Source organism: Pogoniulus pusillus, chromosome 11 (genome assembly GCF_015220805.1).
Source record: "Pogoniulus pusillus isolate bPogPus1 chromosome 11, bPogPus1.pri, whole genome shotgun sequence".
Classification (NCBI taxonomy): domain Eukaryota; kingdom Metazoa; phylum Chordata; class Aves; order Piciformes; family Lybiidae; genus Pogoniulus; species Pogoniulus pusillus.
The window spans coordinates 6407107-6626341 of NC_087274.1; the positions used below are offsets into that span (position 1 = coordinate 6407107).

General features: G+C 56.4%; 10 protein-coding genes, 2 long non-coding RNA genes and 1 pseudogene across 30 annotated transcripts; 7 read left to right on the top strand and 6 right to left on the bottom strand.

Moving 5' to 3' along the window:
* The first annotated feature begins 2030 nt into the window (after window positions 1–2030).
* Window positions 2031–189580, top strand: RPL38 (ribosomal protein L38). Of its 4 annotated transcripts, none has more exons than XM_064150685.1 (5): window positions 2031–2041; window positions 187510–187542; window positions 187898–187958; window positions 189304–189426; window positions 189511–189580. In XM_064150685.1, exons 2-5 carry the CDS (start codon window positions 187540–187542, stop codon window positions 189534–189536), a joined length of 213 nt encoding a protein of 70 aa, XP_064006755.1. In that variant the 5' UTR covers window positions 2031–2041; window positions 187510–187539; the 3' UTR covers window positions 189537–189580. The 4 variants fall into 4 exon arrangements, with proteins under 4 accessions (XP_064006755.1, XP_064006754.1, XP_064006752.1 ...); XM_064150684.1 differs by lacking the exon at window positions 2031–2041 and adding an exon at window positions 147255–147264; XM_064150682.1 differs by lacking the exon at window positions 2031–2041 and adding an exon at window positions 187229–187300.
* SSTR2 (somatostatin receptor 2) lies at window positions 6547–13761 on the top strand. The gene is made up of 2 exons (XM_064150668.1): window positions 6547–6710; window positions 7159–13761. The coding sequence occupies exon 2, from the start codon at window positions 7220–7222 to the stop codon at window positions 8333–8335; it is 1116 nt and encodes a 371-aa protein (XP_064006738.1). The 5' UTR covers window positions 6547–6710; window positions 7159–7219; the 3' UTR covers window positions 8336–13761.
* Window positions 16309–20363, bottom strand: LOC135179194 (uncharacterized). Of its 2 annotated transcripts, none has more exons than XR_010303948.1 (3): window positions 20246–20363; window positions 19296–19413; window positions 16309–17525 (listed from the first exon to the last, which is right to left on the bottom strand). It is a non-coding gene; the product is annotated as an uncharacterized LOC135179194 (long non-coding RNA). The 2 variants fall into 2 exon arrangements; XR_010303949.1 differs by having other exon boundaries at window positions 16309–17371; window positions 20246–20360.
* COG1 (component of oligomeric golgi complex 1) lies at window positions 16512–27465 on the top strand. Of its 5 annotated transcripts, none has more exons than XM_064150665.1 (14): window positions 16512–17147; window positions 18015–18196; window positions 18794–18964; window positions 19858–20011; window positions 20777–20987; window positions 21135–21923; window positions 22619–22765; window positions 24010–24171; window positions 24500–24627; window positions 25211–25319; window positions 25720–25829; window positions 25935–26010; window positions 26399–26452; window positions 27302–27465. In XM_064150665.1, exons 1-13 carry the CDS (start codon window positions 16513–16515, stop codon window positions 26414–26416), a joined length of 2892 nt encoding a protein of 963 aa, XP_064006735.1. In that variant the 5' UTR covers window position 16512; the 3' UTR covers window positions 26417–26452; window positions 27302–27465. The 5 variants fall into 5 exon arrangements, with proteins under 5 accessions (XP_064006735.1, XP_064006736.1, XP_064006733.1 ...); XM_064150666.1 differs by having other exon boundaries at window positions 26399–26438; XM_064150663.1 differs by lacking the exon at window positions 26399–26452 and having other exon boundaries at window positions 16512–16824; window positions 16903–17147.
* VCF1 (VCP nuclear cofactor family member 1) lies at window positions 26103–36551 on the bottom strand. 6 transcript variants are annotated; one of them, XM_064150670.1, is made up of 5 exons: window positions 36464–36551; window positions 36306–36391; window positions 34530–34626; window positions 30361–30423; window positions 26103–28715 (listed from the first exon to the last, which is right to left on the bottom strand). In XM_064150670.1, the coding sequence occupies exons 2-5, from the start codon at window positions 36350–36352 to the stop codon at window positions 28485–28487; spliced, it is 438 nt and encodes a 145-aa protein (XP_064006740.1). In that variant the 5' UTR covers window positions 36353–36391; window positions 36464–36551; the 3' UTR covers window positions 26103–28484. The 6 variants fall into 6 exon arrangements, with proteins under 6 accessions (XP_064006740.1, XP_064006742.1, XP_064006739.1 ...); XM_064150672.1 differs by lacking the exon at window positions 30361–30423 and adding an exon at window positions 30698–30739; XM_064150669.1 differs by lacking the exons at window positions 36306–36391; window positions 36464–36551 and adding an exon at window positions 35876–35984.
* On the top strand, window positions 36622–40730 carry MTNAP1 (mitochondrial nucleoid associated protein 1). Its single transcript, XM_064150667.1, has 4 exons — window positions 36622–38036; window positions 38441–38548; window positions 39188–39304; window positions 39813–40730. Exons 1-4 carry the CDS (start codon window positions 36722–36724, stop codon window positions 39839–39841), a joined length of 1569 nt encoding a protein of 522 aa, XP_064006737.1. The 5' UTR covers window positions 36622–36721; the 3' UTR covers window positions 39842–40730.
* On the bottom strand, window positions 40173–41891 carry LOC135179195 (uncharacterized). The gene is made up of 2 exons (XR_010303950.1): window positions 41629–41891; window positions 40173–41127 (listed from the first exon to the last, which is right to left on the bottom strand). It is a non-coding gene; the product is annotated as an uncharacterized LOC135179195 (long non-coding RNA).
* Window positions 47606–55145, bottom strand: CDC42EP4 (CDC42 effector protein 4). 3 transcript variants are annotated; one of them, XM_064150677.1, is made up of 3 exons: window positions 55044–55135; window positions 52536–52698; window positions 47606–49521 (listed from the first exon to the last, which is right to left on the bottom strand). In XM_064150677.1, the coding sequence occupies exon 3, from the start codon at window positions 49384–49386 to the stop codon at window positions 48457–48459; it is 930 nt and encodes a 309-aa protein (XP_064006747.1). In that variant the 5' UTR covers window positions 49387–49521; window positions 52536–52698; window positions 55044–55135; the 3' UTR covers window positions 47606–48456. The 3 variants fall into 3 exon arrangements, with proteins under 3 accessions (XP_064006747.1, XP_064006745.1, XP_064006746.1); XM_064150675.1 differs by lacking the exon at window positions 52536–52698 and having other exon boundaries at window positions 55044–55145; XM_064150676.1 differs by lacking the exon at window positions 52536–52698 and having other exon boundaries at window positions 55034–55134.
* Window positions 60416–119383, bottom strand: SDK2 (sidekick cell adhesion molecule 2). Of its 4 annotated transcripts, none has more exons than XM_064150681.1 (45): window positions 119238–119383; window positions 93002–93161; window positions 83248–83354; window positions 81850–81997; window positions 80604–80737; window positions 79468–79579; window positions 79116–79306; window positions 78859–78942; window positions 78593–78787; window positions 78277–78393; window positions 77965–78132; window positions 77610–77712; window positions 77172–77348; window positions 76947–77083; window positions 76603–76750; window positions 76385–76525; window positions 76110–76291; window positions 75731–75846; window positions 74005–74200; window positions 73643–73741; window positions 73219–73410; window positions 73006–73127; window positions 72825–72934; window positions 72586–72736; window positions 72211–72448; window positions 72011–72126; window positions 71647–71836; window positions 71331–71429; window positions 70673–70867; window positions 70385–70586; window positions 69725–69828; window positions 69532–69602; window positions 69277–69412; window positions 68569–68625; window positions 68230–68331; window positions 67944–68059; window positions 67228–67414; window positions 66139–66276; window positions 65881–66057; window positions 65628–65753; window positions 64643–64807; window positions 64163–64303; window positions 63406–63544; window positions 62938–63064; window positions 60416–61802 (listed from the first exon to the last, which is right to left on the bottom strand). In XM_064150681.1, exons 2-45 carry the CDS (start codon window positions 93079–93081, stop codon window positions 61449–61451), a joined length of 6390 nt encoding a protein of 2129 aa, XP_064006751.1. In that variant the 5' UTR covers window positions 93082–93161; window positions 119238–119383; the 3' UTR covers window positions 60416–61448. The 4 variants fall into 4 exon arrangements, with proteins under 4 accessions (XP_064006751.1, XP_064006749.1, XP_064006748.1 ...); XM_064150679.1 differs by lacking the exon at window positions 119238–119383 and adding an exon at window positions 113274–114067 and having other exon boundaries at window positions 65881–66042; XM_064150678.1 differs by lacking the exon at window positions 119238–119383 and adding an exon at window positions 113274–114067.
* Window positions 95296–95499, bottom strand: LOC135179815 (U2 spliceosomal RNA; annotated as a pseudogene).
* A 1416-nt stretch (window positions 189581–190996) lies between the features above and the next one.
* TTYH2 (tweety family member 2) lies at window positions 190997–199879 on the top strand. The gene is made up of 14 exons (XM_064150686.1): window positions 190997–191168; window positions 191890–192062; window positions 193336–193447; window positions 193841–194061; window positions 194153–194248; window positions 194338–194410; window positions 194515–194584; window positions 194741–194796; window positions 194888–194980; window positions 195059–195151; window positions 195241–195383; window positions 195509–195694; window positions 195773–195851; window positions 198031–199879. The coding sequence occupies exons 1-14, from the start codon at window positions 191040–191042 to the stop codon at window positions 198109–198111; spliced, it is 1605 nt and encodes a 534-aa protein (XP_064006756.1). The 5' UTR covers window positions 190997–191039; the 3' UTR covers window positions 198112–199879.
* Window positions 199880–202145: 2266 nt separating this feature from the next.
* On the top strand, window positions 202146–211632 carry DNAI2 (dynein axonemal intermediate chain 2). The gene is made up of 13 exons (XM_064151747.1): window positions 202146–202398; window positions 203540–203701; window positions 203820–203941; window positions 205403–205545; window positions 206155–206268; window positions 208315–208454; window positions 208682–208804; window positions 209151–209374; window positions 209909–210044; window positions 210359–210505; window positions 210630–210845; window positions 210929–211333; window positions 211509–211632. The coding sequence occupies exons 1-13, from the start codon at window positions 202216–202218 to the stop codon at window positions 211515–211517; spliced, it is 2124 nt and encodes a 707-aa protein (XP_064007817.1). The 5' UTR covers window positions 202146–202215; the 3' UTR covers window positions 211518–211632.
* A 1019-nt stretch (window positions 211633–212651) lies between these two features.
* On the top strand, window positions 212652–216641 carry KIF19 (kinesin family member 19). Its single transcript, XM_064151727.1, has 9 exons — window positions 212652–212687; window positions 213392–213472; window positions 214491–214601; window positions 214713–214800; window positions 214887–215023; window positions 215129–215254; window positions 215326–215508; window positions 216230–216376; window positions 216477–216641. Exons 1-9 carry the CDS (start codon window positions 212652–212654, stop codon window positions 216639–216641), a joined length of 1074 nt encoding a protein of 357 aa, XP_064007797.1.
* The last annotated feature ends 2594 nt before the right edge of the window (window positions 216642–219235 follow it).

Consider the following 219235-nt stretch of genomic DNA (forward strand, 5'->3'; position numbering starts at 1 on the left):
TCCAGGAAAGGTGATACGCTTCCTACCCCCTAGGCGGCTGGACTGTTTGAGTTGGGTTCCCTGAGAGCATCCCTTCCTACTACCCAAAGCATGCCCCTGCCATCGGTGTGATGAGTTGTGTCCGTGCAGCGCAATCAGCCATGAGCAACACCCAGGGGTTGTACCTTAATGATCAGCACAAGGTAGTCTGCTGGAAACAACTGCCCCACCCATCATTGCTGGCATCTATCCTCACCGCAGCCTTAAGATGGCTCATTGGGTACCACTGTCTCCTCAAACACTCCTTGATGCCCACTCAAAGCCTCGTCGTGGGGTCACACTGTGGCCGAGACTGCAAACATGGTTGGGCTGCCTGCAGAAGCAGCTCCTCCCTAGCAGCTCAGCCGTACTGGCAAGAGGGAGAGGTCAGCCAAGGTGCAGAGGGAGCCAGCCCACCCTCGGGTCTTGCTGGTGCCTCCTACTTGTGCCACGCCAGAAGATACAGGGGGGTGGCCAAGGGACACATCCAGCTCTTTTTCAGCATAACATGTCTTTATTAGATTGGTTATCTCTTAACAGCCTTTGATCAGCCTCCCCTGCCACAGCTGGGAAAGGTCACGGCCATTTGAAACCTCCCTGATTTAGGATTTAATCAATCTCTCCTGAAATTGCCTCCATCCTTCATTAGCTCCCACCACGAGGCAGATGCAGCTCAAGGTGCCAGCTGGGAGGGACATAGGGACAGAGCAAACTGCCCCGGGGTTCCCCAGCCAGCCGTGACAGAGGCTCTGGCAGGGTTGGGGACAGCTGGTGAGCTGGCAGGGCTGGCCTTGGGGACACGACTGACACAGGAGCCTGCCCTGCACGCTCCTGTGGTCTGGGGGCAGCTGGCAGTGACAGCCCTGCCCGGGGACGTGTGGGCAGCCCCAGGCAGTGGGGACAGTTGTGATGGCAAAACGTCGGCAGAGACAACACATAGCCCACCTCGTCCAGTGTCACTTCTGTGTGCAGGGACACCTCCACATCACCTTCTCCAGGACAACGGAGGGACGGGGACAGTGTCCAATCCAGCCTCTTCCCTATGCCACACAAGCAGGGAGTTAGTCCTCCATGGCCTCCGTCTGGGCAGCACTAGGAAGGACAAGACTGAAGTCACATCCCTGTGTTACCTGGAGTCCCTAAAATGCATCTCAAACAACACAAGGGGCACAAACTCTTGTGCAATCTCTTCAAGGTGTGTGAGATGCTGAAAGGAGCAGTGCCACAGCCCTGCCTCTGGGGAGCTCTGGGGCCACCAGGCAGACCCAAATGCTTTATTTTCTTGCAATAAAACTCCTTGGTGATGTCTGGGGCAGCCGTGACAGGCAGGCAGGGCAGAGAGACACATCCCAGCTCAGCGATGGTCCAGGGCACAGCAGGTCGAGGCAGGTTTGGGGATGGCCCAGCCCTGCCCGCTGCAGGGCAAAGCAAGTCCTTCTGCTCCCATCCTGTGTCCCCTTCGCTCAGTCTGGGCTCATGACTGGGCTCTTTCCCAACCTAAATCCATCTGTGTCAAGCTGGGGCAGTGGATCGAGCCAGCTTGGACCCGCATCAAGGCAGGGGAATGAGAGAGCAGGGGAATGAGAACATCCAGAACCATCCCAGAGGACAGAGTATGGGAGAGGATAGTGCCAGGCAGGACCACGCCATCTCCATCCCACCAGCTAGTTGCAACTGCTTGGCACATCTAAGGGCACAGGGCACAAAGGGACAGCTTTATGCTTCTCCACTGGGGTTAGGCTCACACGAGAGATCTGCTGGACACGGTGCAAGGCTAGGGGAGCTCAAAGTTACCCCAGCACTGAGCTACAACCCATGGCTGCTTGGAACGGCAGGGGATGCGGGCACCAGCAGATGGATGCCTGCTGTAACTAACCCTGGCACTTCAGGCTGGAACAGGGAGCCTGGCTGCCAAATGCAGAGAGAGCTGTTAAGTCCCAATTTAATGTGCACGAACCTCCGACCAGGCAGGCACAGCGGGGAGAGGCACAGGCAGGAGCCGAGGGTTTGGGTTGCGGTTGCCAAAGGCTCGTTAGCGTCAAGGGTTTAGCGAGATGATTCACAGGGAGTGTGTGCAGCAGCTCTCGCTGCAGCCCAGCCCCGGTACCCTCGGACAGATCGATAAAGTCATTATAGAGGCAAATAACTGCCGGGTGAGAAGGGGAGAGGAGGGAGTGGGAGGAAGGAGCCGTACGAGGAGGGTGTGGAGCTCCCATGGGAGAGCTTCCGAGCTTTCAGGGCTGACAAGAACGCTGCATCCCGCAGGGTCTGGATGCTGCTGCCCACCCTGGCTGCAGGTGAAGGCTGCAGCTCCTCTCCCTCCCCATCAGTCACTGCTGCCGGTGAGATCACGTCTGTCCAGCCTCGACCGGCCAGGTCCTGCCCTGCCTCGGGGGTGGGGGGAGATGGTCCAGGCCTGTTTGTCTAGACGATTATCAGAAGGCAAAGCCTCCCCCGACACAGACAGCTCTGTAATTACGCCAGGCAGCCTCCAGCCCGGCGTCAGCACAGACACCAAAGCTGCTCAGGTCTGTTGGGCTGGAGATGGGAAAGGAAAGGGCAGGGAAAGAGCAGTGCCACCTGAAGTGCTCACAGGAGAGAATGCATTGCAGCCATATAGTAGAACGGCTTGAGTAGGAAAGGGCCTCAAATATCATCGAGTTCTGACTTCCCTGCCACATCTGTCATCTATCATCTAGTTGCAAATCCTCCCACCTCCCACTAGACTATGTTGCTCAAAGCCTCATCCAGCCTGGTCTTAAAGGCTTCCAGTGATGAGGTGTCCACAACTTCTCTGAGCAACCTCTTTCAGTGTCTCACCACCCTCCTAGTATAGAACTTCTCCTTAATGTCCAATCTATACCTGCCCTGCTCTAGTTTAAAAACGTTGCTCAGTCACCTCTGCCTGTGCTGGCACTGTCTCTACAGCCATAGGAGTACAGCAGTGGAGTCGCTCTGAGGGCGAGGAACTCAGCCACGGATGGTCCATACATGGAGTCAGAGCTGCCTGGAGGCACTTCACTTTCCAAATTGATGAGAAGCCTTGGGGCTCCTCGGGCTGGCACTGCACCCTATGCACTGTGAGTGGGGCCAGTCAGGCTGTGTGGCATCACTTCACACCCTGCAAGTGTCCTTCCCACCACACCATGGCACACTGCAGCCAGGTACCCAGAGGAAAGAAGATGACAGAAAGCTTCAACTTGCATGATCCATGCAGGATCCAGAGTAACTTCTGCCATCAGTCATTAACAGGGTAATTGGGGACACCAACAGAAGGACTGTGGGCAAAATACTCTTAAGAACAGCAATGGATAGGGCTGAGACAGGCAGGGCATGTGCAGGGACCCTCTACCACCCGTTTGGGACTCAGAAGTGTGTGACTGGCCCCACACACCCCCATTTCCTGCCCCAGCAGCACAGGATGCTGCAAGTGAACAGAGCACAAGAGGAGCAAATTTCAGAGTGAGCTGCACTCGGGAGCACATCCTGACTGCCTCCCAATTCCCCCAGCTCCCCTCCACCATCAAAGACCCCCACCAGGCCAACACAGCCTTCACCATCCCTGCAGACTGATGGAGATCTCACTGCCTCCCTCCACTTATCAGGGCGAAAGGGCAGCTCACCCTAACCCTCTGTTGGCAACCAAGCCACAGCAACTTACAACACTCATTTCCAGGACAAGGGTCGAAAACACTCTTTTCCACAGGGACTGTTGCAGGACAGCTGGGAAAGGAGGGCAGAACACTTGGAAGGACTTTACAAACCACTCTGTGGTCACACAATCCCCATGCCCCTCTCCCGTGGGCTGTATCGGCCGCCGAAGCTGTGTGAGAAGAGCCTGTGCATCTCTCCTCTATCCAGCCCTGCCAGCACAGAGAATGCTTCCCAGGCTAAAGGACAAAGAGGAGTTTATCTGCCAGCACCAAAGCAGCTGCTGGGGTACCTCTCTGAGGGGCCACCCAGAGATACAGATCAGACTCGACACTAGGCTTTAATTCAACCCTAAACCTAAGCAGAATAAAAGAAATGCATCTTTGATAGGCTCAAGCACGGCTTCCCAATTCAGCTGGCTGCTGCTGGCTCCTCTATGGATGGATATCAGCTCAGCTCAGCCCATGATTTCTTTTGTTTGGGTGTTTTCTTATTGAAACTCAGATCTGGTTTTAGCCAAATGAGCTTTCCGAACAAGCTCACGTTGCTCTCTGGCTCCTGCATCCCACAGCCACCCAGTGAAGGGCAGAGGGTGACTGAAGCCCTAAAGCACTGCAGGTAGCTCTGAGCAGCCTCACAGCCAGTGGACAGGCATTCAGGGACGTGAACATTCATCCTGCCTCGGCCACCTGCTGCTCCAGCCCTCCAGCAGAGTGGGAAGATGATGCTCAGCATCATGCTGGGAGAAACCAGAACCATTGTGAACCTGGACTGGGGGCTGGTCTTTGTGCCAGAGCAAGGCAGGATGGCAGCATGAGCAAGATTTGCCAACTGCAGGGGCTTCGTGGATGTGGCAGCATCACCTGTTCAGGGGAGAAATTCAAGGAGGCAGCACTGGAAAGGAGCACAGCAAGACTCTACGCAACCCTTCCCACTGGCAACGGCTGCCGATGCAACGCTCAGGGAAGGGCACGGTCAGGACATTCCTCCTGGGCACAGGAACCAGCCGAGAGAGGATAAAACAACTATGAAAAGGTCACAAGGCATCAAACTCCTTTCCTGTGCCATGCTGGTGTGCTGCGTTTCCTCCTCCCTGACATCAGGGAACATCTCTGCTCTGTCCGCATCTCCGCCTGCATTTCCAGCAGGCAAATCACAGTGGTGGTCCCCAGGTCCATGTGGAGACACCTGCCTGGAGCGGCATCCCAGCGAGCTGCCTCCAGGTCCCAGATACTCAATGGGACACCCCGACTCCAGTGGACAGCACCCTGCAGAGCCCCAAGCCCCCATCCATCAGCCAAACCATCTTCTTTCCTGCCCTCCCTCCTCACACGCTTTTACTGAGATAATAATTTGCACATCATTTACTTCAGAAGCTTTCCCCAGTCTCCTAAAGATTTATGAGGCTGATCGTGATTCTCATTCTTGCTCCAGGACCTGGTGTCTTCAGATTCACCTTGAGAAGTGCATGGCTAAGTGCAAACGAGAACCTCTCAGCCCCTCTTACAGCAATCGGCAGCTTTGCTCTGGGCTCTTTGTTCTAAGTCACTCTTAATTTCCTGCTTTCTATTGTCTCTTTGATGTGTGATGGAAAGGGGAGGGGGGAACCAATAGCTGTTACTTAATTGCTTTCAAGATCTCAAACAAACCAGAGCAGAGGTTATCTCCCCCAAACCTCTCTTTTTTTGGTCTTCCTTCTCCAAGTCGTCGTTACTGGGTAACTGCAGAGGGAGAGGCTGCAGCAGTAGCCACCTGTATCGCTCAACTCCCCAGAGACTCCAAAGCTGTGAGCAATCCCCCTTCGCCTTTCCACCTCCTCCAGGCTGTGCCAAGCCAACAAGGGCTTGCCTTGCCTTTGGTGGCAAGGTCCAAATTCCGAGGCCAAGATACTCCCAGCTTCCCAGGAGATTTTGGGACTCTCAAACACCTCAAGGGGAGTTCCAGCTGGGGTCACAGCATGGCCTTCATGCTGTCATCGCCCTGCTCCGTCCCTCCTCACTGGTGGCCCTGCAACCATCAGAAGCTGAGCTCTTTGCACCACCATTGGGATCAAACTGCGGAGAGTCAGCTCTTGCAGCAGGAGCTGGGCAGTGAAGCAAAGGAAGAGCTGAGAGATGCATGGCCGCGTTGGGGGGGTCTCTCCTGCTGGAAGCCCCTTAGAGCCAGGCAGATCCTGCCGTGCTCTGAGGTGGAGCAGAGTCCCTGCACTCATGCTGTCACCTGCACGTCCCCTCCAGCGCATGCCCCTTGGACCTCCTGTGAGCCCCTGGGTTTGGGTACCCTTTGCCACACACCAGCAGCCTCTGCGAGCAAGAAAAGCTCCACTCGCAGGCACAAATCCCGGGCCCGCACGGCCGGCCGGAGCTCTGGGAACAGCACTCAGAGCCACAGGCAGCGCAGGTTGCTGACAGGGCAGGAGGCAGGGCGGGCACTGCAGGGTGAGCACGGCAGGACAGGCGGGGGGGTGGTGTGCTTGAGCAGGGTGGGCAGAGCAGTGTGGGCAGCGTGGGCAGGGTGATCAGAGGAGGGTGGGCAGAATAGGCAGGGACGCGGGCAGGTAGGGTAGGCAGAATAGAGCGGGCACAGAAAGCAGTGCAGGCAGGCAGAGTGGACGGCACAGGCAGGGAGGGGAGCAGGTGAGGTGGGCGAAGGAGAGCAAAGCAGAGCAGAGTGGGCAGAGCAGGCAGGGAAAGCAGGGGAAGGTGGAGAGGACAGAGTGGACAGGGAGACAAGCTGGCAGGGTGGGAAGCAGAGCAGAGCAAGCAGGGTAGGGTGGGCAGGCAGGGAGAGGGACTGGCAAGGTGGGCAGGACAGGGTGGGCAGAGCGGGGCTGTTCGGCCTGTCCCCGCCCCGGCCCCGCAGAGCCGCCCCGCTCGGGGCGGGGCGCAGCCGGTGCGCTGGGTCCAGCGGCGGTGCGCGGAGCTGAGCCGAGCTGAGCGGTGGGAGCGGAGCGAGGCTGTTCGGTGCGGGGCTGTTCAGAGCGCAGCGCTGCCGGTGGCCCCCTCGCTGCCCGCAGGCCCGGGGTACAGCGGCGGGAGCAGGTGAGCCGGGATGGGGGGTGGACAGCACCGCCCCGGTGCCCCTTACAGCGACAGGGAGCGCAGGGTGGGTACCGGGGAGCGGGGATTGCTTTCCTCAGCCCCCATCGGAGCCGTCCGGGATCGGGATGCCCGTTCCGGCTCGTGTCGTGACCGGGAGGGAAAGAACCTGGCAGGTTTTGCCCCGTGCGTGGTGCTCCGAGCATCAGTTGGGGACTCACCGGCTGGGTTTTGGGACTCCCGGTATCGCCAGTCAGCAGTAGCTGTGGTGTGTCCGCGGCTGACTGCTAGCGCTGCACAGGCTCCGGAGCGGGCATGAGCTTGGTGGTTCGAGGAAAGCCCCTCTGGGGAGCATCTCTCCCACCGAGCCTGACAGCAAGGTGGGAAAGTCCTCCCCAGGAATCCTGTCGTTTCCATCTCCGATTTCTAGAATCTTCCACTTTATCCCCAGAGCAAGGGAAGATGACATCTTGGCTCCTCTGAACCAGCAGTACCCAGGGACCGACAGAGCCATGGAGCTGGAATATGAGCTGCCCAATGCCACTGCGTTCTGGTTCTCCCCCGCTTCCTCCTTTGATAACTTCTCTGTGGAGGCACCCACCAACACATCACAGAATGCCACAGGCCAGCACTTTGACCTGACCAGCAATGCCATCCTCACCTTCATCTACTTCGTGGTCTGCATCATAGGGCTGTGTGGCAACACGCTGGTGATATACGTCATCCTTCGCTATGCCAAGATGAAGACCATCACCAACATCTATATCCTCAATCTGGCCATTGCAGATGAGCTGTTCATGCTTGGTCTGCCCTTCCTGGCCATGCAGGTCGCCCTGGTGCACTGGCCCTTTGGCAAAGCCATCTGCAGAATTGTCATGACAGTGGATGGGATCAACCAGTTCACCAGTATCTTCTGCTTGACAGTTATGAGTGTTGACCGGTACCTGGCTGTTGTCCATCCCATTAAATCTGCCAAGTGGAGGCGGCCCAGGACAGCCAAAATGATCAACGTGGCCGTGTGGGGTGTCTCCCTGTTGGTGATCATGCCCATCATGATTTATGCTGGGGTGCAGCACAATCACGGCAGAAGTAGCTGCACCATCATCTGGCCAGGAGAGTCGGGTGCCTGGTACACAGGCTTCATCATCTATGCCTTCATTCTGGGCTTCTTGGTGCCTCTCACCATTATCTGCCTTTGCTACTTGTTCATCATTATCAAAGTCAAGTCCTCGGGCATCAGAGTGGGCTCCTCCAAGAGGAAAAAGTCTGAGAAGAAAGTCACCAGGATGGTCTCTATCGTGGTTGCTGTCTTCATCTTCTGCTGGCTCCCCTTCTACATCTTTAATGTCTCCTCAGTCTCCATCCTGATCGTGCCCACGCCTGTTCTCAAGGGCATGTTCGACTTTGTGGTGGTCCTCAGTTACGCCAACAGCTGTGCCAATCCCATCCTTTATGCCTTCTTGTCTGACAACTTCAAGAAGAGCTTTCAGAATGTCCTCTGTCTGGTGAAGGTCAGCGGCATGGATGAGGCAGACCGGAGCGACAGCAAGCAGGACAAATCCAGGCTCAACGAGACCACAGAAACCCAAAGGACTCTGCTCAATGGTGACCTGCAGACGAGCATCTGAGAGGACAGCAAGGTTGTCCTTCCTTCACTCTCCTCTTCCCACTTGCTCCCGAGTGGCAATGGGATGTATGGAGTCAGGACAGGAGAGCCAGCTTAGAGGGTGGTGGTGACACACTGATGGACGGTGGGGTCCTCAGCTGGGCTCCTCCTGAGCTGCTGGTGAGTTGGCTTTCAAGTGCTGGGAAGGATTTACTGTTCAAGAGGAGCTGCCTCGCCAGGGAAACAAAGACAACTTGTAGCAATGCAGTGCATTTCAACACCAAAGTGCCACCATGGAACACAGATATCACCAGGGTGGCTCTGCTGTCTCCCTCCAGTGCTGCCCTCAGGGCTGAATGGTTTTGAGTGTTCTGCCCCAGGATGGTGCTTGCATGTGGACACACATACACAGCAGGGCAACCTCAGAAGGAGCCAAGGCCACAGGTGTGTGCCAACATCTATGGCACTACAGGGATGCACCATGTTACGGCCAAGACCTGGTGAGAGCTCCCTGAAGGTACCTGCAGTCACCTTCCCTGAGGAGAAAAGATATTTGGGGTGCACTTTGGCCACCTCCTAAGTGACTCCATCACCTTCCCTGAAGCCCCCCTGCTGCTGTTTGCGTCATTTGCAGCAGCTACCCTGCCTAGAAGATCAGGATGGAGGTGGCTGCCCCATCAAGACCTGTTCAGCTGCCCGGGCAGGTCCTCTGGTGCCACCACGGTCCCACTCTGCCTCCTCCAGCCGCACCGTCTCCCACTGCAGAAGAGCCTTTTCCCTCCTCCCGCCATGACATCACCTGCCCGCAGGTTCTCTGCTCGGATAAAGGATGTCCCCCTTTTGCCTCCCCAGCAACCGCTGCTCCTCCTGCCACCCACATCTGCCTGGGCTCAGTCTCATGCTGTGCCAGCAGCTGAAATCGCTGCTGTCCCCGGTGAGCCACAGCACTCTCACCCAGCACCAGCTCCCGGTGGGAAATCCTCGGAAGCATTTCAACAGCAGAAAACCATCGGGGCTTTGGAACGACCTGGTACGGGCTGCAGTGCATCACACTGCCGACAGCGTCTGCGTCTGGGTGAGGCTTGGGCTCAGCCTGCCCCAGCGCTGAAGATCACTGGGGCTGCTGCCCCCATGGCAAGCAATCGGCAGCTGGCTGCCGGTGACGTCGCTGGTGGCATCTGCCCTGCTCCATCCAGGCAAGTCACACTGGAGGAAGGGTTGATGGAGAGGATGGGGACAAGAGGTAGGGTGTGCTGGGAACTTAGCCTTGAGCTGAAGGGACCAGGCAGAGCAGGCAACAGGGCTTCCAGAAACATGGCATGAGGAAGGGTAGAGCAGCATGCATCCAGTACCCCTCACTTCCCCCTGTCCCCCCTTCCCTTTCCTGCAGCATAACATGGGAAAGGGGGAGCACAAGGTGCAGTCCACAGCGTGAGGGTGGTGGGTCCGGCACGGCATTGACTACATTTAGCTTCTCAAGACCGTACCGGAGCACTCAGCTCTGCCCCTGTAGCTCAGCACACAAACACAGGGCTCGGGAGCCCTGATCGCCTGCTCGTGGCCCGGCATAGCCTCCCTCCTTGGCCAGCACAGAGGCAACGCTGGGGAAAGCCCAGGGGAGCAGCAGAAGAGCTGTCTTCCTGCCAGAGCACCCGGAGTAGCCTCTGTGCCAGAGGCCAGGCTCTGTTCACAGGCTCTTGCTCCAGAGCCGAGCCGTGGGAACGCCGCGGTTTAGGTGGAGAAAGCAGCTGGGTCTTGCTCACCCTCCCCTTTCCCATCCCACCCCAGCATCCTTACACCAGCTCCAGCACCAGCAAACACGGAGCTTTTGCCTCACACTCCTAGCCACACAGATGAGGATAAGTATTGCCCCTGAGATGCCACCCACTGGATTTGGGGTGCCACCATGCTCGGCCACATACCCCCCAGTCTGAGAGCACCAGCTCTGGGAGAAGTTTTCTTGTGGCTCCCCCAGGCCCCCGCAGCAAGTTTCTGCCCAGAGCATCACACCTGTGATGCTGTGCCACCCCACCATCCCTTACAACCTCAGTTGTAAGGACTCAGTGCCAGACTTGATGCCTGCTTCCTGGCACAGCTCTTTTGGACACTAGATCCAGCACTGCAGACACAGCACAAGGCTCAGGGAGGACTTTCTATGGGGTGTCGCCAGCATTTATTTGCTTTTAACTATTTGCTGCTCCCCCGGGGAACACGTGTCTGCTCAGAGGCCCCACGTGGGCTCAGCTCTGAGCGGGCACCTGCCTGTCCTTCACCGCCTGTGCCAGGCTATGCGGGCAGCTGCTCACCGAGCGCGTCTGCACCGGCTCCGTGAAGGGAAGCGAAGCCAAACGCGGCTCTGAGGCAGCGCAGGCAGCCCTGCTGATGCTGCAGGAATTCAAACACGAGCAGCATGTCATGCTACACTGAAAGAGCGGCTGGTGACGGCCAGACCTGGTGCAGCCAAAGCCCTCTGCCAGGAGCAGGCTTCAGTGTCACCGCTGCGGGGATGCGTCAGTGTGGCTTTGGGTATTTCATACCTGGTGGGTGGTGAAGGAGTCAGCCGTGTGGAAAGCGAGAGAGGCAGTGGGAAGGGTGGCGCCTTGAGCTTCCTGACGTTCACACCCCTCAGCACGCACCTGCACCAGAGCCAGACCCACCGGCAGCCTGCTTTAACTTGGTCCTGACCGCGCAAGCCCTGCCACCAACACCTCTGACCAATGGCAGGGGGAGATGCCAGCTTCCAGCCACATATCCATGGGAATCCCCAGCAGGACTCCCCAGCAGGGAGTGTCTCGTCTCTGCTGGTTTAATATTCCAAGAGATGGAAAGCCCAGCTTCCTAGTCATGGGAAGGACCCATGCCCAGCACTGCATGTGCCCATATCAGCTTCGCCTTGGCAACCGTTCCCCACCCCCCACCCGCCGTGCCGTTCTGGCAGCTCAGAGCTGTGCTGGGCAGCTGTGCTGTGAAATACTCCCTCCCCTGCCCCCTCTGCATCCAGGGGCTCTCTTGGGCTGGGGTTAACGGGGCTGCAGGTGAGGAGTGAGTAGCATGGGTGAGTTGTCACTCATGTCCCAGTGGCCACCAATGCTGGGATGCTGCAAAGAAGGAGCATGAGGTGGCTTTTGGGGGGCTGCTAGGACACCCCATGGCCACCCTGCCACAGCTTCTCCCAGGAAAAAAGGGCAGGAGAGTAAAAAGCGCTGCCTCGGTGGAGTGAGCAGGGGAGGGAGCCACAGCCCTGCACTTGCAGTGAAACCAGTAAAAGAAAACCTGCTGGCTTATTGCTGGCTAATAAACAGCAGCACTGTTAGTGCTGTGCCTAACAAAGTTTTCCTGCCCAACCACTTGATTTTAGTGGGAACTTGACCCAATATTGGATCTGTTCTAAAAAGCCTCCCAGGGCTGCTGGCAGCATTAATAAGAAATCTCTCCTGGTTATTGCAGAGCAAATAGGCTGAACCTGCAAGTGCTGGAGTGGCTCCATTGCCACTTCACTGCAGACTGTCCCCGGGCAAGTGAGATTAATTACAGCTCCCGTCTGCCTGGCTGGAGCAGCAGGAGCAGATTTATCACATATCAGAGGTGATGGGAAGCAGGCACTGGTGTGTCACACAGAGCTCCCCTGTATGCTAGGAGCATGCATCTAGACCCTCCTTGGAGCAGAGGGGTGCTTGGCTGCAGGGCTGCGAGTGTGACCACCCTACCTCACCTGGGGCTGTCACCAGGGGCATTTGCAGTGGATCACTCTTGCAAGAGACTGCCAGGTCCAAAACCTGTGTGGCCCCCTCAAAGCTTGGGAGAAAACAGCTCCCCTTCTCCTCCCTGCCACTGGCTTCCCCCTACACAGCCAAGGAACCCCAGCAAAGCTGAGAGGCAGCTCCACAGCATTCCTGGGCATCCATGGGACTGACCTGTGTGGAGGCACCCTTGCTGTTTCTGTTCCTTCCATCCCTGGGGTGTGAAGCCTGGGGCTGTGGCTGGGCTGAGCATCATCCTGGGCATGCTTCCAACTGTGCCCACCTCGGACCAAGCCTGGTTTGTTGATGATCAATGCATCCAAGTGCTTGAAAGCCAAGAGTCTGGAGGTGGAACCCTCTTGTTGCACCTGTACTGCTCTCCATATCAGCACCAAAGCTGCCTTGGACTTCTTCGAGATAACAAACTCCTAAAGAACTGCACTGCACTCTGGAGGGCTTCTTGACTCTCCATCATGATGGGAAGAGCTTTATCTTTGTTGGAAACTCTATGGAGAGTTCCCTTTCCTGCTGGACCTGCACAAATGCAGGCAGCCTTGGGGGCAGTTGTGCAGCCTGTGCTCCCAGCTAGCTCCAGCCCCTGCAATGATTGCTCCTAGGCTCTGGATCTGTGCCACTGCTCGAGAGCAGGACTTAAGTCTCACATCTTGGGGGGGTTGTTTCAGCCCTTGCTGTGAAGAAGCTGAATTCAAACTGCTCAGGGCAAGTCTCCATCCTCTCTGCCAGGGTTGTTGTGGCTGCACTGCCTGTCCAGGGATTCTCAAAGAGAGGATTGCCAGCAAGGCGTGAGCAAAAAGCACAGCAGACCCTCAAACAATCATTCCATTGCTAGATCTGAAATGACACTTGCTGGTCTCCAACCTAAGGACACCTCTGCCCTCTCTTGCCATCCTCACATCCACATGTCTTCTGATGGATTTCCACCTGCTCCAGGACCTGGACTGCAAAAAGCCAGGGCAGGGTAACAGCCAGGCTCCAGCTGAGATGTGGGAGAACCTGCCTCAAGCCATTTCCTGACCAGGAGATGATGAGGGATGCCAAGCCTGGACAACCCAACCATCCCACCCTACACTGCATGCCTGGGAGGAGGGGATGGGTGATTGTACATATGTGTATATATTGGACACACCAGCAAAGGAGTTTATTATATTGATGCTGTGGAGACATTCTGCCACCTTTGGTTTTGCTGTGGCTGCTGGTGCAAGTTTGACCCAGCCCCTCAAAGGTCCCTTGGCTTCTCCTTGCCCTCCTCGTGTGCCATGGGGGCTGGTGGCACCGTGCATGAGGCAGGAAGGACCACAGAGGCTGCTCCCACACTGACAGGCAGAAGCTTAAGCCTCTGTACTGAACACAAGAGCTCTCCCCTGCCAAGCCAGGGCTGTAGCAACATGGGGATCACGCCCCACCTGCAGCACTGCACCACGCTGCCCACCCTCTGTACATACACCCTCTGTATCTATAGCTGTGCTCTGTGTAGCGTGCGTGGGTCTGGTGTGTGACACATTGTGACTGGAACACCACCAGAGAGTGTTTCTCTGCTTTATGTGTTGCTTTCCTCCCCAGCAATTGTTTCTTGGTGTCTCAGCGTGAACTAAACCTTCCCGCAGCGAAGGCTCCCGACTGCCGCGGTCTGTGCCCCAGGGAAGGAGTCATGGATGGGGTGGGAGGGAAGTAAAAGAGTTTTCCTACATTTTCTGACTCCGTGTGCGTTTGTCAGAGCTGGGTGGGAGCAGTGGGATATAATCAGGGCTTGGATTCTTCCCCGGGGCGGAGAAGCACCGACACTGAAGCCCTAGCAAGGACAACTCACACTGTCACTCTCCCAAAACATCCATCTCCCCATCCCTGTGAGCAGCACACCCAGATCTTCATCCATGGGATGCTCTCAGCTTCAGTGGGTCCACGCAGGAGGAGGACTGCATTTGCCCCAAAACCTCACAAATCACTTTCCAGGCAGCACAGGCTTGGGGCACCGAGGTAGAGGCATCAACGCCCGAGCTAGACGGGCCACAGACAAAGCACGACCATAGACAGCTCTAAGAGTACAAAGGGCTGCAGAAACTCAAGTCGAAACATCTGGACTGAGAAGCTTCTGTTCCCAAGATGATAACACCTCCAGGCAGGTTCTGTTAAGATCAGGGAATGCAAAGTGCCATCGGTAGAGATTTAATCTGCTGGAGGGACGAGCAGACAGGGGTGGGAGTGCTCAGAGGGGCACTGCTGGGGAAACACACCGAGAGGAAGAAATTGGCTCTACTACAAGCACTAAGTATAGCTCTGACCAGCTCTGCCACCAGCAGCTTCAGCACAAACAAATCCCTTCACTCCCGAACACCGGCGATTATTTCTTCCCACTCTCCTCCTCCGATTTGCAACGCTAAAGGTCTGGAACACAACCTCCAGCAGCTCCCCCAAGACCACACGCTCCGCTCAGACCAGCATCTCCCTGCTCTCCTGCCCAGTGGAGGCCATGCAGACCGCCTGTGCCCTCAAGATCTGCCCCTCACAGGTAGCAGGAACAGGATTTCCCTCTGGGACCAAGCATTTGGAGGACAGCAATTACCAAGCTTGTTGCTACACCGCGTTGCAGCTGGCTGAGTCAGCGTGAGGTGCTGAGGAGGCAGGCTGGCTCTGGGGAGCTCTGATCGCTGTGTACACACCAGTACGCACACAGAGAGGTGGCCCTGGGATACAGTCAGGCTATATTAAGTCCTCACACAAAGACTGACATGAAGAAAGTGCCCAGGGAAGACCTTGCAGTCGAAAAAGCAGAGTGTGCTGGCTTCGTTCTGCTCTGCAGGGTGGGAAACACGCGATCTGATGGGGAGCGTAGGTACTGCAAGTTGGAGCTGCACAGAAGAGAAATAAAAGCACCATCCACAGGGGCTTTTCTGTTTCTAGTGGGTGAGTTCCAGCTGTGCCCCCCTCCCCCCTCCAACACACATCCATTCAGAGTGATTTTGCCAAACTATGTGCAAGAGAAGCGTTTTGTTTTTACTTAAACCACATCAGATGAGGTCCAAAAGGTTTTGCTGGAAGTATTTTAGAGGAAAATCATCAAATTGCCTTGGTTAGAAAAGAACTTTAATATCATCAAGTCCAACTGTTAGCCCAGCACTGCCAGGTCACCACTAAACCATAGCCCTCAGCACCACATCTACACAGCTTTTCTATCCCTCCAGGGATGGAGACTCCACCACGGCTCTGGGCAGCCTGCTCCAGGGCCTGACAATGCTTTGGGGGAAGAAATTGTTCCTCCTGTTCTACCTAAACCTCCTGAAGCACTTGAGGCTGTTTCCTCTTGTCTTGTTTTTTGTTCCTAGGGCCACACCTTGAGTGCTGTGTCCAGTTCTGGGCCCCTCAATTCAAGAGAGTTGTTGAGGTGTTGGAAGGTGTCCAGAGAAGGGCAATGAAGCTGGTGAAGGGCCTGGAGCACAGCCCTGTGAGGAGAGGCTGAGGGAGCTGGGGGTGTGCAGCCTGCAGAAGAAGAGGCTCAGGGGTGACCTCATTGCTGTCTATGACTACCTGAAGGGAGGCTGTAGCCAGGTGAGGTTGGGCTCTTCTGCCAGGCAAGCAGCAACAAAAGAAGGGGACACAGTCTCAAGTTGTGCCGGGGAGGTCTAGGCTGGATGTTAGGAGGAAGTTGTTGTCAGAGAGAGTGATTGGCATTGGAATGGGCTGCCCAGGGAGGTGGTGGAGTCACCATCCCTGGAGGTGTTGAAGCTAAGCCTGGATGAGGCACTTAGTGCCATGGTCTGGTTGATTGGACAGGGCTGGGTGCTAGGTTGGACTGCCTCATCCAGGCTTTTCTTGAACATCTCCAGGGACAGTGACTCCACCACCTCCCTGGGCAGCCCATTCCAATGCCAATCACTCCCTGTATAAAGAATTTCCTCCTAGCATCCCCACATCCAGCCTATACTTCCCCCGGCACAACTTGAGACTGTGTTCCCTCGTTCTATTGCTCCGGGCTCAGCCTGGGCCTCCCTGCTCTCTCCATCTCCCGGCACGCAGACCTGACACAGCCACCGGGCAAGCCCCTCTGAGACAGACACGCTAGACAGATCGAACAGCCCTCCCCATCCCCACCCCGGGACCCCCGTCCCTGCTGCCCGGAGGTTGAGGCAGTGCCGCAGTCCCGCTCCGTCAGAGGCGGCCGGGCACAGTGCACCTCCAGGGCTGTGTGGAGCGAGAGCGGCACCCGCAGGACACGACAACCGGCCCGCTTCTCGGGGAAAGGACGCACAATCAAACAAATATCTATCTTTCTAATCCCCGTTTTCTCCACCTCCGCTGCCCGGCGCCGAGTCGCCATGGCAACGACGCCCGGCAGCGGCTCTGCCCTGCACAAAGATGGCGGTGCCCTCACCTTCCCGTCACAAACATGGCGGCGGCGGCGCCCTCCCCTCCCGGAAGTGCCCTCCTCTTTCCCGCCGCAAAGATGGCGGCGGCGGCGGCCACGTCAGCGCCGCTCCGGCCCCCGGCCGAGGCAGCCATGGCGGCGCGGGGCGCGGACGCCGAGGCGCTCTTCGAGGCGCACACAGCGGCCGAGCTGCGGGAGGTGGAGCGGCGGCTGCGGGCCGGCATCGAGCAGAAGCGGGAGGAGCTGCGGCAGATGGTGGGCGAGCGGTACCGCGACCTGATCGAAGCGGCCGACACTATCGCCGAGATGCGGTTCAGCGCCGAGCGCCTCCTGGGTGCCGTGCGGGGCCTGCAGCGGGGCGGGACGGCCCGGCCTGGCCCCGCAGCGCCGGTGAGAGGGGCGAGGGGCAGCGGTGCGGCCGGGGGTGATCCCGGAGGCCGCTCTGATCCCCTCCTTCCTTCCCTCCAGGCTCGGCCGCCTGTTCAGGAAAGCTTCTACCGGGCGGCGGCGCAGCTGAAGCTGCTGCTGGACGTCCCCGAGAAGGTGTGGGGCGCCGTGGAAGCCGGCCGGTACCTGCCCGCCGCTCGCCTCCACCTGCTCGGTGGCTACCTGCGCCGGCAGCTGCAGCTCGACGTGCCCCGTGCCCGCAGCAGCCCCATCCTCGCCCGCTTCCCCATCCTGCTGCGGCAGGTGGCCGCCGCCAGCCACCTCAGGTGCGGCAGCCTGTGCCCGCGGTGGCCCTGCTGAGGAATGCTGGAGCAGGAGGAGGGTGGACGAACAAATTGCCAGGGAAGTGGTGGAGGTCAGGTTGGATGGAGGCTTGAGCAAGCTGAGTGAGTGGGAGATGGCACTGCCCGTGGCGAGGAGGTTGGGCTCGATGGTGTTTCACTTGCACTGTGTCCATCTCTGGAGCCCTCTGCGCAGGAGACACATTGACCTGTTGGAATGGATCCAGAGGGGGTCTCTAATGTGACCTGAGGGCTGGAACCTCTCTGCTTTGAGAACAGGCTGAGAGAGTTTAGGTCGTCTTCATCCTGGAGAAGGGAGGGCTCCGGGGAGACGTTATGATGGCCTTTCAGTACTTAGAGGAGCTGATAAGAAAGATGGGGACAGACTCCTTATCAGGGCCTGCTGTGGCAGGGCAAGGGGTGATGGTTAAACTAAAAGAGAGAGGTTTAGATTAGAGATAAGGAAGGCTTTTTTTACAGTGAGAGTGGTGAGATACTGGCCCAGGATGCAGAGGGAGGTGGTAGATACCGTTCTAGATCAGGCTGTTTGTGGCACTGAGCAACCTCTGCTAGTTGAAGATGTCCCTGCTGACTGCACGGGGGCTGGAACTGGGTGATCTTTGAAAGTCCCTTCTAACCCAAACCATTCTGAGAGCCTATGGCATGAGAAGCTGCTCTTGCAGCCAGTACTCTGTCTTGTGCCAGCTGCAAGGCAAGAGCACCTCACCTGGAACCATAACACTCAGATAGTGCCTGGGGAAAATAACATCCTTCCTCGGTGGGTTACCATGCAACCACACCTGAATAGCTTGGTCAAGTACCGACTGAGTGTCCACCTCATTCCCTTGCCAGATCCACCATCCTGCAGGAGAGCAAGTCCCTGCTGAAGAGCCAGACTGTGTCAGACCAGGCAGTGGCAGAAGCCCTGTGTGCCATCATGCTTCTGGAGGACAGCTCACCGCGCCAGGCCCTCGCTGACTTCCTTCTGGCCAGGAAGCTGGCCATCCAGCAGCTTCTCAACCAGCCACACCACGGTCAGTACCATGGGCTGCCTCCTTTCTAGAGTCAGGGTAACCCCCTTGGCTTCATTGTCTTCTTGCCCCACTGAGGAAGGGGCAAAATGGTCCCAGAGAGCTAATGCTGGTGGAGATGCAGCCACATCACTGCTGCTGCAGTGGCCATGAAAGTTAACAGTGCTTGAGGAAGGATGGAGTGAAAAACAGACCATGACAGGCTTATGCAACCTAGGTGGTCTGAAACCAGGGTAAGAGGAATGGAAGATCCTTAAATGTGAAGGGCAGAATGACCTCGGAGGTTGAAATAACCAGAAACAAGACACAGGAATTAAAAGCCATATCTAAAGATGGTAAAGGTCTGTCAACCTTTGTAGATAATGCATTGTTCTGGCTTCTGGATAGAAACCAGAGATAGATTTGGACACAGATCAAGCCACTGAGGTGTTCCTTCCATATTTGTGGTGATTTTAATATGAACTCCCAGATTTCTAGGAGGAAAATGTCAATGTAAATGTCTGCACATGAGTCCTTTGCTCTCTGGCCCTTCCCTGGAGCCAAAGGGCTACTGGCACCTCTGTGAAGGGGTTGCTTCAGCTAAAAGTGATTTCTCTGCAGGTGCAGGTATAAAAGCTCAGGTGTGTTCACTGATAGAGCTGCTGATCACCACCCTGTACCAGGCTCATGCTCTCTTCTACACCATGCCTGAAGGGATGCCACCAGATCCAGCCCTGCCCTGTGGCTTGCTCTTCTCTACTCTTGAGAGCACCACAGGCCAGCACCCAGCAGGTGAGTGCCCAGGCAGCCTCAATTTGTGGGCAGGTGTTATAAAGGGGACTAGTTGAAATCTGAGTTTGGGGTAAAATGCAATGAGACCGATTTAAAAGTTACTAAATAATGTATTAATCGACACAAAATAATTCCCCCAAACTTATTTACAACTCTCAGCACAAGTTCTTGGGTGTGGTTAGCAGAACTATTTCACAGAATGTCTCTGCACAATGGAATTGTGAAAGGTTTCAGAAAGTGTCTTGAACAGAGAGTCTGGCAGCTTCATTCGCCGCTTGTGAGGTTGATTAAAATCCATTAGCAACTCGAACAAAGAGTTAAGAATACTCACTAGGTCTAATGTCCGTGGCCCAAAACACAGGCAGGAAAATAGTCAACAGAAGTCCTGTGGCAAATTCCACGTGGGCTGCAAAGTGGAATCAGCTGCTGGCTGAGGTGGCTTGAGGCAACTGAGGCAACAGGCAGGTGAGCGGCAGGTGAGCAAGGGAGGAAGGAACCAGCATGCAAGCAACTTATTCCCCTCTTCACCCCCATTTATAGGGTGATGGCCGAGCCTAATGGTCTTATTGGCCACCCAATCACCTCTGGCAATCACTCAAGTAGACCCAAAAATGGAAGAACCCACAGGCTGTTGTCTTCCAAAAATGGGGGGGCATATGTGCCTTACACGCAACAGGGTTGTGGTCCCCATGAAACCCCTCTCAGGCAACCAGACTAAATGAGACTGTGTTGCCTGGGTTTCTTTGTTCTGTTTTCCCATCTCTGGCTGCAGTGCAGACAGGCAGGTAAATAAGACAGGACATGCTTGAGCCCATTTTATGTCCTTTAGGACTGTTCACCACAGCAGAAGGCTCCCTTTGTGTTGACTTTATCCCCTGCCTATGTGCTTCCAGGGAGAGGTGGGGTTCTGGAGGAGGAAGTGAAGCTGAGCAGCTGGTTCAAATACCTCCCAGAGTCGGTGGTGCAGTTCCAGCCAGCCCTGCGGACCCTGGCACACCCCATCAGCCAGGACCACCTCAGAGACACACTGCAGAAGTGGATTGCCATGTGAGTGTGACAGCATCCCCTTTGCAGAGCTCTTCCAGGCTCTCACAGCCTCTCTGCCAGGGCAGCAGCACAAAGCAAACCCAAGCTTGCTTGCTTCAGCCAGGCTCTACCTTCTGCTGGCTTCTTGCCCTGCATCCCCACTCCACAGCAGTTAAACAGCCAGAGGCAACACAACATATCCTGCCATAACCACCAGCAAATAAGCACAGAGTGAATGAGAAGAGAATCTCTTACCAGGCTCACATGGCTTTTGATCCAGCATCTCCTTTCTGTTTGCTGCCCTTCCCTGTACTGTGTGGGGGCAGCCAGAGCCCCTTTATAGAGTTGCCAGCCCCACCACATCCCACCATGCCTTGCCTGGCAGCCCAGCCCACCCCTTAACAGCCCTGTCAGCTGTGGACAAGTGATGGAGCCAGGTGGTCCCTGCCATCAGCTGCAGCTGCCCATGGGATATTTCCCCAGCCATGCTTCCACAGCTCCCACCTGCCCTGCCAGCTTTCCTAGGCCATTTCTGAGATGATGAGGTCCCAGCCTTGATACTTACCACAGCTCAGGGTTCCTGCCCAGTGGGCATGTGGCTTTCCCACCCATGATAGGATCCGGGATGCAGCCACCTCCCTGACCCTCCACCCTGCAGATGATTGTGCAGGCAGTGCCTCTTACTGGCAGGTTAAGTATTCCCCCATCTCAGTGTAGCCAGTGTTCTCCCCTGCCTTGCCTGGGGCTGTCTGAGCAGGCCAGACTGAAGCAGAACCTTGTCTTCAGGTGCAGCGATGACATCAGGGCTGGGGTCAGCAACCTGCTCGTCTATGTGAAGAGCATGAAAGGCCTGGCAGGGATTCGCGACGCGGTGTGGGAGCTGCTGTCGAGTGACTCCATGAGCCAGAACTGGGCTGCTGTGTGCCGGCGCCTTTTGGACAAGCCTGCTTCCTTCTGGGAGGACCTGCTGCAGCAGCTCTTCCTGGACAGGCTAGAGGTGGGTGCTCTGCTGCAGCAGTCCATGCCCCCTCTTGCTGTCTCAAACAGCCTACTGGTGCCTGCAGCACTAAGTGTCTAAGTGCTTGGTGGCAGGTGTCAAAAGGTGCTTATGGTTTTGGTTTTTTCTCTCTTGGTTCTGTTCCAGACTCTGACCAAAGAAGGGTTTGAATCCATCTCAAACAGCTCCAAACAGCTGCTCACCTTAGCCTTGCAGGAGCTGGAGGTCAAATCCAGCACCTCTTCCCTGAGCAAGCACATCCAGTTTGAGCACAACGTGGCTCTGTTCCTGTGGTCAGAGAGCTCCAGTGACCTCCCTCCCAACGCCGCTTGGGTCAGCGTGGCAAACCGCAGCCAGTTCGCCAAGAGTGGCCTGTCCATGAAGGCCCAGGCCCTCACGCCGTGTGTGCAGAGCTTCTGCTTGGCTCTGGACTCCAAGCTAAAGGCCAAGCTGGATGATCTCCTGTTCTACCTTCCCACAGCCTCCTCTGCCACCAAGGAGACTGCTGCTGTGGTGCAGTCGTGCTCTGCCTTCGACCGCTATGCCGACGCTGGCAGAGTGGAGGGGCTGCTCCGCGACCACTGCGTTGCCTGCATCCACCACGTCCTGGGCTGTGTGCGTGAAGAGCTCCAGAGTGCCCAGAGCCTCCTCGGGGAGCAGGGGGATGCTCCCAGTGATGCCAGACTCAATGCTGTCCTCTTCATGGCGAGGCTCTGCCAGTCGCTGACCGAGCTCTGCCCTCACCTGAAGCAGTGTATCCTGGGCCAGTCGGGCAGCGCGGAGATGGCGCTGAAGGAAACTCGCTCCGCCAAGAAGCTGGGGAAGGGGAAAGCCCAGGAGGTGACCCCTGTGCAGGCCAAGTGGCAGGGAGTGAAGGCAGAGCTCCAGCAGCAGAGCCTGTTTGCTTACCAGATCTGGAGCTCAGCTGTTACCAAAGTAAGGAGCTGTTTTTTCTCACCACAGCTGCTTCCTCTGTGGGTTTCACTCCTTTCCCTGCGGTCAGCGCTGCTGCTCCTCTGTTGCTGGCTGATAAGGGCTCACCCTGCTGCTGCCACTCTGCTCAGTCAGCCTGTGGGGACAGGAGGCAGCAGCAGCTCAGAGGTGGCATCCAGTGCAATGGACTTCAGAAGATGGAGTTGCTCTGACTGGAAGAGGCTCCAGGGAGACTTTGTTGGGGCCTTTCAGTACTTACAGGGGCTGAGAAGAAAGATGGGAACAGACTTCTTAGCAGGGCCTGTAGTGACAGGACAAGGGGCAATGGTTGGAAACTAAGAAAGGGGAGATTTAGTCTACAGAGAAGGAAGAATTTTACTTTGAGGGTGGTGAGACCCTGGCCCACGTTGCCCAGAGAGATGGTGGAAGCCACATCCTTGGAACCATTCCAGGTTAGACTGGACTGGGTTGAGCAGACTGCTGTAGTTGCAGATGTCCGTGCTGACTGCAGGACTGTTGGAGAGATGACCCTTAAAGGACCCTCCCAACCCACACCATTCTATGATTCCATAAATATTTACTCTAGGAGTAGGGGCATGCAGGAGGTTGGTCTCATTGCAGGCAGGAGCAGACTACTCACCCCAATAGTTTTCCCGTACAGCTGTCTGTGACTGTTGCTTTTGTGTTTTGCACTCTAGGGTCTGGTTCAGTGCTTTGCCCACACTTTGCTGCTCGACACAGCTGGCTCTGTCTTGGCCACAGCCACCAACTGGGATGAAATTGAAATCCAGGAGGAGGCAGAATCTGGAAGCAGTGTAACCTCAAAGATCCGGCTGCCTGTGCAGGTACCAGAGGTGTCCTTTGGGTAAACCCAGAGCAGCAGTCTGCTGGGAGGACAAATGCTCTGGTTTCCAAAACCATCTGTCAGATGGTGCTGACCAGCTGTGGAGTTTGCTTGGTGTTACAAGCAGAGGGCAAACACTCTGCAGTGCTCTTTATTTGCTCTTTGAGATGCTTGCCTCTGAAGGACAGAGGTCAGAGGAAGGAAATTAGATAGTTGCTGCAGTATATTCAAATGAGTAAGATTGGCCCAGATCCTGTAAAACTGAGCCAAAGAAAGACTTTGGGTTTGTATACAGAGCCCCCTCGGGAGAGAGCTTGCAGCTTTCTGTAGGCATTGGGGTGGTGTAGAAATGACACAGGAGGAAATTGCATGGAGAAACTGGAGAAGAGTTCTCTGCACAGCACAGGAGGGGCTGCACAGGGTAACAGCTTTTGTAGTGAACCTACTCAGGTGAATTTTGTTGATTTTTTTCCCCTTTTTTTTAAAGAAAAAAAGCAGCTGGATGAGAGCTCTGGAGAGTTGGGAGGCCCAGGAGAAGAAGGAGGGGGTAAATAGCAAGCCTAGGTAGCAAGCAGTCAGAGGAGGGTTGGTGGTGGCAGAAGAGGCACAACAAGCAGTTCTGTCCTGCCTATACTCAGGTGACCTAACACCTCCTGTAAAGTTCTCCTGGGACTTTGAGGATTGCTGATCACAGGATGTTAGGGTTTGGAAGGGACCCAAGGAAATCATCCAGTCCATGCCCCCTGCCAGAGCAGGACCATACAATCTAGCACAGATCACAGAGGAACACATCCAGACAGGCCTTGAAAGGCTCCAGAGGAGACTCCACGACCTCCCTGGAGAGCCTGTTCCAGTGCTCTGGGACCCTTACAGTAAAGAAGTTCCCCCTTGTGTTGAGGCAGAACCTCTTTTGCTGCAACTTACACCCATTGCTCCTTGTCCTATCCCAGGGAGCAGTGAGCAGAGCCTGCCCCCCCTATCCTGGCCAGCCCTCAGATGTTTATAAACATTGATTAAATCCCCTCTCAGTCTTCTCCAGACTAAAAAGCCCCAGGTCCCTGTTGCTGTTCTGTCAGTAAACAAACCCCCACTGAGATACCTGAGCCATGCTGCCAGGGCAGATGGGTCTCAGTAGCACAGGTTTGTGGTTCCTGAGGAAGTAGGAAGCTCACATGAGGAGAACTGAAGTGATGAACTTAACAGAGCCTACAGACCACATGAAGATAACACAATCTCCTTAAACAGCCATCCTGGTACGTCCAGTACCTGCTCTTCAGCCTGTGCCAAGAGGTGAACAGGGTCGGTGGTCACACTCTTCCCAAGGTCACCTTGCAGGAGTTGCTGAGGACCTGCATGGCAGAAGTGCTCACTGCCTATGAGAAGCTTGTGGAAGAGAAGCAGGAGAAGGTATGTGAGTAGGCTCAGCCCTTGCTACAGCTGGTGTGGGACAGGAGGGTTGCTGGGTTCCTGCCCCTCAGAACAGAAGACATCTGCCTGTGGTTGCTGGGATGGGTGGGTACCTTCTTCCCCTTGCTGGGATGGGTGGGTACCTTCTTCCCCTGCCTCCCCCCAAAAGCAAGGCAAAATGGAATCAGGCACCAGACTGCATGCTCAGAACAGTGCACTTAAGTTGGGTGTTTCTCGGTGCTGGTGTTTTAAATGTCTCCCCTGAAGCAGTTCCTCTGATAAGCCTCTCAGTGTGCACAGAGCCATGTCCTGACTATCCTGTTCACAGAGAGCAGGCAGCTTCCCCATGACCCAGAACAGAGCTCTGCAGTTGCTCTATGATCTGCGGTACCTCAGCATCATCCTGACGGCGAAGAGTGAGGACACCAAGAGCAGCAGGATCAGGCATGACGCCAGGTGTGTGCAGTTCTGAGGTTCAGATACCAGCAGGAGCTTGAGGGGCTCTGAAGTGGTTTAAAGCAGGAGGCTTCCTGGTCGGTATGAACTTGCCTGCAGGAGTGGTGGTGCCTTTGGGCCTCATGGCAGAAGGACAGTACCAACTCCTAAGCTCTGACATCTTCATCCAAGCTTAAGATCACCCTCAAAATAGAGGGGTGGGATTCTGTGGCTGAGATCTGAGGCAGCAGGCTGGTGCTCTCTGCTTGCATGTGCAGCAGGGACAGCATTTGAGGATGGCCCTGCAGAGAACAGTTAAGCTTCCACTCAGGAGTTAAAACCTTGTGGATCCTCCAGTCTTGAACTGAGGCATCTGTCTCTGAGATATACCACAAGGAGAAGGTTCCTCCACAGCAGCAGCAGGTGATGTAGGCTGTTAAGAGCTGTAAATCCTTCAGGCTGCTGCTGCTGTTCTAAGCAATTCGTGTTTTGCTCAGCCACCACCAGGGTTATTTCAGAAGGATCTTCAGTGAAACCACCCTGGTGGCATCAAAAGCCATTGCTGGGATGTAACCCTTGATGGGACTCCTCCACTCTACTTTAGGACTGAGAAGGTGACAGACTTCCTGGAGGGACACATTGACCCATTTGACTTGGATGTTTTCACTCCACACTTGAACAGCAACCTCAACCGCCTGGTCCAGCGGACCTCTGTAAGTCAAAGAAGGGATGGATTGGGAAGCACATTTTGAGGGCCAGCTGGGATGGGCTTAGAGACTGCTTAAAGCCTAAAGATAACTACTGGCACCTCCTTGGGAATGGGAAGAGTATTTAATGCCAGCTGCAGATAAGAGGAGCTTGCTGAGCTGGCTGCACAGCACATAATCGTACGTGGAGGTGGCTGAACTTTATCTAATAGGATTCGCTGGAGCCTGTGCAATGCTAATTGGGTTAAGTGGTGCTGAAACAGGCCTGCAACTCAAGTGGTCATAATGAGCAGTGCCAATTAGAGCAAGAGTTGGAGAGGGGAGATGCTTCACAGTCATACTGAAAAGCAGTCCCAGCAGTGTGTTCTGTGCCCTCAAAACCAAACAGCTCCTTTGTGCCTTCCAGGTTCTCTTTGGCTTGCTGACTGGGACGGAGAACCAGTACACAAGCCGGAGCGGTGCTCCGAGTTCCCAGGAGCTCCACAACATCTTGCCATTAGCCTCCAGCCAGATCAGGTGAGGTGCTCAGCCCTTCTGTGTGTCCTGGTGTCTCTTTGGGAAGCAAGTCTGGAATTGCTGCTTCCCTGTGACCAGCCATGATTCTTCCTTCCATCTCCTAAGATTCGGACTTCTTCCACTGAGCATGTCAAGTTCACGGAGGAGCAAGTCTGCTACCAGAAGCACAGAAGGAGTTCAGGTTGGTACAACAGAGCTGTAGGAACTTCTTGCCAGTGCCCATTCTCTCACCAACGCTAGGACTTGCAGGGAAAGAAGGAAGTAGCCAAAGAGTGAATATTTAACCTGATTTTTATTGTGTGTAAAATGAGAGAACCATTACGGCAACACAGCACAAGATGGTTGGGATTTCCCCTGGACCCTCAAATAAAACCCCCCAACCCTTGCTAGTCCTTGTATTTTGGGACCCACTGCTCTGTGGTAAAACACAGGCAACAACCACCATGAAAATGCAGAGAGGACTTACACAGGTGAGGCGTTCTGAGGTCAATGCATAACAGACAGTTCACATGAAGATGGCTGCAAGAGACGCTGAAGGACACAAGCTAATTGTCTGAACTCCTTTGCAGTGCGATGCTGACCCCTAACACCCGAGGAGGCCTGGCTTGGGTATTTAAGCCTGTGTGAGCGAGTGTCTTGCTTCTCTTGCAAAGGCTCTGTGTTGTCCTGTTGGAGTTTTAGCAGTAGACAACTACTGTGTTGCTACTTTCCCCCCAGTTTAAAACGTCTACTTAGATGGAGAGCTAAGGAATACCTCACTGCTACAGGATGTGGTCATTAGCAATTGATTTCCTTTAGCTCTTATTAACCCAATAATCCATCTGTGGTGATGTCTTTTCAAGTGGGAGAGAAGAGTAAAGGTCTGATTGTATCAGAGCAGAGAGTTTACCCTGCAGCTCTTGTTCTCCCATTATTCAGAAGCTTTGAGGACCAGATGTAGCGTAAGGGTTGTTTAACAGCCCAAAGCTTCCCAGTGAAGGTATTCCTTACCTCATGCACCTCAGCTGCACTTGAGTGTGGAAGTGGTGTGGTGGCCCATGTGTGTTCTGTGCTCGCCACAGTCCTCAGGATCCCTGACAGATGCTTGCTTCCCCTTTCATGCTAAAAGTTCTGGAGAGGTTCAAGTCCATAATTACTCCAGAACAACCCCCTGCAAGGGCTGCAACTGTACTTCTACTGTGCTATTATCCCTTTGCTCTCCAAACAATAGCCTGCAGCTCCAAATGCTTTGGGGTATTTTTGAGCATTGAATGACATCAGAAAAGCCTCCATAGCAAGGCACTGTGCTTCTGCCCCTGGGACCTGCCTCTGCCTGTCACTGACCCCAGGAGTGACACTGCTTGGGTGGTGGTTCAGGCTCGAGTTGCCTGAAAGAGCTGTTCTGCTGTAGCCTACACTTCCTTGCAGCTGCTCTAGATGGGGTATGGTGTAAGCTGCAAGGTCCTGAGGCGTCTGCTTTTACACACTAACAGGTTCCACCTCCTGCACTCACAAGAGCAGAAGAGGAGGCAGCACGCCCTGGCTCTCTGTTCAGGCAGCTTGTCACCGAGGAGGAAGACACAGCCACACCTTCCCTCTTCAAGCTGGGATGGCTTTCGGGCATGACCAAGTAATGCAATAAAGAAGTTTGTCTGCATACTCATCCTCACCAAGACTGCTCTCTCCTCTTAGTGGGGGAGTGCTGACACCTCTCCTGGTGCTGTCAGATGAGGGCTACTTCTCCCTCCTTGGCCCGGGTCCAGTCAGTCCTCTCCATCTGGCAGCTGGAGCAGAGGTAGAGCTGTTCTTTCACCTCCTATTCCTTAAGTTATTAACCTTAAAGTCAAATTCAAGAAAAGCAACCAAGGACACCCTACATGCTAACAGAAAACACTTCACAGCTAGAAGTGGGCCCTGGAGCAAGGTAAAGGCTCCTATCTCCTTCAAAAGCCCCTTTCCACTTTTCTCCACTGGCACCATGAACCTGCTGTTGGTGAACCCAGCAGGCACCTGCCATAAATGCTGTAACTGTCTGAGCTTTCTTGTTTTTTTCCTTTCACATTTTCTTTTCAGCACTGCAACAATAAAGATCAAATGAGACCAAGGTCCTGGCACACCAAGCTGGGTGAAAAGGTCACAGCTGGGGCAATCATAAGGGAATCCAATACCAACACCTAATTCTTAACTGTCTATTAACTCTAAATGCTCCAAAAATTTATGTTGCCAAAGAAATTTTTTACTAGTTTATTGAAATTAAAAAAAAAAAAGACTTATAAAACTGAAGAGGAAGATTTCAAAGAGAACTTTACATAAAGCAACAACTTGCTAAACAAACAGATTAGGCAGTCAATTGGAACTGGACAAGTTTGCAATCCTATAAACACAGATGTGGATTCCTCAAGTCTCCTCTTGACCAACACATTTCATAACCACACCTCCCCCAAAAAAAAGAATCCTATAAAAATTGCTTCAAAGCCCCTTTTTGCATTGCAATAGTGCAGCAAAACCACAAGTAAACAATTTCCTGTTAACCTGTTATTTCAAATATAGACTTACAAGGCAACAGGCTTTCTGTGCAATTCAATTTAACAAACTTCAGGGTTGGTTTCTTTTTTATGTTGAAATATGAAATCTACAGAGCTGTCCCTTCACAGAAGGTGGGGATCTGGTGGTCCATCATGTGGGGAGCCTCCCCCGGCTCTGTAAGCTGTGGAAGTGTGCTTCCTTCAGGATCTGGTTAATGTAGAAATAAGGCCCCTGGCTCAGCGCTGACTGCTCGTGGAAGGACTGTGAGGAGACGGGACTGGATCCAGCTGCCATGGGGTTCAGGCTGCTCTCTGCGCCGTTCACTCGGTCCGGGCTGTGGACGCTGCTGCTCGTGCTGCTGCTGCTGTCGCTGCTGGAGGACTGAGACAGAGAGAAGGTCACAGCAAAATCACACTGTTTTCTCTGCTGGCCTCCATCAAACTTCTCAAGTAAGCAAACCAACTTTACAGTATGTCCCTCCCTCCCTCCCAGATTTGCAGGCTCACGTTCAGCCTGATGGACTAATGGAAATCCACCGAGTGCTTTTTTGGCAGCATTCAGAGCTTCCACTATTGGCAGCGCACAGAAAGCGGCACAGAGCTGAAGGGATGAGCCAGCCTTCACCTAGAGGGTTGCTGACCTCCAGGACACTGGATTTCAACCTTTCAGCCCCACCAGATCTGCCCCCATGACCCACATTAGCACTAGTGAAGTTTGCTGAGTTCATCTGAGAACTGGAAAATAAAGAAGATGGCTGCTGAGCTGCAGGTGTCAGTGAGGGCAGGCAGAGCAGAGGGAAGGTTCATTGCTGCTCTCCTAGCAGACTAAGTTTTAGTTAAGCACCATGCAAAGCATTGTCCTACAAGTCAGACTTTCCAAAATGAGATCTGAAGCATCCAAAGCACCAGGCTGTTAAAAATCAAAGGCAACAGAATACCCATTTTAAGTCTTTGGGCATCTCGACACACACTGAGCTACTTTTCTCCCAGTTCAGTACTGGGCTGGCAATGTGAACTGGTAGTTTTCCATCATTTAGTTGACACAACAGTGAAAATGTGACAGGCATCCAAGACTTCCACATGCAGAAAAGCAACCTCCTGGTTTAGCCTGCAGAGAGGACAGGGCTCATTTGCCAGCCTTTTAAGATAAACACATTTCATGTTCATGGCTGAAGAGCATTAACCATCCTTTTCAGTGTTTCAATGACATAAAATTTCACCTTACACCATTTTAAGGGCTGCTAATGAAAGGTTCCATTAGTTACAGCTGAAATACTTCATGTGATCTGCCATGGAGGACAACGCTGCAAGGATTTAGGTGCTTAAGAATCAGAGAATGGCCACCTTGCCACCCTGCAAGAAGTAAATTCACAGAAGCAGCCGGTGTAAGTGACAGCAGCTAAAAAAAACATCCCACGTTTCAGGTATTAAACTAAAACTGTAGAAGTCAAAGCTTGGTGGCCACAGTACAGAAAAAGAAATGCAAAGAAGCCCCCAACAGTTTCACAGCAGCACATTTAGGAGGCCTCACTTTAGAGTAAATGTGAAGGGTGGTGCAAACTGCACCCAACAGATCTGTCAGCAAGCAGCGAGACAGGCCCAGGACAGCACTGTGTGACTGTTTGAGGTGAGCCACACCTCGGTGCTGACTGGAAACCCCACAGCACTGGCTCCACAACCAGTCATGGTAATTCATATCAACGTCCCTGTTTTGCTAAGCACCAGAAATGCTTCAGTTCTGTCATAGTAGAGCAAGCAAGATAACAGCCCTGAGGCTGCACTGTGCTGGCATGTTAGGTTCAGCTCGGGAGAAGAAAACAACTGCGTGAAGTCACTCTTCAGGAAGCAGCAGATGAGCTACACAAGCAATGAGCTCCTCTTGCTAAAGCCACTACCCTCTAGAGAGGGAGACAACACCAGGGCAAAGAGGAGCCCGCAATGGTGCTTGCAAGGCCATTTGATTTCGCAGAGAAGCATAAATATTGTTAATGCTGAACAAGTTGCAGCAGCCTTGGAGAGAAACCCACCGCACAGGACACTTTGTTTCCTTTTAGTCTGCGTTCCTTACTGTTTTTCGTTACAGCCACCTTCTGAAAATCAAGGTAAAAATCAAAATGAGAAACTTAGGATTACTTACTGCTGAAGTTTCACAACTCAAGAAACATTTTAGAACAGTTAGTATGGATTATTTGCTCTGTGTTTAGGTGGTTTTTGAAACCGGGCTAGTGTCCTGGGACGTGCTTCCTACACCTAAGGCTGTTGGCAGAGCTGGTTTGTCAGACCCTCTTTATTTCCATTTCTCTAATGCAAAGATTCACTAGCACATGAAGCCCATTTATTGCCCAAATCACATCAAAGACCTACCATTTCCCCAGGCTGTGGTGCACATTCTGTTAGGCATTTGGACTACAATTAGACAAAAAAAGAATCCTTAAAGTCATCATGTCAGCAACGGCAGGCATCTACACAATGAAACAGCTTTAAGCAAGAGAAGGCAAGGAGCCCAAGGAGTTTATGAGCACTCTAAGTATCAAAAGGGCAGCTTCCAGGTTTAGCTGACTCATCACCCTGAGTAGCTACAGAAGTTTTAAATCATTTCCAAACAAGTGTCCACTTAGCTGTATTCACCTGCTGATCTCTGACATAGCATCTAACGCTGGGACAGGCTCCCCAGGGAGGTGGTTCAATCACCACCATCCCCAGAGGTGTTTAAAAGACAGAGATGTGGTGCTGATGGACGTGGTTTAGCACCAGATTTAGTCCAACCAAGATGATGGTTGGACTTGGTCTAAACCAAAATTATTCTATGATCTGAATCATAGGAACTTAAACAGCCATCCAGATCGTGCAGCTTATAAAATCTTTCCAAGGGAGTTGAATTCTGGTCCAGCTGGAATTTAAGACCAGCCCTCACTCAACAGTGTAACTCTACAGTGGCAGACCTGCAATGCCAGACAGGAGCTTTGAGAGAAGCTGCTGCTGCTGACATGCATCAGCAATCTCCACTGGTCAAACTGTAGCTGTTTCTGAGCTCTGGGGAATCCTCTCGTCGCTCTGAACAATAAAGAGGAACCACAAGAAATGTGGTTTTACAGAAGTTATTCAGGAAGGAAGAGAGTTAGCCAGAACACTACAGGCTCTCTTCCTTCCCAGGGAAAATCAGAGCAAAGGGCTTTTTACTGGTGATTCCCCAGGCTGCAGAGCACAACGGTGCATTCTCCTAGTTCCTGGCTCCTCAGGAGAGATAGGATGACTCTGCCTGACTGGACTCACAGGCCAGCAATGCCAGAAGAGCAAGAAGGGCTTTCACTGAATTTAGAAACAAATACCAGGGAAAACACCACAGCAATCTCTTGGTCAGTGGAAGGCAGGCTGAACAGGGAGTGAAATGCAGAGGCAAACACTCTGCTTCGGTCATGTTCAGCTTTTGCTGTAGTTCTAGTCCAGTGCCTTCACCACAGGCCTGTTCATGGGCTGAATTACAATGTGTGGGCACAGCAGGAACTGCACATCCCTACAGCAGTGCTGACAGGGATTGAGGACAATCTCAGTTTCTCTCCTGTTGGGTCAGTCAGACTCAACTGAGCCTACTTTGAATGAAAGGATAAGTCATTGGGAGAAAACTGTGATGTCCTTGTACATCAAATCCAGCTCAGGTGAGCAGTGGGATTTACAGTGAGTGAATGAAAGATAACATCAAATCACAGCCCATGTTTGAACTCACAGTAGGAAAAAGATCTCCATGTTACCTACATTGGTGTCTGAAGAGTACCAGGAAAAATCTGAAAGATTCTGACAAAGGCCAAGCCCAGTTTTAGTAATGTGAATGCCTGATTTTCATACTGAGGTTACATTCTCAAGGAAACTACCCTCTGTAAGACTGAACAGTCAACTTTCCAGTGAAGGATGGCAAAAAGAAGCAGTGCTTCAGCTAAAATGTCACAAAAAGCAGGTGTATGGCCTCGAATGAAAAGCAATCCTCAAGTACTCACTGAAGTTACAAATGCACCTACACATTCTTGCTCTCCTAGTTCACTATCCTAAAGCCAGTGAGGATTTCTAATGGGTTGGCTTTGCAAACAGCAAAGCTTCAGGAAACGAAACAAAAGTACTACAAATGGCCAAGAGTTGCAAAGTGACATCAATCGGAAGCACTTGTGCACTATAAGCACAAGAATTTCTCCACTTAGCACAGGAAGTCCTTCAAGAAACATGCCAATAACACTGATTTAATCTCACAGCTTGCATTTCTGGGCATGCTCAGTTCAGTGATTACAAAAAACCAAGTGAAAAACAACCAAACCAAAACAATCCAGCTCTATTCATCAGCAGACTTCTTTTTTTTTTCCCTTCAGAAAGGGAACAGTGATTTTTGTGTCCAGCAGGCACATTCCTCCACTTCAGCGTCAGCAGCAAGAGATCCTCCTTGCCTGCACATCAGGGTTTAATGTGTTACAAACATAGTTTGACAGCACGAGTGCATGCATGAAGCAGGAGCCTTGATGTTAGCCTCAGTGAGTGAGCTCTGCAGGCAGTTCAGGCCCGTGCTGTTCACTCACAGGCAGCTCAAACAAAACACAGGCAGAGTTAAAGTCATCAGCCACCTCCTGTGGCTGCTACATGACTATTTCCATCTCTACATTTTAGTGGCTTTGCCCAAACGCCAAGTGTTTATACAACAAGCAAAAGTGCTTCTGCCACTCACCATTAAGGTTTCTCCTGATATTCTTAATTTCATTACTCTCACTTCAAGCCCTTGTTCCACACTAAATTCTTCCTCCTCCTGCCACAAAGCTCGTTTAGCCATTAACTACCCTACAGAGGGAGAGGTGTTTAACCTGTTGGACAAGTGATTCAGGGTCAGATGCACGCAACTATTTATGGTTCTACCCGTTATACCCGAGAAGCAAACAACTTCATCCCAGCAAGTCTGACTCCTAGCACAACAGCAGTGCAGGAACCATGAACAATTCTCATCTCAGCAAATTCCTTTGTGATAAACATCATGGTTGTCTAAGACTTTCCAATGTCACTGACTATCCACCAGCTACTTGTGAAGTGTAGAGGTTAGAAAAGTCTCCCTCTCAAAATGGATGGTAGGACAGAGTTTTGTAGCATTATACATGTAAATAGACATCAGACCGTTGCTACATGACAGAAGAGATATTGCTCACAGACACAGAGTGCAAAGTATAGTTAATGGTTGACCATAACTCAGTAATTTACAGTTATTCACTGCAGTCGCCCTTCAGAGTGAGAGGCTGTACTAAAGCAAATCAGGGTATTTCAAAACCCTTAAAAAGAAATCCACTTCTGTACCTTTCAGGGATACAAACCTGGCAAGAGCTGCTACTCTGCAGGCTCTTTCCCATGAACATTTTACAGCAGAACCACACTGCTAGTTAGAAAATGTAGAAAGTGACTTTTCAGATGAGTCATACAGGCAACAGTTCAGGAAATCTGGCAGCAGATTGGAAATCAGTAGGTTTTAAACCAAGAGGCCTCCTAGACAACAGACTGCACCCTCCCAGAACACCTGTCATGGGAGTGAGGAGAGGATAAGAGAGTTTATCCCACCTCCAGCATCAGATTTAGAAAAACAGAAGCAGAAACCAAATAGTTTTGAGTTTAATTGTTTTAGCCATGATTGAGTCCTGTTTCACCTGCCAAGCTCTAGCAGAACATTTCAAAACATCAGATAAGCAAAACATTAGATAATGCAGCAGGCATTCTGTGTATCACATCACTTGGAGCTGGAATGCTTTTTGACTTTCTACCACAAATAATCACATTACTAAAAGCAAAGCTGGAAGAGTAGATGGCCTGACAAAGCGACACAGGCACTTGTAACTGACTCCAGTCACCTCTATGATCCTGGAGAGGTTACCACTCATTTCAGGCAGCAAAGGCTTTTCTTGTGTCTTCACTTGGGTACGACACACCAGTACATGAAATGCATTAACAGAAATATTCAGGCCACAGATAACTGGATTCAGTGGAAAACATGTTGATTTCCAAACCATATGCTCCAGATTTCAAGTACAGAGCAGTCAAGCCTCATGAGCTCAGACACACAGCAAAAAAAAAAGTGTTGTCATGAACTACTCCTTCAAGAACAACTTCACAGAAAAAATATTCCAACTGTTATTTAAATACAGCATGAAAAGAGATCCAATGTGCCTGAGAAGGCTCTCACCTCAGTGTCCCAGGAGTCCTGAAGGACAGCATTCCTAGTGTTACGTTTTGTTTGGGGAACGTGACTGTCATCTTCCCCTCCATTCCGTCTCCGCTTTCTGAAGGAAGTTCAGGGGGGGGAAAAAAGAGAAGACAAATGTTATACGCCTTCTGTTTTGTTCTAAAGGCAAAAAAAGTCAGGAAAACTCAATAAATTAACAAAGCCTCTAAATCTCTGATGTGCCGTGGGCTTTCACACTCTCTTTTCAGCTGTGCCCTACAGAATCAAGAGCAAACGATCACGTTTCTCACCAAGCAGCCAGGCTGATGTGTTTGTACCAGTTTAAGGAACGTGGGCTCAGGCCTGGTGTTAAAACCAGCGCTGAGCATCTTTCTAAATAAACTTGTTTGACAATTCTCAGCCTTCCAACTGCTCTCAGTACTCAGGCACGTCTAAAAATAAGCCTGGGACTTTGAATGACGCCTGACAGGCTGAGAAAAGCAGCCAGGAAGAGCAGCAGTGACCACACTTGCAATAAATACCCAATTAGGCTCATCTTGCTTACATGAGTCTGCACTTCGCGCCTACAAGGACTTTCTTTAGTCTCTCTGCTCTGACAGCATTTGAAGTCAAGTCACATTCCTGAGCAGCACTGTTTTCCACGTGGAAAAGATGTTCCCTCATCAAAGAAGACAAATCCTTCCCCATTTCTGATGTATTTGGCATCTTTATTTGACATCAAAGCTGCTTCACAGCAGCTGATCAACAGCAACAACCCAGAATTCCTGTGAACCAGCTTCTCTCAGTGTCTGCAGAACTTTATTACTAATGCACTAATTAACACCAAATGCTAAAATACAAACTCCACAGGCCAACCAGCACCTCAGCAGGCTGAATGCTATCCAAAATATCAGATGGAGCTGGTTTGGTGCCTAAAACTTAATATGTATTTCAATGAGTCAAAACAGAGTCAAGTGTGGTATTTATAACTCAATCTTTCCCTGCGAACAAGCTTCTGCAGCAGACTCAGCTTGGTCCCCGCCTACAAACCAGGAGCTGCCTCCTCACTCGACCACCCCTGGGATCTCCACAGCGCTATCAACGACAGTGCAAGGCCATCACAGTCCATCGTCTCCTCCCTATCCTAGGGCCACTCTTCTCAGAAGAGACATTCCCCACCTCGCTCCACATCTGCGTCGCCTTTGGATCCCTCCTTTTCCTAATGACTGCAGTGCACTTAAGTAAACTCAGCACTAAAGCCTGTCCTGCGCCTCACAACTCCGGGCACACACAGCCCAGTTCCTACACACTTGACGTTCCCCCCTATCTCACTCCCAATTCTGGTCTTCTACCTAGATAGAACCTACCTCGTCCCCTTCCCCACCAAGCCAAGAAGCATTCCTCCGGCACACCACAAGCCTCGCCACATCCTCTTCGTTCTCTACGGCCGTTTGATCTCACAAATGCTCTCCGGCTCCACCTCTAGCCGCACTCCCAGCTCCATTTTAAACCCCTCCAGAGATCAAGGGATCGCTCCCCCCTTTCCCCTCCCTTCTACACCTCACAGCTCCCGCCTGTTCCTCACGGCACTGGGGCACAGTAAGCCACCACGCTCACCCCCTTCTCCTTCCCGTCAACTCACATCCCCCGCTCACACACACACTTCCAAGTCCGAAATCTCCTCCCCAAGATGTCCCCAGAGGCCGAGCCCTTAGCCCTCAGCGCAGGTGTCCTCCCCCCCCAACCGCCGCCTCCTCTCGGGCCGCGACCCCTCCCCCACAGCGCCTCGAGTCCCACCTCTGTCTGGAGCCCCGCTCGCTCGGCAGCGGCTGCCGGCAGCTCATGGCGAGCTGATCTCTCGGCCGTTGGGCAAAGCGAGGGGAGCGGCTGCGGCGCGGCGCGGCGCGGCGCAGCGCAGCACAGCACGGCACGGCGCGGCCCGGCGGGACGCCACCCGCCACCCGCCGCCCACCGCCCAGGAGCAGCGGCCCCGCTCGGCTCCCGCCGCCGCTTCCGGCGCCTCCGCCCTCTGCGCCTGCGCGGCGGCCGCCTCGCGCCGGGAACGCCCCCGTGCGTCACAGCGCGCGCCGGGGCGGCAGGGTGCGCACGCGTGCTGCGCGCGGGCAGGGCCCCGACGGGCCCAGCCCGGGGGTGGCTGCGGCGGTGCCTGACGGAAAAGCGCCCCGGGAGGGCGGTGCCATGGCCGCGGCGCCATGGCCGCGGCGCCGCCGGGCCAGGAGCTGTGTCCGCACTGCCGCAGGCCCTTCAAGCGGCTTCGCAGCCACCTCCCGTACTGCAAGGCCGCGCCGAGACCAGCCCCTGCCAGCGCGCCGGGACCGAGGTCGAGCCCAGGCCTAGCCCGAGGCCCGGCCGCCACCAAAGCCCCGGGGTCAAGTTCAGGCCTAGGCCAAGGCACCGGACCGGGAGCCGCCGCCGGGCCGGGGGCAGGTAGCGGGCCGCGGGTAGGAGCGGCCGGTAAGAGCAGCAGGCTGCCCAGTGCGGCCCCCAAGAAAGCGGCTGCGGCAGGATGCGCGGAGCCGGCGGCGTCCCGGGAGGGTAAGGAAGCCGCCGCCGAGCAGGGCGGAGCGCTCAGCCCCGGGCTTCGCAGCCAGCCCGACGGGCGCCGCGCAGAGCAGGAGGTGGAGCCCGCGGTGCAGGACGTAGCCCAGTCACTTGATTTGCTCCCTGAGGAGGTGAAAGATCTACCCGAAAAACTGAGTAACGGAGTGAAAATAGTAATAGAGAAGCACCGCGCCAGGGTGGTCAGGGAGAAGAGCGGCTCCGGGAGCGGGGGCGCTCCCGCAAGAGGCCACAGCTCCCGCGGCTCGCCGGTGGAAAGGCCGGGTCCAGGCGGTGCTGGCAAAGCACAGCCCGGCTTGCAAGAGGGAATAGCTGTTGGAGAAACCCCAAACACAGCGACACGTGGCCTTGGCGCTGCGGAGAACGCCTCTGCGAGCTCAAAGGGAGGAAAGGGCAGTAGCTTAAAGACAACAGAAGCACCCATGCTGCGAGCCCCCCCTGAAGCTGACTGCAGAAGTAACCCGAGTGACCTCGTTCGGCAGGAGGCAATAGACAAAACCATGACAGAAGAGAAGCAGATGTATGTAGAAGCTGGTGTGGAATATAAAGCCTCTCTTTCTGCTTTGCATACCAAGAACCTCCATCTGTCAGTGATAGAAGGTTTCAGAGGTCACAGGGAAGGGGCATCCAAAAATTGCCTAACCAGCATACAAAAGCTTCCTGAGAGCAAGCAGCAGATGGCTGCCGTTCCCCAGCCCATCCTGAATGCGAGGAGGGACACCGAGCTGGCGCTGCACCAGTTCTTGTGCCACACCTCCAAAAGCCAGCCCATCTGTCCATCCCAGGCCTCTGGCAGGAGCACACCAGCAGGTGCTGTGGGCTTGGAGTGGTTTCCAGACTTACACCCTAATTATCATAGACTGAGCTTTATTCCAGGGAAGGATTTCCAAGAAGGCATTGGGATCACAACAAAACCACCAACCAACGGTTTCTCGGAGAGACAGCAAGGTAATGTGAGAAACAAAAGTCTCTGCTGCTGAGATTTACTGCTTTGTCAGGCTCATTTAGCCACTGAATAGCAGAGGAGGGGTAGGAAGTGCTGGGCTTGTCCAGAAAGGGATCCAGGAATGATCCAAGGAGGTTAACTGCTCTCCCCTCCGGGCTGCAAAGCCAATGCTTTGTTTTTATTTAGGTTTGAGTCAGGCTCTGGCATGTTTGGGCTGGTGGAGCCAACTCACTCTGTGGTGGAGATGATTCGTTCTTCCTTTCCAAGCAGCCAGTCCCAAGCCCAGGTGGCTTGCAGCCAAGTCTGATTTCAGCTGTGTGCTCTCTACCCAGCACAGGGAGCTCAAGCACCATGAATGTTGTCCTCGTTTTCCTACCTTTGACCACTCTGGCTTCTCATCACACAGGTCCCCTCTCAGAACGGCGTCTGATGGACGTGAGGCTGGGGGAGCTTCCCATGTGGTTGGCCACCTGTGACTTTTCCCTTCAGGGGCTGCTTGGAGGAGTGCAGAAAGGTGAGACTGAATTCCTGGCTCTCAGGGCAGGATTGTTCCACTCAGCTGATTTACTTACTGCAGCCTGGTCCAAGTGACCAGTCTGGATCTTTATAGAGAAGTAAATCATAGTATCACAATTGTTCTGCTTGAAAGAGACCTTTTAAGGTCAAGTCCAACCATTAGCCCAGCACTGCCAGGTCACCACTAAACCATGGCCCTCAGCACCACATCTACACAGCCTTTCAATCCCTTCAGTTGTGGGGACTGCACTGCTGCCCTGGGGCAGCCTGTTCCAGAGCCTGACAATCTTTTGGGGGAAGAAATTGTTCCTAATGCCCAACATAAACCTTCCCTGGCACAAGTCTGTTTGCTCTTGTCCTGGCACTTATTTCTTGGGAGAAGAACCACCTGGCTCCAGCCTCCTTTCAGGGAGTTGCAGAGAGCCAGAAGATCTCCCCTCAGCCTCCTCCAGGCCGAACACCCCCAGATCCCTCAGCTCCTCCTCACAAGACTTGTGCCCTAGACCCTTCACCAGCTTTTTTGCCCTTCTTTAAGCAAAAAGACACAACAGTCCCAACCACGTGTGGAAAGTTAGATGGAAGCCAATGAACTCTTCAAACCTGCACATGATTTGACCTTTGATTTCTGTTCCAACAGCCTGGAGCAGCTATTATGACAAATACATCAACGTGAAGAGGGGTGGACCAGCAGGGATCTCCATGCTGCTGGCTGGATACTGCCTCCTCAGCTATGGCTGGAACTATCAGTACATCAGTAAGATTTTCTTCTTAGTGTCCATCTTATTTCAGGCAGTTCCCCCTTCTGCAGCAGGCAGAAAGCTTTATTTGCCATTCACATCAATTCAATTGCTGAAATGAGTCAGATACTTGACAAGACTAATCTTAGAGCTCAAAAAGCAGCATTCTGACATGGCCAAGGCAGGCAGAGGAATTTAGCTAATCAAGGTGGTGTTAACAGTTGCTAATTCACCAGCATCTCCCTGGAGAGCACCAAGAAGAGTCAGAAGCACTTTTAAATCTTGCCCAAAGCAGAGGGAAGAGCTTCTCCAACACCCCACACCCATTCCCTGGGTTTACTCCTACCTGACAAGGGTTTACTGGTGGTTGTGTAGTTTTCCCTGCACAACTTGCCCTTCTGCAGCTCCACAGCACAGAGGAGGCTGCAGTCATTCTGCTGCTCCTCACAGCTGGGCAGAGCACACCCATGAAAGCCCCAAGCACAACAGCATGCTGACACTGCTGGGTTTGCTCTCTCTCTCTAGGGACTCATCGCTGGCGGAAGTACCACTGAGGAGGCTGGAACAGAAGATTGGCCTGGGAGCCATCAGAAGTACTCAGAACAACTGTCCATATGGGGACTCAAACCAGCAGAGGCCAAATTATCATCAGAGACAGTTTTTTTAATCATTGGGGAGTCTGCTTTTTGGTGACCCTCTTGCAGACAGAGAAGTGACAGTGACAGCCTGCAGTCACTGCACTGTGCTTCAGGCAGCCTTTAAGTACTGAGTGTTAGAGCTGCCCTTCAGGGGTTGGTATGCAGTAGAGCTCCTGTAGTCCACAGAAGCCCAAATATGGGACACCAGACACAGAAGCCCAAATATTTGGGACACCAGACACAGGGCAACATGGCCTAAGAGAAGCTGACATGTAATTGGAGTGTTTGACAGCAGGTGGGTTCCAACAGGGTGGGCATCAGCCAGAAGAATCCCTTCAAGTTGGCAGAGTTGTGCCCATCTTTACTTATCCCACTCCACAGCAAGACAGAAGGTAGCCCCTGCAGAACCCTTCCACTGACAGCCCCCAGCCCCTGTCAGCACAGCACTGGTAGGACTGGCCAGGCTCTGAGGGAGCACCTTGGTGAAGGCACTAAAGCAGCATTCGGACTGCAGCGCCCTAGTTCTGGAGAAGGAAAATCCATTGGATTAGCTGCTGTGCCCAAAGGGCAAACCAATGTAACATCAGACAAACCAGGACAGTTAGGAGAGAGCTAGTTGTAGCCTGCCATCAGCAGACATGTCTGGAAAAGGGTTGGTCATGCTACAGGCATGAAGGGTGAAATAACATGCCAAATAAAAAACCCAACTTGATCCCTTAATGGAAAACAATTCTGTGTCAGAGGTGTTTCACCAGAATCTCCTCCTCTTAGCAGCAATAAAGCAGCCTTGGTGAATTTTCCTTTCCCTCTTGGCTACTGTCTGCTCTGAGATACGGTGTTTCTTGCCCCCTTCCCACACCCTCATCTGCCCAGGACTCACCACTAAGCTGCTCTTGCAGCCCTTCGAATAGTGACGGTGCCCCAGTCCAGTTGTGCAGGAGGAAGCAAAGGTGGAAAGACCAATTTTAGTTGGGTTGGGGGAGCTGTAGTTTCCCTGCTGCTTGTGCAGAAAGCTGTGAGAGGCTGTGCAAAAGCCAACTGGCTTTTCTAGTCCCACAAGTGCCCTAGTAGCAGTCTCACTGGCTCCATGCTGCTTTTTGGTCTGCTCTTTCCATGGTCCATGCAAGAGTGCTCAAGTCATTTCCCTAGCAGTATTTCCAGCTGAGTCTTCCCACGCTGGTGCAGTGACCTTTCTGACTGCACTGGGGGAACAGGGAGAGGCAGGCATCAGTTTTGTGCTGGATCAACTCAGGGCCATGTTAGCACACGTTCATTTTCACATCGTGCCCCAGCAACTGGGTTAATAAAGCCTCGTTCCAGCACAGCTCCCACGCGTGAGCACCATCCCAAGAGCTCCACCTGCCACTAACCTGTGTCCCAGAAAGGACAAGGGAGACTTGCTGCTCTCTAGGGCTGTTCACTGCATTCCAAATGTCTTTTACCACCAGAATACCTTTTTTTCGCCATGCAGTCAGATTATTTCAACCCCATGCAGCCTCCTTCTGCAGTAGTTCACACTCCAGCTGCCAAAGGGGGCAGGGTCCAGGACCCAGAAACAGCCCAGAGGGAAGATAAAACATCCAGAGTCGAGGAAGCTGTTTTGAGAGCACTGTGGAAGTCCCTGTGCCACATGTTGCCCCTTGCCATAGCACTTTACCCTCACTACAGGGCAAGACCATTGCTCCCAGCCCTCCCATTCTCACCTTGAAGCAGGTTCTGTGGGCCTAGGGAGCATCTACCAGTGTCACACAGGTGTGCTGCCAAGTGCTGGGTAGCACTGTTGACTGGTGGAGGGGTTTCTATGGGTGGCACATCCTTGCATCTGTTCTCTGCAGCAGCCAAGTCCAGCTGTACCAGCCCCCAGGGACAGCCAGCTCTCTAGGGGGCCATGGAGCAGGAGCTGGCAGCTGCTGTCCCACAAGAGCCAAGGCAGAAATAAGAGCTGTGAGGCAGGGGCAGTTGATGCATCACCCTGATAGGCAGAGCACAGAGCAAAAGTTGCTTCAGCTCAAGAAAATGGCACAAGACCTTCCCTGCATCATCTTGGATGAAACCCTTGAGGCTGGAGAGGAGCAGAGGGGCCAGGGAAGTAATGCTGGGACACAGCAGGCAGCCCCCCCAGCATCCCCCACCCCCAGCACCCACAGCCTTTCAGGGCTCTCCTGGGGCTGAAGCAGCAGATGCAGGGAACTCCACTGAGAGCAGGGCTGTCCTCTGCCCACTCACTCAATCCTGTGGTCACCAGCCACATTGGACTCAGACAAGGACCCAAATCACCCTTATGAAGACAAGAGACATGGCCACTTCTGCAGCCTGCCCCACAGGGATTTCATAGGATCATAGGATGCTAGGGGATGGAAGGGACCCAAAGAGATCATCAAGTCCAACCCCCCTGCCAGAGCAGGACAATGCTATCTAACACAGACCACAGAGGAACACATCCAGACAGGCCTTGAAAGGCTCCAGAGAAGGAAACTCCACAACCACCTTGGGGATCCTGTGCCAGTGCTCTGGGACCCTTACAGCAAAGTTCCCCCTTGTGTTGAGGCAGAACCTCTTTTGCTGCAACTTACACCCATTGCTCCTTGTTCTATCACAGGGAACAGTGAGCAGACCCTGTCCCCCCTCCTGGCCAGCCTTCAGATAAACATTTATCAAATCCCCTCCAGGTCTTCTTTTCTCCAGACTAAGCAGCCCCAGGTCCCTCAGCCTCTCCTCATAAGCCATGCCCTCCAGTCCCCTAATCATCCTCCTAGCCCTCCGCTGGACCCTCTCCAGCAGATCCTAAACTGGGGAGCCCAAAACTGAACACAGTATTCAAGATGAGGTCTCAGCAGGGCAGAGCAGAGGGAGAGGAGAACCTCCCTTGATCTGCTGGACACACTCCTCTTAATACACCCCAGGATCCCATTGGCCTTCTTGGCCACAAGGGCACATTGCTGTGCCATGGGTAACTTGTTAGCCACCAGGACCCCCAGGTCCCTCTCCACAGGGCTGCTCTCCAGCAGATCACCTCCCAGCCTGTACTGGTGGAGTTTGTTACTCCTCCCCTGCAGCCTCATTCTCCTTCAACTCTTCAGGATCTTTGCTGCCCCAAACCTCCACTGGGCACACAGTCCCACCCCAGACAGCCCACTCTGGTTCACCTCAAGCTGAATTTGTCACCTCAGAAGTGGCAGGAGATTGGGCCAGCAATGGAGTTTGAACCCCCTATCCCCTATGGCTAGGGACCATGGGCAGCCCCAGCTCTCCCCAGCATCCCTCCTGGCATCTCACTGTGCCCACAGAAACCACATTCATACCAGGGACAGCCCATGGTGCTGGTGGTGGCCTCGAGGTGCAGGAAGGGACAGTCCTTGTTGCTGCACTCGCCTGCTGGAGCAAGGGATGGGACAATGTGCACTGAAACCACACAGTGAAAACTGCTCAAGGATGGGCTAGATGAGAGGAACCAAGGTGCCCAGGGAGCACCCAGGCTTGGCCATGAGTGGATGCCAGTGACATTTCTTCCCACAGACAGGAGGTGGCATCAGGCACTTGCTCGAGGCCAGACCCGAGGGACATGGGTGCCAGGGTGGGAGAGGCTCTCTGAGGTCCCCAGCCTGGTCCTTCAGCTACCAAACTTGGTGCAGAAATAGCCCTTGGGCACGTTAGCCACATCATGCCGGTGCAGGAAGCCACACGCAGCACCCTTCTTGCAGAGCCCATGCAGGTGGTGCTTGCACACCACCATCTTCTCCCTGCCAACGTGGCAGAAGGGACACCACACTGTCACAGCCTCCCCACGCCCCACAGCCCTGCCACCACAGCCCTTGCTGCACCAGGAGCCCCCAGCACCCCTCAGCTCCTTGCCCTAGGACTTGCCAGCAGAAGCTTTTTCAGGACATAGAGGAGCTCTGCAGCACCCACTGGGAGCACAGGGCTTGGGCCCCCAGGCATTGCCAAGACCTGAGTGCTCTGGAGGTGTTCAAGCAATCCCCAGTACCCATTTTGGGCCAAACGTGCCAATCCACTGGCTGTAGGGCAGGGAGCAACCTGCCATGGACACAGGCTGGTCACAGAGCAGCCCACCTGGCTCCTCGGTGTCCACAGGACCTTGCAGAGTGGGACTGGTCCAGTTCCAGCATTCACCCTCGGTGGAAGAGCCTGAACAGGGCCAGGGCCAGCTCTGGCTTTGTGGGGGTAAAGCAGGGCAGGGCTTGACCCACGAGCCCCAGTGCTGGGACCACTGTGCCATCGAGAGTAAGAGCATCTCAGCCCCCCACATCTGGCTGGCATCCCCCACAACTCTATGCCAGCTGCATCTGTGAAAGAGCAGTGCCCAGAGGCAGCCACCTAGCTCCCTCCCTCAGGCCAGAGCCCAGGGAGGAGGCAGGATCAGAGGCACTCCAGCATCCTGGTGAGAGCAACAAGAGCCAGAAGCACCAGCAAGGAGAACCCCAGCACCTCCTGCACCCCTTTAACCCTCCAAGGATGCCACAGACCTCGAGAATGCCACAGTGCCCTGTTCTCAACTTACTGTCCACACCCTGGAGGGGCAGGGGCTGAGCTCCTCGCTGCTCCTTGGCATCAGCCTGAGTCAAGCCTGCTCTTCTCCACATCAGCCACCACCTCCTACATCACCTCTGCACCTCCAACTCAGTTCAGGCAGGGAGCACAGCAGCAAAGGAGTTGGCAGTGAGGCTGTCTGAGGACAGTACAGGTCTCCTAAGGGTGCACCACATTCTGCAGGTCACTGCAGCCAGCCTGAGCCCCAGCAGTGCTCAGAAACCCTCCTCCTAGAGCCAGGCAGCAGCCCAGAGTGCTGCATTTAAAGAGTGAATCTGCCCACATCTGATCTCTATTTGCAGCCATGATTGCCTGGTGCTGCCTCCCAGCTGCAGGGAGTTCAGCCCTGAGCCCCCATCAAACCTCCCCCCACCCCCTCACTGCCTCTGCACTGACATCTGCTTCTCCTCCAGCCCCGACTCTGGGGCACAGCACTGGCCTGAGCCTCCCTGCAGCATCACCAAGGGTTTGGGGGCTGGCTGTGAGCTGGGTTAGCTGCCTCACACCAGAGCTGCTGTTCAAACTGAGTCCAGAGTGGCTGTAAGATGCTCAGGTAACAGGGGATGGATCCTGTGTGAGGGGTTTGAGTGCTTGGAGCGTCACTGGGTGCAGAGCAGCACCGGCAGCACAACACCAGCCCTGCTCTCCTGTGCCTGGTGACTGCCAGGCAGGACAGACCCACGTCCTCAGGGTCCTGGTCAGGTTATGTAGAGTCGTAAAATTGCCTGCTTGGGAGGGACCTTAAGATCGAGTCCAACCATCACCTAACATCTCCCTGTGCACAGCTGTTAGACCATGTCTGTAAGCAGCTCGTTCAGACGCCTTTTAAACACCTCCAGGGATGGTGACTCCACCCCCTCCCTGGGCAGCCTGTGCCAGTGCCTGATGACCCTTTCAGTGAAGATTTTTTTCCTAACATCCAACCTAAACCTGCCCTGACACAACTTGAGGCCCTTTCCTCTCATTCTATGACCTGTTACCTGGTAGGAGAGGCCAGTCCTTACCTGGCTTCAACCTTCTTTCAGTAACTGGCTGGAGAGCAGCCCTGAGGAGAGGGACTTGGAGGTGCTGGTGGACGAGAAACTCAACAGGAGCCAGCAGTGTGCACTTGCAGTCCAGAAAGTCAACCAGAGCCTGGGCTGCAGCAGGAGAGGAGTGGCCAGCAGGGCCAGGGAGGTGATTCTCCCCCTCTGCTCCGCTCTGCTGAGACCCCACCTGGAGTACTGCGTCCAGTTCTGGAGCCCCCATTACAAGAAGGATGTGGAGATGCTGAAGCAGCATGTGCCAGGCATGACCTCAGTGCCATGCTGCTTCCTGGGACCCACCCAGAAATGACCACACAACCCCTGGGTTTAGCCTGATGCTCCGTCCCTCCTCCATCACGCGGCTCCCGGGGCCACACACATCACTGGCACACGCCTGGAGCAACATGGGCTGACACATCGGGGATGGAGACCTGCTCCCATTCTGTCACTAGCTATAAATGCATTGGACCAGTGCTGCTGGAGCACTGCCTGTGGGTGCTGCAGCACAGGGTGCTGTGCGCCCACCCAGCACCAAGCAGTTGTGCCAGTTGCACACACTCCCTCACCCCCTCACACACACACGCTATGTCCCACATTGAGGAGATGGAGAGTTCTGGGGAGGCTGTGGGTGCAGCCCAGCCAATCTGCCCTCCCCACTAGCCTAGGACCCATTGTGCTAGCCCTGTGCTTGCTTGCTCAGGGTGTGCCAGGGCCATCGAGTGTGGCCATGTCCCCTGCCTGCTCAGCGAGCCAGTGGATGCTTTCTGCCCCATCAGTTCGCGGCAGCGTGGTGCTGCCAAGCGGGATGCTGGAGCCGACAGGCGTCACAAAGATGGCCATTGCCAAGTGATGCTCGCAGGCAGCCAGGGCTGGGTCACCCCAGGGCCTCTCCCCTCTCCATGGCACCAGCGAGGCCTCAGGGAATGAGGTGGTCCTAGGAGAGGCTACAAAACTCTGTGACCTGCTCTGCCCCGTTGCATTACATGAGGGTATCCCTAAGGGACAAGAGGATTCAGGTCCTCCAAAGCAGCCTGGTGACCTCCCAGGAGGCAGCGACCAGGACCATCAGCTCAGGGGATGAGTGCTGAGAGCCTCATGGGGTGGGGGCAACATCCCTGGGACCCTGGCACAGGGTTGGGAGGTTGTGCCTCAGTGACCGGGGCAGAAGCAGCCCGGTGAGCTCAGAGCCACCAGCTGCAGCTGCTGTTGTTCTCCCTGTCCCAGACAATGGCTCAATGTCCCACGCCAGCGGCTGCTGTGTTTGGGGCCTGGCGCGCGCACAGGACCCCATTGTGTCCCCACTGTGGCACAGCACTCGCCTGCTCCTAATGCTTTCACCAAGGGAGCTCCTTCCAGGACAGGGGCACTCAGCCCCTTCTACAGCCAGATGCTGGAGCAGCCAGATCCTTTCATCCCCTTCCATCACCAGTGATGAGAGCCTGGACAGCGCTCCCAGTAGTACCACATTCTCTCTCTCCTTGAGGAATGGCTCTGAGGTTGTTCCCGGAGCTTCATTCCACCACAGCCCAGCTCCATCAGTGGTGCTTGGGAGCAGATGCAGCCCCAGTCCTGGCAGAGCCCTGCTTGCACTAAGGGCTGAGCTGTGGGATGGGAAGAGACCTGCCCTGCTTGCCATGCCAGAGGCCAAAACACCTCCACAGGACTAGGAGCACCCAGGACAACACCAGCTCTGGCCCCCAGCCCATGGGAGTGGGGACAGCCAGTCTTGCCCCACCATCATCTTCCCCTCCTCCCTTGGCTGGCAGGGAATAGGGCTGCAGGGAGGAGAGCAGCATGTTGGCAGGGCTGTCCCTTGGCAGGAATCAGCCTGGCCGGAGGGTCCCAGCCCTGAGCCAGATCCGGACAGCAGGAGCTCGCCTGCTTCCTCCCGCCGCAGGCAGCCCCACGCGATGGACGGCAGAGAAAGCGCGGCCACCGCAGGTGCCGAAGTGCCAGCCAGCACACTGGCCACAGGGCAGGACACCAGCCAGGGCACGGCAGCAAAACGGGGTCTGGGGGTAGTGGCAGCACAGAGAAAGCCAGTGCCCACCTGTGCAGCAGGCTGCAAACACATTCACAAATGTCATCCCCCAGGAAGCCAGGCCACTGCTGTCACTACCTTGTCCTTTTATTCGTTGTATTTGTACATACATGGTATAAAACCCTCCTCTGCCACCCGCCTGCACCAGGCCAGTGCTGGCACTGCCCAGACAGGCCCCTGCAATGGTGACTGCCTGGCACACAGAACATTGGGGCTCACCCTGCCTCACAGCTGGCATTCCTTCCACAAGGGACAGACCCATGCTCCCATCAGCATCCCCGGGAGCAGCCAGTGCCAAGGGGCACTCCCACAGGTGGATCCAAGGGGTGAGGAGCAAGCCCCTACCACAGCACAGGGCTTTTGGTCTGCAGAAAGCCCCCAGGCAACCTGGGAAGCTGGAGCTGCCCACAGTCTAGAGCCTATTCTGAGCTCCAGAGCTAAGTCCTTCCCTCCATGAAAACCAAAAGCAAGAGTAAAGAAAGTTAAGTACAAACCAGAGAGCAGTAAAAACCATACGTCAGGGGGGAAAAGAAACCCAGAACAAATAATATATTACTAAAGGGGCTAAAAGTTGGAAGCCTCATCTTGTTTGTTTGATCCTATATTGCTTTACATGGGCAGGGGGTAGAAAAGAGAAGAGCTAATATCCAAAGTCCAACAGAAAAGAACCAAAAACCGAGTCTGCTTTCCTCTCCTGGAATGTGCTGGAGCTCTCTGGGGGCCAAAACACCTCTGGGCTGCCCCCAGCCCTGGGAGCAGAACACTGTCCTGCCTCAGCACGTCCTCCATCGCATGGGGAGAGGGAACAAGCGAGGAGTTGAGTCTGTTCCCCAGTGCCACCCGTTGCAGCACCAGGGCGTTCGGTGTCCAAGCAACCGCAAATGAGAACCAGAGCCCTTGGCTCGGCCGCCTGCCTTTTATACTCTGATCTCATCGTCATCCTCATCGGCGAACGAGAACTCCTTGTCGGGGCGTTTCGTGGGTCCTCCTTGCTGGCTTGGTGGCCTGGGGACGAGGCTGCACTCCTCTGGCCCCGAGGTGCGGCTGGACACCGAAGTGCTGTCCCTAGGGCAGCAGCCACCGGTGCCGCGGGATGGGCTCTGGCTTGTCACAGCTGCTGGCGCTGGGGAGTCAGGCAAGGTGGCATCTGCCTCCTCATCGTGGCTGTCCTCTCCCTCAGGGTCTTCATCCTGCTCCCACTGCTCCTTATCCATGATGCTCAGGACATCCCCAAGCATGGAGGGCCCCAGGTCGATGTGGAAGGACATGATGGACTCGGCATGCTTCATGCCTGCCCCACTCTTGGCCACCACGACGGGCAGGTCCGTGATGTCCCCGAAGTCGCGCTCATCCAAGCTGGGGCTCAGGGGGCCGGCGGCCGCCCCGTTCGAACGCTGCTGCTCTTCGGGGCTCATCTCCTCGGGTTGCTTCTTGACAGGGCTGGAGGAGAGACTCTTGGGCAGCTGCCCCGCACTCCTGTCCACCTCCTTCTCGTTGAGCTGGGGCAGGGAGACAGCGTTCTTCACAAAGAGCGCCGAGTCCCGCAGCGAGCCCAGCATGTCCCGGCGGTCACCTCGCGTCACCGACTGCGAGCGCTTGCTGCTGCGGAAGCGGCGGGAGAGCAGGCTGGGCTTGGAGGCGCCTGGCTCCTCGCATACCTCCGGCCCCGGCTCCCCAGCCTTGCTGGTGAGGAAAGAGGTGTCCCCAAAGGCGTCCCCCGCCCGCCCCACGTGCATGGTGTGGCGGAAGTCCCCCAGGGGTGCGCTGATCATCTCGGCCGTCAGGTCGGCCCGGGAGCGCCGCTTGGAGTGGGCAGAGTTGGAGACGAGTTGCTTGAGGATCGGCATCGCTGCGTCGGAGAAGGGTTCAGCTGTGCCCTACCGAGGTGTCCAGACTGGAGCTGCACGTCCCACGGACCTGGCCGCTGCTCGCACTTGGCGCTCTGCGGCTGGGCTCCCACCGGTGTCACAGACAGGTCACTCCTAGGGAGCAAGAGAGAGAGACATCACCAGGCGTTGAAAACACAGATGGACATGGCCCTACTGACAGCCACTCAGCTCTCCATGGAGGTTCTGCGGAGGACAGGTCCCCACATCCCCCAGGTTCCACATCCTCCCTAAACAAGCAGATCCTAGACCCCACCCACAGAGCAGGCATGCAGAAAAGACCACAAGACCTGCGCACAGATCCGTTGCAGGACGATTCCCAACCCTCTGCCCCACGTGAACAGGCAAAAAGAGGGATGCAGGGCACCATGGGCACCCACTGTCCCCTCTCAGCGCAGCCTCAACCCACCAGAGCAGGGCACGGCAGCAGTGGAGCCCGGGAGCTGCACGCCGAGGGGATGCCTGGGATTTCTATGTTTCTTAATTGGAAGAAAGCAGGGAGGAGCAGACGCCAGGAGGAATTGGAAACAGACGGCAGGAAGTGTGTGAGAAGGGCGCAGAGCCCCCGGGAGGCACCGTCAGCCCAGCAGCACGATGGGGGGGGCCAGGATGGGGACAGGCAGGCACTCCACGGGTACCGCTTCGTGTTTGGCGCGACGGGGACACGGGAAAGCAGCCTCGGTGATGCCCTTGAGCTCCACAAAGCCCTCCAAGCTGCTCCTCACTATAACCCTGCTCTGAGTCGGGGGGTGGCTGTGCCACCTCACTGTCACCGCTGTAACTCAGGGGTGGTGGCAGAGGTAAGGAGGGCTCTGGCTGAGCGGCATGCGGAGAGTCAGGTCCCTCTTCCCCACGGCCACCACGGTGCCACCAGCTGATCAGTTCACCCAGTGCCCACAGCCACGCAGAAGGGGACAAGGACAGTGACCACGTCACCATATCCCGCACTTCCTCTGGCGCCAGGCAGCCCCAGGTGGTCCCGGGAGAGGCTGCTGGGGAGGAAGGGCTCATGGCCGCCCTCTTCCTCCCTTCGGGCACTGCCGGCGACACTGTGGCCCCGTGACACACTTGGGGAAGGGACCGACGTCTGTCCTCTAGCCAAGCCTCATGCTAGGGGCCACATCCCTTCCATTTCCCACTCAGTCTCAGGTCAATCAAAAGCAAAGCGCAGCCCACAGCCCACGGGCAGCGATGGCAGCACTGTGCGGGCACATCCCTGTCCTGTACCCACTCAGGCAGACACCACATGAAATCACAGCGTCTGCCCACAGATCCCAACACAGCTGGGGAAGGGGTCCTGCCCTCTGCTCCTCCCCAAACGTGCCCTGTGGCACCTGCCTGTCCCCCACCACAGCGGTGGGGCCTCACATAGGCTGCAGGCAGGCCCTTCCCATGCAGGCAGGGCAGACTCTGACCCCACGTGGGTGCAAAGTCCCAGTGCCCATCCCACCTACACACAGCTTCCATGTGGGGCCAGGCAGCACAGGCACGCCCCATGGCACGGAGTTGGCAGCATGCGACCATGCTCCCCCTCCTTCCTTGCATGATCCCACTACCCATGAATCTCTCTACAACAACCTGAAAGGAGGCTGGAGCAAGGTGGGTGCAAGGAGGCTGGAGCAAGGTGGGTGCAAGGAGGCTGGAGCAAGGTGGGTGTTGGTCTCTTCTCCCTAGTAACAATAGAATGAGAGGAAATGGCGTCAAGTTGTGCCAGGGGAGGCTTAGGCTTGATATTAGGGAAAATTTCTTCACTGCAAGGGTGGTCAAGCATTGGAATAGGCTGCCCAGGGAGGTGGTGGAGTCACCTTCCCTGGAGGTGTTCAAAAACACAGGTGGACATGGCACTTTGGGACATGGTTTAATGGCCATGGTAGTGTTAGGTCAGAGGTCAGACTCAGTGATCTTAAAGGTCTTTTTCAACCAAAACAATTCCATGATTCTGTGACTATATAGGAAGCCTTCTGAGCACACAGAGAAAGAGACAGAGCAGCCATGCCACCCGCTCTGCACCCCCAAACCAGGAGCTGGGTGAACTTCTTCTCCTGCTCACTCCGACTGAACACAGATGAGGAGCTCGCTGGAGCCCAGCTCCCCTGCTCAGGATCTCACACCCACCCAGCAGAGTGTGTGCATGGCACAGACGTGTTCCCCTCACGAGGTCTCCTTCCAGCCCAGCATTCCTCCAGCCTTCGGTTTTACATAAAACAAACACTCCCGGCGAGCTCCCCAGCTGGGCCAGGCAACTGTGCTGCTGATTTAGGCCATCTGGGGACTGTCCCTCCCTTGTATTTAGATTTCGGGGCCAAGTTCAGCATTTGTGAGATACTTTGCAAGGCTCTGCAAAGGGGCCACCAGGAGGTTGGAGTGTTACCAGCCTGCTGCGGCAGCCTCCGTGGCCAGCAGCTCTCCATCACCATCACAGCCTCCAAAGAAGCTGTCCTGCCCACAAAGCTTTTTCACAGCGGCCAAAATCCACCCCACCCCCCTCAGTGCTTCACTCCTAGGTCACCCCAGAGAGGTGACAGCAGTGTGGTGGGACGCTGCTGCCTGCAAAGCCTGGCTGCTGGCTCCGTCCTGCCTGGGGGGAGCAGGACACAGAGCCCTTTTCTCCTTTAATATCTTGGGGAAGAGGAAAGCAGATCCTGTGACATTCCCACTGCCATCACTTTCACAAAGGAAACCAGGCTAGGGAGGCTTCGCTGCTACCTTTCCAGCTACCTACCAGGCAAAGCTGCTCTGTAACCTGAGAGACTTCACAGGCAGGCTGGCAGCGTTGCCTGTCCCGGGGCAGTGAGCCCAGAGCATGGCCAAGTCCCAGCACGGCTTTGAGGAAAGGGGAGGGGATGGGATCTGCAAGTGTGCATCGAGAATAAGAAGGATAAAGTGTCCCAACAGGCCATGCACTGCTTCCCACCTACCCTCTCAGCCCTTTGGGACCATGAAGTCCAGGGAGTGAGAGCATCAAGCCTCTGGGGACAGGGTTTCACCTGGATGGCTGCTTGTAGGACAGAAGGGTCCTGCAGCCAGGGTGGAGGCCGGGACAGCCCCAGCCAGGTACCAAGCAAGCAGCAAGCCCTAACAGTGCAGCTCTCCCACAAGACATCACTCACCTTCCTCATCTCATCCCACTCAACAGTAGTCACCCACAGGCACTAGAGGCACAAGTGGCTTAAATAAGGCCAGTAAATGGGCAGAGAGAAAACACCAAGTCCAGCCACATTCCCACATATCCTGTCCCTGGCTCTTCCTACCCAGGGACTGGGAGAACCAAACCTGCAGAAGAGGAAAGCATTCCAGCTGGCCCAGTTGGCTCCAAACAAGCCTCCCCAGCTTTGCCATGCAGAGCACCCCAGGCAGCACCCTCCAGCCCAGAGATCAGAGGATGCTCTCCCCACCCTGGGAGTCGCTGGCATAGGGGCTGAGCTGGACCAGCCAGACACCCCCCCGTAGTTCACTGCCAGGGGGCAGGGAGAACCCACACAGGGGCAGGGAGGACACGCCAGGCAGGGAGGACATGCCGGCTGCTCAGCCCCACTTTCTGGTGCGCTGCCCCTCAGGGATCCGGTTCAGGCGTCTCTTTGATGTTGCTGTCTAGCAGACAACTGCTGGAGACAGGGCACAGATCACACCCTGCCACCATCAGCCCCAGGAGGGGACCAGCTTGCTGTCACACCCTCCTGTTGGGCTCCCCAGCAAGTCTTCCCAAGGCCTGGGGGTAGACAGTCCTGTTAGAGCGGGCAGCCCAGGCGCCCCGGTGACCGCCTCCTCCCTGTCGGGGGTGACAGGTCTGGTCCTGTCCCTGGCATCGAGGTGCTGCTGCAGTTCAGCCGTGGGATGCACGGAGCAGCCTGGAAGTGGAAAGTGAGCCCGCAGCCAGCAGCGGAGCCATGGCCACCAAGACAGCTCACCAGGAGGCAAAGCTTGACCCTGACCAGGGCTACGGGCACGCTGATCAGCACCAAACCCAGGAACTCGTCGCCCCAGAGCCAGCACGCCGGTGCCGAAACCAAAGCAATGCCTCCCAAGGGACTGCCGACGACCGGGAGCTAGCCAGAGTTCAGCGAGGGAACTATCGGCAGGACACGCCAGAACAAGCACAGGACCATAAATCCTCCTGCTATGGGGGCACGAACCCAGCCCGGGCTCTGCACGGCGAGGAGGGGACATTTCCGCGGGGGGAAAGGTTATCTCCTCGCTGGCCCTGGCTCTATCCCTCACAACGGGGTCTGGCTGGGGTCCGACAGGATACCGGGGCTAAACAGACCTCCCGACCTCTGCCAGGCTCCGAATTCCTGCGGTTTCGCTGGGGTGGACGGGAAGTAAACACGCAGGCTTCCCACGGCTTGGCCACGGCACCATACCTGCCGGCGGGGCCCAGCACCCCGCAGCCGGCCGGCTCAGGGGGTCCATGGCTGCTCTTTGCGCTCACCACAAAACCCAGGGAACAAAGGCAGAGGCCGCCACAGTCAGCACAACGCTGCCGGCAGCGGGGCAGCCTATGGGCACCGGCGTGGGGCTGCCTTGAGGGGTCACGGTAGGCGCCCCAGCGCCGGGTCGAGCCCATGGCAGAGTCCACGGGAGCTCGGGCCAGCTGTGCTCTCCCTCCCCAGGACCTAAACCCACTGAAGCTCCTCGGTGCTGGATTCACTCCATGGTCTCCGAGGGAGCCGTGTCCAAAACAGAGTTGTTTACTGTGTGCCCAGCGAGGGAGGAAGCCCCGTTCCGGGGTACAGAGTCCTGGGCTCCCTTTGCTTCCTCACTCTGTGCCTCAGTCGCTCCCCAAAAACCGCTAACGATCCCAGCTGCCGTTAAACCAGCCCTCCTGATCTATAGATTCGGCACTCGGAAACATCCATACTTAACGCTGCCAACGCCGGGGTCAAACCAGGGCGGCGAGGGCTGAGTCCAGCTCCCCACGACCGATCTCTGCCCGCCAGCCCCTGACTCTCTGGGCACCAGAGTGGATTTAGGAGCCAGCCCCATCCCCAGGCTTGAAGAGACAGACATATTTCTGTTCTCCGGGGCACCCACGGGACCTGGCGTGTGCTTCCTAGGGATGGCGAGCAGAGCTGGCTGGGAAGCCCTGACCCTGTCCCAGGCTGCAGGGGGAAGGGCTGGAGGGGGAATTTCAGGCGGCTCTGACTCAGCACCCGCCTGCGCCCAGCCCCGGCCAGCCCAGGGGTGCTGCTGGACCCGGTCCAGCATGGGAAGGTCAGCCTTTCCGAGAAGAGCCACAGGCATCCATTTCCCCGCTGTAGCCACCACCAGCCCCGGGCACCGCGAACCCCCGCGCCGGAGCTCCCCCGGGAGCCGCTGGAGAGCGGCCGCCAGGGCGGGGTGAGCCGCGACCGGTTGCCCCACGCTGTGCAAACACGGCTCCGTATCCCGTTAACCCTTTCGTTGCGGACCGGCCTCACGTTTCAATGTGTGTGTGGCGGGGTCACCGCCGCTCCCAGCCCGGTACCGGCGCCGGGCTCGGGGCAGCCCCAGGGACCCCGCCCGCTGCCGGACAATGGCTCCGGCTGAGTCCTCCGGTGATAAGGCGAAACGAGCCGTGCCGGGCTCAACCGAGCCCCATCGTGGTCCGGAACCCCCCCCCATTCCTTACCCTCCGGTACCTGTGCGCCCGGGACCCGCTGCCGGTCCATGGCCGAGCCGAGCCGAGCGAGCCAGAGCGGAGCTGCCCCCCCCACTACCGCCGCCACGGGCATGATGTCATCGCCCCGCCCGGGCCAATGGCGTGGTGCCACGTCACAGGATAGCCCTACACCCTCCATTCAAACCCGAGTGGGGCGGGGGGGGAACTCTTGTCCCGGGCGCGGCCCCGCCCGTGGGGGGTCCCGGGTGTGTCCCCCGGGAGGGTGGGGATGGGGGTGTCTGTTCCCGAGCAGGCTCACTGTCGGGGTCTTCCACTCCCCCTAGGGTGAGGTGTGGGGATCCGCAATAGTGGGGAGTCCCAGATCTCTCTCCTCTGGAGGGGTCCCGAGTGGGGTCCCCAGGAGTGGGACAAGGGAGGTGGCTGCAGCTCTGGCAGACAAAGGGGAATGTGACCGACTCTAATTAATTAAGGAGAATTAAGAGCCTGTGACGTCAGGACAAGGCAGGTTCAACTCCGGGGCATCAACCGTGGCCTTCTTCCACGTAGGACTGTGACACCCGTGAGGCTGCAGCACCCAAATTCACCCACCACCATTCCCCAGCTCCCCATCACCAGCCATCCCCCTCTGGTCCATCCACCTCTACAGGCTGTGAAGCCCCTCCAGGCCATGGGGCGGTTGGATGCTCCTTGGCTGGGATGTGATGGCAGTGCCACCAGGGCTGGGACACGATGGTGTGACCACCACGGCCAGCACCTCGCTGGAGATGGGCTGAAAGGGAGAGTGCAGGGCTGCAGAGCCGCTCTGGAGGATTAAGGCGAGACCTTTGTGGGAGGAAGGGGGCGGGAGAGAGGAGATTATCCCGAATCTGCCTAATGCAGCGTTTCTTGCATATTCCAGAACGTCTGCTGCCTCTGGAAGGAGCCAGGCTGGGGAGTGTGGGGTGGTGAGTGGGGTCTTAGGATGCCTCAGCTGTGTGACTCTGGGGTCTCGACTGCTGGAACACAACGCTGCAGGAAGACAAAGATTTCTCATGTCATGGGCGCAAGAAGCTCTGTTCTCACGTTCCCCCAGTTCTACCAGGCTGGTGGCACCAACTCAGGGTCCTGTGGCTGCAGCAGTAGCCAGGGCTGGGCAGCACCGGATGCTTTGATGGCTCATCTGTTGCAGGCACCTCCCACTGTCTGTTGCAGACTCAGTGCAGGAGGTCACTTGCGACATAACCATGGAGGCAGTCGGGGCAAGTGTGGCACCATGGAGGTGCTGGAGGTGACACAGAGGAGAGGCTTTGCTGAGCTGAGCACCAGGACCAAACCACCTAGGGCACAGCCTGGTGTCCAGCAGCTCCCCACCTCCACTGGTGCCTGCGAGCAGCCTGCCATGCTGTACTTCCTCAGCTCACAGCAGTGCCATTTACACAGCAGATCTGGTCAGCAAGTTTTGTTCTCCTTGCTTTCCACATAGGGAAACTGAGGCAGGAGGTACAGCCCCGTGCCTGCAGTTGATTGAACAGGGCTCCCCTGGGAGCCACTGCTGGGTGCAGCAATGGTTTGTTGGTGGGTGAGGAAGAGGAGGAAGGTTTGCTGGTAGGAGCAGCTTTACCCAGTGCTGTGGGGCCAGCAAGTGCTGACCGAAGGCTGGTGTGACACTGATGCGGTGCTGCTCTCCTCACCTGATGCTGTCACGAGAGCACGGCGCTGGCAGTGACAGCGCAGTCAGGAGGGATTAGCATCAGCTGGCTGCTGGGAGCTGGCGGGGAAGGCTCCCACGGGCTGGCCTAACTCCGTCTAGGAAGAGCAGGCACTCACCCGACTTGAAAAACTGCCTGGGAGAGACAGGCCCCCTCCCCTGTCCTCTGTGGCAGCTTGGGCCATGCTGAGCCCCGGGGCTGGATCCAGCCTTGGGGAGATGGCAGCGAGGTTAGGGTGCTGGGAGCCTCAGGAGTGCAAGAGTGAGTCCTTGCGTTGTTCCCTCCCTTCCTGAACCCATCGCTGATTTCTTTTATTGCTTCTCAGCAGCTTTTGAAAGGAGAGAAGAAAAAAGAGAAGGCTTGAATAGCACTTTGAAAAGCAAGGCAGGGAGAAGTGCCCAAGTTTCCCGGCAGCACCATCCCCTCCTCCTGCTGCCAGTGCCTGCCAGCTTTGTCTGCCAATGCTGCCTTGGCCACTCAAGATAAGCTGCCAAGCGAGGTGGGTACTTTCCCCAAGCTCCACCTCCACAGCAGGGTGTGAGGATCACCATCCAGACACTCCAGAGTGCAGGAATGGGACACTGCCCCCATACACCCTCAATCCCTCCAGCCTCAGAGCTGCTGCCAGAAATCTCCCCAACAGCCCCTGCCAACCCTCCAGACACCAGTTTGCACTCACAGCTGTGCCACTTCACCCCTTCCCCATGCTGTTTGCAGGAGATGAGCAGTTACCCGTCTAACCAGCACACCCTGGCAGGACTATGCCACCCGTTCACTGCTGGCACCTCTGCACCCATGGTGAGAACCAGAACAAGGTGTGCACAGGTCAGAGCCTGCTGCAGGCAGACCCTCCATGCATCCACTCACCTTTCCCACCTGGAATGCTCCCCTGGCCAGCAATGCCAGGGAACAGGCTCCCATAGCCTGGTGCATTCCCAGAAAACCATCACCTGGCCACAGTGTGGCCCCCCCTCCCCCCCCCCAGCTTCCCTCAGGGATCCCACCTGGAGCACAGCTGCTGCAAGGATCCACTGCGGCTGGCAGCACCCGTGGAAAACCCCTGCCTTGGCAGAGCTTCAGCACAGGGACACTTTGGGCCAGGGCACTGGGCACCTGCACCTGTGGGACAGGGTGCACAGACCTGTGTCCTCTCTCTTCGCTGCTCTCTTCTCCTTGCCACTCCAGGAGGACTCTGCTGCCATCCTTGCCACCAGCAACTCTGCCTGTGCAGTGATCTTCGCAAGCTGGCACAGCAAAGGAGGCAGCAGGGCCTGGGGCACACGGGGCTCTGAGGATGCGCCAAGTCCCATCTAGCCCCTGGCACAGAAGGACAGGCTGTCCCTGTCCCTGTGGCCCAAGGCAAGGGAAAGGTGGGGACACTCAGCTCTGCCCCAAGAGCTGGCAGGGAATTGGAGAAATCTGGAGGAAAAGTAGAGCCCAGGCTGCAGGGTTGGTCTCCTCCACCGTGCACCCAGCATTTATCTTTGCTCTGATTCCCTCCTTGCCTGAGCTAATCTCAGCCTGGAAAATAAACCTGCCTCCTCCAAACTAAAGAAACAAAAAGATAGGGCAGAATTCAGCCCAGCTTTGCAGGCCACTGCCCCTGTGTCTGGCACACAAGCATCTCCCAGCCGCATCTGGGGCAGCAAGTAGGTACCACTGCTGAGTGAGGTCTGGGGGTGCAGCTCTCCCCTCTGCCCTGCTTTGGCTTATCACCTGATAAGCAAGCCGTGCTGTGCCCTTGGGAGGACTACAGGCCACCACTGAGCAGCAGGCAGGAGAGACGTCAAGGACGATTTGGTCCCCAGGGACTGATTGCTCCCGACAGCTCACCCTGCCTGGCTGCTGCACAGAGCAGCCAAGAGCTGGCAGTGCAAGCAGCAGTGGAGTTGGGCACGGGCAGCTCAGACCTGCCTGGAGGGATTGGAGTGGCAGGAGGAATTTTTGGCAAGAGCTACTTGTGGCAGCAACGTGGTGAAATCTGAGGTGGGAAAGAGGGGACAGGAAGCACGTTAGCTTCCCTCACAAACTCAGCCAGTTTGGTTACATCTGTGCCCTGGGGAAACTGAGGCAGTACAGGGGAAGCACAGAGCTCCTGCTCGTGCCACCAGCCCTTGGCCCATATCTGCTGTGCCCACACTGGGCTGCATGCCCTGTACAGCTCACTGATTGTCCTGAGGAGGCTCCCTGGGGAGCAGAGAGTGAACTTGAAGCTTCAATGGCATGTGGGATCCTCTTCTTCAGGTGTTGCATCTTTCAGCTGTGGGAAACCACGATCAGAAAGCACTCAACTTGGCTTGGCCACCACTGCTGCTGCAGGGCCCTGGGCACTTTGGTCACAGCTGCACTGGCAGCTTCACCTCCTGGTATGGTGCCATCTCCAAACCTTCACCCTCTGGTTTCTCCTCTTTATGACCAGGCCATGGTGACTGTGTAGAGCCAGGGCTCTGCTCTGCACTGGTTGCTGGTGCTGAGGCATACCACCGTGCCAGGCAGCTCCCATGCAGGTATCTCCCAGGACCTGAATCCTACCATCCTGCAGTGGAGAACATGTCCAGAAGCTGTGAATGGTGCTCACTGGGTCATTGTTGCCCACAGGGGCTGGCACATGCCCTTGCTTGGAGGGGAGCATCCCTCACACAGGGAGCTCACCTATGCTGCTCGACTCCCCAGACCTGCTCTTCCCAGTGTCTCGGGCGTCTTTGTGTCCCAGCCCTTGTGGGAGGAAGGTCTCTTGCACAAGCTGGGATGCCTTGAGCTAGAGCCAGGCTGCAGCCAAGAGGCAGGATTTGTCCAGCCAAACACAGGCTCCATCTCTCCCCCTGTACAAACGACTCCACCCAAGCAGGGTGTCTGGGCTCCCTTTGCTGCCCAAGGAGGTGATGGACACCCCTGGGTGCTGCATTCCCTTCAGCACCAGATCCCAAGTAGGTCAGATGAGTCACCTGTCAGAAATGCCCTCTTCTCCAGCTCCCGGGCTGTGGTGATGTGCCAAGGTGGGAACACAGCTTCTGCCAGTGGCCACAGCTTGGCAGCAATGCCACTGCAGCATCTCCCCAGCCCATGGGTTGAGTGAGGTGGGCCTGTGGCAGAGTTTCACATCCCCAACTCCAACCAGTTCCCAAATACAGCCCCAGAATCCATTCTGCAATGAGAGTCTGAGCATGTGCCCCTGCATTGCCAGCAGTGGGATTTATGCAGATCACACAGTCTCAGGTCCTGGTAGCCCCTGGCAAGTGAACAGCCCCTGGCCAAGGAAGCAGGTGGCAGTGGCACTGCCAGCATTCTGAGCCATCCCCAGCCATCTCTCCAGTCCCATACTGTTAGCTGCTGTGGGGGTGATGGGGGATGAATCCCAGGTGCATCACCTGGATCTTCCTGCCAGGTCTGAAGGGCAGAGCAGTCAGTGAGGACAGCTGAAAACTTCCCCGGGTGTCTGTCACGTGGAGCTGCTGCTGGTGAGGGGTGATGCTGACAGCACCTGGTACACTGGGGTCACCTCCCTCCTCCCATGTCCCACTAACAAGTCCCATTTTTGTCCAGCTATAGATGGAAACACAAAGGAAGATGGACACCACAGGGCCCCAGACTGTTCTGGGTCCTATCTTGGGCCTATCCTGGCACCACAGGGCAGCAGGACAGACAGATACACTCTGCCAGTCACTTCTCCACTGCAGAAGGGTGACACAGAAGCAAGACAAGCTGATCCTCAGGCTGTTTATTGGCATCCTTCCTTAGCTCAGCCTGGGCACCATGGCCCTGCCAGGCTGGTGCCTGACTCACCAGTAGGCACTGCAGGGTTTTGCTATGCAGAGACCACCAAATCACCTCCAGATCCACCCGGGCACTGCTGCCCCTGCATGCCCCTTATGCTCCTTGGCCTCTGCACCAAAGCCCATTTAAAAACCCCAAACCATGAGAAGTGTGAGAGGGGTGGCTATGGTCACCACATTGTCCTGTCAGAGCCCTCACCAGAGCCCCTGCATCACCCTGGGGTGCAAAACTGGGGAGGGGGACATCAGCACCATGTGCACCCCAGCAGGGCTCTCCTGGGGTTAAAGTCCTGGGGAGGCTGTGTTGGGCCAGACACGAAGGAGAGGGGGAATTAATTGTCCCATACGTTCCTGGCATGGTGGCTGCCCACTTCTCCCAGAGGCTAGGAGGTCGAGGGTGGGGGTTTCATGTCCCGAGGTTCTATGATCAGCAGAGATCCTCTTCCCCTCCTCAGCTGAGAGTCTCTGTGCCACCACTTGGCCCCTTACCCTGGGGGAGCCACAAATGGAGGCTGGCAAGGGGCTGGGGTTTGGCACGGTGAGAGCCCCTACCCCCAGCCCAGCAGCACCCATAGAACCCCAGCAAGGCTGGCAGCAGCTCAGGGGCAGCCAAGGGAAAAGTTAGGTGCAATTATGTGGCATCCTCTGGCCCCACCTCCACCAAAGAGTCCAGAATGCAGAAAGCTTTGGCCAAGGAGGGGAGCTGGGATCTGCTCCTCAGCCCCAGGGAAGGTGCTGGGCATTTGGCCAGGAAAGCCAAATACCCACCACAGCACACAGCCTGGCACCGCTGCCATCCCCGGGGCTGCTTCCTCCTCATCATCATCTCCCCCTTGCTGCTTATCTTCATTTGCTTTAATTTCTTGGGGCTTTTCTTTCTTTCCCCTCTCTCCTTTTTTTTCCTACTTTTTCTTGTTGTTGGTTTTTTTTTTCCTCCTGGTTGTTTTTGCTTCTGTTTAAATATCAAACAAAAGAAGAAAATCCAGCGATGGGGGCTCTGGAGCCAGGAGCCAGGCTGCTGGGTGGGCGATAGAGGGTACCAGGCTGGCTGGGAGGGTTGGCAGGGGTCTGGGGAGTGGGAGTCCTGCTGGCTTTGGGGCGGAAGAGGCTGCCTTGCTGCGTGGAGGTGCTGTTGGAGAGGGGTGTGTGGTCAGGCTCCCCCGAATCGCTCTCGGTGTAGCTGTAGGCTTGTGCCCGCGAGATGCCCTTCTGCTGCCGCCGCCAGGAGTTGTAGTAGGTGGGGTCGCTGATGTAGTGGTTGACAAAGGAGTGGGCTTTCTGGTGGCCTGGGTCCACCTCGTACTCACTGTCACTGCCCTAAAAAAAAGCAGGAGGGGGAGGGGGTCAGCATGGGGTGAGGAGCATCGCTCTCAAGCCCCGTAAGCAGAGCGGGCGCTCCCGGTGCTCTTTCTGGGGGACGCTGGTGGGCACAGCCCAAAAGATTTTAGGAGCTGGAACATCTGCAGCACCCCTGGGGGTGGTTTCTGCCTCTTGCTAAAGCAAAACAAAACCTCAAACAAAAGGGCTGCAGGATCCTGGGGCCCTACGGTGGGGTCCTCAAGGTTGCGATGCCCCCTCCCAGGCTGGCAGGGAGGGTGTTTTTGGGCAGCTCAGCCTCCCCCCGCTGTTGGTAATTGGATTCAGCTTCCCCCGGCCCCGCACAAAGGGCCCATTGAGGGCGGTGGGGAAGCTGCTCCGAGCCAGCACCAGCTCCCGCCGCTCTTCACAGCTTCTCAAAAGCCACTCAAGTCCCGCCCGGGCAAGAGGGAGCGGAGCCGGCATCTGCTGTGCGAAGGCAAAGAACCAGCCGGGGCAGGCAGCAATGGGGGACCCCCTGCGGCTGGTTCCTCTCCTGCTTGGGGATAGCCATGGGGACACACACCCCACCCCCAGCCCCCCCCAGAACCTTGTCCTAGGATTCAGTCTCCCCTTTTCAGATGCCATTCAGCATCTGTCCTGGGAGTGATGCTCCTGTGGCCTCCTCAGAGCTGCCTGCCCTGGGAGCTGCCCACAGCCGTGCTCCTGCCCGGCCACAGCTGCCCGTTTCTCCCGGAGGAGACAAAGGTGCCATTTTGTGGGGTTGGCAGAGCCACGGCCGTTGCCACCAGCGACCGGGCAGCAGCACAGTCCCCAACCCCTCACCCTCCCGTCCTCTGTCCTCGGCAGCCCTGAGGGTCCCCTGCAGTGCCACATCCCAGCACACGGGCTGGGAGCTGTGCCAACTTTGCTCTGTCTCTGCGCCACGGAGTCACGGGGGATGTTGCTGCCCAAAAAGCAGGAGGGATCAGGAGAGCAGGACCAGCACTGCTTTTCCCAAATGTCCATCAGGTCCTGCATCGTGGCAGGCAGAGAGTGGAGCTGAGGCTCAGGCAGGGCTCCCAGCATCACCCACCCTGCCCTTGTGTCCCTTTATCCTATGTCCCCATCCCCATAGGCAGCCCTAGGTGGTCACCTGGGAGTCGGAGACCTCAGAGGGCTTCTCTGTCAGGCTGCTGCTCTCGGCAGGGATCAGGTCATTGTACTTGGTCACGTCCTCGTCTGAGTAGTGGAGGCTGCCAGGGCTGGGCCGTGGTGGGGACCTTGGGGAGAGGTGGGTGCTCAGTACAGGCCCCCCCCTGAGGCTGTGCCACATAGAAATGAACCCAGCCAAGACCTGAACCACATCAAGCCCCCTCCAAAGTCCCTGCCCATGGACCATGAGCTCTCGAGGACTCCTTTTTCAGGCTGTCCAGCTCTCAGCAAGTCCAGACTGCACCTCACGGCAGGTGGCACAGCAGACAAAACAGCATAACCTCCCTGGGGTGCCAGCCTTCCTCAGCCCTGTGCCCATCCCATGGCAAGTGCACGATGGAGGGATGTGCACAAGGACTTGAAAAATCTGCCCCTGCCCAGGTAGAGGGCTGCAGCGAGGGGTCCCTACCGGGTATAGATGCCATTCTTCCTGCAGAAGGAGTTCTTGACAGACAGGCGCCGATTGTTGAGCTCCAGGGCTGGGAAGCTGCCCTCGTCCAGGCTCACCATCTCGCCATGGCTCAGGGCTGTCGCCTTGGAGCCGTTCCCTGCAGAGTGGGATGCTCAGCCTCCTCCCAGACCCTCCCCGGGCAGCACAGCATGGAGGGACCTGGACCCAGCACAGTCGGGGCTAGGGAATGGCCCAGGGATGGCTCTGGCATTGCAGACACCAAAGCCTGGGGATGCTCATGAGGTGCCAGTCCAAGGTACGCAGCTCCACGCTCAGTGCCCCCGACCGTGCCGAGCCTGCCCGCTTTGGCTCACGCCCTGCCCCGCCCCATGGCCTCTGGCTCCCGGCTCGGTGGCTCTGTTTGCTTAATGAGGAGGTCTGGATTTTCCCCACAATTTGAGCCCTTGATACAGCTAAGAAAACAGAGCTGTGTTTGACTAATCCCAGCGACCTCCGCCGAGCCCCCGCACTGCCCTGCCTCCATCCACAGCTGACAGCAGGACAAGTCAGTTATTTAATCTTTAGCTCCCAGCACCCTCCAGGAAGCCCACAGCAACTTTATCGAATGCCACCAGATCTCTTGCAAGAGCTCTGCCCCGAGGCAGGCTCTCCTCACCCTGCTCAGACCCTAACAGCAGACAGGGAAGCTCCTAAGGGGCCAAGGATCTGCACCCCAATGGGTCCCATCACCACCCACCACACCCCTGGTGCTCACCTGAGTCTGACTTCTTGGCATACTTCTTGCTCTGCCCACGGATGATGAGCACAAAGACGAGCAGCAGGATGAAGATGAGCCCTACCAGGGCAATGACCACCAGGAACCACCACTCCTCATAGAATGGATTGGCTTTCTGGGCTGGGGCACAGCAGGAAGGATAAGAGAGGGGTGAGCACGGGGGGCAAACAAGTAGAGAGGGGGAGATTCTTCTGCAGGGCATGTGGCCATATCAAGAAGATTTGTGAGACCTGGACTGACATCAGGGAGCAGGTTAAAGGGGGATAGCAGGAGGCATTGCCAGGGGAGTGCTGATAGATGTTGCTGGCAGAAGGATTTGGGACTCTGTAGCATCTAGGCAGAGTCAGGGAGATGGGGTTCAGCAGGGGCCATGGGAACAGAGCAGTGCTGGCACCCTTCCTCCAGCACAGGGGTGAAAGCATCCCCACAGAGACACCCCATGTTGTCCCTGCTGGCTACCTGACACAGAGGGGGAAGGTGTGCTGGGGGTCCCATAGCCATAGTCGTTCACAGCGATGACACGGAAGTCATAGCTGACCCCCTGCTTCAGGATGTCCATGCTGAAGGTGTAGGAGGTCACCTCCTTGGGGATGTCTTTGATCAGGATGTCCCAGAGCCCCTCATCTGGAAAAGAGAAGTGACCTGGGAGGTGAGGACCACTTCTGTGAGGCTGCCCATGAGGAGAGGCTGATCTCCCTGCACTCAGGAGCGTGTGCCCTCCCCATCTGCCCTCCTGAGTGCAGCAGGCACCGAGCTCACTCACAGCAGCAGCAGCATTAACAAGCCATAGTGACAGCTGATCGATCACCTGCCCCACTTACACACCAGGCCAAAGCAGCTCCCTGAGGACCCACTCCCACCACAGCCCTGGAGCACCCCTGGCAGCACCATATGCTCACGGGAGCAAGGGGTTTCCCTCCCAGGTGCTGACCTCCACGTGGGGAGCAATATTGACCCCCATTAGTGATCGATTAGGTCTTCAGAGCTGTGGTCTCTGTGGCAGGGAGTAATCATTACCTGGGGCTGCAGGACACAGCATGGCTGTGCCTGCTGGCTCCCTGCCACAGGAATGGGGAGTCCTGATTGCCAGCCCTGCCTGACCCTGCCTACACAGGAGCTGGCTCCTCTGATTTTGGGATAGCTCTGATACTCCCCAAACCCCCTTGCCTTGCTAGGGGATCATCAGGATCTCCATGCCCATGAAAACAGCAGATCTGAATGGTGCTGCTCCACACCTCACCATCCCCCTTCCACCAGCCCCAGTCAGTGGCCACTTGGTCCTTGTGGACCAGCGTCTGACACACCACACACCTGGATCCTGACCCCCACCTCCAACCTGTTGGGTGGGCTGGGAGAGGTCAGGGCCCCTTGCCTCAGTTTCTCCTGAACCTAAGGCATGGCTGGCATTGAGGTGGGGCTGGAAAGCAGAGAGTAGCTGCAGTACCTGAAGGACGAGCTTCAATGACGTATCTGGTGATGGGCCCTTGCCCGGGGTCCCCGCTTGACCAGTGGATGGTGATAGCTGAGCCGTAGCGGGAGATGAAAGGTTCACCAGGGGGGCCAGGGGCACCTGGGGACCCAGAGCAGAGCTGGAGCACGTCGGTACCAAGCGGCACGCAGCCTCAGTGGCACTGGGGGAACTGTCCCCATTGCATCTCTTGCCTCGGCCTGGCACGGCACCCCGCATGTGCCCTTACCTTCCCCGGGCCCCGTGGTGATGTTTGCCTCAACGTCTGGCCCGTAGGCGAAGGTTCTGGCCCGGATTCGGAACCGGTACGTCACGCCCTCAGCCAGGTCCTTCACCTTCATCCACAGCGGGCTGGTCCCCTTCACGTCCACTGTCACGATCTTACTGACACCTGCGGGGACAGAGGCTGAGCCGGGGCTTCCACGGAGCCCTCCCACCTCCCCGCAGCGCCCCCAGCCTCCCTACGGTGCCCCCACTGTGCCCTCACCGTCCACAGGCATGCAGGGTTCGTAGACCAGCCTGTAGCCCTCGAGGATGCCGTTGGGCAGCGGTGGTGGTTCCCAGGACACGTTCACTGATGTGGTGGTCAGCTCGCTGAACCGGATGGACCCGGGGGCACTGGGGGCTGTGAGGAGTGAGGTGGCCAGGGCCAGCTCAGTGCTCCTAGGATGTACTCCAGGCACCAAGTCAGCCCAAATCCCTGCCTCCACCCTAATGGGGCTAGAGAACTCACTCTCATCATCTTACACCATCCTGGTGCCACCCCTCAGTGTCTCCATCCCCACCGGATTGCTGTGTACAGCTAGGGGAACAAGTTCTCTCCTTGTCTCTCCTTCTGAGACCTTCATCCTCATCAAGTCTCAGGCAAGACCTTCACTTTCATGTCCCCTCACAACCCACAAGCACTCTGGGGTGAGCCTAGAGATGGTCTCTGCTCAAAATTGCAGGAAGTGGAGCCAAGGTACAACTTGGGTACAACTCCTGAAGTATCACAGGATCACAGGATGTCAGGGGTTGGAAGGGATCCAAGGAGATCATCAAGTCCAACCCTCCTGCCAGAGCAGGTCCCTCAGCCTCTCCTCATCAGGCAGTGCTCCAGTCCTCCAATCATCCTTGTAGCCCTCCACTGGACCCTCTCCAGCAGATCCTCATCCTTCTTAAACTGGGGAGCCCAAAACTGAGTGCAGTGCTCAAGATGAGGTCTCAGCAGGGCAGAGCAGAGGGGAGGGAAAACCTTCCTTGATCTGCTGGACACAGTCTTCCTAATACACCCCAGGATCCCATTGGCCTTCTTGGCCACAAGGGCACATTGCTGTGCCATGGGTAACTTGTTAGCCACCAGGACCCCCAGGTCCCTCTCCACAGGGCTGCTCTCCAGCAGATCACCTCCCAGCCTGTACTGGTGCAGTTTATTATTCCTTCCCAGGTGCAGGACTCTGCACTTGTCCTTGTTGAACCTCATTTGGTTCCTCTGTGCCCATATCACCCACAGATGTCACTGGAACCAGACCTAGGGAGACATCTCCCCACAGAGCCCAGGAGATCCTGTTGAGCAAAGGGCTACCACGGGCCCCACCTGCCTGCTGCGTCCGCCCCTGGACGGGGGTGCTGCGGGGCCCATCCCCTGCGGCGTTGAAGGCAGAGACGCTGACCCAGTAGGAGGTGTACCCGGTCAGGTTCTTCAGCTTCACCCCGGACTCGGGCAGGAAGAGAGTCTTCACCCGTGCACTCTCGTTCTGCCGCTGGGCTTCCCAGAAGTGGATCTGCAGGAGAAGTGGGCGTGGGGTTGCATGGATTCAGCCCACCTCACCTTCCCCAGGCCCTCTGCTGTGCCTGAACGCTCCACAAAGCCCTGCCCAGGCTGCTTAGTGTGCCAGCCTGGTGCTGAGACGGAGGGGAAGGAATGACCTTTCCTCCAGGGTGATTCCAGCCTGCGCTGGGCACCAGATATGGCACAGGGTCAGCACCGTTGTTCAGCAGACCAAGTGCCCTGAGATCACCTCTGAGCTGTGCCTGTATCTCAAAGGATGGGGCTGAGAAGGAGGAACTATCATAGATGTGGCCAATGAGGTGCCCAGAGCATAGGACTGAGCGTCCCGGCAGCATCCCGGCAGCATCCGAGGACCAACTGCGCCACCTGCTGCCCTTTGACCGCCTGGCACTGGGATGGGACACCCGGCATCTCCGCGGGACACCTGGCATCTGCCCCACTTCTCTTCCCCGCCAGCACGCATAGCCCCTTCCCAGGCACCCAGTGTCCCTGTCACCCGGGTGGGTGACAGGTTGCAGTACCTTATAGCCCTGGATGTCCCCATTCTGACTCTCGACAGGTGGTGGTTCCCAGGTGACATCCAGCTGGGTGGCAGTGGCTGCCTGCACAGCCACGTTCTGCGGTGCAGCAGTGGGCACTGTGCCAAGGGAAGGGAACAGTGTCACAGCGCTGCTGGGACCTGGACAAGCCAAAGCCCCTCTTGACATGGGGCACCACTGCCTTGTCTCGGCACAAGCACGGAGTACCAGGAGAGTGAAGCCCCCTCCCTGCAGCTCCCCCCACAAGGCAGGGCCAGCACAGACTCACCAGCTTCACCCACAAAGACCTCCTGGGGGGGGCTGGGGGGACCCTCACCCACTGCGTTGTACACGCTCATGCGGATCTCATAGCGCCGGTGCTTGCTCAGGTCTGGGAGGGAAGGGAGAAGAGGTGAGCAGAGCCCTCCCTGTGGCCACTGGTGTGGGGGCCCTAGGACTCCCCTCACTGGGGAGCTCTACCAGGAGCAACAGAGATGGACAGGCAGAGGTGTCCCTGGGGAAAGGGCGATCAGACCACCCCACGGTACAGGCAGACAGAGGAAAGAACACACGGGGGTGGCAGTAGGGAAGACACACAGAGGGAGGGTCACGGGAAGCAGACACTTACTGTCCAGCTCGTACTGGGTGAGGGAGACCTCGCTGAGGTTGTGCACGGTGTAGACAGCTGGGTGGCAGAGGGCAGGGAGAGCAGGCAACCAGTTAGATTCCACACACAGCACAGGGGTCTCCCACCTCAGAGCATCCACTCCAGCATGACCACCCAATCTGGGGTGTGCCAGGGGTCCCCTGCAAGGGTCCTGTCAGCCCCGGGTGCCAAGGGGGCTGTCACAGCACCAAGGAGCCTTTCCATCCTCCAGCCCCATTCCTGAATTGGCATGAGCCAGGTCTGGGCATCAGGTTCTCCATGGGGATCTGACTATGGCTGAGTCACTCATGCTCCTGCTGTTCCCGAGACCCTGTGGCCCCACTCCCTTCGAGTTCTGAGGATGGCAGCACACTCAGACACACAGCAGGATGCCACAGACACACACATTAGATGCAGACACAAGGACACCTCTGCTGCAGGGACATGGGAGCAGAGGACAGCAGGACTGAATCAGTAATAATGCAGACAAGTGTGTCATGGACCTGGTGGCATGAGTGGGCTGGTGACAGCTCCGTGGTGCACAGCCTGACCCTTACAGCTCCAGAGCGATACCCAGGAGAGGCCATGGAGTGCAAGATGCAGTTCTGCCTTGTCCTCCACCCACCTTTGCTGGGTCACACCCCTCCCAAGCTACATATCCCCAGGCTCAATGGCACTAGCAGTACTCACGGGTGAGCTCAGCCCACATGGTGCCAGGGTTGCCAATGCCACGCAGGGTGAAGCCGCGCAGGCTGTCGTGCACCAGCTCGCGGTAGCGGAGACGGAAACCCAGCAGGATCCCATTGATCTTGTCCTCAGACGGGGGCTGCATGGGGAGGATAGTGAGGGGCTGCTCTGACCTGGGGCTCCCAGCACCCCGAGGTGGCTGTCCTCAGGACACTTTGGTGCCACCTGTGACAACCTGCAAGGCAGAGAGCATGGTACCTGCCAGCGGATGAGCACCGATGTGGTAGTGTGGGGGGTGACAGAGAGGATGGTGGGGGCTTCCTCAGGGGCTGTGGGGGAGAAGAAGGTAATGAGGCTTTAGAGATGCCCTGGCCACAGGGAGATGCCCAGCTACAGCAGGGAGATGCCCTGGGCATGAGGGGATGCCCCAGGAGCTGCAGCCTGTGCTGACCTGCCTGCAAGGTGGTGAGTGACTCCGACTCCTCGCTGTACTCGCTGTCGCCAATGTCATTCGTGGCCTTCACACGGAACTTGTAGGAGGTGAAGGGCTTCAGCCTGTGTGGAAGCAAAGTGGGTCAATGATGGTGAGGCTGTTGGATGCATCCGTGTGCCACCCTCCCTCCCGCAGGGCCCATTGGCTGGAAATTCCCAACCCTGCTGCAAGCGTTTGCATGGTGCAGCAGCGGGTGGCAAAGATGATGTGAGGACTGGAGTATCTCTCTGACAAGGCAAGGCTGAGAGATCTGAATACTGAGAGGGCATCATCTCAATGCTTATCAATATCTAAAGAGTGGGAGTACTAAGGGTGGGGCCAGACCCTCTTCAGTGGTGCCCAGTAACAAGACAAAGGGCAGTGGGCACAGGTTCTGTCTGAACACAAGGGAAATTTTTCCTGTGAGGGTGCTGGAGCACTGGAACAGGCTGCCCAGAGAGACTGCGGAGTCTCCCTCTCTGAAGAGGTTCCAAATATACTAGGCAGCCTGGTTTAGGTGACCCTGCTTTAGCAGAAGGTTTGAACCCCTTCCACCCCCTGCTAGTCCAGGATCGTGAGATTCTGTGTAACTGCCCAAAGCACTTCCCTGGCATCACTGAGACCCAACCCATGGCTCACCTGTCCACCACAAAGGCGGTGGCATTGCGGCTGATGGAGGCAGAGTGCAGTGCCCACTCGCCGTCGGGCAGCTCGCGGCTCTGCACGGTGTAGTAGCGGACCGGGGAGAGCCCATCACTGCCAGGCTCCCAGGAGAGCAGCACGCTGCGGGCTCGCACCTCCTCTTGCTGTGCCAGCGGCTTCCCGGGGGGCTGCGGGCGGTCTGGGAGAGGCGAGGGGCTGGGAGCACCGCAGGCACACCACGGGCACGCACAGCCCCCCACAGTGGGCTTGACCCCCCACCATTACCTCTCTTCTCCGTGGTCACCACCAGGGCTTCGGCTGCCTCACCCCAGCCCTTGCGGGTCTGTGCCGCGATGCGGAACAGGTAAGTGGCCTCGGGCTGCAGGCCGGTGGCTGTGTACTGCCGGGCGCTGGGCTCCAGCACCTCCACGGTGGCTGCATTAGCTGCAGTGGTGTTGAGGCAGTGGCTGACCTGGTATGCTGCAAGGAAAGGAGGGCATAGTGGGGCTACTGGAGGAGACACCATAGAATCATGGAAAGGTCCCTATCAACCCCTACCACTCAAGATCATCAACTCCAACCCCCCTGTCAAAGCAGGATCACCCAAGGCAAGCCACACAGATATGCATCCATCTGGATGTCCACCCTGTGCTCCATCCTGTGCTCTCCCCACGCATGCCTCCCTCCTCCATCCCTGCCCACACACAGGGCTAGCACTAACAGCTTTTTGGCTACCTGCACAGGAAAGCTCACAGCCAGCTAGGGACCTAGCACAGCCTGCTGTGAGGGAACCCCAGCCCTGGGGACAACTGGTTTCAAGATGCTTGGAGGATTTCAGGAGGTGGTCTCTGCCCCTTTGTGTTGATTCCTGCTCCCATGGGAGTTCTGTGTCCATCTGCAAAGCATCTCAAGCATGGCACAACTGGGACAGCTCCCCACCTACCCAGGATGATGCCATTGGGTGCTGCGGGTGGCTGCCAGATGAGCCGCACCAAGGTGGTCCTCACTTCAGGGAAGAGGATCCCCACAGGTGGTCCAGGCACTGGAGAGGGAAGAGATGGGTTTCAGTGAGGAGGGCACAAGTGCATGTGAAGATTCAGCTCCAGTCCCCTGAGGATGGCAACCCTGGGTGCCTCAGTCAGGGGGGGAAATATCACCCCAAGGAACAGGGATGGGTTTGGATGGGAGGGCCTTAAGCACCCAAGGGACTGCTCAAAACCCAGTGGGATCTCTCTGCCCACCCAGGTGCTGTCACCCACCGTCATCCAGCGTCCGCTCAAAGACCGGGGGCCGGCTGGGCACCCCATCACCGATCCTGGTGAAGGCCAGCACACGGATCTCATACAGGGTGTATTTGCCCAGGCCAGTCAGCTGGGCGCTGCGGGAGGCATTGCCTTCTGCCAGCCAGAACTGGGCACGTCCATCCGAGTCCTTCTCCTTGTACATCACCTGCAACAGACCCTGTGTGACATGGCAGTGCCACAGCCCCTGGGACCTCCCTGGACTCCTAAGGGCTGGCATGGTTAGGCACCATCTCTTGAAGGTGGCACAGTCTGCAGGGTGATTCCCCCCAGAGGAAGTCATGTGTGGCTGGCAGGCTATGGGGCTGTGGCAGGAACTCACCTTGTAGCCCAGGATGAGGCCGTTGCAGTCTGCCTCAAGGATGTCACTCCATCGGACCAGCATGCTGCTGGAGGTGGTGGCCACTGCTGATACGTTGTTGGGGCCAGAGGAGGGCACTGGAAGAGGGCATGACAATGGGCGGGTCAGTGGCAGGATCCAGCGGGGGTGAGCGTTCAGCACTATGGGATGGGCAGCGGTACCTGACTCCCGAGTGCGTCCCACCACCAGCTGGCTCCAGGGCCCCGAGCCGATGGCATTGAAGGCTTGGACCTGCACCCGGTACTCTGTCCACTCCTCCAAGTCCTCGATGGTGTACTCCCGCTCCACGCGGTCGTGGATGACATGCACCACTGGCTGCCCTCGCCCGTCCAAGCGTGCGTACCGGATCCTGTAGCCCACCGAGTCAGGGTTCCCGTTGTACTCCTGCTCCAGGAGGGGCTGGCCCCAGACACAGTCACCATCACTCCTGAGTTCCCACAGCCAGCCCAGCACCATCCCTCCCCAGCTTCCCATCTGCCCCTATGCACCCTGTGCCCATGGGCACAGACCCCACCAAGCTGCAGTCCCTCTCTCACCATCCAGCGCAGCCACAGGCTGGTCTCACTGGCTGTCCTCAGGGTGACATTAGCAGGTGCCAGGTCTGGGGGGGCTTGCAGGGTCTGGATCCTCCTGGAGGGCAGGCTGGGGGGGCTGGTGCCCACGATGTTCACCTGCCGCATGCGGAAACTGAGAGAGGAGAGGGAGGGTCACAGTAGGGGCAAGAGAGCTCTGGTCCCCACTGGGAGGACATTGTGGCACCATCCTGGCCACTCGCCTGTAGTAGGTGTAGGGCTTCAGGTTGGGCACCTCCATGGAGCGGGCATCAGGCTCATTAGCCAGCTGGTGAACAAGTCCCCATTCTTCGGCCTCACCACTCTGGCCCATCTGTGGGATGAGAGTGGGGTGAGCTGCACCCCAATACCCTTCACCCCTCTCCCCCCCAAGTCACTCCATACCTGTGCCTCCACCTGCCAGCGGGAGATGGAGGTTTTGCCGTCATAACCTGGGCGAAACTGGAGTGTGACAGAGCGAGGTCCAATGTTGGAGATGCCCAGGTTAGTGGGGGCACCAGGGAGCTCTGTGGGGAGAGGGGCAGGGTGGATGGTACCAGCTCGCTCACCTCCAGCACTGTCTGCAGCCTACTGACACCTCTGCATAGCCTCACTTACCTGGAGGCACCCCTGAGGAGATGGTGGAGGAGGAGACCTGGCCCTGGCCCTTGGAGGTCATGGCAGCCACTTCGATGGTGTAGGTGGTGAGGGCGGTGAGGCCGGTGACGCGGTACTCCAGGGTGACGTTGGGCAGGTAATGCGTCACCCGCGTGTTGGTGCGGTTGTACTCCTCCCACGAGATCCGGTAGCCTGAAACATCATGCCCAGTGCCATCAGCCCCCGTCACTGCCCACACCGAGGAGCTGAGTGGGGCCAGGAGGAGAAGGTTCAGGGTGGGAAGGGGACTGAGAGGAGATGCTGTGGGGTGGAAGGTGCTTCAGGGTGGGAAGATGTTGTGAGGTGGGAAGGAGACTGGGAGCAGAAGCTGCAGAGTGGAAAGAGGTCTGACGTGAAACCTGGGTAGCTGCCACTTCTCCCTCACCTGTCAGGATGCCGTTCTTTTCCAGTGGCTCCTGCCAGCTGACCTTCAGGGATGTGTCCAGGATGTCAATGAAGCTGAGATGTCCCACGGGGCCAGGCACTGCCCAAAGACACCCAGGCTCAGCAGGCAGCTGCGCAACCAAGGGCAGGAGCCCTCAGCACCCACAGGACCCCTGCAAGGACTGAGGCATGGAGAGGGCTCTCCTTGGATGGGGCTTCCCACTGCTCCAGCTCCACTCTCATTCCACATCCCCACCAGCAGCACCAATGAGACCAATTCCCCATCTTGGGACCTCTCCCACCCTCCCCAGGAGCCACATGGGCAGGCAGGGTCCATCCCGGGGAACGCGGAGCCCCCCGTACCGTCCTCGTGGGTGCGCACCAGCTGGGGGGGGCTGCGCGGGCCGTCCCCCGGCGTGGTGAAGCACAGCACCGAGGTGAGGTACTCGGCGAACTTCCGCAGCCCTGTCACGTAGCCCACGTGGATGTTGTCCTGGAAGTTGGGGCGCACTGTCACCACCGTCGCTTCCTCCTCGTGCTCTGGCTCCCAGGCGATGAGCTGCAGGAAGAGAGAGCTGAATCCGCGACGTATCAGTGCCCCCACCAGTACCACAAGCATCACCCTCCACAGAGTCACAGAGTGGTAGGGTTGGAAGGGACCCCCAGAGGTCAGTGGGTCCAACCCGCTTGCCAAGGCAGGTTCAGCCAGAGAAGGTCATGCAGAAACAATGGCATCCCAGGATGCACCAAAAGAAGCATGGCCAGCAGATCAAGAGAGGTGATTCTGCCACTCTGCTCTGGTGAGACCTCTCTTGGAGTATTGGACCCTCAACACAACAGAGACATGGACCTGCTGGAGCTGGTCCAGAGGAGGGCCACAAAGATGATCAGAGGGCTGAAGCACCTCTCCTATGAGGACAGGTCGAGAGAATTTGGGCTGTTCAGAGATGTGTTCAGGATGTCAATGAAGCTGAGATGTCCCACGGGGCCAGGCACTGCCCAAAGACACCCAGGCTCAGCAGACTGATACTCCAAGGAGACTTTAGAGCTGTATTTCAGTATCTGAAGGGAACCTACAGGAAGACTGAGCAGGGACTGTTTAGAAGGGCCTGTGGTGATAGGATGAGGGACAATGGTTTGAAACTGCAGCAGGGCAGAGTTAGGTTGGACATTAGGAAGAAGTTCTTCACAGTGAGAGTGGTAAAATAGTGGAACAGGTTGCCCAGGGACATGGTTGAGACCACATCCATCATAGAAGACCTTCAAGATCAAACTTGATGTGTCTTTGAGCAGCCTACTCTAGCTGAAAGTGTCCCTGCTGACTGCAGGGGCAGTTCGACAAGATGACCTCTGAGAAGTTCCCTTCCAACCTGATGCAATCTGTGAATCGGTGAACACGTCCAGGCAAGTTTCGAATGTCTCCAGAGACCCTTTGAATGTCTCCAGGCACCTCTGGCCTCCTGTTATTTATTCTGAGCTGATTAAATATCAATTAACAGCGGCAGGAACGTTCAATGCCTTCCCCCCAGCCCACATTTACCCGCGGCCAGCCGATACCGAGCCTGCGCGTTGCGATTAGCTCCCGTCGATAACGACGCCCAACCACCCTTTAGGAGGGATGTTTGGGGCCTTTAATTGGTGCTGTGCAAGATAGCCTATAGCAACTTCATTAAATGCTAATTAAGCCCTAAAAGTACTAATCAAAAATACTAAGTGGCATTTAATAAGAGCGTTAACTATCCTCCTTGCTCCGGTTATCGCATTCAGCGGCAATTAAATTCCTCAACTTATTCTCTTTTTTTTTTCCTTTCTTCTTTTTTTTTTTCTTTTTGAGTGGATTAAGAAACAAGTTTAATGTTTTAATTCAATGTAATGAATGTAAATTTGAATTAATTGCAACTTGGAATTAATTACAGAGCATGGGAGGCTCCGAGCCCAAGCAAGCGTTGAATCTCGGTAAATAAAAGTCAGGCCAGAATCCATTCGAAGCTGAGGGTTTCAGGGAGGAGGAGTTGAGTCACAAACAGCAAAGAGTTTCTTCACCACAGTTGCCCTGGTTTTGGGGACACCTGTGGCAATCACCCCTCACCTTGTACCCCTGGTTGATGCCATTGATGAACTGGGGGCTGGGAGGGTTCCAGGTGAAGCGGATGGTTGTGGAGTTGATGGCCTCGGCCTGCACATTCCCTGGAGGCACTGTGGGGACTGTTGGGACAAAGCGACAGATTGCTGCAGTTCCAGCCCCATGAGATCTCCTCCTGTTGCTGAGAACCAGCCCCTCAGGACCTTTGGCACCCACAGTGGTGCCTTAAGATCCCCCACGGTTGGGTCCACCCTGCTCTGGCTTGAAGCTTCTACTCATCCTTCCCCACCACATCCTAGTTCTCTACGGACCCTCAAACCCATCCTGCCACCCACAGCCTGTTGTTATTGGGGTGAATGTCAAGGCACTGCCCAACCCTGCCTACCTCCCTGCAGTGTCCACTCTGTCACCTTCATGCTGTAGACCCCCAGGCCAGCGCTGTTGTATGCTGCCACCTCGATCTCATAGTTGGTCCAGATGATGAGGTCCTCCAGGAGCAGGTTGTTGACATCAGCGTTGGTGATGTTCTTGAACTGGTAGCCCACAGGCAACCCAGCCAGGCAGTACCTGGAAACCAGAGGTTGTCAAAGCTGCCAGTGTCCTCACCAACACCCTGGGGTGCTGGGGATGGGACACCCACACTCCCTTGCTGATGCTTACCGGATAATGTAGCCCTTGAGGACACCGTTTTGGTGGCTCTCAGGGGGAGGCTGCCACTGGATCATGATGGACTGGTTGGTGCGGCCACTGGCAATGACATTCTGTGGGGGTGCAGAGGGAGGCTCCTCGGGCAGGGACACCCTGCAAGGGATGAGGTGGAGGTGAGCATCCAGGGCCACCAGCCTGCCCAGGACCCACCCTCCCAGGCTGCGGCTCACCTCTCCGTGTCCTTGCTGAACTGTCCCCTGCCCACATCGTTCACAGCACAGAGGCGGAACTGGTAGGAGCGAGCTGGCACCAAGCCCCTCACCATCACTGACGTCAGCTCGGGGTCCACGCTGGCCAGCAGCACAGTCCAGGGTGCATCTGTTGGGGCAGAGGGGGCCAGCAAGGTGGAGGACCTGGGCTGTAGGACACTTGAGTCCCCTGCCCAGCTATTGAGCCCTGTGGTTGTCAAGATCCTTACAGCACCCCTTGCCCACAGTTCTCAGGTGATGCCAGAGACCCAGTGCCAGTGCAGCTGGGGCCAGTGGTGCCAGGGAGGGGGGGAGCAGCCCCTTACTGTTCTCAGAGACCTCCAAGACATAGCGGAGCAAGGGACTGTTGCCGTCGAAGGGCTTGGCCCACGTCAGGTTGATGGCCCGTTTCTCCAGGGGGCTGAGGGTGGCCACGGGGCTCTCGGGGGCATGGGGGAGCTGCCTGGACAGGGGGGTTAAGGAGTGGGTGGTTAGGGATGGGGAACAGCCCGGAGTGTGGGATGCTGGTGGGGATGAGTGGGGGGTCTCACCGGACACGCAGGTGGGCACTGCGTGAGTCGTTGCCTCCTGCCGAGATCACCTTACAGGTGTAGGTGCCAATGTCACCCGACCAGGTCTGGGAGATGTGGAGAGTGCCCATCTCATCCAGGCGCACTCTCGGGCCATTTTCTGGGCTCAGTGGTGCCCCATCCTTCTCCCAGACATACCTGTGCCAGAATAGGGTACATTCAGGAGTGCTGGCACCCTGCAGCCCTCCACAGGGAGAGGGGACCAGGGGTTCCACCTGTGTGCCGGGCTCCTTGTGCACAGGGCACCAGGTGGCACTGCAGGATCACCAGCGCAGGGCTGGGAATGGCAGCATCCACCATCTCCCTGCTCCCTCCCCAGCCATGCAGGTAGCAGTGGTGGCAGGCAGGCAGCCTAGGGGTGCCCAGAACCCCCGACACTCCCAGTCCCACCACATGTACCTGACATCCACACTGGGGTCGTGAGTGGCGCCACAGCTCATGACAGCCTTGGTGCCCTTGATGACACTTTGGTCCTGCGGCGGGTCGGTGATACGTGTCCTTGCTGCAGGGGACAAGAATAGTCACTGACACAGACCAAAGGGCTGCAGGGGTGGCATCACCAGGGAAGGCCCAAGCTTGCATCCATCCAAACCTGCTGGCCACGTACGGGTGCCCACCCTTGGCATCCCCAGAGAGCTCCATCCCGCATAGTGCACAGTGGGTGGCAGCACCCAGCCACCAACTGAGATGTGCAGGGTCCAGGCAGAGTGGTGGGCAGAGCTTGGTGACACGGGCACATTGGCAGGTGCCTTACCCCAGACAACCAGGTCTGCTGACGCCTCATCCACACCACGGGAGTTGGTGGCCAGGCAGGTGTAGGTGCCAGCATCGGCGAGGTGTGCGGGGCTGACCAGGAGGCTGCCCGACTCCAGGAGGGTGAAGCGCGGGAGCTGCACTGAGCCGCTGGCCAGGATCCGCTCCCCTGGGTGACACGGGGGAGCCTCGTTAGCTCCCGGTGGCCACTAATCCTGGTGGCCATGGAGCTCAAAGAGGATGCCCTGCAGCCATGAAGGCAGGCAGAGCACCCACAGGGCTGGGAGGGCAGCCTTGCCCCCAGCCCCTTTACCTTTCTGCCAGGTGATGGCTGGGCGTGGAGCCCCTGAGGTCTCGCAGTTGAGGATTACAGACATGCCATCGATCACTGTGCTGTCCTGGGGACCCCTGGTGATGTTGGGAGCAATGCCTGTAGGGCAGACAGACACACAGCCCCCCAATGAAGCCTTTCCCAGTGCTCAGCCTGGAGCTGACCGGTTCCCAGGGCACGGAGGGTCTCGTCCCCACGGGAAGGTTTCCTGGGGTCCCTGAGCGCCCTGTGGAGCCCATCTGAAGGGTCCCAGGCTCATCCCACCGTGACATCCAAGGCAGGGAGTGCTGGCACCTACTGGTCACGGCCAGGTACGTGGTGGTCTGCACCTCGCCGGCCGCGTTGCGGGCGAAGCACTGGAACATGCCAGTGTCATCGGGCACCAGCCTACTGATCTGCAGGCTGCCATCCGCCAGGAGCTGGAAGCGGGACAGCTTCTCCAGGTGGATAAGGGCGGCATCCTTGTACCAGGCCATCTCAGGTGGGGGCACACCTGCAAGGGACAGAGCCATGTTAGGCACAGGGTCACAGCAGCACGGGGAGGGCAGCTGGGGAGTGGCTTACCTTTGGCTTGGCAAGGTATGGCCACCACCTTCTCCATCTCAGCAGTGATGTGCCTCTCTGGCTCCTTGATGAACTGTGGTGGTTCTGCAAAGGGAAGCCCAGTCATGGTCAGGGGGTTGACTTAGATCCAAGGTCCTCCAGACCCACCACCAAACTTCGACTTCAGTGACTCTGTTGCTTCCCATCTCAGCTCTGGGGCTGAGACTGCCCCAACTCATTGCACACATGGTTTGGGCTGCCCACAGCCAGATCCTCACCCATGACAGAGAGGTAGGCACCCTCGGCCACGGCAGGCACGCTGCTGCTGCGGAGCACGGCCTCGCACTCGTAGTAGCCACTGTCACTCAGCACGGGGTTGAGGATGGTGAGTCGGCGGCTGTAGTCGCTGATGCCACTGGAGAGGGGCACTCCATCCTTCTTCCAGATGATGTGCAGCTTGATCAGTGGCCTGGGGGGGACAGGAGCATGTTGAGAGCCAGCCTCAGCCTCCATTGAGCCCTTGACCTTTCTCCATCCCAGAGGACCCAAGTGCTGTAGTAAGAAGGGACCTGGGGGGAGCTGAAAGTATCCAGCCATGGAGAGAACTCCTTTCCTCATCTGGCTACACACCTGGCATTGGCCACACACTCCATGGTCACCTCTGAGGTCCCAGCCACCACACTGGTGTTCCTGGGTGGGATAATGATGGTTGGTGCTATAGGATCAGCTGGGCCACCCACATCTGGGGAGAAGAAGACCAAAGAGACAGCCATCAGAAACCCCCTGCTTAGTCCCAAAGCACCTCAGCAAGACTGATGTGGTACCCAAAGTCCTGTGCCTGCACTGCCTGGCATGGAGGAGACAACAGTGTCAGCCACCAAATGCTCTGCAGGAAGGACGAGCAGGTCCAACCCGTCACCTTGGCATCAGGGTGCCTCTTCTAAGCTCTCTCTTCCTATGGGAGCACCCCAGGGCACCAGCCTGGTGCCTGGGCTGTGCAGCAGCTCCGGGTGGCAGGGAGGAGGGAGAAGGGGAGTATATAAAGCAAAATGATTGCAACAATAAAAAACCCTCGTGTAGGCGCTGTAAAAATGCGATCGGTTTGAAAGCTGCTGATAGAGCTGAATCCATAAACATGGGCTCCAGGTTGTTTATTGCACAGCAGGGCACCGAGGTAGAGAAAAAAAAAACAGATTAATGGGGCAGGAGGACACGCAGAGCTCTCACCAAAAGGGATAAACCTCCCACGGAGCTATGGGAGAAAAGATGCAGTGACAATACCACGACTTATGCCCCCGGGATGGGCTGTTACCACCTCAGCCAGGACCAGGAGACCTTCAGCCAGGTCCTGCAGAGTCCAAAGGGACTGGAGGGATGGGGCCATAGGGGTGCCCCCAGGCAGAGGGTGATCCGGAGCAGTGTGGGGTGAGAGTGGAACACAGGCAGGAGCGGGGCAGTGTGTCCCACAGCAGGGTTGGTCCTGTTGGGGCTACACTACCCCAAGCCATGGGCCGGTCCTGGAGCATGGCCAGATCCAACCCTGGTGGTGGGAGGCTCTCCCCATGACACAATTAGCGCTTGCAGCACAGCCCCGAGCGCCTAAATAAATCCTGAGGTGGCTGAAGTGTGAAGTCAGCAGAAGCTGGAGCCTCCGAAGAGATTTACTGCAAATTGAACTTGGCGGGGAGTGGGGGGGAGGGGGGAGGCGGCGGCGCAGGGGGAACGGGGCCGGGGAGGGGGCAGTGCCCAGTGTCCCCGGCACTCACTGGCCACGGTCAGCGTGATGGGCTGGCTCGTCTTGTTGTCACCGTTCTTGTCATTCACTGCTTGCACGTAGTAACGTCCCGCGTCCGGGGCCACCGTGGAGAGGATGACGAGGGTGTTCTCCAGCGTGATGGCTCTGCAGGGGTGAGAGGGTTGGCACGGGATGGGGACGTGAACCCAGCGGAGACAATGCTGAACCCAGCGGGGACAGTGATGCAGCAAGCTGAGACTCTTGTTCCCCCCACCCAGCACCCACCTCAGCCTTCGGGCACCCACATAGGGCAGACACGACCCCCAGCTTTGAGACAGGCATGGCCCTCTGCCTTCCTCCCACGTGCCCCTGGCACTGGCTTGGCTTGGCTCAACCACAGGCCCCAGAGAAGAGCTGGCACCCTCCAAGACTGAGCCCTCACAACCCCTCCCAGCAAGCAGAGCACATCGGACAGTGCAGATTAATAGGACTTTTTTTTTTTCCCCACTTCCTTTTCCTTATAGAACGATCTAATCTGCTGGAACCATAAAATGGTTTGAGGAATATAGTTTTTTACCATTAAATATGAGATAAAGGAGTTTTATCTCCTCCATCCTGCTTTGCAAATAGAAAGGAGACCGGTGCAATTCCCGCATAATGTGGGTTACAAATTCAATTCCCGCAGGCTGCGGCTGCCAGCGCCGGGCTCGCTGCTCCGGCAGCGCTTGGGGTCTTGCCGCAGTCCCGCGGGACCCCTGGCACATGGGCGGGCGTGTGGTGTGCCCAGCTCTGTCACACCGGCTGTGTGACACACACACACACACACCTCTGCCTTCCTCACTCTTTATTTTCACTTCTTTCTTTTAATAAAACATCCTTTCCCTCCGTGACAAACGGAGCCAGCGGCGCCCGAGCCTGGCTCTGGGTTTTAGCACCCAGCGCTCCAGACGCACATTAAGCATCCTCAGCGTGAGGACAGCGGCAGCCGAGGGAAATGCAGCCAACCACACACACACCCCCAACCCCGGATGCCAGGAGCTATTCCAGGGGAATGCCAGGGCTGGGAGGATACAGGGGGGATGCTAGGCATACGCCGGAGGGATGCTGGGGGGAATGCCAGGGCTATGCCAGCGGAGGTGCTAGGGGGTTGCTGGGAGGGATGCTGGGGTTATGCCAGTGGCATGCTGGAAGGGATGCCAGAGTCGCATCAGCAGGATCCTGGGGGCATGCCAGGGGGATGCTGGAAGGATGCCAAGGCGGGTGGTGGTCATACTCACATGCGGCTGCTGGGGGAGATCTTCCGTCCATCGCGAAACCAGGTGACCTGGGGCTGGGGGAAGCTGGCGATGCGGGGGGCCCGGATGACGGCCGCCTCCCCGTGGGACACACTCTGCTGTGTCTCGCTGTCCTCGAAGCTCCCCATGTCTGCAAAACGCAGGGAAGAATCATGTTAGAGTTCGGGAAGGGTCTGCAAAGCACCAAGGGACTCACCGGATCCACTCCTGGCTCTCTCTGGGGGCAGACTGGTGACTATGGGGGTGGTCTGCCCCCGGGCATGCCCTGGGGTCTGCTCTCTGTTCCTCAACATGGCTGGGGGTGGGGTAGCTCAGACCCCATGGCTGTGCTCACACCAGGATCCATCCCTGCAGTACCCAGAGCTGCCCAGCTCCATCACCAGCACTCCAGCCCACCTGTGCCTCCATTAAGAATAGGCAGGGAGGAGGGCCCAGTCCTGGGGCTTCCCAGCATCTCTCCCTAAATGGAGCATCCTGACATGACCTTGGCTTCACGGGCAAGGTTGAGGCATCCACTGCCTGCATCCTGCCCAGCCATTGGCAGGCTGGCAGCAGACAGCAGCTGAGGAAAGGAGAGTGAAGCAGGGGGCATGAAGAAAGGGGGGAGGGGGGCAGGGGATTTTTATTGACTTCCTTTAATTGCTGTAATTAAAAACATGTAAAGAATCTTTTTTTAACGACTTTGCCATTATCATTAGTTGTTGGCACAGCTGCCTTATTAATTTCTCATTAGCTTCTTGATTTGTCATTGCTCCTCAGGATAGGTGTTTAAGGGGAAGGGACTGAGAGTATCCCACAGGGAAGGAGCTATAGAGAGGGGTAGGTCCCTTAGCTGCACAGAGACAGTGTGCTGAGTCCTAGAACCTTCCTATCCTACTTGACCCTTCCATAGAGCCTCTGCATCACCCCCCAGCACAGGTGAGGTGAGGTATTTGTGCCAAGCCACCCAAACTCGTGTACCCCATTTGCTTCCAGTAACAGCAGCAGAGTTTGCTCCCAGTGCTCCCCATGCCAGGCAGCAGCAAGGCTGCTTGCACACAGCAAAGGGTTTTGGCTCACCAGGGAGCCTGTGGTGCTGTGGGTTCAACAGCCCTAGTGCACTTTGTCATCACCCCACTCTCTGCTCTGCCCGTGGGGTGACCTGTTGAACCCCCAACCACCATGTCCTGACTGGGCAGTGGGAGCAACAGCCCCATCTCAGCCAGCATCACCCCAGGGATGCTCCAGACTTGAATGTGCCTTGGGATGCATCAACACTGGAGCCATTCTGTAGTACTGGAGAGCTGGGGGGCCCTGCAGGGTGCCCTGCCAAGCTGTCTGTCTCCAGCTGCTCCCCTAGAGTCCCTGGCCAGCCCCCTAATGAGCAGGGCTGTCACTTACAGGCCACCTGCACCTCCGTCTGGCGCTGCAGCAGGGCTCCCATCCGATTGCGGACGATGCAGCGGTAGAAGCCAGCATGCGTTCGGTCCAGTGAGGTGATCATGTACCTATGGGAGAGAGAAGCCACCTCAGCAGTGGTGGAGGACATCCAAGTCCCCATCACAGCCCCTGGGAGAGGCTGCAAGTCCTCCACAAACCTCTCATTTACCGCTGGGCAGCAAACCTTGCTCCAAATCCTTCCCTGAGGAGCAGCTGCTGGAGGTGCGTATTGGTCCATGTATGTGTGCAACACGCATGTGCACATTGAGGAGACAACACAGTGCCTCTGACTGCCACGGAGGGACCTGTGGCCACACACAGGAGCTGCTTTTGCTGTGCCTTGCATGCAGTGTGAGCTGGTGGGCACCACTGGCCCAGTGCAGGGATAGATGGTGTCTCATGGCACCGGGCAAGGACATTTGAACTGCCAAAAGCAGAGGCAACTGCCAAGTACCTGGCACCCACTGTCTTGACCCCTGCACTGAACCTCAGAAGTATGCTGGGGTCTCTCCACCTTAGCCCCACAAGCAGCCAAGCCCTACACCTCTCCAATCACCTGGCACTGAGCTGCTTTATCAGTCCCAGCTGCTGCTCTTATCATCTGCCAGCAGCTGATAAGCAGATAAAGGAAATAACCATGTCTCGATTTGCCCACTGCCTCTGAGCATTGCCCCAGTCCCTAAGCTGAACCCTCCTGCCACCACACTTCCCCTTAAGCACTCCCTGCTCCCAAAAGGGATGCAGGTGCTCCAGCTCCATCACCTCTGCCAAAACAGGCTGGACCCCCTCCTTGCAGATGAATAACCCTGGTGGGGAGGGGGGCAGGAAGGGGCTGCTGCATCAGCCTCCCCAGTGGGGCATGCTCCGAGATAAAGCAGAAAGGAAATAAATAACCAATATCAGCCCTCTCTGCCCAGAATCTAATCTTGCATTAAAACCTGCCGCGGGCTCCTTTGGCAGAGGTTTGTTTGCTCTTTTAATAACTGAGAGTAAATTAAACTTTCATAAGACATGAGAAGCACGTCCCCTCTGCCAGGAACAGTGACGTGCTCCTGTGCCCACCTGCCCAGTGTGGAAGATGGCCTTGGGCACACAGGACTCCTACATTGCCCACAGACACTGCTGAGCTATGGTGGGCACAGCAGGGCTGGCATCAAACCCTCCGCTGACATCCACACACCCACACACACGCCCACGTGGTGTGTCAGGGGTCTCAAGAGAAGAGAGGGTGCCCTTTGGGAACGAGTCCTTGAGTGTCACAGCTGATATTTAAAAATGATCCCCAGAGGCTTTAAATAAGATATTTCAATTGCAGGGAGCTGTCAGGAGCCGTGGCGGACACCAGGAATAATGGGCCTGCTCTCCTTGGGGTGTCCTCCTCAATAAATCACACACATGGCATCCTGACTCCTAAATGCACACATGCACGTGGGTGGATGGACAGACAGACAGACCGACACTCACCGACGCTCAGATCCCCACGCAGACCTCCTGTGCATCCCCCTGCCACGTCCTTGCTACCGCATCCCCCTCCAAACCATCATCCCGGGAGAAGGGAGCCAGCGCAAAGCCCTAGGCACAGCCCAAGGGCCACCCTGTGGGCGCCAAACCTCCCACACCCTTGGGGCTCATTTGCACACACATAGGCCACCCTGTGGGCCCCAAGCTTCCCAAATCCTTGGGGCTCATGTGCACACACAGAGGCCACTCTGTGGGGCCCGAACCACCCCCACCCTTGGAGTTCACATCACCCACGCACAAAGCACCCCACCCATACACGACTCCACCGCAGTGCCTTGCCCCCGCACGCAGGGAGCCAGGATGCTTCTGTGGGCACAGGAAGTCTTAACCCGCTCCCAGCCCCCACCCCGCAATGGGGACACCTCGCAGCCCCAATTAACAGGTCCCGCTCCCCATGCCACCAGTGCCGCAGGAGTTATTAGGGAGCAGAGCTTTGCACACACCTGAGAGGCTGAAAATAGCCCGGAGAAAGGAAATCAATTACCGGGCAGCTTGGCCCGCAGTCATTAACCAAAGACAGCAGAGACTTTGTTCTCTGCCGCTCGGCTCCCACCCAGGCTTTTATCCATCACCACTCCGATTTGATTTCCTTCCCCCATCAGGGCATGGTAACCGACTCCTCCACCACCACCAACTCCCCCTCCCGCAGAGGAAAGCGCTGCGGGCAGGAGGGGGTGGGGGGGTGAAGCAGGCAGCCCTAGCATCCCACACGGCCACCCCCAGTTTGGGCAAGCAGGACAAGCCACAACCGCGGCTGTTCCTCTATGGCCAAGAGTTCCCTGCTTTTCCATGCCAAACAAGCAGCGCTTCCACTTGGGGTTGATCCTGGTGCCCAGTGCCCATGGGCACTGCCTCCACCGGGTCACTCTGCCCGTCCCCTGACCCGGAGGCACATTTTGCACTCTTTGAGCCAGGACTGAGGTCTGGCCGTGCTCCCAGCGCAGCCCTTGTTTGCTGACGCCGCTGTTCCAGAGGCTTGTTTGGATTGCTTGCAGAGACAAGGCTGACAGGGCATTGTCTGCGGGGACAAGCACTTCCGAAGTGAGGAGCGACCCGGGCTTCAAGCAAACACGCTGATGGAAACCAGTCGCAGTCCCCAAGGCTCGGGCAGGAAGCGATTGTGCCACTCGCAGCCCCGAGGTCAGGATGGGACTTGGGAGCCAGAAGCCCTGTGCCAGGGAATCAGTGGGTTTGCAGAAACAGCTGCTCAGCAGAAGGCTTTGGCACCGGATCGATCTGACAGATAGATGGGCTGTATGTCAGGAATGACAACCTCTCCATCCATCCATCAGCTCACAGAATCACAGAACTGTAGGGGTTGGAAGAGGCCTCTGGATATCATTGAGCCCAAATGCCCTGCCAAGCCAAGTTCGCCTAAAGAAGGTCAGGCAGGAACATATCCAATTGGTTTTAAATACCTCCAGAGATGGAGACTCCACCGCCTCATTGGGCAGCCTGTTCCAGTGCCCTGTCACCCTTAAAGAAGTTCCTCCTCACATTTAGAATCATAGAATCAACCAGGTTGGAAGAGACCTCCAAGATCATCCAGTCCAACCTATCACCCAGCCCTATCCAATCAACCAGACCATGGCACTAAGTGCCTCAGCCAGGCTTTTCTTGAAGACCTCCAGGGACAGTGCCTCCACCACCTCCCTGGGCAGCCCATTCCAATGGGAAATCACTCTCTCTGTGAAGAACTTCTTCCTAACATTCAGCCTATACCTACCCTGGCACAACTTGAGACTGTGTGCCCTTGTTCTATTGCTGGTTACCTGGGAGAAGAGGCCACCCCCGACCTAGCTACAATGCCCCTTCAGGTAGTTGTAGACAGTAATAAGATCACCCCTGAGCCTCCTCTTCTCCAGGCTAAACAGGCCCAGCTCCCTCAACCTCTCCTCATAGGATTTGTGCTCCAGGCCCCTCACCAGCTTTGTTGCCCTTCTCTGGACACGTTCCAGCACCTCAACATCTTTCTTGAATTGAGGGGCCCAGAACTGGACACAGCACTCAAGGATGGAACTTCCTAGGTTCAACTTCGTGCCTGTTACCCCTTGCCCTGCCACTGGGCACCACCAAAAAAAAGACCAGTCCAATCCCCCTGACACCCACCCTTTATATATTTATAAGCATTTATGAGACACCCACCACCCCCCTCTCAGTATCCTCTTTTCCAGACTAAAGACACCCAAAAGCTCCACCACGCAAGGCAGGGCGGATCACAACACCACGATCAGCCACAAACACCCCTCGCTGTGCAACCCTAGCAAGGCGTTGGCAGCACGGGCACGCTGGCTGCGTGCACCATGCACCGCGTCACGGCAGGGAGGCTCCCGGCGCCGCTACGGCAGAGCAGTGCCCCAGCCCTGGCTGATGCTCTCTTATTGCGGGGTGCCTGCGAAGCGTGGGGCTGGCGCTGACGGATAATTATTAGATTGAGAGGGAGGAGAGGGGCCGGGAAAAGCATCAGCCAAAAGATTTGATCCATCAAATTGAAAAGCAGAAGGGTGAAGAACTTTGTGTGCTTCTTCCAATGTCGCCCAGTAACAGCAACAGCTGGATCGAGCTTTGGCAGGGTCCCCTTTGATTAATATCCTGTATAACGACTAATTAATTCTGGAGGGGACGTGTATTTGAATGGTTACTGTGCGATAATGAAATGTCAAGTGAGCATTAAAACACACTTAGCAAAGGTTTAACGACTTCCAGCATCTGAGCCACGCATCCCAGCACCCCCACCCAGCCCTGCACTGGGCTCCCCCTCGGCGTCTTTTTAAACAACCCCCTGGTATTTCATCAGTCCCCTCTTAACTGGATTATTGGATCTCAATTAGCTCCTGATTGGAAAGGGCTCTGTTTTGACACAAGTGGCTGGAGCTGTTGCATCTCGCCGCCTGCCAGAAGTGTTTTCCTTTGGCCAGGGGAATTCGGCGGGTGCCGACAGCCCTGTAAATCGCCGCCTCAATTGGCCCTGCCAGAACAATGAGCCATTTAATAATTAATGTCCCTGTATTAATCTGCCACCTTCGTGCAGAGCAGGGAGAGGACTGAGCACACAAGCCTCCATCCCTCTTGTGGCATCTAGAGGGCTCCAGCACATCCCTCACCGGCAGCTCGGCCACCACTACAGCACAGCTCAGGTGGCATCTTCAGGTCCAGGACTCCTCAGTCTCTTAGAATCAGAATCATAGAATCAACCAGGTTGGAAGAGACCTCCAAGATCATCCAGTCCAACCTAGCACCCAGCCCTATCCAATCAACCAGACCATGGCACTAAGTGCCTCAGCCAGTCTTTTCTTGAACACCCCCAGGGACGGTGCCGCCACCACCTCCCTGGGCAGCCCATTCCAATGCCAATCACTCTCTCTGGGAAGAACTTCTTCCTAACATCCACCCTATACCTACCCTGGCACAACTTCAGACTGTGTGCCCTTGTTCTATTGCTGGTTACCTGGGAGAAGAGGCCACCCCCCACCTGGCTACAATGCCCCTTCAGGTAGTTGTAGACAGTAATAAGATCACCCCTGAGCCTCCTCTTCTCCAGGCTAAACAGGCCCAGCTCCCTCAACCTCTCCTCATAGGATTTGTGCTCCAGGCCCCTCACCAGCTTTGTTGCCCTTCTCTGCACCCGTGGCTGCATAAGCCCACTTAAGATCTTGGCAAGAAGACCTCCATCGTCACCTTCCCCCTGCACACCTCTTGCCAGCCTCAGTGCCCACATAGTTCCCAGGCACAGGGCAGCTGTGTTCCCCTCAAAGCTAAACAAGGCACAAAGACAGGAGCTTTCACAGCACAAGATGCCCCAGCAAAGCCCACTCTGTGCTGCTCATTTCCACTTTGGTGCTGCCTCGATGGCACTGAGGGAGGCTTTGCCACATGCAGCAATGCTGAATGGGAAGCCGGTAAGGATGGAGCCCCAGGCACCAGAAACTCACCACTGGGCTCCCACTGAGCCTGGCTGCAACTCCTCTGATGTTCATCAGCTCTAATTAATTAGATTATCAAATGGCAATTAGCTCCCCAGGGCAGAGGGTGGAGCTTGGTCTGGCAAAGAGCTGGTCCAGCCAGAGCAGGGATGTGCTCCCAGTGAGCAGCAGCACAGGCTGGGGTCTCAGTAGAGAGCTGGGGGACAACTGCCCTGATTGTCCCCAGGTCTGTGCTTCTGAGAAGGTACTGGCTCCATATTATAGATAATCTGGGAGGAAAGTGTGGGAATCAAACCTCTGGGATCCTCAAAAGACTTAGAAGCTTGCTGAGGTCCTGTGTGCACTCCATGCCATGTTCTATGCATCACTGGGGGACACACATTCTGAAACATCCCAGCCCAGCAGGATGTGATATCAAAAGAGCCCCAGATCTGCCCTTCCTCTGTGAGCCAGCACAGAGCAGCTCCTGCTAACCCACCCCATGCACAGAAGCAGATGGAGAAGAAAGCACCATGTGCTGAAATACCAACCCCTGGGCTTGGGGTGTCTTGGTGAGGGGCCGTGGGGCTATGCTGAGCCCCAGGAGCTCCAGAAGGCTCAGTCAGGCAGACACTGTTTAGCCGGGGGCAGGTGCGGTGAGCACCACAGCAGCAAAGCTAGACAGTGCTGGAGATGTAATTACACTTTCCCAGGGTCCAAGCTCTAGGCAAAGGGGATATGGGCTCTTGGGAGCTGGAGGATCCTTTAGTAGCTGCTGGGCTCCCGCACCAGCTGTGGTGGGATGTGGGGAGAGGCAAGAGGACTGATTTAGTGGGTAGAAGATGCATCTCTATGGATGGGAGTCTGTCCAGAGGTAATCTATGCATAAGGTAATTTCTGAAGGCAGCAGGACTTGATGCAACCCTTAATAGGACAATCTCATGTGATAAATTACCAGACCCAACTAATCTGCATGTTAAATTTCTTGTATGAGAAATAAATATCCTCAATTCACCAGAGAAGCCCTTTCCTTCCGAGGATTTCATTAAAGACATCAAGCTGCCTGATTTGCATGTTATGATTCCTCGTACGAGAAGAAGTCAGGCTCTGGAGAGCTCACAGGAGAGCCCAGCACCGGCGAGATTATGCACGGAAAAACAGAGCTGGCCCTAGAGACAGCAGTGCCAACACGCCGGGGCACAGCAGTGGAGCACGCAGGCAAGCCTCCACCAGCCGCCCGCCCTGCCAACACCCTATGAAAGGTCACAGCAGGGATCGGAGAGGATGGGGCTTCACTGTGGGGTTCCCAGGAGCAGGAGGCTCTCCCGTGGGAGAGCTGTCTCCACAAGTCCCAGAGCAGCAGCAGGCAATAGAGGCAGCATGTGGGTGAAGGCAGGCTGGTCCCCAACCCTTTGTGGTCCTCAGGGATGCTCCCAAGGGGTTGGCTCCATGCGCAGAGCTAAGGTGGTTCCAAATCCCTCTCTCTTGTCCCTGATCATACTTGATCCCCAGGGATGCTGCTGAAGGAGGATGGCTCTGCATGCACATGGAGCCAAGTTGGTCCCCAGTTCCACTGTGCTCCCCAGGGATGTTCCTGCAGACAGACAGCTCCACACTGACACAGAACCGAGGTGTCCCAAATCCCTCTCTGATCCCTAATCACACGTGATCCCCAGGGATGCTCCTGAGGGAGGATGATTCTGCATGCATGTTAAGCCAAGCTGGTGCCCAGCTCTACCTGCACATAGAGACACTGTCATGGATCTCACTGGCTTGAGACAAGGGACCCTCTGAGCCCGTTCCCCACCTGCCCTTCGCTGCACACCAACAGGTCTGCCGGTGGCAAGCCGGCGGCTGAATCGCTGTGGGAAGAAAAGGGCGGTCGCCATGGAAACACGCTGCCAAACTGGGAGACAGGCTCCTTCCCTTAAAATGTGGCGTGAGCTTCTCTGACCAGCAGATGAGAAGGAACCGGGGCGGGTCATGGGGAGTGCAAGACCAAGAAGATGGAAGCCCATCCTGCAGCCCCCTCTTCCTCCTCTCCTGCCTGCTCCAGTGCACAAAGGCGGTAGCAGCCGGTGATGTCCGTGGAGAAGATTTCAGGAGGAGCAGTGAGGATGATGAGGGTGAAATGCTCAGTGGCATGCTGTCCTGGCTGGGAATCATGAGGTGATGCCACAGAGCCCAGACAGCGCCCTGGGTACACCCCTGCGACAGCACATGGCCCTGTTGCAAAGCACAGCACATCCCATCACGGGCTCAGCCAGGCCCTGGGGACAGTCCCTCTTGTTCCCGGCGTGGGGCACACAGTGAGGCACACACCAGCCCTGAGCTGGAGAGGGCTGGCTGAACCCCACAGCCCTCAACCACACTGCCGGTGCACCCACAAGTATTCCTGGCCTCAGTACAGACAGGAGCATCCCTGAGCCTCCTCGGCCATCAGCACCAGCCCTCTACTCTCCAAGGATTACTCCGTTTCTAAACTCGTTAACTTTTAATTACTACCTTCCCACTGCCTGAGCAGGCTGGCTCCACGCCACCGACATCTCTATTAAAATTCAATTTCTGCCCATCATAACTAATTTTGGTACTTTGCCTTCCTCACCAGCAGCCTTCAGTTCCGGGCGAGATGTCCAGACTGTCATCTCCACACATTAAATCCCTGCGGAGAGCCGGGGACAGGCAGAGAGGGAAGCCGACGGCAGCAGGTTGTGTCCTCGCCGCGGCGCGGACGGGTTAAAGCCAGGCAGCGATCTGCAGATTTGCATAGAGGCTGCTTGCTTCATTAGCTGCTGCTCGGCTTGTTTGGGTTTTCCCTGCGTGTTTGTTTATTTTCTTGCTTCCTCCCTTAATCCTTTCTGCCTGGATGCTGGAGCTGGAGGCGGAGGCTGGGGGCGCCAAGGAAAGGGAGTCACCTTGGTGCAGGGATACAGGCATGCAGAGCTGTTGGGAATCCCAGAGCAGGGACACAAGCACTGGCCCCTTTCCTACAGAAGGGTAAACTGAGGCACGGAGGAAACTCAAGAGCAGAAGGCCCCATTCTGGGTTTGAAGGTGCCCTCCAGATGCCCCCAGCCTGTTCTGAGGACAAGACAGATCTTGGTTTTCTGATTATCTTTCTCCCGTCTGGGGTGAGTGGCTTTGCTCCAGTGCTGTGGAGCTGCCCTCAAGTTGCCCCAGCATGGGCTCTGCATCCCCCCACCCTGCTGAGACCACCATGCCCACAGCTCCAGTTAAGGGCTGGCATTTTCCATCATTCCCCCCATAGCCAGCACAACATGAGCTGTGGGAATCATGGGGCTCAACAGGTCTCTGAGCTTCCACAGTGGAACAAGGGACTCACCCCATGGGGCACCCAGCACTGGTGCAAACATCCAGCGCCCAGCCTGGGGTACTGGGAACGCTCTGCAGAACTGCAGCCACCAGGGCTTGGTAAGGGACAGCCCCCAGGGTCCCCACTGCTTCAGCATGTGGCACAGCACATGGTGCAAGGGTGGGGACCCAGCGTGGCACACAGTGCTAGGGAGGGGACACAGAATGGCTGAGATGGTGCCAGGGAGAAAACCCAGCATCCAGCATGGCACACAGCGCTAGGCAGAGTACCCAGCACTCAGCACAGCACACAATGCTGGGACTCAGCATACAACACAGCACACAGCGCTGGGGAGGGGACCCAGCACCCAGCAGGATGCCAGGGAGGGGATGCCACCCAGGCGCATTGTCTGCTATGCTGGCATCCCGGAGCAGTGCCGCGTTGCTACAGCAACACGAAGCCTTTGGATTCAGTGCCGTTAAACGGGGAAGGGCTCGTCTCGGGCTGAATTATTGATTAAAACCGAGAGGATGACACACGCAGACAGAGGAGACAGCGAGAGGTGCCCGGCGTCATTTAGAGGCGAGCTCCAAGCGGGCTGTGACACAAGCCCGGCTGTTCTGTGGCAGGATTAGCTGGCACACGGAGCTGGATGCCCAAACCCAGGGTGATCTCTCGTGCCACCCTATTTTGCTCCTTCCCCTGGTCAGGCCATTCTCGGCGAGCCACAAGCCGGCCGCGATCTGCAGCCCGGTGTTAATCCCGCTGATGCCAAAGTCTCCTCCCCGGTGATGACCTACGCACATCCACTGTTTGCTCTCCAAACAGAGGCAGCAGCTCCTGGCATGCTAAAGGCTGCCTCCCCACCTTGGCACTCCCTTGCAAGGACACCAGCAATACCCACTGTGCCACGGTGGCTGGCAAAAGGGACTGATGTGCCAGGCAGGACTCGCCCCAGAGCCCGGGCAGTGGGCACTCACCGGTATTCCAGGGAGAACTTGGTGAGCTCCCGGCTGTTGTGCAGCCACTTGAACTCGAGGGGCCAGCTGCCCTCTGCCATGCACGTCAGGACCAGGCGGTTCCCCTCCAGATGGACCTGGCTCCGCACTGGTTCCGTCTTAAAGTATGGGGAGACATCATCTGTGGAAAGAGAGGAGAGGAAGGGGCTGAGAGGTGTGCCAACCCCACTGCCTGCCAGCTCCTCAGAAGCACGACCACTTCCACCACGGGCGCAACCGCGACCCAGCAGTACCTGGGCAGGGGGATGATGGGGGTCACCTCGCTGTCTCCCCGTTCCAACCAGGGGCCCCAGACCCCTTCACTGACCATTTCCCCCTCCCAAGCCTGCCGACAAGAGCTTAGTCTATCTAGGGTTTATCTAAGCTGCTTGCTTTGCTTTATTCCCGGCTGCCTTTGTAGCATTTCAGAAGCACTGAGCTTTTAACTCGGGGGGTGAAAGGGGCGGAGGGGCTGGGAGCAGAGCAAGACATAAACACTTACTCCTCTCCTGGTTTATTTGCTAAGTAAAACTATAAATCGAAACACACAGCTCCATTTTCTGCTTAACAAATGGAAGCCCTTTTACTTCAAAGGCACATTCATATTCCCCAGCAGCTTTCAAGTGCGCTTTCAATCACGGCTTTAGGTTTTTACTTTGGGGTAGGGCTTTGCTTTCTTGTGTGTGCAAGCTGAATTCCTGCCAGGGCTCTCCGCGCCGTGAGCCGACACCAAAGCAGCGCCCGTGCCTGTGGGCTCAACCTGCTTCAGTGCCCCGAGTGCCTCTGAGCTCCTGAGCACTGCTCTTAGGGGGGGTGGAGGAGGTGGGGAGTGTGTCAGGAGTTTGCAGAAGCTCAGAGGCGCTCAGACACCTCCAGACCTGCACTGAGTGGGTGTCTCTCTCTCCTCTCCTTCCCATCAGGGTCCAGATCCTGCACACCCTGAGGTGCCTGCTTGCTGCACCCATGTGGAAATACCCATCTGATTTACACCCGGCTGCCCTGTCCCCAGGGTGGGCACAGCAGCACTGATTGCCAGGCAAGTCATTAGGCAGGGAAGGAGCAGCTCATGGCTCCTTAATTTAATCCTCCTCTCTGACCTTCAGCAGCACTGGCTGGCATGAGCAGCCCTTATCCCAGTGCCTTTGCCTCAGGTCCAGGCTAGAACTGAGCATCAGGACACCCCACAAAGGAGGTGTGGGACACTGTGGACAAATTCTGCAGCAGCCCAGCACCCCAGCAAGTCCCAGATGCTATACTGGCACCACAGCAGCTCAGTGCCCCAGCTCTGGGGTTTGGCAGTGCCATGGGTCACACTCACACACATGTGAGCAGAGACCTGCACAAATCCCCACCACGGTCTGGCAGGACCTCAACCTACAACACGAGGGCTTTGCCCACACTGGGCTGGAGACCTGTGGGATTACCATAGTGCCCAAGCAGGGCAATGGCATGGCCAGAGACTAGCTCCAGGGCCAAACACCTCATGCACAAAACCAGTAAATGAGCCATGGACCAGACTGGGGCTTCAGCTGGGCTAGATGCAGCTGACACTGCATGGCTGCAGTGGGGACCAACAGCGAAACAGGCTGGTGCCTGGGCAATGGGCATTGGCCATGCATGCAGGGGCTGGACCAGAAAGCTGAACCACAGGGCTACACTGCCAAGGCTTGGCTGAGTCTACCAGTGTCAGAGTGGGACTGGGATGTGGCATGTTCAGTGCACACCTTCCCACCAAGCCCAGCACCAGCGTTTGGGAAGCGTCTGGGAGGCAGAGTGCTCCTGGCACACCTTCCCCTGGGCCCGTACGCCGTTTGCATACAACCTAATTTGATTTTAAGCAGCTAAGGCTCATCTCGCTTTGAAGCACCCGAGCCATCTGTTCTGCATTAAGGGGTGAAAAACGGTGCAGAGGAGGAGAGGCAGCTCCTAATTCCGCTATTGATCGTCCGATCGTTATCCGCCCGCCAAGGTCACGGCAGCCGCCCTGCACCCGGAGGCTCCTGGCCCCTCACCACAGCCAGCTCCTCTGCTCCCCTGGGAAAGCCAAAACCGCCTCAACCACGGCAAAGGACAGCAGGGCTACGGGAGCCCAGGTGCACCCTGCATCCTTGTTGTGAGGGTGAAGCTGGCACCGAGCTCTGGCCATGCTCCCCTGGGGTGCCTGCGCCAACGCAGCTCTGGCTGCATGTATAGGCAGCCATATGTGAAGTCACAGTATCACAGTATCATCAGGGTTGGAAGAGACCTCACAGATCAAGTCCAACCCTTTACCACAGAGCTCAAGGCTAGACCATGGCACCAAGTGCCACGTCCAACCTTGCCTTGAAGTGCCCCAGGGACGGCGACTCCACCACCTCCCCAGGCAGCCCATTCCAGTGTCCAAATCCGTTTAATATAAAGTCCTCTCATCGAGGACATATCAGATATTAAACTGATAAGAACAGATACTACAGCCTCATCCTCCCAGTTGATGAGGCTACCCAGGAGCTCAGAACCTTACCAGGGATCTCAGTCCAGCAGGAGGAACCCATTGAGGGGAACGTAGCTGTTTTGGTGCTCCAGAGAGAACTCTGGACACAAAGAGGCTGCTCCCAGTGTTCACCTGCCCACCAGCCTCCCAGGCCTCACCACAGCTCGGAGGGAAGAAGGATGTAGAGGAGCTGATGTCAGCATCATTCAGCCCCTCCAGCAGCTCTCCCTGCCTCAGTTTCCCTCTGCCTCCTAGCAGCATGCGTGCCTCTGGCAGTTTGAGGGGAGCTCCTCTCTCCCACCATCCTGGCAGCATGACAGGCCATGGCACCACCAAATCCGGGGTGCACAGGGGTGCCCACTACTTCACCACAGAGCTGCAATTGCCCCAGACCTGGGCCCAGTGGGAGGCTTCTTAGTGTGTGACAGCCATGTCCCCCCAAAACTAAGGGTCATTACTGCTAATTCCCTCTCTCTCCCATCTGTTGTGACTGTTTGCACTCCACTTGCTAATTAGAGACTAATTAGTTGGTGCAGAAATTCATCACTTTCCAAACATAAACGGCAAGTGAGAGGCGTCCCCAGGAACATCTGCACATCTGCCAGTGGCACCAGCCGGGTTCTGTGCCATGCCAGGCTGTGCCAGCCCAGCACAGTCCCCCCCACTCAGAAAGGTGCCACCAAACCCTGCCATCTCCATTCTGCCCACACCAGTGTCCCTGGGGCTGGGCTACTGCATCCAAGCTGCCAGCAGAGATGGATAGGACAAACAAGATGTCAAGGGAAGGGGACAGGAGCAGGGATGCTCCCAGCTCTCTCCCTGCACTGCCCACAGCGTTTTAATGCCAGGGCCTCACAAGGCACTAATCCTGCCTAATGGGATCACAATCTTTGCCCCTGCACTTTACTTACAGAAGGGCTGCCAGGAGCTGGGTCTGAGCCCAGTGCATTAGTGCCAGGGAGGGAGTGTGGATGTAGGGCGAGGGGGCCCCAGTCTCGCTGAAAGAGCCGTAATGGATCCTAATTCCTGGGTGTAATGTGTGAGCTGGGAACTAAGCCCCCTCTCCTCAGCTTCAAATCCCTCTTGATGGGAAGGCACAGGGATTTTTAAGCCCGGAGGAATCCCAGAATGCCTGCCAAGGCCAAGGCTCTGCCAGGCAGCTGCTGGTAGGGGTGAGAAGGAGGGCATGACCAACCCATGCTTGGTGAACCCCAGCAAGTTGAGAAGAGGTGAGGGCACAAACCCTGACTCCAGAAGTGCCCTCAGCCACCCAAGAAGGATCAGCAGCTCATGGGACACTCAGATCCTTTTTCCATCTTTGCTGTGGGTGCTGCACAGAGCACTGGCTGGCACAGGTTGCTTGGGTTCAACCCTCATTCAGCACAGGGTCACTACCCTGCTGGCCTCAGGGGACAAGAGGTGACACCCAACTACTCCCATCCCCAGTTTGCTGATGGGAAGTCGATCAGTTTAGCACTCATACTGCTAATTCCATGAATCAAAGTGAGAAACAGCAGCATGCACTGGGCAACCCCAACCAGGTCAGTGCCCAGCAGTGCAAGTGGGATGCCCTGAATCCAGCCCAACTGCTCCTGTGGGCTCCAAGGACCCAGCTGAAGACAAACCAACCCTGAGTACCAGCACTCAGCACCAACACTCAGAATAAATTCCTGTGGACTCCAAGCACCCAGCTGAAGCCAAACCAACCCTGAGTACCAGCACTCAGCACCAACACTCAGAATAAATCCCTGTGGGCTCCAAGCACCCAGCTGAAGCCAAGCCAACCCTGAGTACCAGCACTCAGCACCAACACTCAGAATAAATCCCTGTGGACTCCAAGCACCCAGCTGAAGCCAAACGAACCCTTGGGCACCAGCACCAACACTCAACTTGGAGAAAAATCACACCCATTCTCTCCCTCCCTTCCCACCTCTCTTCAGCCCCACTAGGATGCAGGCAGCACACAGGATCAACCCTGGGAAGAGTCTGCTCCACGCTCTGCACCTCAAACATGATGGAGGGGAGGGGATGTTGAACAGAGCAATGTCCCTCGTCCCCCAAGCTTTGCAGTGCCCCACCTGAGGGCATCATCACCACGCAGACAGCAGGACAGCATCCCTTGGGGACCAGTAGCACAGCCACCCAGCAGCTCCCGCTCCGGCTCCCCTGTACCCCCCGCCCCTAGCATGGGGAGCCGGAGCTAAATCTCTTCAGCATCAGGCTATTGCTGCCTCTCCACAGCACGAAGAGATTAAAAAACAATAAAGAGAAAGCGAAACCCTCTGCTATAATTACCAGCCTTTAGCCGCCAGCGGAGGCAGGGAAGGAAAAAGAGAAGGGGGGAGGGGGGGGGGAAGGTTAAAAAAAAAAAAGGAAGGAAGGAGAGAAGCAGCAATCCACTAAAATTTTAATAGGAACCACTGCATTTAATTTAACGACACATTTTTTCAATTACCAGAATAATTGTTTTATTCATAAAAGGAGTTTCAATAAGAGGGTAATTTTCCTTTGTTTTTATTATTCATTTGTGTAACATATTCACGGCGCAGCTCCCCCGGCGCCGCAGCAGCCGCTCCACATCTGGGGGAGGGTAAAGGGAAGGGGGAGGGTGGGAGGGAGTTTGGAAGGAGGGAGGAAGCAAGGGAGAGTTGCAGCAGTGTGGTAGGGACGAGGTTAAAAACGCCAGGGCACCTCTCTGGAGCTTGGACACGTAGGGGTTCCCATAGGGGACCACAACGTCCCTGAGCAGTCACAGCAAGAGATCACTCCAGGAGACCCATCTTGGCCTTGTCCCCTCTGTGGCCATCTCAGTGGGACCTGGCTGGGGACAGGTGAAGCTCCATGGCCACACCACCACCCAAGGAGCCAGCCCTTGGTTAAGTTACGTTTTCTGCTTGTCAGATGCCAGCCTGTGGTTGAAAGGCATCAATTTTTCAGTAGCTGTTGGTAAAGCCATAGGGCTGATTAAATGGCACAAGGCACTGTGGGCACCGAGGGCATGGCCCTGCTGTGGTGACAGGAGCTGCCACAACACCCTAGTGGCCCCACCATGGTCTCCACATGGCAGGAGACATGCAGGGTGGGTGGCCAGCAGGTGCTGGGGGATTAGCAGAGCTCTCCACCACTGCTGGAGCCATTAGTATTCCTGAGATGAGGCTTCATCCCCTTAATAAAAAGCAAACACAGAATTGAAATGCTGAATGCTCCTGGCACCTGGAGAGCTGTGGAGCACAATGTGCTGCCTAGCAGGGACCCAGGCAACCCAGGGGATCCAGGCAGCCAGAGGGTGCCAAGGATGGAGCCAAACACAGGGTGGAAATGGCATGGGCATCCTCACTGAGCCCCACTTGTCCCCTTGCCAACACCTGAGCTGAGCACAGACACACACCCCCAAACTCACCACACCTCTGGCCTCTGCTTGCCAGCACTCATCTGTCCCTACTGGCAGCCCCCAATCATGCCAGCACCATGCCCTGGTGCCCACACCATGCTTCAGCAGAACATGTCCCCTCCAACTCATTGTCTCTCCCACAGCTACTTAGTGCTGCCTTCAACTCCAGGGGAAGGGTGGCAGGGAAAGCACCAAACCCAGCAGCACCAGCACTGCTTACCCACAGGGGCACCAGACCCCTAAGTGGGCCAATGCCAAGACACCCACCAGCATGAGAGCTCTTGGCAGAGTCCAGCTTTCATCTCAACACCCTGCAATTGCAGGTTTGTCAGCAAAACCCACCAGCAAAGGGCTGTGGTGCCCCATGACAGCATGTGAGGCACTGTGCCAAAGCATTGTTGCTCCTTTCTAATCTGCTCACACAACCAACCTCAGCGAAGCGTGGCAGTGGTGTGGTCCCATGGGACAAGTCATGTGTGGCAGGAGGGAGGCACAGCACAGTGTAGGCAAGGGTCACTCAGACCAGGCAGGACAGCTCCATCCACCCTAGCACATCACTTACAGCCAATATCCAGCCCAGTATCAGGGTTCAGACCAGGCAGGACAGCTCCATCCACCCTAGCACATCACTTACAGCCAATATCCAGACCAGTATCAGGGCTCGGACCAGGCAGGACAGCTCCATCCTCCCTAGCACATCACTTACAGCCAATATCCAGACCAGTATCAGGGCTCAGACCAGGCAGGACAGCTCCATCCTCCCTAGCACATCACCTACTAAAGCAAACATCCAGCCCTTGGTCCTGATGCCAGCAAAAGGAGCTGGTCCACAAGCACAGGGTCAGCCCAGGGCACAAGCTCAGCCACCCCTTTCTTCCCTCAGGCCAAGGTGGTGGCCATGGGGTGACATGGGATCATAGAATCAACCAGGTTGGAAGAGACCTCCAAGATCACCCAGTCCAACCTATGATCTCAGCCCCTTCATGGAGCAGTGCCAAAGACAGCCAACACCATTTTGCCCATCTTCTTCTACCCCACAGATCAGCCAGGCCACCCCACCCACTGTGGCCAGGCATTGGAATAAAACATGCAGACATGGTACTTTGGGGCACAGTTTGATGGCCATGGTGGTGCTGGGTCAACAGTTGGACTCAAAGATCTTGGAGATCTTTTCCAACCAAAACACCTCCATGGCTCTACAATTCTGAGACTCTCTGGTGTGTCTTTTAACAGGTTTACTTTCCCTTTCATTCAGAAAAAGACTTATGAATGCAGATGTGTCCATTAATCCTTCACAACTAACTTTGCTCCCTTCCTTCCCCTGCTTCCACCCCCCTCTTCTCCTTCTCCCCTCACTGAGGCCAGGAGCTTTAAAACTCTCCTTATGGCTATTAATCACAAGCAAGCTCTCTGCTATCATCAGTGTACTTGCCATAAATTAATAGGGGCCCTCTTAATCAAATCTTATCTCCTCTCCAGGCGCCCAGCACGCGGTGCTGGGGTTGCTGTCCCAGTCCGCCCAGCCATGAAATGCAATTTCCAATGCTTCGGTGGACTCAGCAGCTCTGCTCCATCTCCTCCTCCTCACCCACACCCGTACCTGTGCCAGTCCAGCAGCCCTGCCTTGGCTGAGGGAACCCAAACTGCTAACCAGGGAGGTGGCTCCCAAAAGGCACGCTCCATTTCTCAGCCACTTAGCACGTTTATCCGCAGCCCCCGCGGACGGCACTCACCTGCCTGCCTTATTTGGAGGGCACAGCCTGAGTCTGGGGGGTTGGCGCTCACTGGCAGCAGGAGGCTGCAAGAGCAAGTATGGGAAATCCTCCTGTGGGGGGCATGGGAAGGCAGCAGGACAACAGCACAGCTTCTTGTGGGGTCAGCTAAGAGGGATGCCCTTGAGTTGCCATGGCACGCTGGAGAACGCCAGGTCCCCCAGTGCTGTCCCTCGCCTCTGTCTCACCAGGTTTTCTTTCTCCTCATCCACATGGTACTTTGCCACTGCAGACCCTTTCCCAGGGGCACATGCAGCTCCAGGATAACAATGAGGACTCACACACCTGTCCCAGGTGTGGGCCCCTGTCCCATACATGGTACTTTGCCACTGCAGACCCTTTCCCAGGGGCACATGCAGCTCCAGGATGACAATGAGGACTCACACACCCGCCCCAGGTGTGGGCCCCTGTCCCATGCACATTACCATCCATCCCGGCAGCAACTCTATGCCAGACTCTGACCCCAGACCTCCTCCATGCCCCATCCAGGCTGCAGTAGTTGCTGCAGCCCCATGGGGTTCTTAGGCAGCAAATGTGAGCTGGGATGGAGTAAGACCTAAAAACAGTGCCCCAGAGCTTCTGCTCCTGCATGCTGGGGGTGCTAATCAGAGTCTTCTGCTGCTCAGAAAGCCCCACACTGTCTGTGATTTCCTGGCTTGGCAGAGCTGGTCCTGCCTTCCCAGTGGTCTGAGACTGGCACAGGGGGGGCTGCATTTCAGTCCCTCCTGCAGCACCCCTGTCCAAGCCAAGCCCTAAGCAGTGGGGATATGGTGGGCACTGGCAGCCATGCCAAGAAGGAGCTGCTTCTCCTAAAGCGATTGCAGAGCAGAGCTAAGAGGGTTTGTAAGAGCGGCAGAACAGCCTGGAGAGCCTCCCTCACTCAGCCTCAATCACGCTGAGATCACAGGAACAAAACCATCTTTGTTGCACATAAGAGGGCCCTCAGGCCCCGGCCCTCAGCAGGTCGGCGCAGAGCTGCACCACCTGCGTCCAGAGGATGCAGGAGCATCTCCAGCAGCAAGCCCTGGAACTCTGCCAGTCGTCATGCCCGTGCAGCCCACGACTGGAAACCAGTGCAGCTCTTGGGGGAAGGGCTGGGGCAGCATGGTGCAGCCGAGGGGCTGCATGGGCACCCAGTACCCTCCAGCCATCTGCCATCAGCATGCACACTGCAACGACCTTGCTGCTGAAGCACATCCATCTCTGCTCTGCTGCTTCATGCTGAGCCCATGTCTGCTCTCAGCGTGAGGAACTGCTTCTCTGCCATGGCAAAGGGGCAGAGGAGAGGGCGTCAGCCAAGGGCACACAGCCCCTTGGGCTCAGGCAATGACCCCTGCCCACCCAGAGGGGTGCAAGTGGAGCTGGGCACCCTCTCATCTCCATCCAACCCTCTGCACGTTTGTGCAACTGCTTTAGCAATTTCCTTGCAGAGGAGAAAGGTCTTTTTGGGGAGGCGGAGAGCCCTTGGAGCCATCGGCCAGCAAGGCTGCAACACGACAGGAGGAGACCAGCAGAGGGGGGGAGCCAGACCCACCATTGCTACCCAAGCAAGGAACCAGACTGGACCCAGCCGAGCCCACAGCTTTGGTGCTGCTGTCCCAACTCCCCCACACCTCCCTCAGAGCAGATTTGGGGTTTCTTACATGCCGTAAGCCGATTGCAGAGGTGTGTTAACTGGATTAGGTGGGAGGCTGAGAGAGAGATGCAGACCTGGAGGAGCTGCTCAGCAGAGCACAGCTCCTGCCCGTGTGATGCTGGCAGAATTTGCAGAGCCGGCTTTTAAACTGATTTTCTTCCCTTAAGCCTCGGGAAAGGTGAAGCTGCAGGAGGGATATGAGCTCTGCCACCACCTTGCCCCTTGCAAAAACCCTGCAGGGTGCCAGCACAGGCTGGCAGCAGGGTCACATCCCCATGTCAGTCACTGCAGCTGCCCCTCGTCCTCAGCACTGGCAGTGACACAGGCAGGGTAACAGCGCCTCAGGCAGCACCAGCCAGGCACTCACAGTGCCTCAGGTAGCAGCAGGGTGACCCCAAGCCCACATAGCTCCATCAGCACCCACCACCCGTGGCGATAATCCCCACCGGCAGCAGGCAGCGGCTTGGTGACAGCCCTGTGGTTAATTCAAGCTGACCACTGCAGAGCACATCCCAGGGAGCATGGTCTCAGCAACCCCTTCCCTGGCTGCACCCAGCATTGGGGAGCTGCCCAAATCCAGCTCAGGGCAAAGGGGACACTGATGGGGACTGCAGCAATGCTAGGGTGCAGGAGTGGCCAAAGGACTGATGCTCCTCACACAGTCCCCAGCACCAGTGTCACCTGCAAACTGCACAGCAGTTCTGTGAGTGTCACAACTCATCCATCTCCACCAGAGCTCAGCCACCACACTTCCCAGCCTCAGGGTGGAGGGAGTGGCAATAGGTCTCATTCCCAGGGCCAGGAGCATTCAGCAAAGCCCAGGCAGACATCAGAAGCCACAAACTCAGCCAAGGTGGCCACAGCCAGGTCGCCAGGTCTGCTGGGGCACAGCCAGCAAGAACCAGGACCTAACCCCTCATACCCAGTGGTTCCAAGTGAGGTTGGCACTGCTCACCAGGGCCGTGGCATCCCCCAGGACAGACAGATGGGTGGATGCCCTCATCCTGCACTGCCTCCTGCCAGGCCAGCGGGACACCCTGACCCTGCTGCCATCTCCCCTTCCTCCTCCCACATCTGTCTCCAGGCACATACTTATTTATTTATTTGTTAATTAACTGCTGTTTCCATAACAAATGCTCCAGCTTCTCCCAGCCTCCAACAGCCCTGGGGCTGGATTGTTAACTAGGATTTTAATTTGTTAATTAAAAGCAGGATGGCTCCATAACAAGGTCCTCTTCCGCAGACAGGCTCTTGGAATGCTCAGTGGGCCATTGGCTGAGCTGGGGGCCTCGCCATGCTTGGCCAAACCCCCCTGCAGGGATAGGGCACACGGGGAGGGGTGAGCATGGCTGCCCCAAGCCAAAGGGTGTTTGCAAAAGGGACGTTTTGCTCAGCAGCAGCACTATGGTGCCTGCTCAAGATCTCCCTTTTCCCACCAGCAGTGCTGGAGATGTTGCCACCACCCCCCTTTGCAGTTCCATCCTGGCAAACCCTTCCCTAAACACCATGCACATCATCTCCTCAGCCATCAGAGGGTCTGGAACGTGGCAGTTGACCCCTCTGTGCCCACTGTGGCAAAGCTTGGGCTGTGCCAGCTTCGTTCCCTCCTGGCTCCCCACGCTTCTGCCCAAGGATTGCAACCCAGGGCAGCCCTCAGCATCCAGCCCAGTGCTGATATTGGGCCAGGTAGACGCTTGGGATGCTCCTGGAGCCAGGGCAGAGACGTCAGCCCTGGCTGAGGAACAGCATCACACTGAGCCCCACGGCAAGGCCGTGGCTAAGAACAGAGCAGGGCTGTGTGCCTGCCCGTCCCTGCCTGCCCCTCTGCCTGCCCAGCCCGGCTGGAAAAAACAACATTCTCCTCACGGGAAACCCCAAACGGACACAGCACCACTGTATGCCCCCAGCCTGAAAGCCCAGAAGGGCAAACAAGCAGAGCTTTATCCTCTGAAGCACCGTGCAGCCCCCCCCTCCAGGACCCACTGCCTGGCCTCAAACCTGGCCCCAAAAGCACAGCCCCCAGCAGGGAGCTCCAAATCCAAACCCAAGCTCGGGAAGTCGCAAGAGACGCCTAGCAAAGAGGCCACGTACAGAACCTCCCGAGGGGACAGAAGAACCCCTCGGCCTGGGGGCACATCCCAGGTCTCCGTGGGCTGCAGGGAGCCTGTCCCTCCACCAAGCGTGTCCCCATGCAGGGCACGGCTTTGTGCCCAGCCGGGGATGCTGAGTCCGGCCAAAACTCCTTCCGATGCTCCAGATCCTCCCGATCCTGCAGCTCCGCCGTATCTGGGTCACTGCTGTGAGTCACGGACACCCGGAGAGTGACTCAACGCTATTAGAGGGGCCAGATCCTGCAGCTGATTTCACCAGGAGAGGCTCCAAAACGATGAGGAGGGGGAGGACAAACAGCCGTCACCTCCGAACGCCCCCCACTGCCACCAGCCAGGCACCGCCCAGGCAGGAGGGGAGGCGAACACTCATCCTCCTCCTCACAGCCTTTGAGGAGTGCCGGGGTCCTTCCCAGCCAGGATCAGAGCTTCCCCATGAGAGTCTGGAAGAAGGAAGCTCCACACCCAGCTGTCAAGTGCCAACAGTCCCAGACCCCAACCCAGCACTGGGTGGGATGGATGTCATGTAAGCCCAGTGCAGCCCAGCACAGGTCCCGGCTGGATGCGACCCACGGGTGACACCACATGCATCCTCCAGGTATTCCTGGAAGGCAACCACAGCCCTGAACTGCAGTGACTCCCAAGGGCCACTGCAGCCAAGGCAGGATACGAAAGCAAAGCCACCACCAGATCCATCCCCTGGAAGCTCTGACAGAACCTGGGACATCTCTTCCGCAAGGGGCACTCATCTCTGTCCCCCTGCTATCCACAAGCCCCTCACACCCCACGACACCTCCCAGCCGCGCAGGATGCTCAGCGCGGCCCTCGCAGACAGACAAACAGAGCCTCTTTCCAGGCTCGCCTCGAGAATCTCAACCAGGCAGCATTTCCCAACCGACAAAAACATGGTGGGGAAAGAAAAACAGAAGGCAGAAACCACAAGAAAAACCCCACTCAGCCTTTCCCATGGCGCTGACGTAATTAAGTCCCCAGCCCTGCGGGATGGAAAACACTTTGCCAGCTCCCATCCGTGCCAAGCAGGATGAAGGTGCTGGTGGCTGTGGTCCGTTCCCCCCTCCCCACCTCCTCCTCCCTGTGGCACAGCCCCAAGCCAGCAGGCACCGGGCACTCGTCGATGTGCTGGGGTGTTGTCCAGACATCCTTTTTCCAAAGTATTAATTAGTCATTGCATTGCTTACTTGAAACATGAATAGCTGTAGCGTGACGGCGAGCACAAGTTTCCCTTGGAAAAAGCCTTTCCCAATGCTTTTCCTTCCCAGACACCCCAGTTAGCAGATGGGGGACGGGAATAACTCACAGCCTGGCAATCCCCCACCCAGCCATCCGCGACAGCCCTGAATTTCTAGGGCAGAGAGGCAGCAAACCCTGGTCATTGCACTTATTTACACACTTGTGGCTCTCCCTGCCAGAGGGGCTTTTCCAGCCAAGGCAGCGACGCCGGGCCAGCGATTCCAGCGGCGAAGCCAGCGCCGCTGCCCAGCCTGACATGAAGCTTATGGGGAGAAGCCAAGCGAGCGAGACTCCACCACCGCCCCAGGTGAAGTGCTCCAGCAGCTCATCACCCCTGCTTGCTGCTCCTGCTTTGTTTCCACCCTCCACTGCACAGCTCAGCTCCCCGTCGCTGCCCACCCCCTCCCCAAGCCCTTCTTTCCACTATGCGAGCAAAGAAAAGGGAGAAAACGGGGAGAGGAAGGCACCCATCGCCTTCCTCCCCTTGCACCCAAGGTGTGCGGGCAGGCAGAGGCCGGGTGCTCAGCTCTTGCCGGTGCTCAGACAGCAGGGAGGGGTTCTCCCAACGGCAGAGCTCTGAATTAAACATCCCACCCTAATGAGTTGATTTTATTAGTTTGCGAATGCATTGAGAACTCATTATCAGAATAAACATCAATTCACTCCAGCGAGCGCAGTGCCACGCACGCACACACACCCCGGCAGCGCTGCAGCTGGGGCCGCGCACGGCTCCCGCCCCGCGACGTGCTGCTGGGCCCCTCCGCGCCCCATCCCCGGCACCCACCGCGGACTGGCTTCAGACTGGCTGGCAGAGGCAGTAGGCACCCACCCTGCGAAGCCCCTCGCACCGTGAGGTTTGCTTCTGCGTGTCAGGCTGGGCACTCAGCAGCGCTGCTCGCTGGCATGGGACAGCCCCAAGTGAGTGCCACCCCCAGTCTGGACTGCATGAGGTACCGCAGGACCTGCTTGGTGTTGCTGGGGCAGAGGGAGAAGACAAGTCGTGAGACCTCAGTGCTGCTCTGGGACGGACAGAAACGGAGATCACTGGGGGCTTGGCAAAGCCTAAGGATCCCCAAGGACAGTCAAGGCAGGAGGCAGCAGCCCAGCCCCAGGGAGCCAGGGCTGGCACACCAAGGCGCGAAGCAGGGGCGCAGCGGGTGCATTGTCGGGCTCAGCAGGACGTGCTCCCTTTGGAAACAGCCGCTAATCCCATTTCATCCCCCTTCACGGCCATCAGCTGTTTTTCAAGCATTCAGGAGGCGGGTTGCTGAAACCAGAGCTATTGTGTCCACTGCATCCCAGCCCCCTCCAGCCAGCCAGCCATGGCAGCCCCATGCTGGGCCAGGATCCGGTAGCATGGCCACACCAAGCTCCTGTCCCAGCACTGTCCCCAGGCAGACCTCCATGCACTGCTGAAAGATGGGCATGCAGCATCCACTCCCTTTCACTTTCCCTAAACTCTAAGCCTGATCCCATGGTCCAAGCCCAAGCAAGGAAGGGGAAGAGGAAGGAGAGCACCAATTGTCCCACCACGTGCTGAGATCTGCAGGTACAGACTGAGCCCTGAGGACAGCCACCTACACAACCCAGTGCTAGATTGCTCCCCACAGAGGGCACGCAGGCTCCCGGAAAGGATGAACAAGGAACATAAATGACCCCATACAACTCCAGCTAATGCCCAGCCCATGCCCAGGATTCAGCCCAGTTTCCTCACCCAGCTGCAGTTCACCCAGGTAGCAAACTGGGATGAGTTGAGGGTGATGGCACAGCAGGTAACAAGATCCTCCAGCCGCTGTGGTAAATACAGCCCAGACACGGGGAGCATGCGGATCTCACGGCCCCATCAACACCCCAGGGAACTGCCCTCTCGCTCGGGCAGTCCAGACACCCAGGTGTAAGCACAGTGCCTTGATCAGTGAAGGGGCTCTCAAACCAGCAATTCCCTTCAGCAGCTTGAGGCATGAATATCAACCGCACTGCTGAGCGCTGGGGCAGGGGCTTCATCCCACAGCCAGGATCTCTTTCCATGCCCCACGTTCCCAGTCCCTAAGAGGAATAAGCAACACCCATCTTTACAACCAGGGGTAGCAGGACCCTGCCAGGCAGCCCAGCCCTAGCTACTATCAAGCACAGACCCCAAATATCCCAGAGAAACCCCTCCAGGGACCAACACTCCCATAAACAAACCCACATCTCATCCTTGCCCTGGCAGGACCTGGGCATCGCTGCTGCTGCTGCACAGAGCCAGGAGGGCTCAAGGTTACAGACGAGGACTCGCAGGTTGTCATCTCACCCAGCAGTGAGAAAAAGCAATTAGCCATCACAGCTAAAATTAGCTCAGCCGTTCCTCTCTGCTAATGGTCAAACTCATCAAGGTTTCCCTACACCGGGGGCCTCAGCCCCTCTGTGTGGGCAGGCAGTGATGGATGAGAGCTGACGGAGCTGCTCACGTGTGCCTGCGTATGCAGGGCAGCAGGACACCAGGCAGCACCACAGCCCTGTCCTCTTCCCACTGTACCCGTTGCCACCTCTGCCCAGTGCCTCAGGTTTTGCCCCATTTATACATGGGGCAGTGCGAGAGCTGCCAGCATGCTCAAAACAGTTGCCATGCATTGAGGTGGATGCTGGGGACAATGACCAGTGGTGAGGGGTGGAGAGGGTGGCTTCGGCATGGAAAATCCTGGCATTCCTAGAATTGCCACCATGCCATCCCCTTTGCTGGCAGGGATGCCCAGCTGCTGGCATGCGGCAGCAGCTGGTCCCAGTGCCCACAGCCTGCCTCAGCCCACAGCGGCTGCTGACCAGAAGGTGACACTGATCCATGCAGGGAGGTGACAACCCAGAGCAGCTGGCAGTTGTCAGTCATGGCATCCCCAGGGATGGCCCCGCAGGAGGCCCAAGAGCCTCACACACCTCAGGTCTCCATTCCTAGGGGGCCCGAGGGCAGGGGTGTAGCCACCCCATCAGAGAGGGGAGACAAAGGGGGCCAGGGGACCAGCTGCAGCCCAGGAATGTCCCCTGCCCTCGGCCCCGTTCCCAGGGATCAGGTTTCCCAGTTCCCAGGCAACCCGAGCCAGGCATGGCTTTCCAGGCGCAGGCATTCCTGCACCCTGCGGAGCTCGGGGCAAGGGGAGGGGGCCGCCGAGGGGGCCTCCGCCTGCCCTGGGTGTGGACAGGTGGTCAGTGGCAGGCAGAGGAGAAAGGTCCCGAGGTGAAGCATTACTGGAAGCGAGGTGTGGGGTGTACCCCCCAGAGCATCACTGGGAAGCAAGGTGCAGGGTGCAGCCTGACAACTGGTACCACAGCCCCCCGCAGGGGTGCTCAGGGCTGTGTCCACACAGGCAGCATTGCCAGCACGCCCAGAATGTGAAGGATGCCAAGCAGAGCCAGCAAGGCAGGGAGCTGCTGCCAGCACATTCCTGTCTGCTGGCGGGGAGAAGGGTGGCAAAAACACACCCTGAGTCTGGATCCACCTCCATGTATGGCTTTAGGGATGCAAAGGGTGGAAACCCCGAAACAGAGCAGCAGCTGCAGGGACAGAGATGGTGGCATTACTACATCTCCAACAACTCTGAGTGATCCCAGCCTGGGGTCCTCTCCAGCAGCTCCACTCCATGCATCTACACAGTAGAAGTTTCCAGGACATCCCTTTTGTTCCCCGCACCAATCACTCTGGGCCATTCCACCTCTGAAGGGGTGCTGGATGCCCACAGATGCTTTAGAATACCATAACCTGGTGCCACGTACAGGAATCACAGAGAACTGTGGCCAGTGGCCCCTCTGCACCACCCTCTGCCCACACACCAGCCCCAACACAACCACAGGGGCTTGGATCAGCCTTCATTAGCATGATCACATCACCACTGACAGTAGCATATTTATTACTGGCCTGGCCCTGAACATTTTTCACCCAGTGACACACTGAGCCCTCATTACCTCTCCAAGCTTGTTAGAGACAAGAGGACCTGCTGCTCACCCTCCCCAGCTGGGACCCAGCACCCAATAGATTTTGTTCCCACCCAGCTCTGCACATAGTCTGCACAGAGCCTTATTCACCCCAGGCAACAGCCTGTGTTGCTGCTGCAGCAAGATTATCAGTGCACCCCAAAACAGTTTGTGTAGAGCCTGCAGTAAAGTGTGTTGTGGCTGGAGCCCATCCCAAGACAGGAGCCAGACGCATCAGGGATCAGTTGCCGGCACGGGCTGGGGACAAGGAAATAGCTCTTTCAAACGCAGGGTCACTCCTCATTACACCGCCCCCCTCCCCAGTTTAATTATCAGCATTTTCCCAGGTTCACAAGCAACCTGCAACCACCTCCCTCTCTCCTTCCTTCTCTCCTCCAGCTCCTTCATTTGCTCCCGCTGAGCGGAAAAGCCACCACAGTCTAATTCCCAGCGCTAAGGGACCAGCGGCACACGACGCTGCCACTCTGGCTGGCACTGGGGAAGGAGGCGCTCGGCTGCACCCAGCTAGTTCAGCTCACCGGCATGTGTCAGCAGGACTAGCTGGTTATGGGTGCAAGCCCACAGCCATCCTCCTCCCTCCTGGCAGCCCTCTTCCTGCCTGGTCTCCCCCCAGGGAGCTGGCTCCCAGTCCATGGGCACATTGGCACTTCCCAGTGCTGCTGTGGCTCAGATCACTGGCACCCCAAGCCTTTGGGGCACCCAGAGTGATGGGGCACAGCGACACAGGCTGCCCAAGATGTGACCATATCCCCTCCTCTTACAGTTATCAGGTCATCAAAATTTCATTACTGTGCCTGGTCACTAATGGCTTCCAAAAACACATCAAAATTTAATCTTCCCTTCCTCTCCCCTAAAAGCCACTTTCCTCAGCTGGAGCTTCGCACAAGGCCACCAGCAAGCATGCCAACCATGCTCCTGGGCAAGGGTGAACCAGGGCAGAGATACCTACACTCAGCCTTCCCTTCCTCAGCACCAATACTTCCACAGAGGTATTGGTGTGAGCCCATCACCAGCATCGCACCCCTGGGAAAGAGCAGGGGATCACCTGCGTCCTGCTCTGCCCTGCAGGACTCCACAGATGTGGACGTGCCCAGGCACCACACACGGGTGACAGAAGGTGCCAACGCCCCCCCACTCCTGCCTCTAATAAGCCTCTTTGGTGGAAGCTGCCCGTCTCAGGCCCCTGCCCCAAATCCCGTCTGGAACCTTAAGCCTCCCAAATCCCTCCTGGGACTGGCCACCGCCTCCTCAATCTCATTAGAGATGCTGTGCCAGTATGGTGGGCCCCAGATTGTGTTCCCCCACACAGAATCTGTACCCTTGGGGGTCCCTCAACCCACAAAAAAGTGGGAAGCAGGGGGCTGGCACCCCTGAGGAGCTCCACCCCACCCTTCACCAGCACTTGGCGGGCCCTTAACTGTCTTGCTTAATCAGCTGAAGGCACCTTTGCTGCAGGTGGGCTGGCAGCAGTGAGCTGACCGTGCCCCCTCCAGCCATGACGGAGCCCCCCAGCCATGGCACCAGCCCCAGCACAGGTCGCACTGCGACACAGCTCCTGCCCGGGCAGCTCTGACTGATTAGCCTTCCACCCAGCACCGCATTCTGTGCCCGGTAATTAGCGCGAGGCCCCTAATCAATAAGTTATTTTTTGCCGTGGCTAATTAATAATTACACAGCACAGACGGGCTGTAATTAAACTTCCATCCCCTCTCTCCTCGGCAGTGCAGGGCCTTTGTTTTACCAACTGCAGGTATTAAAGTGTTTCAACTCGCACCCGGGGAGCCCTGGCCAGGGAGGTCTCACACCATCTCCTCCTCCTTCCCTTCTCTTATCGATCCCATTTTCTTTGGCTGCCCGAATCAATAGCTCTGGCACAAAGCACTGCCAGCCCTGCGGGGAAGCCCGCACCAGGCTGCCCTGTCTGCCCCACTGCAGCCAGGAGGCCAAAGCTGGGCATCCCAGCAGCTCACTCACCCCGGCACTCAGTCCACCCCAACGAGCTGTGGTGGCATTAGCAGCCCACGTTTGCTGGGCACCGCAGCCAGAGAGGTGACTCGTCTGGGTATGTCACCGGTGCCATCTGCAGCAGGGGAGATGGCACATGCCAGGCTTTGGCAATGTTCCCCTCACCACGGGCATCCACGGCTCACCCGTGGCTGCCACCTGCCATGCAGCACCGAGGCCGGGCACGGAGCAATGTCACACCGCCCACGAGGACGTGACACATGCTGCGGGGAGCCTAAAGCCACAGAGCTAAGCTCCTGCGTCAGGAAAGAGGAGCAAAGCCCCTTCCTCACCCCTGGAGAGCCCCACTTCTCCCATCTCACGGCGAGACCCCGCAGCCCCCAGGGATAAACGGAAGGAGACTGGGTCACGCCAGGAACACGTCCCGCAGGCAGGGAACAAACAGAGCGCGGGGGACTCGCCAGCCAGAGACGCCAGCCAGGAGAAGAGAAACTCGGCAAGGGAGTGAATCAATCAAAGAGACCTTCACAGCTCCCCACACAGGGCCTGCCCGGATAATATACTGCCGCTTTAGATGTTATGTTCTGAACTTAATTACTGAGAAATTATAGCAGTGCTGGGGGAGGCTCAGGGGGAGCGGGAGGACGGCAGCACACAGGGACTTCTGGCTCCACTTGCTGCCGCAAACAAGGGCAAGAAACGTCTCGGGCAAAGACCCCCGGCACTATGCCCCACTGTGCCCCCTCCCGTTTCACAGTCTGGATCTGCTGGGTCCAAGTGGTGGGATGAAGGTGACCGTGCTCACGACGGGAGCCTCTTCTGCAGCTCCCCCTGGGGAGGGCATAGGACCCCAGGGACTTCTACCATCTCTGAACCCCGACCTGCACCCCAAAGGGCCACAAACCATGCCTACACCCCTCTCGGGTGGTGGAGCAGCTGAAAAACAGATCATGCCGTACCAGAGCCCCATTGGCGAGATGTAGAGATAAACTTGCCCTGAACAGCAGTTCTACCTCGCCCCAAGGGCTGGCTGGGCACACAGGGAGCCCCAGGCACCCACGGGGGCTCAGGGCTGCAGATCTCCTGCAGCCACAGCCCTCTGTCCGATCTCACCAGCTGCCTGGAGGTAGATAGGACCAACCCTAGGGCAAACTCTGTTCTCTGGGAGGTCTCCAGATTTGTGCTCCAGATCTTGGGGTGCAGTGGGGAAGCCCTGGAAGGCAGTGAAATGGGTGCTTTCACCATCCCCGGAGGATGCTCAGCCTTCTGAGAGTGGTCCAGGGCAGTTTCTACCCCATCCTCAGCACTACATCCCCTCCCCGATCCCCAGCCTTGGGGACAGTTATGAGGCAGGGTGAAGGAGGCGACAGAACACAGTCCTGCTGCTCACCCCCGCCGAGCCCTCCCGGACACCGTGCCGTGTTTGGAACCGGCGGGCTCCGGAGCTCAGCTCCTGAGATGGGAGGTGTCTTCTTGAAAACCGCCGATGCTAAGCCCCCTTTTCCCACGACAGTAGCTCCGAGGTCACCTCAGTCCCCATCCCCCCGGCTGGCACAAAGCTTCCTCAAGGCGGGAGGGTGGGGGGCTCGGCTGAGGGGAGCAGCACCGTGACCCTCTCCGCCTCCAACCCTCCGTGGTCAATCTCCAGCATACAAATCGGAACTGGAGGGTATCTCCCCGGCTTCACCCCCTTACCTTGGGCACCAGCTCCCGGGAGGCCGGGCAGAGTGAGCAAAGCAAAGCAAAGCAGTCCCCAGCTCCCAACCCGGGCCATGGCTTCGCCGAGACGTGGCTGCGGGGACTGGGGGGGGCAACTTCCCCGACTTTATAATCCGGGTGGCTGCGGCGCCGTTCCCCGCTGCTCCAGACACCCGGGGGTCCTCGGGGCTCCGGCACACGGACGCCCGCAGCAGCGCTGCTCGGGGAGGGGGCGGTGAAGAAGAGGTGAAAGGCTCCTCGTGAGGCGGGGGCGGTCCGCAGGCGGCTCCCCACCATGTGCAACTTCTCCGGCGACGTGCAGAGCTGAGACCCCCAAATCCGGAGCGGGGCCGGCAGCCGAGCCCCTCCCCAAGCGTTGCACCCCGCGTCAGGGAAGGGGACGGGAAGCGCAGGGCTGCGAGCCCCCGGCCCCTCCTGCCCTCTCGGGCATCTTGGGGAGGCTGGATCCCCGCCGCCTCCGGAGCCGAGCGCACCGCAGTCGCTGAAAAGTTTGGGGTCCAGGGGCAGGGGGCGGCAGGCGGCCCCTCCCCAGCGCTCAGCTCCTGCCTGGGGACATCTCCACCTCGGCGGCTGCGGGCGACTGAGGTTGGTTGTCCCCTCGTTGCTCCCCGGCACCCTCACGGACCCGGGGAAAGTGCGGCAGAGGCACTGGGCGGTGGGGGCAGGCGGGGTCCGGCTCGGAGCCGCCGGCTGTGCGCGGCAGGCGGGCTGGCGGCGCCGAGCCCACCGTACTCGGCGCTCCGGCCGGCTGCCTGCTCCTCCTTGCGCGGCTCGGCGGCAGAGTGAGCCGCGGCGGCGGGGCTCGGCGGAGCCGGGGGCAGCCCGAGCCGGGGGAGGCGGGGAGACGACGCGGCTCCGTGCGCTACCCAGCGGCCGCGGACGGGTGCGCACGGAGCCGCGGGGGGGGCGGTAGCGGCGGGCGCGTCCCCCCACGTCCGCCCCCAGGTTCGTGCGCCCCCACCCCCCTCCCCGGGCTGTGGAAGCAGCAGCTCCTCTCTGCAGCTATGGCCTCTCCAAGAGCCTGGGGCTGCCCCCTACTCCGCGTAGCCCCCAGCCCCTCTGAGAGCATTCAGAGCATCAGCGGCCGATCCTTTGAAAGGGAACACAGCATGTCCCCGACGTAGCTCACAATCGGAACTCACTGCCACAGGGTTATCGAAGTGAATTAAGGACCTCAAAATGTAAAAGCTCTAACCCCCGAGATGAGCAAATGGCACCTCCCAGGTAACACATCACCTCTTTAGGCCTGGTCTTGCAATTAATTCCTCAAGGCCAGACCTTCTAACAGGATCAGGCCTCCAATGCACATCCTTCAAAGACATCTGTGCTTTATACCAGTACAGTACCCTGCATTAGGTGTGGGAGAGCAGCTCAGTCAGCATTAACACCCAAGGACCTACACCATCCAACACAGAAGGAAATATTCACCCTGACTACTGGATCAGCCTCTTGAGTACACAGAATATCTCTGAGCCCAGGGAACTACAAGGATCAGGGTGAAAGGAAAGCATGAGCAGATTAGCCTGAAGCCAGAGCCAGCAGCACCGGGTCACATCAGGGCAGGGACAGACTGAGCACTCACAAGCATTGGTACAAGAGTATGCATTAGTGCCCGGGCACCGGTGTGCATTTCCACTACATCATACCCACTCACGTGTGAATCACGCAGAGTCCTCGGGGGGACAATGCTTGTGTGCACGTTGCAGAACCGGAGAGCTCCTGCCAAATTTCCCATCGACCTCATGAAGAGAGACTGAACAATAACCCAGCACTTGCCCACCCCGGCATTAATCAGCTCCGTGGCTGGCATTCTCAACCGAGATGACGGGGATCGATGTGCTGTGGGAGGCTGCAAGCCTAGCTCACCCCTTGAGGAGGTGTTTATCAGTACAGGCTGGAACAAGCACAGGGAGAGAAGCTGCCCTGCCAGGGGCAAGCTCAGCCCCCCACGCTTCACTTGGACCCTGCTCCCCACTCCCACTACGCACGCTGCAGCAGGGAGTAGCCACAATAATGCTCAGCACGCTCCTAAGTCCTTGTGGGATCAGGGCTTTGTTCCATAAAGAACAGGAATTCCTGTCTCCAGGGCCATAAATTCAGCTCCTGCCCCTGGTGTCTGCACTGATTTATGGTTATTACAATTAATCTTGCTGAGGTGTGAGCCATTTATTACCCACTTGTGCAGGTACCTGGTTCCCCACAGTCGCCAAGGCAGACCGGTGGAGTTTTGATCTCACAACAACAATCCCAATCTCACCAGAGCATGTTCTCCATCCCAGCCCTGCTCACTCCATACCAGCTTTTCTCTACATAACTCCATTTAGGCAGGGACAGGTTCCAGCATGCAACACATTGGTTTTTTTTACTTGCCCCTGGAGACAGCTGTGAGCTGCCTCATGTGATACTGGTAGCATCCCCAGGACAAAAGCAGGCTCTGGTGGCACCCACATTGCCACCCGAGAACATGCCAGGTGATGACTGGATAGGAGGCTGTTACCCACTCCAACCCCATGCCACTGGGTCAACCCTACCCCATGCAGGTCATCTCCACCTGCCATGGTTTTTGACCCAAACCCCCAGCAGAATCACATGCTCATCAAGAATCCCAACCCTGAGCTACGATTTGGGGCAGTGTCACTTGTAATTACTCCAGGAATCACAGTGCCACACACACACACAGACCATCTGCAAGTCATGTTGCATGACTCTTGCCTCTCCCAAGACTTCCCTGGAAGGGGCGAAGCTGCAGGGGTCTAAGCGCGCATCAAGGTTGGGGCTTTTGAGCTCCTCTCTAGAAAGCTGACCCTCAGCAGCAGCATACCCACTGGCAGCTGCTGCTGCTGGAGACCTCAGCTAATGAGGGGTTCGCCTTGCAAGGCCACCGTGCCAGCCCCACTGGCAGCAGCAAAGCCACCTCGGGCCTATTTGTAGATTTGAAAGCTGTTATTTTGCCTCCTGCTTGAAGAGGGCGCATCAAAGTCAAACCCAAAATACGTCGCTGGGCTTGAATTAAAAACTCTTGTCTGAAACCAAGGCAAGTTCCAAAAAAAGATCAAGGCTTTGTTTGAAATGTAAAAAGTCTTTGCTGGGATGTCAGGCGCTTTGGGGGCCGTCAGCATTATCTAAAGGCTGCAGGACAACAGCCAAGAGCTTCCTTCAGCCGTCCTCAGCATCTCTTGTCTTTCTTGGACAAGGCACCAGCTCTCTCAGCAGCATCTCTGTTCTCAGAGTACAGAAGCAGCATCCCATGGTGAGCATCATGCCCCCCCTCAACAAGCTCTGGGAAGGGGCTGGGAAGTGTGAGGAGAGGTGAGGTTGGAAGCGCTGCCTGTGAACAAGACACTCCAGGAGCTCAGTCCTTCTCCGCTGTCAAAGGGGAGAGGAGGAAGATGTAAGCACAGGCTGTCAGCAGTGACATCCGGAAGAGAAATGGGATAATGGAGGCTCTGCAGCCTTGCAGACAGAGGTATAACAAGTTCCCATGGGCAGCAGCTGAAGCCAGAGCCATGCAGCCTAGCAGTGAGGTGTGTGTTGCTAATTCGGAGGATAATTGACTGGCTGCAGCAAGGCTCCCCGACACCTTCCTTTAGAATTAAGATTGGAAGTGGCTGTTTAATTTCTCCAGAAGCACCTGCTCTCCTAGGAGTTAATGCAGGGCAGTGCTGCAGGCCACAAGCAATCTCTGAGATCTGTTGACTCCTCTCTTTAAGCCTGGGATTAGATCAGGTCCTTTCTCCCCGAGAGTACTGTGGCAGAGGGCGAGATGGAGCTATTGGACACCCTCGAGCCATGGGGACACTTTCCAGCCCCAGGCAGGGCCACTCAAAGGCAGATGCCCTGGTTTTGGTAAGACAGAAGCTGCCTTCCCTTGAAGGGCAAACAAGGCTCCATCACTGCCCTCGGATGCTGTGTAAGGAGCCTCCAAGCCAGCTCAGAACAGAAACATCTTAAATAATTGATGTCTTAAAAAAAAAAAAAGACCACACCAAGGAAAGGTACAGCAACAGGAGCAAGCCCTCTCCTCCTGCCAGCAGCACTCCTCTTCCTGGCCTGGAGCTCTCTCCTAGCTTCAGCTGCTTGAAGCATCTCAGCCCAATTAAGATCTTCCTTCAAGCCTAGAGTGACAGTGAGGGGCCTGCAGAGCTGGGAGGGCTCTGGAGCTAGCAGAGAGCAAAGCAACAGCATCTCACCACCCATGGTCACAGGAGTCCCATTTCTGAGCAGGATCTGTCTCCTTGGAGAGCAGCCATCTGGGAACAAACCAAGAGGGACCAGAACCTTCCCAGGGAGACCTGTCCATAATTCTCTCCTCTTCCACACCCTCCAGTCCCCAGTGCGGAATGAGTCTGAGTAGTCAATGATCTGCTGAGGCAAGGGAGGGTCCTAGCTCTGACCCTCCCCAGATCCTCTCACTGGGGCCCATTCTGCTGCTGACCTCAGCAGCAGCACCATGAGCATCTCCCCAGGAGCACCACCCACCAACAAGTGCAGGAGCAGCCCTGCCCAGTGCTCCACCCTCCCTAGGGTGGGATACAGGGGGAACTTAGCCCCATCCCCACTGAACCCAAGCACCCCTCATTCCCCCCAAACACCACCATCGGGCTTAATACTCCCAAACCCACCACTGTGCAGAAACAGCTGATATTAAAGGTCCTTCTCCTGCTCCATACCACCTCTAATTGAGCACGCCGGGACAGGCTGCACACCACCCCTCCACCAGCAAGCAGGAGGAGCAGCATTCATCGCAGCAGCCCTCCTCCACCAGGGAAGTCGGCAGGAACAGGAGCCTTTGCTCCAGCACAAAGCTTTTATCAGCCTTCCTGCAGTGCAGCCAGCTCTGCCAGGAGCTCAGGGTAGCATGGCAAGAGCTGCTTGTGCTGCAGCAGGGGCCTCCTCCTCATGAAAAAAAGAAAAAGGCAGGAGACTGGGGATGCTGGCTGGATCATCACATGATGATCCAAGCAAAAGGGTCTATGACCCCCACAGTGGGAGGAAAGTTTCATTCCTGCTGCTCCAGACTCGTGGCCCTTCCCCAGCTGGAGCTTCACACTGGCAAACCTCCTCCAAAGCATTTTCTCAAGGCTGCTGGGCAGCAGAAGCATTTTAAGCACAAAACAGCCCAAAGCTGCAGCCATGGCACCAGGGTCTCAGACCTATCAACTACTCCACCACTCTGCAAAGCTGAGATGCACTTTTTCTGCCGAGGGAAGGCACCAGAATGAGGCACGGGGGAAGGCTGGATCTGCTCAGCACCCTCAGCTTTGGGGGGTGAGCTTGGTGCAGGTCCCACACTTCAAGACCACCAGCACGGAAACAGCAGCTCAGCAGCACCAGCCTCCTGCCAACAGCCCAGACCTCAAGGCTGATTTTTAAATCAAGAGATTAAAAATTTAAACTAAGGCTCTGGCTCATTTCAACATGATTTCTTAACATTTAAAGGCCACCTTCCTGAGCATTTCTCAGGAGCAGCAGCTGGGGACCAGCCGGGTTTGCTAGGGGCTGAATCCAAGACTCTCACTTAATCACATGCTTCCAAGAGTTGAGGCTTTAAAGGCACTCTCTGCTGAGCCCCACATGCTGGCCAGGGGTAGGCTTAGGGGTGCTGGAACCACAACACCACACTCCCCCCTCCCCAACTCGGTTCCCCTTGGCCAGAGCATTTGCAAGAAACACACTGCTGATCCCCAGCACGTGATGCTCAGAGCAGAGGCTCCAGACCCAAAAGCAAAAGACTGGAGCAGACACCAGCTCCCTTTCAAGGAGCACATCTCACATCTGCTCACACCCTCCCCAGCACCTCTTTTCTTGTAATCACCATACTGAAGCACACCCAGTTATACACAGACCCTCTGCACCCCCAGGCACCACTCACAACACACACTCCCTGCAAGCAGAAGCTCACAAAGGCGGAAAGGCTGCAGAGCCCAAAGCCTACCTTACCTGTTCCCAGCTGGTACCAAATTGTGGGTCATCCTTCACAGACAGCACCAGCTGATTCCTGCTCCTAGCACAGCTCACTCAGCACCATCATCTCCCTGCCCTGGCACAAAGCTGAGCACCAGCACAGCATGCCCAGATCCTCTCCTCAGCTCTGGCTCTTTTAACTCTTCTGCATGAAGCCAGTGGATTTAACCCACCTGCAGGTTAAACACCTCCAGGTGTGTGCAGGGAGTAACTGTAGCTCCCACGCCCAGCTTGCCCACGCCCCACACTCTCACTGAGGAAAGGAGGAAGTTCCATCTCCAGCAACAGAGTAGGATTCCTGCCAGGAGCTGCCACTGCTGCTTGCAGGCTCAAGACTGCCTGGAACAAGGGCAGGGGACTGCTGGCTCCTTTCTCAAGATACCATGATGGGCTGCAGCAGTGATTGGTCCTAGATGTGATATAATTAGGAAGCCACAGATGGCCCAAGGTGGCAAACTGCTCTCTGGGGCCATAAGTAGGATGGCAGGAGACCAAAGCTGGTGGAGGGTTTAGAGCACAAGTCTTGTGAGGAGCAGCTGAGGGAACTGGGGTTGTTCAGCCTGGAGAAAAGGGGGCTGAGGGGAGACCTTCTGGCTCTCTACAACTCCTTGAGAGGAGGCTGGACCCAGGTGGGGATTGGTCTCTTCCCCTGAATAGTAAATGACAGAATGAGAGGAAACAGCCTCCAGTTGTGTTTGGAGGTTTAGGTGGACATGAGGAGAAATTTCTTCCCCTAAAGGGTTGTCAAGCCCTGGAACAGGCTGCCCAGGTCAGTGGTGCAGTCCCCAACCCTGGAGGGGCTAAAAAGCTGCATAGATGTGGTGCTTAGGGACACGGTTCAGTGTTGGCCTGGCAGTGCTGGGTTAACAGTTGGACTCAATGATCTTCAAGGTCTATTCCAACCTAAACAATTCAAATGGTTCTGTGGTTCTATGACCTCTCTCATCCTTGTCCCACACAGCCCAGGGTCACTGTGACTGCTCAGCTCAGCCTCTGTCCTCCAGCCTGGCACATCACCAGTGCTCTCCATCATCCAACAGGCAGTTTGCCAGCACAGGGTGCTTCAGGTGCTGCACTGATTTCCAGCCCTACAGAATTAGGTGATAAATAATGGATAATAATAGGGGAAATTGTAAATAATGTATTTACAGACTTACATAATGAATCACAGCCAGCACAGGCTGCTCCGGTGATAGCCGACGCCTGGCAGTGCTGCAGCAGGCAGCAAAGGGGAGTGGGTACAAGTGAGGACCGAGGGAGAGAGATGCGGAGCTCTTCAGGGCTCCCAGAGCCTGTCCCCTCCGAGCATCAAACATTCCCTCCTCTGCTTGTGTTGCCATAAAGCCCCAGGGTCATTTTAAGGGAGATGTAATTAGCAGCTCCTCAATCAATCCTTTTATCAGCAGCAAAACCTCAGAGCGAATCACCCTATGTTTGTGGGCAAAAAAAAGTCGGGTTGGGATTGGGATTGTGAGGAAACACAGGCAGGGGTGTCCCTACCCAGCCCCCTCCCACCGCCGAAGCCCCCAGATCTGTTGGGTTCACTGCTCCAGCTGCCTTGGCTCTGCTGCCCGGGAGCTGTCAGGATGGGGGCAGTGCTGGGGGTCGCTGCACCCCGATCATCATCAGAGGGAGAGCCGAGGAGCAGGCAGACACTGGGGAAATGGATTCTGGCTGGTTCCTGCCGGGTAATTCCACTCGATAAGGGGCCGTCGATAGGATTTGCTGCCAATTGTCACCCCGTGCAGGGGGAGGACAGGCAGCGCCAGAGCTGCTGACTCAGGGAAAACGAGCGAAGGAAGCAGAGGCAGCAGCAGCAGGCGATGGGGGCAGGTCTGGGCTGCTCCACCAGCACGGTTCTTAGAATCATAGAATCAGTCAGGGTTGGAAGGGACCACAAGGACCATCTAGTTCCAACCCCCCTGCCACGGGCAGGGGCACCCTCCCCTAGAGCAGCTTCTTCCTCACCCCAAACAGCCTGAGGGAGTAACACCAAACACACACCGCAACTTGGCGGCCCAGTTCCCAGCCCAAACTTGCAGGCGAAGGTTCATAGCATAGCATAGTAACATAGCATCATCAGGGTTGGAAGAGACCTCACAGATCACCAAGTCCAACCCTCCACCACAGAGCTCAAGGCTAGACCATGGCACCAAGTGCCACGTCCAACCTTGCCTTAAAGTGCCCCAGGGACGGCGACTCCACCACCTCCCCGGGCAGCCCATTCCAGTGTCCAAAGACTCTCTCAGTGAAGAACTTTCTCCTCACCTCCAGCCTAAATCTCCCCTGGTGTAGCCTGAGGCTGTGTCCTCTTGTTCTGGCGCTGGCCACCTGAGAGAAGACAGCAACCTCCCCCTGGCCACAACCACCCCTCAGGTAGTTGTAGACAACAATAAGGTCACCCCTGAGCCTCCTCTTCTCCAGGCTAACCAATCCCAGCTCCCTCAGCCTCTCCTCATAGGGCTGTGCTCAAGGCCTCTCACCAGCCTCGTTGCCCTTCTCTGGACACGCTCAAGCATCTCAACGTCCCTTTTAAACTGGGGAGCCCAGAACTGAACACAATACTCAAGGTGTGGTCTAATAGTATCATAGGTTGACTTGGGGGGCAACCACCAGCCCGTGCCTCAGTTTCCCCACGCTTGCGGGTGGGTGAGGTCTGTCCCGGCCATGCCAGCTGCTGCCACGTGCCAGGGGCGAGACGTGGAACCAGCGCGGGATGACGTGGAGCCCTTCTCAGCCAGCTTCGAGCCGTCACGCCAGCCGGGAGCGAGGCGAGGAGACATCCATCTTCCTGCCTGCCAGATAAAACAGCTACATTTCAGATAATTCCAGATAGTAAATTTTTTGAGTCCCTATAAGCTAAAATCAATATTGGCACAACTGTGCGTCATTAAAAACTAAATGAACATGACAAAGCCAAACTGCTGCCTATTAAACAAATGAGTTTTCTATCCACACAGGCACAGCAGGTTATTAAATTCTTTATTACGGGAGCCTTGCTTTTTATAAAAGGGGGTGGGAACCACAGCTCACCCTGCAAGGTGTGCTGCTGTGATGGAGCTGCTGCGTGCCTGCCCTTCCCGTGGCACTGGGGACATGCTGTGCTAGCAGCAGAGAAGCAAATTTGGCAGCCCCTCGGCTTTCAGAACTCAACGCGCGGATTGAAGTTGGAGGAGCCCAGCCCAGACCTGGTCCCTGAGCTCAGATTTGCTGCAACAAGGAAAAACCACCAGAGTGAGAGAGGTTGTGGTCTTCAAGGGGGCCTGCAACACAAACCCTGTGAGGAGAGGCTGAGGGAGGTGGGGTTGTTTAGCCTGGAGATGAGGAGGCTCAGGGGTGACCTCATTGCTGTCTACAACTACCTGAAGGGAGGCTGTAGACAGGTGGGGGTTGGTCTCTTCTCCCAGGCAACCAGCAATAGAAGAGGGGACACAGTCTCAAGTTGTGCTGGGGAAAGTATAGGCTGGATGTTAGGAGGAAGTTCTTCCCAGGGAGAATGATTGGCATTGGAATGGGCTGCCCAGGGAGGTGGTGGAGGCATCATCCCTGGGGGTGTTCAAGAAAAGACTGGCTGAGGCACTTAGTGCCATGGTCTGGTTGACTGGCTAGGGCTGGGTGCTAGGTTGGACTGGATGATCTTGGAGGTCTCTTCCAACCTGGTTAATTCTATGATTCAGCCCTTGGAGAAAGGCTTGAGGGGAGTCCCAAGCAAGCCAGGGTTGCACTGGATGTGACATCCATCGGTGTGGTGGCAGTAACAGGGTAATGCGATGGAGGTGTTCCAGTGATGTCACAGCAGTGCCAGCAGCAGTGCAATGGCCACACAATGTCAATTCGACAGCAAGACAACGGCAATGAAATTGCAGCCCAGTGACAGAAGAGCAGCTGTGCTCCCGTTGAGGGCAGCGGGTAACTTCCCTCTCCTTCTCTAGGAAGCCAGAAGCATGGTAGCTAGGCTGCACCTTGCCTTTTTTGACCAAATCTGCTGCCCAGAGAGGTGGTGGAGTCACTGTACCTGGAGTTGATCAAGAAAAGCCTGGATGAGGCACTTAGCGCTACAGTCTAGTTGACTGGATAGGGCTGGGTGCTAGGTTGGACTGGATGATCTTGGAGGTCTCTTCCAACCTGGCTGATTCTATGATTCTATTCTATGATTCTATGGTTCTAGTCTATGATTCTAAGTCCTGGGAGTGCCCTTCCTCCTCTCCAGTGATCAGCAGGCTCAAACACTGCCTGTCGCCTTCATCTGCCACCACCACTGCCTGGTATCACAGGTATGTTGGACACGCTGCCAGCAGCTCACTGTCTGTCCCTGTGTCATAATTTTAGTGTCCTGATTGTGTCCAAGTTCTCACCACACACCCAGAGGTATAAATATTAATAGGTGCTGGATGAGTGCTGGGGAGGAGAAGGCTGGAAAAGGAACAGAGTGTCGGGAAGGGCTGAGGCTGCTCATCTGCAGTCCCCCTGACCTCCCACCCATGCCAAAGCCAGAAGAAGCAGTGGCTGGGGGCTGAGCTGGGAAGCCCTGGGAAAGGTCAGCCTGCTCAGCCATGGAAAGGAGAGAACTGGCAGGCAGCTGCCGGCTGAGTCGCTTCGACAAGTGCCAGCAGCTCCAGGGATGATGGGGAAGGTCCTCCCATCACCTTCCTCCAGGATAGGCTCTCTCCAGCACACACATGGGGCCAGGGCAGTGCAAAGGGTGCAGGACCAGCACCCACTGGATGAGTCCCACAGGCTTGCTGATCTCTGCATCCATCTCCACATGATCTGCCCAAGCATGGTACGATAGGACTAGAGGAAGCAGCATCAGATCGTGTCAGGGCAGGTTTAGTTTGGATGTGAGGAAAAATACCTCCCTCTCAAGGGTTCTCCAGCCTTGGCACAGGCTGCCCAGGGCAGTGGTGGAGTCTGCATCCCTGGAGGAGTTCCAAAGCCATGTAGAGGCGCTGCTGAGGGACATGTTTTAGTGGTGACCTGGCAGTGCTGGGTTAATGGCTGGGCTTGATGATCTGAAAGGTCTCTTCTAAGCAAAACTGTTACGATTCTGATTCCTGGTGACACATGGTGACCCACACCTGCCCCTCCACCACGTTTCCCCTGAGGATAAACACTGATCCTGTCTGCTCTGTGCCATTGCTGTCTGGTACAGGAGGCAGGTTAGTCCTGGCTGTTAGTGGGCATGGCTTGTATGTAAGAGTCTTGGCTGACTCTCACAACCTGCCCCTGACAGGGCACACAGCCCCCAGGACTTTCTAAAAGCAGGGCCAGCCATGCCACAGGCACTGTGGACACAGAGCCCCACGTGCCTGTCCCATTCCTAGCTGGTAATGCTGTCCTTCCCAGCACCCACAGACCCACTCAGGTTTGGTGGTCATGAACTGTTCCAACACACAGATTTACGTCTTCCTCTGCAGGCAGCTCCCATGGCACATGGTGATTAACACTGATGAACTGCAGACAAGACATTTTCATCCCTGTGGTACATGCCACCAGCCCTGTCACTGCCCTGTGCCACCCCACATTGACCCTCCAGTGCAGTAGCATCCTCGCTGCTTGGCACAGGGAGCTGTGCCATGTGGCACTGGAGCTGAGATGGATTGTCCTGCTGTGAACAGCCTGCAGCAGCCTGGCTCCTGCCCCGAACAGACCCATAGCACAGAGGGATCTCACTTGAAGACCATCCATGGAGCACAAAGTTCACCTCTGCAAGGAGAGGACTTGCAGAGGTGATAGGAAAGGGGGCAATGGTTTGAAACTGTAGCAGAGTAGATTTAGGCTGGACATCAGGAGGAAGTTCTGCCCAATGAGAGTGGTGAAATACTGGAACAGGTTACCCAGGGATGTGGTTGAAGCCCTCTCCCTGGAGACATTCAGGATCAGACTCATTGTGGCCCTGAGCAACCTGATATAGTTGGAGGTGTCCCTGCTGGCTGCAGGGGTGTTGGGCAAGATGAGCCTTGAGAGTTCCTTCCAATTTGATGCAATCTGTGACTCGGGAAGGAAAGGATAAGTGCAAGATGCATCTGTGGCCCCTGGCCCAGCTGTGCTCTGCCACGTGATGGATGGCACAGTGGCACATGCTCTGCATCCGTTATCTGGAGCAGCTCTAGCAGGGAGCTGGGAAGAAGCTGCACATGCAGGGACGCTGGATAGGATCCTGCTGCAAGCAGAGGAGTCAATCACGCCCCTATTGAGCAGAGGCAGAGCCAGCTGGGAGAGGTGGGAGCTGCTGAGGGAAGTTTTATGGGGCCTGAATCAATCAGTGGGAATCCCATAAAAGTCTGTGGGTATGGATGGGCTCCTCGGATAGGTTTTGACATCCAATTGTCTTTCCCATTTCAGTTGTCATAAAGCTCTGCACACCCATATATACAGCAGGAGCCAGCACACACACAGCAGAGACGCTGATGCGCAGCCACGTGCAGGGCAGAGCTCGACACACGTGCACAGAGTGGCTCCAGACACACACCTGTTGCACAAGGGAGAGACAAGGATCCAGGGGTCTGCTCACCTGCCATTACCCACAGCAAGGGATGGATGGTTCACAGATTGCATCAGGTTAGAAAGGACCCCCTCAGTTCAAGAGAGATGTTGAGATACTGGAAGGTGTCCAGAGAAGGGTACTGAGCATGATGAAGGGCCTGGAGCACAGCCCTGTGAGGAAAGGATGAGGGAGCTGGGGGTGTGCAGCCTGCAGAAGAGGAGGTTCAGGGCAGACCTCATTGCTGTCTACAACTACTTGAAGGGAGGCTGTAGCCAGGTGGGGTTGGTCTCTTCTGCCAGGCAAGCAGCAACAGAACAAGGGGACACAGTCTCAAGTTGTGCCAGGGGAGGTCTAGGCTGGATGTTGGTAGGAAGTTGTTGGCAGAGAGAGTGATTGGCATTGGAATGGGCTGCCCAGGGAGGTGGTGGAGTCACCGTGTCTGGAGGTGTTGAAGCAAAGCCTGGATGAGGCACTTAGTGCCATGGTCTGATTGCTCGGCTAGGGCTGGGTGCTAGGTTGGCCTGGCTGAGCAGGGATGCTTCCAACTAGATCCGGCTGCCCAGGGACACCACAAGTCTGATCTTGCATGTCTCCAGGGATAGAGCCTCAACCACAGAAGCACAGAATGCCAGGTTGGAGGATACCCCAAGAGCCATCTGATCCAGCATTTCTAGGTGATAGCCTACCTGAAATGAGATGGCCTAGCACCCTGAGTGTTAAAATTGCTGAGTGTAGGGGAATCCACTACTTGACCTGGGAGATGATTCCAATGTCTGGCTGTTCTCATGGTGAAAAATGTTCTTTTGGATTCCAATGGGAATTTCCCCAGCAGAAACTTGTGCTCATCACCTCTTGTCATTTCCATGTGGCTTCGCTGGCAAAAGGGAGTCTCCACCCTCCTGACAGCCACACAGTATGTACTGGTGCATAGTCATAAGGTGTCCCCCTTGGCTTCTCTTCTCAAGGCTGAACAAGCCACACCTCTGAGCAACCTGTTCCAGTATTTTACCACTCTCTTTGTACAGAAGTTCTTCCTTATGTCCAACCTAAATCTACCCTGCTCCAGTTTCAAACTATCACTCCTCAACCTGTCACTGTATGCCTTTCTAAACAGTGGGGGGGGGGGGGGGGGGGGGGGGGGGGAGGGGGGTGCATGGTTAGGCCTTGATTTGTGAGGCTGGTCTCATTTAATGAAAACAAAAGTAATGAAAGACCCTTTCAGCACAAAACTTTCCTTCTGCATCCTGCAAATCACAGAACTGCTTTGCTTAGAAGTGATCTCTAAGATCATCAAGTCCAATCGCGGCCATTAAACCACGTCTCAAAGTGCCAGGTACACACAGGAGTATCCTGATCCAGTGAGCCTGCAAGGAACACCCCACCACACTCCCCCCCCCCCCCCCCCCCAGTCAGCACTACTCTCTGTGGAGATAGCTCAGCCCCCAGCTTAGATGAGCAAGCAGCTTGTACATCATCTCTGAGCAAATTGTTTGCTGGGCTTGCGATGTGAGCATCAGCACACAGGGCCAGCTGCAGGGTAGGGGGATAGGGATGGGGATGGGGGGGGGGGGGCCAGGAGCGGGGTAACCCCGCTCCTGGCCCCCCCCCCCCCCATCCCCATCCCTATCCCCCTACCCTGCAGCTGAGACCACCAGGAAAAGGTGATTCTGCTGCATCACATTGCAGAATGGCTTCTGGATAAACAGTCACGGATGATTTCCCCCTGCCCATCTGGCATGCAGGAAGAGGTGTGCAGGAATGAAACACCCAGCTCTGCTGTCTTCTCTTCCTCCTTCCTTGTCTTCAGCTGCAGCCTGTCTGTAAATGAGAGCTAAAGAAGATGGAGGGGCTGGGGTGGGGAAGAGGAAGGACTGCATGGTGCACCTAAAAGATGTCACGACACGACACTGGTGTGGGAGTGGAGGGAACTGGCAACCACAGGATCCTCTGTACATCTTGATTGCAGCCATTCTCCCCATTGCAGTCTGTGCTGGAGATTTGGTATCCCCGAGGTTCTACACTGGAGAGCTGGCATCCCTGAAATCCCATACTGGATACCTTGCAGCCTTAGAATGCCATGCTGGAGATTTGGCATCTCTGGGGTCCTACATTGGAGACCTGGCATCCCTAGCATCCCATGATGAAAATCTGCTGCCCTCAGGACCACACATCAGAGATCTGGGATCCTGTACTGAAGGCCAGGCGTCCCTGGGATCCCATACTGGACACCTGGCATGGCTGGAGTCCCACACCAACTGGCATGGGTGCTCCTCAGCCAGTAACTCACAGCTGAGCCACTGCCTTCCTTCAAAAGCCATCTCAGCCCAGCTCGTGGCCCTGGTGGGGAGGGCAATTTATCGCTTTCCCGGGTGCCAGATCCCCTTTGTGGATAAAGTCATTTGTGCAAACAGACGCCAGCAGCCTCTGTCGCTGCCTTATTTCACTCTCCCTGACTCGTAGCTCATCATCAGTTACGGCAGTGACCAGTCACCTAAATCACCCAGCTCTGCTCTCGCTCCCTGCTCTGATTGATGCTGCGATTTTTCTCCTCTCCAAACAGCCACGCACTGGCTGCAGCTCTGCGTGGAACCCTAGGGAGGGGGAGATGGAGGCTCCAAGGTGGCACCTAATCCACAGAGCACTTTGGGCTCCCCAGAAACCCACACCCTGGAACTAATCCTGCTTGTTCAGAGCGCGCGGCAGAAAGCTCCACGTTCCGCTCAGCAAATGCTGGCGTCTGTAAAGCCCTGTGGAGAATGGCCCAGCAGATTAGCCAGGGCTTGTTCACCACTGCGGCTCCTCAGCTTGGCACAGGCTGCGGCACGAGTGCCCAGTGCCAGGCCCTGCCTCCCTGGCAAGCAGCTGCCTCCTTCTGGCTGCCATCGACGCCAAGAGCTTGGAATTGCTGAGAGCAACTGGCAGGGCTGGGGCAGTGGCACTGGGAGCTCTGTGGCCATGACAGCTAAGGGCTGCTCTGGCATGAGGCTGTAATTAAACTCTCATCAGAGTCCTCTGATGTGCTGGGATGGGCCAGTGGCTCTCACAACAGAGCCAGACAGGGAGGGATGCTCTGCCCTACCAGATTTCCATGGTGGATGCTGTTCAGCTTGTTCGCATCATGCTCATGTTTGCCTTTTCAGAATCACAGAGTTATTCTGGCTGGAAAAAAAACTTTAAGATCATCAAGTCCAACAGTTAACTCAGAACTGCCAGGTCACCACTAAACCACGTTCCTCAGCATCCCATCCACACAGCTTTTAAGCCCCTCCAGGAATGAGGACTCCACCACTGCCCTGGGCAGCCCGTTCCAGGGTTTAACAACCCTTGTATTGATGAAATGTACAAGCAGAGGATGTCAGCATCCCAGCGGGGCTCAGGGCAGGTCTGCTCCCACACCACAGAGAAGAGGGATTGCGAGCTATGCCAGACCTGAACATCCCGACTGGAGGCTCTGCCCAAGCCCGGGCGCTGCCGGGCTGGCAGCCAAAGGAGGCTGGAGGGACGGCAGCTCCTCTCCTCGCAGCATATGCAAGCTGAGAGCGAGAGGTCCCCAGGCAGCGCGGCGAGCAGCCGGGCGTGCGCGGAGAGCTGGCTGCCGGAGCCCTCAGCCCCTGCCAGCCTTTGCATGCTCGTGTCCCCTGCCAGAGCTTGTCGCCGCTGGCTGCGTGGTGGTGGGGATGATGTGCACTGATCCACCGTGCTGGGCTTGGCCCCTGGCATCCACTCGACATGGTCCCAGGGGTTGGGGAGGCAGCGCTGCTTACAGTACAGGATGGAGATGGAGGTCCCCGCGACCCCTAACGGGAGGAATGGATCCGTGTGAGCCCCCAGCTTGCTGCTGCCCATGGAGGTGAACCAAGTAGAGATGACAAGGACAGGCAATCGGTGTCCCTTGTCCTCTGTGCCACACAGATGGGTCCATTGGCAGGCAGGAAGGACACACGTCTGTGGGTGCTGGGGACAGTGGAACTGACCTAAATCAATGTCAAATGCACGTTTTCTGCAGTGGTGGCTGCTCCTGACTCATGTGACATCAAACTCCAGCACCACCCTGGCCGGTTCTGCCATCCTGCACCACGGCTGCCAGCCAAGCAGGATGAGGCCCCCACACCACATCCAGCCGTGAGCCATTCAGCCGAGCACAAGGGGGCTTGGCAGGGCCGCAAGCTCCTGCTGAGTCCATTTGCACCTCCCTAGCAGGGTGCTGCCAGCCTAGGCGAGGTGTGAATGAATCCCTTCGGCTCCCTGACACACTCCCCAGCCGTGTGCCTGCGCTGCCCTCACTGCCCACGCTGCCCACCTTTCCCCAGCCACCAGCTGCTGCAGACCTGTCCCTTGCCGTGGATCTCAGCCCCCGTTCAGCTGCACTCCCGCGGGGCACCCCGGGCCGGCCCCACGCCTGCCCGCCCCAGCGGCGGGGGCTGCGCTGGCACAGGCTCCCCAGCGCCTCCCAGGAACAAGCTTCTGTTAAATAATTGAATTCCTCAAATCGTTCCCTTCTCCCTCTGGTTTCGGCACACATTTGTCATCGTGCCATTATGCAGACGCTCTGCTCACACTTCATTTATTCATGAGCGTGGCTGCGGCTCGGGCAGCGGCGACGGCAGCAGGGCTGGGCACGACCGCTGGCACGGGACCCAGCTGTGCCCAGCGCTTCCTGCTCTCACGGTGGCACCAGGACGGTGCTGCCAGCAGGGTGATGGTGGAGGATGGAAACTCTGTGCATCCCTTTGCTCTGCCCTGGTGTGACCCCATCTTCAGTACTGCCTTCAGTTTTGGGGTCCCCAGTTTTGAGAGGGACAGGGATCTGCTGGAGATAGTCTCACGGAGAGCTGTGAGGATGATGAGGGGACTGGAGCACTGCCTGATGGGGAGAGGCTGAGGGACCTGGGGCTGCTTAGTCTGGGGAAGAGAAGAGTGAGAGGGGATTTTATTCAGGGAGTGACAGGACTGGGGGGAATGGAGCAAAGATGGAGGTGGAGAGAGTCAGACTGGACATGAGGAGGAAGTTGTTGAGCAGGAGAGTGATGAGAGGCTGGAATGGGTTGCCCAGGGAGGTGGTTGAGGCCCCATGGCTGGAGGAGTTTAAGGCCAGGCTGGATGAGGCTGTAGGCAGCCTGCTCTAGGGTAGGGTGTCCCTGGGCATGGCAGGGGGGTTAGAACTGGATGATCCTTGTGGTCCCTTCCAACCCTGACTGATTCTGTGATTTAATAAATGTTTATAAATATCTGAGGGCTGAGGGTCCGGGTGGGGGAGAGGGGGGCAGGCTCTGCTCACCTGCTCCCTGGGATAGGACAAGGAGCAATGGATGGAAGCTGCAGCACACGAGGTTCCACCTCAACACAAGGGGGAACTTCTTTACTGTAAGGGTCCCAGAGCACTGGCACAGGCTCCCCAGAGAGGTTGTGGAGTCTCCTTCTCTGGAGACTTTCAAGGGCTGTCTGGATGTGTTCCTGTGTGCCCTGAGCTAGATTGTATGCTCCTGCTCTGGCAGGGGGGTTGGACTCAATGACCTCTTTGGGTCCCTTCCAACCCCTCGCATCCTGTGATCCTCCACCACTCCTCTGCCCACATGTCAGAGGACAGGTGGGGACATGCTGCCTTTGAGCCTGCTGTACCCCATGTCCCCACAGCAGCAGGTGGCAGCAGGGAGGGGCAGCCCCATTTGGCACCTTCTGCCAGACCAGGTTGCTGAGGGCCTTGTCCAACCTGGCCTTGAACACCTCCATCACTGTGGTTTCTGGTCTGTGAGGTCCCTCCAGAGCCAGTGGAACTCCTGGTGCTGCTAGGTGCCAGAGAGGAGCTCCTCAGGACCTCTGGAGTCCCTGGGACTGGAGCTATTTCTGGCTCTTGTGCTACATATTGGAAAGGTCCCAGGTGAGGAATTAAAGACAAACCATAGGTGAGTGGTGGGAGCTGCTGGCACCTTCTCAGTGATGGCTGAGGCAGCTCTGAGAGGCCACCAAAATCACACACCCAGCCCAGGGTCCCCAGGTGATGGTGCTGAGCTCAAGCCCCCCAAGACACATGGGCATCTTCAGATCCATCTGGGCTTGAAGCCACCACCATGGGCTGGGCGGCTGGAGGGGCTTTGGCTCACCATGCACAGGCCAGCCTGCACTTGCAGGAGCACTGCTCAGCTAATTGTGCTAATTAGCCCTTAATGAAGCAATTACTTATGGACCCGGTGCCACATGTTCCTTCAGGGGATGAGGATGGGGAGGGACACAACCTGAACTGAGGTGGTGGGCACTGGGCACAGGCAATATGTGGAGCTGAGGTGATAAGGGGGACAAGGACATGGCCCCAGCCAACACATCCCCTGAGGTGACTGAGGGCATGTAGGGGTCTCCTGTGCTCCTGCAAGGCAGAGAAATGGAAATGGGAGAGAGCAAGGGCAGGTAGGGCAGAGCAGAGGCAGCTCCTCCCTGGCTATGCAAGGAGTCTTCCCACTCCAGTCATTTTGCCCTGAGACAACAGCAAATCTCTGGTACCGAGCAGGAGTGGCTGTGGCTGGCAGGCACCAGCATGGCACACAGGCTGTGCCCGGCAGAGATCACTCCTCCTGCAGACCTCTCAGCAAACCCAGCTCCTGCTCTGTGCCACCATCCCACCCAGATACGCTGCCCTGATGGCGCCAGGGTCATGCATGCAGTGACAAGGGGAAGTCCAGCTGCAACAGAGGTTTACAACACTGAAAAACTGCTGAGATAGGATGGCTGCAACACTGGGCACCGTGCCACCTTTCCCTTGTGATAGACTCCAGCTGGGTGGCGTCCTCAGGCATAGAGCAGGGGCAGGAAGCAAGTCCTCCAGGAGCTTTTGCTCCAGGATGCTGGCACTTCAGCGGCTCCCAGCCCAAGGGAGTCACTGGACCCCCATGGTGGGATCTCATGGCAGGATCCTGGGGTGCTGGCAGGGTGGTAGTGGAAGGGATGGGGCTAGAGCCCAAGCGGGCGGCTGCGCCGGCGGATGTTGAGCCGACACGTTGCTCCAGAGGCATGTGCTGGAGCCAGCAGAGGGGCTGCAGCCAGCTGGCCAGCTCCTGCCTGAGCGGGCTGGCCCAGCGCCGGCGCCTGGCTCTGCTCCCACCGAGGTGGCCAAGTTAACCCCCTTTGCGTGGAAGGAGGCTGGGGCTACCCACAGCCCACGCTGCAGACACCAGCAGCCCCGGGGAGCCGCTCAGGGATATGGGTGCATGCCCTGGTGACACCCCTGCCAGCAAACCCTGCCAGTGCCTGAAGGGCACAGTAGGGACATTCTCTCTCCTTAGGGCTCCCAGTTCAGCAGAGGCACAGTCAGAGATGTGGGAGTCCCAGGATCCTCCTTGGGGGCTGTCGTCTCCCAACCCCTCCCCATTTGCACCGATCCCACGGGAGCAGCCAGCAGCCTGCAGCTTGGATTTCCCCAACTCCCCCTCGGTGCCCACGCTGACGGAGAAATAAAACCTTGCCCTGGCTCCACTGAAAGACACGAGGAGATTCCAACGGCGTTGCAACAGCCCACCAGATCCACCCAGCCCCGCCGCACCGGGAGCCATCACTCAGCGGTGCCCTGGCTGTGCCAGCACGGGCCAGGCTTGTGGCAGCAAAGCCCTGGGCACGGAGCGCGGCTGACAAGTGAATCGTGGCTCCAGCGGGGAAGGAGCAGACGGGAGGGAAATAAAAGCAAATGACATCAGTGCTGGCATGGGAGCCCACCCCAGGAGCTATTTCGGGAAGGGCCGGGCTGGCTGCGTGGTTAAGCGCTTGCAGATGTTGCTTTGTGCATCCCACGGGGCTCCTTCCGCCGGCGCTGCCGGGCAGGGATGCTGCCAGCACGGGGGATGTGTCAGCGGGGCGCCGCGGGGCTCCTTCCTCCACCCCACGGTGCTGGCTCCCCTGCGAGGGGAACCCCGGGAGGTGTTGGATGCCTGGATCCAACCCTTGTGCTGGGGTGGGGAAGGGGATCCCCAGCACAGCCCTGCTGCCACCGTGTCCTTCTGTCGCATGTACCCGAGCTCGGGGACTGGCGGTACAGGATGCAGAGTGTCCAACTGGTGTCCAGGACACGGTGGCATCTCAAGGTGACTGACAAGGGCAAGGAAACAGAAACCTGGCAGTTGCCATGGTTACTGCCTAGCATTCACCAGCGCTGGCTCCAAGCACACGCCTGTGTTTTATCACCTGATGGGTTGTAGGAGGAAAGAAAGGGCTGGGACGGCTCCCAGCTTCCTCACCCGCAGGGTCAGTTGATACTGGGGAGTCTGAGGCATGACCCTCTTCTGCTGTCCCCACAGTCAGCACTAATGGGAGTTCAGATAATCTTAGCTGAGTGTTTGGGCACTGATCCCACCCTCCTTCCTTCGAGGGCAGTTAGGGTATCCCAGATCTGCACAGTGAACTCATCCCATTGGACACAGTTCCCAAACTGTGAGACAAGCAGCACGGTGAGAGCTCAGCCTGGACCATGATGGGGTAGAGGGAGGGCTTCGATACACATCACCCCCCAAATCCCACCACTGCTCAGCTGCCTCAGGAGGATCTGAGACCCCATCAGAGATCTGGACTCAGGTCTGTCTGCCAAGCTCCAAGCATGGCTCGGAGCTGGGATCTCATCCCAGGTCTCCATCAGCCCCAGCGTTACCCTTAAACCAAAAGTAAAAGCAGCTCAGCGTGGAACAAAGTCAAATGAAAGACGTGGCAGATGTTTCCTCTCTTCCAGCTCCCTGTTTGCTACATGGGGCATGATGCTGGCGGGTCCTTGCCCTCAATGCTGCCCATGTCACCCAGTGGCACAGGGTGACAGGCACCACGGTGGCAGGTGGCATTTGCCAGCTGCCCCCAGCCACTGCAGGGAAATCAGCATCTCCGCCGCACCAGGCAGGAATAGCCCCTTCGTTAGCTGCTGCCAGATGTTCCTCTGCAAAATAATTTGATGGAAAAACAGGGAAGGGAGTTTGAGTTTTGCCAGCAACATCTTGCTTTAATAAAAATCCAGGAAATCACAGTGGAGGAAGGGAAGACGTGCCCAGTTTATCCCTGTCCTGTGCAGAAACATTCTCCCTTCCAGGAGAGCCTGCGACACTGAGCTGCACAACTCACCCCGTGGGATGGCTGTAAGAAATCCCACTCCCAGGCTTCACAGCCCAGCCCCAAGGACTGTCCCAGCACACTGAGGAATCCAAGGGTGTTTGTGCAGGCACAGCATGAGCTGGGAATGCTCCATGGTCCTTGGCCGCACAGGGGTTTCAGACTGACCTGCGCCACATCTGACACCCGAGATTTATAGCCCAGCTGTGCAGCCAAGTCCCTTTGCAGCCTGCAAGAAGGAGCCAAAGACAACACAGTCCTTGTCTGAGCCACGGCAGCTTCCTCAGGGCCCTTGCTTCTGGCCCCACCAGCTCGGGGTGGCCCCATCTCAGTGTGGGTAGTGTGGGTGCCTCTGCTCTGGCCAGCACCCAGGAGTGATATGCATGCCCATGGGGACCCAGACCTCCAGCTTCCACCAGCCCCAAAACACCTCGAAGCACCCCAGGGAAAGCAGAAAGCCCTAAAATCAGGCTAAGGTGAGGAGGTCACCCACAGGCCTTGTCATTCATGGCAGCCTTCCTCCTCTGCAGAGGTGGCTGCTGGTGGGCTGCAGAGACAGGATGGGGAGAGGAGGAATGCTTAATGTAGGTGATTGGCTCCAGCCACAGGACCATGAGAATGCTCTACATCCTATTTCCCTTCCATATTCCCTTTCCTATCTCCTCCTGCATCCCCATTCCCTTGCCTACCACCATCCCATCCCCATCCTCATCTCTTCTCCATCCCCACGTCCTCCTCATCCCCTTCCCTATCTCCATCCCATCCCCATCACTCATCTCCACTATGGTTCAGGATTGCTCCCATGTCATTCCCACCATCAAGCAACAGCAAATAGAATCATCATAGAATCAGGTTGGAAGAGAGCTCCAAGATCACCCAGGCCAAGCTAGCACCCAGCCCTGGCCAAGCAACCAGACCATGGCACCAAGTGCCTCATCCAGCCTTTGCTTCAACACCTCCAAGGAAGGTGACTCCACCACCTCCCTGGGCAGCCCATTCCAATGCCAATCACTCTCTCTGACAACAATTTCCTCCTAACATCCAGCCTAGACCTCCCCCAGGGCAAGTTGAGACTCTGTCCCCTTCTTCTGTTGCTGCTTGCCTGACAGAAGAGAACAACCCCACCTGGCTACAACCTCCCTTCAGGGAGTTGTAGACAGCAATGAGCTCTGCCCTGAGCCTCCTCTTCTTCAGGCTGCACACCCCCAGCTCCCTCAGCCTCTCCTCACAGGGCTGTGCTCCAGGCCCCTCACCAGCTTTGTCTCCCTCCTTTGGACATGTTCAAGCCCCTCAACATCTCTCTTGAATTGAGGAACCCAGAACTGGACACAGCACTCAAGGTGTGGCCTGACCAGTGTTGAGTACAGGGGCAGAATAACCTCTCCTGTCCTACTGGCCACTTGGTGTCAAATAAGAACTGGGATGTCACTCTGGAGGAAGAGCAAGGCCAAGACACAGGCACCAAAAGGCATTGTGATTCCCAAGGTGAAAAAAAAAACCCAATCCCCTGAGAGATGAGGGAGAAGGAGAAGAAAAGGGAACTAGCAGGGGAAAAAAAAAGTTCAATCAGCTTTGTAAAGGGCACAATTTACAAAATCCATCACATATTTTACTAGGCTGGGATTTACGGATTAGCCTGTAATACTTAGGTGGCTTTTTGTAATAAAACCCTGAGCTGCAGCAGCCTTGGGAAAGAGAGAAGGTGGAAGAAGTCTCCTCTACATCCAGCCTTCATTTTCCCAGCCTTTCCTTCCTTTTTTTTTTTGTTCATCTAGCTCCTTAATCTGGGCTTTATCTGCCTATGGAGAAGGACTGAGCTCTTTATTGGATTTTTGTCAAGAATAAATCATTTAGTTTGGGATATTGTGGAAGCAGTGTCTGTGGTGTTACAGCAGAGCAGCAGGGATCGGGTCCTGCCTTGCAACCTGCTCAACAGCCTGCGGAAAATGCACCCCAGGGGTCGCTGCTGCAGGAGTGCCTGAGTAAGGTACAGGCATGGCAGGCATGGTGAAGGTATGGTGAGTATGGCACAGGGACAGAGGGCATGGTGTGGGTATGGTGAGTATGGCACAGGGACAGAAGGTATGGTGTAGGCATGATGTGCATGGCACAGGGACAAAGGGCATGGTGTGGGTATGGTGAGTAAGACACAGGCACAGTGGGCATGGTGAGTATGGCACAGGGACAGAGGGTACAGTGTGGGCATAATGTGTATGGCACAGGGACAGTGGGCATGGTGAGTATGGCACAGGGACAGAGGGCATGGTGTGGGTATGGTGAGTATGACACAGGCACAGTGGGCATGGTGAGTATGGCATAGGGACAAAGGGCATGGTGTGGGTATGGTGAGTATGGCACAGGCACAGTGGGCATGGTATATATGGCGCAGGGACAGAGAGCATGGTGCAGATATGGTGCAGACATGATGAGTGTGGCACACAGGGACAGCAGGTACAGTGCAGGCACAGTGAGTATAGTGCAGATATGGTGGGTATAACACATGCACAGTGGGCATGGTGTAGGTATAGTGCAGACACAATGAGTGTGGCACAGGGACAGTAGGTACAGTGCAGGTACAGTGAGTATAGTGCAGGTATGGTGGGTATGGCACAGGGACAGTGGGTATGGTGATGCTACAGTGAGTATGGTGCAGATACAGTGGTTATGGTACAGGAACAGTGTAGAGAAAGCAGGTACAGAGCAAACACAGCAGGTACGGTGCAGGTATGACAGATACAACACAGGGACTGTGGGTAGGGCATAGGCTCCATGGGTATGGCACAGGCTCAATGGGTACAGTACAGAACAGTGCAGATATAGCAGGCACAGTGCAGGTATGGCATGGGTATGGTGAGCACAGTGGGTCTGGTGCAAGTACAGCACAGGTATGGTGGGTATAGTGCAGCTACAGTGAGTACAGTGTGGAGTGGGTCTGGAGTAGGTGTGGCTTAGGCACAGCAGGTACTCACGATGGTCACTGTAGTGGTTTGAACCATTACAGGCACCTTCCCTGACCTTCCCTATGCCACCCCCAGCATGCTGCAGTCAGCTCCCAGTGCCCCAGATGGTCTGAAATCCACTCAAAGGCTGCTGCGCATGGGCAGGCTGCTGCCCTGGGGCACCAGCTGAGCTACATCTGCCTCCAGACCCTGCCAGTATCAGCCTTGCTCACCCATGGCTGTCCCACCCTGGCCCCATGGGCATCACTGGGACAAACCTAACTGATGGTGGGCAAAACCCACGAAGAGATGCCAGAGGGGAGGACACTGGCACAAGGTGACAGGGTGGGAATGTCCCTGCTGGGACGAGGCAGGGGGAAGGCGAGTGGAGGCCTGGTTCCCTTTCAGGCAGGATTATAAACCCCAGCACTCAATTTCTTCTTAATCGTCTTAGCCCAGACCTCATTAGGGCAGCTAACTTCAGGGGCTGGGAGCGTGCCCTGTCCTTTCTTCCTTGGGTTTAGCTTTGTGGGGATCAGGGTGCCTGTACCTCCTCCTCACCACAAAGCCACCATGATGCCCCTGCACCAGCCTGGCCCTGGCATCCACCCGCAGCGCTGCGGCAGGGTGGGTGGGCAGAGCCTTTGAAGAGCTGGAGATGAGTGGGTGTGAGCGAGAGCTAGTTATGAAGTCTCCTAATTAGCAAAATCCTTTGGGGAATGAAAATCCCTCAGCTGTCAGGTCTGTGTGGGAACATAAACAGGCTGAGCCAAGGACCTTGGGGACAGGGTGAGACCAGCTGCCAATGCTCCCATCCCCTTACTTACCTTCATTCCTGTCCCTGTCCCTATCCCTATCCCATCCAACCCCATCCCCACCCCTATCCCCATTCCCATCCACTCTAACCCATCTCTATCCTCATCCACATCCCCATTCCTATCCCATATACCATCCTCATCCCATCCTGTACCCATCCTCATCCCTTCCCTGCCTCCATCTCTATCTCCATCTCATCTCCATCTCAATCTCCACCTCATCCTCCATCTCCATCTCCGTCTGCGTCTCCATCATTTCCATCCCTGCACACCCAAGCATTGTGGACTCCACTGCCAGCACCAGTAGAGCCACCCTTGTCCCTGCCCCATCAGTGGTGGAGGCAGGAGTCCCCAGCCCCAGCCCTGCCTGCAGGCAGGAGTCCCAGCAGCTTACTGGCATTACATCAGGGAAAAGACAACGCTGCAGAACAGGGTCCCAGGGGCACCTCAGCCTGGGGGCACCTAGGCATGAGGATGAAGATATTCCCCATCCTTTCCAGGGTGACAAGAGCTTGCTTGAGGGTATGGAGGAGCCCTGGGGACTGTGGTGAGTTATTGCTGCAGGAAATCAAACAGCTAATAAACTGCCAGGCAAAAGCCAGGAAGGTTAAAACTTCATCCATAAAGGCAGGTGATGATTTATAAAGTGCCATCCAACTCCTCTTCCCTGCCATGGGGCTCCCATGGTATCAGCTCTCTAAGGAGGGGGACTCAGGGATGGTGCCTGCCTGTGCCAGAGCTTGCTAGGGCATGGGATTGCTTTCATGCCCTAGACTGGCAGTCCTGTGGGATGGAGGAGAGGACAGGTCTCATGCTGCAGCCACCATTCCAGCCTATTTCTCTAATCCCTACCCATCCCATCCACTATTCCACGCCATCCTGTCCTATCCTATTCCCTCCCATTCATCTCATCTTATCCTATCCTATCCTATCCTTTTTATCCCACCCCACCCTATCTCATCCCATGCCATCATCATTCTTATATCTCCCAGAGATGGAGAAGCACCTTGGGCAGCCCTGGGTATCAAATGGGAGCTGCAGCAGTCCAGAGTGGGGCCACTGTGGCTGATGGTGCCCACTCCTGCCAAGGAAATGCAGGCAGCCCTGGAGTTGGCAGTTTCACCTGCTTTGCTCCCACCATTTCTCCTCCTGCCATGCCAAGGCCAGCAGGGGGTCCCTGCCAGGCTTGCACCAACGCACAGCTACTGAGAGGGAGAAATCCAAGGGAGATGCAAGGCAGCAAGAGGAGCAGGAGAGCTCATAAGACACCAGCACCCCCCGACAGCCATGTATAAGGGGGGAGTGAGGGGATGGAGGAGTTTTCTCTCCAGTTAATTAATATGTATGGGGAGCACAGGCACGCTAGACACGGCAGCAGGGTGTGCCCCCCCCCCTTGGCTCCCAGGAACAATCCTTCTGGCAGGACTGACACATTTATTATTTCTCCCATAATTACCTTATTGTGAGGGTTTGTTAGGAAGCACCCTGGGAACCTCAGCCCCGCACAGGGCTCCCAGGTGGGAGCTGCCTTTGAAAGCCTGCCAGAGAGTTTTCTGCTCTGGAAAGTGGGTCAGGGTATGACCCCCCCAGGCCTCTGTGCTGCGGTGCTGAGCACGGTCTGGTGCTGGTCTCAGCTCAAAAGAGTGCTGCACATCAGCAGGTGGAGCAGCAGGGGTGGGCAGGGGCTGGAGATGCTGCTCCTGCCCACAGGCATTGGTGCAGGCATCTGCCTGCATGGGCAGCAGAGGGCATAGATGGTGGGTGGGGATATTCTGCCACCCTAGTATATGCCATGTTGTATAAGGATGAGGATGGGATGGGATGGGAATGGAAACAAGTGTGGAATGGGAAGAGATGGGGATAGAATCGAATGGGTGAGGATGGGGAAGGGAATGGGCATGAGATGAGGATAGAGATAGGTGTGGGATGGGATGGGGGATGAGATGGAATGGGATGAAAGTGAGGATTGGAAAGGGAATGGAGATGAGGATAGAGATAGGTGGGGGACAGAATGCAGATAGAGATAGGTGTGGGATGGGCATGGAGATGCAATGGGGCTGGAGACAGGATAGGATGGACATGGAGGTAGGATGTGGAGGGAGACAGGTGTGGGATGAGGATGGGCTGAAGATGTGGACAGAGAATGGAATGGCTATGAGGATGAGGAAGGGAAGGTGGATGAGGATGGGATGGGGACGGAGACAGTGTGGAATAGGACAGAGATGAAACTAGATGTGGGACAGGGATAGAGCGGGATGGGATGAGAATGGAGATGGGAATGGGGCTGAGGATGGGATGGGAATGGGGCTGAGCAACTGCAGTGCGAGCTGTGAAAGCGGATATTAAAGGCTTTATTACAGGGTGACGCTTGCTAATTACAGAGCTCTTTTCAGGGAGCCGGCAGTGGATGAGCTCGGGCGACAGCACCCAATTATTGCAGCTCAGCAGGGGGAAAAGGGAAAGAAAGGAAGAAAAGAAAGCGCAATTATCGGGCCCTAGTCTGTGGCACGGCACACGGCTGCAATTTCCAAGCAGGCTGCCTTCGCCCGGCCCCGCTCTCGCTCCCCTCACCACTGCCTGACAGCTCACATTTATTTTTAACGGGCAGTTGCCTGTCTCTGCCTCCTGTCCTTCATCCCTGACCTGCTGGGAGAGGCTCCTACTGATGCCAGGACAGATCCTGCATCCCACCAACGCTCAGCAACCAGCCCTGGGTGGGTACCGAAATGCCACCCAGCTGACCCCGCTGGCAGACTGTGATGCTTTGTCTTTCCTCCTCCCAACCCTGCATCTCACTCGCTTCCACCTTTCCCTCCCAGAGCTGCTCCCGGCTCCGAAATCGCAGCCTTGTATATTAAAAAAGGTCAGATTTCAGCTCTCGTGAAGTAGCAGGAGCCAGAGCAGCGTGAACGGCTCCAGCCGCTCGTTTCTTGGGGGACTGGGGTGGGGAGGGGAGTCCTGGTGCTGGGACCTGCTCCCCTCTGCTGCAGCGGGCAGGGGGTGGGTGCTGTCTCTCGTGCCGATTCCACGTCCCCACTTAGTAATTGACAATTAAGTTTAATTACACCTTCGAGAAATAATAGCCTGCGTGGTTTTAATGGGGCTGTCTGGTTGGGGCGGGCTCTCTCCTACGCCTTCTGCTCGCTAAAGTGGATCATGAGGTGACATTGATGGCATGGTGACACCGTTCGCTAGGCTGAGGTGCCAGGCGGTGCCAGCAGCACACACACACCCCAGCTGCCGTCTGTGCCAGCGTGGTGGTTTTTCCTGCGAGCCCAGAATCACCAGAGCCAGCCTCGGCGCCAGGGATGTTCTCCTCCACCACCGGCAGCAGTGAGACAGCCTGAGGCACACTCCAAGCCCTTCACCCAGGGGATGGGGCAGCATCCAAAGGAAGCAGTGCCACCGGCTTCGTTTGAGTCTCTGAGAATCAGTCAGGGTTGGAAGGCACCACAAGGAGCAGCCAGTTCCAACACCACTGCCATGGGCAGGGACAGGACACCCTATCCTAGATCAGGCTGACAACACCTGAAACACCTCCAGCCATGGGGCCTCAACCACCTCCCTGGGCAACCCATTCCAGCCTCTCACCACTCGCATGCTCAACAACTTCCTCCTCACCTCCAGCCTGACTCTCCCCACCTCCAGCTTTGCTCCATTCCCCCTAGTGCTGTCACTCCCTGATAACCTAAAAAGTCCCTCCCCAGCTTTTTTGTAGCCCTCTTCAGACACTGCAAGGTCGCAATAAAGTCACCTGGGAGCCTCCTCTTCTGCAGGCTGAACAGCCCCAACTCTTTCAGTCTGTCCTCACAGGAGAGGCCACAAGAAGGTCACCTGGGAGCCTCCCCTTCTCCAGACTGAACTCCAGCCTCGTGCTGGGGGATGCTGTCAGAGAGCTGACGATCCCCCAGAACAGCTTTAATTATTTATCTCTGCAGAAAAGACAGGGCACGAAGCCACCCTGCTGGCTTCTGCCGTTCCCAGCTCTGCTCTTTTTTTGCCTTTTTTTTTTTTTTTCCTTCTCTTTTCTTCTTAATTTTCTTTGAAACAATATCTCAGAGATCTGCCATTCGCTGCTGCCTGATTTATGAATCCTTCAGAAGCAATCACCGGCAGCTCTCAAGGTTCTCTCTGCAATTAGGGAGGTTTTTGAGAGCGAGCGAGCTGGCAGGTGCTCGGCGGGAGCCGAGGCGGCCGCGGGCTCGCAGATCCCAAGGCTGCATAGCTTGGGCTAACCGGGAGCTCGGCGTCTCCCTCAGCCCGGCAGCCTCCGCCTCCCCCGTCCCCCTGATTCACGTCCCTCTCTTTCTCTAATTAAAGATAATCACCTGCAATTACCTAATTAGTTATCTGATTTTTGCCCTCTGATCCCGCATGTTTCAGGCTCCCTTGGGATGCTGCTCGGTGCCTTCAGCACATGCAAGCTCCTGCATCCACAGCAAGGCATGGCAAGGGGTGATGAGCTGAGGGTCACACAGTACCCAGGTGTCCCCAGGCAGGGGTGAGGATGGGTGACCAACACCCCCCCTCCCCCAAGATCCCTTTGCACCCTACAAGCATCCAACACTAGTGCCAGTCCAGGGCAGATGTGCCATTGTGGAGCAGTACAAGCATCCACCACTAGCGCCAGCCCAGGGCAGATGTGCCATTGTGGAGCAGTACAAGCATCCAACACTAGTGCCAGTCCAGGGCAGATGTGCCATTGTGGAGCAGTACAAGCATCCAACGCTAGTGCCAGTCCAGGGCAGATGTGCCATTGTGGAGCAGTACAAGCATCCAACACTAGTGCCAGTCCAGGGCAGATGTGCCATTGTGGAGCAGTACAAGCATCCAACGCTAGTGCCAGTCCAGGGCAGATGTGCCATTGTGGAGCAGTACAAGCATCCAACGCTAGTGCCAGTCCAGGGCAGATGTGCCATTGTGGAGCAGTACAAGCATCCAACGCTAGTGCCAGCCCAGGGCAGATGTGCCATTGTGGAGCAGTACAAGCATCCAACACTAGTGTCAGCCCAGGGCAGATGTGCCATTGTGGGGCAGTACAAGCATCCAACACTAGTGCCAGCCCAGGGCAGATGTGCCATTGTGGGGCAGTACAAGCATCCAACACTAGTGCCAGTCCAGGGCAGATGTGCCATTGTGGAGCAGTACAAGCATCCACCACTAGCGCCAGCCCAGGGCAGATGTGCCATTGTGGAGCAGTACAAGCATCCAACACTAGTGTCAGCCCAGGGCAGATGTGCCATTGTGGGGCAGTACAAGCATCCAACACTAGTGCCAGTACAGGGCAGATGTGCCATTGTGGAGCAGTACAAGCATCCACCACTAGCGCCAGCCCAGGGCAGATGTGCCATTGTGGAGCAGTACAAGCATCCAACACTAGTGCCAGTCCAGGGCAGGTGTGCCATTGTGGAGCAGTACATTGTGGGGACACAGCTGCTCAGCCCCAGACACCCTCCAATGGGACACAGGGGGATGTGCCAGGGCTGAACTGGAGCTGTGGGTGCACCATGGATCAGCAGAAAGGAAGGACTCTTTGCTGGGGCCCAGAGTGATGCCCAAAGGATGAAGGGAGAGCCTGGTCACAAGCAGGTGGGAAGGACAGAAGGAGCCCAGGAAGGCAGCGGGGACACACAGACACTCCAGAGTGAAAGGGCTCACCCTTAGGGTCCTCAGAGCCACTGTGCAAGAGGTGACATTGCTGAGGTGTCCTCAGCATGCAAGTATTCCTGCTGGAGAGAGCTGCTACCCAGGCAGGGACAGTGGCACTTGGCATGGCATCATGGCCCTGCTCCAAGGGATGGGCACAGCAATGGCAGGGCCACTGCCACCAACCGGGAACAGGGACAACCCAGGCTGTTGGACACATCATGCAACCACAGAAGAGAAATTAGGCCAAAGCAGGACCCATCTCTCTCTCTCTCTCTCCCTCCGAGTGATCATCACCCTCATTAAAAAACAACTAATTATTATTCTGGCTCATTAGCAATTATAAACCTCCATCTCCGGTACTTCATTAAAAAAAATGACAACTTAGCACTTAATTATGTTCCCCAGCAGCCCAGGGTTAACCCTCCCCACCCTGCCACCCACCAGTGCCCACCAGCACCTGTACCGGTGCCACAACCCTCACCAGGACCTGTGCTAGTACCAGTACCCAAACCAGCATCTGCACCAGTGTCAGCACCCACACCAGTGTTAGCACCCACACCAGTGTCAGCACCCACACCAGAGTTAGCACCCACACCAGAGTTAGCACCCACACCAGTGTCAGCATCCACACCAGAGTTAGCACCCACACCAGAGTTAGCACCCACACCAGTGTCAGCACCCACACCAGAGTTAGCACCCACACCAGTGTCAGCACCCACACCAGTGCCAGTACCTGCACCAGCACCCACACCAGTGTCAGCACCCACACCAGAGTTAGCACCCATACCAGTGCCAGTACCTGCACCAGCACTCGTGTCAGTGCCCACCAGTGTCAGCAGCACCAGTATCAGCATCCACACCAGCGCCAGCATCTCTGCCAGTTCCAGCACCTCTGTCAGTGCCAGCATCCACACCAGTGCCAGTACCTGCACCAGCACCCACACCAGTGTCAGCACCCACACCAGTGTTAGTACCCACACCAGTGCCAGTACCTGCACCAGCACTCACTTCAGTGCCCACCAGCGTCAGCAGCACTGGTATCAGCACCCACACCAGTGCCAGCACCCATACCAGTGCCAGTACTTGCACCAGCACTCACATCAATGCCTACCACTGTCAGCAGCACTGATATCAGCATCCACACCAGAGCCAGCACCCAGACTAGTGCCAGTGCCAATATCCACACCAGAGCCAGCACCCAGACTAGTGCCAGAGCCAATATCCACACCAGAGCCAGCACCTACAATAGTACCAGTGATTGAACAATTGTGAGCACCAGTGTCAGCCAGTTTCTCGGACAAGGGACTTCAGGCACCCAGATGAGGGACATTGAGCCTGGGCACCTCCCGAAATGCCCACCCTGTGGCATCTGGGCTGCCCTGGGCTTTCTGAGCCTCCTCCCACAGCACAAGGCTGTGCTCAGCCTGAGCAGATGGGAACTGGGGTGAGGCAAGAAACCAGCCCATGCGCCAAGAACCCACCAGGGAAAACAACCCATGCCCGGAGGTCAAAGCTGGCACTGGCCATGTGTCCCCGAGGAAAGACAGCTCTGTGTCACCCCCTCCACAGCCAGCGGCGTCACAGGTCCTGGGGCAGAGGTTTCACAACATCACCAAATTGGTTTGGTTAGAAAAGGCCTTGAAGATCATGAAGTCCAACCGTGGCCACTAAACCATGTCCTGAAGTGCCATGTCCACACAGTGCTTGAACGCCTCCAGGCACAGTGACTCCACCACCCCCCTGGGCAGCCACTTACAGGAAAGAAATTTCTCCTAGTTGCCAAACTAATTTTCCCTCCCCCTAATATCCCATATGTCCTGGGCAGCAAAACTGAGGTTTGGTGCAAAAGCAAAAGCAGAACAACTTCAGGGTGGGCAGCTGCTGACATCCCTGGCACAGAGAGCCCACAGCAAGCACCTTCCCGCTACCCGACGGATAATTGGGCACTAAATCCCTCTGGAGGAGAAACGGTGGGGGAAAAAATTACAGCTGTGGAACTAGCTCTCCAAAATTATATCACCTTCTCTGACAGGATAATTGCTCCTTTTCCCCGAGATTTAATACGGATCTCACATCCTTAAACACTTGTGTGTTATTTTAAGGGCTCCCAGTGTTTTTCCCTCCTCTCCCAGCTGGCTCAGGGTCTGGTGGCAGAAGCGGTGGCACATTTTAGGCTGGAAGATGGTGACGCTGGCACCGTACGTTGGTCCTGGAGAGGGTGGTAGAGGGAAGCACCTGGCTGCAGTACCCGGAGGAGCAGCAGGGAGTGGGGGGGTGACCCTGGTCTGCGTGTCACCGGTGTCTGCGAGGCTCCCGGCGCTGTGGCACCGGCGCCGTGCCGTGTTCTCCGTGCACTCTCTAATGGCTACATCAATATTATCTCGCCTAAGGGCTGCCCTCTGACAGTTGTATTAATGACAGGGAGCAGAGCCCGCGCAGCGCCAGGGAACGACGTGCACAGAGCCCAGGGGCTGGCGCGGGCTGGGGGCTCACTTAGAGCAGGCAGAACCCACTCTAGTGAAGACCAGAGGGTTATTTGGGGGGGTCAAAGCCCTGAGCTGGAACTCTAGGGACTTGGGGATTTTCAGCCCCACTGCTACTGCGAGTCAGAAATCTCTGCCTGAGATGGATCCCAATATTTTGAGCTCCCCGGGATCTGTGCCAGAGCCAAGTACCCACTCCCAAATGTTTGCACCCGAGAAGCTTTCCCCCAAACCGGTTTTCGTGCAGGCTTTGATCCTACAGACCCATCACAGCGAGTGATAAATCAACCTGCAGACACCAGAGCCCAGCCAAGACTCCCCCACGCACGGCCAAGCTCCATCCATCACCACCTGACCCCACTGTCCCCACTGCCGCCTGCCACCTGCGTGCCCTGCTCGGGGATGGTGGCCCTTGCACCTTGCCAGCCCCCAGGGATGCTCTGCCACGGGGATGGGGGAGACTCCCAGCAGCACCAGCACTCCCAGTTCATTAGCTTTCCCATGCATGAGCCCCACGCCAGCAGCGAGAGCTGTAACCCACAAACCCGCGCGGTTGCCCCAGCATCGATTTGGCAGCAGCTGGCAGCCGGCACACAGGAGCAGCTGGGGAGCGTGCCACTGGGGGGGTTCCAGCAATCACCACCATCCTGCTGCCCCACACCTGCCTCATGATGCCACCAGCCCACTACCAGGCTTGGGGTGGGTGATGGGACCCCCCCCCGCCTCACCATCACCATGTCATCCCCCCTGCATCCTCCTCTCCCTCACTTCCCCCACACAATGAGCCCACGGCAGCTCTCCAGGGCAAGGAGAAGTGTTCCCTGCTATTGCATGTATTGCTTTGAAAATAAACCACCATTAAAGCATTTTGGGATTGCAGTCAAGTGAGATCGAGTTGTTTAGGAGCCAGGGAGCATGAAAAGATGGCTCAGCACGAGGCTTTCTGTCGTGCAAGCCCCATTCAGGAGCACTAATCCACTGTGTTTGGGAGCTGCTGCCCGATGACGACGCCTCCACACCATTCCCCAGTGCCTCCAGACTGTGGTCACAGCGTGGGGCCTGACACCCTCTGGCAAAGGCTGGCTTTGCCAAGCTGCACCGAGCCACAGCGTGGCACCAACCATGCCCACGGTGTGGGGGCTTGCCAGCCCCATCCTTGGGAGCTGGCTGGGGCAGAGCTGTGAGTCTGTAAATATATTATTTATTATTTCTATTACCCTTCTCCATTATTCATTGTTTAATTCGCTGCTATTCTATTATTAACTCTCCCAAGTGCTTTGGCAATGCTCTGACATGAAAGAGGCACCACAATACTGAGCTCCTGTGCTGCTTGTGCTGGGGTGGAGGCAAGTGTAGGACCAGTGGCCTCTGTCACCACCCCATCCATGCCCCATTGGTAGCCATGAGGCTGGCTGGGTCTGCCCATTGAGCCCACAGCTGGAGTCCTCTGCCTGTGTGGCACAATAAAAACTGGGGCAACCTGTTTCCTAAAGCTTTTGTGGGCAGGATTTGATCCTGCAGAGGTCTTGGGTTCTTTTTTTTTTGCTGAATTAAAGTACTGGCTGGTATGTAGTGCTGCTGCTGCTGCCTTTGTTCCATGGGGACTTGGTCCTGGACCCTTCCTTTTGGGTGCTTTGGGAGGTTTTGCTCCCTTTGAGGTCAGTGGAGCTGATCATGGCCAAACTCCTTCCCCTCCTTTCCTCTGTGAGAGCTGAAAAGCAAAGGCACAGCCGTAAGTCTCCTTAAAAGTCAGGATCTGGCAGGAAAATGGACCAAATTCAGCTGTGTGGGCTTCTGTTGGGTCCTGGGCTGTCAGCCCCAGGAGGCATTGTGGAAGAGTGGCTGTCACCAGTGGTCTCCACCTGTTGGCTCCTGGGCTGCCAGCCCCAGGCAGCATCGTTGGATAAGAGTTGTCTCCTCACTGTCCCAGCAAGCTTGGCAGTGTTGGGCTAACAGTTGAACTTGGTGATCTTAGAAGTTTGTTTTGATCTTAGAGGTCTCTTCCAACCAAAACAATTCAATGATTCCACAATTCTATGTTTAAGCTACCTGAGGGCAGTCAGAGGGATCTGTGACTTGTACATCCTTGATCCTCTAAATTCCTGCCTGGATCATAGAATCATCGAAGCACAGAATTGTTTCAGCTGGAAAAGTCTTCTAAGATCAAGTCCAACCAATAGCCTGAGACCACCACGGCCACTAAACCATGTCCCAAAGTGCCACAGCCTCATGTTTCTTGAGCACCTCCAGAGATGGTGACTTCACCACCTCCCTGGGCAGCCCATTCCAATGCCCGAGCACTCTTTCAATACATAATGGTTTTCCTGCAGCAGAGACCTCACTGAAGAGTCTAAGCCACCGTAGGAACTCCAAAACACACCATCCCCTCTCATTCTTTGCTGGAGGTCACTTTTGCTGATGGGTTTTTGCATGGCCAAACAGTTCCAGCGTGCTCTGCTGCTGCTCAGGAGCTTATCTGGGAGCCGATGGAGCAAGCTGGGCTGCTCAGCATAGAGCTGTGGTGTAATAGATGGGGCACCCACGGAAACAAACACTTACAAATGGCTCTGGCATTTACCTAAATGTCAGCCTGGCTGCTCAGCAAGCAGACGGGTCCCTGGCTCTGCTGAGCTGGCAGAGATGCTGAACGGAGTTTTGGAGTGGTGGGAGGTGCTGCTCAGACCCTCCCCGAGGTTGCAGGGACCCCTCACCTGTCTCAGAGACCTCAATTCCTCCTTCCCATCGGAGCAGTTCTCTTGTGGCAGCACAACCCTCTTGGCAGCCTGTGTCCTTTAGGCAGTGCACTGTGGAAGCTGGGGAAGGCAAACCACACAGATCCATCCCAAATCTCCTCGTCTGTCGTGTTCATTCCTCTTCCCTGTCCTGCCTGGTGAGGGGATTGCAAATTAGCTGGCCTGGATTGAGAGTCCTCATTTATTCTGATTTAGGCAAATGTGACACTTTCAGTCATTTAGGGGACAGATGATGGCTGTGTTTCTCTGTGGGGTGTCCAGGTGTCACCCCAAGCAGCAGCCTCCTCTTGTCCAGGCACAACGGGCACGGATGGAGGGGCTGGGTGACAACAAGAGGTGCTCAGCCAGCCATGCAGACAGAGCCCTTTCCAAACCGACTCCATTCAGGGCTGCGTCCTGCCCTGGTGCCACTGCAGGAGTAAGCTCCTGGGGCAGGGGACTGGGGACCACATCAGCTGCAGCATTACAGCACAGGGCAGCCTACCTTCTGGGCTCCCAGGGATAGGAGCCTCTTCATCCCACCTCTCTTCCCTCCCTCCCTCCCAGCCAGCCAGAGACCTTCTCAAAGCCTCAGCTCCAGACCCTGTCTGCACCACACACTCCTGACAACTCGCCCCGGATTGACCCCCGGGGCAGCTGCTCACACGCAGCTCCGGCCGCCGCAGCAGCTCCCCGCATCGCCGCTGACAGCCTCATCAATCTTCCGACGTCTCAACTCGGCGTTGACTTTACTTTGGGTGCAGAGCGTGGCCCTGCCAATAAATCTCACCTCCCGCTGCCTTTATGGATGTGCCGGAGCTACAAGCAGGTTCCCGCTCCAGGCCGGGCTGTGGCCGCCCTCTGAAGGGAAATTTGGGATGCTGGGAGAGCAGCGAGCATCCCCCACGCAGCGATGGGGATGAGCATCTCCCACCGCTGCCCGCTGGCCCCGGGAGGAATGTCTGCTTTAAATTGCTCTGGTTAAATTATGCATTAGCTTTTTAAAGAGCCGTTTAAGCTTGGAGCAAGATGGTGGAGTTTTTTAAACAGTGGCTGTTGTCCACCTCAGGCTGTTAAATTTCATCTCAGGCTGATCAGATGGGTCATCGTTTCTCCTATTGTTGAGATGGAAGAAGCAGCTCCCGTCCTGGCACACAGGCACTGACTGCAGTGCCCAGGGGCACAGGCTCTCCATCTCCGGTGCCTTCAGCTCTCCTCAGCTTGCTCCAGCACCAGCTTTTTTGGGGTGATTACAGGATCACAGGATGTCAGGGGTTGGAAGGCACACAAAGAGATCATAGAATCATAGAATCAACCAGGTTGGAAGAGACTTCCATGCTTATCCAGTCCAACCTAGCACCCAGACCTGTCCAATCAACCAGACCATGGCACTAAGTGCCTCATCCAGGCTTTGCTTGAACACCTCCAGGCACGGTGACTCCACCACCTCCCTGGGCAGCCCATTCCAATGCCAATCACTCTCTCTGGGAAGAACTTCCTCCTAACACCCACCCTCAGGTCACAGAGGAACACATCCAGACAGACCTTGAAAGTCTCCAGAGATTTTCCACATGAAGCTGTGTGATACTTTCAATGATGGTGTGAGATTGAGACCCTCAACTTCTGCCAGATCCTGCCCACTGCCTGTGTTTACACCAGTGGTTAGGGAAAAGGGATGCTCATTACATTGACGATGATCATCAGGCTCTGCAGCTGGTGCAGAGCCAGAATCTGGCACAAAAAACCTCTCCAGGCCTCCCTAGAGGTGATGGGGAAGGGAAAACATCATCCCCCAACCCTAGGGAGCATCCCCCAACCCTAGGGAGCAGAACTCAGCGCATCAGGGATGCTCACTGGCGCCGCAGCAGGGGCTCTGCTCCTCCTAGCGTCAAAAAGCACCACCCAAAATACTCTCCCCAGCCCTGTGCCCTCCTCCAGCACCGAGGAGCCGGGATGGTGAGAGGAGACATTTTAATTCCAGTCAATTAGAAATAAAGCAGTTCCGACAGTGGGGCAATAAAGGAACACTTTAATTTTAGAGCTAATTAAATATCAACAATTGGAACTCAGCAACAGACAGTTAACCTGGAGTAACCCATTATTTATAAGGAATATAATGCATTGACTGGGGGATGAAGTGAGTTGTAGTCATTTTAATATCAGCTGTCACAGTCTAACTGTTCTCTTTTGTCTCACTCCAGCACAATCATCTCGCCAGCTTCCTCCGGGACCATTACCACTTCTCTGCTCGACAGAAGATTAATTAAGCCCAGGTCCCAGCAGAGGATGGGCACGCGTGCTCCTGTCCCCGCCCGGTGAGCTGGGCTGACACCAGGGTGCAGCCCGGGCTTCGGGGCTGCGCTGGCCCAGCTGAGCAAGGCAATGCTTCAGCCCCAGGGTTCGAGGGTAATTGCAACCCGATCGCTGTCTGACAACGCCAAAGCTGGGAATTATTCATGAGCAGAGCCTGAGGCTCTAGTGGCTATTCCGTGGGCTGTGGTGGCTCCGGGGCTGGCCAGAGCCATGGTTTCCATTGGATCCAGATGGGAACAACAACACACCCTCAGCAATCCAAAATCCACAGCAAAGTCCTCTGCTCCCTGTGCTGCCACCCACACCCAACCTCTTGCACAGGGGAGCAGTGAAAGCTGGAGGCACCTCAAACTTGCCAGCCCTGGCAGAGGCTTTGGAGGCTCTCCTGTGACTCCTCCTGCACTGATCCAGGGCTCTGCATCCTATCTAAGGCAAGAGGTGGGCGTGAGGCTATGCTCAGCCCCAAAGTAGCTGCTCAAGGGGGATGAGTCTGCTCCCTGCAGCCCCGAAAGCCTCCTTTGCTGCAGCCCAGTCACATCCATCACAGGGCTCTGGCAACCTCCTGGCCTGCTGCAGGGAGGTTCATTTAATATGTGCAAAAGCACTATTTAATTTAGAGCATTTGTTAGATTTTTAATAGCTTCAGTGGCAGGGACGAGCAGCAGGGACCAAAGAGTGACTCCAGCCATCACCGGCAGCAGCTGCTGGTGCCTGGGCTGCTGGAGGTCCCCAGCCAGCCCTGAGGGGACACAGAGCTGATGTGACACCATAAAGCCTCTGCAGTTTCAGTCCCTGAAGACCTTCTTCTAGCCACATAATTTGCAGTGCAATAAGCCCCCCTTGGCAGAGGCTGTGACTCCACTGCTGCAGGCCACTGGGCTCCGTGACGGTGTCACTCCCACAGCAGCACCCATGGGATTAAAGGAAATCTCCTGTGCTCCCTAAATTTTCATTTTCCACTGCAAAAGTTCCCTGAAACTCATTTCAGCCTCACCAGGACACAATCCCACTGCTCACACTCAGGCAGTGACACCATGTCACTCCTGTGCCACTGCAACGCTACCCCTGTGCCACTCACCCCCCCAGCCACATACCAACCCCCTCCAACCTGCACAGGGATGAGACCTCTCCTGTGCCAGTGGCTGCCTCACTGGCTTATGCCCACATCCTTCCATCCACTCACCTTGTGAAGCATTGTCATGGTCCAGGTAGAGTCACCCCCAGCCCCCAGCACATCAGAGATGCCCCACACCACAAAATCCTATCACTCCTACATTCAATAAGAGCTGCTGCCAGCCAGAGCTACACTAACAGGATTACTCCTGTATTAAAGCAGTAGGTTGACTTTCCTCTTTAGTTATTGACACTACCAGACTGACTCCAGCCTCACTGTGTCCCTGAGTGTGCCATGAGGCTGCAAACAGGATCCCAGAACACCCCAAGCTGGAAGGGGTCTATAAGGACTGCATCTGGATCGAGGCAATGCCAAGCACAAAGCCAGGCTGGGCAGTGAGTGGCTGAAGAGCAGCCCTGAGGAGAGGGACTTGGAGGTGCTGGCACTTGCAGCCCAGAAAGCCAACCAGAGCCTGGACTTCATAAGAAGTGTGGCCAGCAGGGCAAGGGAGGTGATTCTCCCCCTCTACTCCACTCTGCTGAGACCCCATCTGGAGTACTGCATCCAGTTGTGGAGCTCTATTACAGGAGGGATGTGGAGATGCTGGAGTGTGCTCAGAGAAGGGCCACAAGGATGCTCAGAGGGCTGCAGCAGCTCTGCTGTGAGCACAGACTGAAAGAGTTGGGGCTGTGCAGTCTGGAGAAGAGGAGGCTCCCAGGTGACCTTCTGGTGGCCTTCCAGGATCTGAAGTAGGCTACAGAAAAGCTGGGGAGGAACTTTTTAGGGAGTGACAGGACTGGGGGGATGGAGCAAAGCTGGAGAAGGGTAGGTTCAGACTGGAGGTTAGGAGGAAGTTGTTGAGCATGAGAGTGGTGAGAGGCTGGACTGGGTTGCCCAGGGAGGTGGTTGAGGTCCCATGGCTGGAGGTGTTTCAGGCCAGGCTGGATGAGGCTGTGGCCAGGCTGCACTAGGGTAGGGTGTCCCTGGCCATGGCAGAGGGGTTGGAACTAGATGATCCTTGTGGTCTCTTCCAACCCTGACTGATTCTATGATTCTAAGTCCAAGTCAGCTGTTGAGAATCTACCCAGCTTGGTCACCATGACCTTGAGAACAGGAGCTACAGGGAAAGGAGAGACCATCAAGGCCAAGTTCAGCTGTCAAAGATCTGCCCAGGATAGTCAGCATCACCCTGGGAACACAAGCCATGGGGAGAGGGGAGGGAAAGGGGAACTGGGGGGGACACAGGAGCAGGAAGACAAGGAGCATCTCGTCATAAAGCCAGGATACTTCCCTCAACACTGAGACAAATGTTTTGACTGCCAATGGCTGGGCTTTTGTTAGAGGTTGGATATATTGACTTTAAAAGAAAAATGCCATTGTGTGATAAAAAGTCAGGAAATGTCAAAATTAAACACTTCCAGAGAGAAAAGTCTCACCAGCAAAAGGCAGGTGGCAGATCTCCCCTTACCAAGGCTGCCACTGTCACGGCAGCCCTGAGCAGCATCACTGCTGGCAGCAGTTTGGCACCCAGAGATTCTGCACCTAGTGATTTGGGTGACTCAGGACCCAGTGATTTGGGTCCACGGGGAGGGGGAGGGCAGGGGGAAGACAAACACTCCCCTGACCACCTCCTCATCCACAGCGTTTCCATGGGAGCTCGGCACAATCCTAATTACCGGGGGGGGGGGGGGGGGGGGGGGGGGAAATCACAGCCCTTTTCCACCTGCCAAAGCAGGAGAGGGGCTGCTCAGAGTGGGGAGCTGGGTGGGATTTCATTAGTGTTATTATTGTTATTATTTAATTCTCAAGGTCATGGGATTTACAGCCTGAGCTTACTTATTATCAGACCCAGCCAAATAAAAATGATAGATTCCCATGCCTGCTCTACAGCAGCTCTCAGTGGCTATTATGGTTGCTAAAAACGTTTGCTGTTCACCAAAAAAAAAAAAAAAAATAGAAGGGAGAGGAAAGAAAGAAAGAAAGAAGAGAGAGGAAAAAAAATAAGAGAGCAAAAGGCAAAATGCAATAGGAGCCAGGGAAATGATGGATTGCGGGAGATAATCCATCTTGTCAGCCCAGGACTACATAACCTTGATGTCAGTGGGTATTTTTCTCTGCCTGAGCTCTCTGGCTAGCTGGGACAGAGCTATGATGTGCCAGAGACAGTAGGTATGGCCGAGGGATAGCTCCCACCACACCTCTGGTGGGAAACTGATGGGATTTAGAGGTTTCCCCCTCATTCCTATGTCCCAGGTAGGGAGTGGGATGTGAATGCCCAGCCCGGGTTTCCCAGAGGGATGTGGAGGAGGTCTGGGGCTGCAGGCAAGATCACAGAATCATAGACTCATAGAATCAGTCAGGGATAGAAGGGACCACAAGGATCATCCAGTTCCAACCCCCCTGCCAAGGGCAGGGACACCCTACCCTAGATCAGGCTGGCCACAGCCTCATCCAGCCTGGCCTTAAACACCAGATGGGGCAGGGAGGTGGGAGGCAACAAGAGACCATCCCCAGCCATGTCCCAGCTCGTCACTGCCTCTGCCTTTTCCTTCTCTCCCACCTCTTTTTGTCATCTGCCGGTTCCCCCTCCCCTGCCTGCTCCCCCGCCGCCGCCACGCTCCCTTCCTGCCGTCTCTGCCATTTTTATCGAACGCTGGCCGTGAAAATTGGTGTGAAATAAAAAAAGGCAGCTCTGCCCACAGATGAAATCAATTGATTTGGCAGGTCGCCCGTGGACACCTCCAAGCAGCACTTCCAATTTGCAGGACGGACGCCGGCTCGGCTCAGTTCCTTCCCTTTCTTCTCCTCCGTCTCTCCCAACCCTGCTTCTCCACGCCGAGTTTGGCTTTTTTTTGTGTGTTTTCTTTCCTTTCTTTCTTCTGTCTTTCCAATTGCCTTTTGATGTTCCCTTTATTTCTGCTCTCCACTTAATGGAAATCAGCCCTGGATGGGTGTGCAGGGCTTGTTTAGGGAGTCTCTGCACACACCTTCGTGTCTGCTCTCATCAGAGGTGGCACAAGGATGTGCTCAGTCGCAGCGTGCCAGAGGACAGGGATGATGCTGGGGATGCCAAGGGGGTGGTGGGAGCTGTAGCACCCTGGTGCTGTCAATCTCTTGTCTCTCACTATCTGTTGTGCTTCTGCCTGGTCTGACTCCATAGGTGGTCTCAGGCTGGGGGATGATCCCTTGGGCTTAGAGCAGTCCCACACATGACAGAGCACAGAGAGGACCAGGATGTGGTGCCTGTCCTGCCCCAGGCTCTGCTACATCCTTCTGTCTCTTTCCACCCATCTCCATCTTCCTTCTAGCTCCATCTCCTTCTTTCCTCCATTGTCTCCATCTCTCCTCCATCTCCATCCCTCTTCCATCTCCCTCCCTCATCCATTTCCCTCTCTCCTCTATCTCCATCCCTCCTTTATCTCCATCAAAAATATCTTCTCAGAGACATGCAAAAATGGAGTCAAATGAGTGTGCAATCAGCTCTCCAAAGGCTACGAGCAGCTCCAAAGGGCTTGCCAGCCCCAGACCAAAGCCTATTGGCACACAGCAGAGGTTGACTGGGATGCAGCGAGTCATATCTCTGACCCTTGGGAGTCCTGGCAAAAACCTGGCAACAGGATGGAGAGGTCTGGGAGTGCAGCAGCTCCTGCATGGTGCTGGCAGGGCCACATCTAGATGGTCTCTAGCAAGGACCCATCATGTTGCCGCCTGGAGTCAAATGCTTTTCTGAGCTCCAACTGGGAAAATAAGAGCCTGGGGGTGCTGGCTCCTTGGACGTCCCTGCAAAGGAGCCGCCCATCAGGGGCAGAGTCACCTGTCCAGTGAATATGATGTGCTGTCACAAAAGACAGAAGCCAACCATGTCTTAGCCTGCACCTGGAGCAGCATGGGCAGCAGGTCAAGGCAGGAATTCTGCCCTTCTGCTCTGCTCTGATCTACTCTGCTCTGCCGAGACCAAATCTGCAGCACTGGGTCCAGCTCTGGGGTCTTCAGCACAAGGACATAGACCTGTTACAGTGGGGCACAAACATGATTTGAGGGATAGAGCCCCTCTGCTGTGAGGACAGGCTGAGAAAGTTGGGAGTGTTCAGCTTGGAGAAGAGAAAACTCCAGAGAGACCTTGTGATAGCCTGTCCACAATTAAAGGGGCCAGGAAGAAAGATGGGGACAGACTTTTTAGCAGGGTCTGTTATGACAGGACAAGGGGTGATGGTTTAAACTAGAAGAGGGAGATCTGGACTAGAGAGGAGTAAGAAACATTTTACATTGAAGGTGATGAGACACCTGCCCCAGGTTGCTCAGAGAGGTGGGAGATGCCCCACCCCAGGCCGGCTGTTTGGGGCTTGGAGCAACCTGCTTTAGTTGCAGACATCTCTGCTGGCTGCAGGGGGTGGTGGTGAACTAAACGACCTTGAAAGGTCCTTTTCAATCCAAACCCATCTGTAGTTCTATCCCATGACTCTATCAAATCCAGGTCTCCCTGGCTACAGACACTTCTGTGACCAAAGTGCCAGCAGCCGGCATGTCTGGCAGCATCAGTTGCCATTCTCCTGCCCACGCAGGCAGGGGCTCAGCAGGGGTTCAGGCAGGGGCAGGCTCTGTCTCTGTCCCAGCTAACAGCAGCCCAGTTATTCCCCTGAAGTTCAACATTACACAACTCCACTTCATTAAAGCTTCAAGGCAAATGTGACGTTAATCACCCAAACCTTGATATTCTGCAGGAGACTTCAGTGCTGGAAGGGAGAAAGGAGGGGAGGGGGGAACCCTCCCTTCCCAACGCTTTCATTTTGCTTTGAGGTTAATAGAAGGCTAATTTGAAAGCACTCAGTTAATGAGAAAGCTAAAAATACTTCTCCTGTGCAGACCCTTCCTCTGTAGTGCCCGGCTCGGTGGCATCGGCTGCAGATCATGGAATCAGAAAATCACAGAACTGTTGTGGTTGGAAAAGAAGAACTTTAAGGGTCATCAAGTTCTGCTGTTAGCTCAGCACTGCCAGGTCGCTGCTAAACCATGTCCTCGGCACCACAGCCACACAGCTTCTCAGTCCCTGCAGGGTGGGGACCCCACCGCTGGTCTAGGCAGCCTGCTCCAGTGCTTGACAACTCTTTTGGAGGAGAAATTGTTCCTAATGTCCAACCTAAACTTCCCTTGGCACAACTTGAGGCCATTTGCTTTGCTCTTACTTGGGAGAAGAGACCAACCTCTGCATGGCTCCAGCATCCTTTCAGGTGGTTTTAGAGACTGAGAAGGTCAAGGAGATGATGCTCTTTGCAGCCTGGGCACACAATGCCACTCACTTGCTCTTTGTCTCTGCCTTCTCTGAAGGGCATGGATCTGTCATGATGAAGAGACTTGGTGGCTTGGTGGCCTCATGTCCCAAGCACAGATGGGATCTTGCCACAGCCTCTGTTCTGGCTCAAGCAGGGATGACGCAGGAGAGTGAAACCTGTGTGGATGGAGCCCAGGAGGCTGTAGTGCCAAGGACTTTGTGCTGGCCACACATAGAGCAGGGGATGAGGATAGGGACACCTGGGGCTTGCAGCCACACCACCACCTCCTGAAGAGAAGCAGGGCTGTGGGGACCAAGATGTCCACTAAACATGCTCCTGCAGCCGGCTAGTCCTTCACTTCCTGCCCCATCATCTGCAGCACACCACTGTCAGGGAGATCCTTTGGTTTCTGGTACATCACTCTGTGATAGGAAGCTAATCTTGTGTGGTCACTTCCAGCATGGCCCCAGTGCCTCAGGAGGGGCAAAACACAATCAGTCCTGAAAATGCCTCCACAGAGCCCCAAACTAACACAGGAAGTTCCCCATGGCACGCCCTGATCTCCATCCTCCATGAGCAGCCTGCTCCCCTTTGAACCATAGAATCAGTCAGGGCTGGAAGGGACCACAAGGATCATCCAGTTCCAACCCTCCTGCCATGGGCAGGGATGCCTCACACTAGAACCTCATCCAGCCTGGCCTGAAACACCTCCAGGAATGGGGCTCCAACCACCTCCCTGGGCAACCTGTTCAAGGGTCTCACCACTCTCATGGTGAAGAACTTCCTCCTAACATCCAGTCTGAATCTATCCATTTCTAGCTTTGTTCCATTCCCCCCAGGCCTATCACTACCTGACATCCTAAAAAGTCCCTCCCCAGCTTTCTTGTAGCCCCCTCTTAAGATACTGAATTCAATGCAGCTCCCAAGGGACATTGCAGGCATAGAGCCCCTGGCACAGGGATTTGTCCAAGCAGAGCCCCTCTACATCTGCTCCTACCGTGTCTGGGCCTGGGGGACACCAGCTCAGCCACCCCACACGTGGAACATGGTTAATAAAGCTCCTGCACCTCCCTGGTGTTTGCCTGGGCTCAGTCATCTTTTAATTTCCATGCTGGATCCATATTGCCTCCCAGGAGCAAGCTGATGATGCTACCAGAGGAACTGACCAGCAATAGCAGATGAACCAAAGGGATTCTCCATCTGTGAGCTGGCTTGGGACTGGCTCTGCTTCCTCCTACTTGCTCCTAGCATGGGCATAGCTGCCAGATCCTGGTTTCCTTCATGGAGCCTGGACGGCCTCCAGGCTTGGTGGGGGAGAGTAGAAGGCTGGTGGAGGCCACCTGTAAGTGCCACGCACCACAAGCCCCTGCTGGTTTGCACCCCTGGGAGCCAGTACTGTTGCCAACGCTCCTGGGTCAGGCACAGCCACTTGGGATGTGGTTTGATGAGGAAGTTATCTGCATGGAAAATTGTGTGTTCAAGTGCCTCAGACCTCACACTTGTGGCTCAGCTCCAAACTGGCAGAAAAATCACCCAAGTTTGAGGGCAATGCATTGGAGGCTTCCCAGAGCTGCTGGTTGGAACCAGCAGCCGATGGCCGCGTGGTGCTGCACACGCATGGCATGGGGCTGGGGATGGCATCCCCCGCTCAGAGAGCTGCCAGAGAGCTTGAAAAGAAGCCCCCCTCCCCTGCATCCAGTATCTAAACTTCTTCTAGGCTCAGGTATGGAGGAGCCCTGGGGCCCTACCCAGCATCGCTGGGCTGCAACGAATCGCCCTGGTACCCCTGGCAGATGTTGGGAGATGCCAGGAGATGCTCTAAGCTGCTGATAGCTGCTGAGAACACCTGGGGTGCAGCAGAAGAGGTTGAGATTCTGGGAAATGCTGGCATATACCAGGAGAAGCTGGGACGTGCCAAGAGATGCTTTGAGAAGCTAGGATGCTCCAGGAGGTGCTGAAACAAGGTGGAAGGCGGCAGGAGATGCAGAAGCAGCAGCAGGCAGGAGCAGGCTGTGCCTGCCTTCCCCAGCTCTCGCCTCACCAAAGGTGCCCCAGCGGTGCCAAAGCGTTTACAGCAGAATGGAGTTCAGAAGGGCAAGGCTAAGCTGTCTCCCTGGAATAAACGAGGAGACTTTCATCCTCTCTCTCTCGAGCCACATGAAAGGTTTGCTTGTTCTCCTTGCTGGAGAGCAGCCTTCCCTTCCCCATCTCTCTTCTCCGCTCCTCCAGAGATAGTCTCGTCCATCTCTCCTTTGAGGAGGGCTGGGTGTGTTTAACCTCCGCGTCCCTGGGCGATCTAGAAGCTTTATCAGGAGAGCACGGTGAGATGTGGGGGAGGCAGGCAGTGAGGACACTCACACTAGCACCACGGAGCTCTGCCTCTGCCACCATCACTCCCTTGCTTCCCAGTGATGGTTTAATTTTCCTTGGGGTTGGGAGGGGGTTGGGGGTGGGGGGGAAAGAAGAAAAGAGCTCGATAATTGTGGTGGAATGGGCTGATAAGTAATGTTTGGTATCCTTTTTACAACCATTCCCCAGAGGCCCATTATGGTAATTTTTCTTCTATAACTGGCAAATTGTATAACAAGTCAGATGATAAACTAGCAAAGCCAGGCAGAAATTTGCATTTTAATACAAGTGTCTAAATCATTTCCCCACCTAGGGCCGGACAGGGCACTACAGCTGCCTCAGCTGCAAGGGGGAGTTTCAGGAAGGTGAGGGTCAGGACAGCCTTGCTGGCCCTGGCAGGGCTTTGCAACGTCAGAGCGGACATGGGAGAGGGTCATGATGAGGAGATACAACTGTCACAATGGTAGAGATGTTCACTAAAGCCTTTCTTGTGGTGCAATGTCTCAAAGCCCTGCATTGTGATGTCCCCAGAACCCCTTGACCAGTGCCATAGAATCATAGAATCATAGAATCAGCCAGGTTGGAAGAGACCTCCAAGATCATCCAGTCCAACCTATCACCCAGCCCTATCCAGTCATCTCGACCATGGCACTAAATGCCTCATCCAGTCTTTTCTTGAACACCTCATGATGTCCCCAGGCCCTTTGCTGTGATGTCCCTAAGCCCTGCACTGCTGCATCCCCAAGCCCTGTGCCACAACATCCCAAAGCTCTGCGCTGTGACATCCCCAAGCCCTGCACCATGATGCCCTCAAGATCTATGCCGCTGTTTCCCAAAGAACTGTGCCACCAAGTTACCAAGCCCTACACTGCAATGTCCCCTTGCCCTGTGCCACGGTGTCACCTTGCTGGGTGCCAGGATGTCCCCAAGCCCTGTTCTGTCATGTCCTCAAACCTTGTGCCAGCTCCACCTGCCCTTTCAGTGACAGCTGTGAGCAGCCCATTCAGCAGAAATCTGATAGTGAGCTGCCAGCCTGCCAGACAGCTTTATAAATAGCTGCCTTGAGTCCAATTTGAAGTTTTGATTAAAAAGAAAAGAAGAACAAAACAAAAACAAAAGGAGAAAGGGGGGGGGGGGGGCAAAAAAAAACCTCCATCAGCCATCCACGTGCAGCTGCAGGGCACTCACCCAGCAGCAGCATCCCCAGCGTGCAAGGACATTAAGGTAAAGGCTTGTCCCTGTCCCTGTGCCCCTTCCAAACTTGAAACCTAATTAAGACTTTCTAAGCTCTCACCCAAAACTGCAGAAAACTGCCACTCCATTAGCAAGGGAAACAAAGAAAAAGGAAAGGAGAAGGCAAAAAAAAAAACCAACCAACCACCCAAATAAAGCTATTTTCCTGCCTCGTTTTAGTCCAGGTTTTAATTAGGTGGCTGCTGCGCCGTGGCACGGCCCCACGGATTTGTGTCGCTGTGATTTATGAGGGCTCTGTGCTGGATTTACTGCTGCCCTCCAACCCTGGCATCTCCAGCCACGGGTCAAGTCCTTCATGCTGGAGCACAGCGGGGAGCTGAGGATGTGCCTGTCCTTGCCTCTGTCTTGTCTCCAGCCCCACGGTAGTTCAGGGACCACATGCAGCTGTTTTCATCCCTGCTACCTTCCCAGGGGAGCAGGAACCTGCTGGGAAATCACCGCAGGTTTGAATACATAAAGCACAAAGGCCACAACACAAAGATTTGGCAGCTACATTCTTAGCCAAAGGAAAGGTCGTTCTGAACAAAGCCTGGTGGCACCTTGTGTCCCCATACTGTGCCACCACGTTGCTGGCTATTGGGGACAGTGGTTCATCCCCATGGGATACAGGGGAAGGATTGATGTTTTCTAGTATGAGGGTGGTGGAGCACTGGAACAGGTTGCCCAGGGAGGTGGTGGTGAGGCCCCTTACCTGGAGACATTCAAGGTGAGGTTTGATGGAGCCCTGAGTGACCTGGGTGAGTGGGGATGTCCCTTCTGACTGCAGAGGGGCTGGGCTAGATGACCTCTAGAGGTCCCTTCCTGCCCAGACCAGTCTATGATTCTATGATTCCATGTGCCACAGCTGCAGCACCCATTTTTTGAGGTGGGAAGGGGGAGGCAGGATCATTGGGCTGGCTGCTGTGTGCCAGCTCTTCAAAGGCTATTAAACCAGTTGCCTCTGTCGTGCAGAATTAGCACAAGTGACACTCACTTTGTCCCCACATGTTTCCAGCACGGAGCAGATGGTGGAGCCACTGGATGCAGTTCAGGACCACTCCACAATGCGTCACTGAGCCGGGCAGTGCAATGACAGGAGAGCCAGGTTTCCCCTTGACCCACTGGGATATTCCTTAGCTCACAGCCAAGGAGCAGCAAGGCTCTGCCAGCATGTTCAGCACATTGCCCAGTCTCTGGGAACCAGCCTGGCACCACAGTCCCAACCCTGCCAGGGCTTCCACTGGAATCAGCTACATCTGGGGCATATGTGGTGCACCAGCAACATCTGCATTGCCAAATTGCCTCTGACAGAGGAAGGAGGGGGAAGAAGCAAGCTGGTCAGAAAGGAGATTTGCCAAACAGTGAGGATATGTCCAGAGAAGGGTGACAAAGCTGGTGAGGGGCCTGGAGCACAGCCCTGTGAGGAGAGGCTGAGGGAGCTGGGGGTGTGCAGCCTGCAGAAGAGGAGGCTCAGGGCAGAGCTCATTGCTCTCTACAACTACCTGAAGGGAGGCTGTAGCCAGGTGGGGTTGGTCTCTTCTGCCAGGAAAGCAGCAACAGAACAAGGGGACACAGTCTCAAGTTGTTCTTGGGGAGATCTAGGCTGGATGTTAGGAGGAAGTTGTTGCCAGAGAGAGTGATTGGCATTGGAATGGGCTGCCCAGGGAGGTGGTGGAGTCACCGTGCCTGGAGGTGTTGAAGCAAAGCCTGGTTGTTTCTGTGATTCTACCTGGCTGTGGCATCATGTAGGCAATGTCATAGAATCAACCAGGTTGGAAGAGACCTCCAAGATCATCCAGTCCAACCTAGCACCCAGCCCTGGCCAGCCAACCAGACCATGGCACTAAGTGCCTCATGCAGGCTTTGCTTGAACACCTCCATCTCTGGATAAAGTTTTAATTTTCTCTTTCTAAACTTGTCCCCTGTCAGAGTAGTTGCTTATATTGCTTTTGAAATGAAAACATGATTCATATATTCATTTAGGCAAATTTCATTGGCCAAGCTTTTGCAGAGTACATGGCAGTGCCATCACCACTGGAGCTCTGTCTCAGGTCCATCACACATCTGGGCTGGAATGTTCAGAGCCTTGTAAGGTTCTGGGGAGGTTTAACCAGCACAGACCTTGAGGAACACAGTGCTGGTGCTGGATCTGTCCCTCCCACGCCAGCCGAGCAAGGCAGCTTTCCTCGCCTCCTCCTCACAGCCTGCCTGGCTCCTGCCACCTCTGCCACTGCTCTGTGATTGATGAAATAATTCAAGCCCGAATGACCAGGAGAGAGAAACATGAACACATTGTCCTTTTTCTTTATATAAGGGGGAAAAAACCTCCCAGGGAGCTCTAATGGCAGAGTCAGGGAGGGGAGCAGGCAGGGCGAAGGGCTGGGACAGGAGGGCAAGCTCTCCCCACTTGGGTCAGTGCATGGTCCTGGGGAGTTCCACAGGCCATCCTCTCACTCCATCACCAGCTCTGTTGATGAAGTGAGATGAGCAATGCTGGGCAGAGGCACTTGAGATGTACGGATGTGTGTCCCCCTGATCCTAGACCCCTCCTCACATACCCTCCTGCACCTTCCCCACTCTCCCCGTCCTCACGAACTTGCCTCTTTCAGTGTGCTTTTGGGTCTCAGCTAATTTTGTGCCCCTTGGCAGAGCTGGTGCTTGGGCACCCAGTGGCAGTGATTAGAGCCAGATCTGGGAAATCTGCTGCCTCATTTGCCAACTCACAGCCCTCAGCACCAGCCACGCTGGCAGAGCTGGGCTGGCCAGGATGGATGCGTACCAAAACAAAGCTTTGATTGGGAGCTCTCTTGAACATCCTGCTCCAGCCAGGAAAGCACCAGAGGGACAGGGAATCCTTACTCTGGTCACTGAGGTTGTGAATAACGAAAGAGGAATCCATAAGTAATTACATTCTAATTAATTAAGGATGATGGATAGAGGAGCCCGTGTGGCACCACGTAAATTGCATAGACCGTAAAGGGTCTCCCTCCTGTCACCGTCAAATTGATTTGCTGATCTGGAGGAGAGGGAAAAAAGAAGGGAAAAAGGAGCTTCACATTACATCATCTACAGCCTTGGAGGTACCATGGCACAGCAGCTCCCTGGCCACCTGCCTGAGCAAGGCATCCCAGTGGGGCTGCCATCGCAGCTGGCACATCCTGGCTGTGGCAGATTTGAGGCGAGGGGTGCCTGGCATGGAGCCAGGACAGCTGCATGGCCACCAGCACTTTGGGGACAGAGGGACTTGGCCTTGCAAACCTCAAGCCCTGGGTTCATTTGTGAGCTGGCACACACAGTCCTAATGACCTGGCAGTGCTGCGAATGGCACTCGACGTGACAGCCAGCACTCGGCTGAGGGCTCTTCTGTCAGCCGCTGCTGCAATTAATTAGTGCCCTGTCTTATTAGCACCTTTATCTGCTCAGCCCTGCACAGAGCGAGGAGGACACTGCTCCCCATCTGAGGAGATGTGACATCATGAAGAAAAGGGCACAGCGTGGAGCCTGACGTGCCACCAGCCACCAGAGTCCCACCCGCTGAGCCCCACCAGCTACAAGCATGAGCTGTGACTGCAGAGCTGCCGCTGGTGTTGTACCACTGGAGCACCAGGGTCACCTCTCCAGAATCACTGAATGATGGGGGTTGGAAGGGACCTCTGGAGATCATCCAGTCCAACTCCTTGCTAAAGGAACCTCTGGAGATCATCCAGTCCAATCCTTTGCTAAAGGGACCTCTGGAGATCATCCAGTCCAACTCCTTGCTAAAGGAACCTCTGGAGATCATCTAGTCCAATCTCTTGCTGAAGGGACCTCTGGAGATCATCCAGACCAATCCTTTGCTAAAGTGACCTCTGGAGATCATCCAGTCCAACTCCTCGCTGAAGGAACCTCTGGAGATCATCTAATCCAATCTCTTGCTGAAGGGACCTCTGGAGATCATCCAGTCCAACTCCTAGCTAAAGGAACCTCTGGAGATCATCTAGTCCAATCTCTTGCTGAAGGGACCTCTGGAGATCATCCATTCCAACTCCTTGCTAAAGGAACCTCTGGAGATCATCTAATCCAATCTCTTGATGAAGGGACCTCTGGAGATCATCCAGTCCAAACCCCTGCTAAAGCAGCCACTCAGAGCAGGTTGCTCAGGATTGCATCCCGGTGAGTTTGGAAGGAAACTCCACAACCTCTCTGGGCAAGGTTCCAGCACCCCCACAGCAAAGAAGTTTTTCCTCATGTTCCAATGGAACTTCCCATGCTCCAGTTTGTGCCCTTTTCCTCCTGTCCTGTTGCTGCCCCCCTCCTCTTGCCTCCCACCCTTCAGCTATTGATCAGCATTGAAAACATCTCTGCTCAGTCCGATCTTCACCAGGCTGAACAGCCTCAGCCTCTCATTGTCAGACCAGTCCCCTCATCATCTTTGTAGCCTCTGCTGGACTCTCTCCAGTAGTTCCCTGTTTCTCTTGAACTGGAAGCCCAGCACCAGATGCAATACTCCAGATGTGTTCTCACTGGGACAAAGAAGGTGGGGAGAAGAATATCCTTGACCCTGCTGGTCACACTCTTCTTAACGCACCTCAGGACACCATTGGCTTTCTTGGCCATCAGAACACATTGCTGGCTCATGGGCAACTTCACCACCAGTGCTCCCCTGTCCTTCTCTGTGGAGCTGCTCTTCAGCAGGTCAACCCTTAACCTGCACTGGCTGAGGGAGTTATTCCTCTTTAGGTGCAGGAGCCTACACTTGCCCTCATTGAAGCCACCCTCCATGCTTTGCACTTTGCATGCGGCCCTCTGGCTCCACACACTCATGGGTGCACATGAACACTGATGGCCACAGAAGAACACAGACAAACACTGATAAGCACACACATGAGCACTAATGAACACACATCCACACAGGTGAGCACTGATGAACACACACCCACACATATGAACACACATGAGCATACATCCACACACATGAACACTCACGAGCACACATCCACACAAATGAACGCTCATGAGCATACATCCTCACTCATGAGCACTCATAAGCATACATCCACACACATGAACACTCATGAGCACACATCCTCCCTCATGAACGCTCATGAGCACACATCCCCACTCATGAGCACTCATGAGAATACATCCACACACATGAACACTCATGAGCATACATCCTCACTCATGAGCACTCATAAGCATACATCCACACAAATGAACACTCATGAGCACACATCCTCACTCATGAGCACTCATGAGCATACATCCACACACATGAACACTCATGAGCACACATCCTCCCTCATGAACGCTCATGAGCACACATCCCCACTCATGAGCACTCATGAGAATACATCCACACACATGAACACTCATGAGCATACATCCACACACATGAACACTCATGAGCACATATCCTCCCTCATGAACGCTCATGAGCATACATCCACACAAATGAACACTCATGAACACACATCCTCCCTCATGAGCACTCATGAGAATACATCCACACACATGAACACTCATGAGCACACATCCTCCCTCATGAACGCTCATGAGCACACATCCTCACTCATGAGCACACATCCACACACATGAGCACTCATGAACACACATCCACACACATGAGCACTCATCAACACACACCCACACACATGAGCGCTCATGAGCATACATCCACACACATGAACACTCATGAGCACACATCCTCACTCATGAGCACACATCCACACACATGAGCACTCATGAGCACACACCCACACACATGAGCACTCATGAACACACACCCACACACATGAGCACTCATGAGCATACATCCACACACATGAGCACTCATGAGCACACACCCACACACATGAGCACTCATGAACACACATCCACACACATGAACACAAGAGCACAGCCGCTCTTCCTCACCCCCTCTCCTCCCTTCCACTCACACCTCCTCCTGAGCAGCTCCATCCCCACAGCAGCACCGACACTGCCAAGGCATCATCCCCAACAAGTGGCTCTTGTTGCATTACCTTGGAGACTAATGAAGGCAACGGCAAGAGCTGGAACACCTTGACCAGGGGAAGGTTAATGGCTCATGGCCAGCGAGGGGAGGCTGGAGCTGAAGTCAACTCTGCAGCGCTAATTGTGGCACCGAGCGGCACGAGCGGCGCTGGAACCGTTCCCCACCATTACGTTAATGGCAGCGCCGTGTCTATATTCTTTAAGTAATTGGCAGCTTTTTCTAGGTCTCATCCTCCGTTTGCATCCCCAGGACATTAGGAGTCATTGTGTACAACCACTTTGCAGAGCCCATTTCCCACGGTAAGTGGGATCGTCAGGAAAAGCTGCCGGTAATAAGGTGAGGGATAAGAGCAAGAGGCAGAAGCGCTGGCAGGGTTATTGCCTCACAAAGGGACAAACCCACAGGGCTGGGACCATGGCAGCGCCAAGGATGGGTGTCAGGGGTGGATGTGGATGTTGAGAAAGGAGTCCCCAAAACCCTAAGTAGGTTTGTGTGGGGTGTGACAGCAGCTGTGCTGCTCTGGAGCCACAAGAAGCAGGACAGAGAGGTGAGGGATGGGCTGGGGTGGGATGGGGCGTATGGGAGGAGATGGGATGGATGAGATGGAATGGGATGGGATAGGATGTATGGGAGGAAATGGGGTGAATGGGATGGGATGGGATGGGATGAATGGGAGGCAATGGGATGAATGGGAGGAGATGGAATGAATGGGAGAGGATAAGATGGCATAGGAAAACATGAGAAAGGATGGGATGAAATGATAGGATAGGATAGGATAGGATAGGATAGGATAGGATAGGATAGGATAGGATAAGATGAGACAAATGGGAGAGGATGGGATGGGAAGTGTTACACTTTTGGATGTCAGCTGACCAATGCCTGAAAGCTCTCACTCTTGTGAGGTGCAGAGTGTGCTGTCCCTGCCCATAGAATCATAGAATAGAATCATAGAATCAATCAGGTTGGAAGAGACCTCCAAGCACACCCAGTCCAACCTAGCACCCAGCCCTGTCCAGTCAACCAGACCATGGCACTAAGTGCCTCATCCAGGCTTTGCTTCAACACCTCCAGGGATGGCAACTCCACCACCTCCCTGGGCAGCCCATTCCAATGCCAATCACTCTCTCCGACAACAACTTCCTCCTAACATCCAGCCTGGACCTCTCCCAGAACAACTTGAGACTGTGTCCCCTTGTTCTGTTGCTGGTTGCCTGGCAGAAGAGACCAACCCCACCTGGCTACAGCCTCCCTTCAGGCAGTTGTAGACAGCAATGAGCTCTGCCCTGAGCCTCCTCTTCTGCAGGCTACACACCCCCAGCTCCCTCAGCCTCTCCTCACAGGGCTGTGCTCCAGGCTTCTCACCAGCTTTGTCTCCCTTCTCTGGACATGTTCAAGCCCCTCAACATCTCTTTTGAATTGAGGAGCCCAGAACTGGACACAGCACTCAAGGTACAGCAGAGCCAATGTGGCATGTCGTGCCCGTGAGCCATGCCAGAGGGCTGAAGGCACCAAGCTGCCTGGCAGGGAGGCTGTGCTGGTGGTTAGCATTCTCCTGAGGAGCTCAGGAGGTAATTACACACAGATTAAAAATGTAAGCAAAAGCAATTTTTCTTCCTCACAAGTCTGGGCAGAGACGTGCGACCTGGTGTTGATGAGGAGGAAGGAGCCAAGCTCACTCTGCAGCAGCCAGGTGAAATCAAGGTGCTGTACCTCACAGCCCTGCACCTCAGGGTCCATGGAGGGGCTATGGTAGCCCACATGCCTCTGTCTTCATTCTCCTCTTCCTCACCCACAGCTCAGAGCTGCTGGACCTTGAACCTGAGCTCTTATCTTTATGGTGGCCTCAAGCTGTGCCAGGGGAGATTTAGATCGGACATTAGGAACAATTTCTTCCCTGAAAGGGTTGTCAGAGGTCTGGAACAGGCTGCCCAGGGCAATGATGGAGTTCCCATCCCTGGAAGCATTGAAAAGCTGTGTAGATGTGGTGCTGAGGGACATGGTGTAGTGGTGACCTGGCAGTGCTGGGTTAATGACTGGACTTGATCTTAAAGGTTTCTTCCAACCAAACCATTCTATGACTCTGTAATCCAGCAGGCTTCAAAGAACAGCCAAGGAAACAAGCTCCTGATGAGAGGGCACATTTTGATGCTCCAAGTTCATTCTCTTTCTGCCATTGCTGACTTTTAGCAGCCCAGGTGTGATGGTTTGGGTTTACCCACCCCACACACACACTTAAGAAAATCACCCAGACTAGACTCAGCCAGCTCTGGAAATTGAATGCTTTACATTTACAGCTTAGCACAAGGTACAAGCAGATAGTTACAATCTCTACAGCTATGGACAGAAATAGACAAGGTAAAAAGTAACACAGAAACACAACAGCCCTCCCAGAAACCTGAGTCCCCAGGAGGGGCTCCCTTCCACCTTCTCCCATCCCCTCTACCTTACCCCAGGCTTTGCCTTAGGTTCAAGGTGAGTTTGGAGGGTCGGCCAGGGGGGTTAGGAAGCAGATGGATTAGTCAGGCAGCAAGTTAGGTTAGAGAGAGAAGTGCAGCTCAAAGTCAGAGAGCAAACTCTCTGTGTTATGTATGTTTGTGTTCTTGTTCTTATACTTCTCAGCGAGCCTAGGAGTGAAGCATTGTTTATTTTTCACAGTCTAGCATCTAATTCATCTCACCAAAATATTCTAGATAGGCTCAAACTAGCAAACCAGGGAAGGTGCCTCATCCAGGCTTTGCTTCAACACCTCCAGGGACAGCGACTCCACCACCTCCCTGGGCAGCCCATTCCAATGCCAATCACTCTCTCTGACAACAACTTCCTAACAACATCCAGCCTAGACCTCCCCCAAGGCAACTTGAGACTGTGTCCCCTTGTTCTGTTGCTGCTTTCCTGGCAGAAGAGACCAACCCCACCTGGCTACAGCCTCCCTTCAAGTAGTTGTAGACAGCAATGAGCTCTGCCCTGAGCCTCCTCTTCTGCAGGCTGCACACCCCCAGCTCCCTCAGCCTCTCCTCACAGGGCTGTGCTCCAGGCACAGCTTCATTGCCCTTCTCTGGACACCTTCCAGCACCTCAACATCTCTCTTAAATCGAGGAGCCCAGAACTGGACACAGCACTCAAAGGGCGGCCTGAGCAGTGCTGAGTACAGGGGCAGAAGAACCTCCCTTGTCCTGCTGGCCACACTGCTCCTTAGCCAGCCCAGGATGCCATTGGCTCTGCTGCCCACCTGGACACTGCTGCCTCATCTTCAGCTACTCTCTTCCAGTACCCCCAGGTCTCTCTCTGCCTGGCTGCTCTCAGCCACTCTGTCCCCAGCCTGTAGTGCTGCTTGGGTTTGTTGTGGGCAAAGTGCAGAACTCTGCACTTGGCCTTGTTCAATCTCATCCCATTGGCCACTGCCCACCCATACAGCCTGGCAAAGTCCCTCTGCAGGGCTCTGCTACCCTCCAACAGCTCCACAGCTGCTCCTAGCTTGGTGTCATCTGCAAACTTACCGATGCTGAACTCAATCTCCTGGTCCAGATCATCAATAAAGTTACTAACCAGGACTGTGCCCAGCACTGATCCTTGGGGCACACCACTAGTGCCAGCTGCCAACTGGATGTGGCACTATTCAGCACCACTCCCTGGGCCCAGCCCTGCAGCCAGTTCTTGACCCACATCAGACTGAACCTGTCCAAAGCCACAAGCTGCCATCTTTGCTAGGAGCTTGTTGTGGCAGACAGTGTCAAAGGCTTTGCTGAAGTGAAGTTTTGTTTAAGAAAAAGCACACTAGGGGGGAAAAAAGTGGAGGGGGAAAAAAATTGCCAGCATCCCTTTAATTAAGCAATAAAATGAGTTAGAGCATGAGGAGCTGCACACTTAATTCATCCCAAAGACTTTGGGCACCCAGCCAGGAGGATCTTCTCAGTGCAGCGATAAAAATTCATTAAAAACCTGGTTTATTTTAACTTCTGGGTTTTAAACACTTGTTAATTTAACCAAGAGGCTAAAAAAAAAACGAGCAGGGACAAACTGCTCTCTGCAATACTCACCACCAGCACCACCACCAGCACCACGCAGGCGCCGGCAAGGGGAAGTTCTCCAGCCGCCACCACCGCTTCGCCTTTTCCAGTCCCTCTATTTTAATCCAAAATTGTTTTATCACCCACTGAAGAGAGAAAAAAAAAATAAGAGATAGGGGGAAAAAAAAAAAAAGAAAAGAAAAGAAAGTGGCTAAGTAGTCATTTATTAAGAGCTATAAGTATCATTAGGCAGAGAGATGTGGTAAAATATAGATTACGCCGGGAAGAACCAAGTATCCGAGTGCCATTTTTCCTGTTCAGCATGTCATTACACATCCCGTCGTGGCATATCACAGCCATGATTAGTAGCATCAAATGACTTCTGAAAAATGATTATGTGCCATTAAAAACATTAGTCTGTCTGAAACCAGCACAAACAAATGGCCGTGCTGGGGATGAGTCATTAGCTTCAGGGCCGAGGGATGTGACGGGAATCCCGGAGATACGGAGGGAGCAGCTGGTGGGTGCTGTGGTGGCACCTTCAGAAAGTCATAGAATTATGATTACCCTGGAGGTGTTGAAGCCAAGCCTGGCTGAGCCACTTAGTGCCATGGTCTGGTTGATTGGATAGGGCGGGGTGCTAGGTTGGACTGGATGAGCTTGGAGGTCTCTTCCAACCTGGTTGAGTCTATGAAGCTGTGGGATGGCAGCGGTTGGAAGAGACTTTCAGAGATCATCATAGAATCATAGAATCACAGAACCTATCACCCAGCCCTAGCCAGTCAACCAGACCATAGAATCATTAAATCATAGAATCAACCAGGTTGGAAGAGACCTCCAAGCGCATCCAGTCCAACCTAGCACCCAGCCCTGTCCAGTCAACCAGACCATGGCACTAAGTGCCTCATCCAGGCTTTGCTTCAACACCTCCAGGGGCAGCAACTCCACCACCTCCCTGGGCAGACCATTCCAGTGCAAATCACTCTCTCTACCAACAACTTCCTCCTAACATCCAGACTAGACCTCACCTGGCACAATTGAGACTGTGTCCCCTTGCTGGTTGTCTGACAGAAGAGCCCAACCCCACCTGGCTACAATGTCCCTTCAGCTACTTGTAGACAGCAATGAGGTCTGCCCTGAGCCTCCTCTTCTTCAGGCTGCACACCCCCAGCTCCCTCAGCCTCTCCTCACAGGGCTGTGCTCCAGGCCCCTCACCAGCTTTGTCTCCCTTCTCTGGACACTTTTCCAGCACCTCAACATCTCTCTTGAATTGCAGAGCCCAGAACCAGATACAATACTCAAGGCATGGCCTAACCAGTGCTGCTCTTGCTCCATCGTACCAACTCATCATCACAGTTCACTCCCATCACTCCAGCCTGTTGCACTGGTTTCATCATATCAACTCATCATTCCAATCCATTGCCCATCACTCCAATCACTCACCCCGGCTCCATCTCCCCAATCCACCACTCCAGTCTGTTACTATAGCTTCATCATTCCAACCTATCACTCTGGCCCCACCATCCCAGCTACATCATCCCATCTACATCATCCCAACCTGTTACCATAGCTCCATCATCCCAACCCATCATCCTGACCTTATCACCACAGCTCCATCAATCTAACCCATCGCTGCAGCCCGTTACCATGGCTCCATCTTCCCATCCCATCACCTTGGCCCCACCATCCCAGCTCCGTCACCCCAACCTGTTACCAGAGCTCCACCACCCCAACCAATCACCCTGGCCCCACCATCCCAGCTCCATCATCCCAATCCATCACCCTGACCTCAACACCCCAGCTCCATCACCCCAACTTGTTACCATAGCTCCATCATCCCAACCCATCATCCTGACCACAGCACCACAGCTCCATCACTCCAGCCTGTTACCATAGCTCCATCATCCCAGCCCATCACCCCAGCCCCACCACCCCAGCTCCATCACCCCAACCCATTACCCCAGACTGTTACCTTAGCTCCATCTTCCCAACCCATCAGCCTGGCCCCACCATCCCAGCTCCATCATCCCAATCCATCACCCTGGCCTCAGCACTCCAGCTCCATCACCCCAACTTGTTACCTTAGCTCCATCACCCCGACCTCATGACCCCAGCTCCATCACCCCCAGCCCATCACCCTGGCCTCACCGCCCACAACCCCAACCACTCCGCCAACCCCCACCCCGCAGCCGTGGCCACACCGCCTCGAGCCTGCCGCCAGCACTTCGCTGCCTGCTGTTCCCACTTTAAGAGGACATCAATCCAGTTAGTGCGTCCAGAGAAGAAAAATCAAAATGTCACATCTGTGGAGACGGTTCAATTGACAGGGTATTGATTGTCACAGAGAATATTCTCACTTTATTCACCTACTTAGTCCCTTCCCCCAGGCGCGTATGAATTCATCAAACGTTGTCACACCACATAATAATACTTGTTCCCGGGTGTTGTCGCAGCAGCTCAGACTTTGTCCTGCCTTCCTGGGCAAGCAGGAATTTAGAGAACAGTAGAAGAGATGCGTGGCAGGGGCTGAGGTGTGAATTAACCCTCCCGGGGCCAAGGGAGGGCTTGAACCCCCTCACCGCGATCATGCGCAGGACTGCCTGGGCTTTGTCTCCAGCTCCTTGGGGTTTTGGTGATGGGTATGAAAATAAGGTGGGAAGAAAAGAGGTTTTTGCCTTTGTTTGCAGCCTTTTATTGCAGTGGTTTTGCTGCCTCACACAGCAGCCCTCGAGCCCTTCAGAGCTGGCAGAGAAGAGGCATGGTGACTGCTGGAGGTGGTGGAGTCACTGTCCCTGGAGGTGTTCAAGAAAAGACTGGATGAGGCATTTCGTGCCATGGTCTAGATGACTGGATAGGGCTGGGTGATAGGTTGGATTGGACAATCTTGGAGGTCTCTTCCAACCTGGTTGAATCTATGATTCTATGCTCCCCTTCTCTGGAGGAGAAACAGGGCAGTGAAGGAGAAAATACAGATGGAAAGGAGATTCAGAGAAGAAGGAAAGGCCACAGAGCTGGCAGAGTGTCTCCAAGAGGTAAGCAGATACCTGCTGCCCAGCCAGCCCCACTGCCAGGATGGGGTTCCACAGTATGGTGATGCCTGGAGGTTGCAATGCCAGGAGAGATGGGGAAAGAGCATGGGGAGCATGGACACAGTCCCCAGAATTGTTCTCTGGGGCAGAGCCATCGCCACTAGCCACAGCACAGGCTCATGCTCGAGTGCTGCCATCAGGGGTTGAAAACCCCTCCCAGGTACAATGTAGCTGCTAACAGCAATTCCCAGTTAAGGAAGGCTGGATGAGGTGCTGTGGCTCAGGGATACAACCCCCAAGGGCCATGCTGGAGATGCTGGTGTTGGTGTGCTGGAGGCTGCAAGGTGCTTAGATGATGTTAGAATCATAGAATCAACCAGGTTGGAAGAGACCTCCAAGCTCAGCCAGTCCAACCTAGAACCCAGCCCTGGCCAAGCAACCAGACCAGGGCACTAAGGGCCTCAGCCAGGCTTTGCTTCAACACCTCCAGGGACAGCGACTCCACCACCTCCCTGGGCAGCCCATTCCAATGCCAATCACTCTCTCTGACAACAACTTCCTCCTCACATCCAGCCTAGATCTCCCCAAGAACAACTTGAGACTGTGTCCTCTTGTTCTGTTGCTGGTTGCCTGGCAGAAGAGACCAACCCCACCTGGCTACAGCCTCCCTTCAGCTACTTGTAGACAGCAATGAGGTCATCCCTGAGCCTCCTCTTCTGCAGGCTGCACACCCCCAGCTCCCTCAGCCTCTCCTCACAGGGCTGTGCTCCAGGCCCCTCACCAGCTTTGTCTCCTTTCTCTGGACACCTTCCAGCACTCAACATCTCTCCTGAATTGAGGAGCCCAGAACTGGACACAGCACTCAAGGTGTGGCCTGACCAGCACTGAGTACAGGGGCAGAATAACCTCTCTTGTCCTGCTGGCCACACTGCTCCTCATCCAGGCCAGGATGCCACTGACTCTCCTGCCCACCTGGGCACACTGCTGGCTCATGTCAGGTAATAGCTTGGACCTGCTGCTCTCAAAGGCCTATTCCAGCCTCGTTAATTCTGTGATTCTGCCTTGCTGGGGTGAGCAGGATGCTGCTGGGATGAGCCTGGCCTACACCCCAAACAAAGGGGCTGTGTCCCACTAGAACATGCCCCTGGGGAAACATCAGGCTTTTTGCAGGCTGGTGGCTCATGAGGACATCTCAAGAGCTGTCACCCTCCCCAGGCGTGGAGCTCCTCCATATGTCCTCTGCACTACTGGGAGCTGAGCTGGGTACTGCCACCACTGTCCTCAGGCTATGTGAGTGGTGACATCCACCAGCCCTCATCTTCTGGTTGAAATAAATTGGAAGCAGGAACTGGTGCCTCTGAGCCATGTTTATTATTCATATTATTTGCGCCTTGATCTGATTCTGTGTAATGATTTAATCTGTTAATGGCCCCTGGTTCAAGCTGCTCCTCTCTGCTTTAATCTCCTTCTGCTGCTTGCACCTGATTTGCTGATTTAGCTGACGGCCTTTTGGCAGCTCAGGGTCAGGTTCACAGCTCCCAGCACAGCGCTGTGGCAGATCACCGATGCTCCGTGGCAGGATGCTGGCACACCTGGGCTCTCGAGGGCGAGGAGGAGAAGGCAGTGTGCAGCAGGCCAATACCAAGGAAAACCCCCTTGGTGTTGCCCAAACCTGGGGGTCCAGAGAAGGACTGGGGTTCAGGTCCCAGTTCCATCACCACAGGACTCAAAAGTGTATGTGGGTGGGATGGGACAAGGGTCTGGAGGGATGCACAGAGCTGCAGCTCCCCCACACAGGGGCAGCAGTGGTTTGTGTCGGATTTACAATTCCTCACATGGATTAGACTAGAGATAAGGAAGAAATATTACATGACCAAGGTGGGGAACCACTGGCCCAGCTTGCCTAGGGAAGTAGTAAAAGACTCCTCCCTAGAAACATTCCAGGCCAGGTCGAATGGAGCTCTGATCTAGCTGAAGATGTCCCTGCTCACTGCAAGGAGGGGAGGGGGACTGGATGACTTTCCAAGGTCCAGTCCAATCCAAACCATTTCATGATCCCATGCTAAGGGCAGTGTGCAGCCCACCGGGGTCAGGGCAGTTTAGACTGAGGAAATCTCTGCCATAATTTCAGTTCCTCTGACACCTCGGAGGGCACACACAGATGCCTTCCCCCGGGCCAGCAGCAGAGTCAAAGGGCTGGGATGCTGTCTGCAGCAGGAGGGAAAGAGATGGGGACACGCTGGGGCACGTAGGGGCACAGACCCTCCACCAAGACATCCCAGACACACACAAGGGAAGGAGCAGCTCCTGCCCCACCAGCACGCAACGACACAGGGATGCTGGTCCCCTGCCCATCTGCTGCCTGCCCGCTGTGACATTGCCGTTCCCAGCCCCGCGCCGCCAGGCTTCCGGGGCTGATTTATGGCAGCGTGAGGATGCAATCAGGGCCCCGAGGCCTCCGAGGACGCCGCAGCGGCTCCGCTGCTGCATTTGGACCAGGAGCACGAGGCAGGCGCGGCGGCTGCATGCCAATGGGAACCGGTCCCGGCGGAGCTCAGGGACGTGGCTGGTCTCTGAACCAGGAAGATGGATCTCTGTGCCAGCGCTGGAGGATGCTCATGGCAGGGCTGGAGGAGCAGGATGCACTTCTAACGGGACCTAGTGTCAAGAGTGCTTGGGGGGGGGGGGAGGGTGTTGGTGTCTGTACTGAGCCACACACAAGCATCACAGAGCCACTCCTCTGGGAAGAAGCCCCTTTGAGGCAAAGCAAATGTTCCCTGGCCAAAGATGACAGCAAGCAACAGGATGTGTCACCAGTCTCTGGGAGCAAGCCAGAGAGCTGAGGAGCTCTGCCTTCACCTTCCGGGCAGCCCTGGGTGCCCTGCGTACCCTCGCCTTGATCCTGGCACCGCTGAGCCCCAACTGGCAATTCCCAGCGTTGGTCTGGTCTGTGTTCTGGCTCCTCTCACCTGACGTGAGATGATTTTTGGAGGCAGTTGGTGGCGAGGGAGTACAGCTGCTGCTAAGTTATCCAAACGATTTATCTTAAGATTCATACAGAATTCATCGTGCAGGGAGCCTGGGCAATGTCGGCTTTTAATATTCATGTGGGTTTGGAGGCAGCGTTAATCACAGGCCCTGACAATTTGCACTTACTTTAATTGCCCATGTGCTCGGCTCTGCCCGGCCACCAGCCCTTGCCCACCACCCTCAGGGGTGATCACCGTGTCCCAGAACATCCCTGCCTGACCTCCTTGCTGCTTGGCCGGTGTGGGTGGCTGAAGGTGGGCACAGGAATGACTGAGGGCAACACGTGGTGCTAGAGGAGCCCTGTGGCCTCTTGCTGAACCCCAGCTCCTCAGTCAGGGCATCCCCAGCTTCCTAGCACTGGTGCCTCCTAGCACTGGTGCATCCCAGCACTGGTGCATCCAAGCCAGAGCACAGGGGTCCTCAGCATCCAGACCCTCGGGGCTCTCCCATAGCCTGTCCCAGTGTGGGGACACACAGAGCTGGACTCCAGTTCCCTGGCTAGAGCATCCCAGGATGAATATCAGCACACTCCACTGCAGAATACAGAGCCCTGGAGCATTCAGCTCCTGGAGACTCTCCTCATCCCACCATAGCTTGTCCCACTGTGGGGACACGGAGTTAGACCCCAATTCCCCTGTCAGAGCACACTCAGTATCCCAAGCTGAGCATTGGCACACCCCACTGCAGAGCACAGGGAGCATCCAGCCCACAGGGACTCTCCCCATTCTCCCACAGTGTGTCCCAGTTGGAGACGCGGAGCTGGACCCCGAGTGTGGGCACAGGCAGAGCTGCGCCCTTGCTGCCGACCCGCCTGCTGCCGCCGTCCCTGTGGCTGGCGTTACCTGTCGCCGCTGTCACTCTGCTGCCATCCAGCCAGCTGCCACCGCGCGGGGACTGAATACCAATGAGGCTGAGGGAGCTGCAGGCTCACGGGTGGCCCCTCCTCGCCGAGCCGCACGGTGGGCACCCCCGGGACAAGGGACAGGGTGTGCCACTTGCAGCGGTGGAAGCTGCCCCCAGCAAGGTGCTGAGACCCCTTCAGCTCCAGACAGCCAGCAAGGTGCGGGATAGCGTGTCGCTGTCACACGCATCCTCTGTGTCCCCCAGCAGAAAGTGGGACATGGGTGGCATGTCCACTGGGGACATATCTGAGGCACTTCTGTCTCCTCGGGACCACACACCCCAAAGCCGACACGACCTCAGCATGAGCAGCACCGCGCACGGGGCCGGGAATCACCATCCCCATCCACCCACCTGCAGAGCCCCGAGAAAAATCCCCAACCCCTCCAAAGCCTCAGTCCCCTTCTCTTGCTGGTGGCTCAGCCGAGGTGGCGAGTGGCAGTGCGGCTTTGGGTGGGTTTCAGCTGTCCTCACGCTGTAATTGTCCTAATTAGATCTACATATTTTGATGAAGGTTTCACAAGGAAGGGGGGGGTGGGGGGGGGAAGCAGCAGCAGCAAGGCAGCAGGCAGGAGGAGATAATCGAATCGCAGATGACATTCCCATCACCCAGCCTCTCTGCACAGCCTCTGCTGCAGCCGAGTCGGAAAATTATGCAGAAGGGGGGGAGGAAAATTACCATAATCTTTCTCTGCAGGATGACACCCAACTCGGCTGGAGCTGCACGGGGTGGCGGGGAGCCAGGCAGGCTGCTCTTGCCCTTGTCTCAATGGTGCCACCGCTGATGGCACCCATCGGTGTAACCCACCTGCCCAGTCCGTGTCCTGTGGCCACTGGCAGGCACCCTCCAGAGGACCTTAGGGGCTGGCCATCCATTGCAGCTTCCCTCCCTGCAGCACCTGTGGGGTTCTGCCTGTACTGTCACCAGCCTTTGCATGTGTCATGATGGTATTTGCATTACTGGGTCACTAAAGGTGACTCCCCATGGAGACAGGTGCAGAAGACATCAGAGGCACATAGACACAGAGGACACAAAACAGCACCTCAGCTGTGCCCCTACCCATAGCAAATCCCCTTTGCAGGAAGAGAAGGGAAAGTGAGGCACTGGGGCATCAATCTCAGCTCCCCCTACTCAGGGACCAGGCAGGATGAGGAATCAGGACTGGCAGGACTGGGCAGGTTGACAGACCAGAATCCGCAGCTGGGGCTCCCACTGTGTCAGCAAGGGATGCCCTGAAGAGCTGGGCATGTCCTGCCCAACACAGGATGGTTGCTCCTTTCTAAGATGGGAGGTCCCAGTCTGCAGGACATGGCCCATCACCCAAAAACTTTGCCCCACATCTGCCCTGTGCCTCAGTCTGTCCATGTGATACAGAGGGGAGCAGTGGGGCTGGAGTCTGGAGCTCAGCTCCTTTTTATCTCCCTGACTTTAGAGGGGGAATCCCAGAGCTGAGTCTCAAGGGAGTTCCATCAGGGACAGGCTGGCACTGGAGAGATGGTCAAGCAGAACCATAATAAAATGCAATTAAGATGGAGATCCCTCCCTTTTCTCTGCACATCCCCCTGAGCTGCAGAAACCCTCTGTGGAGAGGCAGCTCCTCCCCAGAGCACCTGGATGTGCCAGCACCAGCACCCCAATGCTGTGCCACGGAGCATAGCAGAGCCCACTCCACAGGATGAATGGCTCATGGTGCCACTACATCTTGAATGTAGAAACACCAACATCAGCAAGTTCTCTCAGGCTCACATGGGCACTGAAAAGTGTGGGAGAAGGAAAGGAGCAACTCTTGGCACCTCCAAAAGAGCAAACACATGGAGCCAACATATCGCCCACCAAGGGCTGGCATCTCCTTGGTCTAGTGGGGTTCAGTGGATATAATATGCAAGCAGGAGCACAGAGCAGCCTGCACTGGGCTCTGCTCTCATGGCTGCCTGCAGTGCTCATGGTGCCAGGTGGGATGTTGGGCTGGTTTTCACCAGACATGGCCAGCACCACTGGTAGTGGATCCAATGGCACAGCTGAGACACCACCTTTGTGGTCACCTGAGCTCTGGCCATTTATCCATGCAGCAGGACCACGAGGCAGGAAAGGGGGCTCTGTGCTTTGCTCCTCTGTACTCTCTCACCCTTCACTTTTACTTCATCAATCTTATTCAAAGGCAAGAGAGCTGTTCTCCCTGAGCGTTACCTGCCCCCACCCCTTCACTGTGCCACCTTCCCATGCGCTGGCACAGAGACCACTCCTTGCATCACCATTTCAGCCCAGTGTGGTCAAGTATCCTTGCCCCCAACCCTGTCCCCCTCCAAAGAACCTCAATCCATGTGCCCACTGGACCCTGGAGTTATGCCCTGCAGGGTCAGGTGTGCCCACGGTCCTGCTGAAACCGGAGCAATTCATGGCAGAGGTTGTCCAGACACAGTGCTGGTGGGAGGAGTGGTGTGGGCTGCAGAGGAAGACCCCCCGGCATCTTCTGCTGCATGACTTGGCTGAGTTTTATCCCCTTGGATTTGCTCCCCTGCCTCCTAGGGAGGGATGCTGAGCACGACCAGTGATGTGGTATCAAGTGACTTTGCTGTCGCTACACCACAACCCAACAAACCTCCCTGGCTCTGGTCTCTCCCGACCGCCACAAAACAGCCAACAGCAGCAAAGCAGGAGCCACTCCGGGGCCAGATGCTGATCTCCTGTCTCCCGTGTGACTGCTCCTCCCAGGCAGGATCTGGCCCAGCCCAGCTCTAATTAAAAAAAATATATGTTCCAGGGCTTCAAACGGCTCCCGATGCCTGCGGGAAAACTTCCAGCCGCCTTTATTCTCCTTCTCCCTGCTCTGGCCACACCAGGATACCTCCACTGAACACAGCCCCCTGCCAGCTTGTTCCCCAGCCCTGTGGCCTCCTCCTCCCCAAATCTGCTTTCCCCCCACACCTCCCTTTTTTTCAGGGCATTTTCATGAAAACAGACTCTTTTGTTTCTCGGGATTTCATCTGCCTCCCCCACCTCGAGCCTGCGCCTGTCTTTGTCCTCCGCAAATAAAGAACAAAAGAGGAAGAGACAGTGGATATGATCTCGCCTCCAAATGGGCTTTCTTAGTATTTTTTTCTTCTTCTTCTTTCCCCCCCAAGTCGTCCCTGAAGCTTCGGATGCTCTTTAAGAGCCCAGCTGATGAATGCGAGGGCATGGGAGCTGCCATCAAGAGTGAATTGATCGGCTCTCGGCAGTGCGCTGCCAGGGCCCTTTACTTTAGAACCAAGAAAGGGAGAAAGAATGAGAGAGAAGGGAGCGGGGGGGGGGAGGTAAGAGAAAAAAAAGAAAGAAAATGCCGAGTGATTGGAAAGAGTTTTCTGTCCCTGTTAGTAATAAACGCATCCAGCAAATTGCACTCGCACTCTGGAGCAGGTAATCGCCATCCAAGGCCTTTTATATCTGCACCAGGGGGGAGAAACTCGAGTAAACAGGGGAAAAAATCAATTTCTGCTGCAGTTTGTTCCCTGAATAGGGGAATCTCCGAGCGAGCATGTCCTTTCATGTCTCCTATTAACTCTGCCAGCTCCACACCCCCACCACATCGCCTTCCCGCAGCAGCGCTTTTGCACGGTGAAGAAGGATGTGAGATTTGGAAGAACAAGACAGGAGCTGGATGGCAGCAGTCTCCATGTCGGGGCTGACACCATGGCTTGGGCACACACTGCGTGGTGGGCACGTCTGCAACCCACCAGCATGAACGGCTTGGGCAGGTTTGCCTCAGATGTGCAAAGCTTGGGCTGCCTGCATGGAACTGTCTTGTACAGCTCAGCCATGCATGTCTTGAGCTTGCATGTCTCAACCACACTCATCTCAGCCATGCACTTCCCCACCTTGCATGTCTCAGGCATGCACATCTCAGCCACACTCACCCCACCCATGCACATCTCCATCCTGCACACCCCAGCCACACACATCTCAGCCACGCTCACCCTACCCATGCACATCTCCATCCTGCACACCCCAGACACACACATCTCAGCCACACTCACCCCACCCATGCACAACTCCATTCTGCACACCCCAGCCATGCACATCTCAGCCACACTCACCCCACCCATGCACAACTCCATTCTGCACACCCCAGCTGTGCACATCTTGAGGTTGTACATCTCAGCCATGCATGTTTCAGCCATGCATGTTTCAGCCATGCACATCTCAATCTTGCACATCAGCCATGCACACCCTGGGCTTCCATGTCTTGAACTTGCATGTCTCAGCCATGCACGTCTCAGCCATGCATGTCTCAGGTATGATCTGCGCCAGGTGGGCTCAGCGGCTGTGGGGTGCAGCTATAAAAGAGAGCTCCTGCCAGCAGCTCCCTGAGGTGGGATCACACACCCCTGTGGACACACCTCCTGAACATCTCCTGGCGTGCAGCTAGCACATCCCCGAGGACAGGCAATGCCTCCCACACTCTAACCACCCGTGGGACCCAGAAGCTGTGGGTTTTCCCTGCTGACTCTCCAGGAGGTCTGCCACTCCCATGAGTCCTTAATGGGTGGTGAAACGTCGGCAGTGCTGCTGCAGGGAGATGGGAGCAAACATCTGGAGGTGTCACGATGGGTCAGTGAGCAGGGTGATGGTCATGTCCCTGAGAAAAGCAAGAGGAGAAGGAAACCATAGGTACTTTGGGTGAACAGAGTGCTCCCTGGGTGGGCAGAGCACTCCCTGGCCACCGTCGCGCACCACTCATGGGGAGAAGAGGAGATGCTTGCTTCCAGTTGGATGCTCTGGAGCCAGGGCTGCAGAGTCAGGGCCAGGGGTCTGGGTGGTTGGCACCAAACGCTTCTGTCCCCAGGGCTGCAGTGATCACCATCACGGTCAGGATACGTCTGACAGCTCGGGGCTTGCTTGCCCTGTTGCACAGAGGAGCTGCGGTTCCCCTTCCTGCACGGCCATTCTCTCCTTCCACCAGGAAAAATGGTTTGCAGCTCCAGTAAGGACAGTGTAATTATGCATAATAAAACCAGGGCTGCCCTTGTGTGTGTAAACACCGCCGTGACGGAGCACACTCCTCCACCCAGCCCTTCTGGTTCGCTCAGCTCTTGGGCGAGCCCCTCAAGTGAGCTGCCTGGGTCCGCAGGAGCAAGCCTCCAGCCGAAGGTCTCCCAGGTCAAGATGAGAGCAGCACCGAGCAATGGAGCCCGGGGCAGATTATCTTCCACGACCGTTTAACTTTGAATCAGACCTTTAAGAGGAGAGAAAAGGGGGGGGGGGGGGGGGGGGGGGGGAGGGAATCAGAGCAGCTTTTTTGATTCTTTCCCTTTTTAATTTGTCCGTGTTCTCCCCCTCCCCGCAGCCCCCGGTGCTGCTGCGGCCGATAAGCCGATACCATCTAATCGCCGGGCGGCACACAGATCCCACCGGCTGCCAACGTGCTGGTTAAACCTCCTGCTGCACACAAACTCCTGCCAGAGCTGCTGAGGAGGGGGGTCCTCGCTGTCCCCGGGGACACTTGGGGGACAGTCATGGCAAGGGAGTGCATTCGGGAAGGGGGAGATAGGGTGCGCTGCGTGTCGGCAAGGCGCTGCGCTCCAGATGCGGCTACCCCGGGTTTGCTCCGTCAATATCCACCTCCTCGGAGCCTCCCGGAGCTGCTGCTGGTGGAGGATGAGGGTGAGGAAGACGAGGAGCGCTGTTCACCAAACACCGCACCGGGGTGCGTGGAGGGGGTGGGAGTTTATATCCCCCCCAAACCACAGGGTTCAAACAGAACTGCAGTGCTGGCACAGCACTTCCCAAGCAGAATTGGATGGAGTCTTATTCTTTTTTCCCTTCAATATAAACCCAGTAGTCAGCGGGTGAATTAAGGATGCTAATTGAATTTCATTAGGCAGCAGAGCCGGGCCGGTGGGAGGCAGGGAGGAAATGTATTTGATGAGTTTTAAAAGCTGCAGTTTCAGAATGTGATGGGGTTTGGGGTTGGTTGGGGCTGATTTTTTTCGGGGGGGGGGGGGGGGAGTTGTTTTTTGTGGGTTTGGGTGGTTTGATGGTTTGGGGTTTTTTTTTTTTCTTCCCTTTTTTTAATTTAAAGCCAGCCATAAAAAGATGCTGTCTTTGAGGAGCTAATGACTCTCATGAATTATTTTTGTTGATTTATACACCCACTCAGCTTTTAAAGGATATTAATAAAGTAAAAAGTTGAGCCTGTTCCCAGGGAGAAGCTGCAGTGACGCTGCTCGGGGAGCGAAGGGATGGGGCGGGACGGGGGAACAGCTACTGCCTGACCCACACGCTCCACGTCAGGGTGTGATGGTGAAGCCTCGCTGTGTTTTGGGCAGAAACCAGAGCGTTTTGGAGGTCGTCACGGCGTGCCAGCGCTCACAGCCCCTCACCGGAGCCGGCCGGTGCCTGGCTCCTCTCGGCCGAGCATTAGCATGCAGCGACGGTGCCGTAATGGGCACTTTTCCTGCCGGTTTGGTTTTATTATCATGCCAAGGAGCTTGCTTAATTCTCTGCTGTCTTTCTTCTGCACTGTTGATTTACACTGTTAGTGGTTTAATTATACAATTCAGCACTCCTTAAAACATGAAAAACTGCTCAACTTTTGAGGCAATTAAAAAGCAGCGGAGTAGATCAACCCGTCAGAGATGGGATAAGTAAATCAAACAATTACAAACTCCTGTGGTGGTAAGGAAGGGTTGTCCCACTCAAAAACTCTCCCCTTGGTGGGAGCCTCACAGTTCCCTCCTTGGCTTCAGGCTTTGTCCCAGTAGCTGGTGTGACACTGGGAGCAACTGGCGGGACTGCTACTGGGTGGAAATGCTGTGGGATGTAAGGTGATGGGGACAGGGCAATGGCCACGGAGCAGTGGGCACAAGGTGATGGGGGCATAGAATCCTAGAATGGTAGGGTTTGGAAGGGACCTCTGGTGATCATCAACTCAAACACCCCTGCCAAAGTAAGGCCACCTCAGGCAGGTCACACAGGAATGTATCCAGACAGGTCTTGAAAGTCTCTAAAGATAGGCACAGGGTGATGGTGACAGGTGATGGGAATGGAGTGGTGGGCACAAGCTGGTAAGACACAGGGAAGTGGCCAGGCTTGATGGGCATGGGGCAGCTGGATTGAGTGGCCACATAGAAGCCAGTGTGGAGACACCACAGAGGTGAGGAGATGCATCCCTGCAAAATTCTCTCTCCCATCACAGCAGGACACCCCAAGCAACCTCTGGCCAAGAGCAGCAGGGACAGAGAGAGACAAGAGCTGGTACAGGGCCTGGGACAAGCTGTCCTTTCCTTAGCACCTATCATTGTCTTTCTTCCTCCTCCTTCTTCTTCCTCAAAACTTAATTCCATCATTGAGGAGAGCTGCCAGTGCCATGGACTCATATCCCAAGGGTTTTGAATCACCAGGATGTTTCAGGACACATCCACACTGGAGACACAAATCAGCCCTACGACCCTCTAGTCCCTCATCAGCACATGCACGCTGCCAAAATCTCTCCACCAGCAGTAATTAAAAGCAGAAGGTGGTTAATTATCCACCTCCAAACCCACCATGGCTGCAAGATCAGGAACCGACAGGTAATTAAGCTTTGGCACTCAGCACTGGCTCAAGCCATCACAGAATGGGTGCTCGTGGGGGTTCACCCCATGGAAGGCCACGGAGGACATCTGGGCAAAGTCCTGGGGATAGCTTGGCTTTTTGGGGCACGTACCACACCCAAGGTGCCACACCAGGGTGCCAGGTTAGAGTGCCACACCAGCCACACTGGTGCTCCCTTCTCCATCAATTCCCTCTCTCTGCCCTGGGAATGCTGGACCTGGACAACCTGCTCCGCTGCCCCCTCAACCAGGGATCCAACCCCTCCAGACAGTGACCTAAATGGGGCATCCCAGGCACATCGTGAGGCCAGCATAGGGCAGCACATCCCACGTTGGGTGACCCCAGAAAAGGACCTCCAGCATGAGGCTCTGGGGCAGAGCTGGAAGCTGTGGCCAAGAGAAGGGCATGCAGCCCCCTGCCCCACTGTCCCCATCGCTCCCGATGTCCCCGCTGGCCCCATCCAAGCACCAAAGCATCCACAAAACAGCGCTGCTGAGGAGCACCCCAGCTCCTTGTCCCACATATGGCTCCGTGAGATGTGGGACGGCGACAGGAGGCGCAAGCACCGGGACAAGACGCAGTCCCTCACTTCGCTGCAGGGACGTGGGGTGGGTTCGGTGCTTTGAGCGTGGCTGAAGCTCCCTCTTGTGGCAAAGCTGCTCCATTACAGCCCTACTCGAGATCTCGAACCCCAGCGCTCAAGGAGAAGCCATGGCGCAAGACCTTCAGCCCTGCGCCACGCTCCCCACCTGCCGAGCGATGCTGAGGCTTACGAGGCTGCAACGGCCTGCCCAGGTAGCCCTGCTCATCGGCGGCGAAGCACGGAGTGAGTCGGAAAAGCCGGGACTGCCCGGTGTTCCTCTCCTACCCACCGTTATCCGTACAGCGGATGCTGAGACGCCACCAACTCATCACAGAATCCGTGCGATCGCGACTTCAACGTCTTTTGTCCCTCGGCCCGAGCCATAGCGGCGCTGCAGGGGGCGGGCGCTAGGACTCGGATGCGGAACTGAGCGCTCACTTCCGGTCTGTGCGTAGAGGCGGTTGCTGTGAGTACGGAGCGGGTGAAGGGGGGGAGGGGGTGCGATCCGCTGCCATCCGCCCTCACAGGGGACCGAACGACCCCGGGGCTCGCCGAGGGAGGAGAGGGGAGGCGGGAAGACCAGTTGGCGGTTGGTGAGCGCGGGAGAAGCCCGTGGTGGGCCGTGGATGGGCAGTGGGTTTACGCTGACGCCATCTTGGGTTGTTTCTGTCGTAGGTTGGAGCGCTGTGAGCCCAGCTTGGAACCATGGTGAGAAGGGGCTCGGCGGGGCGAGCGTTGTGCCTCAGTCTGTGGGGCTGGGGGCAGTTCCGTGAGCCAGGCGGGATCGGGAGGGTCATTCTCCCGGCGGTGAGGGAGTGTAGGGTGTCTGGAAAGGGACGCGGGATCTCTGGGGGTGACTGTGCCCACCCCCACCTTGGCTTACGGCTGGTGCCGGATCCTGCTGTCAGAGGAGAGGCTTTCCCGGACCTGGGGTAGGTGGGTGGGCTTTGGTTGAGGACCAGAGGCGCACAGCCAGCCCACGGCTCACGCAGAGACCAAGGAGTGAGCAGGGGAGTGAGATTTCGGCTGGTCTGTGTGTGCTGAGTCTCTGTTTTCTCTGCAGCCTCGCAAAATTGAAGAGATCAAAGATTTTCTGCTGACAGCCAGGAGGAAGGATGCAAAGTGTGAGTGCTGGGCTGCTGTCTGTGCCTCGGGGTGGGAGACAGTGTAGTGAGGTGCTCTGACGCAGGAGATGCTCTACCTCTGCCAGAGTGGGGCTGTGGGACCTCCGTGTCCCCACTGAGACTGGGCACCTGCTTGGCTTGGAAGCTGTGAGTGGGGGACAGCACTGGGGATTTGCGTGGCTGACATTTAAAGCTCAGTGATGGATGAGGTCACTACCTGTAAGCAGAGAGCTGGGGTCCAGGACTGGGCTTCTCCAGGGGCTACTATTCAGCACTTACTCAACCCCATTTCTCCCACTGCTCTTCACCCTGGAGAGTTTTGGCCAAGCCCCAGCTGCAGTGCAGCTCGCTGGAAGCTGTTTTTTGCAGACAGCTTCCAGTCTCTGCCTTGTAGCCTTCAAAAAGCTGTGAGGTGTCAGACGCTGCGGAGTTCTGTCAGTGTGACAAGTGAATCACAAACGCGAGGGCTTCTGTTGCACACACAAAGACCGTTGTAATTGAAACACAGTAACAGCCTTGTCTCAGTCTTTTACAACCCGTGAAGAGTTTTCCCTCGTCTCCTGCTTGTTTGGATCCAGCTGTCAAGGGGAAGAGGCACTTTTCCTTCGGGAAGTGTTTTGTTAACTCACGGGTGTGGGCGAGGAGGGAAAGTTCAGTGCCAAGACACTGCTGGAGCTGTTGACAGGCGTCTCCACACCTTTCAGCTCACTCCAGCTCTGCAGTAGCTCTTGTAACACTGAGCTGCAGGGGTTGTGGAGGGGAAGGCAAAATGGTAGCTCGGGTGAAATGGTTTCATAAAGACATAGTGGACAGGGAAAGCACCGATGGCAGAGCTGGGGAGCTTGCTACCAGCTGCAGTGCCGCTGGAGTTGCAGTAAATCACAAGGAGAAATAATTACAGAATCCCAGAACGTTAGGGACTGGAAGGGACCTTAGAAGATCATCTAATCCAAGTCCCCTGCCAGAGCGGGATCACCTATACCACAGCACACAGGAACACATCCAAGCAGGTTTTGACTTTTGAATATTCCCAGAGGGAAATGTAATGGGCCTGGAGTGAACTCTCTAGGTTAGGATTACAGGTTAGGGATAGAGTATGTGAGACAATCAATCTTGTCACCTCTCTTCTCGTAAACTGCTGCTGTAATATAAAACAGCCTCAACATAAAGCTTTAGAGAGCCTGATAGATGACAGGTGGAACCCTCCATCTGGGGTAGTTAGTGACAGTGGTGTGGAATAAATACCTCGGTGTGGGTTCTCTTCAGTGCAGATGAGCGAGGCAGGACTGTCATCATCTCCTGGCTGGGAGAGGAGTCACTCCTGACCTGTTCCTCTGCCCTGCAGCGGTCAAGATCAAGAAGAACAAGGACAATGTGAAGTTCAAGGTGCGCTGCAGCCGGTACCTGTACACGTTGGTGATCACAGACAAGGAGAAGGCAGAGAAGCTGAAGCAGTCCCTGCCCCCAGGTAACCCCACGTTCCTCCGGGTCCCCCCACCCAGGTGGGCTGTGAGCAAGGCCCCTCCAACCTTTGTTTCTTTCTTCTCCCCAGGTCTGGCTGTGAAGGAGCTGAAATGAGTCTGTTTCACCACCCTGTTACAATAAATGAAACCTGAACTGTTCCCTGGTGTCATCTCTGTCCTTGCCAACAGCACTAGCCCCACCTCCAGCAACCAGCTTCCCCCTCCGGGTGTTCAGCGAGAGCTGCCAGTGATCCCCTCATCAGGCCTCAGCCTGGGCTGTTGGAGCAGGTCCCACAGTTCAAAGCAAGTTGCTCCAAGGCACTCGGGAGCCCCAGCGCGGATTGGGAACAGCCCCATCTGTCACACCTAGCCACCAGTGTGTCCCTTGTGGGGGGATCAGGGGGTTGTCTCTGCCCTGTGTTACAGGGGCCTGCACCAGGCCTGTGGCAGGTGGGGAGGGCAAGGGATGGGCTGCAGTAGAAGGGAGAGGGGTGTGCGACGCTGCCTTAGCAGTGTGGCAACAGGAGCAGTATTCCTATAGCAGTGGGGCACTGAGCAGTCATGGGGTGCAGTGCCCTTCTAGCAGGGTAGTGTAGAGGTGTTGCTCTGTAGTAGGGAGGGGAAGGAGCTGTGACTCCAGACAGGTGGCAGGGTGTGATTTTTTTTTTTCCTATCAGGGAGGGAATGGGATGCAGTGCCCCTATGGCAGGGCAATGTTGGGGTGCTGATCCACTGTAGCAAGGCAGTGATGGAGTGCTGTGCCCCTGGGGCAGGGCAGCGATGGGGTGCCAGTCCGCTGCAGCAAGGCAGTGATGGGGTGCTGTGCTGCTGGGACAGGGCAGTGATGGGGTGCTGATCCCCTCTAGCAAGGCAGTGATGGGGTGCTGTGCTGCTGGGACAGGGCAGTGATGGGGTGCTGCTCCCTTGTGACAGGGCAGCGAAAGGGTGCCGTGCCCCTGTAGCAGGGCAGTGATGGGGTGCCAGTCTGCTGCAGCAAGGCAGTGATGGGGTGCTGTGCCACTGGGGCAGGTTAGTGATGGGGTGCCAGTCCCCTGTAGCAAGGCAGTGATGGGGTGCCAGTTCCCTGTAGCAAGGCAGTGATGGGGTGCTGTGCCGCTGGGGCAGGGCAGTGATGGGGTGCCAGTCCCCTGTAGCAAGGCAGTGATGGGGTGCCAGTTCCCTGTAGCAAGGCAGTGATGGGGTGTCAGTCCCCTGCAGCAAGGCAGTGATGGGGTGCTGTGCCGCTGGGGCAGGGCAGTGATGGGGTGCCAGTCCCCTGTAGCAAGGCAGTGATGGGGTGTCAGTCCCCTGTAGCAAGGTAGTGATGGGGTGCAGTGCCCCTGTAGCAGGGCAGTGAGGGGGTGCCGTTCCCCTAACGTGCAGCACAGCGCCGTGCCGGGGATCCGGGAAGGCAGGACAGGCCCCGCTCCTCCGGACGGGGCGGAGTTCGGGGGCGGCTCCGGGAGGGTGGCTCCGCGGGCGGGGGGGCCGGGCCCGGGGGCGGAGCGCTCTCGGGGGCGGGCCGAGCCCCGCGGCGTGGCGGTTCGGCGCCCCCCGCCACCGCCGGCCCCAGCGCGGCCCCAGCCCGGCCCTGCCGGTACCCCCCCGCGGCGCCGCCATGCCGCCCGCCCGCCCCGAGTACCTGCCGCCGTGGTGGGCGGCCTGGCTCCATGGGCTCCCGCACCGCGGCCTGCGCCTGCAGCCCGTGCCCGCCGACTTCCGACCGCGGGACCCCGACTACCAGCAGGTAGCAACCCCGGGACCCCCCCTTCCCCGCGGGCCCCGGAGCCCTCGCCGGGTGGGCTCTGTTCCCGTCCCGTGCTCCCCCCGCCTGACCCATCCCATCCCTTCGCTCCGCGGCGCCCGGCGCCGGCTCTGATCTCACAAAGCGCCCTTCATCTCGGGCGGGCAGCGGGGCCCCCCCGCCGGGCCAGCCCGCACCGGCACCCCCGGCCTCCCGCGGCACCGCCGGACCCCCGCGCATCCCTCGGGAGATGGGGGGAAGGGGGGGGGGGGTTACCGCTCGTTTTGGCACTGCTGGGCGCCTTGCACCCACTGCAGCCCCCCCGCATCCCAGCACGGACCGCTGTGACCCCCAGCTGCGGGACGGGCGCAGCGCTGGTGCCCCAGCACCCCTCGAGGGGAGGGAAAAGAGGAGATCCCCCCTCACTTTGGCCCTCCTGGGTGCCGTGCGCTGGCTGCTGGCACCCACTGCAGCTTTCCCGCATGCCAGGGCACCCCCTAAGTGAGGGGGCAGGGGGGTGTCAGCGCCAGTGCTCCACCACTCCTGGGAGGGGCTGCTGTACCCCGTCCTCCACAACCCACAGAGGGTCGCAAGCTGCCGTGGGGGCAGCGGGAGCGGTTCCTCTTTTCCGTGTGACCGTCCCACGGGGCACTGGATGCGGCCGCATCCTGCCCGCCTCATGTGATGGGCACGGGGCACTGACTGTCCCCTCTCTTCTTCCCAGTCGCTGCTCTTCCTGGGCTTGGTGGCTGCCGTCTGCCTCGGCCTCAACCTCCTCTTCCTCACCATCTACCTGATCTGCCTGTGCTGCTGCAAGAGGGACCATGAGCCTGAGACCAAGCGACCCCACTCCTGCTGCGTCACCTGGATGGCTGTCACCGCTGGGCTCATCTGCTGGTGAGGACGGGGACCCGGTGCTGCCCCCCTGCCACTGAGGGGGCTCCACACCCCAGCCATCAGTCGTTTGAATTAGATCGCTGCAATTAGGTATGGTGCAGCCCTGCCTCTGCCAGACAGCTGCTGACGTCGGGACAGTGCTGGGGACCGACCAGAGGCCAGCCCTGTCCCCGTCCCTGCTGCAGCTGTGCCGCTTCCCGGCTAATCCCGGGTGGGAGCGAGGCCGGGTCGCTAATCCCAGCCCGGAGCAGATGGCGGGCGGCAGCGTGACCCAGCTGGCAGGTCCCTCGTGTGCCCAGCCTTAATTGCGACCGGAGCAATTAGGCAAGGGGACACTTTCACCCGGCAGTGCTTTGGTGGCTCGTCCTGGGCTCCAAGCCCCTCCAAGTTTCTAACAGCCCGTGGCTGGGAGGACCCCCTGGCCAGCCAGCCTGTGTGTCTGGCCGGGGGAGGGGGCACAGAATGGGGCAGGGAGCCCTTTGGCTGCCCAGCCGTGACCCACTCGCCAGACAAAGGGGCTGGATTTGCCTGGGCGGAGCGAGATGGCTGCCTGCGAGCATTGTATGGAGCAGGGAAATGGCACTAATGAGCTTGACATGCTCCCACCAGGATCCCGCTCCCTGGGATCCTCCCGCTGCTCCAGCCCCAGGGCACCCCACAGCCTCCCCAGCACCTGGCTCTGCAGCTCCTCAGGGGCTTTAAAACCACCCCTGACAGCCACAGGGAGCCTGCTTGCAGCTGTTCAAGGTCTGGGCAGGGGGAACGGGCAGGTTGCTGTGGGGTTTATTGGTGTCTGCTGTGGGGATGGAGGGAGCAGTGTGTGCTGGCACACGCCTGGGCCAGGACAGGAGCATGTCCTTCCTCAGAGCCAGCTCCTGCATCCAGCCCAGCTTCACTTGCTGGCACACAGGTGCTGGAGGGTGTCGAAACAGCTGCAGTGTGCTTGCCATGGGGCCTGGAGCCATAGCTCTGGCACATTCCCCTGATCTGCTTTGCCTGGCCCCTCCACCCTCAGTCTTCTTCTGGCAGGAGAAGCTTCAAACCCTCTGTCCAGTGTCCAGCCCATGGAGCAGCTACAGGCTCTGGTGTCCCCAGGCCCTGTGGGCACCAATTTGGAGCATGTCCCCATTATGATAACTGTCCTTGTCCCATCTTCTTTGGCTCTGCCCTGGCACTGTAGAGGATCCAGGGATAGGATAGTCCAGGGTGTCTCCCTCGTCCAGTTGTGTCCCCACATCCTCCCCTCTAACTGGGGTCCTCTCCCTGCCCACAGCACAGCTGTTGGCATCGGCTTCTACGGGAACAGTGAGACCAACGATGGGGTGTACCAGCTGCTCTATGCCCTCGACCATGCCAACCACACCCTGACTGGCATCGACACACTGGTAGGGCTGCGGGGCAGGGTGCTCCCTGTCTGATCCTGCTCCATGTATCCTGGGGTTATTTGGATCCCATTCTGGGTTTAGTTCAAGCACTGGGAGGATCTGTCTAGCTGGAGGGACCTCGGCATCCTGCACTGAGCCAGGCCCCAAGGGTGGCTATGCCCACGCCAAGTGCAGAAGGATGATGTCACCCCACAGAATGGGGCCTTTGTGGCCAAGAAGGGCCAGAGGGGCCACAGCAGGGCCATCTCAATGGGTGGATCCAGTTTGAGTTTGGGAGGGGCTGTTGCTTCAGGAGGATTGACATGCCACAGACAGGGGCAAATGGCTCTGCTAGATGTGGGGCTGACATCAGGAAAGCCTCCAGTGCCATGCTGACCATCCCACTCTCTTCAGGTTGCAGGCACCACGCTGCAGATGCAGGTGGGCTTGGAGCAGCACCTGGCACGGCTGAACGAGCTCCTGGCCTCACGGGGGGACTACCTGCAGACCCTCAAGTTCATGCAGCAGTTGTCCAGCAGCATTGTCCTTCAACTCTCAGGGCTACCCACCTGGCAGGGTACCAGTGCCAACCTCACCGCGCTGGCCAGTGACATCGCCTACGTTGAGTATTACCGGTGAGCAGGGCCATGGAGCTGGGCTGCCAGAGCATCTCTTCGTGGGGCTGGGTAGGTGGGCAAGCATGACAGAGCCTTCCTCTGTGCCCAGGTGGCTGTCTTATCTCCTCTTCTTCATCCTCGTCCTCACCGTCTGCCTGCTGGCTTGCCTGGGGCTGGCCAGGCACTCCCGCTGCCTCCTCACCACGTGAGTACCCACGCCCGGGCCCCGCAGTGCTGGAGCTGCTGAGGACAGCAGGGCTGGACCCTGCAGCATGCTCACCCCTCTCCCTGCAGGATGCTGTGCTGTGGGCTGCTGACCCTCATCCTCAGCTGGGCTTCCATGGCTCTGGACACAGCAGCAGCAGTGGTGAGTGGGAAGGGGTGGTGCCAGCTGTGCCTGAGCAGAGCTGAGGGCCAAGGGCACCCCTCTTGTTCTTCCTGGCCTCAGCGACGTCCCTCTCATCCCTGCAGGGCACCAGTGACTTCTGCGTGGCCCCAGATAAGTTCATCATGAACGAGACAGAGAGCGAGATCACTGCAGGTGAGAGCTGGCTGCAGAGTGGAGACTTGCTCAGAGCAGGGCCCCAGTGCTCCCCCAAAATCTGCCTGGGGGTCTGGTGCAATCTGCTGCCATTCTGCCACCCCCACGCTGCTGCCCACGGGACACTCACACCAGTGTCTCCCATTTGCTTTGCAGAGGTGGTTCACTATTACCTGTACTGTGAGCAGAGCCTGAGCAACCCCTTCCAGCAGGTATGGAGGAGATGGGCACCCTGCTTCAGGGCCAAGGGTTGTCCCCAGGGGCTGGGTGGGTCTGTGACTGCTCCATGCTCCCCCCTCGCAGGCTCTCACCGTCTTCCAGCGCTCGCTCACCACTATGCAGATCCAGATCCAGGGCCTGATACAGTTTGCTCTGCCCCTGTTCCCAACAGCTGAGGTATGAGGTGGGGGGACTGGGGCCCTGTGGCACCCCATTACCTGCCTAGCACTTCTCTGACCTCCCTCTCTCCCACAGAAAGACCTTCTGGGGGTCCAGCAGCTCCTCAACTCCTCAGAGACCAGCCTGCACCAGCTCACAGCTATGCTGGACTGCCGGGGGCTGCACAAGGTGAGGAGGAAGTATGGGTGGGGACAAATGTCTCCTAGGGTCACCCTCTCACTGCCACCATCCCTGCCCTGTCCCATCTCCTGCTGCAGGACTACCTGGACGCTCTCATTGGCATCTGCTACGATGGGGTGGAGGGTTTGCTCTACCTGATCCTTTTCTCCTTGCTGGTGGCCGCCTGCTTCTCTGCCATCATCTGTGCCACACCACGTGCCTGGAAGCTCTTTGCCGGCCGGTGGGTTTAGCACACAGCTCTGCCATTGCTGGAGGGCACAGGGCTGCATGTCTGGCACAAGCTGGGCATAGCAGGAAACTGCCTTTGGGGCCAGGAAGGTGAGTGCTGGCCCTTTGTCCCCACAGGGACCAGGACTACGATGACATGGACGAGGAAGACCCCTTCAACCCACAGGCGCGTCGCATCGCCACGCACAACCCGGCGCGGGGGCAGCTCCGCAGCTTCTGCAGCTACAGCAGCAGCCTGGGCAGCCAGAGCAGCCTGCACCCCCCGGCGCAGACCATCTCCAACGCCCCTGTCTCCGAGTACATGTGAGACCTCCCCTTCCTCGGAGGTGTTGTCACCCCACCAGCACCGGGGTGCTCTGACGAGCTGTGTTCCCCACGCAGGAACCAAGCCGTGCTCTTCGGTGGGAACCCACGCTACGAGAACGTGCCCCTGATCGGCAGAGGCTCTCCTCCTCCCACGGTACGGTGGACAGCCGAGGCCAAGTCTTTCCTGTGACACCCTGGGGTGGGGGGATAGCTGGGTGCCACGGAGACCCTCTCTGCTTTGCCCGAGGCATTGATGAAGTCTCCCGGGGTGGGGCTGGGTGAACTTGGCCTCCTCCTCTCGCCCTTGTAAAGGACATGCTCCATCTTTGAGCATGTCTTTCCTGCTTGGCTTGCTGTAACCCAGTTCCTGGCTGGCCCGTGGAGGCTGTGGGGAGAGGTCACCAGCCACGTGCTCACAGGAGACCGAAATAGCTGCACCTCTCTGCTTTGTTTCTTATGTATTCTGACTTTCAAAGGACTCTTGTCACGGTGCCCCTGTGCATGTTTACGCTTCCCCGATGCTTTTTTAACCCTCCCCCCCCCTCTGTTAATGCCTGCTTTATTCCTTTATTTCTTTATTTCTTTTTTTCTTTTATTATTATTATTTTTGCATCAATTATTTTGGAGCTAAGTTGCCCATCAAGAGTAAGTTCAGCCACATCCTTCTTCCTCCTCATCCTGGGGGGCAGCAGTTGGGTTCCCATCCTCCTTCCCCTCCCTCAATTCCTTCCCCCATCCCTTTTCCCACGGGGCTGCTTTGATTTTGGGGAGGGTGTGGAGGGTTTGGGAGGGACAGGACCACATTTTGTCTCCATCCCAAAGGATTTGTAGCTCCTGTACATTGGGAAGTGGTCCCTATTTCTGTCCCTGTCTCAACAGTTTTCCCCCCTCTCTTTCTGACAGCATTTAATCTGCTTCAGTGTCTCCAGCTGAAGCTGTAAAGCCCCACTCTGGCTCACCCCATGCCAATGGCACTGCTGTGGGGCTGGGGGACATGGCAGGGACGTTGTGTTTGCCTCTTCTGGGGAAGACTTTTTTGCCATCAGGTGAAAGTGTGGAGCTGTGCCAGCGCGAGAGGCTGTAATCCTCTTGCACAGACCTGGCAGCTGGCAAGCCTCTTCCCCACAGGAGGATGAACAGGCGTGGGGGTTGAGGCTGGGGGGGGAGGGGATTAATTTGAGCACTTCTCCCTGCCTTGAATGGTCTAATTTAACCAGGATTCAGATCCCTGAGGAAGGACTTTAACGGTCCAAAATAACAAACTCGGAATAATCTTCCTTAATGCCTGGCCAGGATGTCCCTGCCTCCTGCAAAAAGCTGGAGAAATTGAATTCTGCAGCATTGGCAGGGCTAGGAGGGAAGCTGTGGAGGTTTGGGTCTCTGCCCTGGGCTCACCACTGCCCCCTTTGCCAGCGTCAAGGGGGCACCTTGTCACAGCTGGGAAGCCCCCAGGGATTTAGCCTGCAGCAGCTGCCAGTGTGCGCACCCAGTGAGCCCTGGCAAATCCAAGGTAGAGTTTGTGCGTGGGAAGAGAGAATCAAGGGGGAAAATTCGGCTCAGCTGCCACAGAGAATAGACTCTGAGCCTGGGTGTTCCATCAGGGCTAAACCCCATCCTGCTCTGCCACCATGCCAGCCCAAAGCCGGTGCCTGCAGCTTGCTTAGCCAGGGGGAAAGGAGGCTCAGGGGAAACCTCACTCTACAACTACCTGAGGTTGCAGTGAGGTGAGGGTGGTCTCTTCTCACAAGGAACAAACAATAGGACAAGATGAAATAGCTAAATAGCTTCAAGATGTGCCAGGGGAGGTTTAGGTTGGGCATTCAGAGCAATTTCTTCCCCAGAAGGGTTGTCAAGCCCTGGCGTAGGCTGCCCAGGGCAGTGGTGGAGTCCTCATCCCTGGAGGGGTTTCAAGGCTGTGTAAAGGGTCCTGGCTTAGTGGTGACCTGGCAGTGCTGGGTTAATGGTTGGGCTTGATGCTCTTAAAAGTCTTTTCCAACCAAACTGATTCTATGATTCTCTGAACCTGACAACATCCCAAGAGTGGGGGAAGGGGCAAAGCAGAGCCTGAGGCATTTGAAGCATCTTGTCTGGGGAGTCTCTTCAAGCCCTCAGAGAGGCTGTGACCAGAGTCTGTCCCCCTTGCTCATGGCAGATTAATTAGGGATTAAAAGAAACAGGAAGCAGCTTTCCCTCTCTATCCTCAGGCGTTCTGCTCAGCAGCTCATCACCGCTTGGCACCGCAGGGGTTGGCTTGGTCGCAGCTGGCGAGGGCTCAGTGTGGGACATGCCATAGGTTTGGGGGTTTTGCTGACCCCCATCTCCTCTCCCTGCAGTACTCCCCGAGCATGCGAGCCACCTACCTGTCTGTCACCGATGAGCAGATCAGGCACCACGGCAGCGAGTTCCCAGCCTAAGGAGCTCGCCCCGAGCAGCTCTCGGGAGGAGGAGGAGTCGCCGGCAGCCAGAGGCACCTGGAAAAGACGCAGTGGGAAGGGCAGCGGCGGAGGGGAGCCCTGTGCCCCCCACACCCCCTCCTCTCCCCCTTGGCAGCTTCTCGGTCAGAAGTCTTCCTGCCTTACGGTTGACAGCAGCTCTGGGACCAAACTCTGGCCAGCAGCCCCGGGCAGTGCCGCGGCCGTGCCGATGGCGCTCTCGGAAGACTGGAGATGGTTCACACCCCCCGTGTCAGCTTCTCCATCCCCACCCCATCTGCACCAGCTCGGGGATGTTTTACGCCACGCAAGGGAGTTTACTCCAGCTCCCTCTTACTGGAGCACAAAGCCTGGGACCACGGGCTGCCCCCCAGCCCCTTGGGGAGGGGTCCCAGCAGTGGTCCCTCCACTCCCGTAGCAATGCAGTACCAACCACTAGTGATCCCAGACCCTTCCCGGCACCTGGGGTGGCTTTGTCACCCCACAGTGGTGGCAGCAGCTGCTCTGCTCTGACATGCTCCTGCTCTGCATGGGCAGAGCCAGTTCCCTGTGCTCCCCGTGCTGTTTCACCCTGGTCCCAGGTTCAGAAGCTGTAGAATTAGGGATGGTTTGGCCTTGCTGGTTTTTCCTTTGCTTTTCTCCTGGGTTTTACGAGTTGTCTACAGGACAGAGGTGCAGTTTAACTCACTGCCTCTGTCCCAGTGTGGGTTTACTGCAGTGCATGTTGGTAGCAGTTTTTTGGCTGGTTTGTAGGCTCTGTTTTGGTGATTCAGCTCCCCAGGGCAGGCAGGCCAGCAGTGAGGGCTGGGGCAGGCTCCCCTCCTTCTGCGGGACAGCCCTGGAGAAACCACAGATCCCCTAGGAGAGGGTCAGGGACATCCCTGGGGAAGGATGCAGTCTTGGGGAGCTTGCCTGGCCTTGCCAGGGCTTCAGGTGAAGCAGCTCTGGGAGCTGAGGAGCCAGAGGGAACCAGCATGAGCTGAAACAGATCCTTTGTGACTGCCCATTTCAGCATGGGCTGCCCTGGGAGGGTGTGAGCAAAGTCCCCTGCAGCAGTCCCTTGCTCACCGTGAGCAGGGAGAGCCTCTACTCCAGAACTCCCAACCTAAAGGGTGCAGACAGTGGTGGGTGTTTTCATACCCACTCACCCTTCTGGTCCCTGTCCCTCCACCCAGGGCAAGTTCAGCTCTAGTTACCACCTTAGACACCAGAGCAGTGGCTTCACCAGGGTTCACTTTGCTCCAGGGCTCTTCCTCTACCCACACCATCAGGTAGCAAAGGCTTTCCCTGTCTGGTGGTGGTTACCCATTCCTTCCTCCATGCTTTTGGCTAACAGTGCTGCAGCTGGGCAGCCCTTTGAGGGTGGCCAAGCTGTCCCCCTTGGGCACCCTGGGGGGGGTCTTACTTGATAGCAGTGACTCACTGTGTCTTTTAAAGATAACCTGTACATATCTGTCAGTCCCCTCACACCGTCTGTCCGTGGTATGTGTGACTAGCATTACTTGCTGTTGGAAACTTCCAGGGGGGGTGTCTGTGGATTTGGGTTTTTTGGGGTTGTTTTGTTTGGGGGGTTTGGGGTTGGTTGGGTTGGTTTTTTTTTTGGCTTTTCATGTTTGGATGTAATGGTACTGGTAGAACAGCTGTTTTTAAAAGCATGTGGACTAACCTCATTCGGACTCCCATCTAGGAGTCCAGCCTGATTTGTATGTGCCCTCTGGGGAAGAGACAATAAACACTTGTACTAAACTGATCTCCTTCTTGAGAGGTTTCTGGGCTGACCCGCACCTGCAGTTTCAGTACTTGATGAATCATGGAATCAACCAGGTTGGAAGAGACCTCCAAGATCAGCCAGTCCAACCTAGCACCCAGCCCTAGCCAGTCAACTAGACCATGGCACCGAATGCCTCATCCAGGCTTTGCTTCAACACCTCCAGGGATGGCAACTCCACCACCTCCCTGGGCAGCCCATTCCAATGGGAAATCACTCTCTCTGTGAAGACCTTCCCCCTAACATCCAGCCTAGACCTACCCCGGCACAACTTGAGACTGTGTCCCCTTGTTCTGTTGCTGGTTGCCTGGCAGAAGAGCCCAACCCCACCTGGCTACAGCCTCCCTTCAGGTAGTTGTAGACAGCAATGAGGTCACCCCTGAACCTTCTCTTCTCCAGGCTGCACACCCCCAGCTCCCTCAGCCTCTCCTCATAGGGTTTGTGCTCCAGGCCCCTCACCAGCTTTGTTGCCCTTCTCTGGACACCTTCCAGCACCTCAACATCTCTCTTGAATTGAGGAGCCCAGAACTGGACACAGCACTCAAGGTGTGGCCTGAGCAGTGCTGAGTACAGGGGCAGAATAACCTCCCTTGTCCTGCTGGCCACACTGTTCCTGATGCAGGCCAGGATGCCATTGGCTCTCTTGGCCACCTGGGCACACTGCTGGCTCATCTTCAGCCAACTATCTATCAGTACCCCCAGGTCCCTTTCCTCCTGGCTGCTTTCCAGCCACTGAGTCCCCAGCCTGTAGCTGGGGCCAATAAGACAGCCAGGGACAGACTTTTTAGCAGGGTCTGTTGTGGTGGGATGAGAGGTGGCAGTTTGAAACTAAAAGAGGGAGATTTAGACTAGAGAGACTTAGATAGAAGGAAGAAATGTTTGACACTGAAGGTGGTGAGACCCTGGCCCAGGTTGCTCAGAGAGATGCTAGATGCCCCATCCCTGGAACCATTCCAGGCCAGGTTTGGGGCTCTGAGTAACCTGTGCTCATTGTAGATGTCCCTGCTACCTGTAGTGGGGTCGGAGTAGATGAGCTTGAAAGATGCCTTTAACCCAAGCCATTGGGTGATTCAGAATCAGGGCTGGGGCTTGAGAGACAGAATCACTATGGCTGGAAAAGACCTCTAAGATTATCAAGTCCAGCTATTATCCAGCTCTAGGAGGACCTCTACTATACCATACCCCCATGCTCCCTCCCTGAAGAAGAGGCTCAGGGGTGACCTCATTGCTGTCTACAACTACCTGAGGGGCGGTTGTGGCCAGGAGGAGGTTGCTCTCTTCTCTCAGGTGGCCAGCACCAGAACGAGAGGACACAGCCTCAGGCTGCGCCAGGGGAGATTTAGGCTGGAGGTGAGGAGAAAGTTCTTCACTGAGAGAGTCATTGGACACTGGAATGGGCTGCCCGGGGAGGTGGTGGAGTCGCCATCTCTGGAGCTGTTCAAGGCAGGACTGGACGTGGCACTTGGTGCCATGGTCTAGCCTTGAGCTCTGTGGTAAAGGGTTGGACTTGATGATCTGTGAGGTCTCTTCCAGCCCTGATGATACTGTGATACTGTGATACTGTGATACCCTTGGCCACCCTATTTAGACAGCTGTTAGATGCGTCCGGGGAGGGCAATCCAACCACTTCCCTGGGCAGCCTGTTCCAGTCTCAGAACCCTTTCAGCGCAGAAGCTCCTCCTTGTGTCACAGAATGGTTTAGGTTGGAAGGGATCTCAAAGATCATCTACTTCCAAGCCCCCCCCATGGGCAGGGACACCTCCCGCTAGAACAGGTCGCACAAGGCCTCATCTAACCAAGCTTTGGACACCTCCAACCTAATCTTTGCCTGGCCTAACTTGATGCCATTAACCAGGCATCTAGACGAGGCCTCGTGGCACAGTCTCCATGCACATAGATGGAGCTCAACCTGGTTTCCACCCTTACAGGAGGCAGCAGCTCCAGCACCCACCCCCGCCTCAGCCTCCCCTGCTGCTCGCAGCCTCCGCCGCGGCTGGGGGCTGCCCTCCCCAACATGGCGGCCGGAGGCGGCCGTCAGGTGGCAGCGCCGCCCTGACCTCCCCAACATGGCGGCGGCCGTCAGGTGGCAGCGCCGCCCTGACCTCTCCAACATGGCGGCGGCCGTCAGGTGGCAGCGCCGCCCTGACCTCCCCAACATGGCGGCGGCCGTCACGTGGCTCCCCTCGGGCGTTGCCTAGCAACGGCGGACGCGGCGCCGCCAGCGGCTCCCGGTAAGGGCCAGGCCGCAGCGGGACACCCGGGCCCGGGGGATCCCTGAGCACAGCTGCCTCCTTCCAGGCGTCCCCGGTACGGCCACCATGGAGATTACCTACGTGTACACGCGGAAGCGCAGCGAGTTTGGGCGGCCTTGCAGCTTCTCGGACCGGCCGGCCACGGTGACTGCGGACATCCCCCCGGACCCCAGCTTGGCCAGTGGCTTCGTCCTCAGGGACCCTGTGGATAGCTATGTCCAGCACACCAGCGAGATGTCAGAGCATGAGGTGAGAGCTGCCTGCCGGGCGCGAAAGGCCTCCCGGGCAGCACTGTCCTGCGGGGGGACATGGATGGTTTGCAGCTTCTCATAGAGGCACAGAGGGGTTTGGGGTGCAAGAGACCTCAAAGCTCATCCAGTCCCAACCCCTGCCACAGGCAGGGACACCTCCCACTGGAACAGACCTCAAAGCTCATCCAGTCCCAACCCCCTGCCACAGGCAGGGACACCTCTCACTGGAACAGGTCACTCAAGGCCTCATCCAACCTGGCCTTGAACACCTCCAGGGAGGGAGCAGCCACAGCCTCCCTGGGCAACCTGTGCCAGTGTCTCACCACCCTCACTGCAAAGAACTTCTTCCTAACATCCAGCTTGAATTTTCCCTCTGCCAGTCTAAACCCATTACTGTTGTCCTGTCATTACAAGACCTTGTCAATAGTCCCTCCCCAGCCTTCCTGTAGGCCCCCTTCAGATACTGGAAGGTCACTCCAAGGTCTCCTCAAAGCCTTCTCCAGGCTGCAGAGCCCCAACTCTCATAGCCTGTCCTCATAGCAGAGCTGCTGCAGCCCTCTGAGCATCTTCATGGCCTCCTCTGGACTCACTCTAACAGTTCCACATCCCTCTTCTGTTGGGGGTTCCAGAACTGTACACATCTGGGGCTCTTGCTCTGCTGCCACAGAATCCCTGGATCCTCAACGTGGTGGGGTCCAGAAGGGACCTCTGGAAATCATAGAGTCCAAACTCCCTGCTAAAGGAGGGTCATGCACAGCAGGTTGCCCAGCATCACAATGTCCAGAGAAGGAAACTCCACAGCCTCTCTGGGCAGGCTGCTCCAGGGCTCTGGCACCCTCACTGAAAACAAAAATGGTTTTCCTCGTGTTCAGATGAAACCTCCTGGGTTGCAGTTTGTGCCCATTGCCCCTTGTCCTGTCACTGGCCAGCACTGAAAAGAGTCTGGCCCCATCCTCTTGTTCCCCACCCTTTAGCTACTGATCAGCACAGAGACGATCCCCTCTCAGTCTACTCTTCTCCGGGCTGAACAGCCCCAGGTCTCTCAGCCTTTCCTCCTCAGACTGATATTCCAGTCCCTTCATTATCCTCACAGCCTTCACTGCACCCTTTCCACCACACTTTCTCTCTGCCACCCCCAGGTTAACACCGAGAGTGTGAAGGTGGAGTCCCGTGGTGTCAACCACGTGGAGGGTGGGTGGCCCAGAGACATCAAGCCCCAGGAGGCAGAACAAACTCTGCGCTTCAGGAAGAAAGTGGAGAAAGACGAAAACTACATCAACACCATCATGCACCTCGGCTCTGTAAGGCCCTGCCTGGCCCCTGCTCCTCACCCTCCTGCTCCCTCTGCCCACCTGCCGGCAGCTCCCTCAGCCAGGCAGCTCCCCAGAGGCACAGCCTCAGCCTGCGCTTTCCCCGCAGCTGATGGAGCACTGCGTCAGGCAGAACAACACTGTCAACATCTATGAGGAGTACTTTGGAGAGGAGGAGATGCTGGAGATGGAAGATGAGCCCCCCTTTGCAAAAACCATCAATGTCATCAGGTAGCACAACCAGCTGGGCCCTCCAGATCCACACTGGCATCACATTGGCATCACTGAGACGTGGTGGGATGGATCTCATGGTGGCTGTGTAGGGATAGATGGTTACAGGCTCTTCAGGAGGGACAGGCAAGGCAGAAGGGGAGGGGGTGTTGCCCTCTACAGCAGTGACAAACTGGAATCTCTGGAGGTCCACCTGGGGATGTGCAATGTTAAAACAGAGCTTGTGGGTAAAGGTTAAAGGGGAGGCATGAGAAGGGGACATGATAGTAGGAGTCTGCTGCAGACCTCCTGATCAGGAAAGTGAAGCAGATGAGGCCCTTTACAAATAGGAGAAGCCTCATGATCACAGGCCCTGGTCCTCATGGGGTACTTCAACCACCCTGACACCTGTTGGAAGGACAACATAGCAGAGCACCAGCAACCTAAGAGGTTCCTGGAATGTATTGATAATGTATTGATGACAGTGGGCTGTTGCTTATTAACCTGCCTTTGGAGGCAAAGGACCTGGAAAACACAGTGGCTTTAGACTAGTCCTAGAGCAGTTTATGGAAGAAGAGACCTGCTGCAGCCCTTCTGCACCTTATCTCCATCGATTCCTCTCCTCCCTGCCTGGGTGCTTTAGAGATAGGTAGCAGAGTCCAAGGACAACACAGCTCTGAGCACCATCTTCTAGCAGGGCTTTACTGGAATGTGTCCAGAGAAGAGCAATGAAGCTGGTGAGGGGCCTGGAGCACAGCCCTGTGAGGAGAGGCTGAGGGAGCTGGGGGTGTGCAGCCTGCAGAAGAGGAGGCTCAGGGCAGAGCTCATTGCTGTCTGCAGCTACCTGAAGGGAGGCTGTAGCCAGGTGGGGTTGGTCTCTTCTGCCAGGCAACCAGCCACAAAATAAGGGGACACAGCCTTAAGTTCTGTGAGGGGAGGTCTAGGCTGGATGTTAGGAGGAAGTTGTTGGCAGAGAGAGTGATTGGCATTGGAATGGGCTGCCCAGGGAGGTGGTGGAGTCACCATCCCTGGAAGTGTTGAAGCAAAGGCTGGATGGGGCACTCAGTGCCATGGTCTGGTTGCTTGCCCAGGGCTGGGTGCTAGGTTGGACTGGATGAGCTTGGAGGTCTCTTCCAGCCTGGTTGATTCTATGATTTTTCAGACAGGAATTATTCTTTCCTTTATTTTTGGTGCCTCAAAGATTACTTTCAGATGTCAGGGGCTGCCAGGTCATTGCTAGAAGCCAGATCCAGTAACACAATCGGATTCTTAGAAACGTATAACTGGAAAGAGTTTATTAACTCATCAACCCTTCTTCCCCTGCCCAAGCCACAAGAGAAACGTTTCCTGCACTCAATGCTCTAGGGCTACAGCTTGTTTCAATTGGGATTCCCACAGCTTCCGTTGGGAGACAGTCATCCCAGGACGGGACAGAGCTCTTAGCAAGCTAACATCTTCCTTTGATTTCCTCTTATCAAAAAGGGACCCAAACATAACCAAGAGGACAGCCACACATCTCTCCTGGCACCCTGACACATGCATGAAACTGGCAGTAGCTTATTCCAGCCTGGAATTCCAGCACAGCATGAAAGACATGAGCTTTGACTCCTACATCTGGGACCTTGGTAAGGAGAAAGCAAGACTCAGCAGCCACTAATGCTGCCTCTGCGGAAGCACTTTGTGTCCTCAAAGAGTGTAATGAAACCTCACAACCCTCCAGAGGGAGTGAATGGGGGGTTGGTTTCTGCTTTGCCCACAGATCAATGCAGAGAAGGGGAGAAATGGAACTTGAAAGCTGGCCAACAGGTGGAAAACCACTGCTAAAATCACACTACATCACTTCATGAGCTAAAGTGCCTGTGACCACAACAGGCAGCGGAGCCACGCTCCTCTTGATGTGGTTCCTGCCTTTGTGTGCTTCATTTGAGCTTGGGAAAGAAAGAGAGGCAGCACAAACCTGTTCTGTCAGAGTCTCTCTGAGAGCTGATGTGTTTTGGAGTGAAAAACACAAAGAGGAGGGATTGGGGTACCAGGGGTTGGGCTATGAGGGGTCTGTCTGCAGGAGAAAACAGGTCAGGTCCATTCTTTAGCACCCTGGTTACATGGCCACCTCCCCCATGCATGGCTGGGCAAGCACCATGTGCACAGAGGAGCAGGGTGAGGCACTGGGAGGCTGTTTGCTTGCCCTCCAAACTGCTTTAGCTCTTTGCTCTTTGCTCATCCCTTCTTGGCAGAAAACCCCAACAAGCCGGAGCTTGTTCTCAGGCCATCATCCCCTCTTGTGAGCCTGGAATACAACCCCAAGGACTCCTACATCCTGCTGGGAGGATGCTACAATGGGCAGATGGGTAAGGAAGATGGATTAGGCATGAGGTCATACTAATGAGGCTTCATTTTTAATTCAGAAGAGCCTGGTTCCAGTGCTGCAACACTCACAGGGTATAGCATCATTAGTGCTGCAGCTGGGAACAGCCTGAGCATGGCCTGGAGCCCTGAGGGTTTCTATGGAGGACAGGCACGTGCTCACCTGAGGAGGTCCCTAGGGAGGAGGGGACAATGTGTCTGGGAGCCCTTCCTGAGCACTTGGGGCAGCAAGGCAGCTGCAGTCACAGCAGGAGATGTCGGGTTTGGATCCCTCTCTCCAGAAAGGACACTGAGGTGCTGGACTGTGTCCAGAGAAGGGCAAAGAAGGGTCTAAGGCACAACTCTTGTGAAGAGTGGCTGAGGGGTCTGGGGTTGTTTAGCCTGATGAAAAGGAAACTGAAGGGAGACCTTCTCCCTCTCTACAGCTTCCTGAAAGGAGGCTGATCTGAGGTAGGGTTTGGTCTCTTCTCCCAAGCTATGAGATGAGGAAACTGCCTCAAGTTGCACCAGGGGAGGTTTAGGTTGGACATTCAGAACAATTTTTTCCCCCAAAGGGTTGTCAAGCCCTGGAAGAGGCTGCCCAGGGCAGTGGTGGAGTCCCCATCCCTGGAGGGATTGAAAAGCTGTGTAGAGGTGGGGCTGAGGGATGTGGTTTAGCTGTGACCTGGCAGTGCAGGGTTGAGTCAGACTCCATGATCTTGAAGATCTCTTCCAACCTGAAATATTTGACGATTCTATCTCTGACCAGGGGGCTGAGCAGCACACCTGCTGTGCTCCCTCCTTCCCCACACCCCCTGTCTTCAGACGGCAATAGCCCAGGAGAGCTGCCATTGTTTCATCCCCCGAATCGTTCTTGTGCTGTTGTTTCGAGTGCCCGGAGAAGGTTCCCTCTCTGCCAGCTTCGTTTATAGCTCCGTTATTTACTTGGCCACAGGAACCCTCTGGTTTAATTGCTCTCATTGTGATGTTTTTTCTTGGCTGTTTGCAGCAGCAGTCAGTTCTGACAGGAGGTGCTTCGTGGGCTGTGCCCGCAGGCTCTGCAGGTGATGGAGGGGAGGGATCTCACCCACTTCTTCCCAGCGCTCCCCGGGCTTGTGGCCGTGGCCCAGCACAGCAAACCGCACTCACATCCAATCGCCTAATTAGCAGTGAGCAAGAACAAGCCTGTGCGGCTCAGTGCTTGACCTCCACCGCCCCAGAGCCAGCCCTGCGCTGGGGCTTGCCCTCAGACCTAAGGAAGGACGAAATGACGGCGCCTGCCCTCTAGGGAGGACCTGGAGTCGTCAGCCAGCACCCTTCGGGCACACAGGAGGAGAGCACAGCCAGAGACAGGTCACACAGGCTGCTTTTTAGCAGCGTTGAGAGTCAGAGCTGCTGTTTGGCATTGACGAGGAGCTGGGAGTTGCTTAGACCGTGTCTGGTCCTGCTGAAACCCCTTGTGTAGAGCAGAGAGGGAAGCCAGAGAGGATTTATTGTCTCTGGGGATTGAATTGCATCTGTCAGGGAGAGATGATGGCTGAGGAAATGCTGTTTAGTGTGTTAGCACCAGCCAGCTGGGTGTTTGCAGAAGGTGCAAATTGCATTAGCACTCAGGAGAGGCATCCCTAGAGTGATCCCAGTGGAGGCATGGTTCTTTTGATAGGACAAGAAGAAACGGCCTCAAGTTGCACCAGGGGAGGTTTAGGTTGGGCATGAGGAATAATTTCTTTTCCAAAAGGGTTGCCAAGCCCAGGAACAGGCTGCCTGAGGGCAGTGGTCGAGTCCCCATCTCTGGAGGGATTGAAAAGCTGTGTAGATGTGGTACTGAGGGACATGGTTTAGTGGCAGTGCTGAGTCGGTAGTTGTTGGTCTCAGTGATCTTGAAGGTCTCTTCCAACCTAAATGATTCCATGATTCTGGAGCTAGGAAGTGGGGGGATTTGTCTCTGTTCTGTGTTGGACAGTGGGGCATCATCTCAGGAACTGTGTGGCAGGTAGAGGAGATGGGCAAGGGAGCTGGAGCAGATCTTAACAGCTGCTTTTCCTGCCCAGCTTACTGGGACACCAGGAAAGGGGGGCTGCCCGTGGAGGTGTCCACCGTGGAGGTCAGCCACAGGGACCCTGTGTATGGAGCCATCTGGTTGCAGTCCAAAACGGGCACTGAATGCTTCTCTGCCTCTACTGATGGGCAGGTAAGGGGCAGGGGCAGTGCAGGGTGCTGGGCACTCACACTGGGAGTTCACTGGCAGCCAAAAGAGCTTCCCCTGCCTGCGCTGCCCCTCGCCAGCCGTGGTCCCTGCGCTGGCAGCAGAGGTTGGCACAGGGCAGTTTCTTGGCTCCAGGACCCTTGGCTGCTTAGCATCCATGGCTGAGCCATGAGCAGCCCCTGCAGCCCCCTCCCACTGCCTGTCCCCTGCAGGTGCTGTGGTGGGACACCCGCAGGCTGTCTGAGCCCACTGAGACATTGGTCCTGGACATCACCCGGAGAGGGCTGCTGGAGAATGCCCTGGGTGCCAGCACGCTGGAGTATGAGCCCACCATGGTGAGCCTTCAACCATCACTTTCAGGTGGGCAGGAGGATGAGCCAAGCTGAACCAAGCCAGGCAGGCTGTGCCCTCCCATCGCTGTGGGCAGAGTTCCAGAGGCACAGCTTCTGATGCCCAGAATGATCCAGAGCACTGTCTGCAGCTGGCAGCATGTTCTTGCCCATCTTATAAGACTCAGGAGTTGATGCTCTCCCGAAGCACAGGGTCCTGCTGGCCTCTAGATAGCCCTCTCCCTCTCACCCCCATCATGGTGGATCTCAGGGCTCCCTTCTCTCCAGGCACTGGATGCACCACCTCTTTGCCAGCCTGCTGATGGCTGTTCTCTCCTGCTCCCACCCTCAGCCCACCAAGTTCATGGTTGGCACCGAGCAGGGCATCGTCGTTGCCTGCAACCGCAAGGCCAAGACACCTGCTGAAAAAATCACCAGCACCTTCAGTGGGCACCATGGACCTGTCTATGCCCTGGCCAGGAACCCCTTCTACCCCAAAGTCTTCCTGACAGTTGGTGACTGGACTGCTCGGATCTGGTCAGAGGAGACCAAGGAGTCCTCAATTATGGGCACAAAGTAGGTGCTGGTGTGTGTTTGCCCTTCCTCCTTGTGGAAGAGTATGTCTGGGTGTGATGGTTTGGGAGTTATCCACCTCTCCACTCTTATGAAATGACCCAGACTAGACTCAGCTGTCTGGAAGTTATGGAATGAAGCTTTATATTTACAGCTTAGCACAATATCCAAGCAGGCACAGACACCAGCTGCAACAGAGAGCCCCTGTCCTATCTATGTTCTTGCTTTTATACATCCCAGCAGGCCTGTGAGTGAAGCAGACATCATCACTGTTTCCTTTTCACAGCCTAGCATCTAATTTCTCTCACTAAAATATTCCAGTTAGCCTCAAACTAGCACACTGGGGCAGGTGACCAGCAAAGTCTGGTCTGTTCTGTTGTTCAGGCAGGAGGTGGTGGGACAATCAGCAGGACCAGAGTAGTGCCAGCCTGGCCAAGGGTGCTGGAATGGGGGGGGTGCTCAGGCCTGGGATCTTGGCTCTTGGCCAGAGGGATGGAGGCCACAAGTCCATCCCTGCTGTGCTGCATCTCCTGACAGGTACCACCTCTCCTACCTGACAGATGGCTGCTGGAGCACTGTGAGGCCAGCTGTCTTCTTCACCACCAGGTCAGATGGGACCCTGGACGTCTGGGACTTCCTCTTCAAGCAGAAGGACCCTTCTCTCTCCCTGAAGGTTGTGTCTCCAGCAGCTCTGGTTCCCTCACCCTGAGAGGGGGGGTGGAGACTGCCCCCAGCCAGCACTGGCAGCAGAGCACTGGGCAGATCTGCCAGCCACAGAGCCAGGGGATGGGGTCCCATCCTGCCTGGGCATAACTCCATCAAGCAGCAGCTCCCCTGAGCTGTGTCTGGAGCCCACTGTACCCAAAACATTTCCATGTAGGCTCCTGTAGTTGGCAGCCATCTGGATCTGCCTCTGTCAGCTCATCCTGCCTGCCTGCCCCTGCCGAGTGTCACCTCAGGGCTAATTGCCACCACTCACCTCCCCAGGTCTGTGACGAGGCCCTGTCCAGCCTGCGCCTGCAGGACAATGGACGTGTCCTTGGCTGTGGCTCGAAGCTGGGCACTGTCACCCTGCTGGAAATCTCCTCCGGGCTCTGCACCCTGCAGAGGAACGAGAAGAACCTGGCCACCGCCGTACGTCTGCTTTGAGCCGCTGGACCGGGGCATGGCAAAGCCTTGCTGCTGCTGGCACACTCTGCCAGTGTGCCCTGGGGGGGCCCTGCTCGCCCTGCTTCCCTCAGCACCTCTCTTGCCCTAGATGTTCGAGCGGGAGACGAAGAGGGAGAAGATCCTGGAGGGCCGGCACCGAGAAATGCGGCTGAAGGAGCGTGCCAGGTCAGAGGGACAGGGCAAAGAGGCGGAGGAGAGGCTGCCGCAGAGCCCCCAGGAAGTCCTTGACCATGCCCGCAGGGAGTTCTTTGAGGTCATCGAGGCGGAGAGGGCACGAGCAGAGAGCCAGCGTCTGCAGGGCAAGGTACCGGCGGGGGCACAAACGGGCAGCTGCAGCAGGGACTCGCTGCTGTGGGCAGGGAACAGGAGTCAGCTTCTGCCTTTCAGGTGAAAGAACGCAGGAGAGAGGAGATGGCTGCACAGGAGGAAGAGGGGCGAGAGAGCCAGCAGCCCGAGGGGCGAGAGAGCCAGCAGCCTGAGAGGCAAGAGAGCCAGCTGCCCAAGGGGCAAGAGAGCCAGCAGCCCGAGGGGCGAGAGAGCCAGCAGCCCGAGGGGCAAGAGAGCCAGCTGCCCAAGGGGCGAGAGAGCCAGCTGCCCAAGGGGCGAGAGAGCCAGCTGCCCAAGGGGCAAGAGAGCCAGCTGCCCAAGGGGCAAGAGAGCCAGCAGCCCGAGGGGCAAGAGAGCCAGCAGCCTGAGGGTCAAGAGAGCCAGCTGCCCAAGGGGCAAGAGAGCCAGCAGCCCGAGGGGCAAGAGAGCCAGCTGCCCAAGGAGGAGGAGGAGGATGCTGCCAAGGTCAGTGCACTCCAGCTTTCAGTCACCTTCCCCCTCCTTGCTAGAGCTGGGGGCTTATGGGGGATGAGGGTGCTGGCCCTGAGCCAGGCAGAGCTTGTGGGGTCTCTGCCTTGGTGGGGTGGGCAAGTGGAGGGAACCATGGAGCTCTCTGACCCCACACCTGTCCCCTCTGCAGGAGCCGTAGCCACGACGGGAGCAGTGGTCACGCAGAAGCCTTCGTGTTGGTCAGAGCTGCTCCCTGGCCCTTTGCCTTCCTGAGCAGTTCTTTTTCTTCAGGGTGAATAAACAGGAGTTTGCCACCTCAGGTTTCCTGTTTTGTCACAGCAGGGTTGAACAAAGGGTGGGAAAGCTGTGTCCCCTCCCTCTTCATCTCCCCACGGTGGACCAGGCCACGAATCAAAGCCACCTACCCACCACAGTGGAGTGCTGGTGGCAGCAGGGTGACCCTCAGTGCATGCCTAACCTGAGAAGCAGGTTAGAGCTGGGTGCCTGGTGGCAACAACAGGGTCCTGCTGCAGCACCATGCTCCTTCCCAGCTGGAGAATGATGCTGAGCAAAGCCCTGTGCCACTCCTGCGAGGGATGCCTGTGGTGCCAGGGCTGGGTTGTCAGCACTGGGTAAACACAGCCTGGCTGGAGCCCTGAGCTGCTCACCCCTCAGTTAATTATTAGCCAGCCCCAGGTTGTGTTCCCCCACGGCACAGCTGTCAGCACAGGGATGGGGCCACCACACGGGGGGCATTGCTACAAAAATGAGCCAAAGGTGCAACCCCTCTGCTGTGAGGCCAAGCTGAGAGTTGGGATTGTTCAGCCTGGAGAAGAGGAGGCTTCAGGGAGACCTTTTTGTGACCTTTCGGTACTTAAAGGGGCTGATAAGAGAGCTGGGACAGACTTAGCAAGGCTTTGTGACAGGAAAATGGGTGATGGTTTGAAACTGGAAGAGGGAGACCGGGACTAGAGAGAAGAAAGGCATTTTTGCACCGAGGGTGGTGAAACACTGGCCCAGGTTGCCCAGAGAGGTAGTGGATGCCACATCCCTGGAACCCTTCCAGGTCAGGTTGTTTAGGACTCTGAGCAACCTGCTCTAGCTGCAGATGTCCCTGCTCACTGCAGGGGCGTGGGCTAGATCATCTTTAAAGGTCCCTTCCAGCCCAAACTAGCCTGTGATTCTGGTCCCGAGTGCTAGGGCTGAGCCCTCCCAGCAGGACCTTTCCCCAGGTTCTGCTCAGCAAGTGGCTGTGAGCAGGTGAAGCCATCTTGAGTGGACAGGGCTGTGGCAATGGAGCAATGTGAAGGTCAGAGCACCCCATGTACCTCACATGGGAGACAGGAGGTCCACTCAGTCCCCAAGTCCTGTAAGGACACAAAGGCTCTGAGGGACAGCAAGGACCAGCAGCGGGCAGGGACTCCTGGCAAGTGACACACTGTCCCCAGAGTCAGCAAGGACACCTGAAGCCAGGACACTGCACTGCTGCAGCTCACAAGGCTGGGGTGCAGCAGGAGCAGGGGGGACATGATGAGGACAGAGTGATTGGTTTGGCTAACCAGTTCTGTCACCCCAGAGAACATCGTCCCTGACACAGCTTGGCACCACAGGGCTGGGATGGCAAACGCTGTTGGCACACCCTGAGGAGTTTGGGGGCACAGGAACATGGAATCAATCAGGGTTGAAAGGGACCACAAGGGTCTAGTTCCAACTCCTCTGCCACGGGCAGGGACACCTCACACTAGACATCGCAACAGCCTCCTGCTCCCACTGTGCCACTGTGGGCTAGCCTACCCCTGAGCCACGTCGGCAAGGGGCTGGGTGCCAATAGGAGGGCACACTGCCCGCCTGCCACTTTAAGGCTGCTCCCAGTGGTGTCTGCTTTCATCCCGGAGAAACGAAGCTCTCGTTGCAGTGCCCAGCTTGGGGAGCTCCTGGGGGCTGTGCCCACAGTGCTCCGACGAAGCCTTGGCTGCTGGACCCCACTGCAATGGCTCGTGTGCAGGTCCCTGTCCCCATGTCCCTGTCCCCCTGTCCCTGCCACCCCACACTCACCCCGGTGACTTTTCACAGGTAGCTCTTCGCATCCGTCCGATGAGCGCGGCTGAGCTGGCAGCCAGTGCCAGGCGCATCGCCCACTGCGTGGACCAGCAGGTATGGCTGTGGGATGGGCATCCGTGGGTTTAGTGAGCACCACCTGGCCCTCGTACTTTCTCCACCCCTGCCTGCCCCATGCCCATCCCATGGGGTCAGGGGGCTTCAAGATGTGACCACAGGCATGGCACACACCCTGGGACATGCCCAGTGGCACCCAGCACTGTGGGGTGACCACAGGTGCCAGACACACAGGTTAGAGAGGGCACCCTGCAGCATCGCAGCCCTTTCAGGAGCCCTTATGGTAACAAAGGAGAAGGATGGAAAATCTTGCGGGGAGGGAGTCCTCTGGGTCAGGAACTTCCCTTCCTGCAGTGCTGTGGGACCCCAGGGCTGCCTATCCCCAGGGCCGGGGGGGCAGGGGGTGGAAGCAGAGCAGCAGCAATGGAGCAGCTTGACAGGAAAGGTCCAAATCTGCACTGCCATGGGACAATGGCAGAGATGCTGGGAGCAGGGGACCTTGGGAGGGGCCGTTCCACGCAGGAACAGGGACACGCAGGGTGTCTGTGGCTGCCATCATCCCCAGATGGCTTGTGGTGCCCAGGCAGTGGGCACCTTGACTGGCCACGCTCACAGAGGTGCCTTTGTGCCACCATACCCAGGTGGGTGCTGGCACTGAGCACAGAGCTGGCTTTGAGCCCCCAGGCAAGCACAGGGACAATGGGACGACACAGGAGAACAAAGGGCCTCACATTGGCACTAACCTGGGCACCTTTGGGGCACAGAGATGCTGCCAACTCTGGCAAAGCAGGGGAGGGGTGGCCGGGGGGTTCCATGAGGACTCAGACCTACTGGGGATCACATCCCAATAGCTGTCTTCATGCCAGGATGCGATCTGTGCTCAAAGTGCCACCAGCCACAGGGCTCCCAGCACCTCCTTACACCTGAGGGGGCTGATAGCGGTGGTGAGCTCTGCCTATAGGGGGGCTGGAGGTGACCCCAGAGAAGAAGGGTTGTGGGTGCCCAGGCAGGTGCTGCATGCCCCACCCCAGCCAGCCCTGCTTGAATCCCCTGGAAGGTCGTGGTGCTGCAAAACCCCACAGAAGGCTCCAATGATGCCCTGCGTGCCAGCCGCACCCGCCAGAAATCCTACCTCTTCGATGTGGTCTTTGACTCCACGGCCACCCAGGTGGGTCCCATAGGGCACAGAAGGGATGCAGGGCCAGGCTGGGGCATCCAGGGCAGCAGGTAGAAGTGGGGCACAGCAGGGTTCACCCCAGGGCCTCTCACCCTCCCGCAGGAGACTGTGTACCATGGCACCACCCAGGGCCTCGTAGCAGTTGTCACCTCCGGCTGCAATGCCACCATCTTCACCTACGGCTCCACTGGTAAGAGGAGTGGGGTTGGGGAATGAGCCAGCCCCACAGCAATGGAGAGGTCCAAGCCCCAAGTGAGCCCCCTCCTCCCCCCTAAGGCTGCGGGAAGACCTACACCATGCTGGGCACTGATGGTGAGCTGGGCATCTGTGCCCGCACCCTGGCCGAGCTCTTCCAGACCATCGAGGACAGCAGCAGTGATGTGGAGTACGAAGTCTCCTTGTCCTACCTTGAGGTGCGACAACGACGGCCCTGAGCAGCACAGGGTCCCGAGCCGAGTGTCTTTGTGCTGTGTCCCCACGCTGCGGGCTGAAGTGCCCAGCCCCTCCCCCTTGTCCAGATCTACAACGAGATGATCCGGGACCTGCTGAGCCCCTCGCTGGGCTGCCTCCAGCTGCGGGAGGATGCCAGTGGCCACGTCCAGGTGGCCGGCCTCACCAAGGTCCCTGCCACCAACACCGATGAGGTGAGGCCAGCTTGCGGGGCGTGGCAGGGTCTGGTGAGCCCTCCCTGCCCAGCGCTGCCTGTCTGCCCTAGGTCATGCAGCTGCTGGCACGAGGAAACAGGCACCGGATGCAGGAGCCCACAGCTGCCAACTGCACCTCGTCACGGTCCCATGCCATGCTGCAGGTCATCGTGTGCCAGCGCCACCGCGGCAGGGAGCTGCGCCACGGCCACCTCTGCATGATCGACCTGGCAGGCTCTGAGCGGGCAGCACAGGTATGGGGGGGCTGCAGTGCTGGACAACAGCCCCCTCTGGCCCCTCTTTTGCCAGGTTTTGTGCAGAATCATCAAATCACAGAACCAGTTTTAGTTAGGAAAGACCTTTAAGGTCTTCAAGTCCAACCATTAACCCAGCACTGCCAGGGCACCACCAAACCATGGCTCTCAGCACCACAGCTCCACAGCTTTTCAATCGCTCCAGGGATGGGGACTCCACCACTGCCCTGGGCAGCTTCTCCCAGGGCCTGACAACCCTTTTGGAAAAGAAACAGTTCCTCATGCCCAACCTAAGCCTCCCCTGGGGCATCTTGAGTCCATTTCCTCTTGTCCCATCACTTGTTCCTTGGGAGAAGAGACCAATGCCCACCTGGTTCCAGCCTCCTTTCAGGGAGTTGGAAGAGTGAGAAGGTCTCTCCTCAGCCTCCTTTTCTCCAGGCTGAACATCCCCAATTCCCTCAGCCTCTTCTCACTAGCTCTGTTCTCCAGACCTTTCAGATCAGCTTCATTGCCCTTCCCTGGCCCCACTCCAGCACCTCAGTGTCCTTCCTGGAGTGAGGGTCCCAAAACTGAACCCAGTGTTTGAGATCCAGCTTCACCAGTGACAAGTACAGGGGGACAATCCTGTCCCTCATCCTGCTGGCCACACTGTTGCTGATGCAAGCCAGGATGCTGAGCACTACCTCTGCCTTTTTCCCTCTGCCTTCTCCTTCCTGCCTAGACTCAGAACCGTGGGCAGAGGATGAAGGAAGGAGCCCACATCAACCGCTCACTGCTGGCTCTGGGCAACTGCATCAAGGCTCTGAGCCAGCAGGCCAGCAGCAAGTACGTCAACTACCGCGACAGCAAGCTGACTCGCCTGCTCAAGGTGTGCCTGAGGGACCAGCTTCCCCAGGGGACATCCAAGCTGGGCAGAGGGCTCAGGCTGCCTCGTCCTGCTCCCTCTCAGCCATGCTCTCTGTGGCCAGGACTCTCTTAGGGGCAACAGCCACACAGTGATGATTGCCCACATCAGCCCGGCCAGCACTGCCTTCGAGGAGTCCCGCAGCACCCTCGCCTATGCCCAGCGTGCCAAGAACATCTGCACCACGGTAGAGCAGGGAGCACTGCCACCCTTCTGCCCTACACCCTGACCCACAGCACCCTTGGTCCCACTGCCCCGAAATGGCATTGGTGTGAGGAGCTCCCTCCTGTGCTGCTCCCTGTCTGCCCAGAGCAAGGAAACTGCTCAGGGAACTCCCCTGCCAACTCTGGGATGCTCAGGATTTGCTTCATGGCCATGCAGTGCTTGGGGACTCTGGGCACACAGCCATGCTCTGTCTGGGGACCTTGCTTGGGGATCCTACTCAGAGACATGTTTGGGGACCTGATTTACCAGCTCTGTCCTGCTTATGGACCACACACAGAGTCCCTCTTGGGTCTGGGCTCTGCTGAGGCTATGTTTGCACCATCTCCATCCCAGGTGAGTCACAAGCTGCTCAGTGTTTCCTACAGTGTCATGGACAACCTGCACAGGGACATCCAGTGCCTCAAGGGCCAGGGGAGCACCAAGTCAGGACAGCTGAAGGAGGACAAGCACCAGGATGTCCCCCACATCAAGGGTATGTAACAGCCTCCCACCCTCCTGCACCCCCTCAGGTCTTGGTGCCAACAGCTCGTGTCTCCAGCCCAGGTTCCACTGTGTGGTGCCCGCTCAGAACAGGGCAGTGTGCAGGAGAAGCCGATGGGTCCCTGCCAGGAGCAAGCAGTCCTGCACCACCTCCTCCTCCGGCTGGAGGGCATCACACTGCGTGCCCAGCAGCTCCTCACCCTTGCCCAGTACGTGAGTGTGAAGCCTATTCCTGGGATAGAGTCCCCAGGAATCGGTTCCAATCTGCTCCTGGGATGGCCTCTGATCAGGGCCAGGGGTGAGACCACCTTTTCTCTGCAGCAGGACATGGCAGGGCCTGTTGGATGGTCCCAGTGACACCAAGGGGCACTTCAACACCCGGGATGAGCCACCCAACGTGGCCACTGCCCATGAGAGCATCGCAGAGGTGCAAGAGCAGGGCAGGATCTGGCAGCAGAAGGTTTGGGAGCTCCATCCCCATCTCCAAGAACTTAAAGCCCCACAGCCCTGGGGTGATTGGGGTGCTTATGGACTGCAGTGTGGGGCATGGGGCCCCGGCAGGGTTGCTGGTGTTGTGGCAGGGCAGAGACCCCATGGCATGGATGCAGACACTCCATGTGGCAGGGATGCTGGTACCATAGGGAGGAACAGAGACCTCCTGGCAAGAATGCTGATACTGTTGTAGGGATGCTGATGCCATAGAGAAGATACTGGCCATGGGCAGGGGCAGTGACCCTGCTGTGTGCCCATAGGCAAAGCTGTCACAGCACTTCCAGCCAAGCCATCGGTGGCAGCTGACAGAGTCCCTGTGGTGTCAGAGCAGCTCAGAGGAGCAGCAGGAGATGCTGACCCTGCTGTGCCACTTGCACCAGCTGGAGAAGGAGATGACACAATTCCACACCCTGCTTGAAGATCTCCAGCAGCAACTGGCACCCACCACAGCACAACACTTTAACTGGCACCGGGCCCTCTGTGCCCACATCATCCAGCAGCAGCAGCAGCTCATCACTGGTGCGTCCCTCCCATGCCTTCTGCCTCGTGTGTCATGTTGAGAGCCTTGCAATGGGACAAACCATGATGCAAAGTCCCACTAGTGTCATGACATAGCCACAGTGCTGCTATCTGAGCCTGGCATGGCATAGCACACAAGTGATGCCCACCACCTTGCTCTCTCGCTGGCAGACCACCATCTGTCAGTGCCGCCGATGCTGAAGGAGCTGTACAAGACCTACCTGCAGGAACTGGTGATGGACCTTGGGGACACCAATACCTTCAAGGTAGGGCAAGATGTCCCTAACTCCCCACCACACCCCACGCAGGGCATTCACCTCCCTGTCCCTGCCCAGGGCATGTCCCTGCCCAAGCTCCCACAGGTGAGCAGCACAAAGAGCCATCCAGGCTTGGACCAGGACAGTGCAAGAGCACAGAGGTGCCAGCACCACACAGCACCACGGCAGAGCCCTCCCTGCAACACACTCCCACCCCTACACCCCACCAAAACCAGGTACAGGTGAGCACACCACCCCCATCATGTGCAGGAGGCTGCATATGCTCCACCATGGCAGAGGGTCAGGATTGTCTTCTCCCTGCAGCACCCTGAGGCCCATGTCTCAGAAGACCCTGTGGCCACAGCAGTTGAGGAGCACAGTGGTGCCCACCCCGCCAGGGCATAGTGGCCCAGGAGGTGAACATGAGCATGCCCACAGCACAGAAGCCCCAAGGTGGGGATGCTCATGGGTACCATGTACCCTGGCAGAATGGTCAGCCTCAGCTCAGGGCTGGGTGGCTGTACCTTGCTGACAGTGCCACCCTGCTGCAGAGTGCTGGGGGATGTCAAGCAACACCGAGAGCACTGCAGCCAAAGCCACCCACCACTCGTCCCACACCCCGGAGAGCACCTGCATGCACCTACCAATGCCCACAGAGGAGTGGGATGGCCCTGGACTGGGGCATGCTGGCAGCAGGGACAGCCTGGCATGGACAGCCACCCGCTCCCCAGGTGTCTGGCTGCAGGTGCACAAGAAGGGCAGCAGGGAACTGGGAAAGAAGGAGGAATCACTGGGTGGCAGAAGCCATCTCTGCCTCTCCTCCACCAGCTCCCCACCACCCCCAGGAAGA

Excerpts from the sequence above, each read along its gene's own strand:
- RPL38 (XM_064150685.1), top strand. Across the intron at positions 187,959-189,303 it reads CAGGAGGAAGGATGCAAAGT|CGGTCAAGATCAAGAAGAAC; the intron begins GTGAGTGCTGGG and ends TCTGCCCTGCAG. Across the intron at positions 189,427-189,510 it reads GAAGCAGTCCCTGCCCCCAG|GTCTGGCTGTGAAGGAGCTG; the intron begins GTAACCCCACGT and ends TCTTCTCCCCAG.
- DNAI2 (XM_064151747.1), top strand. The coding sequence starts at position 202,216 with ATGGAGATTACCTACGTGTACACGCGGAAGCGCAGCGAGTTTGGGCGG. Across the intron at positions 202,399-203,539 it reads GCGAGATGTCAGAGCATGAG|GTTAACACCGAGAGTGTGAA; the intron begins GTGAGAGCTGCC and ends TGCCACCCCCAG. Across the intron at positions 210,506-210,629 it reads AGAAGAACCTGGCCACCGCC|ATGTTCGAGCGGGAGACGAA; the intron begins GTACGTCTGCTT and ends CTCTTGCCCTAG.
- CDC42EP4 (XM_064150675.1), bottom strand. The coding sequence starts at position 49,386 with ATGCCGATCCTCAAGCAACTCGTCTCCAACTCTGCCCACTCCAAGCGG.
- SSTR2 (XM_064150668.1), top strand. The coding sequence starts at position 7,220 with ATGGAGCTGGAATATGAGCTGCCCAATGCCACTGCGTTCTGGTTCTCC.
- TTYH2 (XM_064150686.1), top strand. The coding sequence starts at position 191,040 with ATGCCGCCCGCCCGCCCCGAGTACCTGCCGCCGTGGTGGGCGGCCTGG. Across the intron at positions 194,585-194,740 it reads AGAGAGCGAGATCACTGCAG|AGGTGGTTCACTATTACCTG; the intron begins GTGAGAGCTGGC and ends TTTGCTTTGCAG. Across the intron at positions 195,152-195,240 it reads ACTGCCGGGGGCTGCACAAG|GACTACCTGGACGCTCTCAT; the intron begins GTGAGGAGGAAG and ends CTCCTGCTGCAG.
- SDK2 (XM_064150678.1), bottom strand. The coding sequence starts at position 113,352 with ATGGCCCGGGTTGGGAGCTGGGGACTGCTTTGCTTTGCTTTGCTCACT. Across the intron at positions 78,133-78,276 it reads AGCCATCACCTGGCAGAAAG|GGGAGCGGATCCTGGCCAGC; the intron begins GTAAAGGGGCTG and ends CGTGTCACCCAG. Across the intron at positions 66,277-67,227 it reads GGGGCGGACGCAGCAGGCAG|CCCCCAGTGCCCCCGGGTCC; the intron begins GTGGGGCCCGTG and ends CACTCCTCACAG.
- MTNAP1 (XM_064150667.1), top strand. The coding sequence starts at position 36,722 with ATGGCCGCGGCGCCGCCGGGCCAGGAGCTGTGTCCGCACTGCCGCAGG. Across the intron at positions 38,037-38,440 it reads TTTCTCGGAGAGACAGCAAG|GTCCCCTCTCAGAACGGCGT; the intron begins GTAATGTGAGAA and ends CTCATCACACAG. Across the intron at positions 38,549-39,187 it reads GCTTGGAGGAGTGCAGAAAG|CCTGGAGCAGCTATTATGAC; the intron begins GTGAGACTGAAT and ends CTGTTCCAACAG.
- COG1 (XM_064150661.1), top strand. The coding sequence starts at position 16,513 with ATGGCGGCGGCGGCGGCCACGTCAGCGCCGCTCCGGCCCCCGGCCGAG. Across the intron at positions 24,628-25,210 it reads AGGATCAGGCATGACGCCAG|GACTGAGAAGGTGACAGACT; the intron begins GTGTGTGCAGTT and ends ACTCTACTTTAG. Across the intron at positions 25,830-25,934 it reads TTAGCCTCCAGCCAGATCAG|ATTCGGACTTCTTCCACTGA; the intron begins GTGAGGTGCTCA and ends CCATCTCCTAAG.
- VCF1 (XM_064150669.1), bottom strand. The coding sequence starts at position 35,937 with ATGTGGCGAGGCTTGTGGTGTGCCGGAGGAATGCTTCTTGGCTTGGTG. Across the intron at positions 34,627-35,875 it reads TTGGTGGGGAAGGGGACGAG|AAAGCGGAGACGGAATGGAG; the intron begins GTAGGTTCTATC and ends AACTTCCTTCAG. Across the intron at positions 28,716-30,360 it reads GAAACAAAGTGTCCTGTGCG|TCCTCCAGCAGCGACAGCAG; the intron begins GTGGGTTTCTCT and ends TCTCTGTCTCAG.
- KIF19 (XM_064151727.1), top strand. The coding sequence starts at position 212,652 with ATGGGAGACAGGAGGTCCACTCAGTCCCCAAGTCCT. Across the intron at positions 214,602-214,712 it reads TTGACTCCACGGCCACCCAG|GAGACTGTGTACCATGGCAC; the intron begins GTGGGTCCCATA and ends ACCCTCCCGCAG. Across the intron at positions 215,509-216,229 it reads GCTCTGAGCGGGCAGCACAG|ACTCAGAACCGTGGGCAGAG; the intron begins GTATGGGGGGGC and ends CTTCCTGCCTAG.